At 35.1% G+C, this 263,847-nt stretch overlaps 1 protein-coding gene across 3 annotated transcripts; it reads left to right on the top strand.

The window, feature by feature from the left end:
• Positions 1-20,383: 20,383 nt before the first annotated feature.
• Positions 20,384-155,002, top strand: LCLAT1 (lysocardiolipin acyltransferase 1). 3 transcript variants are annotated; one of them, XM_031951302.1, is made up of 6 exons: positions 20,387-21,183; positions 65,419-65,587; positions 75,050-75,248; positions 93,897-94,043; positions 95,654-95,770; positions 150,623-155,002. In XM_031951302.1, exons 2-6 carry the CDS (start codon positions 65,423-65,425, stop codon positions 151,123-151,125), a joined length of 1,131 nt encoding a protein of 376 aa, XP_031807162.1. In that variant the 5' UTR covers positions 20,387-21,183; positions 65,419-65,422; the 3' UTR covers positions 151,126-155,002. The 3 variants fall into 3 exon arrangements, with proteins under 3 accessions (XP_031807164.1, XP_031807162.1, XP_031807163.1); XM_031951303.1 differs by lacking the exon at positions 20,387-21,183 and adding an exon at positions 60,371-60,429; XM_031951304.1 differs by lacking the exon at positions 65,419-65,587 and having other exon boundaries at positions 20,384-21,183.
• Positions 155,003-263,847: the final 108,845 nt, after the last annotated feature.

Genomic DNA, 263,847 nt, shown 5'->3' with positions numbered 1-263,847 from the left:
GGGGGCAGGTGATAAGAGAGGAAATATTGAGGGAGGGAGTGGTCAAGTAACAAAACACTTTTGAGGAGGAACAAGGTGAAAGGAAAGAGAGAATAAATGGGAGGAAATACAATTAACAAAAGTAAAAATTTTTGAAGCAAGTTTCTCTGATAAGACCTCATTTCTTAAACACGGAGGGAACTGAATCAAAATGATCAAAAATAAGAGCCATATGCCAATTGATTAATGATTAAAAGATACGAATTCATAATAAATTCATATGTATATATATATATATGAATATATACAAATTCATGCATATTCTTTGACCTAACAATACCACTACTAGATATGAATGCCAGAAAAAAAGGAAAATTATCTATATGTACAAAAATATTCATAGCTGTTCTCTTCTCAGGGCAAAAAAAAAAAAAATCCTGAAAATTGAAGGGATTCCCATCAATTGAGGAATGGCTCACTAAACTGTGTTATGTGTTTGTGATGAAATATTATTGTTCTATGGGAAATGATGGGCAGGACTTTCTTAGAAGGAAAAAAAAATTAACCTGGAAAGTCCTCCATGAACTCAAGCAAAGTGAAATGTACTATACTACAAAGTAATAGCAATGTTCTGGGATGATCAGTTTTAAATGACCTATTCTCAATAACACAATCATCCACAACTACTCTGAAGGGCTTATAATGAAAAATCTATCCAAATCCAGAAAAGGAACTGATTGTGTCTGAATACAGATTGAAGTATTCTCTCTTTCTCTCTTTCTTTTTAACTTAATTTTCTTCAGGGTTTTTATTTTCATTAGGGTGGGACATCTATTTTTTCTTTCACAACTTGACTTTTAAGGAAATGTTTTACATAACTTCCCATGTGGTTTCCTAATTGTAGATGGTGATAAGAGGAGAACATAGAACTCAAAAATTTTAAAAACAAATGTAAACAAAATTGTTTTGAATATAACTGGCAAAAAATATTTAAAAATATAAAAAATTAAAAATTAATTAAATATTTTTTAAAAGAGTATCCAATTCAATAAATATTTATTAAGCACCAACTATGGTTGCATAGGTAGGACAGTGGATAGTGGATAGAGTACCAGACTTGGAGTCAGGAAAATCTGAGTTTAAATCTGGCCTCAAATGCTTACTAGCTGTGTGACCATAAGCAAGTTACCTAATTCCTAATTGACTCAGTTCCTCAACCATAAAATGGGAAATACTGGGAAAATACATGTATTTTTGCCAAGTATTGCCTCCAGTATTTTTGCCAAGAAAACCCCATGGACTTTTGTCATAGTTTCAGGTCTACCTGAACAACTAAACAAGAAGGCCATGAACCAGGTACTGGGCTAAGTACTAGAATATCGTTTAATGAACAATTTTATCAGAGAGCCGTAAAATAACTTTTGGAAATAGACATTTAATATGGTAGTACAGTAAAGAATTGGTACAAACATTCCCCCCAAGTACTGGATATACTATTCCACATACAGAGCCCAGAAGAATGTGGACTCCTATTCAAATGGCACACAGAGCAAAGGGGTAATTAACAGCTCTTGGTTACTGAAAAGTTCTTTTCTCCTATTCAAGAGGACCTCAAAAAGTTCCCCTTGATATAGTTCAGTTTCCTTCCTAATATTTGTAGATCCTTTAATTCAAACTGTCCTTGAGTATCTATGCAGGTACTGCCATCAGCTGATCTGGGGATATCATTATGGCAGGATGGGAGGTCTAACATCCTCAGAGACTCTGAAACTTGGAGGGTCCTTCTCTGGTCAGTGTGAGAGGTGAGAAGAAGAAATGGTCAAGACTAAAATTGAGATCTCTCCTTTCCCTGACCAAGTGTTTTCTCCTCAGAGGTATGCTGCAAAGCCATACCTTCTAGAATAAATTCTTTCTCAACTTACCTGATAATTTGTATACAATCACTGATGTATGACCAAAATATCTCTTCCCATCTAAACATGATCCTTGTGCAAAGTAATTCCAGTGTTAAAGCCTTTTAACATTTAATCTAAAGTCTATGAGTGATTGATTTATTGATTAGAAATATATATCTTATATTGTTAAGCTATCAGAACAAAATTGTAGAAGTATGATTTTGACTCCACTTTTCCACACATTTATTATGTTCATAAGTGAATAAAATAATAAAGATGGTTTAAGAGCAACAAGATTGTGTAAGTTTTATGCTTTTCTCCACAAAATGGAGGCTGCTATGGTGTGATTTGAAGATTTTTATTTTCATTAGGGTGGGAGATCTATGTTTTCTTTCACAACTTGACTTTTATGGAAATGTTTTGCACAACTTCGCATATAGTTTCTTAATTGTGGGTGATAATAAGGAAGAGAACATAGAACTAAAAAAATTGAAAAATATATGTCTACATGAAAGCTTCAAGCATTCTAATGTACTCAAATGCTTAAATAATTATGCCTTTGAGTCAAATCTTCAGATTGGGAGTGTAGAAAAGAAATGGAGGAATAAAAACTAAGTAACTTTGTAAGCTCTTATGGCAAACAAACAAACAAAAAAAAAAGGAGGTTAGTTTCATTCCTGTTGTCAGTCTTCAGTGTACAGTTCATAGTCTTTGCTGGTACAAAGATGCATGGGTCACGAAGCTCTTGTTTAGCAAACACAAAGATTTCTGAGCACCTTATCTGGCCTGAGCAGGAGAATTTATAGCAAACAACTGAGAACCAACAGTAAACTGCATGAACCTGAGCACTTGGAAATTATTGCCTGAGTAAAGGGTTATAGTTCATTCACTCTTTCATTTAGCCTTATGGCATTGTGGAGGGGTTTGCAAACTTATTTTGCTCCTGGCACACTTTCTTTGCTTTGAGGAATCATGGCATTGGGAATGTTTACATTGGCAACACCATAAAGAGACTCAGGAGAATTGTTTTCCCTTCAATAAAAGCAGCAGGTTTTGTTCAGTTCTTTGCAAGCTGGAGGTCTCACATGTTTTGAGATTAGTGTGTATGTTTAATAGAAGGGAGAGAACACTTTGAGCTGGGTGAATTATGAAAGGTCATGTATAGTGTCACCAGAGATGAACTTGAAAGAAGTAAAGAATTATAAAAGATAGAGAGATAAAGAGGAATATGTTACAGGAATAAGGGACAGCCTATTTGAATGATGGCAGAATGATGCATGTTGGGATTCTAAGGATTGATCACCTATCCCACACAACAGATGTGGCTGTGAATAAATTTTGATTGCTTCCAAAATTCAACTCCTCCCCCATTTAACCTCCAACTCACAAAGAATGAAAATTCATTACCATAGTAGATATTCCAAAGAAACCAGCATTAGCTCTGAAGAATTGTCCCCTTAAAGGGAAGAATTAATTCCCATGATACGCCGGGTAATAACAACAATATTGACCTAAGTTATATAAGTCCATAGCTGAGCACTATCTGATCTCCTTCCACTCTCAAGATTAGTGTTAGAGTTTAAAACATCCATGAAAAAGGGCTTTCTAATCCCATTGACACCATTCTCTATGCAGACTAATTCTTGGAATTATAGAGTATCTTTCACAAAATTTCAAAGAATCTTAGACCCCTAGAAGTAGAAGAGACCTTAGAAGTCATAATCTAATTCCTTGCTTGATGGATGTCTATAACATATTCAACAAGTGTCATGCATCCTCTGTTTGAAATCTTCTTGTGATAGAGAACTCACTGCTTCACAAGGTAGCCTATTCCATTACTTTAATTGTTAGATACTGGTGCTTTAATCTGAAGTAAAATTTGCCTCTTGTAACTTCTGTCCATTAGTTCTCTTCCCTAGAGCCACAAAAAATAAAATACAGTGAGTTGTCTTCTCTGCTCTTCCTTTTGGAGAAGCAATAACTGGAATGGTGAGTATAAGATTGGTCTTTCATTCAATCTCAAAGCAGATACTTAATAGTTGTATGATGATATATTTTAGAAATTTTTGTGCCTTCTAACCATTATCCTCAATACACTGTGAAACTAGACAGAATAAGCAAGGTGGTAGAGTGAAAAGAGTACTCATCCTGGAGTCAGAGGACATGAAGTTCAATTCCCACTGCTGATACCTACTGCCTAGGAGATCTGTGGCAAGTCATTTAATTTCCCTGAACCTCTAAAATGAGGGATTTAGACTAGATGGTCTTTGAGATCTCCTTGAATTCTACATCTGTGATCCTCAGCCACATGAAAGAAAGTATTACAAATATTTGAATTTAGCTAACATATTCATATTTTTTTTATGTTAAATATCTTCAGTTCTTTTAACTGTTCATCATATGACATGGTTTCATTATCCTTATCTCCATTCTCTGAATGTGATACAGCTCATCAATGTCCATATCTGGCATCAAGAATAGACAACACTGATGAACATTATTGAATGACTGAACAATGTTAAATATTTAAAACATTCCATATCTTCCTAAATTTTTTCTTTCTTTATATTTAGTATTGATTTTGATCTTTGTTGTAGCAAGTTAGTGATTTGAAAGTAATGTTTCCTATCTATTATTTGTGTGATACCAGTTTTTGTGATGTTACTCGATTTTCAAATATGGACAGTTTCATCTCATAAAGCAAAGGAAAAAGGTAATAAAAGGTAAAACCAATTTAAATAAAACTTAGCAAGAAATGCAACTAAGTAAAGAAATCCCAAGATGAAAATGAAAGGTCTACAAACAGAAGAAAAATGGAAAAGATTTACAAAAATCAATCTAACAAATTATTTTCTTCATAAAAGATAAAGGAATCATGACATATAGACCCTAACGTTACAGTTCCAGTTGCTTATAGAAAAATTTTAAATGGCATGAAAGAGAACAAACATGGAAAAACTAAGTGTATATAAAGGAAAATTGCTAGATAATGTAATTATTAGGGTACTAAAGGCTCAGTTTATAAGCAGGGAATATTTCATAGAGGTGAAGACATCAAAGAAATAGAAAAAAATTTAACCTTATTAATATCAAAAATAAGATAACCAAGAAAACACCAGTAACACCTAATTTGTATTATTCTCTCATCCATAAAAGATTCTTGTGAGAATAATTTGTACACAAATAGAGAGGACCCCAAGTGAGTTTATTAATTGGGAGGCAGTATAAATTGAGATTATAGCATTATAGATTCAGGACATTAGAGGATACCTAACCCAATCTTTTATTTTTATTAGGAAACCAAATTTATTAGGAAAGGTTATTAGGTAACATTATTAAGAAACTTATTAGGAAACTAAGTTTAATTGCTTTGTGACAAAGTCTGAAATAATTGAAGAAATAATCCCACAAATAAATAATGTTATTATTTATTATTGTTATGCTTTAAAATAAAATATACCCCCATTAAATATTTAAGTTTTCAAATATCTATTTTCATTATGTTCTTTTAAGAGCTCAATTCATAATCTAACTACATCCAGATTAAAAAAGAAGTTACTTGATAAAATGGTTTCTTATGAGCATATCGATTTATTAAGCAATGCATGACAATTGCACAACAAACCAGAACCAGGCCTCATTAGCTTGGCGTTAGTTGTTAGATGCAGGGAGAGAGATTTTTATACATTAAAAGAAAAAAACAACAGCATATCAACCAGGATATAAGATTAGGTAATCTGATTCCAAATTAGAGGGAAAAGTAGGTACTTTCTGATTTGGAAGAAGGATGAATGAGTTTTGAGAATTAGGAAAAATTAGGAATTAGGGAAAGTGAGCAGTTGGACTCTTTTCAGATGTGAAATAGTATGTCTGTCAGATGCTTTAAACTAAGAAGATAATTTCATTTTTTTCAATTATCTGTGGATTTTTATATATAAAATTCTTAACATAATTTTGAGAATTTATTACTAAAACATAATCAAAGTTTAATTATTTATATATTTAGAAGTCAATCATATACATATGTATATAATTCTTAGGGAAAAGAATCATTCCCTAAAGATTCAAAACTTACTGTTCCATTTAATTAGAATGTATCATTTACATTATATCTTTATCTTATTATTTTGTCTAATTCCCCTCTTAGGAATATATCAATCCTATATAAAATTATAATATATACTCAAATATAAATTAAAATTGCAAGATTTTTTTTTCAACAGTTATTTGCATTCTATCATAGTAACTCAGAGATGTTCTGGTATCTGTGATATCTATGGTATCTATTATCACTGATTATATAAATTTGCTATGAAAAGAAAAGGAGAGGCATAATTATAACAATATCAAGACCATTTCTCCAAGGACATAGATTGATCTGATAGATACCATAGCAGAGGGGAAAACTCCCTTGGTTCTGTTTGATTCTCAGTGTAATTCATATCAGATAGCCAGTCATGTTGTAAAGCTCATTTTTATTCACAAGGTATCAAAAGGATTAAGCAGGTAGAGAAATTTTCTGTTCACAAAGGGGAAAAATACAATGGGAAAATTGAGTCAAGAGGCTATTATTGCTTTATGTCTACCAAAGTCATCCCTTTAACTTTTTCTAGAAACAGACATTCATCTGTGATATCTATGTGTAGTTGTCAGTCTTCAACATATCCCAATTTCTCTTTGACTGGTGCAATGTTGGCTTGATAACACTTCAAGCAGCCATACCTAAATCAAACTCAAAATAATATCATATTATATCTATTTTCTCACTTTAGGCTTCAGCACTTTAGAATTTCACATTTTATGATCCTAGATAAATACAAAGTCTCAGGGATCTCACAGATAAGGATACTTTGAAGAATCTGTGCAACTACCCTCCCACAAATAAATAATAATAATAATAATAATAGATGTTATTATTTATTATTGTTATGCTCTAAAACAAAATATACACCATTAAATATTTTAGTTTTCAAATATCTGTTTTCATTAAGTTCTTTTAAGAATTCAATTCATAATCCAACTGCATCCAGATTGAAAAAGGAGTTACTTGATACAATGGTTTCTCATAGTATTTCTGACACAATACCTGTGTTTAAAGCATGACAAAAAAGTTGCAAGTCATATGGGTTCAATTCAGCTGAATATATTTCCAAATTATCTTACCTAGAAAATAATTTATTATCATTTTTGATATTTTATACTAATCACATCTAAAACTCATTATAAAGTTATCAAAATACATATCAAAAAAACTAACAATAGATAACATTTATATAATATGTTAGACACTCTGTCAAACATTTCACAATTATTTTATCATTTGATCCTTGCAACAAGCCTGGGAGATGGATATTATTTTTTTTTTTATTTAATAGCCTTTTATTTACAGGTTATATGCATGGGTAACGTTACAGCATTAACAATTGCCAAACCTCTTGTTCCAATTTTTCACCTCGTACCCCCCCACCCCCTCCCCCAGATGGCAGGATGACCAGTAGATGTTAAATACATTAAAATATAAATTAGATACACAATAAGTATACATGACCAAAACATTATTTTGCTGTACAAAAAGAATCAGACTCTGAAATATTGTACAATTAGCTTGTGAAGGAAATAAAAAATGCAGGTGGGCATAAATATAGGGATTGGGAATTCAATGTAATGGTTTTAGTCATCTCCCAGAGTTCTTTCTCTGGGCGTAGCTGGTTCAGTTCATTACTGCTCCATTAGAAATGATTTGGTTGATCTCCTTGCTGAGGATGGCCTGGTCCATCAGAACTGGTCATCATCTAGTATTGTTGTTGAAGTATATAATGATCTCCTGGTCCTGCTCATTTCACTCAGCATCAGTTCGTGGATGTATATTATTATTAACTTATCTTTACAGATCAGAAAATTGAGTTAAACAGAGACGACTTGCTTAAAGTCAGACAGCATGCAAATTTCTGAGTCTGGAGTATAAATCAGATTTCCTTGCATTTTAAAGCTTTTTTTTTTTTTTTTTTTTATTTGCTGCCACAAGTAGTAGAACACGTTTCATCACCTCATAATTTAATTGCAGGACAAATTTCAATTAAGTCAATTCTGAATTTATAACCACAAAATTAAAATCTTAATTTTAAAATTTAGAGCCCAGAGTTCACTAGTTTTCAAAAGTTTAAGGTAATGCTTTCACTTTTTCCCATAAACAAATTTTTAGTTATTTTCTTTCAAAAGTCACCTATCATCAATTTAGTTCCTTTCAAGTTCATAACCTATCTCCACCCTCCCTTTTGCTAAGGTTTTTCAATTTTAGGGATGTAGGGTGTGGTGGGATGGGGGGGATACCAATAGAGATTCCAAGTGGTAGTCCCAATTCCCATCCCCTTCCTTTGATGCTCACAAATTTAAGGACTGGAAAATATGCCTCCATTCTGAATCCCTAGCCACCTTACAATCTAACCAATTGTTCCCTGCAAAGCCCCTGCCTTGGATCACTCCCACTCTCCACAGGTTTTGCTCCTATATATGTGCTGTTATATGAAGGGAAAGAAAATCACACTGTTCTGACTGGATCCGCTATAAATTCATGTTAGACAATCTTAATTGGGCCCTCACTATTGTTAGCCAATCCTACTATACTTGCTTTATCAACTCATTATTCCATTCTCCATGGTGACTTTTCAAAATCTTTTTCTCTCTACTCAAGCCTTCCATGACTACTCTTCCATCATCCTCTCAGCTGAGAAACTTGCCTCATATTTTTCTAAAAACATTATAGCCACTCAATGTGAACTACTTCTCCCTTCTTCTATCTTTCACATTACTCATATACCTTCTGACACTATCTCCTCCTTCACCTCATTTTATGTGATAAGGTTGTTTTATTCCTTAGTAAGACTATATACTCTACCTTTTCAAGAAATTCATTCCATCATGTCTTCTTCATTAGAATGCCCTTTCTGTCACTTATCTCTTATTTTCTCTTTACCTTAAATCACTTATCACTCTATCACTTATTTTCAACCTCTGCCTTTTTATTTGTTCCTTCCCTATTGCCTACAAATATTCCATAACTCCTTCATCTTGAAAAAACCTTTATTTATTGTTTCCATTCCCACTATCATTCTATATTTCCTCTACCTTTTGTGGCTAAACGCCTTGAAAAAGCTGTCTATAATCGGTGCCTCACTTTCTGTCCTCTTACTCACTTCTTTATTTCTATTTCTAACTTCATCACTGAACCAAATGTACTCTCTCCAAAATTACCAATTCAACCAACTGTTGAATTCAATGATTCTTTCTTAATCCTTGTTCTCCTAGACTTCTTTGCAGCTCTTAACATTATTGATTATCCTCCTCTCTTTCATATTCTTTTCTCTCTAGGTTTTCAAGATACCATTTTTCTCCTGATTTTCTTCCTATTTATCTGACTACTTTTTATCTCCCTTTTTTAAAATAATATTTTATTTTTTTCAAATACATGTAAATATAGTTTTCAACATTCCTTTTTGTAAGATTTTGTGTTCTGAATTTTTTCCTCAGTTCCTCCCTTAACTCCTTCTTTCCCAAGACAGCAAACAATCTTATACTAGGTTATACATATACAATGTTTTTAAATATGTTTCCATAGTTGTTATGTTATACAAGAAAAATCAGACCAAAAGGAAAAAAAATGAGAAAAAAAAAGCAAACAAGATAAAAATATTATAATTCAATCCACATTTAGTCTCCATAGTTCTCTCTTTGGATATAGATGGCGTTTTCCAGTATAAGTATTTTGAAATTGTATTTGATCACTGCATTGCTGAGAAGAGCTAAGGCTATCATAGTTGATTATTACATAATCTTACTATTACTACACACAGTGTTCTCCTGTTTCTTCTTACTTCACTTAGCATCAGTTCATGTAAGTCTTTCTAGGATTTTCTGAAATCATCCTGCTCATCATTTCTATAGAACAATAATATCCTATTACATTAATATACATAATTTATTCAGCCAATCCCCAATAAATAATCTTTCTCCAGCTCCTTTCCTGAACCCTCTTCCAGATTATGCTTTTCAACCAAAAGTATCCCACAGGGCTCCTTCCTGGGTGTCTTCTCTTCTTTACTTATACTACTTTATTTGGTGACCTTGTCAACTTCTAGTAAGAAAGACGTTACAATTCTGCCATGCTCTACCTACTGAATGATGTAGGTGCTGTTTTTATTTTTTTATTTATTTTTTTTTCTTTTTCTTTTTCTTTTCTTTTTTATTTAATAGCCTGTTATTTACAGGTTATATGTATGGGTAACTTTACAGCATTAACAATTGCCAAACCTCTTGTTCCAATTTTTCACCTCTTACCCCTCCACCCCCTCCCCCAGATGGCAGGATGACCAGTAGATGTTAAATATATTAAAATATAAATTAGATACACAATAAGTATACATGACCAAACCGTTATTTTGCTGTACAAAAAGAATCAGACTCTGAAATATTGTACAATTAGCTTGTGAAGGAAATAAAAAATGCAGGTGGGCATAAATATAGGGATTGGGAATTCAATGTAATGGTTTTTAGTCATCACCCAGAGTTCTTTCTCTGTGTGTAGCTGGTTCAGTTCATTACTGCTCCATTGGAGATGATTTGGTTGATCTCACTGCTGACCTTGTAAGTTGTCTTCAGCTGGAAAATGTTCTATTCCATCTTTTTGTGTGTTCTGATGCTCTAAAATTTGTTTAGAGTCATTATTTAAAAGAAATTAGATATATTTAACATCTACTGGTCATCCTGCCATCTAGGGGAGGGGGTGGGGGGTGGGGTAAGAGGTGAAAAATTGGAACAAAAGGTTTGGCAATTGTTAATGCTGTAAAGTTACCCATGTATATATCCTGTAAATAAAAGGCTATTAAATAAAAAAAAATAATAATAATAAAAAATAAAAAAATAAAAGAAATTAGAGCAGTCTCTGCTTTCAAATAGTTTACAATCTAATGAGGGAAGAGAGCACACAAAAGGAAGTTGGAAAGAAATGGGAGCAGAGAGTACCCCAATTCAGAGCATGATCATAGTGGGGAAGAAACCAAGCTAGGAAACAGTTGAACTTCTGGTTGGAATTTAAAAAGAAGTTTCAGGAAGAATTATTTCATTTTGCCCTCCAGCCCCAACAAAAAGAAAAATTTAAAGCAGTTTCAACAAAATATCTGTTCCATGAAATTCACTTTCAAATTCAGTGTATTGTCTGAATAAATAATTGTCATTCCCTGTAGGCTGCCTTAGATGTATACTTGTTATTTGGGATTTTGTTCCTAGCCATTGACTGGCTACAAAATCTGGCACTTAAGTTTCTAGGTAACAACAACAACAGTTAGTATTTATATAGTACTTATATATTAGATGCCATGATAAGTATTTTACAAATATTATCTTATTCAATTTGCACAAGCACTTTGCAAAGTAGGCCATTATTATTCCTACTTTATAGCTGAGAAAAATAAGACAGCAATTAAGTGAATTGCCCAATCATGTCTGACTCTGTGAGGTTTTGGTTTTTTGGGGCAAAGATCCTGATGTGGTTTGCCAGTTCCTTTTCCCTTTCACTTCACAGCTGAGGAAACTGAGGCAAATAGGGTAAGTGACTTAACCAAGGTCAAACAGCTAGTAAGTATCTGAGGCTATATTTGGACTCAAATCTTCCCAATTTTAGGCTTTGTCTCACCTAGCTGCTTCTATTTGCTGGATCTCTTGACCCTTTTAACTGACATAATTGTAGCTATCTCCAATACTTTTTTACTTAAAAGTAGGAAAGAACAGATATGGGGTAAAGAACAGAGCTTCATATTCAAAGGCTGCTTGATAATCAGCCAATCAACACTTACTAAGCTCCTACTATGTGTTCTGCCCTGTGTTAAGTACTACACTAAGTGTTAAGACATACTAGCTCCATGTGGGAAGAGTCCAATGTCTCTCTCCATTCAGAGGCTTATAGTACATCCTCTCATTCATGCAAGCATCCAGGCAGAAAAGAACAGCAAGAGACTTATTTTAGACAGTTGGGACCTTTGGTATGCACCCCAGTTTCCATTGTACAGCCAATCAGTCAATATGAAAGCCAGAGACAGATCCGGATACAGAATGTCAGCACAGGCTTAGAATTATATCCATCTTCTCCACTATGTACATCCAACCAGTTGCCAAGTCTTTGTGTTTTTCCTTTCACAACTTCTCTCCCTCAGCTCTTTCCCTTTCACTTTTATAGCTACAATTTTTGGTTCAGGAATTATTAACTCTCACATAGAATGCTGCCAAATTATTCTAATCAAGTCACACTGATGACAAAGAACTTGGGGTAAATCTGACACGTGACTCCACTACTCAACCACCTCCACTTTTCCACTTCCTTGAAGGATAAACTCCTTTATTGAACTTTTGAAGCTTCATCGGGCGTATTCCTCTTCCTGCACTCTGTAAGCCAGCCGAACTGGCCTTCCCTTGCACATGCCATATACAACCATCAAGTGTATCAGGTGACCATCTACATGGAACTTGCAGAGAGGGTGGGAATGTTGCTATGGGACAAAGCTGATGTGTTATAAAAATCCTTCAGTATTTCCTGTGACAGAATGTAGACTGACAAGACAGGGACTGCTAAAACGCCTCCTTCTTTATGGGTTAGGTACAGCGGTAAAAGCCTCAGCACAGTTTTCACACTTCATGTTATGCAGTTTCATATATTTATAATTTGTCATCTCCAAGAAAGCCCTGCTCTTTTGGTTCCTCATCATAACATGTCAATGAGTATTCTTCAAGGCTGTGTCAATGAAGGACAAATACTGGCAGGTATTATGAAACCAGAAAAGCTTCTAAAATAGGCCTTTTGGCAGACTGTACATTGTCCATGGACGAGAAGGGGAGAGTCCTTAAATTAAATCTCAGGCCAATTTGACAGGGGTGAACCCTGAAACTGTCCCTCTTGATTTTTTGGGGGAAGCAATGGGGATGAACTCTGAAACTGTGTCCCCTTTGATCTGTAAAAGAAAAGAGATTCAGAGTCTCAGACTCCCAAAAGTCTGGGAAAGCATATCTTCCCAGACAAGTTAAGTGGCTTCATTCAATTGGAGATCTTGGTCAAATCACTCTCTACTGATCTTTTGGGGGTAGCCCCATCCTCTTCAGAAAATTCCAGGCTCTGGGAAAAAGCCTTCAAAATGATTTTATTCAGATGGAGATCTGGGCCTGTTGAGTGGCTTGAATCTCCAAGATAAGTATCTAGGCCTGAGGGCATTAACTCTTTTCAACTGGAACCAAGCCTTAGACTTCTTATAAAAAGACAATTTTGCACCTCATATCTTTGCAGAAGTCCAAAGTAGGATTTTATGGTTTGCCAAGGGACCTCTCTTCTTGGCACAGCTGCCTACCAGGACTCTTGCCCACTGTGAAGACATTCTCTTCTCAGTGATAACCTTTATTATTTCTCTGACAGGACCTCTTGCCACTGAGGAATCTGTCTTTCCAACAAAGATAGCTTCTCAGTGCCAATAAAAATCCCTTTTGCCATTCAGACTTTTCAGGTTCGTGAATTCTTTCACATTGGGCCTGCGTTTCCAATCAGAGGGGATTCTCACATCAATTCTCTACCACTAAACCTACATCAAATTAACTTAGGGGTCATAGCAATTCTTGAAGAGACTATGCTAAGTCATAGAGGGGCTTTAGTCCTTAAAAGGGTAATTTCTCTGAAACATAAAATGTCTTTTAATTGCCCTATAAGTTGAGTGCCTTATTCACTGTTATGCTCTGGACTTTTGTCCAATCATTTTAGCTAACTCTTATTCCCCTTCAGGCAACAAGAGCTTTTAGGGGAACCAAGAGCATAGGAAACTTTTAATGATAATATTAATATCTACTGGATAGTATTTCAGTTAAATCATTTTTCAGTCTTGTCTGCCTCTTCATGACCCCATTTGGGGTATTCTTGGCAAGGATACTGGAGTGGTTTGTCATTTCCTTCTTCAGCTCATTTGAATGATGAAGAAGCTGAGGCAAACAGAGTTAACTGATTTACCCAGGTTGCATAGCTAGAGTAAGAAGTAAACAGTAAGTAAGGCCAGATTTTAATTTAGGAAGATGCGTTTTCCTGACTCCAAGCCTGGAACTCTTCACTAATATTGAGGGGTGAGAGATACCCTAACAGTGATGGAGGTCCCCAGGCCAGTGTCGCAGGTTTTGCAAAAGAATTTGCAGTCCTAGTCTACAAGGAGGTCTTTGGCAGAAACGCATTTATTACACTGAGAAGTCCCTCAGTGGCCTAGTTCCTGATTAGCAATAAGCAAAGGTTTGGGTATAGGGATTTGATTTTTATTTAGACGTTTATGGCCTGCGGCTAGAGAGTGATCTCCAGACTAATTGAGGAAATGGGTGGTAATTATGCCCTAGGTCAAGATCTCCAAATGAATTATAGGTGGGGATTATTGTAGGAGTTTCCCCTGGGAATCAAGTAGGAGGGTGGGAATGCTCCCAAAGGTCTGGAGGGGTTGAGATTTAGGGTTTTTCCAACCCAGGTCCAAACCCTCCCTCTCCCAAAGATCAGAGGGTCACAGTTCCTATTACATCACTATGACACCTAACTTCTCACTGGCTCATATAGTTATGTTAATTCATATAATTCATATATTTGTTATGATTGCCTGTCTCTATATTAAGAAGTTACCTGTTGTTTTGGATAGAATGACAATTTAAATGCTATTTGGAAGTCCAGTTAAGGAAACTTTTCTATTGGTATAGATCTGCAACAGTTTTGCAATTTAGTCTTAAAGAGTTGCTGGGGGCTTGGAAAGATCTTAAGTACTTTTCTATTATATATCAGAAATAGTTCTAGAAGTTGACTCAATATTTACTAAGTCACATTGCCTCCTCGAGTGATTATGTAGGGAAGCAAAAGTCATCATAACATAAAAATATTCACTGATAAACTGACACATAAAATTTGTCCCCACTTAGATGTTCTTCCCTGATCTGCAGCTAGCATTTATTACTTGTCTCTTCCTCCCTCCCCACTACTCATCTTGATGACTTCTGCTTCTCTAGGCTGATTTTGTAGGTACTTCAAAAGAGAGTGATTGGAATATCGAAGATTTGTGAGAGGCCCTTGGGGAAAAAGGACAAACCCTTGAATATCTTTACAAAAATTATCCTCTTTATGATCAATACTGTGAAAGTTAAACATTTAATGAAGGATGTCATATAATGCCATCATATGATTTTGTCAGAAACAATTGTGCCAAAAATTCAACTCCAATTGTTATTCATTCTAAGAATGAGTACATGTGGCAGTAAAAACTAAAATGTTATTAAATAATGTGATAAAATTAGTTTTCATAATTTTAAACTTCCCATTAAACTTTTCTCCCATATTTTTATTATGAAATATTATTCCTATTTTAAATGAAATCACTTTTAAAAATCTTTTTCAAGTACCGATTTTCCTTCTATAATTACAACACCAGTACTTTCTATGTGCCAAGCATAACTAGGAAGGAGCATATTCAAAGTCTTCAGTTAATGTTGAGGAGGACAAATGGGATGATGGGGGTAGGAGAGGGATTCGGGTAGGTATCCAAAAAAGGAAATGGGTTTGAATATGAGCAAAGAACATGATGAGATCCTTCATGCTTGTGACCTGTGCCTTCTTTCTCTCTGAACATGTTGGCTGAACCATGATAGCCTAAGCAACTTCAATTATGACTCACCAAGCAAATCCCATATTCTTTATTGTATGTGTAGCACATAAAATTGTTTTCCAGGTTCAAAGTACTCCGTGATCTGCCTCCATTCGAAAACATAAGGAAGACTCCTGCTTAGATATGATTACCTTTTTATCTCTAGTCAGAGGATAAATTTTAATTAAGACAAAAAACATTTAATGATATATTATAGTAAAAAAAACTGCAGTAGAATCTTCACCCTCCTAATTAATCTGGTGTACACTCTTCTACAAATATTTACAGTAAAGAGAGTAGGCATGCATTCGGATCACATATTAAAGGCAGATGTAGGAAACAGGTAGTATATGTGTGGATGATTATCTCGTGATTTCAACGCTGCAGAACTACTATGATTTTCTGGTGATATCACTGTGCTGATCTGATTGGGCCTGTTCTCTGATTGGTGTGACATCTCCTTTGATTACTCTGCTCCTCTTCAGCTGGGCATTATTCTACTGGTTTCCACTGGCGTTACATTGGCATGTAGGTAAGTGATCCTCTCTTTGTTTACCAGTTTCTGGGCTTCATCTCTTCAAGGTAATCTGCTGGTCATCAGCTATTGCTATCATGGCTAGAACTTCTGCTTGAAAAGGATGAACTCATAGTTCATTCATATTGCTAAGAAAAGCCTGGCATAGTATCCCCAGGTCAACATTAGATCTTTTTCTAGATGCAGAATGCATTTTCTGTCCAAAGTCTATTGGGATAGTAAAGCTCAGAGATTAATAATAATAATAGTTTACATGTGCTCACACCAGACACTGTGCTATTGTTTTATAATCATTGAATCCTCATGACAATCTTGGATCAAAAGTGCTATTATATCCCCATTTCACAGATGGGGTGATTGAGTCAAAGATTAAGTGACTTGTCCAAAATCATGCAGCTAGTAATGTAATGTCAAAAGAAATTGAGCAGGACAGAGATTAGAGACAAATTCAATAATTTATTAAATGGAGAGAAATACTGGGACCAATGGATCCCAGGGCTAGATGAGACTATCATCTCAAAGGGTCTAGCCCCGAGTATTGGGACAGCAAACCATAAAAATGGTATACAAGGACAATGACATAATGCAGAGACCTAGATGGGGATGGCCTCATAGATGGAGGTTACTGATATTCTAATGACATTAAGGAATGTCTATAATACCTTTATCTCAACCATTAGGAGGGGACGGTCATAACCTTTTTTTTTTTTTTTTTTATTGTACAATTAGCTTGTGAAGGAAATCAAAAATGCAGGTGGGCATAAATATAGGGATTGGGAATTCAATGTAATGGTTTTTAGTCATCTCCCAGAGTTCTTTTTCTGGGCATAGCTGGTTCAGTTCATTACTGCTCCATTAGAAATGATTTGGTTGATCTCGTTGCTGAGGATGGCCTGATCCATCAGAACTGGTCATCATCTAGTATTGTTGTTGAAGTATATAATGATCTCCTGGTCCTGCTCATTTCACTCAGCATCAGTTCGTGTAAGTCTCTCCAGGCCTTTCTGAAATCCTGTTGGTCATTTCTTACAGAACAGTAATATTCCATAATATTCATATACCACAATTTATTCAGCCATTCTCCAACTGATGGGCATCCATTCAGTTTCCAGTTTTTAGCCACTACAAAAAGGGCTGCCACAAACATTCGTGCACATACAGGTCCCTTTCCCTTCTTTATAATCTCTTTGGGATATAATCCCAGTAGTAACACTGCTGGATCAAAGGGTATGGACAGTTTGATAACTTTTTGAGCATAGTTCCAAACTACTCTCCAAAATGGTTGGATTCGTTCACAACTCCACCAACAATGCATCAATGTCCCAGTTTTCCGCATCCCTCCAACAATCATCATTATTTTTCCTGTCATTTTAGCCAATCTGACAGGTGTGTAGTGGTATCTTAGAGTTGTCTTAATTTGCATTTCTCTGCTTAATAATGACTTGGAGCATCTTTTCATATGACTAGAAATAGTTTCAATTTCTTCATCTGAGAATTGTCTGTTCATATCCTTTGACCATTTTTCAATTGGAGAATGGCTTGATTTTTTTATAAATTAGAGTTAATTCTCTATATATTTTGGAAATGAGGCCTTTATCAGAACCTTTGACTGTAAAAATATTTTCCAGTTTATTGCTTACCTTCTAATCTTGTCTGCATTAGTTTTGTTTGTACAAAAACTTTTCTGTTTGGTATAATTGAAATTTTCTATTTTGTGATCAGTAATGATCTCTAGTTCTGCTTTGGTCATAAAGACCTTCCCCTTCCACAGGTCTGAGAGGTAAACTATCCTATGGTCCTCTAATTTATTAATAATTTCGTTCTTTATGCCTAGGTCATGGACCCATTTTGACCTTATCTTGGTGTATGGTGTTAAGTATGGATCAATGCCTAGTTTCTGCCATATTAGTTTCCAATTTTCCCAGCAATTTTTATCAAACAGTAAGTTCTTATCCCAAAAGCTGGGATCTTTGGGTTTGTCAAAGACTAGGTTGCTATATTTGTTGACTGTTTTATCCCTTGAACCTAATCTATTCCACTGATCAACTAAGGTCATAACCTTAAGGCAGAATACGAAATAGGACAAATGGAGGAACTGGTCACCCCATTAAAAGTGACCTTTGGCATTACATTAAGCCTCTGAGGTTAGATTTCAAGTCAGGATTTCCTGACCTCCAGCATTCTAGACACTGCCCTTCCCTCCAGAGAGGGTGGTGACTGCCTTGGAAACAGTGCTATGCTGGGAAACCTGTTTTCAAAACCTGCCTCTGGCAGGTAACTTGAGGCTCTGTGAGCCTGGATTCCTTTTCTGTAAAACTGCAATAATATATGTATTATCTACATCATAGGATGGCTGTAGATAAACTGTCTTTTAATCTGTACAGGGCTCCTGAAATGCTATTGCTTTTTACAATCTTACCCATAGTTGACACTTAATACATGTCTTTTGAATTGAATTTAGTCAAACCCTATCATTTTACAGTAATCTGAAGCTCCTTCAGATAAAGGGATTTGACCAATATAATTTAGTTAGCGGCAGAGCTAAGGCTGAAATTCTGGGCTTTTGATTCCCAATCTGATATAAGGGAACGAATCCTGGATTGAACCCTTTTCTAAGCCTGATTCTGCTTCTTTCTACCTGCTGACCTATTTGACTCTTCCAATCCTCTTTCTTAATCTGTAAAATGAGTCAGACTAAATGACCTCTGCCTTTCTTAGGGCAACTTGATTGGCACAGTGGACCAAATCCTGGGCCTGGAATAAGGAAGAACTGAGTTTAAATTCCACCTTAGTTGTGTAATTCTGAGCAAGTCACTTAATCCTTTCTGCCTCAGTTTCTCCATCTGTAAAATGAGCCGGAGAAGGAAATGACAAACCACTCCACTATTTTTGCCAAGAAAGCCCTAAATGGGGTCACAAAGAGTGGTACAACAACTGAAATGACTAAGTAACACTTCTAGCTTTAAATATAGGATCATTGGCTTTTTCCTTGCTGTCACAAATGCAGCTAGTCTAGTCTAGCCTCTGAATTCAAACTTTGACTCTTCTGCATAAAGAGAGAGAGAGGGAGAGAGGGAGAAGAGAGAAGAGAAGAGAAGAGAAAGAAGAGAAGAGAAGAAAGAGAAGAGAAAAGAGAAAGAAGAGAAGAGAAGAGAAGAGAAAGAAAAGAAGAGAAAGAAGAGAAGAGAAGAGAAAGAAGAGAAAAAAAGAAAGAAGAGAAGAGAAGAGAAAGAAAAGAAGAGAAGAGAAAGAAAAGAGAAAGAAGAGAAGAGAAAGAAAAGAAGAGAAGAGAAGAGAAGAGAAAGAAAAGAGAAAGAAGAGAAGAGAAGAGAAGAGAAAGAAAAGAAGAGAAAGAGAAGAGAAGAGAAGAGAAGAGAAAAGAAGAGAAAGAGAAGAGAAAGAAAAGAAGAGAAGAGAAGAGAAAGAAAAGAAAAGAAGAGAAAGAAGAGAAAGAAAGAAGAGAAGAGAAGAGAAAGAAAAGAAGAGAAGAGAAGAGAAGAGAAAGAAAAGAGAAAGAAGAGAAGAGAAGAGAAGAGAAAGAAAAGAAGAGAAAGAAAGAAGAGAAGAGAAGAGAAAGAAAAGAAAAGAAAGAAAAGAGAAAGAAGAGAAGAGAAGAGAAGAGAAAGAAAAGAAGAGAAAGAAAGAAGAGAAGAGAAGAGAAAAGAAGAGAAAGAGAAGAGAAAGAAAAGAAGAGAAGAGAAGAGAAAGAAAAGAAGAGAAAGAAGAGAAAGAAAGAAGAGAAGAGAAGAGAAAGAAAAGAAGAGAAGAGAAGAGAAGAGAAAGAAAAGAGAAAGAAGAGAAGAGAAGAGAAAGAAAAGAAGAGAAAGAAAGAAGAGAAGAGAAGAGAAGAGAAAGAAAAGAAAAGAAGAGAAAGAAGAGAAAGAAAGAAGAGAAGAGAAAGAAAAGAGGAGAAAAGAAGAGAAGAGAAAGAAAAGAAAAGAAGAGAAAGAAAGAAGAGAAGAGAAAGAAGAGAAGAGAAGAGAAAGAAAAGAAGAGAAGAGAAAGAAAGAAAAGAGAAGAGAAAGAAAAGAAGAGAAGAGAAGAGAAAGAAAAGAAGAGAAAGAAGAGAAGAGAAGAGAAAGAAGAGAAGAGAAGAGAAGAGAGAGAGGAGGAAGTAGGAGAAAGAGGTTGTGTGTGTGTGGGGGTGCCTGTTTGCTGGGCTTGGAGTCAAGACCCCCCAAATTCAAATCCAGCCTCAGACACTTACTAGCTATCATTAGCGCTTGCTTTTCTCAATACGGGGAGAAAAACGCGGCAAAGCGCCCCAGTTATCTTGGCTGAGAAAGCCCCATGAGCACTGCGACCCGCGGGGTGGTGAAGAGTGAGACATGACCGGATAACCGCGCGTGGCTTATTCCGAGGCCCATGGCACCTCCACCACGGAGACACCCGTGTACGCGGACAATTTCAGCGCTCAGCTTTCGGGATGACGCCTAGAAGTGAGTGGGGGGGGGCAGCCTCGTTCGATATTTATGAGGCTTCCCTCCAGGGAAAGCGCCTTCGGTCTTCGGGCTTTTCCCAGAAAGGCTTCGTTCTGTCTTTATAGGAAAGGAAACAGCCTCGGCTCCTTTAAGAGCGCCCGCCTACTAGAACGAAGCGAGACTCGGGAAAGACCGGGGCGTTGGGGGACCGGGACCATCCCGTATTAAAAGGATTGTCTTGCGTCACGCTCCCCCCCAGCCAATCAGAATGGAATCTCGAGGCACGCATTACTAAGGCGACGGGAGAGACGCCTCTCGGTGAAGAGTGAACGAACTGCAGCTTCGCCCTAGAGGTTGTGACCCCTCGCGGCTTCCTTATCTCGCCCCCTCCTCCCGGTAGCCCGGGTAACAGGCCTCTAGCCCGGCCAGAATCCGCTAGCTGGAAGGGAGGTCGCAGCTGTCAAGTGCTCACGGGGACGACGAAGATGGCGGCGGGAAAGGCGGCGGTCGGGGGGGCCCCCTTCTCGGCAGCCGGGACACTATAACATGACTCCCCCTCCGCCCGCCGCGCCCCAGTCCCAGGAACTCTGACCCCGCACGCCCGTGGGCCCCGAATAACGGGCAAAGTTGGTGTCGTGGTGCTGGTGGTGACATCATCCGCTCAGGTGAGGGGATGCGCGGGGCGGGGGGAACGGGCGGATTATCCGCGGAAGCAGGTTTCTGAACACTGAGCGGAGCAGCCACAGCGTTCGTAGAAATGGGCCTTGGACACCCCTGTCGGGCTGAACCCCCCTCTCGGGCTGAACCCCCTTGTCGGGCCGAACCCCCCTGTCGGGCCGAACCCCCCTGTCGGGCCGAACCCCCCTGCCGGACTGAACCCCCCTCTCGGGCCGAACCCCCCTTGTCGGGCCGAACCCCCCTGTCGGGCCGAACCCCCCTGTCGGGCCGAACCCCCCCTGTCGGACCGAACCCCCCTGTCGGGCCGAACCCCTTGTCGGGCCGAACCCCCCTGTCGGACCGAACCCCCCTGTCGGGCCGAACCCCTTGTCGGGCCGAACCCCCTCGGGCATGTGGGGCCGTGGGTTAGGCGGGCCTCCGGTATAGGTACCCTCCTGGCGAGGGCCGTCCGGACGCGGAAGAGCAGCCACCCGGAAAGAGATAAGTGAATGCATCCGGCTCCTTAACTTGTCCAGACTCGCAGGATGGATGGAGCACGCGGGGCCTGGCTCGCTGCAGCTGGGCGTCGCTGCCTTCGAGCTGCGCCGCTCTTAAGTGCACTTTGTCCTTCTTCCCGCCCCTCTCCCTCCTGAAATGCCTCCCAGGCGCAAGTTGTTGTGCCGCAGAGCTTCTGGAAGCCTTTGCCTGCTCCCTTAGCTGCGAGGGCTCTTTCCCTCTCCGAACTAGCATTTTCCTGCAACCAGCATTTGTTCTTAAGCTTGAATTGTGCCCGGCGCTGTACTAGACCCTGAGGCCACAAGGATCAGAGACAAATGAAAAGTCTGCCCAGTGGGAGCTTACAGTCTTTGGGAAATGGGAAGTCTTTTCGCGCCTCCCATCCCTGTTCAAATTGTAAATTACGTGAGGGCAGGGATTGCCGATTTTGTCCTAGTGCTCTTAGGGGCTAGAGCAGATTTCCTTGCACAGCCCGCTCGCAAGTGTTTGTTAAATTTGGTGGCGTGGATTTAATTGGAAGCTTCTATCCATTTTCGAACGAGATGAATAGGATTCTGTAGATTATATTCATTTTAAACTGCCCGACCTGAAGTGCTACTAAAATTATACCTATTCATTCTGTAACGCCCAAGTTCCCTTTTAATGGGATGACCAGTTCCTCCAATTGTCCTTTATCTCAATCATTAAGAGGACACGGTCATAACCTAAGGCAGAATTATGAAATAGTACAATTGGAGGAACTGGTCACCCCATTAAAAGGGAACTTGGGCGTTACAATTCTTCCTAACACAATATACAAGTTCACATACACAAGGTGGAAGTGATGGGCACAGAATACAGTTGCTCAGAAAAAAAAATCTGAGGGGATTAGTGGATTGCAAATGAGTCAACATCGTGATTTTAATCTAATTTTGCATTAACGTTTAGGACTGCCACAAGAGAGACCTGGTGTTTAGGAATAGGAAAGTGATGGGTACTTGGAGAGTTTGGTTGTGGGCGGGTGTTTTGGGAAGCAGGGCAACCAGCATCATATAAGGCTTCCAATTCTTTATGGGAATTAATTGGAGAACTGGACTTTGCCTTAGAAGAAAAGACCCTTTAAGTAGAATGTAATACTTAAACATAACTATTTGAAAGACGTAGAGAAGAAATTAGACTTGGCGTCCTAGACTCGGTAAGGATCTAAATCTGAGCATTGAATTTGTAAATGGGCAAGTTTAAAATTTAGAGTTAATGTTAGAATTTCCAAGCAATTGGCACTCTTAGTAGACTGGGTTACCATAGGAGGGTGTAGATTCTCTCTTGCTGGAGGTGTTCATGCAAAATATTAGATGATTGCCCAATAAATAAGCATTTTATTGAACACTTGGCATGTGTAACTCACTGCAATAGGAATACAAAAACAAAATTGGAAAAGATCACTGAAGTTTATTATATGGTAGATTGTTATTTAGGGGTGGCTTGGACTAAATGAATTTTGAAATCTCTTTAAAGCCTTGTATTTATTCAGTGATTTAACCTGTTGAAATGCATCATTTATTTAAGAGGTGTGTCACTTAGTGTGACATCAGATGAACTTTTTTGGGTGGGACTTAAAAGGCAGACACTGTTTCTCTGTTGTTGGAGTTGTGAATTGGTTCTCCCATCTTGGAAAGCACTGGGAATTATGCTAAAAGATAACTAAAATGTCCATGCCATTTGACTTAAGAGATCCTGCTGGTAGTAATATACTCCAAGGAGGTCAAAGATATAAAGAAAATTCTTCCATCAGAGTGAAGAAAAAACATTTATATGAGCACTTTTAGTGGTAACAAGGAATTAAGGGGAAAAAAGGTAGCCACTAATTAGAATAATTAACCAAAACATTGTAGATTAATATAATGGTATGTTCCTGGGCTACAAAAATGGATATATGTAAAGAGATTAATCGGTGGAATTAGTATTAGACAGACAACATACAGAACCAAATGGACTGTTAGGTGTTCAAAAACGCTAAGACCCCTGTTACTGTGATCAGAACTATTTGATAAAAACTATTGGGAAAATTGGTCAGGAGTTTGGCAAGTTTAAACCAATGTCTCACATTGTGTACCAAGATTAGTTCTATATAGACATATGACCTATACGTAAAAAGTCATATCATGAGCAAATTCCAGAGCCATAAAATATGTAGTTTTTTGCCTCCCAAGATCTGGTGTTTTTGAGATATTGTTCCTTTTCTGGGAGCTGAGTCTAGAGTCTAAAAAATCATGTCAGTGAATTTGACATAGTTCTAGAATCTAAAGGGATGGTTGGGGAACGGTGAGAAAAGGAAATTGTAATCAATATAAACCTGTGATCCTATAACAGCCACAAATCTGTATTGACAAGTTACACAGCCTAACCTCGATTCTCTTTTGACAGGATTACTAAATTAATACTGTTGATTAGGGAATTCCATAGACACAACATATCTAAATCTTAGTAAAGAATTTCATAGTTTCTCATGCCAACCTCATATTCAAGTTGAAAAGATCTGAGCTAAGTTGATATTATCAATAGGAACATTCAAAAGCACTTGTATGATTAAGATTTTAGAAAGTTATTAATGGCTGCAGATCAGCTTACAAGCTTTCTGGGGGAGTGACCTAGAGGTCAATACTTGTTTCTCTGCTTTTTATAATTTTTAACAATGACTTAGTTGAAGATTTACCTAAAATGATTGTCAAATTTATAAATGATACATGCAATGTTAGAAGGAATATGTTGCATGACATAGGATCTGAAAAAATCTTGATATATTAGAGTGATAGGCTGAATATAATATGACATTTAATATCAAATTTTTCACTTATATGTTTTTTTAAAAATCATTTTTACAAGTATAGTAAGGGCACTGTAACTAGATAACATCTTGTTTGAAAAAAAGATTTGGATTTTTTAGCGGAAACAAGTTTAGAATTGAGTTAACATTTCTGACTTTGAAAACACTGACAAAAAAGTCAATGTCATCATTGCAGGATATAATGTTTAGAATGAGAGAGATATACTCTGTTCTGGTCAGAGAAATGTCAAATTTGGCATTTTAGAAAAGATATTGAAAAACTGGAGTGTGTCCAAAGAAAGATAGTAACTCAGACCATCTGGTCAGAAAAGCATTGGTTGAGGGAATTGGGGATGATTAATGCAGATAAAAGATTTATTGGGTGACACAGAATTATATAAGACTTTAGAGCTGAAAAGAGGTCTTAAGAGGTCACCTAGTACAATCAGTTCTCTTATAGTAATTGAAAAGTTGTCTAGTGGAAGAAGGATTAGAATTATTCTGATTGTCCCCTGAGGACAGAGCTAGGAAAAGTCTTCAGAAGTTGGAGAGGCAGATTTTGGTCTGATGCGTGCAAGGTATAATTTCCTAAAAGTTAGTATTATCCACAAATGGAATTGTCTGTTTTAGGAGGTAATAGGGATGAGGGAAAGTTTTTTTCCAATTGGGTTTCCTTTGTGCTCTTGGTCTATAAAGGGAGACTTGTTGGTGGTATCAGAAATGAGGATTCTACTTTAGACCTAAATTTAATTAGATTCTCTCAGAAGTCCTTTCCAATTCTAAGGATTTGTGATTCTGTATATTAGTGATAGTTGAAGTCATTATAATAGATGAGGTCTAAAAGTGTAGAGTTTGAAAGCACATGGTTGAGAACAAAACATTAATTCATATCCATTTATTTTTTTTTCTAGCCATTCAACTCTTTGTCACCCCATTTGAGGCTTTTTTGACATTGGCCAATGAGATTTGCCATTTCTTTCTCCACTCTCACTTTACAGATGTGAAAACTGAGTCGAACAAGGTTGAACTCAGAAGTGTCTGATACTGGATTTGAACTCAGAAAGATGAAGCCTTTCACTCCAAACCTGTCATTCTATCTTCTGTGTCAGCTAGCTACCCATCCACATTTAGAATTGGGAATTAGTTCAGTTGAAAAGAGAAAGCAGTATAGCCTATGAAAAAAACAGGAGTATGTATCAAGAAATCCAGTGGAAGAGATTTTCAAAGAGTTAGCTCTTTGTTGAATACCACAGGACTCTGAGGTCCTTTCTTCTTAGGGAGTTCTGATGATGCATGGTGTGATGGTGTTGAATATTGCAAAGAAGTCAGGAAAAGGAGAATTAAGGACTTTTGAATTTATTAAATAACATTTATCCTGTCATCACTCTATCATTGGGCATATAACTTGCTGTTACAAACAAAACACCCATAAATAACCCTGTAACACATTTCCTTTTTTATTTTTGTGATTATAATACTGGCAGAAGGATTGTTGGGTTACAGGATTTGAGTACTCAGATCTGAAGCTTCAGGATCTTGATAACCTTTCTTTCTGAAGAGTCTTTATGATGCAGGAACAGTATCCATGATGGATGAATCTCTCCTCTATTCAACTACCCTGACTTTTTGCAAAACACGATGTTTCTGAAGGATCACTAGCTCAGCTAGGTTTGCTTTTTTCTAAGGTTTGATGCTTTGGCTAGATGATCCAGTTTGTTTCTGAGCTGGGGTGGAGCACCTCACTTAGTATCTGTTCTGGATGTTCACCAGGACTCTGTTGCTGTTGGAATGGGAAGGGCAATTACTGTGTAGTGATTGACTCATGGGCTGGAAGGCTACAGCCAGGATCTGCTGGACAGGTAGTTTGGATGCTGGGTTATTCTCAGAGTGCAGTGTTTTCTCTGATCACTTGAGCTGACTCTTATTGGTAGCCTCTGTCTTTTAATGCCTTTAGTCGATATCTTTGATGGAGGATATTGAGCTCTTTTTAAACTGGAGTACTACAGAAATCTTTCTGCTAAGGCAACAACCCTGAACTTAGGATCAGTTAGAAGCTTCTTTGTTTGAATTTTGTTTGTCACCTATAGGTAGGATATGAAAGAAGTCTTTCTATTTCCATTTGATCTAGTTGCTTCATTTTGAAGTCACATTCTTTTATAGTTCCACTTCATATCCTTTTTTTTCCTTCCTTAGGCTCAGTAAAGTAGTATGAACTACTTTATAAATTTAAGATCTTTATTATTGATCAGTTTCTTTTGATCTACAGACCATTTGATTTTGCAGGAAATTTATGGATTGTAAATTGACCTTGAAATAGTTAGATGTTAAAATATTACAAAGGGCAAAAATAAATGTTAGTTTATTTTGTTTTATAAAGTCATTTTAAGAATTCATTATGGTTTTTAGCTTTTTGTTCTTTAGCATTTGTAAGCTTTTGCCTTGTTTAATGCCTGTTATTAATTATTAAATAAATGAACTTGGTTTGTACAGTTTTATAAAAGAAATATGAAATTCTATAAATTTCAAGAATGAATATGGGACAAAGAATTCAGCTCCATTAGCTTTTGGAAATGGCACTTTGCTCAATAGACTTGTATCATGTTTAAAGACAACCACCAAGAAACACCTGGGAATGCTTTCTTATTTCAGAGATGTGCTGTGGTTTCTTCCGAAATTAATTTTAGAACCCAGAAAAAATAAATTCTCTATATTTTGACTGTTTCTAGGATTCTGCTTTACTTAGTCAAAATTTTGAATGTCAAATAAACTACTTATTATTCTAAATAGAAGCTTTAGAAAAGCTTTAAGTTTGTGGCACTTTATAAATGAATTTTCCCCCCTCTTTAAAGTATTTTATATGAATTTATGCTATCAATTTGTTATAGTATTGTAAGAATTTTATTTTATTTTTTTTGAGTCATGGCTGATATAGAGCATTCATAAAAATTTGATAGGTTAGCTAGATATAAATGGAAGAAAATTAATCTGTGACTTATAGTGAGACTACAGTATTCTTTCAGATTTTCATGATACATTTATAACTTGCTGTCATTAGTAACAATCATGATGGAAGTAATTGGTGATTCCAAGGAACTAAGCAGTTATGTAATGTGTTTTTTACATGAATCAGAAAAACTACTAGTTGAATTCAAAATAATTGGATTCTGAACTACTGTGTAAAATGTGTAAAATAAAGGGTGTATGACATCAGAGAATAGGACTTGGATTCTGAACTACTGTGTAAAATAAAGGGATTGACAGGTTCCTGGTCAGAGATGGAGTTTCTCTTACAAGGGATGATAAGGATGTATTTGTCTGGAATCTTGAAAACTGAAGGGACTAGCCTGAAAGGGAAAGGAGCGGGGAGCAAACTGACAAAAATAACACAAATCTTCTAGAGTTAAGGAGTTGATAGTTCCATATTTGGGATAAGAAAGTATCTAGAAGAAGGCTTTGGGGATGATGAAAAACCTTGAGCCCATGTCATATGAGGATCATTTGAAGAAACTGGGAATGTTTAACTCTGATGAGACTAAAGAGAGACTTTTAGATGTCTTAAATGTATATGATGCTTTTTTAAAAAAATTTTATTTTGAAAAAAAATTTCTTTACATTATCCCTTGCATCACTTCTGTTCCGACTTTATCCCTCCCTCCCTCTACCCCCTCCCCCAGATAGCAAGCAGTCCTATACATGTTAAATATGTCACAGTTATATGATGCTTTAAGGTTTGCAAAATTCTATACATATGTTATTTCATTTAATCTTCACAACAACTCTAGGGGATTAGTGCTATTATTCCTATTTAACAAGTGAGGAAATTGAAGTTGAGAAGGGATTAATGACTTGATCTCTGTTCTGAAGGCCAATCTTGCATCATCAACTCCTATTGGATATTTCAGACTGGAATGTACAGATAGTAGATATTTCATATGTAACATGTCTGTAAAAGAATTTATCTTCTACCTTCAGCCCTATAGAAATAGGGCTTTCCTTGGAGGGGGTACCATCATCTTTTCGGTCACTTAGGTTTGCAACTTCAGAGTCATCATTGAGTTCTCAGTCTTCCTCACCCCATGTATTCATTGTCATATCTTGTTTCCACCTGATGGGGGAACCCTGAAACTCTGTCTCTCTCTGACTTTGGGGGAAACACTTGAGAAACTCCTTGAACCATAGGAGAAGCTCTCTCCTGAGAAAGACCCATCCCCCAGGGAATCAAGATTAAGTTGTTTCATTCTGTTATCCTGGAAGAGACTAGCACACCCTCCCATTGATAACACTCACTTGTAATGGGCTGAAGCTTGAGTTGATGCACTGAAGTCCCAAGCACCTGAGGCTAAATAGTAATTGGACCATACTCTATTATATATGCTTGGAGAAAGAATGGGCCCCGCCTATTCTTTGTGCAAATCCTGATGTGTTGTATAGGAAATGACCATTTTGGTGGGTGGAAGAGAGGCAGGGAGAGAATGCTGGCTAGCTTCTTGACCCTGCAGCTGCTCACATTGCTATCTTGATCCCCTTTCACCTCCAATCCCCCTTCATCTCCACAAAGAATAAAGATTGAAGATTTTTCCTTAACCTGAATTCCTGCCTCCAGCTGATTTTAAAATATGCTGTCATCACACTCACTGATTACAGCCTTTATTGAGTTGGAGATTAGTCCAGGGACACTCATTCAATTGGAAAATTTCTATTCAATTCACAAAAATCTTGGTCTAATTTCAACTCAAACTGCCTCCAGTCCCTAACCAAAGTTTCAGATTATAAAAGGGGGCAACTTGGGGCACTTCTCTGCAGAGGCCCAAAGCAGGAATCTTGCCAGGCCAAGGGACCTCCCTTGGCATAGCTGCCTGCGAGGACCCTCTGCCCACTGAGAAGACATTCTCTTTTCAGTGTTAATCCCTTTTTATCTTTCTCACCTATTTCTCTAACAGGATTATACCCCTCTTTACCTCTCTATGGAGATTTCTCTGCTAGAAGATTTCTCTGCTAGGAACTTTACCTTACCTCTAGGAAGTCAGTCTTCCTAGCAGTGGCTGACTTCTCAGTTCCAACAATAAACTTCTTTTTGCCAGCCTAACTTTAAGGGTTTGTAAATTATTTTATAAAGGAGCTGCGCCGACCAGGTTTTCCCACAACTCTCTGCTCTGCGCCGAATGTCATCACACCCATAACGTCTCTTGTATCCATCTCTTTCTCTCAAGTCACATGTTATTGCCTTAGTTTAGGCTCTCATTATAACTTTCACTTAAGTATTGCAGTAGCTTTCTAATTGATCTCCTTTCTAGGTCTCTCCCCTTGCTAGCCCATACTCCATACAACTATCATCAGATTTTCTTAAAGCACAGATCCAAGCTGCAGTGACTTTACATCTAGAATCAAATCTGTGTTCTCAAGCATTGAAAGTCCTTTACAAATCATCTCCAACCTACTTTTTTTTTTTTTTTTTTTTTTTTTTTTTTAATTTAATAGCCTTTTATTTACAGGATATATACATGGGTAACTTTACAGCATTAACAATTGCCAAACCTCTTGTTCCAATTTTTCACCTCTTACCCCCCCACCCCCTCCCCTAAATGGCAGGATGACCAGTAGATGTTAAATATATTAAAATATAACTTAGATACATAATAAGTATACATGACCAAAACATTATTTTGCTGTACAAAAAGAATCAGACTCTGAATTATTGTACAATTAGCTTGTGAAGGAAATCAAAAATGCAGGTGTGCATAAATATAGGGATTGGGAATTCAATGTAATGGTTTTTAGTCATCCCCCAGAGTTCTTTTTCTGGGTATAGCTGGTTCAGTTCATTACTGCTCCATTAGAAATGATTTGTCCAACCTACTTTTCTAGCATTATTTTCATTACTCCTCTTCACAACCAAGCAAATTGACCTTTTTTTTTTGTCCCTCACACCTCACATTTGATCCTTTTGTCTTTGTTTTAAATGAATTTTTTCCATATATACATATCTACTTTGATAGGAATGTAAGTTCCTTGAGGAGATGGACTGTTTTATTTTTGTTTTTTATCTTTGTATTTCTCCTGTACCTATCACATTGCTTGGTACATAGTAAGCACTTAATAGATGCTTGTTGATTGATTGTTGCCTGAAGTCATGCTCAGGTTTTTCCCATTCTTAAAACCAAACTAAATCATTTGTTTGCCTCTGACATGTCCTCAAGCATTGTGGTGAAGTGCTCCTAACTTTTTCTTTGAAAATCATATTGATTTTTTTTTTTTGACTACCCTCCCATCCACTCATTTCTCAACTCTGCATTTTGACATTTCTAACCCATTTCTTTATTGAAACTGTTCTCTCAGAAGTTAGCAGTGACCTCTAAACTACTGCATTTGATGTCCTTTTAATATCCTTTCAGCATACATTTGTTTTGCAATTTCCATTCTTGTTGGAAATGCAGTAGTTAAAAGATTATTGCCTAATTCTTTTCCTCCTTTGATGAGGGCCAGCTAGTGGTGCAATAAATAAAGTGCCAGGCCAGAAGCCTGGAGACTTAACCTTCCTGAGATAAAATCTGTCTTCATGCTAATTAGCTGTATGACATTGGGTAAGTCACTTTATCCTGTTGGCCTCAGTTTCTTATCTGTAAAATGAGCTAGAGAAGAAAAATGGCAATCGACTTCAGTATCTTTACCAAGCAAACCCCAAATGGAATCACAAAGAACCAGACCCAGTCGAAACATGTGAAAACAAGCCTGTCTGATATCATCGTCCTTTGCCTCATACTTTCATGGATACTCTGGCCTCTTCTCTTCCTGTACTCTCTGTGATTTAGCCAGTTTTCATGGGTTCAGTTATCATTATTTTGCAGATCATTTCTTATTTCTAAACGCTCTTATGATGGAACTCCAGTGCCATATCTTCAACTGTGTATTGAAGGTACAACTATACTCTTTGTTGCTTATGTTTCAAAACCCTTTGTAATCATTGTTATTTCTTTTTCTTTCCTTCCTTCAGGTCTTGTTGGTGCCTCCTCTTCTTCCTCTAACATCTATTTTTTTTCTCTCCATTTATATCATTTTTACTGTAATTCAAGCTATCAGTAATCAGTAAACATTTTCCTGTGTCTTTTATGTACCTGGCTCTGTGCTAATTGCTTGGAGATACAAATAAGAGGAAAGAAAGACCATCCCTGCCTTCAGGGAGTTAAAAACTTATGGGGAAAGACAAAATAATAAAGGATTTGGGGTAGAGAAGGGAGTGAAGGTACCTAATCCTGAGACAGGTAATCAATTCTGAGAAGTCCCTCAATAGTGCAGCAAAGTGTGAAATGGGGAGATGTCTGAGCTGAACTCTCTTCTTAAATGGACCTTTGGCTTTCATGGCTTCTCTAAACTGAGACTCAGGAATGAGGTGGAGTCCTAAAGCTAATATGATTTTACTGATCTGTTGGATTAATGACTTAATTGGTCTGCCTGCTTTCAGTTTCCCCCATCTGTACTCCACAATTGCCCACAATTTTTTCCTGTGACACTGCTCTGTTCACATACACTGCTGTTATCTGCCATCAGTGGCGCCTGGCTGTCTTCAGTATGAAGTAGAAATTCTTCAGCTTAGCTTTTTAAGATCTTTAAAGATCTTCCACAATTGGGCTCTAATTCACTTTTGTGCCTTTATTATTTCTTTTTTCCTTTCATAACCTTCTGTTTCAAATTAAATGAGTCTTTGTGATTCAGGTAAACTCTGTAAAAGACTGTCCCCTTTTGATCTGTAAAAGAAGGGAGATTCCTGGTCTTCTCCCAGGTTCCATAGAGTCTATGAGAGAACATATTTCTCAGGCTGGACCTTTTGTAAGGCAAATCACCCCCCTCTCTTCTTCCTCCTCTTCCCTTCCCTCTCCCCCCCAGCCAATAGCCAAATCCCCATTCAAATTCAGGCTGAAAAAGCCTTCAAAGTAATTAATTTCATTCAATTTGGGAGATCCTGGTCTGATCAGCTCAAACTTCCCCCAGTTCCCCGCCAAGATCTGCTCATAAAATAGGTTTCTGTTCACTCATTCTTTGCAGAAGGCCCAAAGTAATATGCTTTGCCTCTTTGGCATAACTGCCAGGACTCCTACCTGCTTTTCTCAGTGCCAGCCTCCATTTCCCTAATAGGACTTTGCCACTTAGAAGTCAGTCTCTTAGCAAAGCCGACTTCTCATCCTACAATAAACGTCCCTTTTTGCTACTTAAATCTTTTGGGTTCATGAATTCTTTCACGAAGGACCTGTGCCGACCAGAAGGGGATTCCCACAACTCTCTAAACTGACACCAAGCTCATCATTTGTTCTGGGCTAGGGGTTGTGGGTGGGAGGTGAAAAGTAAGAAGGAAATGGGTAAAACAGGTCAGAATTACTAACCTTAGAGCCAAAAGTAGATATATAGAAGAATTGGGAAGGACTCTGGAAAAAGAACATTAAATGTAGGAGAACATTTAAAAATAATCAATTTCTATATCCATTTGTATTCCATTGATTTCAGGGATAATTTTTATTGTGACTTTGCCAACTATAAGAACTCTTAAATAAGATGCCTTGTTTGATTTTTCCAATTCTTGTTATTTTTTTCTGTTTGCTCCTTGTTAAGTGAATGGTGGCAGTTAAAGGAAAAGCAGAAAGGCCCAGATCTAGGATCCTTCTTAAATGGTACCTCTTCTTGAGGCCATTGGATCTTTAAATTGCTGTTTTGATGGAGGGACACACTATCAGATTCTTTATTGGGATAGTGGAGGATATTTGGAAAATGTCAACTTTTTTTCCATAGACATTGGTCAGTTTTATTGATGTGCTATATATAAAGCGCTATTTCTTAATGTTAGACATAATAATTAGATTCCATTGTACTATAATTAAATTATATTGAAGGCATAATTATAACTTAAATAAGCATTATAGACTGACCTAGAAACCTAATTGCCAATTTATAATATTTTTTATGGAAAAATTCTTAAAACAAAAGGATTTCACTTGGAACTTTTGTAACATAACCAGTTCATAAGTTTGTAAGCAAATAATTTTTTTTTTAAATCTACTTTTAACTGCTTCTAGTTCTGTCATATCATGGATAGTAGATCTCAATGCTTTTATATTTTTATCAGGAATGAGACTTTTAAATAAATTCTAAGTTGAGAAACATTTAAGATGTAATGTGTGTATTATACCCACATATTGTATGTTTATATATTTATAATGAGCTTTAAAAAAAATTAATAAACCTTGAAATATCCCTACTTTAAATATCATGATCTGGTTTCATCACTAAAAGAGACTAAAACTTGTTATGGTATGAAAGAACTGGAACCTGATTGTATTAGGATTTCAGATGGATATACTGATTATTTGGGTTAATTTTAATTTCGGTTTTTATGACATAAAAGGAGCAGTATATTAAAAGAGCTGGGAAACCCACAATGGATCATTTGTAGGACCTTAAACAAATTGATTTATGTCTTTGGTTCTCAGTTTTCTCATTCTAACCAGGCTAGAGCTAGAGCTAGGTTAGAGCTAAACCTAGAGCTGAGCTCTATAGTTTATAGGCTAGGGGCTAGGGCTAGAGCTAGACTAGAACTAGAAGTGGGCTACAGCTAGAGTTAGAGCTAGGAAGACTGTGGGTAAGTCACTTAACCTCTATTTGTCTCAATTTCCTCAGCTGTAAAATGGGGGAAAAAAAATAGCACCTGCCTTGCTGAGTTGTGAGGATCAAATGAGATAATATTTATAAAGTGCCTGACATATAATAGGTGCTATGTAAATGTTAATTCTTTTCTACTTTTGTTCCCTTCCTTCTCTCTCTCTCTCTCTCTCTCTCTCTCTCTCTCTCTCTCTCTCTCTCTCTCTCTCTCTCTCTCTCTTTTTTTCCTTCAGGAGTTCCAGGATCTGGGATAAATTTACTTGGGGGTTGGAGGAAGGTTAGGTCTAGGAGATAAGGCACTTTCAGGAGGAAGGATCATCTTGGGATACAAAGCTCCTTGGAGGACAGAGGTAGAACTGGGGCTATTATTTTGTGATCAGGACTCATGGACCTCCCCTGTGAAAGACATAATATGGACCTCCTGGAAAGTTTGCCCCAGATAAGTGTAGTTGGGGTGGCAGGGAAAGGCCCTTCCCCTGAAGACTCTGGGTTTCATTACCACAGCTTGGCTCAACACTGACTGACCTCAGATCCATCAACCTTTCAGTATAGCAGAAGACATGCCCTGGGAAAAGTATGCTACTGAGACTCTGGGATTGGTTCCTGAGAAGGAATTAGTGGGAGTGATGGGTTTGTTTAGGAAGAATGAGGCCAACTGGAGACTGCCAAGAGAAGAAATCATGCCCTTGTACTTATTAATACTGGGGCCTGGGACACCTAGTTAGAGCTTCAAGTGCTAACATTTTAAGAAGGATTCTGACGTTGTCAAAGTAGTTGCTATGAAAACCACTCTGAAAATGAAAGTTCAGAGAGCTAAGTAGCAATTTCTCCAAATGTAGAATTCCATCTGTCCCTTCATAGCTCTTTGGCATTCTTCCTCTTGGATCTGGTAAGTCTCTATCTTGATAGGTGTTATTGTTTTACCAGACTAAGAGAGTCTCTAAATTAGATTCTTTGCATTCTGGAGGGTGCCAAAAATTATCTAATATATAGAAACAGTCCTTTTTTCCTCCTTTTTGTTAACCTTCAGTGTGTTTGGCCTTCTCTAGGGTACTTTTGGAGTACCATTTGCTATTGTACTTTGGAGAATGGTGACTGAATAGTTTTTTTTTTTTTTTCATGAAATCTGAAATTAATGTACCCAAACTGGTGTGCCCAAGGAAGCTTAGTGGTTACCATCAGAATGTTAATATCACTTTCTACTCCAACCATTCCTGGTTATTTAAAAGTAGATATTTTTGCCTCTAACCCCAACATAACCTGCTGTGAGGCAGCAATGGAGTTTCTTTGCATTGTACTGTTTGCACTGAGCCAAACTTGTTTTCATGAGCACTCTTGACCTCCTTTCCCCCCACCCCCACTTGTACTGTATATCTAGAGTGTCTTAGTGGGAACCAAAGTAAAGCTGATTATTAGAAACTGAAGCAGTTTCAGTAAAAATGTGTGTTCTTTGAGGGCAAGAACTGTTTTTGTCTTTGTACCTAGTCTAGTACCTTTGCATATAGTGTTTAATAAGTGCTTGTTGGAAATTCCTTCTCATTCACTTTTCTGCAAGTCAGACTGTATTCTGTTTTGGTTCTGTCCCTAATTTGCCCTCAAAATTGAATTGCTTCTTTCGTTCTTTTGCTTGTCTAGCTACTCTTCCTGTTTTTGTTTTCTTTGTTTCATTTCTTCTTCATATAGTACATCAGAGACTGTGGTGTTAGATTTTAAATGTAATGGCTTCAGTGTTATTGATGTAGAAAAAAAACTAGTAGAAATTTGGACTGTCCTTTTGCCATATTTTATTTGTTATCCTTCTCTTAGTTTAATCTTTGGATATTCTGGGGATTGTCTGGTTTAAAGGGGTTCCTGCCAAGCTTTCTATAAATGATTCTGCCCTTCACTGCTTCATAGTGTTTTCTGAATTGCTTTTAATTTTCCTCATTCTCTGTAAACTTTTATAAATGAGTTTATATTCTAAACAGTGTTGACTTTGGCAAAAATACCAAATGTTTGATGGTTCATGAAGCTTCTAGCTTCTTTTGGTCTTTTTGTTGAATGAATGAAATGAAAGATATTTAAGTGCTTATTGTGAATCAACTATTGTAAGTGATGGGAATATTAATATAAAAGTGAGGTAATCTCATCTCAAGGAATTTAAATTCTTATGAAAGAGATAACATATATGGAGTGGCAGGCCAGAAAGAAGAGTTCTGTGACTTAACCAGACTAAAACTCCTCTTCTAGGCTACCACTAGTACCATATGTGTTATACTAGTAGTTTTATTTTTTCCCCACTATCTATAATTTTAAACAGAATTCTTTAAGCCTTACTAATTAAATTCTCTAAATATTAGCAGACTGCTATGTGGTAAAAGTGGTTTTTGATAATAATTCCACTTAAGTCAGTCTAGTCTTTCAAAAATGAATACTTGAATATTTTCCACAAGAGTATTGTGATAAGATATCTCCCATCAGTGGAAAAATTAACTTCAGAAATTATCAGCAGATGTTTTCCATTTAGTGCTTGCTTCATTTGGTTTAATCCCCCCTTAGTTGAATAAATTCAAACTAACTAGAAAGATTTCAAAGTTACTATTTATAAGAGTATTTGGAGCAATATACTAGTGAGTGAGCCATTTTTTCCCCCAATGAAGAGAATCTACACTATTTTTCTTCTCAACTTTATGTAGTTCTAAAAAAAAAGGAATCTTTCTTTATTTGTGTATTTCCAATTCTTGAAGGGAAAATGGGGGTGGGGGGGAGAGAGTATAGGAAAAGTAAATTAGAAGTAGAGTATTTTAAATATTTTAAATGGTGCCTTCAGAATTCTAGAAATGTGACATCTAGATTATTTTTACATTTGTCATAGTAATCTTTTGCTGATTGTTCATTATTCAATTGTTCAGTTGTTGTGTCAGACTCTTTAGATCCCATTTGAATTTTTCTTGGCAAAGATACTGGAGTGGTTTGCCATTTTCTCCAGCTCATTTTTAAAGATGAGGAACTTGAGGCAAACAGCAGCTAGTTAGTGTATGAGGCAGAATTTGAGCTAGGTCCTTCCTGAGCCAGTTTTGATGCTCTATCTACTGTGCTTATTGCATATTGTAAGGCAAATATACATTTTTTTAGGTGATGAGTATAACTAAAACGCAAATTTCTCAAAAATTATTACTTGATGGATTTAAAAAAATCTTTTCCCCCCAGTGGTACTATAAAGAGGAAAAATAATAATAATACGTGTTGGCCATTGCATGATGAAAAGGAAGAAATTTTTTTGTCTTTTTTATTTTATTTTTTTACATTTCCATAGTTTCCCCTAGTTAATCCTTCCCTATCTTTTTTTCAGAGAGCCACCCCCCCCAATACTACTTTTAAAAAAATAAGCCAAAAAAAAGTTAAAGAAAAAGAAGAGGGGAAAACAAATCAGTGTAACTGATCAATATCAAAAGGAAATATTTTAGAGCAGGTTGATGCTTTAAAGAATAAACATTTTTATTCCATTATAGTGTTGTTTCAAATCCTCTTAACAGTAAGGTACTAGGTTTTAAAATTTTGATTGTCCAGCTTGACATTTGAAATATGAAAAGCTCTGTACCATTCACAACTCCATTAATAGATCACAATTTGACTGTGATAAATCACAGTAGGTAATAAGTCCTATGTGTCTGAACCACATTAAGGTACATGGCTTGCTCAGGGGTCCAGTTGTAAGTGTAGAGTAGTAGAATTTGAACTCATAGGTCAGGATTCTGCTTATTTGGTCATACTGCCTCAACATTCTATGCATATTATAATTTTAAAAATAAGGTAATCAAGGAAAAAATGAAATTCTATTTGGTCATATATTTAGTTCTTGATGGCTTTGAGCCCCCCCCCAAAAAAACCTTAAATGATTTGTTCAAGATTATACGGGTTGAAACTGACAGGCAGAAATTGAACTTGATCCTTTAACTTCAAAGCCATTACCTTTTCCCCTGTACCAAGCTGACTGTAGTACTTTATTCTTCCCATGAAGTTGTTTCATATCAAGTACTCAAATGCTCATGTATGAAAGGAAATAAACTAGGATTTTACTTCTCAGGTATTTCAGAGTTCTTTTGTGAGCACTCTGGAGAAAGAAGGATGAAAATGTTTGAGTCCTTTCTCTCACTCACTTTTCTACCTAACTTTTCTCACACCAAGTATGAGAACTTTTACTCCTAGCATTTTCTCTCCTACTTTTCTTGAGTGTCATTCTAAGGCCCCTGCCAGTAGTTAATCCCTTCTCACCCTTTCAGCTAGGGAACTCTGTGGGCAGTGGGAGTGTTCATCATTATTGGGTGAGCTATCAGCATCCTTAAGACAGCCTACAGAGGGGACCTGATGCTTTTTTTTTTTTTTTTTTTTTTTTTTTGCAAAGGTCCCATTTCCAAACATCACCATCTCCACCTGGATGACACTCCACTTTTAATCTTTTCCTGAGATTTGTTTCCTCTAGGCTTCAACTGCTCCTTCCTACAAGGAAATGATGTATGACAATTTTTTTAAAAAGATATTTTATTTTTATATTATCAATTGCTAATTGTTATTAATAGACCTTTTACATGTTATTTTGATGTAAACTGAGATCTTTTTGGGGGGAAATGTAAACTATGTCTCCTTTAATCTGTGGGGGAAGGGTGATTGGGAGTCTCAAACTCTCCCCTAGGAGGGGCACACCTTTCCCAGACAACACCATTCCCAACATAAGTAATCTCATTCAATTGGAAATCTCAGCCTGGGACATAGTCAATATCCTCTGTTGAGTGGCTCAAACTCCCAGTTAAGTAATCTCATTCAATTTTGAATTGAATTGAATTGAAAAATCATCTCTCAGATTCATCCAAAGATCAAAAAAGCTTGAAACCTTAGAAGGCTAATAAAAGGCAACTCTGAACCATGAATCTTTGCCAAATTTGTAATCAGGAATTTACCTGCTAAGAAATCTCTCTTCTTAGGGTACTGTTTTCTTAACCTACCTTTGCTAATTCCTTATCAGGAGCTATTTGCCTTTCTGGACTTAGCCCACTGATGGAAGATATTTTTTTCTCATTGTCAACCTATCTTTGCAAAATCCTGCCAGGATTCTTTACCCACTAAGAAAGCTTTCTTCTTAGTGCAAATAAATCCCCTTTTGCCACAAACTTTGGGTTTGTGAATTCTTTCAAAAGGAGTCTGTGACATCAACCAGAGGGGATCTCTTACCCTCAGTTCTTATACCTCATTAATTTCATTTGAACCTCAGGAAAACCCTGTAAGGAGAAATAACAAATGGTAATTATCTCTTATCTTTTATTTTAGAGGCGAGAAAATCTGAGGCTAAGATTAACTGACTTTGTCTGATGGGGATAAAACTGTGTCCCCTTTAATCTGTAAAAGGGAATCCAGGCCACCTCCAAAAGATCAGTGAAGGGTGATTTGACCAAGATCTCCAATTGAATAAAATCACTTAACTTCTCTGGGAAGGTATGCTTTCCCAGGGAAAAGCTTGAGACCCCCGAATCTCCCTTCTTTTACAGATTAAAGGGGACAATTTCATTTCCCCCTTCAAGCAGTCACCCCAAATTCATTTGGGGTAATAGGACGAAGATCTCCTTCACTAGCTGCTTCAAGCTGACAAAGATTGTAGAGATGTTCCTAAGTTCACTGGGGAGCGCTATCTAGAAAGAGAAGTGTGAGATCTGAAAACAGCGGCAGCAGCATCTAAAGGATGTTGTGTGTCTCATTCAGTCATCCCATGATCTCCAGAGAGTGGAGTATTAAAGGTGCCACGGTCAGGGACAAATAAACAGCAGCCTTAGTAGTTGAATCTGCAAGCCTATTTCCCTTGGCCTGAAAAGAATCTCTCTGAATTAGTGGACAGCTTGGAATACCTGTGAAATTACTTCTGCATGTTTAATGGGATAATTTTTTGTTGTCAAAATACCTCTCTCTCTCTCTCCATATCACCCCATGAGCATGCAGAATATGAAAAACATATTTGGAGTCAGTATAGATGTTCATTCTCATTCCCTTCCCCAGTTCTAAAGCTCTGGTTAGGGCTACGAGTTCAGCCTTATGGGCAGAGGTCCCAAGAAGCAATAGCTTACCTTCTAGGGTGCCATTGGGAGTCACCACAGAATAACCCAGATCCATTTCCCTTAAGAAATAGATGACCTGTCTGTGATTGCCCAGGGCATGTCCCTGCCTGTTAGGACTGCAGACCTAGATAAGTGTCATTAAGCAGCTCCACATCTCTTCTGTGTTTAAGAAATCTTTCAATCCTGACTGAGGCTGGATTGGAGAAATCTATTTTCTCCCAGATTTCAGAGGAAATATAGGAGAGCTTTGAGAGCAGTACAAAAAGGTCATTTGGAGGTCTTGAGAAAATTGGGTCCCCAATTTCACCATTAAGTCACACCCCAAACAGGGAGCCGGATAAGAGGGAATAATAAATAAGCATTTAAATGACAGGTCACTAAGCTGGCAAGGCAGAGGAGAGGTCTCAAGACAGTTCTTGAATTCCCCTGCAATCTCCACTCTATGGGGGGAGGGGTAAAAGAGACCAAAGTGCCAGAGTGAGAGTGAAGGAGAAAACACCTCCATTAGCAAGAGAAATTCAATGGTCTTGCCAGCCACCAGGTGTTGAGCTGTCCTGGTGGGGTGAGAGGGAGCTTGACCAAGCCCCAAACTCCTAGGGCATTGGGGAGACAGCTTGTCTTCTATAGGTAGTCTCCCCTCCATTGCCCCTCCTGCTCAAACCAGGACAAGGACTGGGGAGTTTAAAGTATGAACCTTTATGGTTGGTGGAAATAGCAACCAAGAATAGGGACTTTTCCCCAAATCACAATTTAATTCCATGGCCTCTCTCCTGGATTGCAGCCTGATCCCTATCATTAAAGACTCCAACAGCTGTTTCTACGGGAGAAATTTGAGGGACCAAATCTGGCTTCTGCAGCTTCCTCCTTGTATCTGGGGCAGATTGTTTAACATTAAACTCTCCCCAGGACAGATCAAGAAGGGCATTTGGTCTTGGACCCCTCAAAAAGCTGGGTGGGGTCCTCAGAGTAATGGCCAGGTTTTTCCTCAGTCTAGGAGAGATTTGACATTGCAAGAGGCAGTTTTGCTCTGTCTCTCCCTGAAAGAGTGCTGCTTCTCCTAGGGAGCAGAAGTTAAAAATCAGTATCCTGAGGAGGAGAAAAGGCTAGAGACTCTGGATTTGGTTCAGGTGAGAGAGAGAGAGTTAAAGAGATAAAGTTCTGTTCTGGAAGGGATTCAGAAGCCTCCTGATAGGGACTGCATAGAGATGCAGAGAAGGACTCCCTTGTCCAAGGGATTGGGAGGGGCTGGAAGAAGGGAGTTTGATTTCCTCCCAGCAAATTTAATTTAAGCAGCATCCTGCAATGCTGTTTTAATTTAAGCTTTTTAGTTTTGAGATCTTTCAACCTGAATTTGTTTCTGCCTAAAGAAGGATTCTTAGAAACAGAGGTGTTCTGTCCCATTTTGCCAAAAGCCTTAGTTTTCCCGATTCTATAGCTCTATAGTCTCTAGAGATGGAGAGATGACAAAATGCTCCCTGACTAAGGGGACTTTTTGTCGGAGAATGTAGGAATTCCTATTTTAAGCATCCCTGAGAGAATTCTGCTAGAGCCTGGGGCTCCAACAACTCAAATCTTTCCAGGTATTTGTCCAGCTATAGAATAAAAGAAGAAAAGGCTTTACCTTGTCCAGATTCTCCAGGATTCCTGGTCAAGAAACCAGAAATGATTCGATTAGTGGCAGTGCAGAGAGTTGTGAGAATTGGGGTTGGGGAATCCCCTCTAGTCAGCATACAGGTCCAACGTGAAAGAATTAAAGAACCTGAAAAGTCTGAATGGCAGAAAAGCAAAGTTTATTGTTCACTAAGAAGGATCTCTCTTAGCAGGAAAAATCCCTCATTAGAAGTTTGTCAAGAGATGGATTGACAAGTCATAATTATATGGGATACATCTTGGGGAACTATCTGGACTAATCAATAAAGGACCATCAGACAGATCTCCAGTTGAATAAAATCATATTGAAGGCTTTTTCCCAGAGTCTGGGAATTTCCTGAAGGGGATCCGGGCCCCCCCGAAAAGATCAATGAAGGGTGATTTGACCAAGATCTCCAATTGAATGAAATCATTTACTTGTCTGGGAAGATATGCTTTCCTAGGGGAAATCCTGAGACCCCAAATTTCCCTGCTACAGATTAAAGGGGACACAGTTTCACCCCTGTTAATGTCCATGTAGCTAATTAGTGGTAAAACTAACAACAAAATTCAGGTTTCCCGATTCCCCATGCAATGCTTCTTCATTGTTTTAGTTAACTTAAAAAAATTTAAATCTTTAATCTCTTTAGCATGGGTACTTATTTAATAGGTACAATCAATCATTACATTTTTAACGTCTTCACTGGTTTCAAGGCAGCATGTAGTGTCTGTTATTGTTTCTTATTCTTGCTAAATGAACAATTCATATTTATTTTTTTCCTATTAATATTTGTCTCAGTGTACTTGCTAACAAACTGCAAAATGACATGCCCAATTTCATTTCAACAAAAGTGTTATGTGTAAGGCATTGTGATGGGTGTTGGGAATACAAAGACAAAAACACTTTTTCTTGTCTGAAAAATTGAGGTAATTGGAATACCTTCTGATCTCTGTATCTATTATAACTGAAGTTTTCTTCTTACTTTCTATTTGGGGGAAAGAACTTTTATGAAGAGTTTGAAACTTATTAATTAGCAGAGAAAGAGAGCACTAACATGAGTAATAGGGGAAGACTCCAAGACAGTATTTCTGTTGGAATCTTGGAAGAAAATAGTGATTCTAAGGGCAGCTAGGTGGTACTGTAATGCCGAAGAAACTGAGCAAGACTGAGATTAGAGACCAATTCAGTAATTTATTAAATGGAGAGAAATACTGGGACCAATGGATCCATGTTGATCCCAGGGCTAGATGAGACTATCATCTCAAAGTCTAGCCCCCAGTATCAGGGCAGCGAGCTTTTTATGGAATAACAAGAACAATGACATAATGGAGGCACTAGGTGGGGATAACCTAATAGAGGGTGGTCACTGATACTCTAATGACATCTAAAATGGATAAATCTTTATCTTGTCAAACATTAAGGAATGTCTATAAAACCTTTATCTCAAACATTATGAGGCAACGGTTATAACCTAAGGCAGAATAATGAAACAGAACAATTGGAGAAACTGGGGTCACCCCATTAAAAGGGAACTTTTGCATAACAGTACAGTGGATAGAGCACCAACCCTGAAGTCAGGAGAACATGAGTTCAAATACAGCCTCAGATACTTAACACTTCCTAGCTATGTGACCCCCAATTGCCTCAGCCCCCCCCCAAAAAAAAAAAAAAAAAAGAATGATTCTAAGAGCAGAGGTGAGGAGGAAGCTTGTTTCAGATGCAGGGGAATCTCTGAAAAAGCTCACTTGAGAGGTCAGTTTGGTCTGGAATATGGAATGCATGAAAGGGAATAAAAAATGTGAAATAAGTCTGGAAAGGTAATTGTGAAACCCAGATTAGGGAATTTAAAAGTCAGTTTATGGAGGCAATAAGTAGCCACTGAGTACTTTTGACTAAGAAATGTGCTGTAAGAAGCTTCTTTTGATTGTTATGTGAAGGATAGGGTTGAGAAGAAGAGGCTAAAGCAGGGGGGTGGAGTGGAGAAAGGGTGGGGAAGGTCCATTTAGAAAACTATTTCAGTTCATCACTGGGGATGGTGAGAGCCAGAATTAGAATGGTGACATTGCAAATGAAAAGAAGGGAGTTAAATTGAAGAGATTTTGTGCAACCTCCCCTCCCAAACAACAACAACAAACAGCAAATAGATGATTTACTAATGGAATGAGGAAGAAGGACAAGTTTCAACCTCTTCTGTGAAATTTGTGGGCATAGGGATTTAGCCAAGAAATTAGTTCTAGAAGACATGTCGTATTTGTAGTATAAATGGGACATCCAGCAGGCAGTTGAAAAGGGAGATTGAAATTTCATTGCCCCAATAACAATAATTCTTCATTTCTATAATACTTCCTTATTTTCTGAACGCTTTCCTCACAACAATTTTGTGATTAACTGGTGGTGTTACTTTTTTCTTTCTTTTTTAAACTACTAAGTAAATAGAAACTCTGAGAAATTAAGTGATTTGCCCATTATGGTGCAGCTGGTATCTGAGATCTTGGCATCTTGAACTCTTTTATATCATGCTGCCCTAAAAAAAGATATTAAATGACTTTTATCTCATTTTCTGCCAGCCAAAGATTCATGTGTCCTATGTGTCAGAATTAGCTGTGTTTGTGGTTCTCACCAATGTAAATAGTGTATTTCTTTTCCTCAGTCTTTTCTTGGGACGCTTAATTCACCAACTTCTTATATAACTTGAAAAAAATTTTTAAAAATTCTTTATAGGGTAAATTTAGGAACAATATTCTTAGGAAATCCAATAAGTGTGATGTATTGCAATAAAGTTTTATTATTATTATTATAGCCATGAATCCTATATATAAATTAAAGAAGCTTTATTTGTAGTCAGGGAAAAATCACCAGTATTAGTGAGATAGTTCCATTGCCCCAGTATTTCCTTCATGTTTTTCTCTTGCTATTTAAATCATGAGAAATTTAGATCATGAGTTACATAATGGATAAGAATACCTGCTGAATTTTCAAATCTTGCCAGTAACTTATATATTGGTTCTATGACCATAGACACTTAACTTCTGTGTTCCAAGGAACATTGTGATAAAGAAGTTGCTGACCCATATCAGTGGAAGGAGATTTCAAAGCTGATTTATGACATGAGTGCTTGCATCTGTAATTTACATTGTGTTTCAGGTGTCAAGCTGCTTGGTTCAAACAGCATTCTGCGGTCAAATTTATCAATATTTATATTGTTTCAGTTTCTTGATTATCTTGTTATATGGTTTTGCTTTTTCCATAGTTTTAAAAATACATTTTCATTAATTTGTAAGTCTTCATGTGGAAAATGATGCAGGTTTTTGGACTAAATGGCCACTGAGGTCCCTACCAATTCTGAATCTGAGTGAATAATCATTGTAGCAGTTATTGTGCATTTTAGAATGGTTCTCTAGAATATTGCCCTTATACTGTCCAGAATTGATGGTCAAAGTACATAAGCTAAGATTCAAATTCAAACCTGTTTCATATATTTAATGACTGACTTTAATTTGATATGACAAGTTTATGAAAATATATTACTGATTTGTCCATTTGTCCATATTGGTCCAAATGCCATGAAAAAATTTGGTAGCAGACACAACCATACCGCTACTACATTTGTGATGAAAAGATTATCACTAGGTTCCTACATAGGATTTAGGATACCTAATACCTTATTATAAATAGCAATATTTGAAATGATCCCACAAGATTATAAACTTAGAATTGGAAAGGCCTTTTAAGTACATCTAGTTTAGCGCTTTCATTTTATATTTAGAGTGGTTATGTCTTCTCCAAGATTACAAAGATAGTTAAGTAACTAGAATCAAAAGATATTTGAATCCAGTTCTTCTAAAGTCAAATAAATGTATCTCTGTTAATCTAGATCATTGTATTACTCAGGTTTCCTAGAAACCTCCCTAGGGACCTAGAGAAGAAAGAACTAATCTAGTCCTCAGATTCTAATCTGAGACTACCTAATCCAATCTCCCCTCTTCCCAACTCTGCTATTAACTGTCAAGGGTCAAAAATAATGGTTGCTCTATCATTCCAGTCATCAAGATTCAGAACCTCAGTGGCAGGTCTTAACTCCTCATTTGCCATGTACTCAGACGTTGTACAGCCTTGTCATTTTCACCTTTACATCTCTCATATTTATCTTCTTTTCAGTCACACGATCACTCTCTCATAATATTTTTTTTCAATTACATGTAAAAATAATTTTCAACATTCACTTTTATATTTTGAGTTTCAAATTTTTCTCCTTTCTCCAAGACAAAAAGCATTGTCATAAAGCTTATGTGTGTACAATCATATCAATCATTTTCATATTAGTCATATTGTGAAAAAAAGAATCCAAAGGAAAAAAATGATAAAAACCCCAAACTAAAAAAAAAAAAAAAAAGTATGCTTTGATTTACATTGACACCCCATAATTCTTCTTCTAGATATGAATAGCATTTTTCATCATGAGTCTTTTGGAATTGTTTTGAATCATATTTTTGCTGAAAAATTTGCTGAAAAGAGCTAAGTCTGTTATGGTTTATTATCAATGTTGCTATTATTGTGTACTATATTCTTCTAATTCTGCTTACTTCATTAAGCATTAGTTGATATGTTTTCAAGTTTTTCTGAAATACATCTGCTCATCATTTCTTATAGCACAATAATATTCCATTATATTCATATAACACAACTTGTTCTTGTGCATCCAGGTCCATTTCCCTTTATAGTCTTAGTAGTATTATTGTATTAGAGTAGGCATAGTTTTATGATACTTTGGGAATAGTTTGAAATTGCTCTACAAAATGATTGGTTCATAACTCTACTAACAATGCATTTGTATCCTAATTTTCCCTCATCTTCTCCAGCATTTATCATTTTCCTTTTCTATCATAATAGCCTTTCACAGCCACTCATTTATATAGATTCTCATTACTTCTTTCCAATCCTCTTAATTGCCCTCACTAATTCATCTCTCCAAATTACAATATGCCCTTCATTCAATTGCCAAAGTGATTTTCCTAGAGTGTGGATATGACCATATCATACTCGTACTCAGTAAATTCTCCAAGATTACCCCCAGGACCAAATATAAAGTTTTCTCTTTAGCATGTTAAAGGCTATCACAACCTTAACCCTTTCATATGTGTCAACAGTGATTCACAACTTTGTGAAATCTACACGAACATTAGGTTTATTACAAGAGAAATGAACATGCATGTGGAACTAAAAGAGTTCACAATTCATAGAAAATTTGTATAATTGTGAAAAGTGGAAGAGGAGAAAGCATAAATCTCTACCCAAAGAGGTTGATATGGGAGGGGGAAAAGTGCAATAAGAGTGGGAAGAGGACAGAATCCCTCTTGAAGGGGAGGAGCAAAGTGACAGCAAAAGCTACATTCTTTTCCCCTGGAAAGTAGAGACTATGAAAATGGAATGGTTTTTTTTTTTTTTTTTTTTTTTTTTTTTTTTTTTTTTTGCAAGGGTTCCAGCTGCTCGGGACAGTTTCTAAGACTATTCAGACTGACTAGCACTCCTGTCTTGATTCCCAAGGACACTCCCAAAAAATCCAGTTTGGGATGCTATCAAATTATGTCAGTTGTGAGTAGAGGGGTGCTTCTTTCCTAACATTTTCAAGGCTAGTGTTTCTGGAAGATATGGCGACTCAAAAAGACAAGTTCAGGAGACCCCTTGATATTCCTCATCATTTGTTACCAGTCTTCATATTTTCCTCCTACTCTATCCATCAACTTTGGTCTGCTCTGTGTTCTTCACATGACATTCCACCTCCCATTTTTGTGCATTTGCACTGGACATTTCTCATGTTCTTCCTCACTCTGATTTTTAACTTTCATGTCTTCCTTATTTTGAATCCCACTGTCTGTAAGACAGTAAGACAGTATTTCTTCCTCACTGCACCTTTCCCAGCCCATTCCTTCTAAAGACTTCCCTCTTATAAGAGTGTAATATGTTTGATACATATATAATTACTTAAATATTCTCTTCCCAGATTATAAAGTGAGCTCCTTAAGGTCAGGGCCTGTCTTTTTGCTGTCTTTTGTTCCCAATGCTTAACACAGTTCCTGGTACAAAATCCAAGGATTTTGAATTCTTTTTTAGGCCTTTTTTGCTCAACACTTTTCTTGGACCTGAAAATGAAGAATTGACACTAGATAAACTCTAAAAACTCTACCAGTTCTAAGGCCTAAGATATAAATTATGGTATAGTTTTACAAGTTTGGATAAGTATTTTTTTTATTGAAAAACATAAGGCAGTCAGGAAGGTTTATTTTTTGCTCAGTTTTTGTAAATCTCTACATATAGCATTTTATCGAAAGTTCTTATTCACTCTGGAAGGTAATTATAATATTAATCAAGTTCCACACCACTTAGATGATATCTGGAAAGAGCAATGATAAAGTAACTTCAATTCATCTTTCTGAAAGTTTATTTAGTAATGTTCCACTACTAAATTGTTGTGAGTAGCCTTTATTATACTAACATAGGGAAACCTTTGTACAATAACAAGAAAGTAGTAGTTTTATTTTTCTTGGAGTTATTGAAAGTATTAACTTTGTGTCATGTTCAACCTTTAGTTTGTTTCTTTCTTTAGATTTGTTGGAGAACAGGACTGGGAATAACAAGTTGTTATAAATGGAATTACAGCCTGTGAGCACATTTAGTAAGAATAATATGTCAAAACAATGCAACCAAAATTATGAGGAAAGTAGAAAACTGGGGGGGAAAATTTTGTAACAAATCTCTCTGATAAAGGGACCAAACTTATAAAATATATAGATAGAATCAATTTTATAAAAAATGCAAGTCATTTTCTAGTTGACAAATGGTCAAAGGATATGAACAAGCAGTTTTCAGACAAAGAAATCAAAGCTGTCTATAGCCATATGAAAAAATATTCAAAATCACTATTGACCAGAGAAATGCAAATTAAAACAACTCTTGATTCCATACCCCACACCTATCAGAATGACTGATATGACATAAAAAATAAACTATTGGATGTTAGAGGGAATGTAGGAAAACTGGGACACTTAATGTGCTGTTGGTGGAATTGTGAACTTATTCAACCATTCTAGAGCCCCAAAGGACTTCAAAACTGTTAATACTCTTTGATCCAGCAACTCTACTGCTAGGTCCATTTCTCAAAGATATCCAAAAAAAAGGGGAAAAAGACCTATTTGTATAAAAATATTTATAGCAGCTTTTTTTGTGGTGGCTAAAAATTGAAAATCAAAGGGATGCCCATCAATTGGGCAATGGCTAAACAAGCTGTGGTATATAATGATTGTGATGGAATATCATTGTGATATGAGAAATAATAGATAGAATGATTTCAGAAAAGAGATTTTATAAACATAGTGAAGTAAACAGAACCAGAACATTGTACACAGCAAAAGCAATATTATTAGATGAAGAACTTGAATGATTTAGTTAATTCTTAGTAATACAATGATTAAGACAGTCCTAAAGGACTAATGATGAAGCATACTAACCACCTCCAGAGAAAGAACTGATCAAATGCCTCGGCCCGGGAGGCAGAGTGTGTGGACCCTGGAAGAAAAGAGATAAGGGCAAGAGAGAGGGGACAAGCAAAATGGAAGCAAGTCAAATCCATCTGATCAAGCCTCATTTTAATGGGTGCAATAGTACAGATATATATAGCAGTAGGAAAGAAGGCAGGGTTGTACAAACACAGTACAGGGTGGGGGTCCTAGACAAAGGGTTGGTATCCCGCCCAAGGATGAGCTGCTCAGATGTTTCTGGTGGCTGGAAGCTCTATGATGTGATTAGGGGATGCCTAGATATCTGCCTATTCAAAGTTAGGATGTGATTAGGAGATTCCTATTCAGGAAGTCTTTGGTATAATGTGATTAAGAGATTCAGCCTATTCAAGGTTGGCCTTATGTGGCTGTAGATTAGTGCCGGCTCCCCACAATCAAATAGACTTAAGCATGCTATTTTTAATTATTCATTTTTCTTTTATTTAAATAATCTTGAGTAAAATGACTAATATAAAAAAGTTTTACATAATTGCACATATATAGCTTAAAAAAGAATAAGATGTCTTCAATGTTTTATAACTTAATAAGGAATCAGTTTTATTTCCACTTATTGTGGATGTCTATTAATTTATCTTTTAATTTTGGTATCACTTTTTTTTTTCTTAGCAGAAGATGAAAGGGGTTTCATTTCTAAACCTCATTCATTTGATTTTGGTCAATAGAAATTATTACTTCACTATTGTCTCTCTCAGATTTTTCAGATGAACTATAATACTTCCTTTCTTTTTCATCTTGCAACTACTTTCTTCCCGACTGTTCTCCACTACACACACAAACACACACACACAATTGTTTTTCTCCACTACACACACACACACACACACACACACACACACACACACAATTGCTGTGAAATATTTCAAGAGCATAATACAGCTTTTTGCCAAATACTACCCAGATCTCCTTAACAATTTCTTGTACCCTCTAGTGATATAAATTTCCAGGTTTTTAATCCTTGCATTATTTAATGCTTTTTTCTTTTAAAATTTTAAAATGCCTTTTAAAAGTGACCTTCATTTCTACTTCAAGAATATCGAGATGCCAGAATTTTATTAGGAGAAATTGTGAAATATTTGAAATGTGTTCTTCATGGCATCTTTCTTTTTCCAGGCTTTCCTCCCTCTTTTGACTCCTTCCTTTAACTATGCATCCTATTCTCATATTATAAAGTTCAGATAATCCTTTTATAATCTATATTATGTCCATCTGTTTTTCCTGATGTAGATTTTGCTAATGGTCCAGTCTTCTGTTTCCATGTTGAATGCAGATGATGTGGCTCCTTCTTTCTTCTCCTTTTCCTTTTTTTTTTTTTTTTTTTAATGGTCTGATTTTTAACACCACAGAAAAGTGAGCATTTCTATATACATTATAGAACAGAATGAGGGAACTCTAAGTGTTTATCTAAGTGCTTTATAAAATCATCTCATTTGATTTTCCCAACAACTTTGGAGGGTAGCCTTTTTTTGGATGAGAAAACTGAGACAAAGAAAGATTAAGTGACTGCCCAGGGTTACAAGAATATTATTAGCAATAATTATCTTTTGCCGTTCTTTAAACTCAGCTTAATTTACCTCATATTTATTAAACTAATGTATAGTTTAATATGGACTGTGATAGGTGCTAATATATGTGTGTATATGGACATTTGCATTTATGTATGTTAACTTTTTTGGTCACCTTTATTTGCTGACATCTCCCCCTCTCTCCTATAGTCCAGGGATTTTCCCTTGTAAAAAAGAAGTTAACAATAAAGAAAGGCAAAAAACCCCTAGCTCCATAGAACTAAACCAACTAAAAAAATCTGACATTGTTTATAGCAGTTTGATATCTTAATAGAAAAAAATCACTGCAACTGCAGTGATTTAAAAATTCCCACAAATTAAATTTTTTTGTGTTGTATTTTTTTTTAAATTGTGAAACATTTCCAGACTACATTTTAATCTAGTTTGGGTTGTCTTATGCTTGCCTATATTTGAAACTTTTTGAGTCTGCAGTGTTCCATGTACTTCTAGTTTACCCCAACCTCCAGGGAAAAAGGAAAGGGCCTTCTCATCTCTACTCTTTGAGGCTGATTGGTCATTATAAGTTTCATGACTTTCTATTTCATTTGTTTCATTGTTATTTTCATTTACATTACATTGTTGTAGTCACCATATATTTTTTTTTCTTTTTATTTATTTTTTACATCTATCATATGTGTTCTTATTTTAAGTAGTTACTAAAGGAAAAAAGTTAGAATATTTTGTAGAATTCATAATCATTTCTTTTTGAATTGTCTACTGTTGTTATGAGAGTCTTTAACTATATTATAAAATATAGTTCATATCTGCATGTGTGGATGGAGCAATGTAATTTCTTTTTATGGAAGATTAAATTGGGTTGAGGTGTTTTTCAAGGCCAACTTATTCCCTATGTCAATCTGTTTTACAAATTAATTATTCTGCCAAATTACTGATTGTGATTGATCCTTGTGTCAGATGTTTCTATAGTAGAATGGAGATTATTTGTTATTTACCTAATTTCTCATGAGTGGTATAAGATAGAGATCTTCCTTGTACTTATGATTTGATCAGTTGGTTGAAACTCACATTTAGCTTCTGAATTAGTGCACAGTTGCAGGTAGGTGAGCTTAATGTCTTAATCTATATATATTCAGAGAGAAATTTTATATGCTTTGTATAATTTATAAAAAGATATTTTTTTTAGCTTTGTTAACTGTGACTCTTCCTAGCTAACAATAATTAGCTATATGTATGTGTTCACATCCTTATAAGAATCTGAAGGTTTTTTTTCTTACTTTACTAATTTAAACATAACAAGTATTATTAAAACGAAAGCGTAAATGGTCCAAAATGGTATGCATGATGTCCTAAAAGTCTTGGTGCAGTTTTAAGTTATTGAAACAATGTTTTGAAATGTCAAAGTTTTAACAGTGGTGAGATTAAGATTTTAGCAATTGGCAAGATGTAAGTTAGGGAAAAAGTTTGCATTTATGATGGATCAGTTCTCAGAGAAGTTTTATTTAATTTTTTTTCTACATTTATTTGGAGAAGGAAGTATAAAATAAAATCTTAAATTTCTAGATATCATTAAGCTTTTCTGAGAATGGTAAATTTTTAAGTGCACTGAGATTAATGTTAGCCCAGCCTTATAAAAGCCAAGTGTGGTGGTAGCAAATTGATAAATGTGCTCCAGTGTAAGTAAATTCTATGTAATCCATTTAGAGAAAGTAATCTAAACTGTGATTAAAAGAGAATAGGCTCTGAGTTATTAGGGATCCCAGTTAGTGATAACTACTCCTATGAGAGTAACATGATCTGTGACAAAATTATTGGGTTTTGGAAAGAGAGAACCTGGAATCAATTCCCACCTTTCATGCTTATCACCTATGTGAACCTGGAAAATTGACTAACTTTACGAGGACTTTGCTTCTTATTTATCAATGGAGGGGATTCAACTAGATGGCCTCTGAAGTCCTTCTGACTCTAAATATATGATGCTATGATCCACTGACTGGCCAAATGTCCCACTTTGCCAAAATGGCCAAGAAAATGTTGGTTGTTATCAGGAAAGGCATTAGTTGACACACAAAACATTATTTCACCTTTGCTCAGAAGTTCATTAGATATACACCTGAAATAATTCATGCAGTTTGTATTTTCTTAGGAAAATACTCAAAGATGATTGAGGAACAGCTAAAAAGAATATTGAATGACCTTTTGCATAAGAAAAACATTTTAAATCAACAATTTTAAGTTTGCTTGAATTTTGAAGTGAGATGATAGAAATCTCTACACAATTATGAAGTATACGGCTAGAGTAAACTCTAGAAGTAGGACAGGATACTGGAATACTGGAAGTAGTGAAAATTTGAGATAGGTTTAGGACAGGTGGAAGAATTAATGTATATAATATGTGAAGGGAGATGTATGGAATTCATTGCTTAAGACTTGTTAAAGTTTCAAAATATAAATTCTAACAAACATTAAATAAATTCAATTAAATTCAAGCATTTGTTCATTAAGCTCACTTCTGAGGATACAAGGGAAAAAAACTCAAGTGTCTACACATAGGAACCTTATATTACCTTCAAGGAAAACCAGATACACATTAAGTACAAATAAGTGAAGAAGTTTTAGGGGTGGGAGAAAAGGGCTCAATAAGTGAGGAAATCAATAAAGACTTCTTGAAGGAGATAGAATTTGATCTGAGCCTTGAAGGCTATTTAAAACAAGCCTTTGAAGTGGATGAACATGAAGTTGGTGACTAATATTTCAGGATTCCAACCACATCTGCCTTGACAATCAAGTAGGACCAGAGACTGGACATCTGCCCTATCATCCAGTATATTCTTCTTCCTCTTTCTCTGGAATTTGTAATCAAATATACATTGCATTTACTATGGCAACTAGGACAATCTATTGCCTGGGTCAAAGCTTTTTTTCCCTGTTCTCTTAGACCTGTCTAGATCAGCTTCCTCTTCAAGGTGTCCTTATTCATTTCCTCTGAACAACTTTTTTGATGTTTGCAAATTACCTTTCGTATTTTTAGCCATGTCTTCCCTGAGGAAATTTTTTTGTGTTTTGTAATAATTTCTACATGTACTTATTTTCCTTCAATGGAATCTTATATTTTTTAACAGTCGGGATTTTGCCATTTTGTTTTTGCATCCTCAGTTCCTGCTATATTCTACTGTAGGCACTTAACACTTGTTGAATTAGCAGTGGCCCTGCGAAATTTGTATTTTATCTTGGTTGGTAACATGTCATATCAGGAAACAGAAATGGTGTTTAATGATGAATTTGAAGAGTGACTAGACCTTATCAAGTACAAAATCAATCAGTGCTGTGAGTGATACACTTTTAAAGAGGAAACTAATGATTAATTTTTAAAATAACTGAAAGGAATGAAGACTTTTAAGGAATGGAAATCCTTGATGGTATTATTACTACAAAGCATAATGTGAGAGTTTATGTTAAAATGGACCCATGTGTCTACTTTCTAATTTTTATAAAATATTTTAAGATAAGAATTGTGTATGAGTGCAAATATGTGTGTGAATGTTATGTTGTGTATATATACATATATATGTGCATATATATCTCTCAATTCAATTCAAGGAGTATTACATTTTTGCTACTAATAAATTATAGATCTAAGCAGTCTCAAAAGAGGGGTGAGTTTAGTAGGCAGATAAATTCTGTTTTGGACCTGTTGAGTTTGAAAATATATAAAAGAAGTTTGAAGTAAAAGGCTAGATATAGATTTGAAAATCATTTACATGAAATGCTATTGAACTTTTGGGAAATGATGACTGGGAGATAACATAGGAAGAGAAGTAAAAAGGAGAGCTAGAACATAAAAAGGAAGAATAAGAGGACAGGAAGTGGTTAATGATCTAACAAATGAAATTAAGAATAAGACAGGAGTGTTATAAAAGCTCATGAATTCAGCTGTCATATCTATGTAGGTGATTCCATTGTCTTCATAATGTAGCCCTTCCTTTTTTCATGTTTGAATTCCTGCTCGACGTCAATTATGCAATCAATCAATAAACATACTAATCTTTTATGTTCAGTGAACCTCTGTGAACTTGGGAGGAAAAAAGTCCCTGCCCTCAAGGAGCTTGCAGTCTACCAAGGAGCAACAATACATACATATGTAGATATATGCAAAATATATACAAAGGAAGGAACCACCAGTTACAGGGTTTCAGGGAAGACCTCAAAAAGATACTACATGTAGCTTGCGCTGAGCCTTAAAAGAAAGTAGGAATTCTGAGAGTCAAGGAGAGAGTACAATCCAAAAAGGGGGAATAGTCATACAAAGGAATGGAGATGGGAAATGGAGCCATATTTATGAGAAATGATAATAATAATAATAATGGTGCGTGTACATGGAAGAGTGTACCAAATGTGTGCCAAAGTGGAAGAAGTAGATTGGGACCAGGTTGTGAAAGACTTTAAAAGTCTAAACATGAGTTTTTAAATAATTCCGCATGTCATAGAGAAAGCTAGAGTTTGAAATTGGAGGAAAAAGAAACATAAGATAGGGAGATTAAATTAATTAGATGAATGTTAGAACAAACCAGGTAAAGAGATAATAAGGGTTGTTGAATTAGGATGGTCACACAGAGTGATAATAAAGGGATAAATGGCAGAAATGTAGATGTAAAAACGACAAAATTTTAGTAATATTGGTTATATGAGATGAGGGTATGGAGGTCAAATAGGAGACAGATATTGAACATAGATTCTGCAAGGATGATCATGGTCTTGATGGAATAAATACAGAAGAGGTGTGAGTTTGCTGGTGGGGTAAAGAAAATGGCTTCAGTTTTGGACATGTTGAATTTGAGGTGTCAACAGTTTAAAAGATCTAGTAGGCAATTGGTGATATGGGACTACTCTCCATGAGAGAGTATAGGACCAGAAAACAGATGTGGGAAGCATCAGCATAGATATGATAATTACACCCAGCACGTAACTCACATTCAGTCTGTTCAAAGCAAAATTCAGCATATTTCTTCCTAAATCTATCCATTCCTTTTCTAATTTTCTTAAGTCAAAGGCACCACCCATTCTTCTAGTCACACAAGTTCACAGCCTACAAATCGTACTTCTCATTCAAAGATGTTGTCAAGTCTTAAAGATTCTTTTCCCATAACACATCTAAGTTTGTTTACATCTTGCTACTCACCACAACCTGTCTAATTTGGGCTGTCATCATCATCAACCTAATTTGGTTCTCATCTTCCAATTCAAACTCCATACAGCTGTATTGAATAAGCTTCAATGCCTGCCTATGGCTTTTATGACAAAATTAAAACTTCTTTATTAGGTATTTAACTCCTTTCATAACAGGCCTGGAAAGATTTACATGAACTGATGCTGAGTGAAACAAACAGAACCAGGAATAACATTGTACACAATAAGAGCAAGAATGTGCGATGATCAACTATGAAAGATTTGGTTCTTCTCAGTGGTTCAGTGATCCAAAGCAATCCCAATAGACTTTGGTCAGAAAATGCCACCTGCATCCAGAAAAACATCTAAGGAGACTGAATGTAAATCAACATATGCAATGTTCACTTTTTTTTTTTTTTTATCTTTTTCATGGTTTTTCTTCTTTGCTCTGATTTTTCTCTCATGATTCAAAAAAGCAATGTGTATTTAAAATAAACTTACTACAATTTAAAAAAAAAATCCTTTCATAACAATGGCAGCTGCAGCAACAACAAAAACATTCAAAAGTGAGCTCTGTAATTATAATGACCAAAATGTCTCTGGAGAAAAGTTGAGAAAAATCACCTTCTGCCCTTTTCTTTGCAATAGTGGAGAGCTATGGATGTTTGGATCCTGTCCAATATGGCAGTTGTGTTTATTTTTGTTGAAATACTTTTCTTTCTTTAAATATATATGTATATATAAAACAAAGAATAGTTGCTAGATAGTGGAGGAAGAGGAATATATTTAGAATGGAAAGTAATAAAAAACAAAATATAACAATAATAATTAAAAATCTTTTTATAATTTGACCCTAAACTATTTTCCCCAGGCTGATTACATACTACCTTCCCTTCCCTCTGTTTATTTTCTAGTGAAAATAAGCCTAATTTTTCTTCCTGACTTTCTATCTCATGCTAATGTAAAGGCTGTTTTTCAGATCTAGAATGCTCCCCTTTCTCATCACTTCTTGGAATGCCTACCTCCCCTCCAAACTCAGACATAATTCCATCTTCAAGTGGTCTTATTCCATCAGTTCTTAGTATTTTCTTCCGCTCTCCCCTATAAGTTATTTTATATATATCTTTTATCCTACTAATCTCTGTGAATGTTGTTTTCCATGTAGATAAGAACTATTTCATTTTTGTCTTTATATCCTAATGCTTAATATAATGCCTGATAACGTCAATTTGTCTATATTTCAGTAGGAAAGCTGGCATTTCACTTATAAAAATACTAAAGAGCAAAATATTAAGTTCATCATGGCTTTTCCTAAAAATCCTAAAAATCAATCTGGCTTTTCCTAAGGGGGAAAAAAAAAAGGTGCATCATAACTTCAATCTCTGTATGCCTTCTTACAGGTTGTTCCTTATTCTTGGAATGGAACTTCTTTCTTATCTGAGGGCTGTTTTATCCTTCTTCCCTAATTACTTTGTATTCATTTACTCATTTATAATAGTACCTTACTTATCAAACCTCTCCCGAAAGTGTTTTTATATCCCTAGTATATCACATAGTGAGATGCAATTAACAGATGTTGAATAAATGCTGAGTGTAATTGAATTGATTACTTTCATTGGAAATAGAAGGATATAAACCAGGGATATGAACTGTGGAAAGGAGTTGTGCACTTCAGATTCAGCATAGATAAATGTAAAGACTTTAGATACATGGGTAAAGACTTATAATTTGACGAAATCTGTTGAGGAAACTTGATAGCAGTCTCAGAAAATATAGGGTAAGATCACCACTCCACGCATATAACATATCTAAATGGATGACTTATAATTCACATCATAAAGGAACAAGAAAGAAATTTTCTTATTGAACCTACGGTAGGGGAAGAACTGTTTATCAAACAAAGGATAGAAAGGATCACAGAAAATAAAGTGGACAATTTTGATAACATACTGTCTCAAGAAGTTTTGCATAAACAAAACTAATGTGGCTAACATTGAAAGGAAAAAATTGTGTGTGAATAGAAGCTTTTGCTCTTGACTTTCTCTGATAAAAGTCTGATTTCTAAGATAAATAATTGATTACAAATTATGAGAATAGCTATTCTTATGATAAATGGTTAAAGGATACAAACAAGAAATTTTCAAAGTATCAAATTCAAGCTATCCACATTTGTATGAAAAAACTCTCCAAACCATTAATTGTTAATGAAATGCAAATTAAAGCAACTCAGAGGTTCTACTGAAGGTTCATCAATTTAACAAAGATGACAAAAAAAAGATAAATATTGAAGGTACTGTGGGAAAAGTCACATCATTGCATTATTGATAAGAGTTCTGATTTGGTGTAATCATTTCGGAAAGCAGTTTGAAACTATACCCCAAAGTATTAAACTGTTTATACCTTTTAATTCAATGATAAAATGATACTCTGATAGGCCTATACCCCAAAGAGATTTAAAAAAAAAAAAAAAAAGACAAAGATCCATATATACAAAAATATTTATGGTAATTTTTTTTTTTGTACCGGTTAGAATTAAAGTGTTGCCCATCACTTGGGAAATGGTTGAACTAATTGTTATATAAATGTAATGGAATACTTTTGTGCTTTAAGAAATGATTAAGAGACAGGGAAACCTAGGATAACTTGTATGAATTAATGCACAGAACTAAGTGGGAGGAACCAAGACAACATTGTGAAAACAACTTGAAAAGACTCAAGAACTGATCCTATGTAGGCATGATGAGCTAATGAATTAATGTCCAGGTGATCAATAATGAAGAATATTGCTCAATTCCTGACAATGGACTCAAGATAAGCAATAAAACATAGGTTTTGGGACATGACCAGTGTAGGAAGTATTTGGCTATGTTTGCTACAAGGATTTTGTTTTTCTTTATTTTTTTTTTTTTTAAATTGGTTGGTTGTGGAAGGAAGAAGAAATAAATGACTGTTAATTGAAATAAAATTGCACATAGAGTAAGAGGTAAAAAAATTAAAATTGTGTAGCAAACAACTTGATTTGACATGGACTCTAAAGGTGAAGAGACTACCTTTTAATTAAGAACACACACTAAATTAAAGTTAGCTTTGCTTTTATAATAAATTAGAGGTTACCACCAGTGTCTCTCAATTTCTATGATTTTTTTTTTGCTGTCCCCACAGTTTCCTGAACAAATTTCTCCCCATTTCTACTAACTTGTGTCCTCAGATTTTCTTTTTACACTTTAGAAAACTGAGACATCCTCACCCTTATGCTGAACAATAATCCACTTTGTTTTCTTTAGTTTTCTGATTACCTATATCTGCTTTAACCTTGTATTCCAAAGTCCAAGTCAAATATTTTTTCAAATCACTGAGCTTTCAGTATGTGAATTCAGTCCAAGACACCAGTATGAATTGTAACAGCCTTTGTTGTTTTTCTTCAAATTACACTTTGGTGAAAATAAAAATACCTGTCCAGAGAATAATCCTAAAATTTAAATATTTATATCAAAATATACTTATTTTTTACATCCACTGGCAAATAGTTTTTTTATTCTCTTAGATGTTAATTCTTTTAGCTTTTCCATTTCAGTCAGTAGTGATCCAAGGATCAGATGCTATACTTAGCAATAAAAATAAAAATCCCTAAAAACTGTTGTAATATATTTTAGATTCATAGATTTTAGGGCTGGAAGGGACCTCAGAAGCTGGTCCAGTTCAGTCCTGACATTTTATTGTGAGGAAACTAGGACCTAGAGAGGTTAAATTATTTGACTTATATATCACATAGGAAAAAACAAATATTAGGGTTGAGGTTTAAACCCAGATGTTCTGACTTAAAAAACCAGTCTTTTTCTTTTCTATTGTATCATACTTTTTTATTCTCTAGAAGCTTTTAAGTTTTACACTCAACCTTGAACTTTTTTCAAATTAAAACAAAACATAATGTATCTTGTATTCTGTCACAAAATTTCCATTTTTATGAAATTTGAATATATCCAAAAGTTGTGATATCCTATGAAATTTGTTAAAAATGGAATTCTTTTTATGTGCCTCAGTGACAAATGATTTTAGTCTTTTTTTGTTTGTTCTCTTAAGAGCTAAACTTCTACTTTTGTTTTAACAGTAGAACATTCCTTATAAAGTATGAGATTCTAAGAGTTTTCCCTTCCACATTGCAACTTTCCCCATGGTAATTTTGATATATTGAGTATCTCTATAAGAAATTAAATTGGAATTTTTTTTTATTTTTTTATTTTTTTTTTAGTTTTATGGAAGCTGCAGATAACGCATCAAGGCCAGAAGATAATACAGAAAAAGTTTAGAAACTCTGAAGTGCGTAAAAATAAAGTATTGTATAAGATCAAAACAAATTTTGCAATAAGGTATTAAAACATCCATAAAAGAAAAATTAAAAAAAAATTCATATCTTTTTTCTAATACAAAGGAAAGGCAGAAATTTTACTCATTTTCCAGATGATAGGAACATTGTGCTGTTAACCCCCATGGCATGAAAGAGATAACTGTAGTCTTTAAACTATAAAACACTTCAGGGCATTGAGAATTCAAGTAGAATTCAAGTCCTTGCTTTTCGGTATCTTATGTTCTACTTGGAAATGTATTTATATATACACTTTTATATATGTATGTATATATGTGTGTATATGATTTATGTATGTACATGCCTTTTGTGGAGGTGGCATCCGAGCTGAGCCTTGCAGGAATCTAAGGAATAAGAATTCCAAGGGCACAGTAAAAAGTCTATCTAAAATCCCCTAATTTTGGATCATAAGAAAATGTTGTATGAAGTCACAGACTTAATGCTAGACTTGGCTCTTCCCCCTCCCCAATCTCTGAGTTGTGAAATTAGGTGAAAAATGTTTAAGAATGTGCAAATATAAATGTAACATCTTCAACTGATTTTTGTGAACTAAATACAGGATTGTGTTCATATTCTGCTTCACATTCTTGAGAAGTCTTGCTTTTGCTAGTTTGAGGTGCCATGAATTAAAACAAAACAAAGCAAAACAAAAACTAGTTTTAATATTGAACTAATAGACAAAATAAAAAAAAAGATCATAGGATCACATATTCTTCTCCCTCTTCACCTAAAGTGAGTTATTAAGGTATTTCTAATGGTCTAAGAATAAATTCTAGTTAACTAGTAGTTTGGCAAAAATGCAACTGTTTTGGAAAGTAACTTGACCTTACTGAGCCAGGGAAGTTTAAAATTAACTTTAAAATGTAAAACAAAAATGATATTTTAGGAATTATTGTTTCCTGTTACCTCAGACCTAAAACTCCATGTTTTTTCTTCTGCTGTGGCAACAAGAATATGGAAACTCAAGACTATCAATAACTTGGAGTTCTGCAATCACATAAAGAATCACATTTATAGTAATGTGAGGTTTATGTGTGGCATTATCTGCCCTCAGTGTTTAAAACCTGAATTGTAGCATACTGTTTTTTTTTTTCTTTCCTCATCTTGTTACCCTTGTCTTTTTTTTTTTTTTTTAAAGATACATTGTATTGGTCCTTTTTGCCTTAACATTACAGTCATCCCCTTCTCAAGATTAGTAATTCTTTCTTTGTTACAAAAAAATAAAAAAAACCAAACATTTAATTGTCTCTTGCTTTTCTTCAGTGAGTGAAGGAGTTTATTTGTTCTCTGGAACCTCCAGAATTTGACTTCCTTTTGGTGATCATTTTAGTTATCTTACGGTTGTCATCGTTATATATATTATTTTCTCAGTTCTACTTATTTTTCTCACATCAAATCATTTAAATCTCTCTTTCTCTGAATTACTTATCGTCATGGTTACCCTTTAAAAAAATCATTTATTTTTGACATTAAAGTAATTTTTTTTGCGTTCCAAATTCTCTCCCTTCTTTTCTCCCCTACCCTACCCACTAATAAGACAAACATGATATCAATTATGTATGTAAACTCATATAAAACACTTCTATAATATAATAAACACATGTTTAGCTTATTGGATTGCTTGCTGTCTTGGGGAGGGGGACAGGAGAAAAATTTGTAGCACAAGGTTTTGCAAAGGTGAATGCTGAAGACTATTGGAAAAATAAAATTCTAATAAAAAAGAAAAAATATTTCTATGAGCCATATTGCAAAGGAAAACACAAATTAAAACAAAAATAAAAACAGTAAACAAAGTATGCTTAAATTCAGAATTCATCAGTTCTTTTCTCAGGAAGTGGGTAGCATTTTTCATCAGGAGTCTTTTGGGACTATATTGGCTCATTATCTTGATTAGAACAGCTAAGTTTTTCACAGTTGATCATTCCTACAATGTTGCTGTATACAGTGTTCTCACTTCTTGTTCTACTCATTTCACTTTGCAATAATAGTTCATATAAGTCTTTTTTTTTAAACCATATGCTTATCATTTGTTATAGCATAAGAGTATTCTATCATAATCATATTACCAAAACTTGCTCAGCCATTCTCCAATTGACACATAGTCCCTTGATTTTCAGTTCTTGGCTGCTGTAGCAGCAAATATTAGTAACTGCTATAAATATTTTTATACAAATAGGTTCATTTCCATTTTCTCTGATCTCTTTGGGATATAAGAGCTAATGGTGGTATTACTGGGTCAAAGGGAATATACATGGTTTTATAGCCCTTTCCCCACAGTTCCAAGTTGTTCTCCAGAGTGGTTGGACTAGTTCATAACTCCACCAAGAGTACATTAATTTTCTTGATTTTTCTTTATCCTCTCATTCTCCTTTTCTATTCATGTTAGCCAATTTGATAGGTGTGATGTGGCATATCTGAGTTGTTTTAATTTGTATTTCTTTAATCAATAGTAATTTAGAGCATTTTTTCATAGGACTATACACAGGTAGCTTTGATTTTTTCTGAAAATAGCTTGTTTATATTTTTTGGCCATTTATCAATTAAGGAGTAGCTCTTAATTTTATAATTTTGGTTCAGTTTCTTATAAATCTGAAAAATGAGGTCTTTATCAGAAAAAGTAAAGTGTTTTTCCTCCAGTTTCCCGTTTCCCTTTTAATTTTGGCTGTTTGTGCAAAAAACATTTAAATATCATATAACCAAAACGATCTATTTTACTTCTCAGAGTCCTTTCTGTCTCTTGTTTGATCATAAACGCTTCCCTTATCTATAGATCTAACAAGTACATTTTTTCATGCTTCTATAATTTGCTTATGATATATATCCTTTACATCATTTATTCATTTTGACTTTTTTGTAGAATTTTAATAAATACCTTGTCATTGATTAATAATCTGATGTGAATTGCCCTGAGATACACAGTTTGTATAGTATTGATATACATATATATATGTATATACATACATACATACATATTTGCATATAAATACACAAAAGAACACAGTACAAACTAGTTTGGGAGGGAGGATACTTGTAATTGGAGAGGGAAAAGGAAAGGCTTCATGAAAAAGATTTTATTTAGTATATTGTAAGCTGGGTTTTATCCCTTAGAGCTATGAAAAGAAAAATCATTCCTAGGAAGTTTTTAACCCCTACCAATTCCACAGTTGAACATTTATTGAATTTGGTAATGCCATTGAGTTCTATATAGGAGATTATAACAGTAGCATAGTGCAGTGGGGTCAAACTTTAATAAAAAAGGGAACCATGAAACTATATTTAAGGATCCCTGAATCACACACTGGCCTAGAAAAACACATATTGATATTATCTATGCCAGTGGTCCTCAAAGTGTAGTCCAAAGAATTGTTGGGGTCTCTGAAACCCTTTCAGAGAGTTTACAAATTCAAAATTATTTTTTATTTCTAATATAGTAAATAGCTTTAAATATAACCCATGTGAACAAAAACTCTGAACAGATCCTCGATAGTTTTTTTAACAACATGACGATACTGAGAACAAAGATTTGAGAACCACTAATCTATGCTCTACTGAATTTTCATTTATTTTGTTAAATATTTCCCTATTAATATTTTAATCTGGCTGGGGCGGGGCAGCACTGAGAATTGTAGGCTTCTGCAGTTTGGTCTGCTTCATATTTGATACCTCTGATATAGTAAATAGAGGCCTTGGCACCAGGCAACGTAGATTCGCATCTCATTAATTACTCTTAGGGGTCTTTATACTGTCTGCTTCATTGGGTGGTTGTGAATAAAAAACTTTATGACTCTTAAAACTTTTGTAATGACAAGATAAGACATGTACTACATATAAATATATTCATATATACTACATATACATGTATTATAGAATATATTCCTTCATATGTGTGTATATGTGTGTGTGTGTGTGTGTGTGTGTATATATTATATATATACACACAATCATACACATACATATATAGAAATAGAATATGCTCACTGCTTGTGAGAAGTACAAAGTGCTTTTAGAGTTCTAACTGGGGAAATTGTTGATGTGTAGAAACAGGATGTGAATTGTGAAATCATTAAAGGTTGCTCACTGGCATCAAAGCCCGTTAGAATTATGTGAAAAATAAGTCCTGTTGCTTATTTTTTTGCTTTTATAAGCTTTTTTTTCTAGCTCCTTTGGACTATACAAGATTCAAAATATGTTATGATTTTGCTTGATTAAAGAAGAGTTGCTCATTCTTGCAAGTAAGGAATGACAAAAAGAAAAGGGAGAAAGGAAGCAGGATCTTTGCTCAATCACAGACCCTGGGAAAAGAAATCTTTAAAAATTGGAATTAATTAGTAACTAATAATCTTATCTTCTTCTGAATACTTAACACCTGCTGTGAAAAGCTTAAAATAAAAAGTGCTTCTGATCTTTATTTTTTTCTTATAAAGAAGTCAGTGATTTTATTGCATTAATAAAGTATTTTATCTCCTCTATTATAAAATGTTGTGCCTTACTTTAATGCTCTTTGAAGAAATGAAGATACTGTTGATAACATATGCAGTATTCAGCAGCTCTTCTATCCAAGTAATAAAAATGTTTAATGAAAATATCTGTCTTACGTGGTTTGATACAAATGCATGTCATGATAGACATTACTGATGCTAAGTGGTTATAGACTTTCTTTTGAACAGGGAATTACTGTGGAGGTAATCTAGTCAGATTTAAATAAATTAAGTGATTGGAGCAAGGCTTTTTGGTAACCTACCCAGACTAGAATTTGGGTTTTCTGGCTCACATAGTGTTCTTTCTGTTTCACCACATCACCTGTAATTATTCTTAAATGATCTGAGTAACATCACTCATACTTAGGCAGTGATCAAAGAGTAGGGCATACAAATTAGTTTGAAGCTGAGATTAGAGAGATTAAAAATATGTTAACAAAATATATTGATTTTAATGTCTTTCAGAGCCATGTTGTCATTGAAGGGGATATACTTTATGATTGCACTCTTTTTGGGAAGCTTTTTCGGAAGTATTTTCATGTTGGCTCCTTGTTTACCTTTGATGTTTATAAAGCCATCCTTTTATCGCCGGATCAACAATCGCCTTGTGGCAACCTGGCTCACACTTCCAGTGGTAAGTTAATCATCAGAGAAAGAGATTAAAATGATTAACATTTTCAATAGTAAGTTTAAGAGTTCTGGTTTTTAGTTATATAAATTTTTAAGATAACAAGTGTTATGAGAAGCAGCATAGTATAGTATAAATAATCTGCCATAAAGTTAGGAAGATTTGGGTTCAGATTTTCTTTTTGACACATATGGGCTGTTTGACCTTGGCAGATCAGTTTAATTTCCCAGTGCTTTAGACTGGTGGTTTCAAACTCAAATAGAAATGGAAGCCACCAAGCTGTACTTGAGGATTGCTGGGGGCACATATTGATTTAGAAAACCAAATATTAACATTTATCACAGCTCTGTTATATTTTTATTTTGTTAAATATTTCCCACCCACATTTTAACCTGGTTCTAAGGTTGTCCTGGGGAATATTACTGCCATACTTACTTGTCTTTGTTTTTGACACTTTCGTTCTAGGCAGGCCTCTGTAAGACTATAAGTTGCAGAAAAGGTCCTAACCTTAATCAGTGGGGAAAGTTTTACCAATGAAAGTTCCATACACAAGTGGAAACATGCCCAACTCCTATTCCTTTGAGAAGCAAATTGAAATTTTTATTTGAAGAGTAGTTCATATGTATGTTTTATTCAGGCCTGGAATATACTCTTATAGTTTGAGAAATGTGATTAGAAATATACTCTTATAGTTTGAGAAATGTCCTCCTTTATTTTACAGCTTGAAAAGTGGAGAAACTAAAAAAGGGAAGCTAGCACAGAAATAAGAGATAGCATCAAGAGATAGCATCAGTTTGCTTGTTCTGGAGTGAATGAAAATAATGAGCTGCATAGTCATATAACTTACTTGCATTTATTTTGAGTCATGTTTCAAGTATTGAAGAGACTTTAGAAATCTCATGATATAAGTTAATTATCTGGGAATCACTTTAGGAACTAAAAATGAAAACCAAAGAGGAAAAAAATGTTATCTTTTTAAAAAATAATAAAATATCGAGTTGTATTGAAGTTAAAAACTGCTACAGTGATCCTTTTCATTACTCTTTCTTAAGTTTTATGTTACTCCTTTAAGGTCAAGAGGTAGAAAAATGGATGGCTTGTATCTGATTGTTCATTTTCTTCAACTTTTCATTTGATTTACTTAATTCATTCTGATAATGATAAGATTTAGGAACTTCTGAAAATTTTTACCTACCTGCTATTAGTTTTTAAAGTCTGTATTGAGTGTGTAAAATCAGTTTAACCCCAACTAATTTTCTTATAATCCTGAACTGCCTATTTCCGGGTTTTTCAGTTTATATAACTATTTTCTGTACTATATTACCACTCTTGTCTCTGACCCTGCTAATAAACACAGTCCTTTTGAAACTATCACAGTAAAGTGAGTCCTCTCCCAGTGCTTTACCAGAGTGATTGCTTTTTCAAAAACAACCAGAATTCTCTTTTGGAATAACTAAAGACAGTTGAAGGATTCAGTGAAACCATCTTGGTATGAAAAGTCTGGAGTCTATTCTTTAGTAACGTCTTTATATAGTAGTAATTGTGTTTTTTGCTGGTCAGCTAGGTGGCACTCAACCTTCCTTATCTTCAGAGGAGTAAAAGGTTGAATCATGTTGCCATAGTACATCCCAAATATAAAGATGACAGAGTGTAATGGAAAGAATAATAGACTTTAGATCAGAGTACCTGGATTTTATATCTAATAAGATGTTGGGCAAAAATCATGGAACCTCTGGACCTTAACTTCTTTATATGCAAAATGAAGATCTTTTAATTTCATTCTAGTTCTAAATCATATGATAAACTGTGAGAATGGTTAGTATATCTTCCAGATATAATAAATTGTTCAGAGCTATATCTGACTCTACAGGTTATCTGTTGGATTATCTGTCAGTCTCATCCTGTGTCATACATTTCTCTGGTGTTTTCCTTTATTCTACTTTTCCCATATAATTCTTGGTTAAATATATATTCATAGCCACCATATTTCCATCCACTGACCCTTTGGGTCTCTCTTAACTTCAGATCTTTAGAGACTTTTATTCCAGGATTCATGACGAATATTACTGTTTATTACTGGGAGAATATTGATGTTTAAAAGGTGGACCTTTGACTTTAGGAGAAATTTAGAGTTTTTTTAAAAAGCACTGTATACTTTCTCAAAAGCAACTCATCTTGTTTTTCTAATGTTGAATTTGAGATTTAGTTCATTGCCTATTTATTATGACTATTAAAGATCCACATAGACTATGTTGATAGACTAGTTTTATCCCTTAATAATAATAATAGCTAGCATTTATATGGCATCTGCTATGTGCCAAACATTGTGCTTAAATAGTTTAAAAATATTAATCTCATTTGATCCTCACAACAACCCCAAAGAGATAGGTGCTATTTTTATCTTCATTTTACAATTTAGGCAACTGAAGCAAACAAAGGTTAAATGACTTGACCAGTCACACAGTAATAAATATCTAAGGCTAGATTTGAACTCCTCTCTTTCTAATTCTAGGCTTAGTGCTTTTTCTACTATGCCATCCAGTTCCATATCTGTATAGGATAAATAATTATATTAGATAGGTAATTGTCTGCAAAGGGCAGCAACTTGGGAGAAATATACTTCAGGCTCAGTATGATTGATTTAGTCTTACAACAAGTTGTTAACTCAGAATTGGTAAGACAATGGTTATCTAGTTTGGCATGTAATTTCTCTAGTTCAGTATGATTGATTTAATCTTACAACAAATAATGGTTCCTTAGTGATATAATGATTGGTTTATACTGTATACTGTAATGATGTCATTGTAATAGAGCATATAAACTGGGGACAAACTCAGCCAAAGAGAGACTTCAAGATAGAGACTGTCTTGGTGGCTCCTCCTACATTCCTCCACTGAAACTAAGACCCATTTTGGAGGGCCTCCAGAAAACTAGCTGAGCCACAGGCAAGGAGACAGACTGTGAAGGAGACAATAAAGATTTCTGGACTTTATCCCTGGCTATTCTCATGGTGATTACTCTGCTGAAATGAAGGCTGGTCCCAAGACTTCCAGAAAGCTAACCAGAACATTACAATTATCCACTCAACTTTGTATCAAAGTCCAAATAATAGATGCTTATTATGCTATATGCAGAACTCTTTTGAATGACTACAAATTTCATTTAGAAGGCTTTGCAGTATTTCAGGGCTTGATGCAATCAATACAGTATCTTCAGACGACTTCTGAACCTTTTCCTCCATGGAGAAATCCCTATCGTTTTGAACTTTGCACACAGTACATGGCCAGTGTTCTCACAAGAGCTTTCTTCTTGGAGCCATCTCTTTATGCTCAAAGACAACAACTTCTTGTTGCACAAGAGGTTTGCACAAGCTTTTACATCCTTTTCATTTTTTATTCTTATGATGCTATGTTTTTCAGCATTATTTTTTTTTTCTTCTTTCCCAAATCCTGTCTTTATACTAAAGTCACTAAATATCAGTATTTCAGGAGGCATATGTTAAGTGTCTGTTACATGACAAGTACTTTGCTAGGCTCTAGGGGTTAGTTAAAATAAAAATCAAACATAACTTTCAAGAAGTTTATATTTTATAGGAAGTATCAACATGTTAGTATGTATATGTAAAATAAATGCAAGTTAATTTTTAGGAGTGGCATTAGTAGCTATGGCAATCAGGAAAGGCCTCATGGAGGAATAGGTTTTTGAGCTGAGCTCTGAAGATAACTTGGGATTCCTAGAAGCAGAGTGTAAAAATAGTTTGATTGAATTTGGAAATGTTGTCGAGTTCTTTTCAGAATGTCTCAGCTTCCCTATCTTCTATAACATGTTTGTATATAAGCATTATCTTTATGACAGTCTTCATTTCTCATGTTTTTTTTCTTCCTTATCATCATCATCATCATCATCATTTATGTTCATCATCAGCATTGCAATTTGATAAGATTAAGGATCCTATGAAATAGTATTTCACATTGCCTTTGGACATGTGAGAAAACCATCTGTGTTTTGGCATAAAGCAAATAGGCCTTTATTTTTTCATGAAGACTTTTGAACCATTCTTTTACTGAGGTACTTTTTTTTTTGTTTTTTAATTTTAATCTGTTTGGTTTCATTTGTGGCCAACGGTACATTTATTAAATATTTATTATGTGCCAGGCACTGTGCTAGGTACTGGGAATCATGCATAATTTTATTGGATATAATGTTTTTGGTCACAATCCTAGTTCTTTTGTTGTCTAATATATAGTATATCAAGCCCTGCAGTCTTTTATTGTAGTCACTAATAGATCTTGAGTAATTCTAATTGTAGCTCCAGCATAGTTGAATTGCTTGGTGTTGTTGCTGCTGTTATTGCCTCTAAAAAAAATTTCTTTTTTTTTTTTTTTTTTTTTTGAAAGTTAGCAGTGATGTTCCTATAAGTTTTTCATGTAGGATCTCTTTTAGGTGGTGATTGGTGATTTTTTTTTTCTTATTTCTACTTTTCCCTCTTGTTCTAACCCTTCAGGACAATTTTCTTTAATTATTTCTTGTATTATTGCATTAAGATTCCTTTTTTTTTTTTTTTTTTTTTTTTTTTTGGTCGTAGCTTTCAGATAGTCCAATTATTCTTATGTTTTCCCTATCTGATCTCTTCTCCAGATCTATTGTTTTTCTTGATATCTCACATTTTTTCATTTTTTTATTCTTTATATTTTGTTTTATTATTTTTTCATCTTTTGTAACTTTGACAGCTTCCCTTTGCCCAATTCTAATTTTAAAAGGGAAATGATAGTTCCTAGGACTGAGATGAAGGCTTACTTCCCAACCTGGCTAACCCTATTAGTTTCAGAGGAACTAGTCTGGAGATGTTTATATTTCACCTAGGCCAAAGGGCCAAAACATATCTATTCTGGTATTTTTATGTTTTTTTCCTAATTGTCCCATTTGTTTTTAACCTACTCTGTGTTTGCCCTGAGCTCAGTTTTGTCTTGTTTGTGTGGAAAATCTGTAGAGCTTGGATTATCTGGCCTATTATACCATCTCCCCTGAATTTTTTCCCTGGGCATTTTGTCTGGCTCTTTCCCAAGCTTGGAATGCTCTGTCTTCTACCCTGTGATTATTGACTTCCTAGGCTTCCTTTAAATTCCAATTAAAATAACATATTCTACAGGAAGCCTTTTTCCACCTTTTTTATTAATTCTGGTGCCTTTCCTTGTTATTTCTTATTTATCCTATATTTATCTTGCTCTGTGTTTTTTGTTTCCATGTTGTCTCCTCCTTCTCATGGTAAGCTTCTTGAGGAGAGACTATTACCTCTTTTTGTATCTCCAGCACTTAGCATAGGTGTTTAATAAATGTTTATTGATTGATTGTCCATAACTATTTTGGGCCCTAGCTTTTTCATAATCTCTCCCTTCATAGAACCAGTTGAGTTCCAATTCCACATGATATATTCCTGTATACCAGGTCTTAAAACATGTGAAAATCCTGGTTGGAGTTATGATATATCTTACAACTCTGTTGGTACCATTGTCTGCTCTCTTTGAACATAGAAAACACATAATGGGTAGGTAAAAATGGCAAGAAATGAAATATATGCCTTTTAACTTCATCATCATAAAATAAAAATCTGGGAAAGAGGGCTCTAAATAGTATTTACCAGACTTAATGTCTCCTGGCTTAGCACGAGACATTCCACTCCATAACAAGAAGGTAGTTTAAAAGATTAAAGATTTTTGTCTGATTCAGCTTCTGTCTTATTCTAAAAGAAGAAATTTTGTGTAAAGGTTCTGTGAGTGTTCTTTCTGAACCAAAGAATTCTTCTATCCTGATAGTACTTCTGTGATCAACAAATCACTTAAACCTTTATGCCTTAGTTTCTTCATTTTATAAAGAAGTTATAGATTCTTTATAAAATGAAGAGGTTAGAATCAGGGACCTCTTAAGTTCCCTTCTAATTCTAAATCTATGATCTTATGATATGTCAAATGAAGAAAACAGGTTTTTCTAGTTATTTAAGAACTGTACTCTCCTGCCTCCAACCTGCTGAGGTGTGAGAAGTGAGGGTTGAGAGATCCCCTGACAGCAATGGGGTCCCTTGACTGGTAGAAGGCTTTGCAAAAGAATTCGCAAACCTAAATGAATATAGGCGTGAGGTTTGTGACAAAAAATGGCTTTATTACATTAAGAAAACAACTTTCTTAGCAGACAGAATCCTTTTAGGATTATTTGCAAAGGTCTGGGCACACAGCTTTTGGTTATATTGGATTTTTTGGCCCAGAACCAGGGAGCATTTTTTTTAGTCCAATATTTAGAGGGTAGTGATTATGCCCCAGGCCAAGATCTCCAATTGAATGGGATTCCTATCTGAGAGTTTTCCCTATGAACTGGAGGGTGGGGCCTCTCCCAGAGATTGGAAGGGTTTTGAGATCTTTAGGCTTTCTCTAAACCAGGACCTCCCTTCCCCCTCCCCATAATCTCAGTTTACATCAGATAGACTCTGCTTATCATTGCAATTTTTCCTGTGGAGTAAATACTGAAGTGTACCTCCTATTTCTGGGATGGGATAGAGGTAGGACAGTTCAGATGCAGTGTTAGATTCATATTTTTCAAGCAATCACTTTGTTGGTTAGTTTTAGTTTAATTTTTTTTTTTTTTTTTAGTTTAGTTTGTTTAGTGGTAGAAAGATTAGTTTCATTTAATAGGACAGATTTCTTTTTTTTTTTTTTTTTTTAAGAAATAAATCATTTTTATTCCCCTGTAAATCAGAGATTTCATGTAAAATCTACACCTGAAAACTGGATGTGAAAATTAGAGATTTGTAATCTTTAACTGTGTTTTCTTTAGGACATAGGATATAGAAGTAAAATTGATGAAATTAGTAACTAGTTCAAGAATAAGGGCCTTCTGTCTTTTTAGGTCCTATATGAATTTGAGAAACAATGGAATCTGTCCAAGATTGGATTACAGGAAAAAGGGCTAAAGAACTGCTCTATCTGTGTATTCCAAGAGAATGTAAACTTGAATAAAAATAATTTTATACTTTGTGTATCCCTATTGCCTAGGCAAGGGGCAGGCACTTAATAAATACTTGATGATTGATCTGAGAAACATTTCAAAGAAATTGAGGGTGTTTAGTATGGTTAAGGATGGAGACATACTTTTAACAGTCTATCATATAGAAGAATGTATTAGTACTTTATTTTAATCTCGCATATCTGTCTTGACTTTTATTTATTTTAATTTTCTTGAAAAGTTTTCATTTTACCAAGTACATGGAAAGATAATTTTCAACATTCACCTTTGGCAAAACTTGTAGTGTGCCAAGCTTTTTCTCCCTCCTTCCTCCTCTTGTCGACAACAAGGAATCTGATATAGGCTAAACATGTACATTTTCTAATCATATTTCCACATTCATCATTCTTTGAATATGTGTCATTTTAAAAATAAGATGAAAAGGTGAAAGAAAAAAAAGCAAATCACCACCAACAAAATAAGGTGAAAATATTATGTTTTGATCCATATTCAGTCTTCATAGATCTCTCTGGATGCAGATAGCTCTTCAACACCAGTCTATTGAAATTGCCTTGAATCACTTCATTATTGAAAAAGAGCCAAGTCCATCACACATAGTCTATCTTCATTTTAATGAGGACCATGGTATGGTAATGTGGAGGGATGTGGCAAACTCTCTAGGAGAAAAGAAAGGCCCTCTGATGGGTTGGTTAGGAATTCATGAAGCAAATGAAAGATATTATAGACATAACTGATTTATAGAGCGGGTTGGTGAGTTACAGAGATTACATGTTCTGTGAGGAGAGATTTGTACAGTTTGACTAGAAATAAAAGTTTATGTATTGGAGGAAGAAGGGGGAGATAATATGTTGAAAAGGCAGAGTAGTATCAGACTGTTGTACGCCTTGAGTGCTAAACAAAGGAGCATGAATTTATTTGGTGGGCACCAGGCAGTCATTGATGATTTTTGAACAGAGGAGTGATGCTGCAAGATCTAAATAGTAATACTAGCAAATCTATGTGTAAAAATGACACACGTTCATTCTTGCCTTATTTCATTAATCCATATTTTGATCTGGTACTCTTAAAACTTGAAAATAATGTCAGCTACAGACTATCCTTGCCCTTGCTTCCAGTCTACTATCTTGTTTTTTCTGACATTGGCCTGTTCTCTTGCCTAGTAGAATCCTTTTTAGTTGAATAAAAGATAAACAACTTGCTTTTTTGTGCATGTTAAGAAATTTTACTAAGTTTTGTAGAAGAGCCAAATAGTTGTGGATTTCTAATCCTAGACATAGGACTGAAGTTCTGATCAGACAACTTGAGTTCATATCTTGACTCTGGCTTTGTGTAACCTTGAACAAGTCATCTTATCTTTCTAGACCTCATTTTTCTTAGCTGTAATATGAAAAAGTTGGACTATATGACCTCTGGGGTCCCTTCCAGTTCTGTTATGAGCCTGTAAGCCTACTATTCAGAAGTTCAGAATGCCGTCCTTGTGCTATTGATATAACTAAGTATGCAATTGGTCCAAAACATCCAGTAGATGAAAGTAAGAGTTATTGGTTAGGAAACTGAAGTTAATGTTATGTAACTTGATTAAGATGATGGAGCTGGGATAAATGTATTTTTCTTTTTTCTCTTAAAGGAACCTGTTCATCCTTATTAGACTTTAAGATGTCTATGATATTATGTAAGTTATGAAGATAGATACATATGCTTTTGATTTATCCTAAAGAAGTCATTTTGTTTTTGATAGATATTGAAATTTTTAGTTTTTATATTACCTACATTTCCTTTTTTCTCTTTTTAAAAAAAATTCTGAACTTAAAAAATTCATTATATAATTAATATTTCCATTATATGCCGTAAAAAAGAAAAACAAAATTGTACATGAAACTGAATCTTTATTATGTATAGCTTAATGCCAGAAAAACTGAGGCAAGAAAGAGATAAGGTTTTTAATATTTTAATAATGGAGAATTTGGACTAGTGAAGCCAGATGGCTGACTGGGATTTTTTGTCTCAAAGCATCCAGCACTCAGCAAGTAATTCCAGAGACTTTTATAGGACTCTAGCTATCAGGGAAACAAAGGCAAGGAGGGTAAGGTGGCAGAACACTGGGTGAGTGGAAACTTCAGGGAAGGACCATAATTTTTTAATTCTGACAGGTTGGAGGTCAAGAAGGTGAACAGGAGTTAGATGTCTGAGGCAGGAGATAACCATGCATTTGAAATAAGCCATCTGGAGTTTGATGACTCATTGGAATGTGAGAGTGGCCAGAGTTTCGAGGCCCCTATTCTCTCAGTCCCAATGGGGCAAGGAAGGTGGGGGGTGGCCACCAGGGAAACTGAGGTATTACAGGTTTTCTTTTGAATTATATAAAAAGTTGAACTAGACTTTTCAAAGTTATCCTGTTTATTTGTGATTCTTTCTGGCATGAAGTCATGATTTTAAATTGACTTGTTTTCTTAGGCTTTGCTGGAGACCATATTTCGTGTAAAAGTGATCATAACAGGTGATGCCTTTGTTCCTGGGGAGAGAAGCGTTATTATTATGAATCACCGGACAAGAATGGATTGGATGTTTCTGTGGAATTGCCTAATGCGATATAGCTACCTCAGATTAGAAAAAATCTGCCTCAAATCCAGTCTCAAAAGTGTTCCTGGTTTTGGTAAGTTGGTCACATAATTTGTTAAAATAAAAAAATACATGGATGGCAAATATATAATAATACTTTTACATGATACCTTCACTTGATAATCTAAGTTCTATTTAGACCTTAAGATCTTTTCCATTTTTTCTGACTAATGTAGATGTTGGGAACACAATATATAACTTTTTTTTTTTTTTTTTTTTTTTACCTCTGGTAGACCTTTTCTTTTCTTCTTGTGAGAGGATGATGGTGATTCAAGGAGACTGAGAGGCAATTGTTGTTCTCTGACCTCCCCACTGAGAGACAATTGTGTCATCTAACCTCTCTCCTCTTCCCTCTGCCTCCATTTTATTTCATTCCCCATCCACAAGGAACACCTGTGTCAATAAAGGCTGCCCCCGAAACTCCCTCAAATATCACAATCCACAACTGTGGAGGCTCTCAGAGAATTAACCTGCCCCTTCACCCAGACGTGGTCCTTAACATGTAGAAGTCTTTTTTAGATTCTTTTCCCATAGAAGATTGTTTTTTATTGTTCTTTAAAGAAATCTTTAGTGATAGAATAAAGTTTTTACAATTTGCCAAGTTTTAAGTGGCTCATTGGTTGACCAATATTGTTTAGAATAGCAATCAACCATGTTTTAACTACTTTCTATATTTTCATTTGTATAATAATTTGGTCAGCAACTAGTCTAGACTAGTAAAACTCTTAAAATCCACTCTAGTTATATAAAAATCTTTAGTAAGCATAAACTGAATGTCAGATATAATTTAGAATTGCTTCTGTTTTATTTTACACAATGTTGCTGCTGCTTTAGTCTGTATACTGTATTTTAATAGCCTAAATTATATCATACTAGGAATGTTCAGAGAATCTTTTTTATTTTACTTGAGGAAAATAGGACCATCCCAACACTGAATATCAAGTATAATCCCTCCTTTTTTGGGGGGAAGGAGTGCTTAAAAGCAATCAGTTTGAAAAACAAAAAGTGCCAAATCCAGCAATTGCTATACACTGTGGTCTTTATTATTTTCAAATTATCTTACTCTTTATCTTCTCACTGCTCTATCCTATTCTGAAATGCCACAGAAAGCATTATATATTTGTTGTGTTCATCATTGGAATGTAAGCTCATTGTGAGTAGGAATTGCTATCCTTGTATTTGAATCCTCAGTTCTTTGCCTTGTTGATTCATTGATTCCTTGTCTGTTCCAATAATTTTTTTTCTTTTTTAAACTGTTATCAAATGGTTTTCATGATTGATTATTGGTTTGGGATCTGAAAGTGCTTTCTCTTTGTGCTTCACTAATAGTTAACAAAGGGGTTTGTGGTTTTTTTTTTAATGTTTCATTGATGAAGATGTTAAAACCAGTTGATGAAAATCAAGTTTTTTACTATATGCATTTTTATTTGTCTGTTTGAAGTACAAATTTCATGAAGCAAGGTTAGCATCTTTAGATTTGGCTCTAATTGTAATAAAATCCAAAGTCTCACAACCTTTTTTTTTTTCTCTGAGGCAATTGGGGTTAAGTGATTTGCCTGGAGTCACACAACTAGGAAGTATTAAATGTCTAAGGTCAAATTTGAACTCAGGCCTAGTGCTCTATCCACTGCTCTACTTAGCTGTCCCAAAGTCTCACAAACTTGGAAGAAATGTATTTGTGGCATCTTAGAACTGAAAGGGATAGAAATGGTTGACTAATTTAACTCCCTAGCCTTATGAATCCTCTAAGTCAGGCCATTTGGGTATTTATAACATTCATGGGCTATACAAAATTATCAGCTGATAGAACTCAAGCAGTGGGAGGTTGTTGTACTTAGCTTTCAACTCATCATTGCCTGCGGTTGCTCACCCTTGCTGTAAGTCTTTGCTTTTCCTTTTATTTTTTTCCTTTCCTTGCTACTCTTCTCCTCCTTGCCCCTATCTATTCAAGTCATCAAATACTTTTAATTCTTTTTTTTTTGGTACTGTCTTTCAATATATTCTTTCTAGTTCTGCTTCTGCCACCCACTTCATGCCTTTTATTTCTTTAAAGATTCTAATTATCAGTCCTACTCCTATCTTCTGCCCCTCTTATTACATCATTTAGGTGTCACTGATTTACCATTTTAGGGTTCTGTTGCCTAGTTCACTCATACCTTTAAAACATATTTGGGATTAATCTAAAATGATAAGGAATGTCTTGGTGATTACAACTGATTTATCCTGCAGATGGATACGTTGCTTGGGAGCTTCTAGAAAACTCCACTTTCCTAAATGACACAAATAGATAAGATTTTACCTCCTGTGGTTCTAGCTTTCTAGACATAATAAACATGGAGCCACAGAACTCATAAAAAGGATTACCCAAATAGTGTTCCTAGCATCATCTAGAGGCCATGTCCACAAGACTGAGTTTTAGACTCACTATTACCAAAAAACCGCGAGTATTATTTTGCTACATTTTTAGTAGAATCAGATTAACCATTGACGAATACTAGTGCTTGATAGATTCTCATTGTTCCCTTATTTAATTCTTATACCCAGAAGTGTAAAGCACTTTAGCTGGCACTGCCTTCCTCATCCTGCAGTGATCTTTCAAGCAGAGAATATATAGCTATTTTCCTCTTATCAAAGGCATTGCTGGCTGCCCCAGCTACATGTCACTGCATAATTAATGCAATCTTGCCTTATATTCCTGCCAAAACAGTCTTTCTGCCATTTCACTATTCAGATGATTTCACATTGCCAGCAGGATACAATCCAAATTATTTCTTTGTGGCCTGATTATAACCTATATTCCTACTCTTATCTCTCACTATTTACCCTTCTGCTGTAACAATTAATACTGTCCTTCAAAGTGGCTTTGTGCTTTTGTTTAAATGATTGTTATGTTAAGCACTTAGCTGGTGCAGTGCTTTGGAAGGCTTTCTTTATGTGTTCAAATGTAGCCTCAGACAGTAGCAACCCTGTTTACCTTGGTTTCTTCATTCGTAAGATGTGTTGAAGGAAGTGGCAAACCACTTCAGTATCATTTCTTACAAAATCCCAAATAGTCAGACATGATTGAAAACTACTGTACAACAACAACAAATCTTCCTCTTCCTCTTATCTCTTTGAATATAAATTATGTTTTCTCTTTTAGGCTTAGCATAAATCTCACCTTCTATATATATAGGATTCAAGATGATACCAGTTTGAAAAATATATCACCCTCTTCTAATTTCTGTATAATGTAACAGATCATGACAAAACAGTAATATACTGCCTTGTGATCTTTTCTGTTTGTTACCTTGCCAATATTATTTGAATCTTAGATTAATATTAAAATGTTCATGCCTTTTTTCTTTAATGAGATTGAAGTTCTTTATAGGTAAGAATCTACAAAACCAGTCATATTGTAGGTATTCAGTGAATGTTTACTGATTTGATTCTTCATCAATGATAGGATCATACTTCTGGTTCAGGAGAGACTTTGAAGCTTGACTTTTTTTTTTTCTGTTCATTTTACAGAGGAAGGAACTAAAATTGGGGGAAGTCAAGTGAAACTTGCCTAATATCACCTAGATAGTAATTGTCAAAGATGGGATTTGAACTTGGGTCTTCTTCCAGAGCCAGTGCATTCTTTGCACTAGGTAACATTGAAGAAATGCTAAAGATGGTAGTATTAATGAGAGAAAATCTTAGCCAGAAAATGAAGATTTTTAGAGAGCCTAGAGAAAATAGGGAGTCCAAGAATAATAGGAATAAGAACAGCAAATAAAATATTAGGGCATGCTTTAAAATAATACTTAATGGTGGGAATGAATGTTGAATTTATCAGAAGAAAATGAGGGAATGGAAAAAGATCTGATGCCTAACTGTAAGGTTAGCAAAATTTTAATCTTAAACTAAATACTGCCTCCATCTATCGTAGATTCTGCCAGCTATTACATGGAAACTATTGGGAACCGTTATTGCCATTTATAACTTTTTTAGCCTATAGGCTTTACATTCCAAGTAAATGATTATATACCATGTGTTCAAATTGTAATTATCTGGTTCAATTATTAATGACTGTAAATGCTGAATTCTTGATTTATATGAACAGAACTTGGAGAAGATATTAAATCATAACATTTCAAAGAATAAGCCAAAAAAACTTGAAATTAAAAATATTTTACTCAAAATGTAGGAAATAATAGAATTTGTATATCAAGGTAGAAGAAAAATCATTATGTGTTAAAGCCCCAGTTAGATGATTTTGTTTATCTTTATGAAATGTATTTTAAGGGAGAGGGAGAATTGTTTGGCTCTTTGTGTCTCCTTTGTGTCACTGAATTTAGAAGAGAAAATTTGACTGTCATTGACAGTCAATGTCAATTGAGAGAGAGAGAAAGATAAAGAGATTTAGTTTGAATTGATTTGAACTAATAAGAGGACAGAGCAAAATCTATTTGCTTGCTTATTTAACCTGGGAAATGTTCTTATCATTTGCACCCATCCAAGGAATCAGTGCTTTGTAGTTCCTTTGAAACAGCCATCGATTAGTTGAATTTTACCAGCTCATCACATGTTATTAATGAACATACAAACATAGGAAAATGTTATCATGGACAGTTAAAGCCTCTACAGGATATGTCCTTATAGTAACCCTAATGCAGTTAGGTACCAGGGTCATTAGGTAAGAGGGATCCCTGTTCTGAAAGTACAGTCATGGTGCTCAAGAACTTTCAGATTTTTTTTATTTGAAAAAGCATCCTGTCTACTTAGTACTTAGTAATAGGCTTTAATAATACATTTTGGAAAGTGATATAATTTAATCATAAGAACAATTTAGTGTTCAGTTGGCCTAGATGTAATTCTTTGTGGAGTAAGAGTAGAACATGAGGCATAAATAATTAAAAGGATAGAAGTCTAGTGAGATGTTATTTGATCATTCAGAAATCATTAATAGAGGTTGTCTAACTCTTATAATTTAGATGTATTATGAGGAAGGTAAAGAAAGCATGGGAAGAGGAGTATATTAAGAGTAGGTGTTGAACATTATTTTATAATAAACAAGTACAAAATGTTACAAATTATATATGAACAATCATCATGGTCGCTTCTTTGTGAGGATTTAAATGAACAACTGGGCTGTTAAGGAAGTGAGGTATGGAAAAAGTCGTGGACAACAACTGACTGACACATTGAAATAAAATTTCTGTTAATATAACCTGATGTCATCAAATTATGTTGTCATAATGATTCTTAAATTGTTAAACTGCAACATATGATTTTGAAATCCAGAGAAATTATGAATTCTAAGGAATATCGATAATATGAGACTGCATAGCCTGAAACATTGTCATCCAGTCTCAGTTTCTAAAGGCATGTAAAAGATAAGAGATGTATTTTCAGCAGCTTCTGTGGTAATCATGGTAGTGGGAAAATGGAAACTAGGTAGGAGTTTCTTCATAAAGTTAGCATCACAAAGAATCACCCATTTGCCAAAATTGTGAAGATTTTTGTTAAATTAGATTTTTATAAATTTCTGGACTTGTACTTCTGAAGTTTTTCACTTTTTAGACATTTGGTTTGATGAAATCAGGGATGAAATCAGTCTCCTCCATATTTCAGTACTTACAATTCTCAGCTTCGTGCAGACAATGCCCCCTCCTCTCATGGCCTGAGTAACTCTTCCCCAACTGCACCTATTGCCAGATGGTGTTCAATGCCTGGAGAGAAAGATCCCTGTTTGCATTCTGATCTTACAAAGCAAGAACTATGTATTTTTACATACATTAGTAGTTTTAAACACGATAAGAGAAACAGACCTGGACCCGGGAAGATCTGAGTTCAAATTTGATCTTTGAAAGTTACTAGTTGTGTGATTCTGGGCAAATCATCTTTTTCCTCAATTTTTTCCTTCAGTTTTCTAACTTGTAAAATGAGCTGGAGAAGGAAATGGTAAACACTACAGTATCTTTGCCAAGAAGATCCCAAAGTTGAATCTCACACAAATGAAGAACAACAAAAAGTGCAGATTTTCTCTTTCAAGACTGCCTTACATTTCAGTCATTCTCAGCATTTACTCATTTCTGTGGCTTCTCTCACAGAGCAGAACTGGACAGATTAAACATGCAATCACTTAGGTAAAACCTGAATTATAACATAAAAAGAAATTAATTTAAACACGTCATAGAATTCCATCATAATGCTATATAAATTTTGTGCTGAAATAAGCCAGCCATATAGTTTCTTGTCAGATGGTCAGCTAAATTTGGTCATTAGAGTCATGCTGACATGAACCAATCAACTCTTACCTGTAGAGGGTTATAGTCAGTGGGGGAATTCTGGGTAAGGTATAAGACCCTTCAGTCTAGAAGGAACCTGCTAACAATATCTGGTTGGGCTCCCCATCTTCCCTAAGGGCTCTTGGCCTTCCTGAGAGGAGGCAGTGACAACCTATGTTGAGATTGAAGCACAGTGATACCAGGTGGCAAACTACAGACAATAGCAAGTTGTTTATATGGTCCCACGTGCTCATTGTTGTTTTTGTTACCTTATATAAAGGGGAAAGCCCTTGAAAAATAAATGGACTCCATTTTTCCATCATCCTCAGGGGTCCCGCCTCATCACTTCTCCACTAGGAAGGTACATTTTAATCACTCTGGTGTGGGAGCTTTAGAAAGCAACAGTATGTTTTATCACTCCAACTTGGGGACTCTAGAAAGCAGACTTAACATTTTGATCACCCCAATTTGGGGGCTCTAGAAAGCAGGACACAACACTTGGTTAGCCTCAGAGATTTCCTATTGAATGTGTCTATGTATGGTTGTGCTGTGATGAAATTATCAAATGAAAGAATTCATAGAATAAATACTAGTACATATAAATATTATTTCAAATAAATATGTATTCTCACAAATATGAGAAAATTTTTGGACTCAAAAGTGGAAATCCCACAAGTTACTATTTCCATTCTGTTTGAGGGGATGTAGGTATCTGTGCATTTTTTGTGTTTGTATATGAGAAATGAAGGAATGCTATAACTCAGAAACTTTCTAATTCGTGTACTACCTTCTGCTTCCTGGGTTCTCTGACTTCCAAAGAAATCTTCCCCTTAATTCTTGAGAGACATCATTGTTAATAACTAATGATTTGGGAAGATCCAGAATTCTCTTTTCTCTATCCTTATTTCAAGACCTCAGTCTCTAAAGTTTGAGCTAACCTCTTTTATACAACCCCACCCAACCTTATAAGGAATCAAGACCAGACACTTTTGTAAAAATTGCCCAAGGCTGGAGTGATTTGGGTGTAGAGATAGTCCAGGAGTGACATTGTCACTCTTCGCCCCTCATTATAATATTAATTTTCTCATTAATTGTTAACCAATCAGCATTGTATACCATCCTTTTGAATACTCTTCTTCCTAAGGACACAATAGCTATGAGCCAGTCTGCCCCATTGTCTTTGGTTTAAGAGACACCAAATGACCATTCATTCTTTTATTTAAAATGCTGGCATTATTAATAAAATTATTAAAATACCCAGAAACTATATCTCTGTTACCTTTTATAACATCACATTCTAGCGACTTTCTTCTGACGATTATTTCCTATTTATACTGCTTATTGTTTGTAAGTTCTTAGTTGTTTACAAGTTTTCCGCCCTGGTAGATAGCTCCTTGAGGGGCAAGGACTCTTTTGCCTTTCTTTGTATCCCCATGCTTTTCACAGTCTCTGGCACAGGATAGATGTTTGATAAATGTTAGTTGACTGATTATTGTATTGACTGACTGATTGTATTTCTGCTGAGTATATTCAGGTCATATAGTTGAAAATAAGGTATGACAGAAGGATGAATCTTGAAGCGCCTTTGTGGTCAGTTAGTCCAGTCTCTTCATTTGACATGTGTATGCTGAGTCCCAGAGTGGTCAAGGGATATGACCAAAATTTCACACATAGTAAATAACAGGCAGCATTTAAACCTAAATTTTTCTATCACACCACATTGCTTCTTAATTAAGATATCATCTAAATTTGTAACAGTAAGGCAATTAATTAAAGACCTGAAGGGTATTTTTTTAAATTGGGCAATATGACATTACAGAACATAAATTGGTATTGCTAGCAGCCTTTATCATATCCTGAACATTGATCATGGCTATTATGAGACTCAAATGAAATAGTGAATATAAAGCACTTTGTAAACCTTAATTTGTATATAAATTCCTATTGTCGTTGTTGTTCATTATTGTTTATTATTATCATTCTGTAGTCGTCATTCCTCCAGTCTGGTGATGTCTTAATTCTCTGAGTCTTCTGTTGCTCTCCTGTTGAGCTCAAGCAAGCAGTGTTTATAGTGAAGTACATGAGGATACTGGCAAATATTTAACAAATAGGCTGAGGGTAATGGTAAAAATGTGGGAGAACATATTTTTAAGTTTAATTGCATTATTACCATTTTTCTTAGTTTAGACAAAAAAAAAAAAAAAACCAATAAATGAGCTCCTAACTTTCTGAGATGTAACTGCTTCCTTTAATAATTAAAGTCAGTTTACAAGGCTGTTAGAGCTGATATTGACTTCTATGTTCTCTTCATGTAATGATTGTAAATATTCTTGAGATTCAATTTTGCCACTTATTTAACTTCTTGCAAATGTTGCAGAAATTATTGAATGAAGGGAATCAGATAGATAAGTTAAATGAGCCAGCCTGTAACCATCTTCTCTCCCTTTCCCCAATTTTTTGTTGACAAGAAGTTTTTTTTTTTTTTTTTTTTGCTTTTTTTTTTCTTTTTTCCCTGAGGCAATTGGGATTAAATAACTTGCCCAGGGTCACACAGCTAAGAATTGTTAAGTGTCTGAGGTCAGATCTGAACTCAGGACCTTCTGACTTCAGAGCTGGTGCTCTGTCCTACATCACCTAGCTGCCCCTTTTCCCCATTTTTTTAAAAAGGATATTGGTATTTTAGCCAGAGAGGGAAGGGTATAATGAATTCTGTTAGAAGGACAGTATGATATAATAGAAGGTGCTAGACTTGGACTCACTCAACTAAATCAAACCTGGAAAATTTAAAGGAACCATGGTTTCATCTAGACAAGTATTTCTTGTTTTATATTTGGGTTTTCTTTTGCATGGTTAATAGGGAAATTTTTTAGATGACTTTACATGTGTAATCAATATAAAATTGCTTGATTTCTCAAGGAGTTGATTTATCAACAAACATGATAAAGATATATCAGGTAAAGATGTACTATGAAGGACATTCCAGGCAGAAGGAATAGCATATGTGGAGAAAAATGTGAGGTATGTTCCAGAAACAGCAGTTTGATTAAAGTGAAAAAGGAAGCAGAAGGAGATATAGCTGGAAAATTAAGGTCAGAACTCCAAAATAGACAATCTACAACCAAGTCATGGGAATGGTCTACCCTACTTTCAAGGGCCTCATTTTTTTCCTTTCATTTTTCCATTCATTAAAATTCTCTTCCTGGAAACCATGGAATACTTTCTTAAAAGTTGTTGTTATTTCATTTGTGTCCAAATTAGGGACCATGTTTGGGATTTTCTTGGCAAAGTATCTTTTTCCTTCATTTCCTTCAGCTCATTTTACAGATGAGTGAACTGAGGCTTATGGAACGAAATGACTTGCCCAGGATTCCACAGGTAGGAGGTGTCTGAGGCTAGATTTGATCTCAGAGAGAAGAGTCTTCCTGACTCCAGATCTAGCACTCCTATCTACTACATCACCTTGCTGCTCCCTTTGTTTAATATTAATACTAATTTTCTACATTACCAAAACCTAAAGTATTCAGCCAAGAAATTCTGTAGCTGTAAGAGCTGTGTGGGACAGCAATCCTTATCCAAATTAAAATCAGAGAGACTCTCAAGGTAAAAAACAAAAAGGATTTATTACCATCTCATTAGAAAGGGCAGCTTCTGAGGACAGCAGTATCCATATAGGCAGTGGTTTTCAAACTTTTGTTTTCGGTATCTTTATTCTATTAAAAATTATTGAGGATCTCTCCAAAAAGTTTTTGTTTATCTGGATTATATTCATAGACATTTACCATATTGGAAATAAAAACTATTTTTGAATTTGTAGACCCTCTAAAAGGGTTTCAGAGATACCCAGGATTCTCTAGGCCATACTTTGAGAACCACTGCATATAGGAGTGCAAAGCACAGCTGCAAAACACAGGTTTATATAGTTTATATAGTTCCTACCCCCTTCTGACCTTTTCTCTCATTAGTTGGAGTACAATTTTTAAAAATGAGGTAAGAAAACCTGAAGCTATCAAATGCTCAATGTAGTCCTTGCTCCCAAGAAGCTTTCATTCTGGTAGGGGTAAGAAACCTTGGGGGCAAAGAATAAGAGATTCTTTTCACATCTCAGGCCATCACCCCTGATCATGAAACCCAGTCCTTGCCCCAAGGAACTCACATTCTTACATTCTTTGGGGGAGCTAACATTCTTTCCTCACCCCTTTCCTCCCCCTCTTAGCTCTCTGATGTCCTTGTGGGTTTCAGTTTTTCAGTTTCATTTCATAAATGTGGAAACCAAATAAATTCATTTCTCACAATGGAAAGTATGACATAAACTCTCTCGCTGTATTTTTTATTCAGATTTGTGCTGATGTCCTATCATAAAGAATGAAAAGGTAGATCATGCTCCCCACTGCTCTTACCTTGACTCGTGATGCACACCATTCTCTGCCCTGCTAATTTTCTTGGCACCATACAGAATGTCAGTCTTGTAACTCAGGTGAAAATGGGATCTCCCTCAAGGTATGGCAGCAAAGAGCTAGAAGAACAAAGAACACTTTAAAAAGTTTTTTTTTTTTTTTTTAAATTTAATTTGATGGAGAACATTTACTGAAGAGATACTAGCCCCAGGCACAGAGAGCAACAGTAAATGAGCAAGCAGATAAATATATCAGCCTAAGTAAGACAACAGTTTTGTAAAAATAAAATTTGCAAAATGTCACCAAAAAGGATAATAGAAAATGGAAAGTGATAGATTTGTATTATTAGCTCACTTAAAGTGAGAGGAAAATGAGTCTCTAGAAAGCTTGGTGCATGATCTACCTAAGTTGTATCATCCTAAGAGCATTTGCAAATGAAGCTAGGACAGTAAACAGACATGAAAGGCAACAACTCCTTACATTTTTGTAGTGATCTATCATCATCATTGAATAATTGGAAAAGGCATTTGCTAATTTGTTACTTTGTGCCCATCACTGTGTCAAGGACTAATGGAAAAAGAAGACAATTCCCCTTTCTAAGAGCTTATGTTCTAATTAAGGGAGACAAAATATTTAGCAGGATTCAGCTTTGGACTTAATGTAAATATGCCCAGAGGTCTTAAGTCTACAGAGGCAAAGGAGATAGCAAGGCTCAGTAGTACTGAGGATATTTTGGTAGGGCACCTGAAGGTTCTCTTATCAGTCTGCTGTCATTATTGAGAGAGGAGTAGACCTAAGAGTGGAGTAGGGGATTCTGGGTTCTTTCCAGAACAAGGCTGGGGGGAGAAAAGGGGAAGATCACTCTAGCCAGGAGGAGTGGAGAGGAAAGAGGCATTGTCAGAAATAGGAGCACTGAGACAGAGGGAAGCATACTTGCCACAAGTTTGGCCTGGGTCCCTCCAGTTATTTTATTGCCAGTGAGTAGTTGGTATGGGGGGAAGAAGGTGGCCCACTCATCATTTAACAAAGGCATAGCTTCCAAGAATTGGTCCCCATTGTGTTCAGTTCTGGGTGCTGGGGCATTGATAAGCTGGGCAATCAGGCTTCTTAAAGGTCTTCAGTTTATGTCATACTAGTAACTAGACATGTTTAGCATGGAAAACAGCAAGGTTATGCTAATTATCCTCAAGTATTTGAGTATATGTGAAGGAAGGATTATATGTGTTCTGTTTTGCCTCTTTTTGTATCTCCAGCCCTTTGCACAGGGCCAGCACGTAGTAGGCATTTAATAAACAATTATAAACTGACTGACTAATTTCAGAGGACAGAACAACCAGGAGCAGTGGATAGAAACTATAAAGCTTTCAAACACTTTTTAGTTGTCAGAAAAAAAATTGAGTGAAATTATTTGCTTCAAGAAGTAGGAAGAGGTAGTTGTTTCCCCCTCTTAACAACACTTCAAGTAGAAACTTAATGATATATTGCCAATATATTATATTAATGTTGGCGACTTTATTCATGAACGACTTATACCAGGCCAAGTTCTTTTCCAACTCTTAATTTCTTGGAAACACCAATTTGATTTCTAACACTTCAGTGCTTGTGAGAAAATGACTAATACTTTAGATATGATCAGAAAAAATATCTGCACTTGAATAAATATAATTAGTAGAAAGCTAGTCTAGAAGTACTTAGGGACAGATTGTTTCAATATATCTTAAGAGTAGAATATGAAAAGATATTTGACACAACTTTTACCAAAACAATAGCAAGAAGATTTCTACAGCTATGAAACCATACATGCCTGCTCTGTCATCTATCCAGAATCTTCATTAAAATAGTTATACATCCATTATTATATCATTGATGAAAATATGAGAGGGGAATTTTAGATTATTTTATATAGCGGATGTTATCTTTATGGTCAAATAATTATAGGGAACATAAGATCCTACTTTTATTTTTTTTAAAGTGTATTTTACTCAGAGAAACAAAATGGAACATTAAAGGCTCTAGTTTTAAATAAGATATCTCCTGTGCATACACTAAGATTATATAATACTCTGAAACATGATACACAGACATTAAATAAGATTTACTTTTTGTAAGGTCACAGAAGGTGCCTTAATCAAAGTCCAAGCAAAAGAATGATTTCTAATTCATGACAAGAGTTTCTAAAGTCTTCTCTTTTCAAAAAGCATTGTAAAAATTACATTGAGCCTTGGAAAAATATAACAACTGCTTTCCCACTGAAACCCATACTAGTGCTCAAGAGATTTGTATGTTATTATCTATAATAGAAAAAGAAAGCAAATTATATATATTATACCATTTAGATTATGGTATACAGCTGGATAGGCAGACTATCTAGTTTTCATATATATATATCATATATGTTATGTATGTGTGTATTTTAATGGACACATGATGTCCACCAATTTAATGGTGAATAATGAGTTGTAGTAGAAAGAGATCAAGTTGGATCAGATTGAAAAAAATAGCTTCCTTTATACTGTTGTTCCTAATGCTTGGCATCCATTTCTTTCCTTGCCTTTGAATCTTAGAATCCCTTGTTTTCTTAAAAATTCAGCACAAAAGCCACCTTTTCCATGAAAACTTTCTTAATCTTGCCAGCTACTGGTGCCCACTCTCATTACCCTGTATTTACTGTGTGTGTGTGTGTGTTGGAATCTTTACAAATTGTTAAGCCATTGGAGTTGATAGAGACAATAATTATCTAATTTAACATGGTTCAATATGATTGATTTGATCTTAGAAGGAGATATTTTGAGCCAGAACTTGAAACAAGGTACTAAGTAGAACTGATAGAAATGATGCTTGTGTTCACACCTTTAGAGAGCTCATAAGTATCTAAGTATTCAATGGAGATTTCAGAGATTAGTATGAGATATCCGAATTCACACCTCCCTTAGGGCCAGAGAGCACTCTGGGAGATAACCCAGAATCCCCCTCTCCCTAGAAGGAGAGTTAACCTTTGGGAGATCATATATATACAGGAAGCTCTTAGAGCTTGAAGGAGTTATTTGGGAACATTCCCAGGGGTCAAAGAGGAGGAGCACTCTGGAAGAAAGCCTACAAGCCCTATCTTCGAGGCAAGAGAGATTCATTGTATCTTCTACCTTGGTACTGGCTGGATTCAGAAGGACAAACCTTTGGATTTGGAGACATTTGGGCGGAGCTCTTAGAACCAAGCAGAGAGATAGGTCTCTGAGCTAACTGGGCTATATTGAAGGACACAATAAAAGATCTGAACTTTTATCAGCTGGCTGTGATTTTTGGAGTAATTATTTACTCCCCCAGAGAGAACCTTTATTATTTTAAAGAAAAAGAACACCAACATGTATGTGTGTGTGTGTGTGTGTGTGTGTGTGTGTGTGACACACATACATACATAAATACAAGTATGAATACATATATAATATTTGTTTCTCTTTCCTTCCTTCCTTCCCTTTCTTCTTCCCCTTTCTCTTCCCTCCCACATTTGTTTCTCTTTCCTTCCTTCCTTCCCCTTCCCTCCCTTTCTCTTCCTTCCCTTTCCCCTTCCTTCCCTTTTCCTTTCTTCCTTCCCTTTTCCTTCCTTCCTTCCTTCCTTCCTTCCTTCCTTCCTTCCTTCCTTCCTTCCTTCCTTCCTTCCTTCCTTCCTTCCTTCCATCTTTCTTGCTTTAATTAGTAGTTCTTTTTGCCATGATATATGGAATTTAAGCCCTTCCAGCTCATCTTTCTAGAAGTTCTGAGAGAATAGTTAATAAATAGCAACCTCTCACAAATAGTCTGGCAACCAGCTATATACTTCATGAGGGTTTTAAAACTTGAGAGACGATAGATATTTTAGTTTGTGAGGTAACTTTCCATATGGCTCAGTAAGAGATTCCATTTACAAATACACTGAAGGAAGTGTCTTGAGCCTCTGGCTCCTAGTGGCAAATCACTTGCAAATTACTTTATAGTGCTTTACTTCCTGGGATGGAATTGGGTACTATGTTTATCATTTGTACTAATGGAAAATTGTTAACCTACTAATACAAACGAATGCTTAGCAGGAGACCAGAAATCCTGATTACACTAGGTTTATTTTATACAATTATGACTCTTCTTCAACATTTGCTTGATATTGGTAGCAGGTATATGTTATTCTGTTTGCCAAAAGGTTGGGAAATAGAGGGGAAAAAACAGGTTGGGAAATAGGAAGGCGACTGCTTTGGAGGCCAGTGCTCTGAGATATATTGACAGATTCTCCTATTATGATCTGACTTCTTTTCAGCATCTTTAATGTCAGTTCTCTAAACTTGTCATGGAACAGCTCTAACACCTGCCTGATTTCACATATAAGGCTCCAGATTTGTTATTCACAATTAATGAAAATGAACTAATTCTTATGTAATAATTATACATATTATAAGCTTCAGGGAGAATATTATGTTAAACAACAGCAGTTGGCCATATGAACCTTGAGAACCATTCTAAAGCATAGAGTTTTAGAGGGAATAGAGAGAGGATAGAAAGCAGCCTTTACTTCAGGCAGGATTTTTTTTTGGCAGAAGAAATAAAGCTCTCCAAAACCTTGTCTCTTTTGAATCCAAGTTTCTTTGTATGTTTGGGGCTTCCCATCTTCCCCTTTTACTGTAGCCCCAGATTTTATATACAAATAAAATGTCCCCATTTTTGTGTGCAAAAATAAATGTCTTTATTTTATGTCATTTTATTATTTTACATAATTACATTATTATGTATTGTTATATATATTATGTTATGCTATATATAGTTATTATATTACATATAATAATATTATTACAAAATAATTATATTATTTTACATTATTCTACTAATGATGTTTGTGAAAAGTAATGTGAATTAAAGTCTAGCCAATTCAGTATTTGCTTCTGACTTTCCTTTTTGATACAGTTGTGATAATGATTTTAAGGCATTTTTTTCATTAAGCTTAACATATGTATACACATACACAAACATAACAGCAATCGAGGATTAAACAAATAAAGCAAAAAATAAAAATAGCAATAAAGTGTTTCCTTATTTAGATTTTTTTTTTTTAAACAAGCTTGCAGACTGAATTCTAAACAATTGAAATGGCCATGTATTCTTTAAACCAGCATGCCAGTCAAATCTGGATAGAGACTTTATTATAACTAAAAAAATGACCTAAAGATGGCATCATAAATAATTAAGGAATATTACAAAGATTATATGTAATCCTAAAATGAGTACTTAGCTGAATAGGTCTTACCTATATAATTATAGATGCTTTTCAGATTTTATGATAGGAATACTAATCAGAGTGATTTAAGAAAGACATTATCTTAAAGGGGATCCTATGGAGAATATAGAAATTAGAACTATAGAGTATTTCCTGTTTGATTCTAGAGGTAATAGGTAGAAAACCTTTTGTTAGGATAAAAATTAAGTCACATTATTATGGTGCTTTTTCTAAAAATCTTATGTATTACACTGACTACTTTTTCTCGTGTTAATACCCATGTTTCTCACTTTACCAACAGGGGCAGGGATTTGGCACTGTAGCTGATCAGCCCTTTTTATACAGGCATGCCTGGGATTTTTGAACCTGTACTAAATAAGCAGATAATTTTTTTCTTAAGAGAGGGAGAGAGATATTTGATGAGTACTTGTCATCTAGTGGACTTCTTAGGAAATTTCTAGCTTAGTACATACAAATCTATCAAAAACAGTTTCTATAAATTGAGGATTTAATTGTCAATACTAACTCTAAATACACATACACACACACACACACACACGCAGATATTCTTATAATTAGAAACTTCCCTGGGTTTAGTTCAGCCTGTCTTGATGAGAGTGTGAAGATGCTATTTCCTTATCAGGCAGAGGAAAACCCCAACTGCCAGCCCACCACCCTACTATACATGGAAAAAATGATCCTAAAAAGAACATAGACCTAGTCCTACATGTCTTCCCCCCCCCCTTTTTTTTTTTTTTAATTATAACTTTTTATTGACAGAATCCATGCCTGGGTAATTTTTTTTACAACATTATCCCTTGCATTCACTTCTGTTCCAACTTTTCCTCTTCCTTCCTTCACCCCTTCCCCCAGATGGCAAGCAGTCCTATACAGTCCTATACAAGTTAAATATGTCACAGTATATACAATATATGTTTGCAGAACCAAACATTTCTATTGTTGCACAGGAAGAATTGGATTCAGAAGGTAAAAATAACCTGGGAAGAAAGATAAAAATGCAAGCAGTTTACATTCATTTCCCAGTGTTCTTTCTTTGGGTGTAGTTGCTTCTGTCCATCCTTGATCATTTGAAACTGAGTTAGATCTTCTCTTTGTCGAAGAAATCCACTTCCATCAGAATACATCCTTGTACAGTATCGTTGTTGAGGTATATAATGGTCTCCTGGTTCTGCTCATTTCACTCAGCATCAGTTCATGTAAGTCTCTCCAAGCCTCTCTGTATTCATCCTGCTGGTCATTTCTTACAGAACAGTAATATTCCATAACATTCATATACCACAATTTACTCAACCATTCTCCAATTGATGGGCATCCATTCATTTTCCAGGTTTTAGCCACTACAAACAGGGCTGCCACAAACATTTTGGCACATACAGGTCCCTTTCCCTCCTTTAAGATCTCTCTGGGATATAAGCCCAGTAGAAACACTGCTGGATCAAAGGGTATGCACAGTTTGATAATTTTTTGAGCATAGTTAATTGCTCTCCAGAATGGCTGGCTATGTTCACAATTCCACCAACAATGTATCAGTGTTCCTGTTTTCCCACATCCCCTCCAACATTCCGCATTATCTTTCCCTGTCATTCTAGCCAATCTGACAGGTGTGTAGTGGTATCTCAGAGTTGTCTTAATTTGCATTTCTCTGATTAATAATGACTTGGAGCATCTTTTCATATGGCTAGAAATAGTTTCAATTTCTTCCTCTGAGAATTGTCTGTTCATATCCTTTGACCATTTATCAATTGGAGAATGGCTTGATTTCTTATAAATTAGAGTCAATTCTCTCTATATTTTAGAAATGAAGCCTTTATCAGAACCTTTAACTGTAAAAATGTTTTCCCAGTTTATTGTTTCCCTTCTAATCTTGTCTAAAAACTAATGTTTTGTTTGTACAAAAACTTTTCAATTTGATATAATCAAAATTTTCTGTTTTGTAGTCAATAGTGATCTCTAGTTCTTCTTTGGTCATAAATTCCTTCCTCTTCCACAGGTCTGAGAGGTAGTCCTACATGTCTTAATTCTATCGCATTACTACTTGTTAATAATTACCTTCTTTTTTACAAAGTTTCTAAGCAATTTCCCCAGAAAGTTGGAGGCAATTTAAATTAATTTACATTTCAAAGTTTAAGATTTTCAGTATCCCTGAAGTTACAACCCTTTTTAAGAGACTATTCATGTTTTGAATCAAGAATATATCCTGATCCTTTAACAATCTAATTGTCCTCTCAATCTAGTCAGTTGTAAGTGGGAAAAGAATGAACTAGTTATGTTCCCCTGTCCTCATTCTGAGAGATTAATAAAAAATCCTACTATGACTAAGGATAGCGATTCTGGGAGGTATGTTCCTAACTTCATCTACCTATTTAGACACCTCTTTCAGCTAATCCCTAAATTTCACTCATTCTTCTATCCATCAGTTATTAAAAAAACAAAAAAAACTTTCTCATTTAACTGAGGTTTTTGTGTATTTAGTATTTGTATATGTATTCTGTGTAACATGAATTCTTGAAGCAAAATGTGGGATTGTATCTTCTGAAGAATAGGATAAGTACTGTGTAGAGAACAGAATTTGTGGCAGGTAGGGAGGGTTGGGGGTTCGAGGAAAATAGGAGGAGTTTCCTTTAAAAGGAGTCTGATAGGCCCCAATTCAATGGAAGTTAATTGCATAATAGAGTACTTACTATGATTGAAAGATAAAAGAAAAATTTACCAAAGTATGTTCACATTCATTGAGAAAGACAAGTATTGGCTTACTTTAAAAATTGTCAAATTTATTCTAGGTTGGGCAATGCAGGCTGCTGCTTATATCTTCATTCATAGAAGGTGGAAGGATGATAAAAGTCACTTTGAAAATATGTTAAATTATTTCTGTGATATTCAGGAACCACTTCAACTCCTCATATTCCCAGAAGGGACTGATCTCACAGGTAAGTTGTCTTATGTTGGAATAATTTGATCCAACCAATTTTTTAAAGTGCTTAGTTTGATACTCTTAGGTACAAAGGTGAAATTGAATGGAACGACAATCTAGTAAGCAGAAAAAGACAAATATATATTTTATTTGTTTTGCCACAATTACAAATTTAGGTTAACTGAATAAGAGAAGTCAAATAGACTAAGATAAGAGAGGAAGGAAACTCAGGAAGACTTCATGAAAGATCTTGTGCATGAAATGGGCTTTGAATGAATAGAGATTTCAACAGGTGTCTGTCAGGAAAGGAAGCAGAATAGATGTCTAAGAGAGCCATTCCTTATGTGGAAGAAAAAGAGATTCTGATTTCCTCATGAAGAAGCTGAAGCTTGTAAAAGAAGTGACTTGGCCCAAATTACTATTTGTTAGTGACAAGTGCAGATAGAACCCCCATCTACCAATTCTTCAAGGTTTCTTCTATGATGGCCTACACTCTCAGAAGTATTTGTTTTATCAGGTCATTCATAATACTAAATGTTAGCATAAATGAACCCATGTTCAGGTCCAGTACACTAGCAGGCTGTAATTGGAAGTTTCTCTTTTGGATTTGCTTTTTAATCATAAAATTTTGACTCATTTTTCAATTTTAAAATGGTATAATGCCTTTTATGATGACTTGCTTATAAGAATATTTAATTTTATCCTGCAAAAATCTAATTTACTTTAATTTCTTTGGAAGTGGGTCTTAGTATTATTAAACTTAACAAAGCTATCATGCTTAGAGGATAGCAAAATTTTTGTTTTGTTTTCTTGGTTCTCTGCATGCTGTAGTATAGTATAGGATAGAAAAACTGAAAACCATAGATTTTGTCAATGTAACTTATGCTTTGTGAATTCTCAGATCAGCATATGAAGCCAACTAATTGTGAGCTTCCTTCTCCTAATTATCCTTTGAATAAAGGATTTCAGTTCTTTTGAGATTAAGAACATATATATACTTAACAGTTAAGCTAGATCTATTTGCCAGTTTGCATATCCTACATTAATACTGTGTGTGTTCAGCCAAAGAAGGATTTGGTTTAAATATTAACATAGTTTTTAACCTGGAAAAAAATTGATTTGTAGATATGTATTCTGCATAATAGACTGTAAATTAATTTTAAAAAGTTGATGTATTTCAAAAATTATTTGTCTCTGCTTACGCTGATTTTAAAGTTTCAGATTAAATTAATCAACAATTTGACATTTATTAGGTAGGTTCTTTATAGCATTGTTTGTACATGATAATTGGTTCTGAATATATTTTATAAATTTTTCATATTCACTATATGCAGTATATTGTATTTTTACAAACTCAACATTTCAAGATGAATTTAAAGTTTCAGGAAAATATGTCTAAAGCTTACTAATTTTTCAGAATAAACAGACTAATTAATAACTGAAAAATATGACTCAATATTTGAAGTGTTTTAGAACTTAAAAAGTTAGTAGCATATTTTATAATTAGAGTATGATTTAATGCTAGCATGTTACAAAGTAGTTTTCCAAGCAGATTGTACCTTTTCTTTCCTCTTTTTTTTTTTCCCCAATATTATATGCTTACTAATCATTTATAATTTTATCTAGAAAACAGCAAGGCTAAAAGCAATGAGTTTGCTGAAAAGAATGGACTTGAGAAATATGAATATGTCTTACATCCAAGAACTACAGGCTTTACTTTTGTAGTGGAATGCCTAAGAGAAGGTAAAAATAATCTTTTTCAAAATATATTTGGTATTTTTGAAATATAATATATACCACTAACTCTTAGAATGAAGGTGACTACATTGTATAAGCTAAACTCCTTATACTTTGTAAGTTTTGAAGTCTTTCTCTAAACATGCTTGAAAAATAAAAAGGATGTTCTTAACTAATCGCCCATTTTCGTTAAGTGCTATCAGAATAAGATATAGTATAGTATTTGATCAAGACCTTGAGATATTAATATTTTTTGAAGAGCGTGAGGAAAGAATGAAAGGCATTTCAACCAGCAAAATACAAACACACATATTGTGGTAAGAAAATTCAAAGTGTATTTGAAAGAAGTAATTAGATCAGTTTATCTGGAGTGGAAAATTCTCATAAGAAAATAGTAGTTGTTAAAATGAGAAAGATTAGACTGTGAAGGTCTTTAAATGCCCAAGTAAAAAGGTTCCATAGTATGGCTTATGGACACCCATATCATCTTTCCAGGCCACTGTTTGGGTACAAGGGAATGGAATTCCAAGAGGTGAGAAAACTATACTGAAAAGAAAAGGCCATTTTACTACATACAGGTATTAGCTTTATTTTATTCACCAAGTGCCTAGTAGCTTCATTGCTTCCCTTTAGCTATCAAAACCCACAAACAACATCTGTCCATTTCCAGTACTCCATTGTTCAGAATTAATCAGCTTTTTATATCCCCATTGTATTATGGAATTTTAGAATTAATGTCTCAGAGATGGATCTTAGAAACTAATTATAATATTCTATACCTGAATACTGTGTATTTAACAAGTCCCTATCAAGGTTTTACTTTATGAAATTCAGTGAGTGGGAACAAATTACTTCTCAAAGAATCCCACTCCATTTAGGAATCACTGTGATTATTAGCTTTTCCTGACATCATACTGACATTTGCCTCTTTCTAGCTTCTACCCTTTGTGCCTCATTTTTTTCTCTGGAGCCAAACTAATCAAGTCTAAATCTTGTTCCATATGACATTTCTTTAGATCTTTTAAGGCAATTGGATAATGGATAGAGTGCTGGAATTGGATTTGGGAAAATCTGATTTCCAAATCCTACCTCAGACAGCAGATAAATGACCTTGAGCAAATATTTTAATCTCTCTCAACTTCAGTTTCTTTATTTATAAAAGACATAACAGTAGCATCCACCTCATAAGTATCTTATGAGTTATATCTTGATGAGATACCTTATAAGTATCTTATAAGTAAGTTATATCTCATAAAATATGTTAATCACTTTGCAAAAATCAAAACACTGTAAAATGTTAACTGTTATTATTGAAAATATCTTTGATATCTCCTCCTAAATCTTCTCTTCTTAAGGTTAAATACTCCTACTTTCTTCAGCTGTTCCTCAGAATATGATAGGGAATTGTAACTTGTCATCATGCCGGTTGCCTTATTCTGGATGATTTCCTATATCAGTGTCCTTCCTAAACAGTGATATTAAGTACTGAATAGAATATTCCAAATGTAACCTGACCCCAGGACATTTAAAAGTAGAATTATCAACTTTTGATGTCTACAAGTTATAACTCTCTTACATAGCCCAAAACTGTAATAGTTTTTTTTTTTTTTTTGTCTAAACTCATCATAGTGATCATTAACATTAGTCATTTAATCCACTAAAATGTATGGGTTTTTTTCCCAAATGAAATGCTTTCTAACAACGGCGCTCCTATGTTTTGATTGTGAAGTGGATTTTTTTAACCCAAGTATAATACTTTGTATTTCCTTATTGAATTTCAGTTAATTAGATTTATCCCATTGCTGTAATCTGTGGAGATCTTTTTGGATCTGGATTTTTCTATCGCAAAGTTTTAGCCATCCTTCTCACTCTTTTGTCATCTATAGATTTATTAAGCATGCTCACTCTGCCTTTATCCAAATAATTGATTAAAAATGTTAAATAGCATAAGATCATGCTCATAGATCCCTTGAATACTTCATTGAAGAACCACTTTCAATTTGACAAGGAATTATTATTGTTATTAACAAAAATAACAATAACAGTTAAAAAATGTCACTTCACCGAGCAGTAGTTAAGGTTTTAACAATGGTACATGTTACTATTTATTTATTTGTTCAGTGTAATTCAAAGTAGTTTGTATACAGGTAAAGCCTATGAAATCACCAAGATTGTGAAAAAGCTTTGCTTAGATAATATTAACTTTTAATTCAGTGCTGTTATGTTGACAAGGAAGTGTCAACCAAAAGGTCAAATCATGTGGATAGGAACAGAAATTTCCTTTAATTAATAGGAACAGAAAAGTTTGGTATGGCAACATTAAGGCTAGGTCATTCCCACCCGAATTTATAGCAAGGTTATCCTTAAAGGGTTCAGACTACTGCAGATTGTGCAAAGGGATATAGTAGAGGCTGTGAAGCATGTGACCTCAGGTTCCTACAAGTTTAGCCCCTTACTAAGATATGGTCATATGTTCTGAATTAAACAGCAGCAGTTCACTATCCTTTATATGCTAACATATAACAAATTCTTATAGAGACCCTGACAAATCCTTGAAAATTCATCTAATAAAACTGTATCAGAGCATTATTACAGACCAGAACTATTATAAAGATACAACACTGACGCATAGAAATTGAATAAAAGAATTTTTAATACCTGTCACTATGAGAAATATTGACTCTCCCAAGTACTTGGAATAAAAACCTTTCAAATTATGGGTATTTAACAATAAAGATCAAAATTGTGTGGGAATAAGATGAATTAAATGACATCATTTTGATCTTATCTGCTGCTGGAATTGTAACAAAGATATTTTCGTGAAGCTACAAAAGATGAACTTTTCTCCTCAAACTTTCTATTCATTTAAAAATAAAAGTGATCACTTTGTTCATTTCCACAGTAGTTCACAAAGCTTTCAATAGCTAATATTTTATAGGCTTTAAGGTTTGTATAGTACTTTACATGTTATCTCTTCTGATTTTCACAATAACCCATGAGGGTAGATCATTGTGTACACTTTGCCCACCTAGCAGAATAAATGATCAATAATAGTGTATCTGAACTCTACCATTCAAAATGAAAAGAAAGAAGTAATGATAATATTAATGTGCATTTGGTAATACTATACATATTCTAATTTAATACTTAACATGCAAATTGCATAACTTTTTTTGATGCTTCACTTTAGTCATATGTAAACTAATTTAACCAAGTATAGCTTTCCTATCAAGTGGTTGTAAAAATGATTATTACTTTGCTGAAATAATTTTTATATCAATTTTTTTTCACAAAATATCCAGAATTGTAACAGAGGTTCTATAAATCTGTTTAATGAATGAATTTTCTCATACCAAAATTTCCTTGTAACAAAACTGATTTTTTTAAAAAATGAGGTCTAAAGAAAAGAAGAATGAAAGGGATAATTTGGAAGAAGAAAATGATAATTTTTAGAGGCCAAGTAGCTTTGATGCAGCAGAAACGTGAAGAGAATAAGTACATGATACAGTACAAATGAGTTAATAGATTTGGAGTCACAGAACTTGGGATTCACTCCAGACTCTTTCATTTCCTGTGACCTCTGAGAAATCAATTATCTTTGGCCAAAATATAATAATACTTTCAGTCATGTTGTTGTTGTTATTATTGTTTCCACATTTATTTTTATCATTGTGTGTATTTTCCTGGTTCTTCTTACTTCATTAGTTCATATATATCTTACCATGATTCTCTCAATTCTTCATATTATCCATTTCTTATGATAGTAATATTTCATTTCATTCCTCTACAAAGTACTTCTAGACATTCCAAATTAATGAGCATATACTTGATTTCCAATCTTTTTGCTGCCACAAAAATGATGCTCTAAATAATTTTATCATTAGAAGGCTTAAATAATCTTCCAAGTACTGATTCCAGGACTCAAGCTCTTAATAATGCATGTTTATTGATTCTATGAGTCTTCCATTCAATTACATTCTGTTTTTAAATCCAAAATCATAACTAGAGAGTATTTCTGGTTAATTCGTAGATGGTAATGATTATAGATTTAACTTGATTTAAACTAAATGACTTTTTTGGGGGGTGGGGTAGAGGAGGGAGACCTTTCTTTGAGATATAAAGGCATGAGATAAGAAACCTTCCCAAGAAACCTAGTTCCCAAGAAACCTAGAGTCTAACTAGAAAGATAAAAAAGCATACTTGGAAGAAGTAGAGAAGTAAAAAGAATTTTACTGTTAACATATATATTTAGAGAGGAATAGGAGTGAGGTTGACAGCTTCAGTGTACTCCATTCCAATCTGGATCCAATCCCATCTGGAGAACCATTGTTTGAGTGTGTATATCAAAATTTAGAAATAACATTGATAAACTAGAGAAAGTCCAAAGACTCAACCAGCATGGAGAAGGGACTGCAGAAAATGTGTTTGTATCAGACCCATAGCCTAGGTATTTTATTTTCTAATTTGTGAGAAAGATGGATTGTAAAGGGGAGGAATTAGAAACGTCATTTGGAGGGCTATTACATAATCAGAGAAAGAAATGATGTAGCCCTAAACCACGATGGTATATGTGTAGAAGAAGATCAATGTTATAATATTGTGCAGGAAGGATTGACAGGGCTCAGCAAGTAATTGATTAAGGAATAAGAAAAAGTAAAGATTCAGGGATGACCTCAAAATCCCATACCCAGGTGACTGAGATGACTGTGCTACTCTCAAGAGAAACTGATATAGTGTGGAAAAAAGGAAGCTTCAGAGTGAAGAATGGTGAGTTACTTTTTGGACACATTTGAACATATTAGATGAACATATTAGATATCCATATGATCTAGCAGTCAAAGAATCTAATGCAATAAGATTGGACTGTATAAGAAAGACATCATTTCGAGGAATTCAAGGAATTGATAATTCTATTGTATTTCGTACTTAACAAGTGATTTTTGGAGTGTTACATTCTCTTGTTTGTCACTGTTTGGGAAGAACATTGATTTGAAAAGCATTCAAGAAGAGGCAATTTGGATAAATTAGAACCTTATATTCATGTAAGTTAAAAAAAAACTCTATGTTTAGCTTGGAGAAGAAAAGATTTAAGGATACAAAGGCATCATAGATATTTTTAAGTATGTGAAAGCCTATTGTTTGTTACAAGATATTAGACTTGTTCTTTGACTCAAAGGACAAAATTAAGATATATATATATATGACAGATGCAAATAGGCAAATTTAGGTGTGATACCAGGGAAAAAATATTCTTAAAAGTCTTGTTCAAAATGAGAGAAGGCTACTTCAGGAGGTCAGTGTGTTTCTACTCAGTATTAGAAGTCTTCAAGAATAAGCTGTATGGTTAGGGATTTTGTAGTGGTAATTTCTTTTGTGATATGGACTGGGCCATATGGTCACTGAAGGTTTTTATAATTCCCAAATTCTGAGCTTCTGTGAAGAAAATGATAATTAAACCCTTAGGAAGTGGTGAAATCATCCGAAAGAAAGTGCAGGTAGATAAGAAGTCACAGGATAAAAATTTGGGTTATAGTTGCACTTAATTTATAGTTCCGAGATGTTTCAAGAAAAGAAACTGAAAAAGTGTAATCAGAGAGGTAGCAAAATAAGTCAAAAACATTGTTTCAGAAGCTAAGAGGAGGAATGTTAGAATAAGCAGTCATCCACTTTATTTACTGTTAGAGTAAGCAAGCATTCATTTCATGTGACCCACAACTCCTGAATATGGTCTGAACCAGATTAAAATGTAATTGGGAGATATTTGACCAAGTTAATAAAAATACAGTAGAACACAGATTACATTCCATTTTAAAATTGTATCTATGTGGCCCTCATAAATTTTTGTCTTCTGCTTTAGTTTAACACTACCATCTATAGTATCAAAAGCTAAAGACAGAGCAAAGGAGAAGAATAAGAAGGGATGAATAACTCCACTTGATTAGGATAAGAATCTAGGGGAAAGGCAGTAAAGGTAGCAGAGTGATATGTTAGCAAAGGTAGCAGAGTGATATGTTCATCACTTCTGTGCATGATGACTTAGTACATACAGATATTTAAGGAGTTTGCAATTGTCAGGTAGGGGATATATCTCAATTGATCGTGTCTCTCAGATGGTGAGATTGAAAGACCAGTTCTGGTAAATAGTGGTCGGGAACATTGGCTGCTAAATGAAGTCACTAATGCTGGAATATATCCCTGTTCATCACAATCCTGGAGATAGGCTGGTGCCAAGGTTCATTTTCAAGAGGTGGATATGACTCAGCATATTTTATAGTGATGAAGACCCTTGATTCCTGACACTTTGTGGCTAGTTCACTTCACTGTTCCTCTCACTATGATATAAGTGAGGTATTATGGCTGTCACTAATCCTGAGGTTAGGAGAAACATTTCCTTTCTTCTTTTGATGGCCATCAATAGAATACAGGTGCTATAAGTGTTGAGAATAGAAAAAGTTGTAGCAAGAAAGGCTATGTATAGAAGCTGGAATTTCAGGTAGGCCTTGAGTAGAGTAAGATTTAGCTAGTTAGAAAGAATTGACAAAAGCTATAGGCTGAGGTAACAGCATGAGCAGAAGTTAGCATGAGTTTGGAATGTGTGGTGAACAATGGAGAAAGATGCCTGATTGGTGCAGAAGGTTTGTTTTGGGTAGTTATGAGGAATAAGTTTCTAGAAGCAGGATGAAAGCAGATTGTGAGCAAGACATTTCAAGAAGCTGAAATGTCTTAAATGTATTCATTTCTAGATATATTATTCAATTATATCTATTCATTTATCAGTTAAGGAATATTTAACTATCAATTTAGTAATATTGTAATATTATATTAAATTTAAAATAAAAGAGTTACGAATTTACATCAGGTTTTATCTGCAGTTCTAGGTATCATGGTTCAGCTTCTTAAATTGTGGTTTGTGACCACATTTGAGGTCTTGTCATTGAATGTGGCTATTGTGAAATTATGATTTAGTATTATTAAATGTTTTGTTTATATACTTGTTTTATATATCTATACCTGGAAGTACATAAAAATATCTGGTGAAAGGGGTGATGAGTAGAAAAAATTTGTGAAGCCCTGGTTTTAAAAAGGACATTAATAAGCTAGTGTGTCTAGAGGAAGGCAGCCAGAAAGGTGAAGGATAATTTAATAGTTTCTGTCATATGAGCATCAGTTAAAGGATGCACTAAAGACTCAATAGAAGAATATAATATCTGTCTTCAAGTATTTGAAGAACTGTCATGTGGAGGAGAAATTAAATTAAATTATATAGCTTTATTTGGCTCTAAAAATTAGAGCCAGGAGTGAGTTTTTCAGCAAACATATACTAAGTGCTTGCTATTAGTCAGGTTCTATATATACAAAGCATTGGTTAGAAGCTGCAGAGAAGTAAGTTTAGATAAAGTGTTGTCAGAAAAAAAGACTTTGCAACTTGTAAAGAGTTATCAAAAAAGTGAAATTTATTGCCTATTATGATGGGTATGATAGGTGTGCTCTCTTTGTAGGTTTTCAAGTAGGAGTTTCATTATCACTTATCAGGTATATCATAGGGATTGCTTTTATATATAGATTGGACTAGAAGGCCACAAAAGTCTCTTCTAACTTTCATATTCTGTAATCTATAACTCTGGTTTATAAGTTAAAGTTACTAAGATCCTAACTGGGCTTGGTGGCATTAGTAAGCTGACATCAGAGGAAATTGCATGTGGAGGAGTTCTGTGTTTGGCTTCTTCTTTTTGAACTGTAAGTAAGAAAAGTTGTCTGTTGATTGCCCCTCAGAAAGTTGCTGAAGGTTACTTAACAGAAAAAAAAAAGTAATAAGCCATTCTCAAATATGTATTTTTGCTGACAGCAATGTTGTAAAATGGTGTCTCCTTATTCAAATTATTGCATAGTACACAGTGCCCCCCATTGAATAATCTGATTTGTTTCTTGCTTATAATAACTATCATGCTTAACAGTGACTAAGAATTCTCAGCAAGAACTAATGAATGCTATGACACATAATACATTCATCTTACTCAGTGAATCATACCTAAAATAGCACATTATTTACTCTTCCTAGCAGGTAGCATTTGGGGAAGTTGGGGGGCGGGGGAAGAGTTATGAATCTCATCCAAAATCCAATATTCTTGTGTCGTGAATACTTATTTGATATTTGTGATTAACTATTAATAAAATAGAATCTGTTCTGTTTCTCTGAACATTTTATAATTTATGAATAGAGCATGCATTACTCTTTTTTCTGTCTTTACTTCTTTCTCCTTTCCGCTTCACTGATACTTTATCCCATTCATTTTATTTCCCACATATAAAAAGGGGTAAAATGAAAATAACTTCTTAGGAGTTGGTTTTAAATATAGTCAGAAATAGGATCAAGTCTTTTTTTTTTTCTAACATATATGGCTATTTGGACCCTGAGCAAATCATTTAATCTTCAGTGCTCTAGACAGCGCTCTTAAGATTGTAACTTGCAAAAGAGGTGCTGAGGTGCATTGGAAAGGGAGTTTCCTTAGCTTGAAGTTCTTTATGTGAAGGAAATCACAAGTCTATTCCCTATCCCAATACCATAGGAGAGTGGACCCTAAAGTGGATTTGCCCTCACAATAACATTATTCATTATAATCAAACCTCACTGTAGATTTGCCGAACTTCACTATAATAATATTTGATTGAATACCTATTTTGTAACATAAAAGTTAATTACTTGTATAATCACATGTGAAATTGTTCCTATAGAACTAACTTGCCCTTTAATATCTCTTGACTTAATATGGCTTCATGGTTACAAATTGATGGCATTAAACATTAAAGTATTTCATTATGTAGCAAAACGTTAGAGCTCTACATCACAAATACAGATAAATATAAAAATTGATCTACTGAGGTATAAAAACTCTGTAATTGTGTTTAAGGCAAATAATTATTATAACACTATATTAGTAAGTGGAAATTTTTTAAAAAACCTTACTTTACAATGTGTGAAATTTTCCCCCATTTGTTATTTCTTTGAAATATTACATTACTTATTTCATTTAAAATATTCTGAAAATGAATTCTGGGTAATACTATTTTGATCTGTTAACTTTGTTTCTGACAACAGTTTAAAGGTAAAATATGTGAAATATATGGAGTTTAAAAATAAAAATATATAAAAGAAAGCCTTTTGAAAACAGTTAATTACCATCATTTGTCTGTTCTCATCAGGCAATCGTGTTCTCTGTGCAAATGGATTTTCCAGATTAACTTAGTTTTCCCCTTTTTATTTTAGCTATTTTAAGTGAAAATCTTTGTGAAATGTGATGCATATTTGGCTTAAGACAGACTGGAAATGGGGAATATCAAAATTTCTTATAAGGGAAGATGATAGTCTCTCTTTGCCACTTGAGGTACATGAATTGGGACAGAGGTCCACAGTATAGCTGTAATATCAGACAGAAAGAAGGGGACCTACCCACAAGGCACACAATTTTCCTGATTCAACTCATATTCAGTGTGCCATAAATCAAAAAGTTGATTATAAGATACTACTACTGATATCTTTTGTCACTCTTGGACTCACATATCTAAGAAGAGAACTGGTTATGGCTTCGGGGCAAGCCACTCTGTCAAGGAGTAGTATTTAATATGGTGGAAGTGAGCCAGGGAGGAGGGATACACACAAGGCTTTGTACAGGGAGACTGGAAGAAGGGCAGAAAACACATGGGTTTTTGTTGGGTTTCTTCTTGAGTCAAACAAGAACAGACATTGGGGGCAGAGGCACCAGCATGTTGGACCAAAAAGATAAGGGCAAATAAAATGTGAGGGAGGATATGTTAAGAAAATGTATGTTTTCATGTTTAGAGTATGTACTATTAGTGTTGCTGTTTCTTAAAGGAGGACGGAGCTAGGTGATTTAATGAATAGAATGTTGGTCTTGCCTTCAGGAAGATCTGAAGGCAAATGTGGCCTCAGACACTTATTAGCTGTATGATGCTTAACCACTATTTGCCTCAATCAAGGAAATGGTAAACCACTCCATTACCCTGGTCAAGAAAACCCCATGAACAGTATAGTCCAGAAGGTCACTAAGAGTCACTGGAAGATTAAGGCCATATATAACTGAAAAACAGCAACAACAAAAGGGGATAAATCTGTGGTGTCATTAGAATGGGGCATTCTCAGTAAAATCCTCTTATTATTGTACATCAATCAACAGCTACAATTTATGATCTCATTAAATTGCTTAAGACATTGAAGTTAGGTGATTTCTTTGTCACACAACTGCTAAGTGTTTAGCTATATGTTTACCCTGACACTTTTTATTCAGCTTGCCAATTTAACAATATCAAGTGCCTATTATGTGTTGCAAGGTATGATACTAGATTCCACCACAAATCCAAAGACAAAAAAAATGGAACAAAACAAAACACTCCTGTTATGAAGGATTGTCTTTCCTGTTTTGCTTTATTTTCAGAAATACTCAAGGTATAGTTCAAACTGATAGATAAATGAAAAGAGGTGAGAGAGGTTGTTTACTGTTCATTATTTAGAATTGTTATATGTGAACAAGGCCCATTATATAGTTATTTCAGTCAGTAAAAATAGTTATTAGCTACTAAAGTAACTAATAGCAGTTATTAATTTTATTATAAACTATAAAACTATAAATTATAAATAGATGGGTCAGTTGTTTGCCACTATTGATTTCTTTGATAAATATATTTATTTGTACAAATGTGATTAATATTTACCTACTTTACTTTTTTTTGTCCAGAAAACAAACATTGCAAATACTACAAAATCATATGGAAACCACTTTTGAATTCAGAGTAGTAGTGTTTATTAGAATTTTACATATAGGAAGACTGATTCACTGAGGGCATTAACAATCAGAAATACTTCTGAGGATGCCTTTCTCTTCTCCCCCTTTCTCCATTATCATGCAACTTTCTCTTTGAAAATACATTTTGAAGCTGCCATTGACTTAGAAGGCAATTGTAGCTAAATAAGAATTATAGAATTATGTTCTCTTCTAATCTAATTGAATTAAAATCTTGCTATTTTGAAATTCATGATTTTATGGAGTATTTCTTATGAAAAAGATTAAATTTATTATCAATACAATTCTATTTTTACTTGTGCCTAAGATTCTTAAATCTCATGAGGTGTCAAGTACAAGTTTGATTCTTATGTGGATCACTTACCTTCAGAAAGAGAAAAACTTCTCTGCTATATATTGGATCCCAGATAACAGCTTAGTCAGTGCTTTCCTACCATTATAGAAGGGTCTAAATTGCATAGAACATAAAGACCAATGAGGGCCAGGCAGGAAACAACTGAAAATGTATTTCTTTATAACATCATTTTGTATACAAAAGACGTCTCCCTTTCTCCCTCCCCTTCTCTCTCCCTTTTCCCCTCTCTTTTCTCCCTTCTCCTCCCCTTTTCTTTCCCATCTCTCTCTCCTCTTCCCTCTCTTTCCATATATTCAATGTTTTATTAATCTATAATTGTTGAGCTATATAATTATAATTAATATTTTATATTTCTCTTAATACTGGTGGAACTTTTGATATAACTGACATTTATAAAATGTACATTTATTTTAGAAAATTCAAATTTATGGAAGAAGTTATGTTTGTAAGTAAAAATTGTGGATTTGTAGTTGAGTGGTGCATACCTTTTATCTTATATGATAAAAAATACTGTTATATACATAAATTTTTTTTTCTTAAAAGATAACAGGAAGATTATGAACGTTATTAGTTGACAGATTAGATTGCCCAGAATTCCTACATTTAACTTTCAGGGTGACCAAAAATCATTTTATAAAGTTTACAGAGCTTATCATTTCTCATGTGTATTTGAAATGTATGTAACATTATACTTTGGCTTCCTGTTCATAATGAAAATCAGAATGTCAACATAATATATTTACCTGAACTTAAACCCTTTCTTTTTCACTTGTTGAGTACTTAAATTTAGAAATTCATCTTAACAGGAACTTTGCCTTTTGAATATATGCATTGTATAATTTAAATAAAATTTGATCAAAAGGATTTTTTCCCCTACCAATAGTTCATTTGTCTTCTCATCTTATATAGATTATTTCTTTTATGCTTTTAAAAAATTTTACTATTGAAATTTTACCTACTCACAAGTTGGTCAACTATAACTTATCTTGTAAGCAAAGTCCTTGTTTTCTCTCTTAAAAAACACAAACAACAGATTCATATTCTAAGTATTATAAATAATGTGATGAGTAATACTGACCACTATAAAAAGCATCTTACATTATTATGTTTATTATTCCTTTTTTTTTTCTTACTCAAATACTAATTGAAAATAAAGGTTCAAGAGACAGTATAACTTTACATAAAGAAAATATTGAAGTAATAATATTGAAAACTTTCTGGATGATACCTTTAAAAGGAAAACTTTTTCCATTTTCTCTATACTTGAAAAACCAATGGAGACCATATCCACTCTTTCACTTAATTTAGGAATTGGTATTCACAAATTGTTGTAGCAAAAGCTAATTACCCAGCAGTCAGTAAGGTAATTAATTTCTTGAAATTTAACCAGTCTTATCTTTGGGCAACAGATAATCCATCTATTACTTGGGCAGTACTTAAAGATTTTCAAAATTGGTAGAAGGATAGAATTTTCCAGAGTTTGTGTTCTGCTTACAAACCCTCTACCCAGTATCATTTCTATCCCACTGAATTTTCTTTTGGCTTAGTTACTAATAAAGGTATAGTCCATCTCAGTCATCATTGCAAGAAGCCCCCAAACTAATTTTTTTCAAGGACTCTCTGTTGGAATATAAACTTTGTCATACTAGTACAATTATATGTTTGTGCATATCATAATATAGATATAGCATTTAGAATGTGAATATACAAAATGTGTACATATCCCTCTTATATTTGAGAATAGGGACTGGAGGGAGAATTTAGAATAAAATATTTTCTAATAAGCACTAATAATAAATAATAAATTATTAAAGGTAATATTCCATTAAACATTGTTTTAGAGAAAAAAGTGAATCTTAATCTTCTAGGTTCAGCTCTATTTTCTAGAGAAAATGATTGACAGGGAAATAACCATTCAACAACAGAATAATCTGAGGTCTAATAATATCTTGTGCCATTTATCTTGAAATTATGATTATTTGCTGGCGGAACTTAAATTTTTTTTAACAAAAGCCTTTTTATACTGTTCCTTTCTGATATTTTATCTGTTTAAACATTGATAATCATTTGGTATAATTGTATTGCGATGACTAAAATATTTTTTGCTCTAGAAGGTACCTATGTCCTGTTTGTATTTGTTTCTGGGTTCTTCGTGTTTTCTGAGGTACTTCCCTTATATTCTTAAGAAGAAAGAAGAACTACATTAAATGGATTCTTGATCCTGGGAACTTAAATGTTTTGTTGTCATTTTCAAAGAGTAGCAGAATTCAGAGGAGAACATGGGAGTCATTGAGCTAGAAAAGTCATGGAGTCTTCCATATCGAAGGCAAAAATTCACCTATGCTAGAAGAATATGTAGAATTGGATAAATAGGGAGTACATTTTTGAAGAGAATTCAGAAAGTTGGGAGGGGAAAAGTAAATAAAGGGGGTATTAAAGTAAATCATTCTGATTGAGGCAGAGATTTCTTATGTTGAGCAGTGAAAGATAAAGCTAGAAAAATAAAATTTTAATTTGATAATAAGTTTATATAAATATCCTAGTGAGTAGAAAATAGATTATTTCTTAGTTGGTATTCTTAAAGAATTAATTTTTTAATCTTTTTAAAGAGTTCTGATATTATTTTCATTATCCATGAAATGGTCTGGCAATAGTGCTTTTGTGAATTTGAAGGAAACCTTTCCAGAAGGAAAGTTTGTATTTTATTGCTTGTTAATTTTCAAGAGCAAAGTGTATAAATTACTCCATTTTATAGTGTTAGATGTATGTCAGAGAATAATTGTAAAAATCTTAATCTAGAATTTTTTTATTCATTTTTTTGGTTTTGTTGACAAAATGGTCACAATTTTATATTTACAAATGTTGGTTGGAGTTGAATCAGTATTATGATGGCAGTAATTAACTGTCAAAACAGATTTGCATTTGAGAGTCACCTTGACTCTACTTGTATCTCTTAATCTCTCTGAGCCTGTTTCCTTATCTATAAGATGGGGATAATAATACCTCAAAGAGTTGTTGTAATTCTAATGAGATGATGTATATAAAGCATTTTGAAAATCTAAAAGTGCAACATGTCAGTTATTTGTAATGTCAGAGAGAATCATAGGTGTTAAGTGAACATAGATTGTCCAGATTCCTACCAGCTGTTTCTAAACTGGGGACAAATAGAATATTCTGCCTAACCACTTATAGCAATCTTACCTTAAAACAACCCAGTTTTAACCTTGCTTAAAAGTCTTCAGAATGTAGTCCAGGTTTCTTAGTTTGGCATCTGAAGGCCTTCACCACACTGTCCAATTCATCTTTACAGCCTTATCTCCTATTCTTCTCCCAAAATATACTCTCTTTTCTAACCAAAGTAGACTCTACTTATCCTTGCCTTCTCTTGCTTTTTGACCATTATTTTTACCATGCTATATACTTGCATCGTCTACCACCTTCTCCATTCCCCCACATATAAATATACCCTTCACAGATCAAATCCCAACCATCTTTTTTATTATTATTATTATTATAACTTTTTATTGACAGAACCCATGCCTGGGTAATTTTTTACAACATTATTCCTTGTACTCACTTCTGTTCTGACTTTTCCCTTCCCTTCCTCCATCCCTCCCTTAGATGGCAGGCAGTTTTATACATGTTAAATATGTCATAGTATATCCTAGATACAATATATGTGTACAGAACCAAACAGTTCTCTTGTTGCACAAGAAGAATTGGATTCAGAAGATAAAAATATCCTGGGAAGAAAAACAAAAATGCAAACAGTTCACACTCATTTCCCCGTGTTCCTTCTCTGGGTGTAGCTTATTCTGTCCATCATTGATCAGTTGGAACTGAATTAGATCTTCTCTTTGTCGAAGATATCCACTTCCATCAGAATACATCCTCATACAGTATTCCAACCATCTTTTAAAGCTTAGTTCGAATATAGTTGTTAATCACTTTAATTAGAAGAATCTCTCTTAATAGCTTTTTATACTATTTGGATGATGAATGAATATCTTGTCTATAACTTATTAAACTGCAAACTCCTGGAAGATAAGAAACATGCTTCGAGTATCTTCTGATCTCCAAATAGTGAATTGGATTCTCTATAAATGTTTATTGAATGAAGCAACAAGAGAATAAGATTTCTTATATTTAACATCTACTGGTCATCCTGCCATCTAGGGGAGGGGGTGGGGGTGGGGTAAGAGGTGAAAAATTGGAACAAGAGGTTTGGTAATTGTTAATGCTGTAAAGTTACCCATGTATATATCCTGTAAATTAAAGGCTATTAAATAAAAAAAAAAAAAAAAAAAAAAAAAAAAAAAAAAAAAAAAGAGAATAAGATTTCTTATGGCCAAAATGTGTGGTAGAAAGCATGCATATGAAATGGAAGGCAGGGACAACTTATTATTAGTAAGTATTTGATTTGTATACCTATTTTATATAATTCTTGTATATCCTGGTCACACAATTTTCTCAGGGAAAAGTGGTTGCAGTATAAAAAGTTTAAGAAAATTTTCACTAGAAAATGCTTATTTATTTGTAGATAATGTTTCTTTTGTCATTTTTATTTCTATTTCTAATCCCAGTATTCTTGCATACAATGGGTATTATTTAAATATTTGTTGACTGATCAGTGAATTTAAAATTTAAAACTGATAGATTTTTAGATTAATAACTATTAATATTGTTTAAAATAATATCTAACATTCAGAAAGGCTCAGACATAAATTCTGTATTGTGTTTTGTTTTACTAAAACTTTTTCCATGCCCTTTCTAGCGATTAAAATGCTAACATAATAATGTACTCTAAAATTATAGATTAAAAAAAACCCCAAAACCAAACTATAAATCAAATTTTGCCCCCTTTTCACTCCCCTTTTTGGTTTGGCTTTTATACTCTGTTAAAGAAACTTTGTGTGCTGAATACAATCATTTCATGCCATTGCCTTTAGAGGATTTGGCTTAGGAGAGGAGACCTTGAGTAAAAGAACATCAAAAAACTTGGGCTCTAAGCAATTACAGAAAACGGAATGCTAAAAGTAGTAAAACATGATAGAGTATATCTGAGACCTCTAAAAACTGTCCAGCTGAGAACCCTCTTGGTGAGCTGCCCAATCCATAAATCACTTGGGTTAAGTCAAACAGATAGCTGTTCTCTTTTCGTTTTTTCAAGAACCTGATCTATAGCTACAGACTTGGGCATTAATGCCCCTATCAGGATTGTCAGCTAGCTGCCCTTTCAGAAATCTAGAGGGCATAGAGATCTAGGGGAGAGCGGCACTCTCTAGAGCAAGAGTTTAGTCAGCAGTATCTATTCAAAGGATACAGAGCTGACAAGTACTTTGGAAATCATGTAGTCCAATAATCTTACTACCAAGAAAATTGAGACCCAGAAGATTAAGTGATTTGCCAAAGATCAGGCATCTAATAAGTGCCAGACCAGCTTCTCTTAAGTATAAGTAAGTCAAGTTTTTCAATGTTGATTATGTGTCAATATACTAGAAATATAGATAGGAGCAGAAAGACAATCTGCTATCAGAGAAATTTTAATGGAGGATAACACTTAAAAGGAAAAGGTAGAGAGTGGCACTCAGGGGAATGGTAGAGAAAATCTAGAGAGTCAGGAGCATCATCTAATGTGGAATGATGGCATGGCTGGTCTGGCTATCCTTAAAATGGAAGGCTTGGGAGGAACTAGTAAATCAGAGGGAGAGTCTGTAAGGGTAGAGGATACCAACAATTTGGGAAGAATAGGGGGTTAAGTTAGCTTCCAGGGTAAAGAGGTTTTTGTGGCATGGTAGAAAAAGTCTGGGGAATTCAGTTGTGCATCTGAGAAGAATGAAGACCTGACTGCCTTGGCATTTTTCTTAAAATGGGAATTCCATGGTACCATTCCATATTTTTCTCCTTTATCCAAACAAATTTATCTAGATTTTATCACTAAATCTAGTCATTGGTAGGAAAAAATCCAAAATATAATTTTAAAATGAATTCCAACTTTTCTACTTAAAGCTGAAAGATGAATCTGTTTGTTTCCAAAGTGGAGAGAAGAATGAATAGAGACATCATTTAAAAGGAATAAAGTATGTGTAATGCCCTCAAAACTTACAAAAAGTCTATTTAGTTTTAAGCTTTGTAGAAGGTGGTCTTGATATGCTTGTTCTGGGATTAGTGAGGCATGGCTTTCAAAGAAGAGGGACTAAGTGCTTAAAACCTTGTCATTAAATAAAATCATCTTACATCTCACTGTTTGAAAACTCAGAGTTCTAGGAACTAATTATTTGTCATTAGGTAATGATATAGAAATACGTTAAATATATATAGAAAGCTAATCATGAATACTTAATGCGTGCCTGAGTCCAGGTCATTTTATTTTTTATGCAAATAAAAGTTTGAGGTATGACAATAATACCCAATGAAAGCACAGTACTAAATTTCAGATTGTTATTAAACAAGGAAATGTATAGCCAAAATTATTCTATTCTTATTTTGCATTTACTAATGAAATACATAACCTATAAATGTTAAGATTTCTTATTTGTGGATTTTTATGACTTGTAGTTTAATAAATTAATTGTGAAGACCGCGTATTTTAAAATCAGCCGGAGTCAGGAATTCAGGTTAGGGGAAAATCGTCAGTCTTTATTTTCAGTGAAGAAAGATTGGAGGTGGAAGGGAATTGGCGATAGGAATATGTGCAGCTGAGTCAAGAAGCTAGCTAGACCAGCAGCCACATGACCAGCAGCTACAAGCATGGAACCCAGGCCAATCTCTCCCAGCTTCTCCTCCTGTCTCTCTGCCTCCACCCACCAAAATCGTCATATCCTATACAACATATCAGGACTTGCACAGAGAGTGGGCAGGGGCCATTCTTTATCCAATCATTTATATTAATAGGGTATAGTCCAATTACTATTTAGCCTCACGTGGTTGGGACCTCAGTGCATCAACTCAAGCCTCAACCCATTACAATTAATCTCTATATTTTTCCTGTCTCCATAGCCTCACTTTTAAAGCATGTATAGACTAGATACATAATTTGTTGTTCAGGATTACAGAGAAATGTTGAGGGCCTAATATATATATTCAATACCATTTTGAACATTGTGGTGGGTATATAAGAGATATAACCCATGACTCCTTGTATCTCAGGGTTTATAAATTTCATTTGAGAGAAGAAATCAATATGTGAAATACTTATACAGAATGAAGTGCAAGTTGCACAACAATAACTGAATTCAACTCGGTGATTCCAGAAATACAAAGTCATACCATAATAATTGTTTCCCTTATATTGTACTTTACACTTTGAAAATGCTTTTCTTATAAAAACATGTAACATAGGTAGTAATAATAGCAAATATTTGTGTGATGCTTTCAGTTTTTAATTTGCTTTCCACACAAAAATTCTGTTTAGTATAGTGGAAATTTATTGACTTCATTTTTACACATGAGGAAACTAAAGCTAGGAAAGGTTAATTGACTTGCTCATAGATAAAACAGGCTAATAACTGAGTCAGAACTGTAACTGTGATCTACTGATTTCAAGGCCAGTGCATTTTCTGATTTTTTTTCCTTTAATTTATGCGTATATCTTGTTTAAACAATCCATCTGCTTCTGTGGTTAACATTCTGTTTTTGATGTATTTAAAATTCCGTTTATTATCTATAGAGACCTTTTCAAGGTGCTTTTGAGTTCCTGTTTGGATGTATCTAATTTCCTGTCTACCCAACATGGTGCCATTTCATTTAACTTAACTTCTTTGAACAAAGTTTCTTCCCCCCCCCCCCCAAGCCATATTACACCATGATGCTGATTAAAAAATGAAACAAAGTATCTCTTCTCACACAAATATGTTCCTGAAAAAAAGTTTGCTGAGTGAAGATCACCTGGTCATTGTATTATGTATGATTGTTTTGTTTTCCTCTTTTATATCACTTTTAATCCTAACCTTTTTGTTATCTAAAGGTCAGTTTACCTTCCCTGAAATTTTTATGTTATTACTGAATCTGGCATCTTCCCATTTCCTTTCTCTGATCCATACCATCTTTTCACTAACTTTATATGAAAAACATATTATATTGTACCTTTGGACTAGCATGTAGAGATGTGGTTTCATTGCAATACTGTGACTGCTTAGTTACATATATTTATTAGTTGTTAGCATTTCTTTTGATTTGTTTCCTTAACACTCTTCCTTTTTGTCCTTTATTTTCTCTATCTTCTCAATTTGGCTGGTTTTCTTCTCTTAAATTTTCAATACATTTCTCACAGATTCTGTTTCAACTATGCTACTATTCTTTACTATTTCCCCTTTATCACTAATTATTTAATAAGCTCTTCTCAGTTTTTTTTTTTACTATACAAAATATTTAGCTTATTACATCAATCTAACTTTCATAAAAAAGGAACACATTTTCCTACATAACACTCTTACTTAGGAAATTTTTTATTTCATTAAATATTTCCCAATCACATATAAACAATTAATAATTATTTTTTGAGTTCCTGTAATCAAAGGGCTATAAAACTGTGCATATGCTTTGATCCAGCAGTGCCTCTACTGGGTGAGCATCCCAAAGAGATCATAAAAGAAGGAAAAAGACCCACCTGTGCAAAAATGTTTGTGGCAGCCCTTTTTATAGTGCAAGAAACTGGAAACTGAGTGGATGCCCATCAGTTGGGAAATAGCTGAGTAAGTTATGATATATGAATATTACAGAATATTATATTCTGCTTTCAAAAAGGCCTAGAAAGACTTGCATGAACGGATGCTGATGGTAGTGAGCAGAATCAAGAGATCATTATATACAGTAGCAACAAGATTATGTGATGACCAACTATGATGGGCTTGCTTCTCTTCAACAATGAGGTGTGAATCAAGGCAATTCCAATAGACTCATGATGGAAAATGCCATCTGCATCCAGAAAGAGGGAGGCTGAATATGGATCAAAGCATAATATTTTCAACTTTTCGTTATTGTTGTTTGTTTTCTTGTTTTTTTTTTTTCCTTTCTTGTGTTTTTTCCCTTTTGATTTGACTTATTTCCTTTTTTCTTTTCTTTTCTTTTCTTTTCTTTTTTTTTTTTTTTGTGCAAGCATGACAAATATGGAATATGTTTAACCTATATCAGATTGCTTTCTGTCTTAGGAAGGGAGCTGAGGGAGAAGAAGGAGAAAAATTTGGAACACAGGTTTGTAAAAATGAATGTTGAAAATTATCTTTGCATGTATTTGGAAAAATAAAATACTATTTAAAATTTTTTAAGTTAAGAAAATAAAAAATTTTGAGTTCCAAATTTCCTTCCTTCCTTCCGTTTCTCCCCTCCTCCCATGAGAAGGCAAGCAATTTGATATTGATTGTACACCTTATTAGCTATGTTGCAAAAGAATACACTTTGTCCCTTCCCATCTCAAAAAAAGAGAAGGAAGGAAAGAATCTGCTTCAGTCCATATTCAGAATAGTTCTCTTTCTGGAAATGGGTAACATTTTTCATCATGAGTCCTTTGGAATTATTTTTGAACCATTGTCTTGATCAGAATAGCTTTGTCTTTCAGAGTTGATCTTTCTTGCTGTTCATTCATTTCAGTCAGGTCCAGTTCTTTATGATTCTATTTGGGGGGTCAAAGAAAACTTTGCCATTTCTTGGGAAAAGATATTGTGAAATGAGGCCTTTTTCAGAGAAATTTGTTATAATTTTTTTCTGGGTTCCTGATTTCCTTCTAATTTTGGATGTATTTTGTTGTTTTAAACGATTTCACATTTCATATAAGCAAAAATACCTATTTCGTTCCCTATTTCAGACATTTTCTGTCTTTTGTATGGTCATAAAGTCTTCCCTTATCCATAGATCTAACAGTTACATTTTCCTACATTCTTCTAAATTATTTATAATATCATTTATGTCTAAATTATCCATTTTGACTTTTTATTGATATATGGTCATTTTCTCTGCCAAACTACTTTCCAGTTTTCCCAGCAATTTTGTCAGATGTTGAATGCTTTGATCTTTTAAGTTTGGATCTTTTAAATTATCTTGTTTTTAATTTTTTTTATTTTCTCTTAATGAACTTAAACTTGAACATTCAGAATACAAAGAATAAAAAGGAAGATCATAAATAAAACTGTTGTGCAAAACTTTTTTTTTTAAGCAAATAATATTAAATTAACACAATGGTAATAAAATTGCCTTCCTTCAGTTCTCCTCCCTGTATTTCAAAATAACCATACATCATAAGCTTTCCTGTTTCTAGCATTTTTATTTAGGTACCAGAAGAGTGAGATCATGGCATCTTGAAGGAATGGTCAAAACATATTTTCTTAGAATCTTAAGAATGGTCTTTAAACTTAAGAAACTTAAAGGTCTTTAAACTGAAAAGGGAGGAAAAAGAAGAGAACTGCCCAGTAAGAAGAGATCTTACAAACCTAATTACATGGAAAATAACAGGTACAACAAAGATTTTTTTTAATTTATTTATTTTTATTTATTATAATAACTTTTTGTTGACAGAACCCATGCCAGGGTAATTTTTTTTTACAACATTATCCCTTGCACTCACTTCTGTTTCGATTTTTCCCTCTCTCCCTCCACCCCCTCCCCTAGATGGCAAGCAGTCCTATATATATTGAATATGTCACAGTATACAACACAGATTTTAATGGACCACAAATTTAATATGGGTAAATTAATTCACTTCAACAAACATTTATTTTTCAAAGTGACTACTATGTGCCAGGCTAAGCTCTGGAGATACACAAATTGGGACAAGACATTCTCTGTCCCCAAGGAGCTTACAATATAATATATTTGTTCTCTTCAAAATAGAATCTGTCCATATAATGGGATTGTTTTTACAAGGAATTCTTGTTTAGGGATGAGGGATTCTGAAATCTTCCAATTCTTAGATTCTGTGCATTGTTATGTAATTTTAATCTTAGAAGAATATTCTGTATCAAGTCTTTAGAAGATAAGATTTTAGTTGGCAAAATCTCAACGAAAAGGGTCAGGGAAGCCTCTCATCATTTCATGAGAGCTAAAGACTTCAGTGGGGGTTTTGACAGTGGAATTGGACAGCTGGGAAAGTACAAATGTTAGAAATATGGGGAAAGAATGAAGCAGATTTTTATAAACTGAGTCAATTGAAACAGGATGGTATTCAAAATCTTGGTATAGCTACATGGAAAACAGGACATTAGATTGAAATTTCCTTTGGATTTAGTCCCTGAATAAGGGGACCATACCAATCTGCTATCATTGCATAGTGATCAGAATAAAGCCATCACTGATAATAATCACTTTAAGTGAGAATTTCTGATAAGTTGATTTTTGTGTGGTAGTATGTTTGTGTGATATAGTAACTTTGTAACTTTGTATTGTTCTCAACAGTATCTTTACCTCATCCCCATGCAAGTTAAGCTGTTTTTTCCTTCAAAGGTATTGAAATAACCCTCAAGATTTAATTGTCTCAGGCCACTAAAGTATCAGAGACATTGACATTGCTTCTGAATTGCTTGAGTGCAAAAATGCCTTAAAGAATCCCAGGGGTAATCTGATGCTTGACTTGTGGAATAAGTTGGGCAGCTCATATAAGGAAGTTTTACTCAACTGGATCAGCTAGTATTCTCAGTTCATATTCTTGTAGAATATCCATCTTCTGCTATGGCTAAATAAATCTTTTGTTGTTTACTATTGAATAATTTATGAATGTCATTCCATTCCAAAATCACATATATCCTACTGACTGGATGTTAGACTGACTGGGGTTAAGTCCAGCTCATGACATGCATGTCCATTGCATTACTATGATTAGGATTAATCAACAGTATCAGTTTCATTAGTAATGTTAATTTTTTTAAATGTGATTTTCCACTTAAAACTTTGAAAATGTTTATATACCCCTTCATTCAGTCTTCAGTTTTATGTATCTGTCTACTTGACAAGAATTTTACTTAAAATCTACAATGGCTTCTCATTGCCTATTGACCAAATTATAAACTAGAGGTTGATTCACTGAGTGACCTTGGAGGAACAGTCGCTTATTCTTTCTGGAAATAGTGTTTATAAAATTAAGTGATTCAATTAGCTGATCTTTAAAAGTCTTTTCAGCTCTAAATTATTGATCCTATAATGAAATTCTCATTTACAAAGAAGTAATACTAATTTTATGAGTTTTAAATAATAGGTTTGTATAATATTTTTCCTCCAACACATCTTATTATAATATGCCATACTATAATTTTTCAAATATGTTTACCACATGCTAAGGACTTGTGTAATACAGTGGTACCTTGATACTCGTCTACTTTGAAACTCATCAAAGTTGGTGTTTGCTGCATATGATGGGAGGGGGGGGCGGGAAGGAAGCTTGGACCATGTGGAGTAGGGGGAGAATATAAAGGTCTAGATTCCTCAGAAAGCATATTGGATCAAGAAGGAAGGAGTTGGGCTCAGCTGGGCTACACTGCCTTGTTTTTCCATAGCTGGAAGCTCCATTTACTCCCTTGAGGAATTGGGTAGAGGGATGGGTAGGCTGGGGACTGGAGATATGTTCCTTATGGGAAAAATTCATTTAATACTTGTCGTTTTCACCATTCATCATGCCTTCTGGAATCAATTAATGATGTGTACCAAGATATCACTATTTCTGGGCAATATGTCAATATTAAAATGCCTTATAATTTCAGTGTAGTTATTGACATGGCAAAACAAAGTAGGATTTTAGTTTTTTCTTGACATTTGTACTTTTGGCTGGAAGATTAAAAAAAAAAAAACAAGCAAGATTTTCATTCCTGCTTCTTTGCAGATCCTATATTTCCAGGGGAGGGAAATGTTCTTCCAGTATTCCAAGTTCTCAATTTAGAGGTCATTCTGCATTTTTCACCCCCTCTTATCTGGGCTCCATATCCACGCAGTTGCCAAGTCTTGTCAATTCCATATCTTGATTATTTCTTATATCTATCATCTTTATACTCACACCTACTCTTAGTTCACCCTTGAACTATTATAACATTCTCCTAATTAGTCTTTCTGCATTCTCTTTTCCAATTAATCTTCAACACTGCTGCTAAATTAATTTGCTACAAGAGCAGGTGACTTTGATAATTTCCTTGATTAAGAAGCTTTTGTAACTCCTCCTTACTGTTAGGGAAGAATACGAATATTTCTCTTTGCTTTTTAAAGCCCTTAATAATGACATTCCAAGCTAATCTTCTCAGATTGACTACACATTACTCCCACTTACACCCTCTCCATGCTAGGCAAACTGACCTATTTCCTGTTTTATTGTTGTATTAGGCCAAGTGTACATGAGAGATGACCATCTTCCATGCTCTTTCACAAACTGTCTTTTGGCTCCCAAAACTTTCTTTTAGCTTTTTGGAATCTTCTCTCTTCTCAACCCCATCAATTGGCTTCCCTAGCTTTTAAGTTCCAACTGAAATCTTATCTTCCACAGGAAATCCCATTTCCTCTAAATTATAATGCTCTCTTCATTTTAATCTTTCTCAAGGTCATTTGTTATCACAGTAAAAAATGACTTCTGCCATATAATCTCATTCTTGAAAGGGAAAGAGAAAGACACAAGGATAATAGTTAAGCATGGTAGTAGGGTCTAGGGAGAGTTTTACTTAGTATTTTAAGGAGGTGAAGGGTAAACTTGATTATGTTTGTAGGCAGTAAAGAAAGAGCTAGTAGTAAGAAATGTTTGAAAATTACAGGAGAGGAGGTATAATGCCAGGGTGTTCTTTTGAAAAAGATAGGTGAGGATGGGTTAAGGGTTTGTGGGAAATTGTTAGCTTTAGCAAGAAGAGCCATTTCTTCACTAGAGACTGAAGTTAGAGATAAGTGGGAATAATTTCATCATAATTTGTGAGGTGAAGGGAGAAAAGGCAACAATTAGCGAGTAGTTTCAATTTTGTTTTTTGGGTTTTGTTTTGTTTTTTAAGTGGGAGGCAAGATCTTTAGCAAAGAGCAAAGGAAGAATATTGTGTATGAAAGGCTTGATAAGAAAAGACAGGTTTGGAACAACTGCTCTTGAGTTTAATAGGAAATCAAGAAGCAGGAGGAGGATTGCTTTGCCTTAATGAGGCAAATTTGAGATTAGGTTGCATAAGGTTGAGATTAGTTAGCATAAATTTTTATTGAATCCAGTCAATACTATATGAATAAGAGCAAGAAAAAAAAAAGTAGTTAGTAGCAGTAATCCAGATATAGGAATTGGCAAAGCATGATTGGTGATCATAATTAGGACACTCGAAAGATTTGAGTAGAATATAAAGCTAAACTACTTCACCAAGAAGCCAGGCTTGACAAAGGAGAACATTATTGGCAGAACAGAGATAATGGTCTGAAATAGAACTGAGGGAGGATGTAATAGCATGTCATGATGAAAACAAAAAGTAGATTTTGAAGGAGTGAAGTTTGGGGAAAATGGAAATATAAAAAGTTACAATCAGAAAAAGTAAATTCAGAGGTCTTTAACTTGGAAGCAGATCATTTATAGATGACATAGGTAAAATTATGACAGTCCTTATGTGTAGTTGTATTTCCTTCATTTTTGAAGAATCTCAGTGACATCACAAGGGTGATGTTTGATATATTGGAGTTAAGTGTACCTTAGGTGGAATGGAAGAGCTGATTTGATAAAAATTAAGAAATGAGAAGTTAGAGTGTTTGAGAAAACATCAATTTACTTACTTAGCCTTCTAGACTAAATTATTATGGAGTAAAAATAGTTGAGGTTGAAAGGAAGATTGAGCTAAGTACTAGAGCCCTTGAGTTAAGAAATATTGTCTTCTGCTCATAGTAGATCACAGCTAGCAGCAGCTGGATGGAGTAATAAATCTGGATTGCATAAACTTAAAAGGAGAAGAGCTTGTTAAGGATAGTAGTGGTAGAGGGAGTCTAGAAGTGGCAGTGGAAAGTAAGAGGTATTCTAGTTGGAATACTACCACTAGTAAATCAGGGTCTAAATGTAAGTGCAGTCAGTACTATATTGAGTACTATAGCCACTATTCAATATAGTATTGTGTATGTTTTGATAGATTAATTTAAACATATTTTATACTTAATTTGTATATTTCTTTCCTTACTAATAGTGCCTTCTGGATTTTATTATATAGAAATGTTATTAATGTTCATGCATTTATTTTGTAGCCTGCAAGTTTACTGAAGCCATTGTTTAGCTCAATTACTTTCTTTGCTGATTTCCTAGAATTTTCGAAACCATCATGTCATCAACAAAGAGAGTAGCTTTATATTCTCTTTGCTTATCTTTATGACTTTAATTTCTTTTATCTTATTATTATTGGTAGTACTTTTATAACTATATAAAATAATATTAGAGGAAAGGGAGCATTCTTGCTTTCTTATGGTTTGGGAAAACTTCTCATGTTTCCCCATTGTATATAATGTTTGTTGTTGGTTTTATTTTTTATTTTGTTTTTTTGAGAGTCATTGGTGTTAAGTGACTTGCCCATTATCACACAGCTTAGTATCTAAGGCCAGATTTAAGTTCAGGTCCTTTTAACTCCAGAGCCAGTGCTCTATCCAGTACACCACCTAGCTGCTCCTGCTATTGGATTTAGATAGATACCTATGTACATAGGTGTGCAGAGGAGTTTTGCTGGGTGTTGTGTGTATGTGTGTGTGTGGGGGGTAGTTGGGTGTGTGCATTCCCATTATAATTGTAGTGTTTTTAGCATAAATGAGTTGTCTTTTGTCAAAAGCTTTTTTCTGTATCTTTTGAGATAATTGGATTGGATGTTTTTATTTTTAATATTATTAAAATAATGTTTAACATTCTTATATCCCTGCCATAAATCCAACTTAATCATAATGAATGTTTTGTTGTTTTTTAAATTGTTGAAGTCTTCTCCTTTCCCCTGCTCTGGATTGAGTTTTTTTTTTTTTTCATAATTATATTGTTCTTTAGTTCTCTTTCTTGCTTAATCCCTTATTATTTTAGGTATTAGGACTATATTTGTCACAAAAAGATTATAGATCAGTTCCAATAGAGCAGTAATGAATTGAACCAGCTACACCCAGCAAAAGAACTCTGGGATATGACTATGAACCATGACATAGAATTCCCAATCCCTATATTTTTGTCTGCCTGCAATTGGATTTCCTTCACAGGCTAATAGTACACTATTTCAAAGTCCGATTCTTTTTGTGCAGCAAAATAACTGTTAGGACATGTATAATTATATTGTACTTAATTTATACTTTAACACATTTAACATGTATTGGTCAACCTGCCATCGGGGGGGAGGGGAAGGGGGAAAGGAGGGAAAAAATTAGAACAAAAGGTTTGGCAATTGTCAATGCTGTAAAATTACCCATGCATATAACTTGTAAATAAAAAGCTATAATAAAAAAATATTATAGAGGAGTATTTTCTTAATTTTTGAGAACAGTTTATATAATATAGGTATTAATTGATCTTTAAAAGTTTGGTAGAATTTCCTTGAAAATCCATATGAACCAGAAATTTCTCCTCCTTTGCCCTCTTTCTCACTCCTCAACTTTTGGTAGTTTTTCTTATAGCTAATTCTTTTTCCCTTTTGGAAACTGGATTAACATTTCAATTTGGTATTCTCAGTTTATTGTTTTATATTTTTGGAGGTATTCTCTTATTTTCTCAGTTTTATTGGCACATGACTGTGCATGGTGGGTTCTGATCATTAAAAAAAAATTTCTTATGGTTTTAATTCCATCTTGTTGTTTTTCATTGTTAATTTTATTTTCTTTCCCTTTGACCTCTATACTATCTTTACTCATTTATGTGCTCTCCTTTTATGTAATTTTGTTCCATAAAAGAAACTGATTTATTTGTAGGATGTTTGAAGTATTTAGTCGAAGGATTTTAGTTCTTGGTAATTTGAGGTGTGGTCTGGCACAGAGAGCAAAGGCTCAGCTGGCAGGCCCCACACTGAGAGAGATCCTGCTTCTACCCCCACTACGGCTGTGACTTTGGGATCTTTTTTTTTAACTTCCTTGGTTTCTTCATTTCCAGTGAAGAGCATAGCCTGCCTGGACTGATTTAAGAAAACAGTTTAGAAGCAGGTTTAAATCAATAAATGTTTTGATTATATTAAGTCTAAAAATTTAGTGGTTTCAGGTTAGCAATAAATACAAGAAATATAGATTTCCTGGAAGTGTTTTCCTTATTCCTTCCTTACTGTTTCCTCAGCTCTGTCTGCTTGCTTTTTCTCCTCATATACACACAGAGGAATATTACCTCCTCCAAAATATAGAATAGATTTTGAACCTTCTAATCACTTGCTTTTATTGACGATAATTGATAATTGACCTTAACTCATTTCTACTGGTTAACCTTACTTCTACTCACTCTACCCTTTCAGTAATTTTGAACTTTTAATTGCTGACCCCTTCTTCATCCCTAGCTGTATCTTCCCTCATTCCTTTTCATGTCAACCCTGCCCTTTCAATGGCCCACTCCAGACTTATTTGCATCTTCCTCTATGCCTTCTAAAATTCCTTATTTAGAACAAATAAACTTTCTTTCATTTTAGACCGGTCTTCTCTTACTCTTTCCATCTTCTGGTCCTCACTGAAACATGGCTCTCTCTAGTTGATAATGTATCCCTAGCCATCCTTTCCAGTACTGCTTATATCTACTTTGATATCCTCCATCTCACCAGTCCCAGTGGGAGAGTCAGAATACTCCTGATTTCCCATTGTAATTCCCAGATTCTTCCTCCACTATCAGTACTTAGCAATCTGTTCATCTCTGAAGTTCTTACTATTGAAATTTATCATCTGGTCTAGATTCCAGTGACCATTATCTACCAGTTCCCAAGACATTTTCCCTTTTTTTCTTAATGACTGGCTTACAGTTTATTCTACCCTAACTCTTATACTCATTTCAAAAAACATATTTATGCTCCCTCAAATAACCTAACTTTTCTAGTTCTCCAGTCTATTCAACTTCCATGATGTTGGGAGAGAAGAACCTTTTTACCTCAGTCTGCACAGGGATGTTTATAGCCTCGATCTTGCAATTACTAATATACATTACACTTCTATTTTCATGACTTCCTAAATTCCCTTATTCAATCATAATATTTCATTATTCTAGCTATCCCTCACCTTACTCCTCTAACATTATTTGTATTCTTTACTGTGACCTCAGGTATCCTTCAGTGCTTTCTCACACCATGACCCTTGTTCCGAATCAGTTCTGCCATAATTCTTGTTTGAAAACACAAATATATTTAATATATTTAACATCTACTGGTCATCCTGCCATCTAGGGGAGGGGGTGGGGGGGAGGTAAGAGGTGAAAAATTGGAACAAGAGGTTTGGCAATTGTTAATGCTGTAAAGTTACCCATGTATAAATCCTGCAAATAAAAGGCTATTAAATTAAAAAAAAAAAAACACAAATATATCACAGTGTGAGTGATGTATTAGAGAAAAATCTGAGTATAATGTGAATTTCAGATTAGCTTATGTTGGAAACACAGGGTAAATGCAGAAAACTGCCTCCAGATAAATCAAAGTTTGCATACTACATAGATGCAGACATGTACACATTTCAAACATATTAGCAATTTCAGTTCAATTTGTAATATCCTACAAGGTTATATTTTGCTTTTCTTTTGTATTTATATGCTTTTCTTTTAAAAAAAAACAAACACTTATTTATTTCAATCCCAATTCTTTCTTCTTCCCTTTAAGTTCTGTGGTTTTAATTTGTGGAATTTTGTATGGTATGGTGATTTTTAGGAACCATATGTTACATTATAGCAGAACTGATGTACCTTCCTCCGTTCCTTGTTTTTACCCCTGAATGAACCAGTCCAGTTAGTTTTATGCTATATTCTGCTTACCAACTCCTTGTTTTGTCTGATAGTATTGCCATCGTCCATCTCTATTACTTCTATTTATGTGAATAGAGCTGTAGGAAATCACAAAAGTCACTACAATAGCTATTCCAGACTATTTCTTCTGTCCACAAGTCTCCCACAAGTCATGACTTCTCTCTCATCAATCCTACTCCACACCTACAATCTCTCAATTGAGAACTTCACCTCATGCTTCAAAAAAGTTGAGGATATCTCCCTCAAGATCACTGAAATAATCTGAAATGATATCACTCTGAAAACATCCCCTACTATCTCCTCCTTCATTCTAGTCTTGAAGAAAATGTGGCCTTTTTCCTTGCCTCTCTGCTTACACCCTTGATCTCATTTTCTATCTTCTCCAACACATTGCTCCTACTATTACTCCTTTTGTCTTTTTCTCCTCTCTTTGTCTCTCTTTCTCTCCTTTTCAAACTGCTGTACTGTCTGCAGTCACTCTGCAATCTTTCCTCATCCTTAAAACAGCAGCAACCGTTTCCAGATTCTATCATGCCCACTTTTTATTATTTGGTAATCAAACTTGAAAAAGTCATATCTACATTCAGTGTCTTCACTTACTCTTATCTCATTCTTCTGAACCCTCACAGATCTGGCTTTTAACCTATTCATGGAACTGAAATTATTCCATTTAAAATTACTACTGAACTCTTCTTTGGCATTTATATTTTGTGATGGTAAATTGGGCCATTTTTTGTCTCAATTCTTTCCTAGCCCTTAGTCATTGGATTGGCATTGCCTCAAACAAACTGAATCCTGGGAAAGAGCTTAATTTAGAAAAGTCAGTCACTCACTTAATCTTGGGCCATTTTCAGTCATCTTGACATTTGTCTTGCCATTGAACACCACCACCACCAACAACAACAACCAACTACTATTACTTTTGTCATTCTGGAGAAGAGGTGGAGTCTGACATCTTTACTCAGCTCTGCCTCACTAAAATCCAATTGGTATGCAAGTCAAGACATCATTTAATGATATCATTGGTCCTCTTCAAGAAGGAGGGACAAACAACAATCTAATGGCCTGGCCTCTTTCTCCTCATCCTTCCTGAATTCGCTGCAGAATTTTATATTTATAGGCCACCTTTTTCTGGCTACTCTCATCTGGATTTTTATGACATTGCTTTCTTTTTTTGTTGTTTGTTTCTTTGTTTGTTTTTTGTTGAGGCAGTTGGGATTAAGTGACTTGCCCAGATTTACACAGCTAGGAAGTATTAAGAACTCAGGTCCCCCTGACTTCAGGGCTGGTACTCTGTCCACTGCACCACCTAGCTGCCCCATGACATTGCTTTCGAGAGGTTTACCTTTTATTTGTTTGATTGTTCTTTCTCAATCTGTTTGGATGGGTCATCCATGTTATACCCACCAATGACTATTGGTATCCTGAATCCTCTTCTCTTTTTTCTCTATTCATTCTTTAATCAGTCCCCTTAAGTTCAAATATATTCTCTATGCAAGTGATTCATAGATCTATCATCTATCATCTTTCTAGTCATAGTTTTTCTTCTGAGTTCTAAGAGGATCCATTCTGTGAATGTCCCATATGTCCCACAGATCCCACATGTCTACATGTTATTATCTTTTTCCTTTAAACTCATCTCCCTTCCAGATTTTCCTATTACTGTCAGGAACATCACTATCCTTTTAGTCATCTTTGTACTCAACCTTGACGTTCTCCTTGAATTGTCAATGTCACTCATCCCATATATCTAAGCTGGTATCAAATTTAGTGGTTTTTAGCTCCACAACACCCCTTGTATACCTTTTTCTTTCCATTCACATAATCAACACCTTGGTTCAGAGCCTCATCATTTCCCATGAACTTTTGCAGTAACTTTCTTATTGATCTCCCTTCCTCAAGTCTCTTCCATCCAATCTGTGCTCCACAAAGCTACCAAAGTGATTTTCCTAAAACTGGTCTTACCTAAATAAATTCCATTGGCTCCCCATTCCTTCTAGAATCAAAAATTAACTTCTTTATTTGGCATTGACAGCTCTTCACAACTTAATCCTTACCTGTCTTTCTTGTTCTCAGCCATACTGGTCTCCTTTCCTCTCTCATACACACTCCTTTTCCTATCTCTTTGTCTTTACACATTTGGAATACATTTCCCCATCACCTCTGTCTTCTGGCTTCATTCATTCAACTCCAATCCTACTATGTATTCAGGAGAACTTTCCCAGGTGCTAGTGTTTTCCCCTTTTAAGGTTACTATGTATCTATTCTGTAGTTATATATACATCTGTTTATATAAATGTGTTTTTTGAAGTTTAACCTATTTTCACTTTTTGTATCTTGTATCTTCTGTCTAGTGTCTAGCACAGAGTAAATACTTAATAAATATTTTTTGTTTACTTTAGTCACAAGATCTGAACAACTGTTGTACAATAGAATGTGTTCAGGAAAGTCTGTGGAATGCTATTAAACATTAATGCATCATAAATATAGGATTATAAACAGTTGTTTGCTTATTTGAGACTAACAGGTTCACCTATTTGTTGAGTAAATAGAGAACCTTTTTAATACTTAGGAATAATTGGCTAATCTCTGACTTTCTCATGTTAAATTTTTTTTAAAGAGGAAGCTTGTATCTCCTCATATTTTTTGTTATTGACATACAGAATTGCTACAGTTGGACATGAGTATTGCACTTTCCAGTATGTATAAGATTACAAACAGTAGCTAATTTATAACCTATAAATAATAATAACCTCAGTTATCTAAAATATGAATCGGATATGTGGCTTAGTCTAGATTGAGAAAAATTAATCTGATGATTCATTATTGATAGGAATGGTTATTTCCTCTTTAAGATTGATTTCTATGAATTTCCTTTAGCATGAGTATGTAAAAGAGATGAGACAGAGGATATTGAGATATATAAAAGTTGTAATTCTTAATTTTGATTTCTTCAGCCTCAGCCCACATTGGTTTTGGATTTATGAACTGTCAGCCTCAGCATAATGAACTTTTAACAGGGATAAATGTAAATGTTATATTTCGGTCCCAAACTCACTTATGCAAATACAGAATTGAGGGCACCAGTTTATTTGAAAAGGACTTAGAGATTATGGTTGCCAGGTTCAACATAAGCTAATTAAATAAGATAGTCTTCCAATTCTGCCAAGGTACTATTATGACTTTTGTCAACAAACTAGAAGGTAATTAAAATGGTAAGGGATCTGGAAACTAGTTAACATGAAAAATGTAGAACTAATTAACTATGAGAGAGACGTCTAACAGTTAACTGGTTGTCAGATGTGGATTTGAAAACAGGATCTGTGTTGAAATCTTGGCATTATCGCTTATCTCCATTATCTAGGACAAGTTACTTAACCTCTGTAGGATCAATTTCCTTCTTGTGAAATTAGAGTATTGGACTAAATGACCTCTAAGGTTCCTTCTAGCTCTAAATTTTGATTCTATGAAGCATGGTTGAGTTTTCTTTGGAAATATTCAAGAAAAAGCTGGATAATTACCTTGCAAAGATACTACAGAGATGTTTTACCTGCACTGGGTAAGAGATTAAGCTCAATAGCCTATGTATTTCTGAGGTTTTTTTAAATGAATTAGTAAATCTGACAAATAAGGGAACTACTTCAGCGTTTTCTACAGTGATTTCATTTAGATGTTGGGAAAATACTTTAGAAGAATTAAAGCAAAAGTGAATGTATATTTTCTTTTAAATATTTTAAATGAGCATTTATAGTGCCAAAACCTGAACAGTCTACTTACTAGCCTAAATATGTTTGCACACAGTTGTATCTTATTTAAATTCAATCGTAGTCATCAACCAGCCCTGACTTAGACTAGCGGAAGGTATAAACTTCATTTTCATCTCATTAGGCCACCTGGAAGCAGCAATCAATGAGTAGTCCTGACGTCAGTAGTCTCTCTACTTCATTAAAATGTTAATTTCATGGTTTTAATTCCCTTTGTAAAATGTGCCACTGCAGGACACCATGTGCGGATTTATTTCAAACCACATCAACCTGCATAATATGTTCTGGTATTTTTCCCTTTAGTTTTCTTTATGTATTTTCTATATTAAGATATGTTATTTTAAAATATATATCTGTATATATATTTAAATCCTTTGTATTTTCCTTGTTAAGAATCCTAAAAATATATAGTCATTTTTTAAAAAGATGAACCCTTTTAAGTGAACTTTTTTCAAATTGCTTGCATCTCTGAATACTTTGCTTATTTTATCTATGGCTGAATTCCCCTTCCCCATAACATTCTAACATATGCTTCTGTGTATCTGATTAGAAAAGAAGAAATACATCATGCTACAATTTTATCAATAACTTAAAAAATGGTTCTTTCAGCATGGTTATATTATCAAGGTTTCTGGGTATGTAGTTAGAGGACCTGGATTTAAGTCCTGTCCCTATTAGCCAACCCATTTGTAAAACCTTGCACAGGTTGCTTAAAATATCTTAGTTTCCTCATCTGTAGAATGAGGGGGTGGACAAAATCCCCTCCTGTCTCTGAATCTATTATTTTGTGATCCCAGTAAAAATCTTTAGTGAAAAATGATTAGTAGCTATTATGAATTCCATAAACCACAGTGTTTCTTGGGCAGGTAGAGCTTAACGATGTTGCCTACAATAAAATATCACCTACAAATTGTAGATTCTTTGACACATATAACCACAAAATTTTTTCTAATTATCAGTATCTAGGAAGGACAGTATTGTGTATAAGAATCAATAAGAAGGCTGATTTCATGGGATTGCAAAACATGGAAGAGGGAAGGAAAAAGATGGGGGAAGATTGGAAAGATAAATAGATAATTTAATATTTGGCCCAAGGGGTAATAGTTACAGGAGATCATTGAATAGGAAGATGATATGATCAATTCTGCATTTAAAAAAAAATTAGTTTGACATTTGACAGGAGTGGGAACAGCGCTGAATCAGGGAGACCAACCAGAAGATTATTGCAATAATTCATGCATTAGGTTATAATAAGGACCTGTATCTTGCTGGTAGCAGTGTCAGAAAAGAGAAAGGAGGATATACAAGAGATGTTAGGAAGGTAAAAATGACACGACTTGATAACAGATTATATATGAGTAGGGGAAATTGAGAGAATTAAGGAAGACCATTATGTTTTAAAAAGCTTGGGTAACTGGCAGGTTAGTGATATCTTAGACAGTGATGGGGGAAGTAGGAAGAGAGAAGGGTTTGGGGGGATAATGAATTTAGTTTTGGATGTGTTGAGTTTAAGATCAGGACATCAAATTTTAAATGTTTCATAGACAGAGAAGTAGGCTTAACAAATGGATCTGAAAATCATTAGCATAGAGTCTGAAGCAGATTGAGATCACCAAACAAAATAGTATAGAGAGAAAAGGGATGAAGGCCTAGGACAACACAACTTTGGGGAAACCCATAATTAGCAGGTATGACTTGGATAAACATCCGACCAAGGAGAGTGAGAAGTAGTGTCCAAAAAAGTAGCAGGAGAACCAGAAGAGAATGGTGTCCTGAAAATCTGTAGAGAAGAGAATATCAAAGATGAGAAGGGGGTGACAGAGACTCAAGAAGGTTGAGTATTGAGAAAAGGTCATTAGATTTGTTCAAAAAGAAAACCTGTTATAGCAAAGCTGACATTTAGCCTTTGCTTGAAGACCTACAATGAGAGAATCCATCATCTCTCCTACCATTCTGGTCTATTTTTTAACAATAGCTTTATATTTTTAGGGATTTTTTTCTGACAGCAAGTCTATAAATTTACCTCTTTTTGCACCTTTCACCCATTGTATCATAGAATAATAGATTGAGAGTTCTACTGTAATGTAGTCCCTATTATTCAAGGTAAGCCACTTAATCTCTTAGCATTTATATACTTTAGAATGTGAACATTTATCCCATAATTTATAATTTGATAAAGTTCATTTTTCTTTAACCTGAACAATGTTTGTTATTGTTATTCAGTCATTTCAGTTGTGTCTCTCCATGATCCCATTTGGGTTATCTTGGCAGAAATAACTGGAATAGTTTACTAATGTTTCTCCAATTTTAATCTGTACTTTTAGGGGGGAAATAATCCTCCCCATGAAATCACAGATCCATTGAAACATCAAAATAAATGATTTGCACATCATAGCAATGGTTCCAGTAGAAGGCTGCTAACAGAAGACAAGAACTACTTACATACCCTGTCCCTTCTAGGATTTTTCTTGCCTCTTCCCAATTTTTTCTCTGTCTCTTTTATTTGATGTTTGCAATCCCTTTTGAGATCTTCCATGACTTGAATCTAATTCTTATTTTTCTTAGAGGCTTTGGCTGTAGGAGCTTTGACTTTGTTATCTTCTTCTCTGTATGTATTTTGATTTCCTTGTAACCATAATAACTTTCTATGGTCAGAATCTTTTCTGTTCTCTGCTTGTTTTCCTTGCTTATTATTCATCTTTTAACTCTTTGTTAAAGTAGGGCTCTGTTTCCAGGGTGGAAGATGCACTGTCCTAGGCTTTAATAGTTTTGCGCAGCTGTTTTCAGATCTCCTTCTAGGGGTCTGACTACAAACATTCTTTTCTGTCCTGGAGTTGTAACGAATGCCCTTATATGTACCTTATATATAAGAGTACTCCTTTGGCTGGAAATTCTACTGTGCTAGAGTAGAGTGCTAAAGCACTAGAGTAGCACTTCAGTGCTAGTAAAGAAACTTCATGTGAGATGAGGTCTTCAGAAGCTGCCACTGCTATCACCTCCTATTCCCACTCCTCGTTTGCTGGTTTCTCAAGGCCCTCTCACCCTACTAACAAACCTTCCAAGTTATCTTTGCTGTCTGTGGGCTGGGAGGTCTAGAAACCATAAGTACTGCTGCTAATTCAGAGGCTAGGACTAGAACCTGCACTGGAACTGTATGTTAGACTCCCATTGTGGTGCCATAGACTTCTTTCTACTGACCTTCTAAGTTGTCTTAGGCTGGAAAATGTTCCACTCCATTTGTATTATGATGTTCTTAATTTGTTTTAGAATCATGACTTAAATTTGGAGTGCTTTGGTGGAGAGCTCTGGAAGTTTCTGCCTTTTACACTGCCATTTTGACTCTGCTTTTCCCCCTTGCCTTTTTATGTGAGATAATTTGCCCCATTCTACTTCTCCCTTTCTCACCTCCCAGTTGTTTTTCTTAATTTTTTTTTTTTTAGATATTATCCCATCCCATCATATTCAACTTGTACCTTCTATCTGCATAAATTTTCTCTGTACCTCATTTTCCCATATAGGAATATAAATATAATTTCCTTTTCCTATTTATCCTGTTATGCTTCTCTTGAATCTTATATTTGAAAGTCACATTTTCTATTCAGCTCTGATTTTTTGTAAGGAATACTTAGAAGTTTTCTATTTCATTGAATATGCATTTTTTTCACCTGAAGGATTATACTCAGTTTTACTGGGTAGGTGATTCTTAGTTGTAATCCTAGCTTCTTTCCCTCCAGAATATCATATTCCAAACCCTCTGATTCTTTAATGTAGAAGTTGCTAAATTTGTCTTATCCTGACCATGGCTCTGCCATTTTTGAAGTTTTTTTTTTTCTTTTTCTGTCAGCTTGCAATATTTTCTGCTTGACCTGGGAACAAGTTCACTGATTTTTAGAATGTAAGCACTGATTGGTGTTCATAAGGAAACTAATGAAGTGGTTTCCCCACTTAGAAAGCAATATAAAGCTGTAGACAAAAGTTTGTTTTGTTCACCATGCATGGTCTCATTACTAAGCTGAATTCCGTTCAGTTAAAGGAGTCTTTTAATAGTAATTCCTCTTTTTGAAGAATTAAACTGCACTTTATTTTACTTCATTTCTATATTTAATATAAGACTATGAAGTTTTTATGAACTTAGGACATTGATGTGTACTGAGAAACATATTCATGGACATGTTCTCATTGTAGAATAGTGTATTCATTTGGCTAGGAATTAATTTTGATTAACTGGTATATAATGTTTGAAAGTGACAATAATCTCAATGTTATAAATTGGTGAAGTAGAAATTTATGTTTTTTTTTCATATCAACCTTGTCACTTTATAAGATTTATTTTAAAATAATATTGTTATAAGCAGTTATTTCCTTTTAGTTTTTAACTTTGCTTTTATTTGCTAAGACTCACTGAAATGTTCTTTTATCCTCTTTGATTAGCTAAATCGTACCCATTTTTCAAGGTGTGTAGGTCATGCTCGTCTTCAGGAAAATTTTGTTGAAGACAAAATATAGCAATATAATTAAAACCCTTTGCAAACTTCAAAAGCACTGTATAATTATGTACATTATGATTTTGCGTAGAAGGATGAAGGAATAGAGGAGAGAATTGTGATTTCTTTGGAATGTGGGATATCTCCTAGAGTGGAAACTTCCTCTGTCAATTCAGATAGGCATCTTATGTACAACTTAAGAGTCTTAGAAGATTGTCCAGAGCAGAGGTAGTGGTATGTGGCCCACAAAATTCTCCAGTGAAATTAAATTAAAGTGTAATCGGGAAATCTTGAATAAAATAAATAAAAAATACAGTACAACAAAAATAATGTTTTCAGTGGAATCAAAAGTACCTTCACTACAGAAACTAAAGATCATTATGTAAAGGAATTTCCCTTGCAAATTTTGTTCCATAGTTTCAATGATTGTGCTGACTTCCAATTAAGCATATTTATAAGTTTATACTTTTTGTTGTACTGTAATCTCGTTGCTATTATCAGAGGTAAACCACTTAATCTCTTAGTATATCACATATTTGTGTACTTTATATTGTGAACACTAATCCCATAATTTATAATTTGGTAAGGTTCATTTTTCTTTAACTTGAGTGTAATTTAGGCATATATAATATATATATATATATATATGTGTGTGTGTGTATATATATATATATGTTATATAATATAAAATACAATATAAAAAAATCTTGGGCTGCCAGCATCCTATTTTCTGGGCAGTTTTTCTAACACTATAATAAATAACAAAAGGATTCATAGGACATAGGCTCTAAAAATCTCATGGCAAATATAATCCCCTAATAACTTAATAATAAAGATGAAAAAGTAAGTTGGCAAAAGATTGCAAATAAGGTAAAACCCTTCTCTAGCCATACCTATTTTCCTTCACTCTATCCTGTTCCTAAGATACTCTTCTTATGCCCAAAGCCATTAGGTTCCCAACGACCCTGGAAAAGCCATGTGCTCCAGAAAGATTTCTCTCCTTCTACTACTCATTGCAGTCAAAACTCACTTAGCTAAGAGTTGGTCTAATTAAAACAGTACACACAAAGGACGTTTATTCCAAAAGAAGATTATGTGAATCTAAAATAATTTTTAATTGATATAAACTAACAGCAACCTCATCTACTGTCTCCATCTCATACTCCAGCCCAACAGACTTTTTAAAAAAGTTAATTTTATGGAATCACTAATATTTAGTAGTACATAGTTGTCTCTTACTCCTTTCTCTTTGCAAGTTGTTCTGTTCAGTAGTAGCAGAATCACCATGGGAAAAAGAATATAGACTATCAGAAAATATTTAAAACTCAACATGATAAATTCTTGAAATTTGGAAGTCTCCTGTGCTTTAAGCTTTCTATTAATAAAAACTTTCAGATTTTACTGAGCTGAGAAAGAACAGTGAGAATCTATTCTATGCTATACATGATGGGGTTTTTGTTTCTGTTTTTGTCTTAAAGTACATTAAAGTCTTTGGATACTTTTGAAAGATGAAAGATGATTGTGAAATATCTACATCTATTTCAGTAATTTTGGGCTATAAATCAATATATATGTTTTACAACAAGTGAGAGATTATGGTAGATAATCTTCCAATAACTTTGGAATAAACCCAAGGTGCTTTATATTTTTCTACAAAATGAAAAGAGAATAGTGCAATGTAATATAGTAAAAGGGGCTCTGGGGTTAAAGCCAAGTAGTGTGAGCTTCAGTATCAGCTCTGTTGCTTTCCAGCACTTCTATGAGCTTTATATCTCTGTAAAATGATGGGGCTGGTGCAGATCATAGGATTATGGATTTAGGTGATCATGAAAGTCCAACCTAGGTTCAAATCCTATGGTCTGCTACATTTGTGAATTAATGGATTTTTGGATTTTGAATATTCACCATTTGTTTTGTGATTTTATACCTCCCTCCTCTTCCTCCCCTCCCCACTACTTCTATCCCCGCATTTACTTCATCGCATTCAATGAGCATACATTAATTCCCTTCTAATTGCAAGGTGCTATGTTATATGCTGGGGGTAAAAAGCAAAGCAAAAGCAGTCTTTGCACTGAATAAGTTTACATAGAGATTGGGGGCTAAAAAAGACAGGAATTAAGTACATACAACATGTAAAAACATGAATAAATATATATGAATGAATGAAAAAGCAGTTATTAAGCAATGATCATATGCCGATCATATGCCAATCACAGGGCAATTCAAATAGAAAAAAGTTAGGCAATTCTTGTTGTCAAGGAGCTCCCGCTCAAATTCGAGGAGACAACAAAAACAAAAAGAAAGTATGGGGGAAGTAGCCTGAAAGTCTTCCTTAAGGATTCATCAAAGGTATAAATGGCAAGGCCTAAAAATTCTCAGGTTACATATATACATATTGGCATTTGTTTCCTCATTGCATCTATGCTTCCTCTGAAATTGTCAGAGTGAGCATTGTCACATATATAAGGCAGGGATTTCTTACGTGAGAGGCCAGGGCCCATTCTGATGTCCCTGTTTTCCTGCCCAGGCCAGGGATTGTAAACACCTGTTTGGCATAGCTTATATCTTGGGAAGATTTGACAAAGTCCATCCCAACATTAAGATAAGAATCATCCCGATTGACTAGGAGAGGTGCCCCATTGGGCCAGACAAGGCTTCTTTGCAATGTTTCTGCCACGCTCCTTAGTTTTTGTCCCTCTGGCTTCTGCATCTTTTCCTGCAGCTCAGTGATGATGGCTGTTAGGAATCTGCTCTGGCTGGACATGAATTTTAGTCTTTTAGTAGATGACATATGAGCTAAGCTTTTAAAAAAGCTATGAAATTCTAAGAAGCCTAGATGAAAAAGGCAGAAGGGGACAATCTGGGCGCTGATCTGAAAAAGCGTTCCAGTTCAGTGAAACAATAGGCTGGCAAAATCAAGGACATGTGACTAAAGGAATATTTTATGACTATTTTAGAAAATAAACCAATGAGAGCTAAAAGCTTCATTTAAAACAGAACATACCAAGATAAATCTTATTTCCTTTTTTTTTTTTTTTTTTTTGACAGCAATAATATGTTGATAGATGCTGGGAAATGTCATAAATAGTTTAACTATATTTGAGCAAAGTTTTTGACAAATGGTCTTAGGGTATATTTATGGAAAAGATGGTAGTATGATCAAGTATTCTCAAAACTAAATGAATCATTGGACCCAAGAGTAATCATTAATTATTAGATGTTTACTTCTAAGGTCTGTTAGAGAATTCCTTAGGGATCTATTCTTGGCCAAAGAGGAGCTTTTTAACTTTTCCTCTACTTTCTATCCTACTACTTACTCTCAGTATAAAATCTCTTTTCTTCATACTTTACCAAAAGGAAAAAGAGATCATCACAAGCTGTTCTCCAAAATTCTGTAGTACAAATCCTTTTAAGATTATCTTCTTTTCTTTCTCCTGTCTTAGAGGAAGAGATAGTGCTTCTTGCTAAACCTGACCCCTTTACTTACCATTGGTCCTATCCACTTTGTCCTCTGAGTTTACCCTTTCTAGCATCCCTTCTCTCCCTAATTTTTAGCCACTTCTTAATAGCTTATGTCTATAAACATGTCCAACTCTCCCTTTCGCCTTCCCTTTATTTCTTCCCTGCACTTTCATAACTGTTATCTTGTGGTTCTCTTCCTGTTTGTTAGATCCTTCCTAGTTCTGAATATTTCTGTCAAGGATGCCACCAATCTGCTCATCCCTGAGATTCATAACCTTAGAGTTACAACCTTGATTCATCACTCTTTCTTAGGCCTTCAAGGAAGGAAGAAGTCCTTTAAATACAACCACATATAAAATTCACTGTATATACCTTTCACACAAATGGGCCAGGAGAGAGAAGAAAAAGAGGATGAAAGTATTTATTAAGTAATATGGGAAGACAGGTGAAGGCTTAGATTCTGTTAGTGATATTATGCAGGGAATAAGAAAAGTTTTGCATTTATATCCCTGTACATCTCACATTCTGAATATTATTCTAAAGATGCAGGATCATCATCTTCTGGGTACCATCCCTTATATGTGGATATAATAATATCTAATATTTATATAGCACTTAGTGCTAGGTACTGGGCTAAGCACTTTACAAATATTATCTCATTTGATTTTTAACACAATCTTGGGAGAGGTAGGTGCTATTATTATTATCCCCCTTTTCAGATGTGAAAACTGAGGCAAACAGAGGTTAAGAACATTGCCTAGGATCATACTGTAAATACCTAGGAAGTGTCTGAGGCCAAATTTGAGCTCAAGTCTTACTGACTGCAGCACAGCACTTTTATCTGCTGGACCAATCTGTCCTGGGTGTCCTCTCTTTTCTTCTTTTCTATACCTTATCTTATCAGCTCCTATGGGTTCTATCATTGCTTTGCAGGTGATTCCCGAACTTACTTATTTTACCCTTATTTCTATTTAGATGTAAGAATCTCAAAACATGCCCAAAACGAAATTTTTTGTTTTTCCTCTAAAATCACTCAAATATTTATTAAGCACCTACTGTGTATCAAATAGTGGGGTTACAAAAAAAAGTCAGGACAGTCCCTCCTCTCAAGAAGCTTACAATCTAGTAGATTTCTTTATTTCTGTCAAGGATGCCACCAATCTGCTCATCCCTAAGATTCATAACCTTAGAGTTACAACCTTGATTCATCACTCTTTCTTAAGCCTTCAAATCTAGTTGCCAAATCTTAATTCTATCTCCACAACTTCTTCCTTTATTCTTGCCTTCCTGCCTGTTCTTTTGAGACAACCTCCTAATTGGTATCCCTGACTCTAGTCTCTCTCTTCTACAATCCATTTTCCACATAATTGCCAAATTGATATTCTCAAAATATAAATCTAACCAAGTCACTCAGCTGCTCAAGAATCTTCATTGATTCCCTCTAGTTTCATCAACTCAATATAAACTCTTCTCTTTGATATTTAAAGCCCTTCACAGCCCTAATCTTTCTTAGAGCAAACATTCAAGAATGTATTTTAAAGGCTTTAATATAGGAATGGGAATGTGTCCTTGCCTGGTCCTTGATAGAACAAGGAATAAAGGATGGAACTGCAATGGTGAAACCTTAGACTTACTGGGCAATGGAAAACATGGTAACCTAATGTAAGGTTACCCCTCTCACTATAGATCTTCCTGGATGATTGTTTGTTATAAATATTATATGGGAGCTAGATGGCCTCTGAGGTCCTTTCCAACTTAAATCTGTGAGTACTGTACCAGATTAGAGTGTGCTTTGGTCACATTCACAGTTTTTGTCTTCCACCTACCTGTACACTAATGCAAACAATTTCATGCACAGATGGATAAAAAGAAGACAAAATAAAAGACAGAAAAATATAGGACAAAAAATCTGAAACAACTGGTCAAAAGACAAAGAAGGAAAGAATAGAAAAGGATGCTAACATCAAAAAGAATGCATGGTTAGACAAAAATAAAATTTTAAAATGGTGAGAAAAAAATAAGGCCAAGAAAGGAAGGAAGAAGTCCTTTAAATACAACCACATATAAAATTCACTGTATATACCTTTCACACAAATGGGCCAGGAGAGAGAAGAAAAAGAGGATGAAAGTATTTATTAAGTAATATGGGAAGACAGGTGAAGGCATAGATTCTGTTAGTGATATTATGCAGGGAATAAGAAAAGTTTTGCATTTATATCCCTGTAGATCTCACATTCTGAATATTATTCTAAATTATTTGGTTGCTTCAAACAATAATACATTTTTAGTCAATCACTTGCATTATTTTCATAATTGAACTAGTGAAAATTAAAATATACTTTAAAACTTAATGTTACAGATGCTATATCTGATTGTTAATAGATAATGTAAGTCAGAATATGTTGTGATGATAACCTGTTAGCATTCATAAGATATTCAATAAAATGACAAGAAAAATTGGTTTAATGTAATATTCCAAATAATAAATACTTAAGTCTGTGAATAATATATAGAAATTTATTTGTAATCCTTTTGGTGCCAAAACCTTTTTCTACCAGACCTTGATATACAAGGATAAATCATAATAAATTCAATCAACCTAGTACTTGACAAAGATATCTTAATCAGGAAGGAATTTAATGAAAAGCCTTAGCATAGATGAAGACTCTTAATTATTACAGCCTAATATTTATCCACCAAGAAGAATTTGTTTCAGGATTAGTCAGGGACCTGGAGGAATGTAGAGGCATCAATTTCATAATGTCAATCTCTAAGCAAATGATAATAGAATTTTAATTATAATGTATTTCTTTATACACATGTTTTTATAGTTTCTTTTCATTGCACCTGTTAAGGACACCTAAATAAAATGCAACTATGGAAAGACTTTAAAAAAAGATTCACAATCTAAAACTTTATATGAAAATAGCAATATGCTTTCTGAAGACTTTCCTGAAATTAATGTGCAAGTCTACACACCTAGTTAAGTAGATAGTGAAGACCGAATGGTCTCTCTTGAGTTATTTCTAAGTCAGGAAATAAGGTGGGGTAGTCATGTCATGAAGTGAGGAATAAACATATGGGTAGCCTAAGTACAATTGTAGTATCTAGAAAATATTAAAACACTTAGAGGAAATCTTGAATTCATTGGATAAGATTTTTCTGTGGAGGGTATCCAAGGGCATGTGGACTAGATTTGCAAAAGAAAAAGTGTTAATCAGTTTTTAATCTGAACTTTTACCATCTAAGATCCCACAATTACTTGAAGATTGTATCATATTAAAAGGATAGGCCTGTATCTCAGATCCCTTTATTATAATAACAGCAATGTGGTATATTAAAAAAGAGCATTGAATCTGAATTCAGAAGACCTGGATTCAAATTCCATCTCTGCTGTATACTTTCTGTTTGATCTTGAGCAAGTCATTTGTGCCTCACTTTTCTTATCTTAAAAATGAGGAAGATTGAACTAAGAGTGGCCCCTAAAGTCTCTTCCAAGCCTAGATCAATAAATTACCATTAATCTATGCAGACTTGAAATAAAATAATCACTTGATGAACGGAGATAGTTCACACACATAACCAAATTTACGGGGAGGGAGGGTGTTATCCCTGAACATGTTAATATTGTGGTTTTTATAGATCCATCTCCCCACTTTTTTAACTCTGTGAATGTTCAGATAAAGCTTATAATCTTTATTCAGAACTGCTAAGGTCATTAGGGTTACTTGAAGTAAATTTTCTCAGTGACAACAAATTCTGATGTTCTCAAATGCCACAGCAAAGTTCTCACTAGCATTTTCTAAATGATTTATTCTGCTTATTCTTATTCCCATAAGTTTAAAATGCCCTTATATTTATGCTAGTAAATATCTTTCAGTTGTACATAGGCTCATAAACTAATTGAACTACAAGAGTCCTTAAAGATACTTTAGTTTCAACTTTTTACAAGTGAAGAATCCGAGGCCCAAAGAAATAAAATCATTTCTATTTAAAGTCAAACAGAAAGTAAGTGGAAAAGTTGAGATTTGTAAAGTACTGAGAGGAAGAGGAAAAGTATATGACCCAGTCTTTGCTGGAGAGGAATTTAAAATATAGTTGGAAAGAGAAGACATGAAATTATTTTTTAAAAAATACTGAATACAAAATAAATCTAAAAATCTGTTACTTCAAGTACATAATTGAATTCAAGCAAATGAATACTCAAACTTTTTGATATAGATATTACAGATATTTTTGGCTTCATTTTATAGACAAAGAAATTTATGCTCCTCACAAAGTCTGAGAGAAGGGAAGAAGAGTGACTATAAAGAGTTCAGTCTTAAGAGAACTTAAAGAGGTGGGAATAATGTCCCATTACTCTTAACTCATCATTTTAAGTTTCTGTTCATCACTTATGAAGTGATTTAGTTCCTGCTAGGAATTATTCTTCAAATCAGGTAAATGCCAATAAATTGTTCTTGGTTTGTTGTTTTGCCAACTAAGATGTTGCTTTCACATTATGGATAACTGCATAAAGATGATTATAGCATCTAATCAATCTTACTTTACCATTAAAAAAATACTTTGAATTTTCAGCAATCTTGGTTCTTTATGTTGTGATTTTCCATGATCTCTTGATCATGGCATTACAAGAAGTAATTTAGTGTTAAAATAACTTTCCCTATAGAATTTTAGTCCATGACATTCTACCTATTCTTTCTCTGAAATGTGCTCTCTCAAAATCCAAAATTATATTTTGGTTTTCCTTCTTTTTCACAGACAGTGGTCACTTCCCCATCAGGTTGCCATCTTTCTTAAGCAGAATTACAGAATTACAAAAAACCTCTGTTTTTTAGAAATCCAAGGGGCCATCTAATCCAGTCCATACCTGAGGAAGAATATATATATATATATATATATATATATATAATTTGAATATTAAAAATATATATATATATATATATATATATATATTTGCCAAATGGTCATCCAGTCATTTCTTGAAGAGTTCTTGAAAAACCCTAGGATCTTCCAAATTGTTTCTTTACCTCAAACATAAATCTACCTCTTTTCAACTTCTACCCATGCCTCTTAGTTCTGCTCCTGGTAAAATAAGCAGAAATGCCAAGTAGACTCTATCCATAGCATTCCCCTGATCTTTTGACCAGTAACCCTGGTAAGAAAGAAAATAAAATTAGTTTGATTTAACCTATTTTTGAGGGAAACTGTATCAGCTCTTTGTGATCCCCACTTCTTAATGTTCATTAGCCATCCCTTTAATGATATATTTTTGGGATTTTTCCTAGGAATTAAAGCTTTCTAACTTGTGTTCGGTAGACTAAATTCTTTGTCTTTTATTTTTTGAAATCTTTTTCCTCATTAAAGAAAGTATAGGGAACGTGATTTAAGCAGTGTGTTTGTGCTACTTTCTCCCCTTTCATCCCTTCTCCCTCCCACACTACTCCTTTTCATTATTATTCCTTATTTATTATCCCATCAATTTTAAACTGTAGTTCTCTCCTGACTTTAAACCTCTTCTTTTCCCCATATAGCTAAACACAAATTCCTTTTGTTATCTGAACTTGTCCATCTCATCTTTGTCAACTTTAGCATTCCTGTCACTCTGCCTACAGGAATAGGCCATACCTCAGTATTCAACTTCTATTATCTACTTTTTTTGTTTATATTTTTAAAATTCTTTGTATGTTGTTGACTTCTCTTTACATATATAAGTCTCTTTAGATTCTTTGTCCCTATTCCTCTTCTGATTGTTTTTGTTTATAGATTCAGAATTTCATTCTTGAGAGCTTTTCATCATTCTTAGATAGCCTTACTCTATAGAATTATTCTCAGATCCTATCCTTTCTCCGAACCCTTTGAAATTTGTCTTCAAAACTAGATGAACATAAGACCATAACCATATTTTTCTCTATTAAAAATTCTTAAGATACAGTGATGTCCCCTTACCTGCTATACTCATTAAATTTCCATATCAAAGTTGCCAGTTAGGGCATCTCAGAACCAAAATAAAATTTGTTTCTTTGTTTTCTTCACCTTTGAAAGATGAAATTATTATTAAGACTGTCTAAATTTTAGTAGTTTTTTTTCTTTTATCAAAGAGGGCTCCTATAGAAGTTTCAAGTCACTACTGTATCATTTCTCTGTACCAATCTTGTCATCCAGACTTTGGAATATTCATCCATTTCCTTACTGATCAGATAATCAGATGGTACTATGGCTTCTGTTTCTTCTTCTGTTTATCTTCACCTAAAATATAGTCTACCAGTCTTTTGTCCTTCTTTGATTTCTTCTTTTTCAGTTTAAAATCTTTTAATTATTTTTGCTGAGGCAGTTGGAGTTAAGTCACTTGCCCAGGGTCACACAGCTAGAAAATGTTAAGTGTCTAAGACCAGATTTGAGCTCAGGTCCTCCTGACTTCAGGGCTGGTGCTCTATTCACTGTATCACCTAGCTGTCCCCAGATTCATTTTTAACAGCCTTTGTTGGGCTGTTGACCAGGATGGAGTATGCTTATTCCTTAATTGCGGGCTATGGTCCAGAAATCCAAATCCCAATTTTAGATACCATTATTGTAAACAACTATTTCCCAAGTTTGCCATTCTCTTCCAAAATCCCTTAGACAGCACAACTCAGTGTTGCCATGTGACTGAAAAAGAATTTACCTTTTGATATGCTGCAACCTATTTAACATGTATAGGACTGCTTGCCATCTGGGGGAGGCGGGGGAAGGAGGGAAAAGAAAAATCGGAACAGAAGTGAGTGCAAGGGATAATGTTGTAAAAAATTACCTTGGCATGTGTTCTGTCAATAAAAAGTTATTTTAAAAAAAAAAAAGAGTTTACCTTTTGCCAGATTTATAACTTGGAAAAAGGAGTGTGCAAGAGTTGCCTTTCTTATCAAAAGATAAGTTATGAAGCAAAATGTTGTGAGACAAATTAACAAGCATTTATGAAATGCTTACTATATATTTTAGGCTGATCAGATCAGAGAATAACTATATAAATAAAAAACTAAGTTAAGGAATTGGGGATTAGGAAAGGCTTCCCAGGAGATGTGACATCTAAATTGGAGCTTCAGGGAAGCTAAGGATTTTTTTTTTAAATTGAAGAGGAGGTCTGTGTATTCCAGGCATGTAGAACAGCCTAGGCAGAGAGGAGGAAGGGGATCGCAGGGAATGAAGGCCAATTTCTGGAAATGGTATGTAGACCAGTTTGATTAGGACATAATAGTGTGTGGAGAAAAGCGATGTGAAATTAAGCTGAGAAGAATAATAGGAGCCAGCCTATGGAGGACTTTAAACAACAACCTGAGTAGTTTGTACTTTATACTAGAGATAATAAGGAATGAAGAGCAGCCAGGGGAATGACAGGGCCAAAACTTGGTAGAAGATGATTTTGACAGGAGTGTAAGATAGACTGTAAAAGATTGAAGCTGGGGATAAGAACATCCATTAGGAAGTTCTTACAGAAGTCCTTTATAGAAGTGAGGATAGTTGAATTAATATGTTGTCATCTGTGAGAATAGAAGGAAGAGGGCAAATGTGGAAAATGCTTAAGAGTCAGAGGTGGCAAAACTTGGAAAATGATTGCACATTTATTAAGACTCTATTATGAGCAAGAAACTGTCAGAATTCTGGGAATAATAAGACAAAAAGCAAAAGACCAAAAAACAAAGAGTTTCTTAGGAGCTTTTCTTATACTTGGAGGAAACAACTTGTAAACATATAAATGAAAAAGAGGGAGAGTTTTAACCTAGATGGGGTGTGGGGATTGGTCAGGGCAGGGAATGGCAGAGATGAGAAAAGGTCTCATGCAAAAAGTGGCACCTGATCTATGTCTGGAAAAAAGCTAGGAATTCCAAGTAAAAGTGAGGAAGGGAACATGTGCAAAAGTCCTGAGGTAGGAAGTGAATGACTATGGATAAGAAATAGATTAAAGACCAGTTTGACCAAAATAGAGAATGTAAAAAAGTGAATGATATATGAAATAAAAATGGAAAGGTAGGTATGAGCCAGAAATTATTCAGAATGCACTTGTGCTTTAATGGTACCAAATTCAATAGCACGAAACATTAACCATTAAGGTGGATTAGAGGAAATTCTCCCCTAAAAATCCATGTAAGTAAAGGAAACCTTATTTCTTCTATATTTAGTCAGCTTGAGAGTAAGGTACATCATTTTTACACTTCCCATAAGAGCACTAAGATTTGGCCAATCTGTTCAGCCCTGCATGCATGCCTTTCATTTGGCCTTGAATAACAGTCCAATTCACATTGTCTTGCTACCAGGAAGGACAGGTCAAATCACACTGTCCTGTGATGTTAGTTGGAATTCCCGTGATGCCGAGTAGTAAAGGCAGAAATTTCTCTTTGTTTGTTACCACTCCTCATTTTTTAGCTCATCCATGTCAGTAGGTTTCTGTAGAAAGCATCTTCTCTTTTCGGGTTCCTTCCATTCCATTTCATGTATTATAACCCCTAATTGTCATTGTGTCTCTGGTTACCTCCTCTAGTACTGTAAAAGTATCTTCTTTCATGATTCTCTAGCATGAACTAATGTTGGAAGTGGGATGGGGGGGGGGGGAGCACAGGGGATAGGTATGATAATTTATAATTCCTCACTTTGATTTCCAAGACCTTCTCCTAAAATCTTTACTCATTAGACTCCTTTGAGATTAATATACTCAGACACATCTCCGTATACAAATCCTGATGACTAATATCTATCCGCTCCCAAGTTATTCTCCTTCCTTTCCCGAGGAGTAGGTTCTCAAAGAACCATCACTATTTTGATTTTATTTTCCTTTCATCAAAATTTCTTACTCTAAGCATTGAGGAGATAAAACTATCAGTCTTTTTAGATGATATACTTGAGAGAATCATCCAAAAGTCTACTTGAAATAACAGTTTTAGCAAATTTGTAGGACATAAAATAAACCCACCTAAATCATCAGCATTTCTATATGTTACTAAAAGAGCCCAGAAGCAAGAGACAAAATATTTGGGTGTTTACCTGCTAAGACAAACCCAGGGACTATATGAACACAATTACAAAACACTTTTCACATAAATAAAGTCAAATCTAAACAATTGGAAAAATATCAATTGCTCATGAGTAAGGCTGAGCTGTTCTACCTATATTAGTCTACTTGTTCATTGCCATACAATCAAATTACCAAAAACTATATCATAGAGCTAGAAAAAATAATAAAATTCATCTAGAAGAACGAAAGGTCAAGAATGACAAGGGAATTAATAAAAAAATAATCCAAAGGATGGTGCCCTAGTAGTACTAGAATTAAAACTCTAAAACAGCAGTCATCAAAACCATATAGTACTGGCTAAGAAATAGAGTGGTGGATCAGTGGAATAGGTTAGATACACATAATACAAAAAACCAATGACTGTAATAATGTAGTATTTGATAACCCTTAAAACTCCAACTTCTGGGATAAGAACTATGACAATAAATATGACAAAAATTGCTGGAAATACTGGAAAATGATTTTGCCAGAAACTGTACATAGATCTACATCTCACACCTTATACCAAAACAAGGTCAAAATGGGTACATGATTTAGGCTTTTAAAGTATGATAATACTATAAGAAAATTAGGAGAGTCAGAGATAGTATATCTACCTGATCTTTGGAGAAGGAAGGAACTTATGACCAAATAAAAACTGGAGAAACAATATGAAATACAAAATGGACAACTTTGATTACATTAAATTAAAAAACTTTTGCACAAAGAAAACCAACACAGCCAAGATTAGAAAAGAACATATTTAACGTATATCTATGCATAGTTTTGAAAATAAAAAGCTTTAATTAAAAAAAGAAGAGAAACAGAGAGTTAGAAAAAACATTTTACATCCAGGGTTTCTGAAAAACATCTCTAAAATATATAAAGAACTAAGTCAGATTTATTAGAGCACAAGTCATTCCCCAATTGACAAATGGTCAAAGACTATGAAGTTTTCAGATGGAGAAATTAAAGATATCTGTCGTCATCTATAGTCATGTATTTTTTTAAATGCTCTAAATCACTATTGATTAGAGACATCTGCAAATTAAGTACTACCTCATACCTCTTAGATTGGCTAAAATGACAAAAAAAGATAATGATAAATGTTGGGAAGAGGACTAGGAAAACTGGGACACTAATGTGTTTTTGGTGGAGTTGTGAACTAATCCAAACATTCTGGAGAGCAATTTGGAACTATATCCAAAGTGCTATCAAATTGTGCATACCCCTTGATCCAGCAGTGTCATTACTAGGTCTGTATCTCAAGGAAATCATGCAGAAGGAAAAAGGACTCACATGTGTAAACATTTTTGTAGTAGCTCTTTTTGTGGAGGCAAAAAACTGGAAAATGAGTAAAATGGGAATGGCTGAATAAGTCATGGCAGAAACTAGGCATTGACCCACACCTAACATCATATACCAAGTTAAAGTTGAAATGGGTTCGTGATTATAATACCATTCTTTATGTCTAACTCATGAATAAGTTATCATATATGAAAGGAATGGAATAATATTATTCTGTAAAAAATGACGAACAAGCTGAATTTAGAAAGGCTTGGGAAGATTTACATGACCTGATGCTGAGGAAACAAGCAGAGCCAGGAATAAAAGTACACAATAACAGCAAGATTATATGATAATAAACTGTAACAGGCTTGGTTCTTCTCAATGGTTCTGTGATCCAAGATAATCCCAATAAACTTTGGATGGAAAATGCCACTGCATCCAGAGAGAGAACTGTGGAGACTAAATGTAAATTGACACATGCTATGTTCACTTCTTTTTTTTGTTTTGTTTTTTTTTCTCCTATGGTTTTTCTCTTTTGTTCTGACCTTTTCTCTTCCAACCTAATTCAAAAGGAAATATGTTTAAAAAAAAAATGAATGTACGTGTTTAATGAAAAAAAATATTATTTTTACATGTACTGGGAAAAATAAATAAATAAAAATTTTGAACAGGGAAAAATATATTGTGGGATAGTTTAAAATAAATATATATATATATATATATATATGCCTATATCTTTTTAGTTAATGAGTTCAGTTTGACACTATGCTCCATTCTTAAATTCCTTATTCCTTATGTCCTACTGTGACTCATGTCTTGCCAAACCTAGATTACTTTCTTCATCTATTTTTTCTACTCCAATTCATGCATTCTGAGTACAAGTGGAAGAAATTAAGTGATCATAATGATTGGGTCTCCATGTGAACACTTGTCTTGTGTGAGTTCTCTGTATGTTTGTCATCTGAGTAGTGTGGCCAGCCCATCAGAGTTGTATTCTCTGCCATAGAGTTTGAGTGCTTGGCAGTTCAACTAAGTCTTTAGTACCTTACCTTGCCAGGTGATCATAAGAATCTTCCCAAGACATTCCCAGTGAAGCAATTCAGTTTCTTGGGATATGTATGTATACAGTCTAGGATATATTCTGTAGTATGCAAACATGCTAAAAACGCACTAATGTGTATACAGTCTAGGTTTCACAGGCATACAGCAATAAAGTCAGCAAAATGACTTTTGCTTAATACTAACAAATGGCAGTAGAGAATTGTGCTAACTTACTGATCTAGTCCCCTGCCAGTTTGTATTTTCTAATTTTGACTGGTCCCTTACCCTCTACTCAGGCAGTCACTATTTTTCCCTAATCTCTGTCACGTTTCCTTCAGCAGCTGTTTCAAACCTTATCTTCTCTGCTGAAGTTTATTATTCCCTCTCTATATATCTTCTCTCTAGGATACTTATATCCTTTTTCTAGGATACTTTCTCCTTTCTTGGTTACTATGACATTGCTGTTTCCTGACTCTTCTCCTTATCTATTTGTCCCCTTTTTAGTCTCCTTTTCTGGATCATCGTCTATATAACACCTTATAAACTTGTATTTCAAATCTTATTTTTTTGCTGCCTCAGGTTATTTATAAACATTGCCATCCAAACTCATCTTTCTGGTAAGGGAGAGTGGCCTTTATTGAGTTGAAGTACATGATTGTTTTCTTCATGGTACATTCAGAAGTCTGACCAAAAAAAGCTTGTATGAGTTTGTGGTTCACTACAAATGAATCCTGTTCTTGGAATCCTGGCTTCAATTTGTGGCTCTCTCTCTCTCTCTCTCTCTCTCTCTCTCTCTCTCTCTCTCTCTCTCCTTCTCTCCTTCTCTCCCCTTCCCTCCCTCCCTCTTTCTCTTTCCCTCTCCTTCCCTCTCTCTCTCTCTCCCTCACTCCTCTCACTCTCTCCTCTCTCTCTCTCTCTCTCTCTCTCTCTATATATATATATATATATATATACACACACACACATATAAATGCTATGCTATCTCTGGGTATTTGTTTTCTTATCTATAAAGTAGAGTTGGACTGAATATCTTCATGTTCCCTTTGGACTCTAAATCTATGATGTTTTTACATATAATTTTAGTATTCTGGAAAAAAGACTTTTTTTTTTTTACATTGGATTTTACTAATTTTTCTTCATCATTTCTTTGCTAAAAGTTTTATTCCTAGCCTAGAAGTGAGTTTTGAAAGGCTTTTACTAGCAGAGTACAAGTTCTGGCAAGGTTTTACCATGTTTTCTTTGCTTTAGTCTTTTATCAGGTATGGGAATACCCAATGAATCCTAGAACCTTTAAAGAATTTGCCGGCAGTAGCATTTATATCCTTGGAATCATGTTCCACTTCTGCAAAATATAATTCTCTCAGGAAGAATGACTATGGCTATATTTGCTTAGTATCTTAAAGAAATATTAACCAATGCATTGATGTAATTTGTTATGAAATTGTATTATATTTATAATAAAAAATTTTGAGCCTAATTATATTTTTTTCTTTCTGGTAGTTGGCATAATATTTAGTTAAAGGCAGATGAGAAAGGATTTTGAGAAATTGTGTACCACAGAAGTAAAGCAGTCATCTTTTGGGAGAAGGAATGGTTATGTGTTTTTGTGTTTTTTGTTGACTAATTTCAATTTTATTATCTTTGTACCATATTGTCTTTTTTTCTTCCTCTGTTAGTTTTTCATGGTTTTTACTGTTTTTAGGTCTGCCATGCAATTTAATCAACATTACTAAAAAAAATTGACTATTTCTTTATCTTTACTTATTTTCTCCAACCTAGGTAAGAACCTTGATGCCATCCATGATGTTACTGTGGCATACCCTCATAACATTCCTCAGACAGAGAAGCACCTCATAAATGGAAACTTCCCCAAGGAGATCCACTTTCACATCAGTAGATATCCATTAGAAACCCTACCAGAGTCCAAGGAGGAACTCCAAGTCTGGTGCCACAAACGATGGCAAGAGAAAGAAGAACGACTCCGTATGTTCTATGAAGGTCCGAAGAATTTTGGATTCACAGGGAAGAGTGTGATTCCACCTTGCAAATCAGAATTCAGGGTACAAATGATCAAACTGTTTTCTATCCTATACTGGACCTTCTTCCCACCTACTATGTGTTTTCTTACATATTGCTACAGCATTGTTCGGTGGTATTTTTTTATCACAATTGTCTTTCTTGTGCTACAAGAGAAAATATTTGGTGGACTAGAAGTCATTGAACTTGCATGTTACCGGTTATTATGGAAAAGACAACGAGTAGATGGCAAGAAAAAAGATTGAAAACAATAGGATTCACAGACCAGAAACTTGAGGGATTTTTTTTAAAAAGTTCTACATACAGCCTTTGTAAACTGAGAAGATTTTTTTGCATGAAAATTTCAGATCTTTCTTACGACCACCATTCTTTATTAAAGACATTTTGCACTTGGTTTTGTGAAAAGGAAAAAAAAAAAAAACAGATGTTGCTCTATATGAAAATAGTTTTTAATCTCAAAATGTAATTTTATTATTGTTTCAGCAAGGAGATTCAGTGGTGAAATAATTCTTGCTGCATTATTAAACAATCATTAGGTTGTTAATAGGCAAAGTACACAATGAATTTATACAAAAACTCCAATGCTATCATCCAGCCAAACTATGTAGCCAAAGGAGATAGATCTGTGACTTGTAACCCCTAGCACAAATCAAGTCTCTACACTGAAGAGTGGAGGTAGGTCACCTCACTTATTCAGATGAGTTGTCTTTTTTACTTTTTCCTCTGCATTGCCCTAACCACCATTTCCCAAAAGCCGTCCTCATTCCAGCTTTCTCTAGGCCCCTGACTGAAATTTCTTGCCCTCCTTAGATTAGTCACAAGATTTGACAACCAATCAACACAAAGAATGTGGTTATTCATAAGAGGCTAATACTTGGTTTTTGGTAACCTACAGACTGAAAAACCATGTGTGCCCTCTTGCCCTTAAAGGGAATTAGGTCTATAAGTGAACAGAGACTTTACCAATTTCTAAACCTCAATTTGAATTTTGCAATGAGAAATTTTGCTAGTTTTTCACGTCTTCATTTTATTGTTGTTATATGATCAGTGCTCATTTTCCTTCAGTATATTGGTAGTTTTTAATCTTTGCTCCTAAGAGAGATCTATATGAAAAAATATATACTAACTTTTTTGCCCTCCCCCCCCAAATGCAGAGTACAATCTGAAATTAACAAACTGTGTATTCTTAAGTGTTTCTGAAAGCCTACAGATAAGGGAAGACTACCTCTCTGTCTATAAAAATCTTAGTGTAGCCCTTAAAAAAACAAAACAAAACAGCCTTAAAGACAGTTATTGGTAATAGCCAAAATTACATGACAATAGAATTTCCCATCATATAGCTAACAATTCAAATGACACTTTTAACCTACTGACATAGAGCTCATTAGCAACACTGTTCTACAGCTTGACTTCTTTCTGTCTCAGCTTACCTTTTGCTCTTGACCAGTTTGTTTAGCTAAATAAAAATGTTGCCACCAGTGGAAACTCCACTGCCACTCAGTGGAAACTGGAACCAGTAACATAAACTTTCAATTCCTTTATGAGGCAAGAAAAACTTTATAATTTCTTCCTCCTTAGCATTTGGCTCCAAAATATGGAAATGGTGGACACAGGAATGAAAAGAGGAAGGGATTTAAAGTCATTGACTATTAGCAAATCTGTTGGCTTTGTTGCATCCTTTAAACAGCCTCCAAAGTTATTCACTGTATTGTGTACTTGGCTCACCAGAGTTTGTCCTTGTCCTACAGAAAAGGGAAGACTGTTTCTGTTCTGTTCGTAAAAATCTGAGTCTAACCCTTTAAAAAAAAAACTTCAATAAAAGGCACATATGGGTAATAGCCAAATTTTTTTACAAAAGAATTTCCTATCATATCTGACAATTCAAACTACATTTAATTAAAACATTTTGTGCTAGACAGTAGTTCCTACTACAAATTTTAACTTTGTGCTGCCATTAAAGCTGTAAACACATAGTAAGTATGGCTTACTAATTAAATTCTTGTAGGAAATACCTGTTAGTCTAGAAAGAACTTGGTGGAAAATAATTTTTGTTAGAAGGCACCACAAAAAAGTGTATTGACTGTGCCTCTTTTACAAAACTAGCCTATATTAAACTATCTTCCCTCCTCCCATTACAGCTGCTTTTAATAATCTGCACATAGCTACTAATTGGTTATTACACACATGTGCTGAAAGCCATCTGTTTAACTTCATAGGTTTTTTTTTTGTTTTTATTTGCCGATTGAAGGGAAGTTAACCTTTTTTCCATTATAAAATTGGTTTCTAATTTAGGTTTGTCTCAAACTTCCTTTGGCTATATTTAGAAACTCAAAAAGATTTTGACAGTTGGGATTTCTCAGTTGGAGGTGGGCAAGGAAAGGCTATGCTTTCAATCCTGTGAATGTGTTTATTTATAGTATATATTCTTTGTAAGTTGAAATCATAGCTACTGTCCATAGCTATGCAGCTCCCTGTCTGAGGAACATTTTCCATCTAATCTAATGCACTTTCAGTTCTGAATCTTGCAAAGAAAAACACTTTTTTCCCCCCACAGAAGACAGTTTTAAGATTAAACTTAAACAATAAACAAATAAACAAAAAAAACAATAAGCCTTAAAAAACAAAAACAAAAACAAACAACAAAAAAAAAAAACAAGATTTCAGAATCAGAAGTTACAGACATTCATACCAGGGAGAAACAGTTTTTGCAAGGCTCTGGGGAGGGGGTAGTGGAGAGAAAATAAAATAAGCAGTTTTTGCCTGGAGAAAGTTCCCCCTTTGAAATGGAGGAAAAAAAATTTTTTTTCTGCATTTTTCATCTTTTGAAAAAAAATTTATTTTAAATAAAATTTTCAAAACCTTTAAAGCAATTACTGCTTATTTGTAATATCCCATTACTTTTGAAATGACTCAGAAAAATTAATATGATAATGGCAAAGTTGCATCCATGTGTTTTCAGTCCTTACATCTTTCACTGTCCTCCACTTTGGTGCTCTAGAAACAGAGCTTCTTGTCTCCTGGCTCCATTACAATTCAGAGGTAATATCTTTTAACCTGTAGAAGCCTTGGAAATTGTAATAATTTACTTGTCCAAATGTTCAATTTTAAAATTGCCATTCTGTGAAATTTTAAATAAAATCAGAATGTTTTATACAGGGCATGGACTGTGATTTCCTCAAAGACTTACAAGTAAGTTTACTAAATAAATAAGGATCCTTTTTCCTGACCCGAGTGGATTATCAGCAAAGATATGAGACAGAATACCTCATTATTTTGAATATACATTAATATTACATGATAATAGGATGAGCATTTGTGAACTGTAAGGGAAAGAAAGATGTATAAGAAAGACCTTTTATTTAAAGGCAATATATCAAATTTTATGTTGCTTTGTTAGCAAAATGTGGAATGCAAAAATAATACTCTACTTAGAATACCTTACAGTTAGATTGATTGGTAATTTGGAGTCATTCTAACATTAATGTATTAGAAGCCTTAGTGTTCCATGAGCTGATAGTTCATCAAAATATACTGAAGATGTGACTCCTGTTTTCTTTGCACAGTGTCTAAGCTCTGGTCTCAACAGCCATGCCCTTGTGCACTTTACAGCAACAGTTCCACTAGAGGAACTTGTTGGTGGATTGTTTACATTTCTTTGTATGAATGACATGCTTTTAGTGCCTTGGTTAAGGGTCTGGTTTAGTTTCAGATATTTCTGTACTATGCCCCTCAGACAAAGGTTTTTTTTAATTCATTTAAAAAGAACTGTTTAGGCTTGTGGTCTCTAAATGCTTGTTACTATCGTTGGTAAACATCACTTTATGACAATGTTTAGGTAACAGCTGAAATCCAAGAAATTTTTTTGATTTGTATCAGTTTTAGAAGATGCACAAATTTGCCAATAACTGTGTTGCCTTTATTTTAAATTTTGTTTTCAGAAGGGATTCTTGTTTTTGACAGCTTGCTATCTTATAAGAGGATTGTATAAAAAAAATACCAAGATAAGAAAACTCACAGAATGGCCTTAGTTTTCATTATCCATGAAATATGTTAAGATGTTTGTGAGCCATATATCAGTCATGTATCATACATCCCAAAATAAAATGGAATACTTAAACAGTGTTTGTATTTGTGTGACTGTGCATCTTGTGTGTTGTATGTGTGTTATGTTTGCGTCTGTGTATGTGTTTCTAGCTTGTTAAAAGTGAATTATAGTCTGAAAGATGGTTTTTGATCATTCTGCATTGTTTTCCAACATCTAGCCTGACTAATCCTCTAAAGTTTCTCAGGACATTTCCTGAGCAGACTGTATTTTTAAAAATTTCTCATGATGACACCCTTATTCTTTTTAGAAGCATAACTATATAAAATTCATACTTTCAAGTGTTTATCTTGTTTACTCTTTGTCAAAGATAGTTTTCATTCTTAATCAACTTACAAACATTTTATGATAGTTTTTGATGAATTTACTTCCAAAAGGATAACTAATATTTAAACAAGCATTTTAAAGTTTGCAAGGCCCAACTCTGTACTTTTTGAAATATGCCAGTTTTTAAAGGTGCATGTATTACCTAAGGATTTAATGGGTTCAAATCCTGTCACTCTCACCCATTTACTGTTCTATGTATATTTTTGTCACTTATTTTCCTGACATATTATTTTGTCACTTATTTTCCTGACTTTCTCCATCTGGAAAATTAGAATATTGTTTACTCGTGTCCAAATTTTTGTGATCTCCATTTGGAGATTTGATTTCTTGGCAGTTCTGGAGAGGCATAATACTCTACTTAGAATGCCTTACAGTTAGATCGATTGGAAATTTGGAGTCATTCCAACATTAATGCTATTTCCTTCTCCAGCTCATTTTACAGATGGGGAAATCAAGTTCTTGTTCAGGGTCACACAGCTAGCAAGAGTCTGAAGCCAGATTTCAATTCAGAAGGCCTAACACTCCACTTCCCCACCTACCTGCCTCCATGAGAATATTAATTCCTGCTTTTACTCACCCAATAGCACTAGTCTGGAAGATACTGCCATGGAGAGAAAAATTGCTAAGGAAGCCTTTAATGCAGTGAAGGAGTTGGAAAGTAGTAAATAGTACATAAATGGTGTAAGGCTAGGGGAGAGCTGGATAACAGTAGGAGAAGCAACTGTAATAGCTACTAAAAAGGAAAACAGGAATTTTCATTTAAACTGGGGAAAAAATAGTAATAAAGGAATGTTTGGTTTTGTTTTTTTTAAAGGGGCAATATTTAAAAGCTGGGAGTGAATATGGAAAAACAATCCAGATAATTATCAGGCCTCCATCTCTCTCCATGAAAGGGTATAAGGAGAGTTAAGAGGCTAAGCTGATGAAAAATAAATCTATACTATGGAAGTGGACATAGTTGTGATATAATCATGGTAAAGTAAATCATTAGTATTCTACCCAAGGGATATGCACAGACTGTGCAGAAATCTGTAGTTTTAAGAATGAGGAAACTTCATTCAATGAATGTTAGTTAGCACATCAATAGTATTCCATTCTCAGATCAGGAATCACAGCTGTGTCTTGTATATTACATTCTGTTATCAAATTTTTGGCCTTTATTTGATTTTTTTTTTTTTTTTTGAAATCAGAAAAGCTAATTGCTTACTCCCAGTAAAGTGTCAGACTTACATAGGGATCCAGAAAAATTTACAGACTTAAAAATCAGAATACTTTTAAAGAGACCAGTTAGCTTGAATTCCAGATCTGCAATTAGGAAGCCATATTTTTATGAGTTCAAATCCGAGTCAGATACTAGCTGTGGGATTCTGGACAAATCATTTAACCACATACCTCAGTTTCCTCATGCGTAAAATGAGCTGGAGAAAGAAGTACCAAATCATTTCAGGATCTTTGTCAAGAAAATCTCAAATAGGGTCACAAAGAGTCATAACTGAACCATAACTTTTAAAGACCTTATTGAACTCTAAAAGCTAGATAATCCTCCAGAATTCTCTTCAAAATCAGTACAGGTCAGACCTATGCCCTCATTGTTACTCTGGACTTCGGTGATGGAGTGGCTCAAAGTAATGAAATTTCCTCAAGTCATTCTTTAATCACAGCAAAACCTGTAAAGACACATTACAAATCAACACCCCTTTGGGAATTCTAGTTAATGTTATTTGGGTGGGGAGAGGGAGCTAGTAATCAAAATAGTTCATTACCATTCTCCACAATATGCCAGATGCTTGGGGAGCTTAAGGAAATTGTAGAAAAGTCCATATAAATGGGTCTGTCTCCATCCTTCTGTATTCCATTCTAGTGAGAGAGGTTCCATGGTGCCAGACTGACTTTGTAAGAATTAACCTACATTATAGCTGCAAAGTCATCTCCCACTGCTTACGCCCAAATTGAAGCCTCTTGCCTGAATCACTGCAATACCTTCCATCCTCTTGAGTTCCCCAGTCTCCTCAAACCTCCAATACATTATATATATTCTTTTTCTTAAAGCACTGTTCTTGTTATTAGATGAGAGATTATTAGAGCTGGAAGAAACCTTTTTAAAAAATTTTTTTTTATTATAATAACTTTTTATTGACAGAACCCATGCCAGTATAATTTTTTACATTATCCCTTGCACTCACTTCTGTTCCGATTTTTCCCCTCTCTCCCTCCACCCCCTCTCCTAGATGGCAAGCAGTCCTATATATGTTGAATATGTCGCAGTATATCCTAGATACAATATATGTGTGCAGAACCAAACAGTTAATCTTATTGCACAGGAAGAATTGGGTTCAGAAGGTAAAAATAACCCGGGAAGAAAAACAAGAATGCAAACAGTTTACATTCGTTTCCCAGTGTTCTTTCTTTGGGTGTAGCTGCTTCTGTCCATCATTGATCAGTTAAAACTGAATTAGATCTCTTTGTCAAAGAAATCCACTTCCATCAGATTACATCTTCATACAGTATCATTGTTGAGGTATATAATCATCTCTTGGTTCTGCTCATTTCACATAGCATCAGCTCATGTAAGTCTCTTCAAGCCTCTCTGTATTCATCCTGCTGGTCATTTCTTACAGAACAATAGTAATCCATAACATTCATATTCCACTATTTACCCAACCATTCTCCAATTGATGGGCATCCATTCATTTTCCAGTTTCTAGCTACTACAAACATTTTGGCACATACAGGTCCCTTTCCCTTCTTTAGTATCTCCTTGGGGTATAAGCCCAGTAGTAGCACTGCTGGGTCAAAGGGTATGCACAGTTTGATAACTTTTTGGGAATTGTTCTAAACTACTCTCCAGAATGGTTGGATTTGTTCACAGCTCCACCAACAATGTATCAGTGTCCCAGTTTTCCCGCATCCCCTCCAACATTCGTCGTTATTTTTTCCTGTCATCTTAGCCAATCTGACAGGTGTCATTTACAGATGGGGAAACGAATTCAGAGAGGAAGCATGATTTGCCCAAGATCACAGAGATAGTATCAGCTGCAATCTGAACCCAGGCTTGCTGACTAATCTATATGTTGATGCTGGGGGAAAGGGGAAGGGATGTTTTATCTGAAAAGAGTACTAATTGTCAGATATCGCATTAGCTGTTTGTCCTGACTTTAGATCACATTGAATATGATTATGATGCTTTTGTTATTTGTAAAATGTCCATGAAACAAGTGTCTGATCCCTTCATTATTTTCCCAAATAGAAATTAACACCTAATAAAACAGGACCACAGAGCAGATTAGTTGCAAAATAGAAATCGTATTAGACTCACATGTCTTCCTCTTACCATTACAGGACAGTGCTCAGCACCTGTTTGCTGTTGTTTGTTTGTTTGCTTTTTTGTTTGTTTTTGGCACCATTTTATTTCTTCTCCAGGATGGAGGGCTGGGCTTCCAGTCAGGAAGATCTGAGTTTAAATCCTGCCTCAGACACTTAGAATCTGTATGATCCAGTTAAGTGTAAATCATTTGACATCAAAGCATGGAAAGACCTACATGAACTGATGCTGAGTGAAGTGAGCAGAACCAAGAGAACATTGTACACAGCAACAGCAAGACTGTGTGATGCTCAGTATGATAGGCCTGGCTCTTTTCAACAATGAGGTGATTCAAGGCAATTCCAATAAACTTACGATGGAAAATGCTATCTGCATCCAATATAGATCACAATTTAGTATTTTCACCTTTTTTGTTGTTTGCTTGTTTTTTTTTTTTATGATATTTTCCCCCTTTAATCTGATTTTTTTTTTTTACACAACATGACAAATATGGAAATATGTTTAGAGAAAGTACACATATTTGGCCTGTGTTGGATTGCTTGCTGCTTGGGAAAGGAGTATATGGGAGAAGGAGGGAAAAAATTTGTAATGCAGAGTTTTGCAGAAATGAATGTGAAGACTATCTTTGTGTGTATTTGGAAAAGTAAATTTCTATTGAAAGAAAAAAAAAGCACAACTGAATTTAACTAAAAAAAATCATTTAACATCTATCAAACTCAGTTTTCTCATCTTTAAAATAATTAATTTGGGTTCAATATCCTCTCACTAATCCAGACTGGAAAGAACTCGATGAACCAATGTACATAAAGTACCTTACAAATTTCAAAGAGCTATGTAAGTAACTTATTATTGCAATTAATAGCAACAACAACAACAACAATAATGGCACTAATGATAATAATACAATAATAACAGGGGCTAAAGCTTGAGTTCAGAGTCTCAAAATATACCTTATGGACTCCTGCCATAGACTGAAAAATCAAAGATCGCCAGCCCATCTCTAGTTATATTCTTGCCTTGCCTTTTTTGATCCTGCTTCAGAAGTATCGGCCTAACTTCAAGGATAGGGGATAGTAATGCCAGCAAACTCAGTTTGAAAGTAGCTCCATTTTGAGAACAATTGCTTCCCTAGCATTTTTGTCAGCTACATTGCTATGTTTTTGTAGGAAAGGTCCAGTTCAAATACATAACCTTCCCTTAAATATGTCAAATAAATGGATGCATTACTTCAATACTACCGGTTCATCTAGTTCTTTGGCAAAGTTCTTCCAAATCCCAATAATGGGCCACAATAGTTACTTGACGCCAAATACCATTTTCCAAAGATAGAAAATTTATGTATTTTTCCACTACAAAAATATCTTTCTAGAACAAGGATTATTAATCTGGATTCCAAGGTCAGGAGTCTATGGATTGACTTCAGGGGATCTATAAATTTGAATAGAAAAAAAATCTCCAGTTGAAATTTAGCATTTTCTTTAATGATCTAAAAACACTTCAGACAACAGATCAATTTCATTTAAATATCAAGAGTTCATCTTATACAAAAAAAGTAAAGAACACCCCTAATTAGTAAGTAAAAATCCCCACAAATCTCTTCACTATTCCTAGTTCCTAATCAATGTATTGCATCTTTTTTTGATTGATAGTATGTCTTTTCTAGAAGGACAGGGTCAGTTCTCAAGTGGGGACTAGAAATGTGGAAGCCCACAGATGTGCTAATTATGTGTTAATTATAAAATGTCAGCCTGGGTGGGCTTATAGAATCCATGGAGTCTGATTCTAATTCTTTTTGTAGCTAAACTCAGCCTTCCATCTTAAGCCTTCATGACTTTGTACAAATTATTATCCATAGTTACATGCCCTCCACCATTCTCTTAGAACGTCTGACTTTTTTCAAAGCTCAGCTTTTGTGTTTTTCCTGAAGAGGCAGCTGAGGTGGTTCTTAGAACACAGGAGCCAGAGTGAAAGGGACCCGAGTTCAAATTTAGTCTAGTCCCTGAGGCAAGACACTTAGTCCCTGTCTCCTTCAGTTTTCTCATTTGTAAAATAACAGCATATACCTCTCAGGGTTGTTGTGTGCATCAAACAAGATCATATTTGTAAAGCCCTTAGCTCAGTACCTGGCACAGAATAGGTACCATGTTCCTTTGCACTTTCTCATTTATCAGTCACGTATATATTAATCTATGTAAATATTGTATCTCCCTCCAATAACATGCAAAATCCTGCCTGGAGACCAGGGATTTTACTTCGTCTTTATGTGGTCAGCACCTAGCTCCATGCCATGTTACTTATTGCCCTACTTCAAAAGCTCCATTGGCTCCCTATTACAGGAGACAAAGTCCTGTTATTTAAATCTCCCTCCAGTCCATGTCTCCAGACTTTAATATACATTATGATCTTTCACACACTTAACAGTCCAGCCAAACCTGCTTATCACTCAGTGTTCTTCACATACTACATCCGTCTCTAGTTTCTGTGCCCCCTCATGTCCCAGCTGAATTTCCTTTTATGTATTTACTTTGTAAACATATCTATGTGCTCACACCATTTCTTCCAATAGAATGTAAGCTATTTGAAGGCAAAAACTTTTTAAATTTTTGTCTTTTATTCCAATTTCTCACACAGAATTGGCCTTTCATTAATGTTTACTATTGTATATAGGAGTGTATTAGAGCCCCTTTGATCAGACTTTTGAAAACCAATTGTTGAATTTTTCAGAGTATTTAGGCTTTAGCAATCTGCAAAAAGCAAATTCTAAAAATCAGTGCTTGATTGTTTTGTTCAATGTCCAGACTTAAGAAATGGATGGAGAATGGATAAGGAAATAATTGCTGTTGTGATATGGGAGCCTAATTTAGTTCTAATAGTTTAGTTTTAGCATTTAGGTATCTGAAGTATTTGTCATATTGACTTCAGACCAGTTGGGATTTTCAGCATGTTTATTGATATTCACTAACCATGAGATAGATTAAGTTTAACAGGTATTATTTCTGCCCATTCAAATACAGCAATACAGTTGTGGTTTTATAACTACGTTTTGCAAGGTGTTTTCTTTTAAAGACTTCCAAGCCCTTTTCATGTGGCATTGAACTTGCTAGTATTTCATCTGTTCATCTGTGCTGCTCATTTGGACATTCTGTTTAGTACTGAGATGTTTTGGTATTTAACCTTTGGATAAAAATGTGTTTTTTCTCTTGAATCCAAGAAGATTATGAGTCTTTCAAGTACAAGAACTAAACATTTCTCCTGGATTTTTTTCAAAACCTAGCACATAGAAGCACTTTTAATAAAAGCAGTTTAGGATAATACAAAGAGCACAGGTTTGTTACTTAGAGAATGTAGATTCAAGTTCTAACTCCGATACTTATAGGCAAAGTGAATGTGGACAATTTCTCATACTTCTCTAAACTAGGGGTTTCTTTTTAAAATAGAGGCAATGATATTTGTACTATCTCTCACAAACTGTTATTATAAGCCAGTCACTGTGCTACATACTTGGAACGTGAAGAGAAAAGTGAAATAGCCCTTGCCTTTAAAAAGTTATTGGGGAAGACAATGAGTAAATATAAATATATATTCAATATTTACAATATAATGAATGTGATGGAATATTATGTGCTTTAAGAAATGATCAAGGAGATGCTTTTTAGGAAGGCTTTCTGAACTGATGCAAAGTAAAATAAGTTGAATGAATTATACTGTAACAACATGGCAAATACAAACAGCTTTAAAAGGTTGGGAACTCTGATCAATATGATGATCAATCATAATTCCAGAAAATTCATTATGAATCATGCTCCCTATCTCCAGTTAGAGAAGTAATAGACTCAGAGTACAGACTATAGGCTGCTGTGGCACACTGGAGAAAATCTAGAGAGTTTGGTAATGGAACTTATAGAACCTCCAACTGAATTTGCCCTGGGTGCTAACATTCCTATTTATCTATTTAAACCAGAGAGAGAGGACTTTGCAGTCATTCAGATACCATATAGAGGGCTCAAATAAGGATGGAGTGGTGGAATTTACCCTCTTTACAGAAGAGGAAGAGAAGAATCCTGTAATACTTTGACTCTAGCTTCCTCTCTCCATTTCCCAGGGTACTTTACTGAGAATTTTGTCCTCCAGCCATTGACTGCACGGCCCTCCTTAAGTAGAAAGGAATACACTTTTTCTTCCTGTTGACATTTAGGCAACTTTGCATAAACTGCTCCCTCAGTCAGGTGTAGGTCCATCTTGTAGGAGTCATCAGTTCCTGAGCCCCCTTCCTCTGCTGACTCATCATGTTCTTTCTGGCTTCCTCACTCCACAGGTCCTCTGGCCATGCTGTACTTACATCTTCCTGAAATAGCCTGGTTGTCTAAGCAGTTGCTTGGGAACACCAGCACACTGTGAATGACAGAAAAAATGTCTTCTTACTTTCTAGGTAGAGGTTTGGGAGAGAGGCAGAGGTGGAGCTCTGGAAATCCTCACAAAGGGGAAAGAAGTTGCTCTCTCCATTCCTTCTTCTCATTTACCCTGTATCCTGTTGCTCTTGTTCCTATTTCCTAATCTGATCTCTTGCTCATTCTCTCTTTAGGACGAGGGAAAGAAGTGGGGGAGAGAGACAGTGATGATGCATGCCAGTCTTGGGGTTAAGCATCGCGGGCTCTTATACTGGTAACAAGAGCACACCTGGTTTTCTTATTAGTAGCATTACTACTTCAAGGATGGACTTGAATACATCATTTACCAAGTCCAGGCCTTGGTTTTCTTGTCTGTAAAATGGGGAGCTGGATTTGATGGCCTCTAAATCTAAAGAGCCGTTTCATCTCTAACATCTATAATCCTGTGGTTACTATTGAGTTAAAGTCACTGGCACTCACTTTAGATATTTTTTTGATTTTGACTCAGTTTTGAGTGGACCCATTAGAGAATGGCTGAATAAGTTATGCCATGTGAATGTTATGGAATAATTAATGTTCTGTAAGAAATGACCAGCAGGATGATTTCAGAGAGGCCTGGAAAGACTTACATGAATTGATACCAAGTAGAGTGAAAATTGGAGATCATTGTACATGGCAACAAGAAGATTATGTGATGATCAGTTCTGATGGATGTGGCTCTTCTCAACAGTGAGGTGATTCAGGCAAGTTTCAATAGACTTGTGATGAAGAGAGCCATCTGCATCCAGAGAGAGAACACAGGGACCGAGTATGGATCACAACATAGTATTTTCACCTTTTTTGTTGTTGTTTGCTTACTTCTCATTTTTTTCCTTTTTTGATCTGATTTTTCTTATGCTGCATGATAGTTGTGGAAATTTGTATAGAAGAATTACAAGTTTAACATATATTGGATTACTTGTTGTCGGGGCGAGAAGAACAGGGGGAAGGAAAAAACACAAGGTTTTGCAAGGGTGAATGTTGAAAACTATCAGCATGTATTTTGAAAATAAAAAGCTATTATTAAAATAAATAAAAATAAATTTCAGTTTCTCATTCTGTAAAATGATCATGATAATACCTGTTATGCCTATTATCACAAGAACACTATAAGGATAAAATGAGATTTTTGAGGGTAGGGACTGGTTTTGCTTTTCTTTTATATCCTTAGCTCTTAGTATTGCTCCCAGTAGATAGTAAACACAATAAATGTTTATAAATCTTATTTGAAAATGGTAAACCTATTACTATACATTTTTACTAAAATAATATAAAACATGATGGATTATTTTGTGAGATGTATGTGTAGGGGAGGAATCAAAAGGAGCCCATTTCATTTTAAAAAATGAATACATTTAAAAATTATTACATCATTTACATGTCACAATGTATCTATTCCCTTCCCTTGCTGCAAAAGAACTATCCTTTATAACAAAGAAGAAAATTTCTAACTGGAAAAATAGCTAGGTATCTCAATGGAATTACAAAGACTCATCTTCATGAGTTTAACTCCAGCCTCAGATACTTCTCAGCTGTGGGACCCTGGGCAAGTTATTTTAACCCTGTTTGCCTCAGTTTCTTCATATGTAAAATGATCTGCAGAAGGAAATGACGAACCATTCCAATATCTTTATCAAGAAAACTTCAAATGGGGCCATAAAGAGCCAGATATCTGAAAAATGACTGAACAACAACTAATAAATCAAAAAAGTTTGTCATAGGTAGTTTTCAGCACCCATTGTCAGTCCCCCATAGATGAAAAGAGTAGGGAGGCCCCTTCTCATATTTCTTCTTTGGGGGCCAAGCTTGGATATTGTAATTGCATCACAGTCAATTTGGATTGTTTGCTATTGTTGCTCTTTTATTCATATTGTTATAGTAACTGTTTATATAGTTTTCTGTGCTCTCCCTATTTAACTCTGTATTAGTACATATAAGTCTTCTTAGGCTTAGGTATATTCATCACATTCATTATTTTTATAATATTCCAGGACATTCACATACCATAGCTTATTTGGCCATTTTCCAATTGATGGGCATCTATTTTGTTTCTAGTTTTTGTTGCTATAAAAGTTTCTGCTATAATTTTTTTTTAATATATGGAGTTTTTTGTTTTTTTTTTTTTGTCATTGACCTCCCTGGAGTATATGCCTAGCAGTGGAATCTTTGAGTCAAAGGATTTGGCTATTTTGGTCATTTTTATTGCATCATAGCTCCCCAATAACATATTACTGTGCCAACCTCTCCTCAACCCATGTGAAATTGATTATTCTCATATTTTTCTTCCTTCCTTTCTTTTTTTGCCAATTTTCTGGGCTTGAGCTGAAACCTCAGAGTTATTCTGATTTGCATTTCTCCTCTAATTAGTGATCTGGAGTATTCTTTTAGACTACTGTTGATTTGTAGTCCTTTTGAAAACTGTTCATATCCTTTGATCATTTGTTTATTGTGGAATGACTTTAGGTCTTAAGAGAAGGACCCATTTAAAATGCAGCTGTGTAATCTGAGTGTCAAAGAGGGTTCCTAACATTCTTTGATCTTAGAAGTCAACTGGATTATTTTTTAAGGTATATTCTAATAATAACAGAACTCAGCTCAAAATGTCATCTCATTTTTCACCTGGTGGCTCTATTTTGGGCTTCTTTGATTTTCCTCACCCCCTTCTATGTACTTTTCTCATTCTTTCTTCCTCCCACTCCTCTTTTTTTTTTTTAGCCTCCTCTTTTGCTTTTTTGTGTTATCTTCTCCCTTTAGAGTATAAACTCCTTGAGGACAGGAGCTGTTGTGTTTTTTCCCCCTAATTTGTATGCCCAGTGCTCAGCAAAGTGTCTAGCACATAGCAGGTGCTTAATAATAGTTTATTGATTTTGATTGGCTTGTGTAACTACTTTGAATTTCACTTAAAATATTCAAATAACTCTGTGATCCCATTTTTGTGTATATTCTCATGAATGATGGAGAATATGTGATATTCTTTAGTTTAAAAATGTCAACTTCCTTGCACTCAAGATGGTCTGTATTCATCCTTAAGATAGCCTAACCCCATAGACAGGGAACTTGCATTTTCTTATATACTCTGGTTTTTTGTGATTTATACTCTAAGGAAATTTCTAAAAGCTTAGGTATAATTCCTGTCTAGAATCTCCCCAAAAGAGATGAACAGAAACCCCTCTAGGAAACCAACTTAATGTACCAAATATCAAGAAGAGGTCAGCTATTTATTCTCTCTACAATGAAAGAAATAGATAAAATGTAATACTTCAAAGTCTTTAACAGATGCTAAACCTAAAACAATCTTTCCTGTCTAATATACTATTTGGGGAGATAAGGCAACTTTATGGAACTTCTGAATAAATAATTCATATTCACCATGTGCTTATACCATGTATATAACTGATAGCACCCAGAGCTTCTGGTCATCCAGGCATGGGCCTTCATTCCCTTCAGGTAGGTCCTTCAACCATTCCTGCAGGATGATCCCATATGAGTAGTCACCCCCTCCTCTGAGAAGCAGTGAAGATCCAGCAAACATGTCTTGTTAGACATCTTGCACTAACTCTGGAACCCAGAAATTCTTGGATTCAAAAGATAATTGACAAGGTTCGAAAAGTCCATCTCTCAGGATTGTTGTCCAGTTTACCTTTGTTCTGGTAAAGAAACAAAAAATCAAAAGAGTAACCAGGGAACTGTTTGGACACTTACATATTCTAAGTATTATGTGCTTTTAGCTGCTTTCAACCCAGAAGTCTTATGTGCTTAGAAATGAGAGAAATGTATAATTTCTGTAGCTTTTATAGTCTTGTGAATAGAAAGGCTCAGGTAACATTACTTTGATGACCATCCCAGTCTTGGGAACCAAGGATTCAATCTGAATTTTCTGGGTCATGTGTGTCCTTCAACAAGGAATTAGAAATCTTGAATATAAGTGATAAGATCTCTTCCCGATTTTGTTATGATATGTTCCTGCCCCATAATGAAAGCGTTCTTATCTTTAGTACATTTCATTTGCACTCATGCTTTCTCTACCTCAGTAGTCATGTATACTGAAGCATTTCTATTAGTTAAGTATTGGTTTTTCAGATTTTCCCCAATATATCTTACTTTCACCTAGTACCAACACAAAGGGGTGCCCCCTCGGTCTACTGTTCTCAGTGGTAAGCTGGTGCTGATTGTAACAATGGTTTTGAGTATGGCCAGTTTACAACTCCTAATGTCTCATCCATTCTTTGCCCCTGGGGAACAGTTATTTCACATAAGATGTAAATTCAATCGTTATTTTCTCCAGAGTCCAATTTACTGATGTTTCAGATTCATTATTATTGCCACAGAAAATGACTGTATACAGATGTAACTAGAAATAATTTAAGAATCAGCTTACTGTGTACATTAAGATATTCAGATGGTTAGAGCAAAGGTGAAAGAAATAGAGATGAGAAGAGACCATGCATTATTATAGCCACTCTAACCCAACCTGTTTAAAAAAGTTGTTGACTTTGAAAAATGGGACACACAACTATCTTCATTGTTTTGTATAACAGAAGACTGGACATTAAACCCAGTGTTCTATGATTTATTCAGAGTGCATGAGCAAACTTGCTTGATGGAATTCACCATATGGAAGAGGTTGGGAGATTGTTTCTGGGAAAGTCATGATGTGTAGAATGGAGTGCCCTGAAAACACAATGAAGTATTTATAGATATTCCATAATTGGTTCTGGTTCACATGATGGCTGGCAATCTTTTTGATTAGCTGCAAAGTTGTGACTAAAATTAGATGTGCCTTCAAAACGCCTTAGTTAACTTCAGCCTCTTCCTTTCTTTATTGGATTTCTACTCTTGACATAAGACCTTGGAACAAGATACAACTAAGATCAGATCATTCCCAAGGATATTTGTAGGTAAAACTGGAAAGAGGACAATGAACAGATGAAAATGGAAGATGTTTGCCAGCATTTTTATGCTGATATTATTTCATTAGTGATGAAAGCAACAATAGTGTATTTCTACTTTACCATTTCAGCACTCAGTGTATTATAAGAATATAAGCTGCCTTTATCTAAGGACAAAAAGGTTAAAGGAACAAATGATAAGACTACAGAGAGACATTGAGTGGGAGATTGATACTTGTAAGATAGCAAAATAATTACAAGAAGGTCTACAAAAGATTTAATATATTCTCTATGGAAGATTGATGGAAAGACAGTGACACACAAAGTTCAGAGAAGACATGGGAGGAGTTGTACCATATACAAAGAGAATGTAACAGGTTTCAAATCCATCATAAGGCTAAAAGTGTAATTTTAGAAATCATGCATGAGTTTAACATGCATGGAAACATATAAAAAATATATGATCCAGATCATTCTTGATCTAAGTTATGAATCTCTCCTATCTAGCTGTAATATCTGCCATCGTGATACTCTAGGACCCTAACAATACCTTGGTGTTCTGATCCCACATGTCCTATATTTAAATGCCTCCTTTTTTCTATGCTAAATTTTACTTTTAACATTTATTAAGAGAGTTATTTTCTTTATCCTATATCTGCTGGAAGCTATACAAATAGCCTTGAAGGGTCACAAACAATCCTTTCCAGGCTTTTACAACTTTTTTTTTTATCTTTACTTTGAGGCAACATTCAGAATTGGGAATGGGAATGTTTTTGTTTGTTTGTTTTGTCTCTTTCTTTGGAGTTGAAATTGCATCTGTGTTCTCGTGATAGTGCTGGACCTGGCACTGATGGGTATGATGTCAGCTATTATAACTTGAGTTTGTGAAGTCAAACTCTCCCTGCATTGAGAGGTAAATAAATAAGAAGCTAGCCATAGAAGTGTATCATTAAGCTAATGCTTATTAAAGTTTAAATTTTGAGACTGTGGTTTTAATTTAATTTTACATTAGTTTATTGTCACTGTTGACCATTTTTAAGATCCTGTGTGTGTAATCATGTGTCTCTCACAATCAGAGTGTTGGAGCTGCAAGAGGCATTGAGTTTTGTCTAGACAAAACCCTTCATTTTATATATGAGAAAACTAGAATACTAGAGAGATGTAGTGTCCAGAAATGAGGATGATGGTTGTCTCCCTGTTCTATGCCATAATCAAACCACATATAAACTATTGTGCTCAATCCTGACCACTATAATTTCAGAATTCTATTGATAAAATAGAAGGGATCTAGAAGAGAAGGGATATTAAAAGACTCCAACACAAGCCTTAGGAAGGTTATTTAAAGAAACCCAATCTAGATTCTATTTTGTTATGTTTGATCTGGAGAAAAGAAGATTTAGGAGGGATATGTATCCTGAATTGAATTGGAAGAACTAATGAATATACATTTTGATATCCTCTATTAGAAGTTTAAAAATAAGTAGTAGCTATATGGAAAGATTATTTTTAAAACAAAAAAGCATCTAACTTAAAGGCTCCATGTTCATCAAAATATTTATAGGAAAATCTTTATAACAAACATAGAAACAGAATAGATATTCTTTGAGGGAAGAATGGTTAAATAAGTTGTGGCATGTGATATTACTATTCTGTAGGAAATGATTCATATAAAGAATAAACAAACATATAAAGATATATGACAATACAAAATGAAGTTTATATATTTAATGTAAATGAAAGGAATTATATAATTGAAAAATTGAAATGATGTGAAATTATACTGTCTAATAAATGTGGCCCCCAAGAAAATATATGAAAAATGTTATTTAACCTCCTGCTTTTCATTGGTAGGGGACCATAAATGTAGAGCATCATATGACGGGTTTTTTGGGGTTTTTTTTGATATGTTGGCTAGTTTTTTGCCCTTTCTTTTATTCTTTGTTATAAAGGATTGTTTGATGAGAGGCAGAAAGAAACATACTAGGTAATATAGATAACTGACGCAAAATAGAGATTAGAGAGTATTTAATAATTTATTAAATGGGAGAGATTTACTGGGACCGAATGGATCCATGGTTTGGTCCCAGAACTGAATGAGACTATTGTCTCCAAGAATCCAGCAAACATGTGAGTTCTCAATGACCTATATAAACATGGCTCACACTCAGGGGGTATCCTGAGTCAGGGACTGAGTCAGGGTACTGAGAGTGGGAATGGGACTCTGACAGGGTGGGGTGAACCTCCCTGGAGATGGGGAGAGGCATTTTGATAAGATGGTATCTGACATTCCATTAGCTTGGGATGAGGAGAGGCATTCTGATATTCTAAAACATAAGCTCTTTTATCCTTATCAAATATTCTGATAAAGAGGGAGAGAGGTTTTGCAGGACTGAGCTGCAGCTTTGAGCTAATTATTATAAAGTGAAACAGAGAAACTGAGTCAGGACAATAAAAGAGAACTGTGGCAAACTTCATGGCTCTCTTTATCATAAGATCATTGGAACTATCATCAGTCATCTCATTGTTGGAAAGAGTCATATTCATTAGAATTGATCATCATATAATATTGATGTTTGCCATTTAGAATGATCACCTCATCTTGAAGGAAACAAAAGAGTCTAGGAGTCAGGGAGAGTACTCCAGAAATGGGGGGCAGCTAGTACAAATGCAGATTAGTAACAGATAAGAAAACTTCTGCAATGAGCTGAAGATAGCAGCTCCTTACAAGCAGGAACAATGCACTCTGCTTGAGTCATTCTTCCATGTGATTTTCAGAGCATTCACTATTGAGTATTCAATCCATTGAACTTTTCACTGTTAAATTCAAGGACTCTTTTCTGTCCACTTGCAATTGGGATAAAAGGCTTTTTTGTTCTTGTTATCTATTGAGATCCAATTGTGTTTATTCAAAATGGCATTAACCAATGCTGTAAAGTTACCCATGCATATAACCTGTAAATAGAAGGCTATTAAATTTAAAAAAAAAAAAAAAATGGCATTAACCAGCCAAAGTGGATTTGGGATTAGAGTTAGATAACTTTGGAGAAATCCTTATTATCCATGCTCTTAAAAACAAGTAATCAAGACTGAATAACAAAGCATTGATTAAACATTTACTATATACAAAGCACTGGAATAACTGCTGAGGATACAAATCAAGAGAAAAAGTTCCTGATTTCAATGAATTCACATTTTAATAAAGGGGTGCTAATATATATAGAAAGTGTCCTCTCCAAGTCTATGTAGTCTATATATATAGACATATGTCTTTCTAAAAGTCATTACCATTGAGAAAACCACATCCCTTAATTTTTATTACATCAAATTAAAAAGGTTTTGCACACACAAAATCAAATCAATCAAAATCAATCCAGCCAAGATTAAAAGGGAAGCAGAAAGTTGGGGGAAAAAAACTTTACATCCACAGTTTCTAATAAAGACCTCATTTCTAAAATATATAGAGAACTAACTCAAATTTATAGGAATACAAGTCATTTCCCAGTTGATAAATGATCAAAGAATATGAACAGGCAATATTCAGATGAAGAAATGAAAGTCATTTATAGTCATATGACAAAACACTCTAAATCACCATTGATTAGAGAAATGCAAATTAAAATAATTCTGAGGTACCACCTCACATTTATCAGACTGACTAAGTGGACAGGAAAAGATAATAAATATTTGGAGGAGATGTGGAAAAACTAGGTCACTAATGTATTCTTGGTATAGTTGTGAACTGATCCAATCATTCTAGAGAGCAATTTAGAACTATGCCCAAAGGGTTATCAAACTGGATATTTTGATCCAGCAATGCCATTACTGAGTCTGTATCTAAAAGAGATAGAAAAGGGAAAATAAGTCACATGTGCAAAAATGTTTGTAGCAGCACTATTAAAAAATGAGTAGATACCTATCAATTGTGGAATGGCTGAATAAGTTATGGTATATGAAAGGAATGGAATATTATTGTTCTATAAGAAATGATGAACAGGCTGATTTCAGAAAATCCTGGAAAAACTTATATGAACTGATGCTGAGTGAAATGAGCAGAACCAAGAAAAAATTATACACAGCAATAGTATCAATTACGATAGACTTAGCTCTTCCCAAAAAATGCAGTAATCTAAAGCAATTCCAATAAAGTTTGGATGGAAAATGCCATTTGCATCCAGAGAGAGAACTATAATGACTGAATGTGGATTGAAACAAACCATTTTCACCTTTGTTTTTCTTCTGGGTTTTTTTTTTTTTCTTTCTTGTTTTGTTCTGATTTTTCTTTCCCAAAATGACTCATATGGAAATATGTAAAAAATGAATGTACATGTATAATGTTAATATTAATTTAAAATAAATTAAAAATAAAACCATATCTATTTCTGGCGTTAACTCATTTGACAATGACAGAGACTTGAAGGGTAACTTTTTTTTTTTTAAATCGGGTCTTCAGTAACTGTGGCTGTTGAGGAAGCAGGGGCTGTGGAATGTATATAGGTAACTGCATATTTCCACAAAGGTTATTTGCTTGGATGATATTTGTAGCAATAGGGCTAAAGTCAGGCCAAGAGATTCAGAGAGCTACACTTTTTCCAGGGGAGGAGGAAGGGAAAGTGGTAGCAGGTCTCTTCTTCACAAAGGTTATTCCCCTTGAAAAAAAAAAAAAAATAGACTGTTCTACATGCTAGATTATGAATTCAGGATCTAAAAATATCTTCCCTGGTTAGAACACTAGATAGGATCTAAGATGGGATTTAACTGGGATCAATATAAAGTCTTTGACCTCAACTCAAATATTCAACTTCACTAACATAAAATGTGAAAGATGTGGCTCAGTACATTTTTTGCAAAAAAGATTCTTGAAGGATGGAGTGGGGTTTAGTGAATTATAAACTCAACAAGAGTCAACAGTGTGATAGGACAATCAAAATAGTTTTTGTCCTTATACTGGATTACTTGCTGTCTAGGGGAAGGGAGGAGGGGAGGGAGAGAGAAAAATTTGCAACAGAAGGTTTTGCAAAAGTGAATGTGAAAAACTATCTTTGTATGTATTTTGAAAATAAAAACGCTATTATTGAAATTAATAAAAAATAGTCTTGTGATCTTTACTAAGAGAGCCATAGAGATCAGAACTAGGATGGTCACAGTTCACATGTATTCTCCTCTGGTCAGACTCTAGAGGACTATGTTCATCATGTCTTGGGGTGAGCACTGACAAGTTAGGGAATATCCAGACAAGAGGTAATCACGATGGTCAAAGGACTTGTCTTAGGGGTATGGAAACTGAGAATATTTAACATGGAGTAGAGAAGACCCTTGGCCAGAGGGATGATAGCAGTCTTTCAGGCATTTGAAGGATTGCCTCAGAATAAAGAGATTTGACTTCTATTTGATCCTAGAGGACAGAACCAGAAGTGATAAATGGAATATGAAAGAGACTCATTCTCTTACTATCTTAACTATTAGAGCTATTTAAAAATGGTATGATTGGCTCCATAAGGAAGGGGTTATTACCTGAGGTCTCTAAGCAAAGCCTAGATGACTGGTTGTCATATAAGTTGCAGAGAAGACCCTTCATCCATCAAGTAGCCCATACAAACTTCACCTGCTCAGATCCGATTGTGAACTTCCCTTCCCAATAGTACAACCTTTGGGTCTTTTTACTCAACTTGATACTGAATTAGGTGTACTCTATATGTGCTATCGTCGCCCTACAAGAAGGTGCGCTCTTTGGGATTAAGGGCCATTACTTTTTATTAATAATTCGAGGATTTTCCATAGTGCCTGGCACTTAGAATACACTTAATAAATGCTTTTCCATGACATTCAGGTATGATTTAAATTCGATTATTCCAAATCTGAGTTTCTGTAATCTACTTGAGGGATTTGTTATTACATGCATTTTTGAATTCCAGATATTTCCAGCTAAACAACTAACATACCAGTAGTTTATGGGGACAGAAGAGGGAGGGAGAATTGCTGAAGCTCTCTAGAGAGGTATAAAATTGCTTTACTAACTTCTCAGATCTTGATCTTATGCTGGTTCCTGGGATACAGGGAGGCTGGAAGACATTTGTCACAGAGGGTGCTAAAAATGTTGCTTCCCCAGACCCCAAGATGCTATGTTCTAAGGAACATGCTGCTTTCTTCCAGGTTAATTAGATTTTCAGATTCATGAACCCTGGGTGATGTAGGAAGCAAAAAGAATACAGTCTGTTTCTCCTCAGAACCTGGAGTGCTTCCAGGAACAAGCACTTATGGAGTAATCAATTAGTCAGTGATGATGAGAAAGCATCATAAGTGTACTGTTTTAGAAACAAGACCTAATTTTTTTTTCTCTCCTGCCCCCCACCTCTTTCCCTTCATCCCAGGTCTTATCATTCATTCTGTTCCTCTTTTGGTACACTGCAGAGATTTACAGATAGTTCATTCAGACTCATTTTCTCTCTCTCCCCCTTCCTCCTTTCCTCCCTCCTTCCATTCCTTCTTCCCTCCCTCCTTTCCTCTCTCTCTCTCTCTCTGTGTCTCTTTCTCTCTGTCTCTGTCTCTGTATGTCTCTGTCTGTCTCTCTCCTCTCTTTCTGTCTCTCTCTCTCTCTCTCTCTCTCTCTTTCTCACTTTTTTTCTCTCCAGTCTAGAATCTCACTCATTCAGAATGACCTCCCTATTTTCTTTTTCTCTCCAGCTTAGAATCTCATTCATCAAGAATGATTTCCCCATCTCTTCCTTCCATTTCTGATAAAATCTTATCCATCCTTCAAAACTTGATCCAAACTCTACCTTTCCAATGAAGTCTTTCCCTGAAACAATCTCTTCTTCCTCTGAGGAAGCTACTTTATAGTTATTTATAGAAATTTAACATGTACTGCTTTGTATTGTAATTGTGTTGCACATCCTCCAGTTTGATTCAGTAAGCACTCTCTGTTGAGCACTGTCCTAGGCACAAAGGATACAAAGCCAAGAAAATCAAAGGATCTTTACTTTCAAAGGGTTGTTTTCTATTGGAGGGGAATGGGGAACAATGCATATACAGATAAATAAATAATTATCAGTATATATGTAACTATATATAACTATGTAACTATATAAAACTGTAAATATATATATAACTATAAATATAATTATAATTTTATATAACTATATATGTGTGACTCTATATAAAACTATATAACTATAACTACATAAAATATATGACCGCATAGTTATAGTCATATAACTGTACACATATTTATATATAATTACATATAACTATGCCATTATATATATAAAACTATAACTATACCTATACACATATATATAAAACTAAAACTATATTTAAAACTATACCTATACCTATATATAACTGCATATATAACTATATATCTATGCATAATTATAACTATATATGTAACTATATAAAATTATGTCTAACTATATAACGATATATAAAACTGTAAATATATAGCTACATAGTATACATGTATTATATATTGCATGTCTATTTGGTATGGAAAAGGACTTCCTGGAGATTAGAGTGAGAGAAGAATCAGAAGGACCTTGTATAGGATATAATATCTGAAATAAGCTTTGAAAGCAGGTCAGAGTTCAGGAATATTCAGGGCATGAGCCTGTGTTTTATTAACCTTTGCATCTTCCTCAGTTACTAGTCAGTGAAAAACAGAGAATAATTGTTTTATAAGTATCTTTTAAATGAATAAATGCATATTTATCTGGCATTGAAATGCATCTCTTCCTCTGCCTATCTTATTCAGGAAGTTTTTCTAAATTAGTAAGGGTGATAATGAAAATTCTGGCATTCCAGATTTTCATATCTGTTTATTTTGGCATGCAGGCTTGTCATTATTTTTACTCTTTTCATTCCTTGCTCCTTCATTGATATCATGGGAAAAAGTTATATAACTGCTGTCCCAAAGTCCATTACCTTGGGACTCTCTTCTTATTGGTGGAGATGAAAGCCTTACACTCTCTTTGTCCAGGAACAGTGGGAGAGAATGACAGAGCTTCAGTTCTCATGCAGTGTAATGTTCTCTTCTCTAAATTATATTGTTCTCTGGGAGCAGATTTCTTGGGGGGTTTCTGGAGGCAGCCTTAGTTTTAGTTCAGAGTAATAATCACCTCAATGCAGCCAGCTGTTAAAGTTCAATCCTTTACTGTCTCTTCCATAATAGCCCGGTTCACTTTCCTTGGTTCCAAGAGCTCTTGTTGCTAATCCTTTGCCTCTTCCAGCTTCAACCTCCAGCTCCCTCTGAATCCAAAGCTTCCAGCCAGCACAATGGTGGAATATCGAATGGATCAGACTCCTCCTCTGCAAAAGTGGGCTTGTAGGAGCTGTGACTTGTGAATCTCCCAAAGTGAATTCTGACTTGTGAATTTCCTGAAGTCTCTAGTTGGCTTGTGGGAGCTCCTTATATATGATCTCTTAAAGGTGTGAACTCTAAAGGTGTGAGAGGTGTGAATTCTATGTGTGAGCTAATGTGTGAACTCTCCCAAAGGCATGAACTTCAAAGGTGTGAACCAAGTACATAAGCATTGTTTCTATCAATTCCAGTGACCTAGTACCCAGTTTCAAGTTCTGACCCATAACAATGCGGTATTCTTAGGGACTCTTTAAGCTGCAAGTCACTTCAGAGGATTCTTGCTTCCACGTTTAAGAAGGAAGGTCAAAGGGTCTGATCCCACTTTAAGTTGCTGAAGTTAAAGACTCTGATTAGAAGATCCGTCATATCCCTATTCCCACATTGCCAGTCTACAGATTGAAAGGAATTTCCCCTTGGATGAGACCTGGCACTCTCTCTGGTTAGCTGAATTATCTTACTCCCAATGGGAGAGCTACTTCAATCTTTATTGTCTGGTATATAGTCTCGTATGTACACCTCTGATTTCTGTTTTGTTCTGCTTTGGATAAATAGGTTTCTTTGATGTTTACTAAGTTTCTTCATTATGGAACTAGTAATTAATATGAAGGAAGTCAAGCTTTAGACATAGAATTTCTCCCAATAATAAGAGACAGTGATCCGAAATAAATTGAACTTGATTGTATTCCCTAGCCTAATAATATTTAAGGTAGCAGACAAATATTATTCTTAGCCTAGTCACTCATCTCTCTGAGGAGGGCAAAGATTAAAGAGGACTGGGAAAGGTCTGTTATAAAAGGTAGTACTTTAGCTGAGTTGAGAAGGGAGCAGGGGAAACTAAGAAATGGAGAGAGATGACTCCAGGCATGAGGGATAGCTAAGATTTGGATGCTGCAATATCGTGTGGGAAAAAAATCAAGGAGCCAATGTCCCTGGATCTCAGAGGATAATAATGTTTAAGAAGTCTGAAAAACAGGAAGAGTTTAGCTTAAAAAGTGTTTTAAAAGCCAGATGATTTTATATTTGATATTAGAGGTAATAGGGAGCCAATGGAGTTTATTGAATGGGAGGAATATTGATATGATTAGATTTGTATTTCAAGAAGATCAGTTTTATAGTTGAATGGAGGATATATTAGAGTGGGGAGAAATCTGAGGTGGAGAGACCAATGAGCAGGACATATTGAATTAAAGATGTTGATGGGACATGCAGTGTGAGATATCTAGTTAGCTATAAGAGATTCGAGACTAGAAATTGGGAGAGAGTTTAGGGCTAATCAAGTCATCATTGCATAAACACAATAATTGTGATCCTGGGAGCTAATGAGATTACGAAATTAAAGAGTATAGAGAAAGAAGAGAACAGAGCTCTGGGGGAATGCTAGGGTTAGTGGATATGAATTGGATGAAGATCCAGGGAGAGGGGAACTAAGAGAGGGAAATGCCACAAAATCTAGAAGGAAGACACTATCAAAGAAAGGAGGATAATAGTGTCAAAGACTGTGGAGAAGTCCAGGAGGATGAGGATTGAGAAAAAGCCATTCTATTTGGCAATTAAAATATCATTAGTAATTTTGGAGGGAAAAGTTTCAGTCGAATAATGATGTTGGAAACCAGACTGCCAAAAGGAAGTGGTAGCACTCTTTTTTTTTTTCCCCTGACGCAACTGGGGTAAGTAACTTGCCCAGGTGTCACACAGCCAGAACATGTTAAATATCTGAGATCACACTTGAAGTCAGGTTCTCCTGACTTCAGAGATGGTGCTCTAACCACTATACCAAGTAGAGGCCCCTGGAGGTACCCTTTGTAAAGCCTTCTCAAGGAATTTGGTCACAAAAGGGAAGAGATAACAAGATATCTATGAGAGGTAGGGATGTGTGTGTGTGTGTGTGTGTGTGTGTGTGTGTGTGTGTATGAATGTATTGTATTTTTAAAGAATTCATTTATTTAATATTTCCCCCAGTTAGATTTAAAACAATTTTTTATATTTGTTTTTAAAACTTTTGAGTTTAAGATTCCCTCCCTTATTCCCATCCTCAGCCTCCATTAAGAAACCACATGCACATGTGAAGTTATGCAAAACATTTCCATAAAAGTCATGTTGTGAAAGAAAACATAGATCTCCCACCCTAATTTTTAAAAATCCTCAAGAAAAATAAAGTTAAAACAAGAGAGAAAAAGTATGTTTCAATCTGTATTCAGACAGTTTCTTTTCTGGGTATGGATAGGATTTTTTTTATTTTAAGTCTTTCAGAGTAGTCATAGATCATTGTACTGCTAAGAATAGCAGGTCATTTATAGCTGGTCATCTTAGAACATTACTATTACTTTATATACAATACATTTCACTTGGCTGGAGTTCATGGAGGACTTTGCAGGCTTTTTTCTGAGAGCATCCTGTTCATCATTTTCCATAGAATGACAATATTTTATGACAATCACATACCACAATTTATTCAGTCATTTCCCAATTGATCAGCATCCCCTCAATGTCTGATTATTTTGCCCTGAGAAGAGAGCTGCTACAAATATTTTTGTATATAGAGGTCATTTTCCTTATTTAAAAAAAATCTCTTTTAGTATTCTTACCTAGTAGTGTTATTGTTAGGTCAAATGATATGCAGGAATAGATCTTTGGGCATAGATCATATTTTTTGATCATTTATCAGTTGGGTCAGTTAGTTCTAGATAAATCTTTTTTCCCCTTCTCTGATCCCAGCATTATTGACTTTCCATGAGATGCTAAAAACGTATTTTTGCTTTCTTAGGCCTCAGTTTCCCCTTCCCAATCTTATATATGTATCTCCAAGTATGGTGTAAGCCTCTCATTTTTGTTTTGATCCCCAATGCCTAGCATAGTAATTTCCTTACATATTGTGATGAGGTAGAGAGGGCAGGGAAAGAAAAGGCTCTAACTGGATCTCTGACTTCACAAGTAAATGAATCTACCAAGGCAGATCTATGACTGTCAAATTGCCAATTACAATATTCTGCTAGTATTTCCCATCCTCAGGAATGGGATTGAGGGGTGATCAGAAGACATTCATAGCAATTGGCAAGAGTTTTGTAAAAAAATATACTCTTAAGAACCAATATGACATCTCGGTTCACATGGAAGAAAGTCACAGAAGGGAGGGGAGATATGAGAAACTGTGATCGGTATTAAAGAGGAAGTGAGCACATTTCTGGAACTGAATCAGGAAAAGCCTGCCTCAATCACTCTAAGGCTCAGCTTCCAACCTGAGAGGGCCACTTGCGCTCACATCTGGAGCCAATCTAAGGTCCATATTCATAAAACCCAGCAAACACCTCATGGAAAACCAATGACCACTTTATTGGCTTCCACATCCTCCCCTCTGCCATACTCATCCCCTGCTCCCCATTCCCGCCTGTGCAAATGAGAAACAGGCTCTGTGACTCATCTATGAGCTGCTAGGAGCTGGAGCTCCATTCCCACCTGTTCGCTCCCTCAACTCATGAATCCAAGACCGTTTCCACAGCAAATACTCATAAACAGGGCCTGCAGGGAACTATGATTTCAGGTGTGGAAAGGAATAGTGAGATGGGAGAGTAGAGGCAGGCAGTGAATTCTTTGGAAACTGAGAAACTCATTTCCACCCAAAGGTTTTGAGCCATAAATGGGGATGGGGTGGGAACTGAAAAGCCTAGAGAACTGCAAAGTGCATTAGGCTGAGACTTAATAAAGTGATGTCATAGTAGTGACAACAGGAGCAGGACAAATTCAGTGGCTGATACTACCTCTATCTCTTCAGTATCTTTAGCTTCCTTCAAGAAGCCTTCCCTCATCTCTCTCTCTCTCTGTCTAATTGTCTGTCTCTGTCTGTCTGTCTGTCTGTGTCTCTCATATACTGGAAGGGAATATCTTTTGGACTAACCCTCTCAATTCGTTGGTGAGAAAACTAAAGCACAAGGTGAAGTGATTTATCAGGTCATAAAAACTTGGATTTAGAGATGGAAAAGGGACTTTGTGGTTCTTTAGTCTAATTTCATTTTTCAGATGAGAAAACTGAGGGCCAGAGAAGGGACATGGAATGATTCATAGGACCATAAAATCTTGGATTTTGAACTAGAAAACTTTAGAGGTTTTCTAGCCTAACGTCATTTTACAAATAAGGAAATGGAGTCCCAGATAAAGTGACTTGCTTTAAAGGTCACAAAAATGGCATATATCAAAACCAAGATATAGACCTAGACCTTTGGATTCTACATCTAGGAGGAGTCTTTTCACAGAAATATGTAACCTTCCCTATCTTTACACAAACAGAATGTAAGCCCTTTGAAGACAGAATTTTTTTTTTATTCTTAATGTCTATTATAATTCCTTGTGATTAGTTGTAGTTGTTTTAGATTGATGATTTCCTATGTTAGTGTCTGAGGCTGGATTTGAACTCAGATCTTCTTGAATCATGGCCTTTTTTAATGCTCTATCCACTGTCACTTAACTGCCCATATAGGTTATGGAAGAAATTCTAGGGGACATCTAATCAATGGCATGCCAGTCAGTTATACTGGTTCTTTTTAAATCAGAAAGCACTAAAAAGCAAAGAACGGTTTATTGTTTCATTAATTGTCTAGACTTAAGAAAATGCTAATATCAATTAAACTTAAAAGTGTGTCCTATAGATACAGTTTTTTGAATAGACAATTGTTAAACAAATATTTACCAGTGTATTTCTGCATTTAATCCAACCCCAACATTTTGTAATTAAGGACAATGAAACCCAGAAAGGAGTCTCAGATTCATAGATCTCAGCCCTGGAAGGAAGTTCAGAGGGCATCCAATGTAGTCACTTTTCTGTCTCCTCTTTTTTTTCCTCATGGAAAAAATAGAAACTGAATTAATATTTTCAATTTCAATAACTTTATTTTGGAATGGAACTGCAGGTGCCTGCATAAGCAATTCTCTAGAATTGCAGACAGATGACAAATATATGTGTCATTCTCGGGTTAGAGCAATAATTTTTAAAAAATAATCATAGCAAACAGTGTCCATCTTTTTGAGTCATAGGGATTTAATGCAGCACCCATTCTAAAACAATCTTGTTCCTTCCCCTCATTTACCTCCTCTGCTTCCCCAGGCAGGGTGATAGTGACTCATATATTTCCTTTTCAAGAGGCAGGATGGGTGGGGGAGTGGATAGTGGATTATAGCATCAGTGCCCAGTCCAAAGGATATTGATGTCCTGAAAATAATTTCCTTTTGGCCAGATCAGTGGTACAGAGTGTTTTACTGAATGTTCCGTGACAAAGGACAAATATTTAAAAAAAAAAAAAAAAATCCTGTCACATTAATGCAGTACTTTAGTTTACACTGTTTTCCACACGACAATCCTGTGGGATAAGAAATGCAAACAGTAAGAGCTCCATTTTTGCAGGTGAAGAAATTAAGGCTCAGAAAAGTTAAATGATTTTCCCAGAGTCAGAATCCCAAGAAGTATCAGAGGTGGGGGTTTGACCCGAGATCATGTGATTATCAGTCCAACACTTAACAATAATAATATAACATTAATATAACACTTTAGGGTTGGAAAACATCTTATACATATTATTTCATTTGATATTAACAACAAATACTATGGGTAGGTGCTATATTTTACAGATTAGAAAAAGGGGCTTATGTAGGTTAAGTGACTTTTTTCTGATTACATGCATCAAAGATGGGATTGGAATCCAGGTGACTCTACAAATACAACACTTTCTTAATATACTACCCTGTGTCTTCTTTAAGCATGTTAAAGAGGGAAGGAGTAATAGGAGGAAAACTATACTGTTTGTGTTCCAGTGTTGATTCAGTCATAAAGATGCCCTAAAATGAAGAGAACAGCATGGCAAATAGTGCTTGGGAGACATCACAGTTTACTGGAATGTTATTGGGGGTGCTCAGTTCAGGACTGTGCATGCACCCAGAGGGGATAGATCTGCCATATGACAGATCACTAGACTTAAAGCAGAAGACCTATGTGACTTTGTGGAAGTCATGTAGATCCACAAGTCCACTTTCCTCGTCTGAACGATGGGATTACCTTTTTCATAAGGTATGAAGGATGAAACATGAGGATAAAAGGGTGATAATGATGACAACAGGGATGATGATGATAGTTGGACTTTATATAGCATTTTAGATTTAGATTTACAAATATTATCTCATTTGATCCTCACAACCATCCTGGGAGGTAGAGGCTATTATTGTCTTCATTTTTCAGATGAGAAAACTGAGGCAGACAGAGTTTAAGGATTTCATAGCCAGTTAAGTATCTGAGGGTAAATTGGAATTCAAGTCTGAGGCAGCTAGAGTATTGGACCTGGAGTCAGGAACAGGGACAATTCTTGTATATTTCCCCTCCACTTAATAGCTACCTGATTCTGAAATGAACCTGGGTCTATGGTTTCTATAAGGCTAAAGCTGGCTTCCTAGAGCAGAGCCACAAAAATTCCTGAAGGAATTCCTTTATGAAGGAAGGGATTTTTGAACAAACATAAAGAATGCTAGTGCCGGTATGAGGAATAGACTCAGCGTGGCACTGAGATGGTCACTAGAAGTGTCCACATTCATCATCTTCACTGAATTGTCTGGAGCATACTCAGCGGAAACTAAATAGCTTCCAGGTGGTTCAAACTGAAATGTGATTGATGCCTGTTAAACCAGGATCCCAAGAGCAGGGGCATTCATTTTTTGACTGATCCTCTCCAGTTCTGGACTTCTGCCCCTAAGGACTCTAGTTTGAAGTCCACCTCACAAGAAAGGCATCCTGGGCACTGCTGCCCATATTGATCTCATTATCTACATTCATGAAGGGGTCCTCAAACTACGGCCCACGGGCCAGATGCAGCAGCTGAGGACGATTATCCCCCTCACTCAGGGCTATGAAGTTTCTTTACTTAAGGGCCCACAAAACAAAGTTTTTGTTTTTACTGTAGTCCGGCTCTCCAACAGTCTGAGGGACAGTGGACTGGCCCCCTATTTAAAAAGTTTGAGGACCCCCTACCAGGAACAGGTTTCAAATAAATCAACAAGCTTTTACTAATCACTTTTCAAGTGCCAGGTGATCTGCTAATCATTAGAGGTACAAAGACAAAAGTAAAACAATCCCTGCCCTCAAGGAGCTTATATTCTAAGAAAGGAGAGATGCATGCCTAAATAGATACATGTTAAGATATGTACAAAGTAGATATTATACAAGGTAACAAAGGGGAAGGCATTAGCAGCTGAGGTTGGGACCCCAAGAGTATAGAGCCAGGAAAGACCTCCCTTGGAAGGTGACTGCTTGAATTGGATTTTGAAGGAACATAGGGATTTCAAGAAGCAAAAATGAGGAAGAAGAAAATGCCAGCCAGAGCGAATGGCCAATATCAATGGCTAGCATGGAGATGTGAAAAATAATAAATAGACTTGTCTTCAGAATGCCAGGAGATGAATCTCTTGTACAAAAATGAAAATAATAGAAAAGGGAGCTATTACAAAAAGCTTTACAAAAAGAGAACTTCTTGTTTCATCCTGTTGTGTTTTTATTTATTTTTGTTAAATATTTCCTAATTACATCTTAACTTGGGTCCAACAACACTCAGGAACTGGGGCTTTTGAAGTTTACCATGTTGTTTCTCATACTGCAAGTATTGGTAATCCAGTTTCATAGGTGAAGAAAGTTTGTGACTTGCCCGTGATTACACAGTCTATAAATATGAGACTTGGGATCCATGTTGCCTTTCCTTAAGCTGAAGCATTGAAATGATAGGTAAAGGTACTAATGAATATTCTATTCTTCATAATGTTCATCTTTGATTCAATGCGCCTTGCCCTGTGTATGTTATTAGGACAAAAGGAAGGATAAAGTCAAAGAGTGAGCAGAAGGGGAAGTTGAAGGAAACACATTTCTAGTCATAAAATTCAGGATACTTGGAAAAAGACATAAAATATAGCATACCCTAAGTATAATTAAATGAAAAAACTAGCTTTCAAGTCAGGGGACATAGATTTGACTTCTGCCTCTGCTGCTTACTACCTGCCCTTAGTTGGACTATTCATAGTCTGATTAAGCCTCAGTCTCCTCATCTGTAAAAAAAGGGGATTAGATTCTCTTACTCTTTAATGATTATGGGACTCTGAGAACTCTTTCAGCTTGAAGCCTGTGAGCCTTGGAAGTTTTTTTTTTCTCTCTTTATGATTGGGCCATAAGCTATCATTTGTAGATGCTATCAATGTGCCTATCTCTAGTAGTGCTCCCTTCTTCCCTAAATTATTACTGTGACCTAATCAAATCTATTAGAATTATATGTAAGATAAGAGTAAAAGAGCTCTAAATGAGAACCTAAGGTGCTTGTGTTTTCATGTATGGACTTTGTGGCAGCTATTGGGCAGCTAAAAAAAGTCCCAACAAGCAAACAAAGAAAAAAAATCCTTGTTTTGCTTTCTTCCAGGTTCTAAGAGCCATACAAGAGTTGAAATTGCAGCATATCTCCCCATTAGATGAAGTTTTGTCTTACAAAGTCTCTTCAGTATTTCCATAATGTCGCACAGATGTCCCAAGCAGTCATTTCAGAAAAGGTTCTGGTGGTGGTAATGATGGGGGGTCTTCCTGAAACAACTGTTGCCACATGGAGTTTTGCATAATCAGATCTATTTTTTGTACTACTACTAGAAGCAGTTTCTGCTTTTTCTGAACTGTGAAGCTTTGCCTGGCTTGAGACAAACACTGTAATCCTTTCACTTGTAAGTTTATTTCCTGATCTGGCAACACCATTTTCATAGACCAATTTCTTTTGCATGCTGCAACAGATGGAGGAATCTAAATCTGGCTGTAAGAGTCTCAGCTATTACTGTGTCTTGGAGAGTTTCCTTGTGTGTGCATTTTTAAAAGCAAACTCTCTAGGGACATTACCACTCGATCCTCATCAAGTTTCTGGGTTGCTATCCTATATTCTTTGCATTCTTTCCTTCTTACTTCTGGAAGACATCAGCTATATTATGAGCAGATTTCATATTCATTCTCACTTTTCTGGCTGTCCTATGGCTCTCATGGACAATTTCCAAATTCATGATGTCATAAAGGAAGTATAGGTCAGAGTGTGCTCATCTGATGATATCTTCATCATGCCCTCCCAAGCTACTTTCCTTCCACTAGGCTTGTCAATTATTAAAACAAAATTCTCTCATATCTTCAGTGGTATCTTTCTATGTTTGATAACTCAAGCTCTGCTGCAAGTCTGTTCTCTCCTATTTCAGTGTTTCTATAAAAAAATAAAAAAATGAAAACTGCTGGTGATAGCAAATGTCATCATCCCAAACTCTAGGATTCATTCTCCTAGCATTCATTCTTACCTCTCTGCTCCAAGTAATAAAAGAGGCTGGGATCCACTGTTTCTTCCCTATCTAGATCCTGTTATTCAGGAGGAAGAAAAAGAGACAGATGATGGGAGTGGGGGAGGGATGGGAAGACAGACAGAGACTTACACACACAGAGACAGAGAGAGAGACATAAAGACAGAAATACACATTCACAGATAATGACAGAGACAGAGACAGGGACAGAAAGACACACAAAGAAATAGAGAAATCCTCTAAAACGTTTCTTGGTTAAGTGATTACAGTTTTAATTATTTTATGTCTTCTTACTCACTTGTATTTTCTGAGATCAGTACAACCCTCCAGGAGAATATGTTCAGTCTTCAATCCTTGGTCAGTTTTTTCCCCTTGATCTTCAAGTGTCTTTTCCCCTTAGAGATGAAGTCAATATCTGGTTATTTAGAATATTATTTCCTTAGTTCTTCCTGATACTGCTGAGATCAGAGATGGGATGGCATGCATAGGAGGAGGAAAATAAGAACAACTTTTGGACCAAAGACACTTGAAGAACTATTTTCTTTATATGTTTCTTCTCTGTTACATTTGTAAAGGATTTTTTTTAATGTCTTTTATTTGCTTTTTACATACCAACTTATGGTCATCATAGCAACATTTTGAATTATCCATATGTGTTCTTTCTTTCTCAGGATTTGTAAATCACAGTTTTTTACATTAGCCAAGATAACTTCAAATTTTTTTTTTTTGTCCTTTGAGTTAGTTGGTTTATTTATTTATTTGGGGGGGGGGGAGGAGGCAATCAGGGTTAAATGACTAGCCCAAGGTCACACAGCTAGTAAATGTCAAGTGTCAAGTATGTGAAATTGGATTTAGACTCAGGTCCTCCTGACTTCAGGGCCAGGGTTCTATCCACTGTACCACCTATCTGTCCCAGTTTATTTAGTTTTGTTTAGTGGTAAACTCCCTCTCTCCCTATGTAGGAAGTTAGAGGATAATATATATAGTGCACAGAACTTATAATCAAAGACTTGAGTACAAATCCAGCCACAGACACTTACTCATTATGTCAGTCTAGACAATCATTTCATTTGTTGCCTCAATGTCCTCATTTGTAAAATAGGTCTAAAAATAGCACCTGACTCCCAGAGTTGTGGTAAGAGAAAGTGAAATAATATTTGTAAAATGCTTTGCAAATCTTAAAGTGTCATTTAAATATTAGTCATTATTACTTAAAAACAAAAACAATCCTCCTAATGAAGACTATCAAATTATCTAGAACTAAAAGTTTCAGAGTCACCTGCAGCAGTGAGAGGTTAAGTAATTTGACCACAGCCATGTAGCCAGGAGGTATCAGAGAGAAGATCATGTTTTTCCAGATTCCAAGGAGGGGCCTTTGTCCACTCTGCTGGGTTCCTTCTCTAGAGTAATTTGTGGGTAGAAGCACTTCCAAATGTTAGGTGTAAATTCCATTGTTTTGGCAGAATGATGTAAGGATGGCTCTGAGGTAAACAAACACCAGTCATACAGAGTATGTGCCAGATTTATAAAGCTGTAAACAATTTACTATCCCTCCAGGGCTCAGTTCAGCTTACCTCACTGCTGAGTAAAAGGAAATGATTGTCAACTCAAGGCATCAGATGAGAAAGCATTCAGTTGTGATTTATATAGGATATGAAAATATGCTGATGCCAGTAAAACATCCATGTAGTAGGTGGCCCAGTGAATAGAACACTGGGTATGGCCTCAGACACTTACTAGTTGTGTGACCTGGGACCAAGTTATTTAACCCAATTTGCCTCAGTTTCCTGATCTATAAAATGAGAGGGAGAAGGAGCTGGTAAAATACTCCAGGATCTTTGCTAAGAACATCCCAAAAGGAATCATGAAGAGTCAGATATGATTGGAAATGATTAAGTAACAAAAAAATAAAATATAGTTCAATATATTGACAAATTCTGATAAAGAAATATATTTTTTTCCAATTTCTTTGGGTTTTCAAAATTTAAACCCAGGATTTTGCCCATAATCTTTATAGGAATCAGGAGATGTTACTGCCATGGTCCACTATATTTCTTGTTCCCGAGGTCCAGGCAAGAAGAAAGAAACTACATCAAGTTTTTTTTTTTTTTTTTTAAACATATTTTCATTCTGTTTGTTTTGCTGAGGCAATTGGGGTTAAGTGACTTGCCCAGGGTCACACAGCTAGGAAATGTTAAGTGTCTGAGACCAGATTTGAACTCAGATCCTCCTGACTTCAGGGCTGGTGCTCTAAACACTGCATCACCTAGCTGCCCATGCATCAAAGTTAATAAGAATAAACCAACAAGTAAAAATAGCACTGAATCCTTAGATTTCTTATGAAAATGCAATTATTCTTGCAGGTTGAAGTTTATTTTCCTGCTTATTACACAGGAGATCTGTCCCTCAATGCTTTGGCTCAATACACAAGCAATATAGTTCATCCAAAGAGTAGCAGAAGGAAAAGCCTGATACATTAGAGGTAGAAGATATAGGTTTGAATCCTGTCTCTTCTACCTCCTTCCTGTGTAAATGTGAACAGGTTATTTTACTCTCTGGTTCTCAATCTTCTCATCAATAAAATGGGAGTGTCTTACTTAACAAATATAACATAGTTGAATTTAGGGTCTTTTTTGGGCTCTAAATATATGATGCTAGGGTTTTTTCCTATCAAAATTTTTTTTTTTACTGTATAATCTTTATAAATCCTTTTTGGAAAGTAAAAGCCAAGCATTAACATAAATCTCATTATCCTAAAGAAAAATTCTGAGGAAAAAATAGTAATTTAATTCTTTTAAGTTAAAAAAAAGTTCTCAAAGAAATTGGGAAAAATGTGATATTTTTTCTCTACCTTTTTTTCTAGGTTTTTCCATCTCTCTAGTTTGTAACCACCATCTCTAGTCCTGCATATTATTCTTTCAGTATTCTGATCTCTATTTTTTACATTCACAATTAGCTAATTTTTTTTAACATGTTGATTGTTAGTTGGTGCTAATGTTATTGTTTCAAGAATCACATTCTAGAGACATTGCCTTGAACAAAAAAGAATGACTTTTGGAATATGCTAGTGGCTGAGTAAAATCTTAGAGTACAATGAAACTTCTTGTTCTCTTCACACCATATCATGTTAGGTCAGGCCCAGGAGACTCATTTCCTCCTATTGGCCTTTGAGTTGTCCAAAATAAATTACCCACTTTTCTAGATTCTGGCCTAGCACCACTTTAAGACCAAGGATTGTTTTTTTTCTTCCTCCTTTGTAACTTCTCTTACATTTTCTCAGTGTCTGGTTTTCATGGAAACAAGTACTCTAAGACCCCCTCCCTTTCTACCTTCCCAAAAATTATGGGAATATGGGCAGGGTCACTATGAGTAAATATAAAATTATGAGGCAATGTGACAATGGGTTATAGGGTAGTCCAGGCGCTCTGGGGATTCTCAGGGTCAAAATTTCCCAAAGTGGAGCCTAATCTACATAGTCAAAACCACCCCTGACCTACATGTGACCCTCCTGCAGGATTTCTAAGGGAGCCAGCCATAGTTAGTGTCTAGTCAAACCATCCCTTCAGAAATTCATTTTTCAGCTTATAGCATTACAAAGACATAAAATGGTGGGAGTGGAAGGACGATTGAGGATCTTCAGCTTCTTAAACGGTGGTTTAAGACCCCATATGGGGAACCATATCTGAATGTGAAGTCATGAAATTATGATATATATCAATCAGAAAATGTTTGTACACCTTTTTGAAATATGTCTAAATGCTCAGGGTGGTATAAAAATTCCTTGGGTAAGAAGGGATTAGAAATTTGAAACTATGCCCCAAAGGACATCATACTCTTTAATCCAGCAGTATCTCTGCCAGATCTTTATTCCAAAGAGATCATAAAAAAGGGAAAAAACCCACATGTGCAAAAAATGTTTGTAGCAGCCCTTTGTAGTGGCAAGGAACTAGAAATTGAGTGGATACTCATAAATTGGGGAATGGCTGAATAAGTTATGGTACATTTATGTTATGGAATATTATTGTTCTATAAGAAATCATCAGCAGGATGATTTCAGAAAATCCTAGAAAGATTTGCATGAACTGATGCTGAGTAAAGTGAGCAGAACCAGGAGGAGTTCGTATATAGTAACAGTAAGATTATGTGATGATCAATTGTGATGAACTCTTTTCAACAATGAGGTGATTCAGGACAGTTCCAAAAGACTTGTGATAGAGAGAGCCATCTGCATCCAGAGAAAGGACTATGGAAACTGAATATGGATCACAACATAATATTTTCACCTTCTTGTTTTTGTTATTAGCTTGCTTTTTTTCCCTCATTTTTTTCCTTTTGATCTGATTTAGTTGATGCAACATGATAAATGTGGAAATACATCTAAAATAAAATAAAAATAAACTTGACTTAAAATTTATTAAAAAAAAAAAATTGATGGGGCAGGTAGGTGGTGCAGTGGATAGAGCACCAACCCTAAAGTCAGGAGGACCTGAGTTCAAGTGTGACCTCAAATACTTAACACTTCCTAGCTGTGTGACCCTGGGCAAGTCACTGATAATTGCCTCAGCAAAATAAATAAATAAATTTGATAAATTTTTTTTTTTTTTAATAAAAGAAGGGGTTGCAAGTAAGAAAAGTTTAAGAAGCTCTGAATCTAACCTTTTCATTTTTGGACAGGAAAATTGAGGCCCAGGATAGAAAAATCACTTAAAGGAGTCAGTGGCAATCTAAGAGTAAATCTAAGACCTTCTGACTCCTAGCCTAGAGTTGTACCAGATACTTGAGTACAATTTAACGTGCCCCCCTCCCCTCACTTGGACTCCAATATGAGTTTGGGTTGTTTGGACTTGTCTTCTGAAGACATAACACAGGACATATCTTCCTTGTACCAATTCCAAATGGCTAACCAAAGGATGATACCAGATGATGAAGGAGAAAAATTCCCTGCTTCATATGATCTTTTATAAATGTCCAGGCACTGAAATAGTACAGGGTCCACTGATTCATCATGACCTCTCTTTAAAAGGACACCCAAACTGATCAGTGTCAGAGCCATCTTTGATGCTGGTTCTAGTCTCAAGTTGGTTCCAAAAAGGGGAAGCAAATGATGAGAATGCTCTTCCAGGTGCATCATCTTGGAATTATGTTTTCTTCTCCGTATAACTATACCTTCCTTCTCATTGAGTTCTCCCACACTGTGTATGTAGATTTCACTTACTACATGTGGGTTTATTTACTTCCTACCCAGCCTGTGCATCCAAAAGCCTCAGGGAGTTTTCTTTTGTTGTCAACAGCAACAAGTTCTCAGTGTTGACAGAGAGCAATGATAGCTGAAGCTGAAAGAAGGATCCCAAGTGACATGATAATAGAGCCCATCTGGTCAAGGAAGTCTCTTAAAAATGTTGACACCAAGAGGCCAGATGGCTAAATGTAGTTGTTGGAAGACTTGAGGATTATCACACGGTGAGAGCTCCCAGCTGAAGAGGCTGAGTGAGCCCAAGCTAATAGGCAATTTTCTTTCCAATGTCCTGAATAGAAAAATTTTTTATGGTTATGCAGGGACCTCTTGGTTCATTTAGGGAAATTGTTTGTTCTAGACATGAGCTGGCACCAAGGGACTCAGGGTTATGCTGCAAGCCAGTTCAAACTGACTTGTAAGAATTGATTGCTAAATTTTTAGCATGAGCATCATTAATGTCTCAGAAATTGTTAACTAGTATGAATCAAATTTGAATGATTGTTTTATTGATTGTTTAGACTTAAGAAAGTGATGAGAAAAATATTAGCAATGCATATTAAATTAAAAGTATATTTTATGTTTTTAGATGGCCAATTGCTAAACACTTACCACTGCATCCTCTGGACCTAGCTCATTTCACTGAAAGTGACTTGATGGATGCTAATATGACAATCATAGAATATTCTATGCTATATTCTGTGTGAGTTGACTCAGGATAGGTCTTTTCAGTTCAAAAATAGGACAAAATGAGACATTTATAAACAACCTAAAGAATTAGCAAAAAAAGGTTGATTCATCAAAGCCGGAAATGGCTATGCAGAAAAAACACAACATTGATTCATCTGGGCGCACAGCTTTTGCTCTTCTGTGTTGGTCATATTGGTCTGTCTGACAAGACCCTGAGGGATGAGCTACTGAGTCCTTTTCAATGACTTTTTCTGCTTAGGTGGCTTAGGAAGTTACCTATTACAAGTATCTCTTCAGTTTCATGAATGATGAAATGATGATGGAATGAATGGATAAAAAAGCATTAAAAGTGTTTAGGTGCTACAGGGTGGGAACTGTATCCATGGGTCAGAGATCACGGAATTGCCAAGTTCTGGTCCCCTGAGACAATCAAATTTGAAGGCTGGCTTTGGTACTTTTTAAGGAAAAAATGATCTAGCTTATATGGCAGATATGACTCCCATATAGGGAGCTTGGGGGTGATCCTCAAAAAAAAATAAAACAGTAGATAACATACCCCAGAAAATATAACTTTAGAAAGGACAAAGTCTGACCTCATCATTTTTCCATTTGAAGTCCAATGGTGCCCAGTCATTTCTAGGATCAACTATAAACTCCTCTGTTACTCAAAGTTCTTTTACCACTTGACCTCATTTACACTTTTAGTCTAATTACACATTATTTTTCTTTATATAATCTTTGCTCCAGCCAGTGACCTTCTTAATATTTCCCCCCCATATATGATATTCAATCATTTGTATCTCTGCTTTTGCACAGAGGCTGTTCTGAATGCCTAGAAAGGTCTCCCTCTTAGCCCTAGTTCTGAGAATTTCTGATCTTTGAGATTCAGTTCCAGAACTATTTACTACATGAGATCTTTCCTGATTACCTCAACAGTTAATGTTCTTTCTCTTCCCCCTGCTATGATCTGGCTACATAAAAAATTAAAACTAGTTATTTTGTAATTTGTTTGAACTGTCATTTTTATTGTTACATTTTCAGTCTAGTGTACTTTGTAAAAATAGGTATGGAATGCTTACTAATTGATTCAACAAAATTATTTTCACTAAATTGATGAGTATAGACCAATTCATTAGGAATTCAGTGATCAAGGGAATGAAATTCAAAGTTATGAAGGAAGAAACTTGTAAATGCTTATCATTTGTGATGGTCTAACTCTTATGCTTAATGCTGATCCATGTTAATGGTTATTCATGCCTAACATAGTCTTATTCATGCTTAGAAGGATGGTACTGAAAGACATCTGAGAAATCATCTGACATATCCCTTTATTTTTTAGGTCTAGAAATTGAGGCCCAGAGGGACCATTTATTCAAAGTCAGACAACTAGTTAGCGGCAATTTATTTGGGCTAATTAAATGGCTCACTTCTTCTCAGTGCTGCATGAATTATTAAAAAATACTTTACCAGTTACCTTACTTTTGCAAGCCTGTACTTATATATGTGTATATATATATGTGTGTGTGTGTGTATGTGTGTGTGTATTAAATAGAAACCATTATATTTTTTATTATTGAAAGATGAAAATGCCAGTGACTTCATCCTAAATAGCAGTTGTAGGTTATGTTCTTTATAAAAACATTGGCAACTTGTATTTACTCCAAAAAGAAAAATCTAAAAACATGATATAACTATATATTGGTCAAAAATTGTGTCCTTTAAAAGGCCAATTTTTATAAAGAACAACTCATTATCAATTTGGTGGTTTTTAAACAATTTCTTGAATGTACCATGATATTTATACTACCTCTGTTGATAATCTCTAATCCTTTGACTCAGTTCCACACTCATACCTCAGTATAACCAATGATTATATAAAACCGATCCAAACATAATGAGGAGGCTATAGTATTTTGATGTTTACTTGGAAACCTGTTTTATTTTATTTTATTTAAAACATGTCCTCAAACAACAAAGCAAAACATGACACAATACAATAATTTCAAGAACACGAAATAATGCATGATGTTTTCCTGGGAGACAACTTAGACACACTATGATTTTATTTGGCTATAAATCCATTTTCATTACTCCTGAATAGAACTGAGTGTGATTTTCAAGCCAAAGAAAAAGCTCTGCGAAAGTGCTGTATCAAACACTATATACATTTATGACATTAAGTTATATGACTCTACTAAAAAAGTATATTAAATAACTATTTTACAAAAATTTTTCTAATGTTATCAAAATGTCATTTGGACTTGGTAAGTATAAAATTCTTAATATGCACCGAAGATGAACTGGAGACTGGAGATTTTGAGCATGAATCCAGAAATTAAATTGAACCAAAGGATGAAGAGAATTCCTATGAATACCATGATCTTATTTTGGTAAATCAAACATCAGATTATCAAAGAGATAGCTGATGGAGGCTCACAGACTTCCAAAAATCAAAACTTCATGGGAAAAATCACTATTAGAGCAATTAACCCCACTGCAATGCCATTACTTCTTACACAGAAAAATGTATAAAATGGGTGCCCAAACAAAGACCCATTCAATGTTAATAAAACATGGGCTTGTTATCCCAAGGCAGCTATAGAAAGATGAATTCTTTCTCTTCATAAAAGAGGAAGAGAACTAATTAATATTCTCCAAGCACATGATAAACAGATTAATATATACAGAAATCCTTTTAAAACAGACCTCTTCACAGAGTAAACAAAAAACGTAATATGGTTTTAAAGTTTTCAAAGGTAACTAAAAGTAATTCATCAAATAAGATTTTAAAGTGGAATACAAACTCAACCAACAGCATTTCAATAAAGAAGCATCACACAAAGAGATAAAACATTTATTTGTTTAGATAAATGAAGGGGTTTATGATAATAATACAGGATTAGATCATAAACCTGGAGTTAGATGGGACTTCAGAAAAATGAAGAAACTCAGAAGAGGAAGGGACTTGCTAAATATCACATGGATAATCAGCTTTCAGACTACTGTAGGAAGTACAACTCTGATTGGGCTGGTCACATTTTCTAAAGAAAATATATCCATTTGTCTACAAGACTGTTTTATGGAGAACTGACACAAGGCACTGACATAAGACTGCCCAACATAGCATGACCACAGGAAAAGAAGGCACTGTGCTCTATGAGCAAAGGAGAACCACAGGAACACAAAAGAAACATGAAAAGTGCCAATCTAGAGACATCTTTGTCCCAAATATTTAACTGGACTTTGTGTGTGTTACCTGTAGTAAAGCCTGCCAAGCTTGTATTGGACTGATCATCCGAAGTTGAAAACATTGTACTTTGACCTCAGCATCATGATGTCATTGCTCCTCTTTGAATATGAAGTATGAACAAGAACAAGCATCGAGGTATGGTTTGAGCCTACTCTTTCTACTCTAGAATCAATACCTCTTTCTTCTATACTAAAATGCACCAGAATTACATGAAGATTATTCTTGAGGAACTACTCTAATTGACTAATGTAAATTATGCAATGAATGGTAGGAACTATGCAAAATATCACAAGTTATGAAATGTAGCATATCCTGGATATCTAGAAAGACATAATCTGGTAATTAGATACCATTAGCAATCTATTCTTCATAAACCATCAGATGATGAATTTCTATACTACAAATGCTAACCTCAAAATATTATTGAGAATTCAACATATAAACTATATGGAAACCTAAACTTCAATACAGATACAACTGTTGTCCATAACCATGCAGCTCCAGAATTGATCTAAAAAATTAAGAGATGTTATTATATAAAGTTTTCATAATTTCCCAAATAAAAAGCTCTCAAAATACAGAGATTTGGTGAAAGAAATTAAAACTGGATAAGAACAGAAAAAAATTACATTTTTTATCACTATTATACTGTTTGCTATTAGAATTGTCCCAAGGTATTTTTGATGAATTAATAGAAGATTAGCATACATTGCAATAATTTTATTCAATTACCAAAAACAGATCTACTTGTTAAATAATCTGCAGATCAAATATGAAAAAAAAAATCAGAAGTACAATTTGTCCTTGAACCATTTCTATTGGAATCTCTCATTCCCCCATTTCTAAGATGAGTAATTATAGCAATAACCACAATCCTTTATTATATTTAAGTGAATTGTGTCCTATAACATTTGAGTTGGTTCCAGGTAATTCTGACTGTCATAGAAATCCCTTCAGGATTAAATTTGGTCTACTGTAGAGAAAACACCACAATAAATCCAGTACCTCATGAATTTCGGTAATCTTTGTGGAACCCCTCTTCTTAGAAATACTGATGAATCATTGAAAAGTCTGAGATAATAGTATGAGTTGCAGACTTTTCAATGACTCATCAATATCGGTAAAAAGAGGGGTCAGCGCGAGTAGTCCATCACCTTTTTCCTTCTTTCTGCCTGAATCCCATCCAATAGACTGCAAATGTTTTTTGACCATCTGAAGTAAGTCCTTTTCTTTGTACAGTGGTTGCTTAGAGCCACAGAGCTTTGTGATGAGGGACCACAAACCTGCTTATTCATTCCTTCTGGATGTATTTATCTGATCTGGGAATGATGATAAAGTGATATCCCCATAGCAACAAATGGTGATTCTTTGGTTACCTAGCAACATGAGGCAAGATGGTTTGCTCTGTTTTCCTGCAGGTGTTTGATCACAGGAAACTCCTGGGGATTATTTCTTCCCTAACCTCCAAGCTGTAGTATTTTAAAATTCTAACTTTTCCTTTCCTTTTTTAAGGTATTTACTTTTCCTGAGATTCCTGGGCTGTTATATTCATTAGTTTGCCCTCTGTTTTGTTTAGAGGAACATTTCCCCTCCTATTTCCCCCACCTCTTAATTAGCATTTAAGTCTTTGATGGGTAAAGAATTTGTTATTTACTAGTATTCTTTTGTTTCTGGGATAGATTTCCCTTTAGAATATAAATCTGGTCTCACCCAGACAGAGGGGAAAAGGTCAAGTGGAGGTGGGGGCTTCTGTTACGGTGAATATACTCTTGTGTTTTGCAGTTTGTGCTTTGGGCTCCCCTACTGACACCTTGTCTGTTGGGAGTTGCCCTTTCTTGCCAGATCCTAATAAATCCTTTTTGTTTGTTTTTTTTACCTTGAGAGTCCCTGATTTAAATTTGGGTTGGGGTCATAGCTGTTCCACACAAACTGGTGCGACAAGGAGCCAGGAGCCAGAAACCAGAAATTCTATCCCTGCCCTTAACTTTGCATTCTCAGTGCCATCCCTCTACCATCTTGAAACAATAGAATCATATGATACCTTATTAGAAATCACAGATCCCAACTCTCTTTAATACAAGTAAGGAAATTGGAGCCTAGGTAAAAAATGGTCTAGGGGGAAGAGGAACCAGGTTCAGAAACCTGGGTTTGAATCTTGACTCTGATGTTTATTCCCTATGTGACCTTACTTCTCTGGCCTTCTATTTCCATATCCATAAGTCTACAATGCTTGAAGTCACTTTATATAAGTTCCAATAGCCTCTTAACTTTCATATGTCTCCTTTCACAATTATGTCATTTCCCAGACCAAAACTCCTTTCCCAAGGGTCCACTCTTTTATATGAATTGTCTATCCCTAACTGATTCATCAGAAGGAGAGAGATTATACACTTCTGTATTTGTATCCCCAGCACCTGGCACACAGCACTTATTTAATAATTGATTATTCATTCATTAACTCTAAATTTTATAATCCCTCGACTTGCTTAAGATCATCCATAGGTCACAGCAGATAGAACTGAGAGTGAAACAAGTTTTCTTCCATTAGACTGCCTTTCTTGGCCTCAATTGTCTTTACCCATAAAATAGGGGGGTTGGACTGACAGATTTCTGGGGATCTTTTATGCTTTCAGAATTCTGTGATTTGGTGACAATCTAATTCTTCTCTAATAACTATCCAGACCCAGTGCACCTGCCCTCTTCCTGAATTAGGTGGAATTAGTTCTCTGCTATTAAAGTCTCAAGGAGCTGTAAGCCAACAAAAGCCCACAACAATTTCCTCTCCAGCAGAAAACAAAGACTCATTGAAAACTTGTCTCCTCCGGCCAAACCCTTGCCAGCCCCAAGCCCCTCCCAGGAAACAGCTGCTGCTTCCTCAGAGCCTTAAGCATCTTCTTTGTACTCTAAAATTCCTTCTAAGGAAGGTCAAGTACAAAGCTGCTCAGATTTCTTCCTGTCCCCCTCCCAGTCCTCCACCAGCATCTTATTACAGCTGCTTCAACTGCTTATAAGGAGGCTCTTCTACAAACTATAAGCTTTGCAGCCAATAGGCTCCATTCAAAGCTAGCAGAACTCATCTACTGACAGCGGGATATAGGATATTGATTCTCAGGGCCAGGTGTCCATCCCCAGTGGGAATGCTACTTGCTCCTTAGGGATGGTTGGCCTTGAAAAGACTCGTGCACTTCTGCTGTGTCTGTCTACTTCTCCTGGTGATGCTTGTTATGTATCACTTTGGCCCTGCCAACAATATCCCAAAGCAAAAAAAGGTCCTACCTGAGACCTCATGGTTGTCTGAGCCTTCTCATGGATGCCTAATCAGGCAGAGAATATGTTTAGCAAGTACCCAGTAGCCTTGCCATAGTGTTACCATTCCTGAGTGACATGAATGGTGGTCGTTGTTATGCTTCATTCTTGAAGAGGACCAAAATGACCTCATTATATTAGTTATATTACATTGTGTCTGACTATGGATGATCAGGCTAATGTGAGTATGGAAGGCTCTACCGCAAGCTGGGTTCAAATAGTCCATGTGAACATTTGGTGCGGATCCTCTAAATGTGCACATCTTGCATGTCTTTTCTATTCTGCACAGAACCTTTTTTGGTGAGGGTATACCATGCTGGACAGTCCTGTGCCAGTGTCTCATGTCCCACAATAGATTTCAGAGTTCTTCAGAGCGACATTGTATTGCTTCTTCTGACTACTATGCGAGTGCTTGCCTTGTGTGAGCTCTTCATTAAATAGCCTGTTAGACAAGTGTACATTTGACAGTAGAATGTGGCTAGTGTGGCCAGTCCATTCAAGTTCAACTTTCTGAGTAGAGCTTGAATGCTTGGCAGTTAAGTTCAAGAAAGGACCTGTCCAGAATTTTTATAGAACAATTAAATGAAAACAATTCAATTTCACAACTTATAATAAATCTGCCCTCAATCAGTAGGCGACCTCATTCCAATGGTGGTAGAAATCCTAACCGAAAGGACTCATTTCTTCCTCTCTGCTAGACCATCTATCCATGACTTAGGCCAAAACCATTTCTTGGTAAAAATTTTCCAGGTTCAGGGTTTTTCTCTCTCTTATCACCTTTACTTAGAGTCCTCAGTTTATCTCACATTTCTGGACTGCTCTATTTATAGCCCTGCAGGTAATGATTCACTTTCTATAATATAGTTTCCATTTTAAAGGGAATAACAATTATATGAATTAAATCCTGGAACAATATCTCCATTGCTGTACTTACTATTGATGTGGGAAAGATTCCTATCTTTGATTTCCAAACCCCTCTAGTGAATGTAATTACCCTTTGACTCAGAAATCCTGGTCCTTTTGAATTCCAATAGAAGATCCGGACCTGTCCCAGCCCCACCCGGATCTGAGCCAACTTTGGGGCTACACCCAAAAGCCCCTCGAGCTAAATCTCCCATTATAAAAGGGAGATGCTGGGATCCCCTCTTTGCAGAGATTCCAAACATGCTAGCCATGTGAGGATCCTCTGTCCACTGGACCCTCTGTCTGGTGCCCTCCTTAGCTCTACCTTCACCTATCTCCTTACTTTCAAACCCAATAATAAACCTCTTTTATCAATCTAGCTCTTGGGCCAATAAATGCTTTTATTGGGGACTCGTGCTGCTACTAGACCTCATTTACCACCATATCCTTGTGCCAAATCCAAGGGGATTGCAGGGGAGCTCTGTTTGACTCCCTGTACCCCAAACCTGCCATTAGACCTCAACTAAACCCTAATCTCATTTAGGTACCCCAAATCTAGACCTCAACACTATGATAGGGATAGCTGACCTCCCCCCACCAACCACCCACCCAACTTGCTGTTGCAGAATTCTCATTCATCCTCAATCTTATCATACATATCCTCCCTAAAGGGTACAATAGAAAGAAGACTGAATTCTTATTCAGAGAATTGTGGTTTCAATACCAATTCTGCTATTTATTATCTGTGGGACCTTGGACAAGTTATTTAATATTTTGGGGGTCCCACTTTCCTCATCTGTAAAAAAGATTGGATTGGATCAAGCATTGTAAACTTTTTTTTTAAATCATGGGCCCATTTCGTGGTGTGATGAAACCCCTTATCGAAATAATATTTTTTAAATTAAAAAATAGAATACATAAGATTACAATAGGAATTATACAGAAAAAGTTTCTGTACATGAATAAAATATTTTTTTTAAAGCCATAAGAAGTTTATGGACCCAAAGTTAAGAATTCCTAGTAGTCTGTTCTAGCTCTAATTTTATCTTAGCATAAAAGCTATCATTTTCATTAGTGTTGCTTTTTTCTCTTTTTCTCCTATATCTCCACTATGTCTCCACAGTCTGTGACTACCCACAAGAGCTGGAGGTTGTTCTGACTGACTTGCAGTATAATCTGCACATAGATAAAACCATGCAAACAACAGGACTAACTGTTACTGTGTCTTTGGAAGCCCTTGAAACTGCCCAGATCAGGCTATCCTGCCATGAACTTTGACTAGGAAATCTTTCCCCTAAATTGGAAAACTCCCTCTAGCCACACTGACACAACAAGCTCTCTCCTGGCGCTTCTTTCCTTTATTCCATGACAATCAATCCTTCAGTAACAACATAGTAAGATAGTTTTTACAAATGCCTGGTATGATCTTTGCTTCCCCCCAATTGTGTTTGTTCCTTCTCTAGCAAGAAGAGGACTAAGTCAATGAAGCTATTGACTATAGATGCTGATGAAGAATGATCATTGTTAGGTGTGGTTAGTAGAGGAATTGATCTTTGGGACAACCAGGCAGAAGACTGATAAAGATCAGCTTAGTTCCAAAGTCCCACCCTTTGGGGTCTGAAATCCGAGTCACGTCAAACTCCTGAGATCCACCCTCTGTTGAGGTCTCTAGTAGTCTCACCTTGTCATGTCCTGTCAGGAATTCCAGTCATGTCTCTGAGATTAAAATTTCCCTATAAAATATACCTATGAGCCATTCCATGGCTGCTACCTTCCTTTGGGTCAGTTCCCCATAGCACTCTGCCTCATGGCATCTTTTTCCTTACCTCTCCTCCCCACTTCCCAACCCCACTTCTCTTTCAACTAATTAACTCTTTTAGGGTGTTAAGTTCCTTTCAGAATTTAGCTTGCCAGCTAAGGGCATGCCCCAACCTCATGGGGTTCTCCCTTTCTACTGGGTAATTATGTTGCACTGAGGAACTTGTCTTTAATTTTTCACATGACTGAACCCCAAATTTGGTGCCTGCCATTTAAAAACCCCACACCATAGTTCACATCACTGACATACCACCCTTGAAACTCACTTGCCCTAGCTTTCTTTCTTTTTTTTTTTATTATAGCTTTTTATTTACAAGATATATGCATGGGTAATTTTACAGCATTGACAATTACCAAACCTTTTGTTCCAATTTTTCCCCTCCTTCCCCTCATCCCCTCCCCTAGATGACAGGATGACCAATACATGTTAAATATATTAAAGTATAAATTAAATACAAAATAAGTATACATGATCAAACCGATATTTTGCTATACAAAAAGAATCGGACTCTGAAATAATACAATTAGCCTGTGAAGGAAATAAAAAATAAAAATGCAGGCAGGCAAAAATATAGGGATTGGGAATTCAATGTAATGGTTCTTAGTCATCTCCCAGAGTTCTTTCGCTGGGCGTAGCTGGTTCCATTCATTACTGCTCTATTGGAACTGATTTGGTTCATCTCATTGCTGAGGATGGCCAGGTCCATCAGAACTGGTCATTATATAGTATTGTTGTTGAAGTATTTAATGATCTCCTGGTCCTGCTCATTTCACTCAGTATGAGTTCGTGTAAGTCTCTCCAGGCCTTTCTGAAATCATCCTGTTGGTCATTTCTTACCGAATAATAATATTCCATAACATTCATATACCACAATTTATTCAACCATTCTCCAATTGATGGGCATCCACTCAGTTTCCAATTTCTGGCCACTACAAACATGCCCTAGCTTTCTTACTGTGCTAAAATACAAACATCAAAATAGACTGAGCTTAGATTTTCCTCATGCTTCAGCCAACTTTATGAGGGGTGTTGTGAATTAACATGAAAATGTCCACATTCAGGGCAATGATAGTGTACAATGGAGGAAGGAGAGGGGACCTAGGACACAAAAGTTATTCTTTTTTTCTTTTTGAACCAGCATATGCTGGCAAGCATGTTAGAAAATCATTGATGAACAACAGTAGGTTTAGCAAGAGACATCCATCTGCCAGAATTTGTATATTTTCACATTGAGCTCAAAACCTGTTGAAACAAGGAAAAAAAACATATTAATAAGTTCAGACATATGTTCTCCTTCTTTTGCTCTTATTACAAAATATATTTCCCCAACTTTCCCTTACCATTAATTATGCTGGCCCAGAAATGTTCAGATTGTTTTAAGCTCCTCCCATAGGCACTATTGATATTATTGTATACATAACAAGCAATAGAATCTGGAGGAGAATGGCAGTTTAATTGTTAGAAAAAGAGAATGTGAATTTGGAAAAATGCTGTGGGCCACAGAGAGAAAGGATTACATAATTTTTCCCTCCCTAAAAAACAGAGAATTGACATCTTGGGGGAAAAAAAAAACAACATTTTTTTAAAAAAGATTTCATTTTTTATTGTGTCTAATAATCTTGGCATCACTGAAAACTGAATATATAACAACATATATCATATCACATACATATACATATGTGCATAAAATGAGTTGCATAATGGAAGTGTGGCCAAATCTCACCTTTGACACATATTAGCTGAATGATCACAGGCAAATCACTTAATTTCTTTTTGTTGTTCTTTTATTTTCTTTTTATTTATTAATTTTTTTTTTTTTGCTGAGGTAATGGGGTTAAGTGACTTGCCCAGGGTCACACAGCTAGGAAGTGTTAAGTGTTTGAGGCCAGATTTGATCTCAGGTCCTTCTGACTTCAGGGTTGGTGCTCTATCCACTGCACCACCTAGATGCCCCCCTTTTTAGTTTTCTAAATATATATAAAGATAGTTTTCAGCATCTATCTTTGCAAAAACCCTGTGTTCTAATTTTTTCCTCCCTCCCTCTTTGCTCTCTCTTTTCTCTTAGACAACAAGCAATCCAACATAGGTTAAACATGTACAATTCTTCTACTAAACATATTTCCATATGTGTCATGCTACACAAGAAAAATCAGATCACAAGGAGGAAAAAAGAAGCAAAAAACCAATAACAACAACAAAAGATGAAAATATTATACTTTGAACCATATTCAGTCTCCATATTTCTCTCTCTGGATACAGATGGCTCTTTCCATCACAAGAATTGCCTTGAATCACTTCATTGTTGATAAGAGCCAAGTCCACCACAGTTAATCATCACACAATCATGTTGTTGTGTACAATGTTTTCTTGGCTCTACTCACTTTATTTAGCATCAGTTCATGTTAAGTCTTTCCAGGTTTTTCTAAAATCAGCTTGGTCATCATTTATTATGGAATAATAATATTCCATTACATTCATATACCATAATTTACTCAGCCATTTCCCTGCATTTCATAATGTTCTTTAGATCTTCTTTAGCCATAAATTCCTCCCTTCTTCACAGAACTGAGAGTTAAACCATCCCTTATTCTCCTAATTTGCTTATAGTATCACTCTTTATGTCTAAATCATGAACCTATTTCAACTTCATCTTGGTATAGGGTATAAGATGTTAGACAATGCCCAGTTTCTGCAATACTATTTTCTAGTTTTCCCAGCAGTTTTTGTCAAATAGTGAGTTCTTATCCCAGAAACTGGATTTGGTTTATCAAATACTAGATTACTGTAGTCACTGATTCTATCTTGTGCATTGAACCTATTGCACTGATCAATGGATCACTATTTCTTTCTATCATTTCTTTCTATCAATGCATTACTCTATTTCTTAGTACCAAATGATTTTGATGACTGCCATTTTATAATATACTTTTTGGTCTGGTACAGCTAGACCACCTTTGTTTGCATTTCCACCTATTAATTCCCTTGAAATTTTTGACTTTTGTTCTCTTTCCGATGAACTTTGTTATTATTTTTCCCAATTCTATAAAGTAATTTTTTTAGCAGTTTGAATAAGTAGATCAATTTAGGTAGAATTGTCATTTTTTTATTAACTCAGCCTAGCCATGACACTACTCTTTCAATTGTTTAGATCTGACTTTATTTATGTGAAAAATGTTTTATAATAATATTTATATTATTCCTGGTTTTCTTTTGACAGGTAGATTCCTAAATATTTTATATAGTCTACAGTTATTTTAATCTTTCTATCTCTTGCTGCTGGACTTTGTTAGTAGAGAGAAATGCCAATGATTTTTGTGGGTTTATTTTATATTATGTAACTTTGCTAAAGTTATTAACTTGTTTCTAGTAGTTTTTGAAGAAATACTTCTTGGGAAAACTCAGGTTTTTTTTTTCTTTTAGTGGTGTCACTTTTATTTTGTTGTTCATCATTTTCTGTCATGTCTGACTCTTTGTGACTCCATTTGGAGTTTTCTTTGCCAAGAAAAGATACTGAAATGGTTTGGCATTTCCTATTCCAGTTAATTTTATAGAAGAAAAACTGAGGCAAACAGCATTAAGTGACTTGCCCAGAGTTGCACAGCTAATAAGCATCTGAGGCCAGATTTGAATTGAGGAAGAAGAGTCTTCCTATGTATGCATATATTGGATTTAACATATATTTCTACCATGTTTAACATATATTGGACTACTTGCTATCTAGGGGAGGGTGTGGGGGAAGGGAGGGAAAAATTGGAACACAAGGTTTTGCAAGGGCTAACGTTTAAAAATTGTTCATGCATATGTCTTGAAAAATAAAATGCTTTCATTAAAAAGAAAAAAAAGAAGAGTCTTCCTGAACCAGGTCTGGTACTCTATTTATTGTATCACCTAATCCCTAGGTAACCATAATAGTAATGTTTATTTAAGCCTATAAAAATAGAGGATATAGGGAAAAGGGAGGAAAGAAAGATTATGGAAAAGGGAGCTCTCTTTAGTATAAACTTGGTCAACTGATTACTGAGATAGATTATACATCTTATTAATGCATAATGTATTATGTTACTTTTATAAGTGAATTTCAGAACATATCCCTTGATTATCTTAGCATCTAAGAGAATAAAGAAGGAAATGAATCAGTGACAATTAAAAAGAGAAATAACTGCCTACTTGGGCTATATGGGTTTTGTGTGGGAATGGGAAGAACATTCTTAATCCTGTTAAATACTTTTGTGATTTGGTACAGTTTACAATTTACAAAGAATTATAAGTGCTTTTACTGTTAAGATTTCAGGCAGTAGATAGTATTGCCTGATTCATAAACTTCCTCTAATATACATATGACAAAAGGGAGCCCAAAAAGAGACACATAAGGAAAGCCATCCAGGAATACTTTCAGAACACACTGGTCTGCCATGAGGAGGTCTTAACTAGTTCTTTTGTTTTTATTTTTTAAGATAATTAGTTCATAGAAACACAATATGAGTGTTAATTTAACAACCCCAGATCTGAGTTTCAAGGTCCCAATCAAGCCTGGGACCTCAGAACAGGGAAGACCCAGTGCTTTTGTAGTTGCAAGATATTGCAGCAGCTAATGCTTTCCTGCCTGAACATTTCTACTCTGCTGCCACAAGTAGAAATTTTAAAAAAAAGAATGTATATTTTATGAATAAGCAGATAGAATGATTCCTAAGATGATCAACTCTGTATCTACTTTTATTTACCTGAAATTGCCTTCTTGTATATAGCTTTAAAAATCTTTATTCCTAAAGTAGGGGAATGACAGTTTTGCTGAATTAAAGTTAAATCACAACTGGTGGTCAGTCTTTTTGCCCTCATATTACCCAGGGTAGTCAACCTTGTTATGATGATTATTGATGTATTTAATGAGTTTTGTCCTTGGATGTCAGAAATATAAGCCACTACTGAGCCAATACATGAAGGTTCTGTAACTTGGTAAGATCTGCAAGACCACATATTTTACAATCCTAGCCTTCAAAAACTCAGTTATCTAAATGATGAGATGAAAGTGGTAACAGAATAAGATTTTGATAGAAGAGATTGATAAGTAAGAGGAAAAATGTCTATTTTTCTCCTCTGATATGAATCTGTTCTTATCTGGTCCATTCAAACAATCATCTCTTTTAACATTCATCCTGCTTCCAGTGCCTAGCATAGTGCTTTGTGATTGATTTTTCAGTTTAGACTTGAATTTCATCAGTGTGGAATATGTCCCAGGAGGAAACTTTACTACCAATGTCGACAAGCAACTGTTGTGTAGCTTAATGTCTCAGGGAATTGCATGGATCACTGAATGTTAAATGCCTTGGCTTTGTTCACACAAGGCAATGCCTCTTCCCTGGTTATATCCTATGTTGAGGATGCTTTCTCTTCCCATCTCTGTCTCTTGCCTTTTCTGGCAAGAGTTCAGAAGCACTAGATATAATAAGCGCCAAATAACATCACAAAAATAGATCATATTCAACGATGAAAATTGATTATATTTAGACTGGTTGTTGATATAATAGTCATTTCTGTGTCTATTGTCTATATATGATCACACAATTTATTTAGAGCAAATATCAAAATCAGTGCCAAAAAATGAGGTATCTCCAACCTGACCTATTTAAATAAGCTAATGATATTGAAAATAAGAAGTGGATAAAATAATAGATATTGGCATAGCTAATCCCCATTTCTGGAGGAAGTTTAATTGACATAAATCAATCATCACAAGATTAAAAATTCTCAGAAAAAGCTTTAATCTGCAAACATTTGTTTTCCTTACCAAATATGGAAATGATAGCCAAAATCAAGACCAGATTACAAAATCACAGGATCTTATAATTGGGATATAAGAGTATAAATATATGTAGATATACAATATACATACACACATGTATATGCACACTCATGTAGTGGATATATAGCATGGAATACAGAATCCCCAAAAGCCTTAGCTCAGCTTCACATACACATATACATATGTTTCTATATATAATGCACATACACATAAATGATCTGTACTTATATAAATATGTGTATATGTGTTTGTTTTATATATGTATATATACATGCATATGTTTATAAATATATGCATTAAGCTTCTAAGTATTCCACAGACCTTTGACAGTCTCTCTTTCTGTTTCTCTGTGTGTCTCTCCCTTTTCCTCTCTCAAATCGTGTTTTTCAATATTTTTCACCATCTTTGTCTATGCTCATTTTTTACATTGAATGTGTGTGTGTGATACAAAGTAATTGAACACAAGATAGTTGAAGCAGGTACTAGAAGCCGGGGGGATCTGGAAATTTTCATTGTAAAAAGCAGTACTTGAACTGCTATTTGAAGGGAGAAAGAAATTAATTCTAAGAGGAGATAGGCAAAAGGTGTATTTCAAGCCTAAAGATGATTGTTCTGCCTGTGTGCTCAGTTAGTATCTTCTATGCCCTTTACCCTTAGGTTCTCCACCCATAGCCCCCCACCTTCAGGTCCTGGAATAAGTTCTACCATGCCAGAAGCACCTATTAAGCCATACAGCACCTCTGCTAGGGATTAATGGTATGGCATGTGCCCTGTACCAATCACTCCATGCAGGCCTTCTTAAATAGCAGATCACATTTTAAGAGTAATAGCATTGATTGAAAACTCAAGAAAATACTGCATTCCACTATGCTTACTGATTGTTGTCTATAAAAAAGCATTTGATTCAGTAGAGTGAAATACCCTAAAAGTTCTTCTCCAATAAGGTGTGTCTCATGCTTATGTCAGCTAATAGTTAAAAAACTTTTGTAAAGCACCTATTATGTGCTAGGCACACTATTTCTCATAAGAGTAAAAGAGATAGATTTGCTTGATGAACCAGTGATTGAACCAAATGAATAATAAATGAGGGAGATATGGGTACCATAAATGTTTTTCAGTCTTATGGACAGTGTCTAAAATAAAGTCCAAATAGAAGAGATATTTTCCACTGATAATATAGTCCATCAGATGTTATTATGTATTAAGTTGTGTACTGATTGAATCAAATCTGAGAACATTTTACAGTACCCTAACTGAAATTCATAATTAATCAAAAGAGTATGGCTTAACCATCATTCAGAGACAAAAAGTCTATTCTATAGACTATGATATGTAGTTGAATAGATAACCATGGAATCAATTTGTCTAATGCATTTTATATTGGAGAATCACTTTGGTTGGACCACAAATTGAATTGAATACCATGAGGGTGATTGACTTTTGGGAAACTATAGTACTTTAATAGCTAGCTTCACTTCCTTGTTCCCTAAAACAGAGGTCATAGTAGCCTATGTTATCTGGATGTAAGAAATAGATTGCCACAGTCTATAGGGAATTAAAATTGTGGATTTCCCAAAGTGAGGAGCATATGGTGGGAATGAGTGAGCCTCAGGATGTAGCAATAAAGAACAGAACAAGAGAATTGCGTGAAAGAGATGACAAATGATCGTACAGAAAGCGGATTGCCATGAGGTTCCATGAAGGACAGCCTGTATATTCTCTGGTCAATGTTGAGCCACTTAACGGAAAGAAGGAAATCAGGGAAAAGGAAGGGAACAAATGTTTATATATTATCTATTTTGTATCAGGCAGTGTGATAAGCACTTCACAAATATTATCTCATTTTATCTTCATGAAAACCCTGTGAAGTTTATGCTGTTCTACCCCCATTTTACAGATGAGGAAACTAAGGCAAACAGAAATTAAGTGGCTTGTTTAGAGTTACATGCTTAGAAGCTCATCTCGGACCTTTCCTTATATTTTTCAGTTTGGGAAATACAAAGTGAGGACACTGGAGACCATTTAGTGGAACCTTCTTGTTTTACAAATAAGGAAATTGAGATCTGAGGAGTTAGGGTCACATAGGCAAAAGCTAGCATAACTCTTTAACCCCCTTGTAACTCTGAAATGCTCAAATTTTCCAAGGAAAACCTTCATTTCCTGACATTATTTCCCTTATTCACTAGGATGTGGATGGGCTCTGGCCTTCAGCCCATCTGCTTGATCAGGCATGTGCCCAGTGATGTTTTCTGTAGCTAGGGCAGATCATGAATATAAGCTCTGGGAGAGACATAGTCTGGTATCAGATATTTCTGCTTTTGTGTATCTGACATTTATATAATCCCAAATCACTTTTCAACAGATGAATTCCAAAAACAATCAGATGGCTCTGTCCAAATAATAAAATGTCTCTATTGTAAACACATATCACTATGTCTCCTGGCAGTACCACATAGAACTATTTTGAGCTGAACACTTTATTTTATCTCCTTTCTAATGGCTCATCTTCTTTCTAATCCATTCACAAAATGCCAAGGGAATTATTCCAATCTCCAACACAGACAGGGACAAAGGGAGTAAGGAACAAACTCTGTGAATGCATTGTTCCCCAAACACATTATTCCTGAAATCTGTCCTCCTCTTCATTATCACCATCACCTTCATCTAGAGGATGAAATTGTCAATTGTCTGTGGTTCTTGATAACTCAGAACAGTTATCCATCTCCTGAGTCTAGGATTTGGTTGGGATACTGTACTAGGATAATGATAACTGACATTTTTGCATGACCCTTTAAAGTCTGCTAAGTGTTTTAAAGACATTATCTCCAGAGAGCCTAATCATTTTTATATCACTGACTCCTCCAAAATAAAATGAGATAAAATGAATCCTTTCTCAGAATAAAGTTTCTAACAAAACTTTATAATTGCAGAAAATGTTAAATTTCATGTAATTTGTGAAAATAAGATGTGGTTTCCCCCTTCTAAGGGATACCTGAAATCTATTCACAGTTCTCTAAGGGAAATATGAGACTTGATTTAAGTGTATTTGATTATTTCATTTTATCCTCCTATCAATTTCTCACAATAAGCGTGATAGCTATTATCCTCATTTTACAGATGAGAAAATTTACCATCAGGGAAATTAAACAACTTGCTTAGTATTCTACAACTAGAAAGTATCTGAGGTAGCATTCAAACCCAGGCCTTCCTGATTCAGGTTTTTTTTATTTTTTATTATAACATTTTATTGACAGAATCCATGCCTGGGTAATGTTTTTACAACATTATCCCTTGCCCTTACTTCTGTTCCAACTTTTCCCCTCCCTCCCTTCACCCCTCCCCCAGATGGCAAGCAGTCCTATACAAGTTAAATATGTCACAGTGTATCCTAGATACAATATATGTGTGCAGAACCAAACAGTTCTCTTGTTGCACAGGAAGAATTGGATTCAGAAGGTAAAAATAACCCGGGAAGAAAAACAAAAATGCAAACAATTTACATTCATTTCCCAGTGTTCTTTCTTTGGGTGTAGCTGCTTCTATCCATCCTTGATCAATTGAAACTGAGTTAGATCTTCTCTTTGTTAAAGAAATCCACTTCCATCAGAATACATCCTCATACAGCATCATTGTTGAGGTATATAATGATCTCCTGGTTCTGCTCATTTCACTTAGCATCAGTTCATGTAAGTCTCGCCAATCCTCTCTGTATTCATCCTGCTGGTCATTTCTTACAGAACAATAATATTCCATAACATTCATATACCACAATTTACCCAACCATTCTCCAATTGATGGGCATCCATTCATTTTCCAGCTTCTGGCCACTACAAACAGGGCTGCCACAAACATTTTGGCATATACTGGTCCCTTTCCCTTCTTTAGTATCTCTTTGGGTATAAGCCCAGTAGAAACACTGCTGGATCAAAGGGTATGCACAGTTTGATAACTTTTTGAGCATAGTTCCAAATTGTTCTCCAGAATGGCTGGATGTATCCTGATTCAGTTTTGAGCGAGGCACACTGCCTGGATACCTGAGTAGTAGTTTGGATGCTGGATTTGAAATCACAGGATCTGGGCTGGAATCCTAGCTCTGTTATTCAACTATTTTAGTGAATTAAGATCACTAAAAAAAGTGGTTGGGAAAAACATGGCCCAGAATCATTTTTTTTCCCAACAAGAAAGAGAGATATGCATATGTTGATATCACAGAAGATGCTTTGATAGATACTTTAATGTTGGAGTAACTGAGGCAAGATAGAGATATAAGTTTTTAATATTTTATTTGGATTTCTGAGAGGGAGAGATTTTCTGGGATCAAAGGATCCATTTTGGTCCCAGGGGATGATGTCTCAAAGTATTCAGCATCAAATGTGAGATTCCAATGAATTATATAGGTTTCCATAGATCAGGGAGAAAGGGGTGGGTCCGAACACTGGTAAATGGCGGGAATTTCCAGGGACTGACAGGGTTGGGATAGGATTGTAAATTCTTGATGACTTAGGAGGAAGTAGGAGCCCGTAAGTCTGAATTTAGAGATATAGAATGCCAATTATGTATCTGAGATAGGAGAGCTGGAGTTTTATCTTTTGGAATGTCAGAGTGGCCAGCTACAGCCCTAATTATCTCAGTTCTAATGGTCAGGAAGGGGGGTTGCAACCAGGGAGATTGAGGCAGAACAATTCAAAGAATGAGGCGGAACAATTCAGGGAAACCAAGGCAGGACAATTAAAGGGAACTATGGCACAACAGTACAACTACAATAATACTTTGATGTAAAGTACTAGAAAGATTTTAAAAAATATGTTAAAGTATATGTTAAATACAATATATGTATACATATTTATACAGTTATTTTGTTGCTCAAGAAAGATCGGATCTAGAAAGAAGGAAAAAACCTGAAGTGCTAGCAAGATTTAAATGTTCTCCTCAATGAATGACATGGAGTCTTCAAAGTGAGAGCTTAGTCATCCACACAAGAAAAATGAAGTGGATTGGTCTATCCAGTTAGTCCTCCTCTTTGTATATATTGGACAGGCTTGTAGATGACAGTGAGTTGGGCCTATAATTGAATATGGTTACTAATTAAATGGAGTGAACTAGATTGTATTTAGGAAAATTTTCAGCCCATTTAATGATCCCAAGCTACCTCTTGTACAAAACCAAATGTTTTTAATATCAGTATTCTTTCCAAGATGCTATATGACTGTGAGTCATGGGAAAATGTGATTTCTAAAGAATCAAAATTGAAAGTAATCCAATGAGCAATAGAGGGACAAATGGCATATATGTGCATGTGGACTGCAGAGTAATCAGTGATGACTTCCATGTGAGAAAAAGAGTAAAATATCCAGGAAATGTATGACCAAAAAGGAAGTAGATAAATCATGAATTAATGATGGGTGGTAGAAAATTGAAAATTTTTCCATCTGGGATAAGCTCAACTGTGCCCAGACCAACACCCTTTGGGGTAAGGCAGAGCTGGGCATAACTCCAGTCAGAGGTTTGCTGGTAAATATTTAACAACCAGTTCTCCAGAGGGGGAAAAAAATTCTTGATGTACTTTTTAGTTTAATTTACTTTATTATCATTTTCTTAAGTCTAAACAAGTAACAGACTAATAAATCAAACCCTTATTGGTAGGTTTGTCCAGTTCTAAGGTATAAAATATTCTTTTGGAGTAGGTAATGAAATAATTATTTAACCCAATCAATCAGTTAGCAATCCCTTAATAAACATAGTGCCAGACACTGTAGTAAATACTAGGAATCTAGACATAAATTGAAAAAATCCTTTATGTGCAGGAGTTTACATTCTGCTGGAGGCATACAGTATTTACAGATAAATACAGGATAAGTATAAACTAAATACCCAGTGGTTTGGTGGGGGACACTAATAATTGAGGAATCAGGAAAGACTTTTTGAAAGAAGTGGCGCTAGTTTTGAACAGAGCCAGAGGTTACAAGAGCTGGAGGGGAGGAGGGAGAACATTCTGTGTATGGGGGGGATAGTTTGGGATGAGGCAGAGGAAGGAGATGGTTTGTCAGTTACAGTGAGTGACAAATAGTCCTGTTGGTCTGAAGCGGAGCGTGTGTTTGGCTGAGGGGAGGGAGGGGAGAGGGGAAGGCACTGAGTAATCAGGCTGGAAAGAAGTTGAGCAAATAATCTGGGAAGTTTATATTTTATCCCAGAAGTTATAGGAAGCGAAGGACACTTCTTGAATGACATGTTAAGATCTGCACCTCAGAAATATTAATTTAGGAGCTTTGTATAGGATGGATGGACATGGATATGTGTGTAGAAGCTAAATGAATAGAGAGACTCTATTTATTATTACACTCGGTTGAGAGACCAGGGAAGGCCTGAATTAGGTAGTAGTTATATAAAAAAAAGGAGAGGCATACATGAGGGATATTGTGAAATTAGAACTGACAACACGAAGATTATTTGTCTCCTAGTTGTTAACTTGAGTGCCTGAAAGGATTGAGGTGTCCTCCACAAAGGTAGAGAGATTAGGAGGATTGTTATTTTTTGGTGAGAGAATGATGGCTACAATTTTTGCTTTTGTTAAATGAGAACATGGAAGAGACTGAGCAGCCTCAGCAAAGTTAGATGCCTCACCTTTGTTTTCAGAGTGAATTGAATGGATCTTTACCCCAGAAAAGAAGAAAAACCAAAAACATTGATACAACAATCTGGGAAAGGAAAAACTGAAGTTCTAATGTCAAGTTTCTTCTTTTCTCCTTAAAGGGCTTGCATATCTGACACACCAAAATGATGCAATACTTCCTGATGTCATCTGGTCAATTATGGGTCCCATAACTTACTAATGAAAGATACCTCAGAGACCTTTAGTCCAACCACACCATTTACCAGATGTAGAAATGAATATGCAACAAAGTATTTGCTTGTATAGCATTTAGGACTTTGGAGTGTTAGGGAAAGAAGAGACTTTAGGAATATCTTTATCTATACATATAAAGATAGGTAGATACCTGGAATCTGACTAGAAAGCTATAAACAAAGTTAGAAAAGGCATTTAAATGCTGTAAATCTAGATTTTTGTTGTTGTTCACTTGTTTCAGTCACGTCCAGCCCTTTTTGACACCATTTGGTGTTTTCTTGAAAAAGATACTGAAAGCGGTTTGCCATTTCCCTCATCAACTCATTTTATAGATGAGGAAACTAAGTCAAACAGTATTAATTTACTTGGTTGGTGTCATGTAGCTATTATGTGTCTGAGACCAGATTTGGACTCAGGAATTTGAGCCTTCCTCACTTCAGGCCCACTATTCTATGCACTGTAGCGAGAAACCTGCTAATGGAAATAGAGAACTAGAAAAATAATAGACATTTTAAAATCTATCTGGAAATTTAGGTATTCATTGAACAAGGTGGAAATGAACCTCAGAGCTACAAAAACTTTAAAACAAGAAATGATTATTACACATGCACAGATCTTCCAGGCTTTCATTATGAAAGCATCAATTCAGCCTGCTTCATGTATCTATGATTTCTGTTGGTTGTGATACTTCTGCCACTGAAAAACAATAATGACTGCCCCATTATTTATCTTTGAGAGTTGGTCATAGTCTTATTTTGAAGGGTATGTTGTCATTTAGTCAACAGATATTTGTCACATATTTGCTATGGGTCAGACAGTATGCTAAGCACTAGGGATGGAAAGACAAAAATATAATAATCTTTGCTCTCAAGGAATTGAAAGTCTGATGGGACAGACAACAAGCAAACTACTAAGGTACAAAAAAGGGGTGTGTGTGTGCGTGCGTGTGTGTGTATGTGTGTGTGTGTGTGTGTGTGTGTATACCTTGAGGGTAGAGTGTCTAACCTCAAGAAGCTTACAATGTGTTGGAGGAAGACAACACATAAAAGGAAACTGAAAGGTGGAAGAATGGGGGAAGCTATTAAGGCAGCAGAAAATGAGCCATGATTCCTTCTCTGATGGGAATAATGCTCCTCCATTCTCTCAGTCTTCATCTGGTTCACTCCTCCCTTTCTTGCCCCCATGCAAATTATACCAACTTTTCCCTTAAAAGGAATCAAGACTGAACTTCAGATTTGATTGATTCTGAGGACTAAGGCTTGGATCACAGGAATTATTTCCTTGTCAGTGGGTATGAAACAGCCCAAACCCACTAGGGTAGTATCCTTATCTTATGCTTTGGATCTGTCTATTTATCTATCTATCTATATCTATCTATCTGCCTGTCTATCTGTCTGTCTGTCTGTCTATCTATCATTTATCTCTCTAGGCTAAAGTGAAGAAAATTAACAGAGAGAAGGGATTATATCATTAAAGGGGACTGATTTCAGTTGGAACTTGAAGGAAGCTAGGAGGTAACGATAAGGAGGAGACATTCTAGGAATGGGGACACAACTTTTGATGTTTTTCCCCAGATATTTTTTGATATTTTAAATATATTTGATATTTCCAATATCATATTTTACGATCACAGATAGTTTCATATCATAGATAGTTAAGAAAATAGCTTAGATTTTTTTGCAGATAGAATCTATATAGCAGGGCTAAAAAAAATTAGAATCTATCTAGAAATAAAAGAATAGAAGAAGCAGAAAAAACATAGCTAAGACATGAGGAAATTTAGCAGTCAAATTAGAAATCTAGCTAGAAATAGATTTTATAAAAACATTAAAAATACAGATTTAAAAAGAACCAGAATCCTAGGTAAGAAATGAGAGACATCAATCAGTCAATATCAGTCAACAAACATTTATTGAGTGTTGGGCACTGTGCTAAGTGCTTAGTTTACATAAATGAAAAAGAAAGACTGTTTATATACTCAAGAAGCTCACAATCTGATAGAGGAAGACAATACATAAAAAGAAATTGAAAGGTGGAGGGATAGGCAAAAGTATTAAGGCAGCAGAAAATGAGGCATGATTCTTTCTCTGATGGGAATAATGTTTCTCCATTCCTTTAGTCTCTACCTAGATCATTCCCACTTCATCCCCTACCCCATGCAATTTACACCAACTTTTCCTTAAAAGAAATCAAAATTGAATTTCAGATTTGATTGTTTCTTATGACTAAGTCGTGAACCACTGAAATCGCTTTCTTGTTAGTGGGTACAAAACAACCAAAATCCATTAGGGTGGGATTCTTATCTTATTCTTCGAGCTATAGACCAGCAGCACCAGCAAACTGAGGAACTATGTTCAACTAAATTAATGTTTATTTTGAAGAATAGCTAAGAACTTTGCCTCCCATTTCACCAGAAAAAATGAGGTCTTTCACTATGAGTTCCTCAGTTTACATCTGTATCCTTTACTCTTGTTTCATGTGAAGAGATAGTCCTTGTTGCCAAGGCAAATACAGGTCCTTTTTGATATACTCTTCTGTCTAGAATTGAGTGACATTGCTTTCTTGATTCTGCCTCTCTCACCACATCTTTGTCTCCTTTTCTGAATCTTCAGGTCATACTTTGTGACATCTAAAATTCTGCATAGGCCTATCTTCTCCCTATATAATATTTTTCCTAATGATCTTATCAGTTCCTATGGATCCAATTATCATCTATACACAAATTACTCAGGTTTATGTGTTTGGTCCATCCTCTCTCCTGCCCTCCAGTCTCACATTAGGACATTAAGAGTTTCCTATTCCTATGAGCCTCATTGGCTCAAAACAAATAATGAGAGAGAGAGAGAGAGAGAATGGGAAGTTGAGACTGTCACCAAGAGTCTTGAAGTGAGCTAACTGAAACTAGCGGGCTCTTTAATTTGGGGTGTGGACAACTAATTAGCCATTGGGAAATATTATATTTTGAATATTACTGTTTCTGATAGTATATCCAAATTTGACTTTGTTGAAATTTGTCCCAAAAATAAATTATAATTTAGAGTGAGATATATTCTCCTTTTAGGAGAATAAAAAATTAATGTAAAATACATTTGATATTTGGCATTAAAGTGATTTGTTTAGAAACTACATGGATCAGGAAAATGAGTTCAAATCTAGTCTTAGATACTTATTAGCTGTATGATCCTAAGCAAGTCACTTCACTTCTATTTGTTTCATTTTTTTCATCTGTAAAAAGGCATAATAATAGCACTTATCTCCCAGGGTTGTTCTGAGAATCAAATAACACAATAATTATAAAGTGCATAGCACAGTGTCTATCACATGGTAAGGCCAAAATAATGTTAGCTGTTATCACTTTGATTAAATGTAATTAATCTGCACTGATTTTTTAAAATGTATTTCATATTGAAGGCCAAATTGATAGATGGTGATATTTATAATAAAGAATTCAGAAATATATTCAGTCAAATTGATGTTATTTGTGCCCTCCAAAAAATGTTTTGTGTTATGTTTTTAAAAGACATATCATTAGTGGTATTGTTGGGTTTTCCCATTTTTTTTTTTGTATTATGAATTTTTGTGAAACTATTCTTCAAAAAAGGCTGTTAGTTTGAAAAATGATACCCTGATGGCAGCACAACTGTATTTTATGGAAATTAACTTCTCTTTCAATCTGGATGCCAATTCAAAGCTGATCAAAAATATTACATACCTTTGAACATAAATAAGTTTTAAATTTTCATATTCATTCATTCATTCAATAAATATATGCTTAATATCAACTTTGTAAGACTTTGTGTATACTAAGTTGTTTTGAAAGCAAATGTTATTTCCCAATAAACAAAAAAGTTAATGAATATAAAGTTTTTCAAGAGAAAAGGAAATAAATGACAATCATTTGAAATTTACTCAAAATCACTAATCATCATCAGAGATGAGGAGATTAAAACTCTGAGGAGTTGCCTCATATTCATCAAAGTAGAAGTGACCATGAAAAATAAGCAAATTTATTGTTGGAGAAACTATAGAAAGAGAGACATTCTAATTCACTAATGGAGTCATGAATTAGTGTAACCATTCTGAAAAAAATACTGGAATGAAGTAAGAAAAAAATCACTAAATTGCTCATACTCTTTGACTCAAACATCCCTCTATTGATTTTATACACCAAAGAATTTAGTGACAGCAAAGAAACACCCAGCTGTACAAAATATTCATGGTAGCATTATTTGTAGCTACAAAAGACGGAAACAAAACATGTGACAATCATTGAGGAATGGTTGGGAATGTAACAGAAAGTGAAGACGAAAAATTCAGAGGAATTAAGGAAGCTCGTATGAATTGATGCAGAATGAAAGCAATAGAGCAAAGAAACAATGTATACAATCACCTCAATAGTGTCAGTAAAGCTAATTCTAAAAGGCAGCAAAAGTTGGATAAAACATAATTGATAAGATTAGAATCATACTATTAAAATGAAGCAAACTTTATCCTTTCTGACAATTACAATAGGTATGTGTAGTCAGGCATAATCACTAGTAAGTGATTTGGCTTTTTCATATACTATAATCAGAATTTGTTTTATATGTTTGTTAAGCAATATGTGCCATGTCAAAACAAAATACCAATTAAAAAGCTCAAGGCAGCAAACAAAGGTTGGAATCCATCTAGAAAAGTTCAGTTCACTTAAAAAAGCCTAGAAATTCAACTGCAAGCTGGGCAGCTTCTTGGAAGCAGTTAAGACAAAACTTTATTTGTCTTCCCAAGCAGCATATGTGTATTTTCAAGATAATATTTTGGAGATATGTTCATGACATTGGTTTCCTTTTTTTTAAACTTAATTTTATTTTTCTGTACATGAAGACATTTATTTAATTCTCCCTCCCTCCCCCCGATTTGTAGAGTGAAAACCTTTGAAATTAAATTATCTCAGTATGCAAGGATAAAATGTAAAACAGTCATTTAAAATGATTGATTTGTTTTAGAAGCAGTTAAAATAGCATCCAGTAAAAAAGAAAGGCATTAATCTGAAATGTATTTGTTCAATATAGGGCATAATTTGAAGCAAATGTTGTTTTTAAGTAGATTCCTCAAATCCTTTCTTTTACCTTTTTTAAAAAAAATAACAAAAGATTATTTTCACTTCCTCTCATCTCTCCCTCCTCTTTCCTTCTCTGGGAAAAATGAAACAACAACAACAACAACAACAATCATGTAACAAATATAAATAGTAAAGCAAAATAAATTTTTGTATTGACTATATCCAAACTTCTGTGTCTCATTATACAGCTCTAGTAATTGTCAGGAGATAGATGATATTCTTCATCTTCTATCCTCTGGAATCATGATTGATCATTGCAATTGTCAGAATTGTTAAGTTCTTCAAAATTATTTGTTGTTATATTGTGTTATTGTATAAATTGCTCTCCTGAATATCTTGTCATGTTTCATTCATTTATACAAATCTTCCCAGGATTCTTTGAAACTATTCCTTTCATAATTTTTAAAGCACAATAATAGTCAATAATATTCACATCACAATTAGTTCATTCATTTCCTATTTAATGAGTATCTCCCACATTTCTAATTCTTTTCCATTACAAGAAAAAGCTGCTTCAAATATTTTTGTGCATGTGGGCACTTTTCCTTTTTCTTTGATCTTTTTGAGGACTTTTTATCACTGGGTCAAAAGGATCCAATATGATAAAATTGTGAACTACCATGCAACACATGGGCATTGTGAGAAAAGTTCTTTGTACTTCTTAAAGTGTTGCAGAAATATCATCTAACAACTAATAGGAATGTATAAGGATAAAAGCCATTCTCTAAAAGACAAATGACTAGGAAAAGATGAACATTTTTAAAAAATTTAAATTACTAACAACTATAGGAAAAATACTCAAAATCACTAATATTAAAATATATACAGATTAAATTAACTCTAAGGCTTTGTCTTTCACCCAACAAATTGGTAAAGATGAGAAAAACAATAATGATAATTCAAGTTGGCAGAATTGTGGAAGGAAGATACTCTATTTGGTGGTAACATTTGGTATAATAATTTTGGAAATGTAGAATCCAGGAATAAGAAGGCACCTAGGAGTTCAGCCAAACTCACTAAAATTCCCTTCTATAATTTCCTCATGTGCACATACTCCAGTTTTCTTATCATCCAAACTATCCTCTTCCAGATACCCCCGAATAATTCTAATTTGTTTTTTGAATATGATGCTGCCCAAAACTGAAAACAGAACTCAAGGTGCCACCTTTTTCAGAACAGTTACCTCCCTCATTCTAATAAATGTGTCTTATTACAGCCTAAAATCACATTAGGTTTATCAGTGCCAGACATATGTTAACACATATTGAGATTGCATAATATTAAAAATGCTTAATCTTTTTCACAGGAACTATCCAGAAATACTTTTCCCATCAATTACTTGTAAATTTGATTTTTTGAGCCCATATGTAGAGTTTTACATTTACTCTATGAAAGTTTACCTTATTTGATTCAGCCCAATATAACCTGTCAAAGATCTTACTTAGGAACCCTAAATAGTATATATACTATGCATTCAGCTTTGTGTCATTTGCAAATTTGAAAAGCATGATTTTAATGTATTATTCCAAGTCATTGATTATAATATTGCATAGTATAGGATCATTGACATATATACATGAAATAATCAATTGAACTAGGGAGTAATCTCCAAAGTGGAAGACATTAATTCATTGATAAATGATTTGGGTCTTTGAGTCCTATTGTTCAACCATTTCCCAATACAATGAATAATCATCTACTTCAACTTGTCCCAAGGATAACATAAGCAATTTTATCAGCCAGTAGACAGAAATTTATTATACATGAGGAAACTATAGAAGGGAATTTTAGTGTGGTTTGGCTGAATTCCTAGATACCTTTGTATTTCTGGATTCTGCAATTCTCTAATTCTGAGAGAAGTAATCTCGCAGGTTCATTTGATTATGATGTTTAGAACTGGGAGGGATTTTAGAGATTATTTAGAAGAACTTTCTCATTTTGTTAATCAGGAATCTAAGACCCAAAGAAATTAAATGTCTGGTTGTGAATTATAAAGATAGGAAGTAGCAGAAGCTCACTCTATACATAGGTTGTCTGACTCCCAATCCAGTTTCCTCCTCATGAACAAGATCATTGACAAGGACAGCATTGGGTTGCAGAGGCTATCAAACTGGATCTCTCTTTCTTTATTTCTCTACTTTCCCAGCAAGCTTAACATTTAGAAGGGAGCAGGTCATCTCCCTCATTCAGAAAGAATAAAATTTGACATTTGCACAAGAGCTGTAGAGACAAGAAGGAGGTGAAATGAAGGGAGAGACAATTGGCACTAATCTTCTCAAGTATTTCTTCCTCTTTCTGTTTTGAAAGCATCCTCTAGTGACACATTTCTCTATATTTATCCATGAGACAGGGAGTATTTGGAACTGATGTAATTTTTTGGCTAGCTTTCCCTTCATATAAGAGTTCTTCCCACTAGAAAATAAACCCCTCATTCATATTCATTTATTGCTATTGCTCCTGTTCCCTACCATATATATATATATATATATATAATGACTCAGAATAAGTTATAAAATTAGTTTTCTTAGAATTAAAATAAAATACCAAAATAAAAGTCATTTATATGATCTCAGAGGGATTATAGCTCACACTGCCAAATCTCTCTGATACTCCTATGACATGGAGATAACTCTAGGGTAGTAGTTATTTTTTATTTTTAAGTTTATTTTTAATTTATGGAATAAAGCATTTCCATAATATAGTATAATAACAAAGATGATTGCACATGAAATTGAAGATTTATTAGGTACCACTTGCTATTCCCTTTAAATATATAATAGTTATCCTATAAATTTCTTTTTAATTTTTTTTCCTTCTTTCCCTCATCCCTTGCAGTACTACTTAATCTGGGGCCCATGAACTTTAAAAAAATTGATAATTATATTCCAATATATAGTCTATATTTTATTTCATGAATTTGAAAACATTCTGAGAAGGAGCTCACAGGGTGCAAAAAAAGGTTGAGAACACCTGCCAGAGGATCTTTAAGGCTATGCTAATGAAATGCAAGCTCTGTCAGGTTCAAACTTAAACTTCACATGGTACCTTCACACAGGGGGTGGCATATAGTATGCATTTAACAAATTCTTTTGGCTAGTTTGAGTAGAAAGACCTCAAGGTGAGGCAATAGATTGTATATGTTTTTCAAGGATCAGTTTAACTAAGTGAGCAGAGATGAAGTGGCTCTTCACCAGCAGCCTAGCTTGTAGGTGACAAATTCATTGACTAAAACATATCATAACACACAAATTTTTTAAAAATGTCCCCCAGTTGTGTTTAAAGTTCACTTTCTTCTTCCCTGTCCACTTCCCTGTACTCCACAGCTTTTCTGCCCTTCTGTTTATATAGTAATGGAAGCACTGTGACAGAAGTCAAATTCATTCAACAAGGGTTTCTTAAACACCTATTAAATGCGGAGGGTACAAAGAAAAATGGAGGGGGAAACTGAGACAGAAACAAAGAGAAAGAAAGAATGAGGGTGGAGGGAGAGGGAGAGTAGAAAAAAATCAATGCTCTTAAGGAGTTCATAGCCTAATGAGAGAGAGAAAATCAGAGATGATTTTAGAGAAAAGGCATTAAAATTAAGGAGGAGCAGGAAAAGTTTCTTATAAAAAAGTGGGGTTTTATCTGGAACTTGAAGAAAGACAGTCAGAAGACAGAAAGAAGATGTAGGTAAATGGAAGACTATCTTCTTTAGATAGAGAAATAAATGAATTTACTGAGTTGGTTTTCCTATGTTCCTGAAGGCAAGCAGAAACATCTTGATGGGATACTTGGTCATCTTGCCTTTCAATACTCAAGAAGACCACAAGACAAAATGTGCTAGAAAGATAATGACAGCTTATTTGCCAATATCTGTTGAGAGTAAGGCTATAGAGAAGACTGACAAAGGATTTAAGAAAATCCTCAAAACCAAGCATGAGTCAGAGTACTGAGGAAATTAAAAAGGTGCTTAATGGATCTTGGAAAAAATAGTGTGCCAATGACCTCCATAGAAAGACCTAATGGGGCCCTGGAATTTATTCTAGATGCTCTTCCTTTGAAAGTAGCAAAATTGGCAGCAATACCAATATTTCTCCAAATTATCTTTCAAAACCCCATCTTTCTTTATCCCAAGGGAGGATCTTCTTGTAGGGGGTTTCCTTTTGTCTCAGTGGCTTCTCTAACTAGTCGAGTGGATTACGTTTTAGGTTTATAAGTTGTCTCTGACCCCTTTTCCCTCACTTTGTTTTTATGATAGGGAATATTTTTTTCTTAGTGGGGGAGAGGGAAAAGTTCCCCCTTTGTTCTTTATCTACCTCCATTAATCATTCCGATGGGGATTTTTGGTGGTCTCTTGATTTTTCATAAAAGGACTAATGAGATATTAAAGAAAAGATCACAGGCAAAAGTTATAAATATGAGCAATGCCTTCTTTTTTATGAAAGGGTTGACAGCCTTGGATGAACAAATCACTGATAGAAGGCACAGTGGATGGAGACGAGTTAAAATCCAGCTTTAGACACGTACTAGTGGATTGACTTTGGGCAAGTCACAATCTCTGTTGTTCTCAGTGTCTTCATACATAAAATGAGAAAAATAATAGAATCTACCTCTCAGGTTTATTGTAAGTATCATACGAGCTAATTTGTATAAAGCACTTAGCACAGTGTCACATAGTTTAATAAATGCTTATTCCCTCCCTCCCTTCCCTTCCTCTTTTTTCCTCTCTTTTTTTCCCCCACTTCTTCTACCTCTCCAAGTTGGATAGAAAGGAGTCTAATGTGGTATAGCAGTCACACCTACTAGCAGATACTTTCAGCTTTCCATAATAAGTTGTTCCTTAACCCCAAACTACTGTTGTCCACAACAGGAACTGAGAGTCCTGAGATCAATAAAGCAGCCTCCTGAAACCCATGATAGAGTTCACTGCCCAGGGCCAGGTGAGATGATTGCAAGGTCCAAAGATGGACTTATTTTCTTCTTTCTCCTATAAGTCTGTCTCACAAGAACAATAATTTCCAATACCCAAACTGGTGAAGTCTCTCATAATCTACTTAATTACTTTCTCACATCTCTGAGGCAATAATCATAGATGTCAACACATACGCTTATAGTGTGTATTATTTTCTTACACTTTCGGCACTGACACACTCTTATTAGAACATCAGATTCCTAAAATACAGATGTTTGTCTCCTTGGAGGTCTGAGGGTAAGCATGAGTGTTTTAGAGGGTGATTTTTCAAGTAATATAGTTCATAAGTCCCTATAAATAGGATTCTCCTTTCCATTATTATTGATTGATTTATGTATTTGCCATTCAGACTTAATTTAACATTTAGAAATGAATATTTATTAGAGTAATGTGGTTGGTACAAGATATCCCCTCAAAAATCAGGGATGCTTCTTTTCTACTAGGAAAGAGTCCAGGGGAAAAAGGGCTCAAACTTAGAGCATTTGTGGCAAAGGGAGATAATGCATAACTCACAAGCTTCTTTTTTGTTGGAATTTTCAAGATGTTCCCATTAGATGCACTGTAGCTTTTTTGTTTGAATCTACATAGACTCCGTTTTTTTGAAAAAACAGTATTTTTCTCCAATTACATGTCAAGACAATTTTTAGCATTCATTTCTCTTTCCCTCCCTCTCCTCCTCTTTTCCTATAATGGTAGGAAATTTCATATAGATTATGTATGTACTATCATATAAAACATATTTCCATATTAGTTATAGTTTGAAAGAAGAAATAGATCTAATGGAAAAAACCACGCAAAAATAATGTGAAAAAAGTTTATTTTGATCTGTATTTAGAGTCCATCAGTTTTGTTTTGTTTTTTTTAATCAGGATGTAAATGGTATCTCTCTTCCATGAGTCTTTTGTACTTGTCCTGGTTGAGTCATTTCTAGTTGATCATCACATAATGTTGCATAATATTTTCCTTGTTCTGTTCATTTTATTTTGTATCAGTTTGTACAAGTCTTTCTGCCTGCTTATCTACCTGTTCATCATTCCTTATTGCATAACAGTATTCTATTACATTCATATATTATATCTTGTTCAGCAATTACCCAATTGATGGACAACCCTTCAATTTCAGATTCTTTGCCACCACAAAAATAGCTGCTATGAATAATCGTATACATGTGGGTCCTTTTATTTCTTTATGATCTTTTTGGGATACAAACTTATTAGTGATATTGCTCGGATCAAAGGGTATGTAATTTAGTTGCCCTTTGGGTGTAATTTTAAATTGTTCTCCAGAATGACTGAATCCACCAACAGTTCATTAGTATCCCACTCACATCCTCTCCAACATTTATCACTTTTCTCTTTTTGCATATTAATCACTCTGATAAGTATGAAGTGGTACCTTAGAATTGCTTTAATTTGCATTTCTCTAATCAAAACTGATTTAGAGCACTTCTTCATATGCCCATAGATAACTGATTTCTTCATCTAAAACCTTTCTGTTTATATCCTTTGATCATTTATTAATTGGAGAATGTCTTGTATTCTTATGAATTTGATTCAGTTCTCTAAATATTCAATAAGTGAAACTTATCAATAACACTTATTCTAAAGATTGTTTCTCAGCTTTTTGCTTTCCTTCTAATCTCAACTGCACTGATTGTGTTTTGCAAAAACTTCTTAAATTTAATATAATCAACATTACATGTTTTACATTTTGTAATGCTATCTTTTGTTTTGTTGTAAACCTGCTACTCCCTTAACACACACATATATATATGTGTGTGTATATATATATATATATATATAGCATTATTATTACCACTATCTATAGTGTCTTTTAGTGAAATGTAGTTTCCTTCCTTATCTGTTTTAATTAGCTCTTTTTTTGCTTGAGATCCATCTATTTCATTGGAAGACCATTTTCCCCACTTTTGCTGCATATGACATTTTTGTCCACAGGCCTAGTTCTTTTGATTGTCAGTAGATATAATTCCAGGACCTGCATTCTTTTATTGTGGCTTCTGATAAGTCCTGTATGATTCTAATTGTAACTCCAGCATATTTGAATTTTTTTCTTGTTTCTTGCAAAATATTCTTTTTTGACCTGGGGGTTTCCAAATTTGGCAATAATATTCCTAAGGGCTTTACACACACACAAAAAAAATCTCATTGAGGTGGTAATGGGTAGATTTTTTTCTATTTCTATTTCCCTCTCATGTTCTATCACTCCAAGACAATTTTCTTGGATTATTTCTTGCATTATTGTGTCAAAATCTTTTTTTTTTTTTAATCACAACTTTTAGGCATTTTTTTTCTTCTTGATTTGTTCTCTAAATCTGTCATTTTTCTTATGTTTCACTTTCTGTTCTATTTTTTCATTCTTTATAATCTGCTGTATTATTTCTTGGTCTCATGTAGCTTCACTGACTTCCCCTTGCCCTATTCTAGTTTTCAAAAATTATTTTCATCTTGAGACTTTGTGTCTCTTTTTCTAGTTGACTAACCTTTTTTCCCCATAATCTTGTTTTTCTTCCATGGTTTTTATTTTCTATTTTTTCCCCTCAAAGTCTCTCAATTGAGTTTTAAATTCTTTTTTGAGCTCTTCTGTAAATTTTCTCTGTGCAGGGAGGCATTTCACATTACTCTTTGGAGTAGAAGCTTTTTTTAAAATTTCAGTATTTTCTTCTGAAGATGAACCCCAATTTTCCCTGTTCCCATATTATGTTTCTATGGTGGGATTCTTTCTTTTTTGCCAGTTCATTTTTTTTTTTAATAAGAGATATTAGTGTAAGCACCTCTAATCTTAGGATGGGGGGATGGCATCTCTGACTTCATTTCAGTTCTCTCCTCTGGCCACGAAACCCAAACCAAGAACTCCACCCTCCAACAAGTACCCACAGTCAGCGGTGTCTCTCTCCTTGCCTCTGCATTCACCTGGTGCTGGTTCCTTCTCATCCAGGGCCTCACCACAGAGCACAGCTGGGTCTGATGTTCCTAATCAGCCTAGGTTCCCTCATTTTTCCCAGACTCAAACCTGGATTCCATAAGCAGTCTGGGAGGTGAAAGCCTTGGATTCCTGAGGCTTCGGCCACACCCAGCTAGTCCCAAGACTCCTCAACTTAGTGTTTCTGCTGAACTAGTCCAGAGGTATTTGCACTTCTTAGGGATTATAGTCTTTATTGAGATTTTCTTGAGTTGTTGTGTCTGGAGAACCCCTGTTCTATCCCAAGTCTTCTTGATTTTTCAGGAGTCTATGTACATCCTGTTGTATTTGTGGGGGAAATCGGGAAGCTTGAAATTTACCAATCAACTCTGCCATCTTCCCAAAATCCTCTCCTCCAAGTGACATTTATTAATTACCACCTATGTGCCAAGCATTGTGCTAAGTGCTAGGGATACAAATAAGGAAAGGGGAAAAAAAGTTTCTATTCTTAGGAAGCTTATGATCTAATGGAAGAAAATACACAAAATAAAGCTAAAAAAAATAGAGTGGCAGATGAAATCATAGTCTAGCCTAAGCAGTGCAGTTGGTAAGAATGAAGATTTGATTTGTCTGTGAGCTCTCTTCAAAGTTCTCCAGCTTTCCAATTAAAGGGACACAGGAAGCTGAAGAAGTATGAGTTATCAAAGCTGAAACAATGTTGGACTTCACTAGCTTCCTAGTGAAGAGGTTCCCCTGATAGTTTGGCCTCTGTGGTTTTATCCAGTTCCTTGTCTACAATCCTACAATTCTATGAGGCATTTTTGGAGAGGCACGTATATTGCTAAGTACCATTATGTGGGATAGTGACTGTTACCCAAATTAAAATAAAAGACTCAAGGTAAAAAGCAAAAAAAGATTTATTACCATCATGTGAGAAAGGACAATTCCCAACAGAGAGGAGTGCCAAGCACAAACTGCAAAACTCAAGATTACATAGATGCTAATGCAGAAGCCCCCATCTCCTTTTCTTCCATTAGCTGGGGAGTCCAGGCTCACACTCTATTTAAATATCTACTCCAGAAACAAAGAATACTAGTCAATAATATACTCTTTACCATATTAGGTACTTAAATGCTAATGAAAAGGTGGTTGGGTGGGGGGTGACAGGAGAGGAATATAAATTTATCTAAGATAATCAAACACCTGTAGCTTTTAACTCAACTTGTTATTGCAGAGTCTCAAATCATAATTAGGCCACAGGCTATGGCCATATTCTTATGAGAGGTCTTCACTCAGTTTATCTCATTCAGTCCCTCTTCTTATTCATTAATCTTTGAATACTTCTCATACCATTCTTGATATATTTCCTCTACCATATTGTCCTCATCTTCCAATCCCTCCAGGCCTATTTATCCTTTTTTTCTATCGGGGTCCATCCTGTCCTTTTAATATTCTAAGTCTAACTGGACCTCCAGGTTATTCAGTCTTTACTATCTTGACCAATGATGTCTGTACTAGCTTGATGATAAGCTCCACTTAAAGCTATAAGGAGGAACCAAAGAACCTGTTCCATCACGTATCTCTAGATCAAGACCACCAAGAGGTTTTAAATGGTGAGGACCAGATCTGGAATGGGACATGGGTCAATTTTCTGATGTCTGGCAATTTTCTTCACTACCTGTCCATTATCATCAGTTTCCATACACAAAAATTTGCTTTAAAAGGAAAAAGCAAGGACATTATTATAATGAAAAACTGGTCTTTTGAGTCTCAGCCAGAGAGCACTGTACATGATAGGATAAAGCATCCTTAGCTCAGATTGACTTTAGGTAATTGTATGCAATAACAATTCCACCTTATAGCCAGACTCAGGAATAATCAGGTAGGTTCTTATTCAAAGGAACACCACTGGGAAACTGAGTCAGACAGATTCTACCCTAAATGGATGCTAAGAGTATTCTCCCAACTCTTGCCCAGATAGTAACTTCTACCTGTAACAATTCAGGTTCACATTTCTCTGAATAGTTTATGGAATAGTCCTTTCAGATGATGGATTACTAGCTTGATGATCCATCAGACAATCATACCCGAATTCAAAACTCTAAATAATATCACCTAGAGTCTCAAAAGATTTTATCTCAAATAGCAAGTCTCAATCAAAGCTTCAGTTGAATCTAGCTCTCAAGGATCACATATTCTAAATAAATAGTGACTATATCTTACATTGATTCATCCTAGAAAATGCATAGCTTATCTTCATATCATAAAATCATAGATGGTTTTAAATCCAACATTACACAAATCATTTTACTTTAAGATGTCCAATAACTAATCTATATCAAAGCAAGTTCAGGTATTAACCATGTTCAAAGGGACACAAGACATAGATCACTGTTCTCAGAATCTCCCTAAACAATGGGAATAGCTTTAAGAGGACTCAATATAACAATTAAAACTCACATAGAATATAGAATATACTGTCCTAATTTCCACATTAAAGAACACTATTAGAATTAACACTAATAATTTCTTCATCCTAAAAAATGTTAATTAAACTTCCTCCAATCAAGGAGTCCCTATAACTTTTCTGGAAATATAAATAACAGGTACAACACCAATATTGTTTAAAATCTTCCTAGTACAATTAATCTCCCCTCCTACCAAAATATTCCTAATTGCCTTAGTACAAAGTCAATTTTAGAGGTTATAAATTGTCCTTAACAATCCATTCTTGAGATTCCTCCACGTGTCCTTTAACCTTGGTATTCTTAGTTTCCAGATTGCAGTGTCAGTCATCTATAACATCTGGTAAGGTCTTCCTACTCTGCTTTTTCCAGGACTTAGTTTCTCCTGAAACTGCAAACTCCAAAAGTGTTATCTGGGCCAGCAATCCTTGCTTCCTGAAAGGCTGAAAGGGATGAGGACACTGCCAGCATATAATTCCTTTAAAACTTATCCTTTGTTTCAAAAGAAAGTCTTTCCCTTTCTCCTCCTAAATAAAATAAACAAAACAGCATCTTATATGAAGAACATTCCAGATCACTTCTGGGAACAGTTCTAATTCTTTAACAAAGCAATTGGCAAACATTTGATACAGGGCAATTTAGTATCTAACATCAATTTAGTAATTGGTTTCCCAAGAATCTGATTCATTTTTTTTCCATTTCCCTGATGAGGTCAGATGCCCATGTGTATGCAATTGCCCCTCAATTTGTAATCCCTCCCCATTATTTCTTATAAAACCTTAGAAGTAAAGTATGTGCCATTATCAGAATTATTAGTTTCTACCAATCCATACCTAGTTACAATTTGTTCCAGTGTATTCCACTAACCCCTTTTTAAGCAGCAGCACTCAGGGGAAGCTTCCACCCATCCTATCAAATGGTCCACTACAACCAGTAAATCTATCAGTTTTCCCACTGGCGTCATTTCAGTAAAATCTAACTTGAATATTTTGGAGCCAAGCTGTCTCCTGAGGGACACCTCCTCAATACCTTATTTATCTTTAGACATATTATATACCTTTCAGATACAATGTGTTTTGCATTTACACATGTCTATATGCAAAATTTTCTTGATTTTATTTCTTTGTTAAAGGATGAAAATAAGACAAACCTTAAGATTCAGAATATAGATAATATTTAAATATTTAAACTTGGGACAAAATTTCACAAAATTTTTATCACATATCCAGCAAGGCTGACAAGATGTTAAAACACAGCTCATATAATTTTTGCAAATTGCCCAATATACAATTTAGAAAACAACATGGTAGCTTAAATCTATTCTATCTAATTAGGAGATAAAATGTGTTACTTCTTTACCAAAGAACTTTGTTTAATACCCTAATTTTTTAAACTTAAAATTAAATCAAATATAGCTTTAAACTTTTGGTAGTAATACTTTAATATTAATGCACACATATTTCTAAAATCTTATACTGGAATAAACAAGTTCACAATTTTAGCACACACTAGTTGATAGTAATTATCTCCTACAATTTCATAATCAGAATTTTAATTTAAACATATATAGCCCAAAATTTAAGGTGGTAGAAAGGTCCCCTTTGAAGTCTTTGTACAAGGAAGGGGAACTTTCAGAGCTCCTATTTCTGGCACAAGGGCGGCAAGATGGTCTTTACGAAGACCATTGGCAAACTTTAGGACCCTGGGGAAGACGGTTGGGGAATTTTGAACCCAGATATCTGTCTGGGATCTGTGGCCCAGTGACTAGCCCATCCTTCATGCCAGAAATGCTGAGGGGCCATGTTGTAGATATTAGGCCACCAGCACAAACCCCAGAAAAATCCAGACAATCCAGGGATACCAGTCTAGCCAGAACAGATTCTATAAGCCTCTCCAAGGGAGAGAAACATGGAAAATCCCAGAGAAGGCTCTTTCCCCCCACACCTCACTTTTAAACCTTAGGTTCAGGCCCTCAGAAAGCTTTTAATCATATAAATTAGGCCTACTTAAAAATACAATAGACTTATTTAAGTTATATCAGAGAGATAGTACCAAGCAACGTAATAATTAGAATCAAAAACCAGAATCTGCTAAAATGTTTTAGTTAGTTCTATAACTATTTCTGCAGACTCAAATTGGCCAGGTACACAGTATTTTTCATTTTGATGTGATAGTTAAAAACTTTGCCTATCTCAGAATTAGTCCTTCTTCTCTCTAGCTAAAAGCTATTTGCATAAGTCCAATTATGTACAAAACAAGTACTTTTAAATCCCAAGTGGCCAAATTTTTTCCTTTGTAATTCAGCTGACTGAGAGAAACATAGAGGACAAAACACAGGCTTACACACACACACACAAATACAAACTGCTTTTCTAAATCTATCAAGCTCTGGTTCCTGGCCTCTCCTTGAAGTGAAGGCAGAGAGGGGAGTTCTGGAGCCACAGTCATAGAAGTGGCTACAGGCAGAGAGGGGAGGGGCATACAAGCTGAGCTGCAATCAGCAAACACAAGGCTGCATAGTCACTCTTATTCAATATTAAATCTTCCTTTGAATCTACACTCAGCCCTCAGAGGATCCGCAGTTCCTCAGAATAGGGTGCCTGCGCAAACAAAACAACAGCATTAAATCCCTATAAATTTTGGTATTTTTATCTCAATTCTTCCTAAAGGGCTATCTTCTGAAGATTAGATAGGTTTTTAGAGACAGTTACCTTAGATTGTTCCTTTCCCATAGTTCACAGTGCCTTGTCCTCTTTGATAGAGAACTCACTCAAATTTACTAAAGGGAAATAGGACATTCTTATGAACTGGTACCACTTAAAGACTCCCAGTCCTAATCCCAATCCCAGTCACCCAGGCGGCTCACCAGTTCTTATGAAAGGGAAAGTACTCTTGCTGACTCTAACTTCTTAGAGTCTCTCTCCCCATCCTCACCAGTTTCTTACCTACTTGGGTTGTGTACAATTTACCTGACTGATTTCAAACTTTTCTCAGCTGGTTTATCTCCCAAGTCAAATTAATCCTCTATCTTCACTAGCCCACTTCTGTTTTTGCTCTTTCCAAGTGTTTCTCTTTGGGAATTTACCTGATCAGAGTGGGAGTTCCCACCAGAGAACTCTCTGGAGGGTGCCTGCCCAAGGATTTGGTACAGGAGAAACACCTCATGAACAGGAAATATCCCGGATGAGCCCTCCTAAACTGACAGTGATCCTTACAAATTAAAATCAGAGACTCTCAAGGTAAAAAGCAAAAAAAAAAGAATTTATTACGATCACATGAGAAAGGGCAACTCCCAGCAGAGAGGAGTACCAAGAACAAACACAAAAGATTATATTGATCCTAACACAGAAGATCCTACCCCCCTTCTGACATTTTCTCCCATTAGATTAAGAGTCCAGGCTTACCCTCTAATTTAAATATCTACCCCAGAAACAAAGAATGCTACTCAATAACACACTCTTTATCATAATAGGTATTTAAATGCTAATAAAATGTATGTGTATGTGTAGGAGAACAGGAGTAGAATGTAAGTCTATCTAAGATAATCAAACACCTGCAGTTTTTAGGTATAGTTCAATTTGTTATGGCAAAGTCTCAAGTTACAATTAGGGCATAGGTTGAGGCCATATTCTTATGAAAGATCTTCACTCAGTCTATCCCTTTCACCCTGAAGATGGTGATACATAAACTAAGGAAGTGGAAGTGAAGTTCCTTCTGCTTCAGACCCTATTTCCAAGGCCACTTTCTGAAAGTTCCTGAACTTTTAAGGGCTTCAGGCTAGAGAAAATATTTAATGAGCATGAATAACCTTTTTGGTTTTTTGGAGCTGTCTCATTTCCTGAGAATAAAGACTGTCAATGTGTTGTCAGCCAGTAGCTCCCTGCTGAAAATTGCTGAAGCTAAAGGGAGAAAATTTTAGAAAATAAAATGATTTAATTTCAGAGAAATTTGAATCCATAACCTTCTAGAAATAAAAGAATGTTTCATTCCCTAAGGCAACTACATATTCTTTTCTTCTCTGGGGTCTTTTCTGTTATTAATGTACAAAGAAGTATTTGTATGATTTATTTGTTATAGTAAAGATTCCTTTTCTGTATGGATTTGATCAGATGGTCCTTTCCAACTTTGATGTTCTGTGATTCTTCATGATTCTGCATGATCTTAGCCTTCCTAGAAATATTGCAATTGCTGACTTGAGAGCTTGTTCTCAGACCTTTGGGCAGGGCTACAAGTCATTCCAAACATTCTGTGGTCAGACATTTAAGTAAGGGTTGAGAGTGGGAAGTAGGAGAAGAGTTGAGATCAATGCAAAAATCTGACTATTAGTTGGCTTTTGATTTTCACTGAATTTCAATCAGATTGACCTAATGAAATTTAAGACCTCTCTAGCACTTTTTTTTTTTTTTAACTGAGTATGTTCTCTGGAATCAGGAGATTTAATTCAATTACTTATTCTCTGTGGCTCTGAGCAAATCATAGGATTATAGAATTAGAACCCAAAGGAACCTTGGGAATCTAATTCTACCCCTTCATTTTCAGATGATAAAACCGTGGCCTGGGGGATGAAATAATTTGTGTAAGGTCACATGAGTTAGAATTTAAATTCAGATTACAAAGACAACTCTTTTTTCACTGGGATATGCTTCCAGTTCACTTTTCAGAGTCATTTTTCTCATCTGCAAAGTAGAGATAGAAATACCACTGTTTGCCCCACTAGGCTAGTCAGATTATCTAACAAAGCAGCATCTCTGAACAAGTCCTATAACTGTGATGTACTTTGTTGCATCAGTAGTTCTTGGTCTATGTTAGCTATATTTGAATTTCTCTGCACAAGTTAAATCCTTTATCAGCAGAATATAGATTCCTTGAGGACAAGAATTGTTTCATTTTTTTTTGGGGGGGGTCAGGGATGATTTGTACTTTCTTTGGTATAGGTAACTTCCAATGAAGAAGATCCTCCCTACCAATACATAATAATAGTTACTCTACAAATTATAATCTTAGAAAATTGCCTATGATACTGAGAGTTGACTGACATGTCCAGAGAAGATAGCCAGTATGTCTTAAGGATGGAACTTAAACTTAAGTCTTATTGACTCCAAGACCAGCTATCTATTCAATATACTATTCTTCCTTCTTGTCACCATTGCAGTACTTTTCCCTCTTTCTCTTTTCCTCAGTTCTGGCCTATATTGGAACCCATCTAGAATGTTTGACTGGTCATGGAGCTTGGAAATGTTGGAATTTACCAATTCTATCCTGCTGGTGATATAGAAGAAAACCAGGTCTCACCATCTGCCTTATCCCTATTTCCTAAGTCTTCTAGGTCTTACTATCTGTTTTTCTTCTAGAATCTTAGATGTCTTGTACTGTCATCTGATCAACTATCCTAGCCTAAAGACTCTTTAGACTTACCATTCTTCTAAAGAAACTCATTTATAATGATACAGATAGTGGCACAGTAAATAGAGTTCTGGACCTGGAATTAGGAAGAACTAAGTTAAAACATCATTTCAGATCCATATCAGCCATATGATCCTGGACAAGTCATTTCACTTCTATCAGTCTGTAAAATGAGGATAGCATAACACCTTCCTCACAGAGTTCTTAAAAGGACAAAATAACATATTATTTGTAATGTTTGCAAATCTTTATATGTTCTATAAATATTAGTTCTTATGTTGCTACTAATTTACAGTATCTATAGATTACAATCTGAGCTCTTTAAGAAGAGACTGTTTTTCTCCCATAGATATTTTCAATTTAGCACTATCTTTGGCATATAACATATGCTTAAATGTTTTTTTTTTCCTTCCTTCCCTCTTTCCTTCCTTCCTTCCCTTCCTCTTTCCTTCCTTCCCTCCTTTCCTCTTTTCTTCCTTCCTTCCTTCCTTCCTTCCTTCCTTCCTTCCTTCCTTCCTTCCTTCCTTCCTTCCTTCCTTCCTTCCTTCCTTCCTTCCTTTTTTCCTTCCTTTCTTCCTTCCTTTCTTCCTTCCATACATGTGGTAAGCACTTAACAAGTACTTACTGCATTGAGTTGGATTGGAGAGCTAATGTGGTACAATGGGAAGAGAAATAGAATTGGAATCATAAAAGTCCAAATTTTGGCTCTACTGTTACTTCTGTGACTTTAAGCAAGTCACTTCCCTTCTCTGGGCCTCAGTTTCCTCATATTTAAAATGAGGGGTGTTGGGATTTGGTGATTTTTAAGGTCGCTCTATGATTTAGAGTTAAATTAGAATCCTGATACTAGCCTGTGTGTCTTTTACATTTAAATCATGGGGTCATCGCATACTCCTTTTGATAAGGTCTAGGTTTAGGATTGTCAGGGAACCAAATGATGAGATTAGATTTAGGTAACCAAAATAATAAGATTAGGGTTTCTGATGGTCAGGGAGTTAAATGATAAGGTCTAGTGGCAGGTTTGGGGTTCAGGGAGCCAAATGGAGAGGTTTGACTCCCCTATGCCCCCCTGAGATTCAGCTTTGGGTACGGAGTTGTGGGAACTCTCTTCTGGCGGCACAGAGGTCCTTCATAAAGGAATTTATGAACCTGAAAACCTAGATTGGTAAAAGAGGTTTATTGTAGGCATTGGGAAGTCAGTCTTTGCTATGCATATATAGAAAAGCTGAATTCTTTAGTAGCAAGTAATGGAGCAGACCTGGCAGAGAAATAAAGTTTCTAGTAAAAAAATCCCAACAGAGAGGCATAAAGTCTCTTTAGGGAAATAGGTGAGGGAGATAAAGAGAGGGTGACACTGGAAGAGAATATCATCCCAGCGGGCAGAGTTTTGCTGCTACGCCAAGGATGGCCTGTTAGTTCTTCTGCAAAGAGAGGGTTTAAGATTGGCTCTTTTTATGAGTCTTGGCTACAAGCTGGGGGATTGCTCTTGATGGGGCTGGGTACAGCTTGAGTTGAATTTGAACAAAACTGAAAGAGTCTCTTTAATTCAATAGGAAGCTTAATCAGTAGTGAGTGTTATCAATGGAGGTGGTGCCTGCTTCTCAGGATCTTTTACAGAGGCCAGGATTCAAGAAGAATCTGTCCTTCAAGGAGTTTTAGAGAGTTTCAGGGCTCCCCTGGTCATTTTCAGACACTTGCACAAGGATGTGATTACAGGGGTTCAGATCTACATCCTCTCTGTGATCATACTCATATGTTTGGCGTAGGAGGGAAACATCCTTGCAATTCGCATAGTATGATGGAAATTTCCCTGATGACAATGGGAATTGTACATAACATACTAGATTCCATCAAAATTACCTTCTACAACATCTTGCAGGGGATGGAATATAGGACTTCAGTTCACTACCTAATTCTTGGTAAATTATTAGGATTATTTGAGGATTACAGGAGTATGCTGGAGTTAGTTTTAACTCTTGAGAGAGCCAATTGTTAAATTTTTAGTGTGAAATACCTCAGACTGCTACAAATTAGGACTTAATTTATTGTTTTGTTGATTTCTAGACTGAAGAAATAATTGTTTCTCAGACTGAACTTAAAAATGTGAATACCTATTTTGCTTGTTTGTTAATGTTAAACATTAATCACACAAGTATTCTTAGCATCTGTTGTATGGTTGAAAAAACTGAGGCTTGGATAAACTCAATTATTTATTCTGTTTACATAGTTAATACATGTCTGAGACTGAGACTGGATCTAAACCAGGATCTCTTTTGATTCTTAGTCCAGTTTTCTTTTCACTCTGATAGCAAACTCTAGAGAGCAGAGATGCCTTGAGGACATTCACTCTCCAGGTGGTCTGGGAAATAAAAGACAAATGGAAGAGATGAGGTATATTTATAGGTGGAAATGCACATATCTAGAGATCTGCTCCTGGCACTCATAAATTAGATAACTGTAAGTCCAGAAGTGGATTTGAGCACAGTTCCTTCTTCCTTTCTCAGTCATTTTAAAGTGAAATTCTGGTGGGGATAAAAATTATGAAAAGAAATCCCAGTAACCATTTGCTTCTCTCAGTGCTCCTTCATGTACACAAGCCTCTTGAAGATTCAGACAGAAATGAGCCTAGCATTCCTATACATATCATTTGCATCCTCAGGGACACATGGTACCAATGAATGTCATTCCCTTAGGGCTTTCTGGGGCATCAGGATTAGAGCACTAGCCAGGTGTGACTGCAATTGCCTTAAGGAATTCAACCAGTAAATCTCCAACCATACAAAGGATTTGATTAAATTTAAGATAAGTAAAATTCATCTCCTGACAGCTGAAATTACAGGGGCCCTGGATGAGGCCCAGTTGGGAAATAAAAATAAAAAAATCAGTCTCCCTTATAGTTCATTTTCTTTAATGTTTTCAAAACCTTTCCTAGAGCCCCAGGGTTTTGGAATGAAGATAAGTTTTGGATCCAGACTAGGGCTCCTTTTTCCTTCCCTTCTTTTTCTCTCCACTCCATTTTTCCCTTCCTGGGTCTTCTTGAGAACTATAAGTAAATTGAATTTGTAGAAATGAAATCATATCTAAGTGCATGGAGAGATCCAATAATTTTCAGCGGCTCTGCAATGCTTATGTCAAGGAAAGTTCCTTTTAGAAAGTTCTGGTTTACAAGAGAACTTTGTACACAGTAACATTGCCCAAAGATCAACTGTGATTGACTTAGTTCTTTTCAGTGATACAGTGATCCAGATAGAAGAAAATTCCAAAAGACTTATGGAAAATATAGTCCACCTCCAGAGAAAGAACTGGCTGACTCTAACTGTAGGTTGATGCCTACTATTTTCATTTTTTTTTGTTTTTTCCCCCCTTTGTTCTGTTTCTTCTTTCACAGAACAACTAATGTGAAAATGTTTGATATGATTGCTCATGTATAACCTGAATCAGATTGATTGCTATGTTGTGCCACAGTTCCCTTTTATTGTCCTGCCTCAGTTTCCCTGAATTGTTCTGCTCAATCCTGCAATACCATCCCTCCCTCCTAATCATGATGATCCAGATAAGGAGAAAGTCTTGGGCCTCTCCTCATCCCAATTTATCAGAATGTATTGGTGCCTCCCCTCATCCTGTCAGAACTGGATTGATAGTCCCTTCCCACTCTGCCCCTGCCTCAGCTTACCCCTGTAGTTGAGCCATATGTGTGTATTTATACTTCCTGTGAAGCACACATTAGGGACTGGATGCTTTGGACATCAACCCTGGGGACATCATGCCCTCAGCACAATCTCTCCCTTTCAAATAAAATATTAAAAACTCTCTAATTTCTATCTTGCCTCAGTTTCTCCAGCATTACAGCCATCTTGGGGATGGGGGAGGAAAAGGAGGGAGGGGGAAAAATTGAAATTCAAAATCTTTTAAAAAAATGAATATTTAAAATTGTCCTCATGTGTAATTTGAAAAATAATTAATACAGAAGCTGATAAGGCATACAAAAAAGTAATAGCTGGTTTTATGAGTTCTTTTCTCTTTCTCTACTTTGGGGAAAAAAGAGAAATATCTAGATAGCTAGGAAATCAAGTAGGCTTATAGGTATAGAATGTATTACACAATCAGTAGGTTTCTTGATTGGCTGAGAGTATGTTGAGGGAATCTAGAAAGGCCTGATAAACTTCATCCAGAATATTCATTTGAATGGATCCCAAATTGTTGTTATGACTAGATCTGGGGAAATTTAAAATTTATATTGATATAGCACCCTCTAGAGGATTTGGGATGAAACCTTTTATGTACATTTAAAATTGAACTCCTATCCTTGTTTCTCACATTATTAAATACCCTTTCTGATATCTCTGGTGTTCCTTTTTTCTCTAGTGCATGAATCCTAGAAAATTATCATTTTTATTTTCTGAGGGGAGTAGTGCAGGAGTAAGGGAACAAAGAGAGTGAGTGCCAACTAATCAATCAACAAGCATTATTTATCCTCTACCATGTACTAAACATGATGCTAGGTGCTGGGGATAGAGACAAAACTGAAACAGAAGCAGGAAACAAGATGCCATAGAACTGGTAGAGAAAGGCAAAAGGTAATCCGGAAATTTAAAAAAAAAAAAGTTATTGTCAGATAACTGAAATCAGAAAGCCAGGAACGTACAGAAATTTAGCAAGTTAGCCCTTAGATAACACTTTAAGATTTGGAAAAAGGATTTACAAATAGTACTTCATTTTGTGTTCACAACAATACTGTGAAGAATTGTCACAATTTTTCAGATAATGAAACTGAGGCAGGCAATGGTTAAGTAAGTTTGCCAGGGTCCCACATCTTATAAGTAACTGATGTTTGAATTCAAATCTTTCAAACTCCAGGTCATTCAACTTATCCACTGTGCCACCTAAGTGTCCCACATTTAAAAGATGTCAGAACTCTTGTGGAAATTCCCTCTACCACAGGAAATAATGACCCTTATGTCATATAGCATTGACCTGTTGCCTGAAGATTAAAGATTACCTTTGTCTTTGGTCACTTAAGTAGTAAGTGTAAGAGGTAGAATGTGAAGCCAGGTGTCCTTAACTCAAAGCTTTGTACCCTCTCCATTGTCCCAGATTTCCTCTCTCAGGTATCGGTTTATTATAGCAAATATCTTAGCCCTTACTAGGTTCTCAATTCCACAAGGACAGGGACTGTGACTTAGCTAAAGTTGGAATGGACCCATCGATTAGTAGAAGGCACTCTACACAGCAAACACTTAAAAAAAAGTTTGTTCAATTAGATTAGTGGCAGCATGGTCTGGTAGAAAGATCATTGGCAGTAGAGTTGGAGATTGTGACTTCAAGTTTTGCCTCTGACATGTATTATCTATATGACTTTGGCCAAGTCATTTAATCTTCCTGGGCCTCAGTTTCCTCATCTGTAAAATGGGAGGGTTCAGTTCAAGAAACTATTCCTGCTTACAGGCTGGAACTTTAGACAAACAGCGATAACTAAATATGAACCCATCTGTCTACTTTTAGAATTATGTTAACTGTTGCTTGGAGACAAAGGGAATATAAAATATAAAAATGAATATGAATATTAAAATATGGTTCCTAGAGGCAGCAAGATGGTAGAGTGGATAGAGAACTAGCCCCGGAGTCATGAGAATTTAAAATCTAATTTCAGTCACTTAACAACTGAGCGACTTTGGAAAAGTTACTAAATCTCAATTGGAGATATATGGATACAGATACACAATTGCACATGTGCATATTATATGTATGCAAATGTCTATATATGTATACATAATTTTATTTTATTATAATATATTACATACAATTATATAGTAAATTCATATATAATTATATATAATAGATTTTCCTATCTATTGCTGAGACACAGATGCCATCTAGAGGCCACTGGTATACTGACTGCTTCCAAAAGATACTTGCATTGAAACTTCTCTAATTTCTTGAGATCAAAGTACTCCTGCCTCAGATTTTCCAAGACTACCTTTGTCTAGGCTATCATCATCTTCATTTACACTTACCTGCCTCCCTAAATGGATAAATAAATACAATTTAAAAATAAAAAATAAATAAATTCAAAATTTATAAATTAAATTTTAAATTTAAAAAATTAAAACATTAACAATTTAAAATTGTGCCAATTAAGTTCCTTTTTAAAAAATAAAAAAGATAACTTTCTGTCTCATTAGTCTTTTTGATTCTATTTCTACAATCTCACATCCCTCTCCTTCTCTTTATTGCTATCCACCATTCACTCATTTTTTTTCCTTCTCTGTATTCGAATTCAGATCTTCCTATCTCTAAGCCTGGTGCTCTGTCCACTCTGTATATACCTGCTCTTCTGGCTTTCTTTGTTTATGGAAGAGAATTGAACCCTTTCTCTGCTGCTTGCTTTCTAGGCAATTTTAGAGAGTTCTCATAGATCAACCTACTAACGACCAAGGATGTACCATGTTCCATCTATCTTGAAGACACTCTGATTGAAGATGAAGCTATCTCGAGTATACCATATTTCTATGATAAAAAAGAATATTGTTCATGAGTATTTTTAAGATATTCACAGTGAGGTACAACCAGAGAATACTGCAGTCAGCTGGTACATGTTCTTGGGAGTCAGTTGTTAAATTTAAAGTGCGAGTATTTATACCTTGGCAGTTGGCAAATTCTCCACGTCAGGACCGGCAGTGAGGGGTGCTGTGGGGGGGGGGGGGGGCCCTCATCTGCAGTCAGATATTCTCATCTTTGTGACTTGAAATCCAGTCTCAGACACTTTTCCTAGATGTGTGACACTGGGCAAATCACATAGCCCTCACTTTCTTTATCTGTAAAATAAGCTGGCAAAGGAAACGGCCAACTACTCCAGTATCTATGTCACGAAAATACCAAATGGGATCACAAAGAGTTAGGACCGAAAAATGAGACCATAATCAGGACTTGATTTATTCTGATGATGCTTGTCTAGACATAAGAAAATGATGGAGAAAAAGTTAATAATGCAGTTGAAACTTGAGTGTGTTGTGCATACTTATTTTCCCTGGAGCAACAATTGTTCCATTAACAATTGTTAACAATTGTTAAACTGAAGTATGTCTCAGATACACCTACTACCAGCAGACCCCACCCTTTGATTAATTGACATTCTTTGTGAAATCCTAGATCCCAAAGATTGTTGGCCAGATGGATCCTTGGGCCTCTCAGAATTAATTGGGGTCCTTCCTGGATGATAGCTGAAAAGACTTTCACCAAAGCCCAGTCAGAGCTAATGTTCCATGCTCTGGGAGAACCCAAGGCTGCCTTCATACTACTATGAGATATTGGAGATCTCCAGTGCAGGAACACTAAGAACATTAACTCCCTCTCCCCCAGCATAATCTTTTTCTTTTCAATATGTCTCCAACATAGAGAGTTCCCCTTAAAGTAACATAACTTTGTCATTCCCATTTTAGAAATGAGAGAATAGAGGCTCAGTATGGTTGAGAATTATTCAAATGTTTAAAATTTAAAATTTTATAATTTTTATTTCAATAAATTTACATTATGGAAATGAAAATATAAAAATTAACTGTTCATTTTCTCCTCATATCTGATGACTAGTTTTGTTGATTCAGTGTCCAAAATATTACTCATAACTCTTTTCAAATCAGATAACAGACAACATTCCTTCAAATCATCATTCACTCATATTTTTTCCTTCTTAAGATTTGAATTCAGATCTTCCAGATTATCTTTCAGATCTTCCAAATATCATTATGTAAAATTTAAAATTTAAATAAAAAATGTGTATATGAAAAGCTGGAAATAAAACATTTAAAAGTTGAAATAAAAATTTCAAAATATCAGAAATTTCCTCCAAAATTTTATAAAATTTAATATGGAATTTTAAATTAAAAAATTTGTTTTTGATGTTTAAAAATTAACAAATTGTAATTTTTCAAAATAAAAATTTTGAATTCAAAATTTGTAATTTAAAATTTAAAAATTTCCAATTAAAATCTTTAATTTGAATTTTTAAAAATTTGCATTTTTCTTTCTTTTTTTCTTTTGCTGAGGCAATTGGGGTTAAGCGATTTGCTCAGGGTCACATGGCTAGGGAATGTTAAGTATCTGAAGCCACATTTGAACTCAGTTGATCCTGACTTCAGGGCTGGTACTTTGTCCATTGCATCAACTAGCTGCTCTAATTTTTTTTAAATTGAATTTGAAATTTTTTTTTTGCATTTTTAATTTTTGAATTAAAATTTTTAAATTTTCCATTTCAAATTTATTTTTTAATTTTAAACATGAAAATATAGGACAAAACTCTTCAAATATCAAATTTTAAATTAAAATTTTTTGAATTTCAAATTTTTAAATTTTAAGTTATTGATTTTCAAATTTTAAAAATTTTGAATTTGCATGATAAATTTATAAATTTAAAATCTGGGGTTTCAAAATTAAAGAGGAGACATCAATTTTAACTTCAATTTTTACCATTAAAAATTTCATGTTTTTAAAATCTGAATTTTATAAAATATCTATTTTAAAATTTACATTTAAAAATACAAACTTCTTGTTTGGGAATGAGGATAGGAATGGGGCTATGGCTGAAAAATCATTCTTCAGTTGAGGGTCAGATTTTCAGTGTGAACAAACAGTACAAGAATTAGATGATAATGGAGCTAAAAGAATAGAACATAGAGGGACTTGAAGAAGTTTACTCGTCAAAATCAAAACAAAATTCAAGAGAAAATAAACAATTGAGGCAAAAGATTGTGTGAGGTTTGGGGCTTTAGTAGTTCAGTACCTGTGGCTCAAGCATACACTATGGCCACATTTTAATAAAACTGTTTTGGTATATGGGCTAATCATTAGGTCCATAGGTGATTTAAAGGATATTTATTCCAAATATATGAAGATTTCCCCCAGGGACATGGGCAAATGAAAACAACTTATTCTAATGACCATGAAGCAGGTGCTTTGGGGCACTTAAAGCTCGGACATTCAGTACATCTCAGGCCATCACCAGTTGTCCTGACTTGGTCTTCAATGATTCTGGAAGGAAGAGTGAGTCTGATGACTGTGCAATTCTGCTTCATTTTATTCCATCCTACAAGGGAATCAAAAAATCACCCCATGATGTCATTGGTTCACTTTGAAAACAAAGGACAAACAATTGGTACCAGATAATTAATTGGGAGTTGAATTATACAAAGAATTATCCCAATTCACCACATTTGGTTGTATTATATGAGTATTTATGTTTTTGTGATCATTTTAAGGTTTTGGTTTGTTTATTGCTTTTTTTTTTTTTTTTTGAAGTTCCTTCAGTTGGAGAGTTCCTACTGCTCCTATCCTCCATCTTCTCTTTTTCAAAGTTCAAGTTCATAATGGTACTTGATATCTGTCATCTTGCATTAGAATGTGAGCTACTTGAAAGCAGGGACCTTGTTTTTACCTTTGATTTCTCATTACTTAGTACAGGCCATGATACTTAGTAAGTACTTAATAAATTGCTTATTGATTGACCCTTTGCACATTGACCCATAGCACATAATGCTATAAATTTAGAGTAGATAGAGTAAAAAATGACACATTTTTACCAGACTAACATTTTCTTTTTGATCATTATGATCCTGCTCATGAATTTTCAGCAGGTTCCCTATGTCAGAGAGTATAATCTTAAAAATATGATCTAAATCGGTTAGCCTGAAACCCAAAGTTCTAGAAAGAGCACCAAGTGGATATGTGAAAACTCAGATTTGAATCTTGATTTTGCCACTTTACTAGATATATACACTTTGGCAATTCATGTAATCTCTCTAAGCCTCAGTCTCCTCATCTATAAAATTGGGGAAATAATATTTGTACTGACTATCAAGTAAGGCTGTTATAACAAAAATATTTTTAAACTTCCAAACACCATATAAATCTAAGTTTTAGTTATTTATTGCTACCCTACCTCAATTTACATATCTGATCTTATTTTCTACTCATACCAAACCCAAACTCTCTGCTCTCTATAGATCACTCTCCTCAAAAATATTGTGCTAACTTATGTCTCAATGGTTTTATTTACATTGTTCTTTTTTTCCCAGGGAGAATTGAACGCAGGTCCTACAGACTCCAGCACTAGGGCTCTGCCTTCATTTCCTATTCTGATATTCCAGACACTTTAATTCTCCTTTCTTCATTACATCACTGATACTTGCTACCTGTGATCAAGATATAGCACTTAATTTCTTGACTTGTAAAATAACAGAATTTGACTAGATGGTCTTGGAGACCCTTTACAGATCTATGAGGGATAGCATGGAGGTGTGTGAGGAGAGACTATGGTTAGAGTCAGGAAGAACTGAGTTCAAAGTCACCTCAAGCACTTAGTAATTGTCTAACTCTGGCCAAATCATCCCTTTATCCTTTCTGTGTCTCAGTTTCCTCATCTGTAAAATGAGAGAGTGAGACTAAATGGAGCCAAAGTTGAAGTAACTTGTATAAGAAAGGCTAGAAGGAGGAATAAAACCCCAGTATGCCTCCTAACTCCAGATTCACTGCCTTTTCTCACACAACACACCTGTATCCTTCTGCAGACAAGCCTCTTCCAATTTATCAAGAATAATATTAGTTAATTCCCTTGTATTCTGCCCATGTCAAAGTGGCTCATTTTGTGAAATACTTTCTTCTCATTGGAAGGCTACAAACTATGGTTAGATGACCCCATATAGGATATGAGGTGATTTTTATTCAGGTACAAATTGGATTACATGTTCCCTTTCAATTCTGAAATTCTGTAATTCTATGAATCTCTCATCTTTTATTTTCCTCCTCCACTTCTCCCATATTTTTCCCTTTTCTCCTCCCTCCCTCCCTCCCTCCTTCCCTCCCTCCCTCCCTTCCTTCCTTCCTTCCTTCCTTTTCCCTCCTTTCCCCTCTTTTCTATGAAGGGTTTTGCTTTCCTGCTGGCATTCGAAGAGAGCTTGCCATGCTGCACTGATGTTTCTGACTGATTACCTCTGGCCCATTAAAAAAATTGCTTTCATTACCACATTTGACAGTGAAACATAAGCTAGTGCGCTTAGCTAGATGCCAGAAGGGTTAGGGAGGGAACAGATTCTATTAGTTTTCCAGTTTGACAAGCAAGGAATCAAATTTGCTCTTTATGGAGCAATTGAAATATCTTTATCTATTAACAAAAATCCATACCTTTGTATTTGATTTCCATTTTTGGCTTCACTTATAAGTAATCACCCCATCATGAGTCATTTAGCAAAGATGAATTAACCTAAAATCTATTGCCTCTCCTTTCACATACCCCTTCTCACTTCCTAAGGAGCAAGAGATATCCAATAAAGTTGATCATCCATCTAGAAGGGACCTTGTTACTTCTAGATAGGGCCTTAAAGGCTATCTACTCTACCTTCCTCATTTTACAGATGAGGAAACTGAGTCTCAGAAACATAAGCATTTTCTCCAAGATCGTGTAATGAAAAGCCTGGGAGTTGAAATCTTGAGTCTCTGACTCCAAAACTACTCCTTTCCCACTGCATTATGCTGGATGATATTCCATTAAAAGATACATTTACTTTTCCTACAGGGAAAGCTCCCACTGGGATTGGGGCTCTCTTTGGTTTCTTTACTCAGGAGGCAAAGAAAAATGCTTAGTTTCCATGCTCTCGTGCCAGGAAAAACAAACCAGCACCTTTATTCCACCAGATGCTATAACTGTCATGGTCTCGGGCTCCTCAAACTGAGTAGTCTGTTTCTTTTTAACATCTAGGAGGAAAATAATTGGAGCATTTCTTCCAAAATTTCTTGGAGCAGGGAAATTGCCTTGCTCCAGCATCCACTAGATGTCAATATTTCTCTATCCATCATGCAGGATGCAGCTTCTATCAACTTCTTTAACAAAGTATTCTGTCCTAGTTATTGTTCAAAAGGGGGCTAATGTTCAGTAGAAACTGATGGGGCAAAGTTCATCTGTTGAAGTGAACTAAAACATAAGAAAATAACTTCTCTTCCCAACTTTATTGAAATGTAAACTAATTCAATGAGGGAAAAATCCCTGTCTTTAAATATCTTATACTAGATCAGATTAGAAAATTTTAGTCAGAGATATGTTCCTATCACAAGTGAGGACTTTTATGGCATGGAGAAAAAGAGTTAGATTATTTTCCTTGTGTTTGAGCTATCATTAACCATGTAACACAGGTAGGGGTGGGATAGAGATAGTTTATAACAACATTGTTAAAATTTCAGTGTGAGCATTTTACACTTTAGAAATTGACAAACCTAACAAATCAGTGCTTGATTTATTATTTTGTTGATTGCCTAGACTTAAGAAAATGATGGAGAAAATGTTAATAATACAGATTAAATTTAAAAGTATTCTATGGGTAAATTGTTTGTTTTTTTTTCCTCCAGAGAGTTGATTGTTAAACATTTATCAGCACATCCTTGAGCAAAGGCCAATCTCTTCAACAATTGCTGGACATCTTGACCTTCTCAAACATAGACCATAGGATTTCAATGCTGGAAATAATCCTGAATTTTGAGGACCTAATTCAGTCTGCTCCAATATGCTTCTTCTTGTTACTTGGTCATTTGAGTTGTGTCTGATTGTCCACAACCCCATTTGAGGTTTTCTTGGCAAAGATACTAGAATGGTTTGACATTTTTCTTCTCTCTAGCACTCTTGAAATCAACAGTTTCTGTTGACTCACTCTTCTATGTCCCATAGAAATGGTTCTTTTCTCTCTTTAAGCCCCTAATTGTATCCTACTCTCATCCTTATAAATGATCCCATCTCCCATATCATTGAAAATACAGAGGCTCTCTCTGTGGGCAGCTTCAAGCCCCTCTCATCTACTTCTTAGCACCATTGCCCATGCAGGTACATCTTACAAAGTAATACCCAATCATAGGATAATACTTGTTCCTAGGGAGGAGGAGGCTAAAAAGTCTGTGAGTTTTGTAGGTAAGAGTTATTCAGGCCCTTATTATTAGGACCTTGCAGCATCCTTCTAATTAATCTCCTGTTTTCACTCAGCTACTTCTCCTTTCAATATTTCTTACAGACCACTTTTGGACAAATGTTTCTAAAGAATTTAGCTGATCATGTCATTTCACTGCCCAGAAACTACCAGTAGCTCTTAATGGCTCATATAATGGGACCCAAAGATCTAAGGTTGAATTCAGAGTGCTCACAGTCTGGCTGCAACATTCAGTTCAGTTCCACAATCATTTCAGTACCTACCTTCCCAATCTTAGCTCTCATCATTTCCTTTCTTATGCATTATACTCTAGCCAAATTTCCTTCTTTCTTGTTGGATTATGATCTTAGACAGAGAGCTGAAGGCCAGCCAGGTCAAACCCCTTCATGCCTTTGCTTCTTTACTTCACTTTGCTTGGAATGCCTTCTCTTTACTCCTCCCATCTCCAATGGTCAAACTTTTATTGATCCTCAAGCTTCAGCACATGTGACACATTACTCATTTCATTATTTTATTAATTTTTCAAGTTGTACATAGAATGCTTACAACAGTGCTAGTTTGTGTGTGGGAAATATAGAATTTAATAATAATGAGTGGCCATTTATATAACAATTTGAGGTTTACAAAGTGCTTTACAAACATTGTCTTATTTTATCCTTCAACAACTTGAAAGGTAGGGTATTGTTAATATCCTCATTTATAGGGGAGGAAAGTGAGGTAGTCACTGGTTAAGTCACTTTCTGATGGTCATACAAACTTATTAATTTCTGAGTCTGAATTTGAACTCAGATCTTCCTGATTACAGATCCTACACTTTATCCACTACATCACCAAATGTCACTAAGATAAGGCAGATTTTACTTATTCCTTACATGTTCATCTAAAGGGGAAGAAGAGTTATGCTTTTTCCAGTAACATTTTGTTAAAGTTTCCTTTACCCTTAGGGACTCACATGTGCAAAAATGTTTGTGGCAGTCCTTTTCATAGTGGCAAGAAATTGGAAACTGAGTGGATGCCCATTAGAGAATGGCTAAAGAAGTTATGGTATATGAATGTTATGGAATGTTATTATTCTATAAGAAATGATCGGGAGAATGATTTCAGAGAGGCCTGGAGAGACTTACATGAACTGATGCTGAGTGTAATGAGCAGGATCAGGAGATCATTGTACACAGCAACAATAAGATGATATAATGATCAATTCTGATGGACATGAATCTTTTCAACAATGAGACAATTCAGACCAGTTCCAATGATCTTATGATAAAGACAGCCATCTGCACTCATTGAGAGGACTGTGGGGACTGAGTGTGGATCCCAACAGAGCATTTTCATTTCTTTTGTTGTTGTTTGCTTGCATTTTATTTTCTTTCTCATTTTTTTCCTTTTTAATCTGATTTTTCTTGTGCAGCAAGATAATTGTATAAATACATATGCTTATATTGGATTTACATATATTTTTACCATGTTTAATATATATTAGATTACTTGTCATCTAGGAGAGGGGGTGGGAAGAAGGGAGAGGAATTGGAACACAAGGTTTTGCAAGAGTCAGTGGTAAAAAAAAATTGTCCTTGCCTATGTTTTGAAAATAAAAAGCTTCAATAAAAAAATAAGTTTCCTTTACCCTTATTCTCAGAATGGAGAATTGGATAATCATATAGCACAGGCATTTGTAAAAGGAACACTGGGAATTTGATGTGAAGGTGTGTAAAAACTGGAACAGCTGAGTGGTGAAGTAGATAGAGTGCTGGGCCTGACATCTTGAGTTTAAATCTAGTCTCAGACACTTAGTAATTGTATGACCCTGACCATTTAACCTTGTTGGTCTCCATTTCCTCATCTGTAAAATGAGCTGGAGAAGGAAACGGCTAACAATTCCAACATCTTTGCCAAGAAAACCTCAAATGGGGTCTCAAAGGGTTGGACATGTGTGAAAAATCACTCCACAACTGCATTAGGGAAGACCTTGGCTGTGTTGGACACAATACTGTGTCTAAGCAGTAACCCAAACAAGGAAGCCCAAAATCTGCAAAGCCCCAAAGCATCAAGAGCTGCCAGGTCGGAGTAGACATGACGTGAGGGGTACGAGGGAATATCGATGGTCAACATGATGAGACCTGGAGAGACAAAGCCAGACACTCTACTTGTACTCCTTTGATGAGTTAACAAAGACAGGCCTGTGGTCATGGCTACCTTCTATTTCTTAGCCAGGGATAGTTTCACTTGCCAGTGACAGATTGCAAAGACTGAAGAGCAGAATTCCCTATCCTGTCACTATCCATCTTCAACAGAGTGATCACTGCTGTCTGGCCCAATTCTGCTGCTGTTCTTGTTATTGACCTATTAGTTCAGGATATTAAGCATTTTTAACTTTGCTGGGGAATGGTTAATCAACAACTTGTCACTAAGATGGATTCTTGTCAGGTTATTGCTTAATGAGCTTGTTTAGAAATAAATCAATCAGGACATCAGTTATATGAGTCTGTAGAAGATATGAAAGGGAAAATTAATATGGCCAGAGAGTTGAGGTCAGTAAATTCTGGCTTTGAGGATCAGATTATATACTTCATTTAGCGAGATTTATTATTCTGACTTTCTGTCTCTATCTTTTCCTTCCTCATTCCTATTCCCATATCTGTCTCTTTTCTTTTACTCCTATCTTTTACCTATAATATCTAATTCATTTGTTGTTCAGTTGTTTTTTAATTGTGTCTGACTCCGTAACCCCACTTGGTGTTTTCTTGGCAAAGATACTAGAGGGGGTTGCCATTTGCTTCTCCAATTAAACTTAGAGATTAAAAAAAACTGAGGCAAAAAGGATTAAGTAGCTTGCTTGGAGTCACACATCTAATAAGTTTCTGAAGCCAGATTTGAATTCAGGAAGATGAGTCTATAAAACTCACATATGAGAATGTGCCAAATACTTTTCAAATTTTAAAGAACTATAGAAACAAACAATATCATCTTTCTCTTCATCCTCATCTCATTCTTCTCTTATTTTTCATGAAACTCAGATAGAAATAGAACTGGAATAAGTTGTTCTGCTAATGTTCTATAGGTGATTGCATGGGTGAATAAAATAATTATTTATTTGATTACTAATCTCATTCTCATTTGATAGCTCACTTTTTTCTTTTCATGTTTATTGTCTAGTAAATTTTCACATGATATGTTCACTTTTGGCAAACAGGGAATAAGATTACATCATAAACTTATCTGTGGACTCCCTGATAGTAAAGAATCCTAGCATAGACTCAATCTACAAGGGACCTCAGAGGCCATTTAGTCCAACCTCCTTAAAGGTCTCAAGGAAACTGAGACCCAGGCAAGATTAGGGACTATTTCAGTAGTAAATCAATTAGTGAGGGTGATTTCTACTATTATCATATGGGTTTGATTTCTTATACAAAGTTTCTGTATTTTAAGAACTTGTCAATGTAGGGCAGTGTGGTGCAATGCCACAGTGAATAGAACACAGGTTTTGAAGTCAGGAGGAACTGCAATTCAAATCTGTGTGACCATAGGGAAATCATTTAATCATGATTGACTTCAAAAAAAGAAAGGAGAAAAGAGTTTCTGCTTTCACGAACTCATAATCTATTATTGTACTGCCTCTTGAGTTATTACTATTATCACAAAAAGTACTAGACATGATGATTAGACTGTACTTCTTCTGGGGGGAGGGTCTCTCTTCTTTTCATTATTTACCAGAATTTAGAATGATATCTAATGATACATTCCTGAAGACTATACTACTCACATTTTGAGTTGCCGTGAAAGAAACTTGCATTGTCAGATCCTAGAGATTGGTGGTCTCTAAAATCTTCATTCAGGGTCAGACCTAGCAGTAATTGTATTGGCCTGAATGGTCAAGCAAATTGATGCTTGAATTCAAATTAAGAAATAGTTAGTAAGGACCTGGGAGAATTATAGGTATAGAATGTAGCAAGGTTTACTAGAAAAATCAGTTTATTAATCAACAAGCATTTGCTTATTTATTTTGGAGGCAATTGGGGTTACAAAGCTAGTAAGTATCTGAAGTGGAATTCGAACTCAGGTCCTCTTGATCCCCATTTCAATAAACATTTATTAAATGATCATGAGATACAATGTACTAAATGTTAGGAATATTAATCCAAGAGTTAAACAGTTCCTATTCATTAGGAGTTTATATTCTATTGAGGAAAACAATAAACTAAAACAATAAATAAAACAATAATAGTAATAGCATTTATATAATACTTTAAAGCTGACACTTAGCACATAATATCTCATTTTATCTTTCTAGCAGCCTTGGAGGTAGGAGCTATTATTTATTCCTGTTTTATAGTTGAGGAAACTGAAGCAGGCAGAGGTTATATGACGTGCCTAGAGTCACACAGCTAGTATCTAAAGTCAAATTTGAACTCAGTTCTTCTTGACTCCAGATCCAGCGCTCTACCTAGCTAGCCAATATGTACCCATATAAGAATTTTTAGAATAAATAAAAAATAAATATAGAGTAGAGAGGGAAAGGGCCAGGACTCAGAGATACACAGGACCAGATGTCATTTGACAGCTTCTTATGCTAGTTGATGCTGTAGGCCTTAAAAATCACAATCTAATCAGACCTGTGTCAACTTGGATCTCAGAATTCCAATTACTGGAGACATGATAAGCATTATCAGCATAATAATTAGGAAATGGACATATGGCCATCAGCACTGATACTCCAGGTGAAGTTTTATATTCTAAAGGATAGTTGGCTATGGATAATACACTACAACCAAGTAGGATTTATGCCAGGATGCAAGACTGGTTCAATATTAGGGAAAACAATGAGCATAATGAACTATATTAATAACCAAACTAAAAGAAATCATGATTATCTCAATAGATGCAGAAAAAGCATTTACAAAATCCAACACCCATTCCTATTAAAAACACAGAGAGCTTAAAATGATCAATAACATCTATCTAAAATCATCAGTAACAATCATATGTAATGGGAATAAACTAGAAACATTCCCAATAAGATCAAGGGTTAACAAGATTGCCATTATCACCATTACCATTCAATATTGTATTAGAAATGTTAGTTTTAGCAACAAAAGAATAAAAAGAAATTAAATGAATTAAAATACATAATGAGGAGACAAAATTATTACTCTTTGCAGATGATATGATGGTATATTTAAAAAAATCCTAGAGAATCAATTTTTAAAACTACTAGAAATAATTAACAATTTTAGTAAAGTTGCAGGATACAAAATAAACCCACATATATCATTGACATTTCTATATATTACCAACAAAATCCAGCAGCAAGAGATACAAAGAGAAATTCCATTTAAAATAATTGTAGATAATATAAAATATTTGGGAGTCTACATGCCTAGACAAAGCAAGGAACTACATGATCACAATTATAAAACACTTTCTACCCAAATAAAGTTAGATCCAAACAACTGGAAGACTATCAAGTGCTTATGGGTAGTTCTAGCTAATATAATAAACATTACAATCCTACCTAAATCAGTCTACTTATTTAGTGCCATAAGAACCAAATTACAAAGAAATTACAGAGCTAGAAAAAAAAATAACAAAATTTATCTGGAAGAACAAACACTCAAGAATTTCAAGGTAATTAATGAAAAAATGCATTTGAAGGTGGCCTAATTGTGCTAGACCTAAAACTCTAAAGCAGCAGTCATCAAACCTATTTGGTACTGGATAAAAAATAGAGTAGCTGATCAGTGGAATAGATTAGGCTCCCAAGTTATAATAGTCAATGATTATAGTAATCTAATGTTTGATAAACTCAACGACTAGCTTTTTGGGATAAGAACTCACTATTAGACAAAAATTACTGGGAAAATTGGAAAATAGTATGGCAGTAATTAGGCATTGACAACATCTCTAACGCCTTATACCAAGATATGAATCAAATGGGTTCATGATTTATACCTAAAAGGTGATATTATAAACAAATTAGGAGAACAAGAGATAGTCTACCTTTCATATCTGTGGAGAAGGAAGGAATTTGTGGCCAAAAAAGAACTAGAGCTCATTATTGATCACAAAATAGATAATTTTGATTATATTAAGTTTAAAAGTTTTTGTACAAACAAAACTAATGCAGACAAGATTAGAAGGGAAACAATAAACTGGGAAAACATTTTTACATTCAAAGGTTCTGATAAAGGCCTCCTTTCTAAAATATATGGAAAATTGACTCAAATTTATGAGAATTAAAGAACTTTATGAAATGCAAAATAAATAATTTTGATTACATTTAATTAAAAAGTCTTTGTACAAACAAAATCAATGCAGCTAAGATTAGAAGGGAAGCTGAAAATTGAGAAGAATTTTTTTTATATACAAGGGTTTAGATAAAGACCTCATTTATAAAATATATAGAAAATTGACACAAAGTTCTAAGAATATAAGCCATTCTCCAGTTGATAAATGATCCAAGAATATGAACAGATAATTTTAGAAATTGAAACTATTTCTAGTCATATGAAAAAATGCTCCCACTCACTATTGATTAGATAAATGAAAATTAAGACAGCTCTAAAATACCACTACACAGATCTCAGATTGGTTAAAATGACAGGAAAAGATAATGACAAATGTTGGAGGGGATGTGGGAAACCTGGGACACTAATACATTGTTCATGGAATTGTGAACTGATCCAAATCTTTTGGAGAACAATATGGAACTATGGCCAAAGGGCTATCAAAGTGTGTATACCCTTTGATCCAACAGTACCTCTACTGGGTCTGTATCCCAAAGATATCATAAAAAGAGAAAAAACCCACATGTGTAAAAATATTTATAACAGCCCTTTTTGTAGTGGCAAGGAACTAGAAATTGAGCAGATATTCATGGGAAATGACTAAATAAGTTATGGTGTATGAATGTTATGGAATATTATTATGCTATAAGAAATGATCAACAGAATGATTTCAGAAAGGTCTGGAGAGACTTATATAAACTAATGCTAAATGAAGTGAGTAGAATCAAAAGAACTTTGTATTCAGTGACAACAAAATTATGTGATGATCAACTCTAATGAACTTGGCTCTTTTCATCAATGAGATGATTCAGGCCAATTCCAGTGAACTTATGATGGAAAGAGCCATCTCTATCTAGAAAGAAGACTAGAGGGACTGAATATGGGTGACTTTTTTTTCTTTCACAATTTTTTTCCTTTTTGATTTGATTTTTCTTGTGGGACATAATAAATGTGGAAATATGTACAGCAAAATTGCACATGTTTAACCTATATTTGCTTGCTGTTTAAGGGAGGGTAGTGGGGCAAAGGGAGGAAGAAAAACTTAGAACATGGTTTTGCAAGGGTGAAAATTAAAAGATATTATTAAAAATAATAAATAAAAATAATAAAAAGGGAAAAATCCTGGCTGTGCCTACCTTATACAAGGTCATTCAAGGAGAAGCAAGGGTTCAGGAGAAATTTATAACAGCCAGAATAGGTTTTATCTTATCTCTAGCAGAGGGCTTCAGAAACCAAAGAAATCAATTTCCAATGAACAGTAAATTAAGTGGGAAATATTGTGAATTTGAACTTAAGTACTAAATAAATATTTTATTCATTCATTCATCAAAACAGAAATAGCAGATGTAGCTATCACATAGATAGTCTGTGAAATTAGCCCAAAGGAGATGTAACTAGTTGTTTTTGGATCTATGTCAAATAACAAAAAATTTCCTTTGGCTAAATAACACAAAAGGAATCCTTTGTTGGGAATATGGAATAAGGAAGCCAACTGTTTAGAATGTTATCCATCCCAACTACCAAGTCCCCTCCCTCAACCAGAGGAAGAGGATACATTGGGCCACTTCCACTTAAATTATTTGTGTTTGTGAATAATTAATTGTTTATTCACATTTGTCATCCAAGAAGCCTGTTAAGGAGGTTGGGGTGAGGAGGATGGGGAGAATGGTAATATTTTCAACAAACAGAGCTTTGAGAAAACATCTTGAAAGAAGATTTAAGCTACTCTCTTCTTTCAGAGTATCATACTTGGTTAGATTAGAAGAAATTGAAAACTCATTCTTATACAGATTTTTTTTTTTTAGAAATAAAGCTGCATTTAGAGTTAGGATTGGGGAGCACAATAAAAACCATCCTGACAAAGCATTGTGATGGGATATATTTATGAAGGGTAGGCTTTGGACTTTGGTGTCTGTAAATTAATAATTTTTCCATTTCACCATGAGCCAGTAGGAGCCCGCATGGAAGATGGTTCCAAATTATAGAGGTAGGTGGACCTTACAATCCTTTCAACTAGAATGGAAGATGAGGCATGGAGGGACGTTATAGTGTTTGTCATTGGGTTATTTTCATTGGATTCTCTCCATCTGAAAATTGAAAGCTGGACATTTCTATAAGCTGTGTCTAAAATGAGTCAACTGGTTTTTAGTGTCTGTTTTTTGACAGTAAAAACTAAGTTTCACATACATAATTTTTTTTTGATCCTCCACCAAATGGATCAGCAACCAATTTTTGCTGCACTTCTACTTTTAGAAATTATTTTTTGCAATCAGAAGGAAAAAATATTTTGACTGTGGTCACAGAGGCAGTAAACATCAGAGGCAGAGTTTAAGTTCTCCTCTAATACTTTATACACCATGTTATATTATCTCTCAGACATGGAGCTGAAATAACCACAAAGGATATTTAGATAGTGCTTTATCACTACAAAGTACTTTGACAGACATTTACTTATTTGATTCTCACAATCTTTTATGTAGGTTGTGAAAGAATTATTTGACCAACGGGAACATTTCGCTCAGGTTAAGTGCATGAACCAAAGACACAGCTATCTTCTTTTTTTTTTATTAAAACTTTTTAATTTTCAAAAGATCTGCATGAATAAATTTTCAGTATTAATCCTTGCAAAACCTTGTGTTCCAATTCTCCCCTTCCCATCCCTCCTCTAGATCGCAAGTAATCCAATATATGTTAAACATGGTAAAATATATTTTAAATCCAATATGTGCATATATATTTATACATTTATCTTGCTGCACAATAAAAATCATAAGTCTTTCATGTTTTTCATAAACCTGCCTCTTCAGCACCTCTTATAGAAAAAATAATATTCTCTGCCTTCAGGAAACTGACATTCTAATGGAGGAGACAGTATGTAAATTACTGAAGAAGGGAAAAAATGCACTAACAGTTAAGGTCATAAGAAAAATCCTTCTGAAGAAGTTAGGATTTGAATTGAGACCCGAAGGAAGTGGGGAAATTCAGGATTAAAGGTATGGGAAGGGGGGAGATTAGAACACTTCAGGCATGGGGGACCATTACTGCAAAGGTATGAAGACAATAGAGGGTCTAGAAATTGTAAATATGAAAGTGTAGATGGATTGCAAAATGTGCATCAGGAAGTGAGACAAAAGAAGAGTAGAATGGTTATAGGGGTTAGATTATGAGGTCTTAAATGCTAAAAAAAAAAAAATAGAGTTGATATTTGATAATTGAGGCAATGGGGAGGGACACTGAAACTCACTGTAGAAGAATGATATGGTCAGACCAATACTTTAAAAAAATCTCATTGGCAGCTGAGTTCAGAATGGATTGGGGTAAGTAAAGACTCACGGCAGAGAGATCATTTAGAAGGCTACTGTAAGGACGCAGCTAGGATAAAGTGGATAGATCACCAGCCCTGAAGTCAGGAGGGCCTGAGTTCAAATCTGATCTCAGATACTTAACGCTTCCTGGATGTGTGACCCTGGGCAAGTCACTTAATCCCCCAATTGCCTCAAAAAAAGGCTACTGTAATAGCATGGAGTGATAAGTATCATTATTGGGATTGTGGTTTTTTCAGATGTGATAGAAAAAAATACTTGACAGTGTATTAGATATGTGGAGTGGGTAAGAGTGAGGTGATTAGGAAATATTAAGGTTTTGATCTCAGATTATTAGGAAGATAGTAGTGATCTATATAATTCTAGGGGAGTTAGAGAAAAGAGAATTTGAGAAAAATAGAATAAATTCTATTTTGGACTTCATGGAGTTGAGATCCATTTAGGATAGCCAGTATTACATATACAAAAAGCATGAAGATGTTGGTTTGGAGCTCAGAAAAGAGACTGGAGTGAGATAAATAGATCTGGAAAATCTCTGCATAAAGATAACAGTTGTACCAGAGTAGCTGACAAGATTTTACAAGGTAAAAAGAAAAATGGGCTCAGGACAGAACCTTAAGAAGTACCTTCTTTGTTGTAGTTTGTGGTAGTGATGATGTGAGTATGAGAGTGAGAAAGAGTAATTGGAAAAAAGGAAGAGAAGGACAGAAGAATGCTGAGAAAATCTGGAGAGGAGAAAGTATTCAGAAGGAGAAAATGGTCAAGAGTGTCAAAGGCTCCTGAAAAATCTCAAGGAGAATTGACACTTAGAAAAGTCCACTGGATTTAGATCACTGGTGACTTTGGAGAGGGTAATCTCATTTGAATGATGAAACTGGAAATCAATTTTCAGAGGGTTCAAAACAGAATGACAAAATTAAAGATATTGTTTTTTCAAGGAATTTAGCTAACAGAGGAATAGAAGTTATAGGATAGCTAGTAGAGAGGACTGGATTTTATGATAGCTTTTTAAAGATAAGAAGATATTGGAATATTTAGGAGAAACAGGTAAGGAGCTAGTAGTAGAAAAGGACTGCATATAAGAGAGAAGGATGACAGTGGGAATAATTTGCTGGAGGTGAGAGGGAATGGGGTAGTGTTTGTATATTGGTGTTGACTTTGGCAAAAAGGGCCATCTCTTCATCTTAGACTAGAATGAAGATTGAGATAGTAGAGAGAGGTGTGTGAATGATGAGAGATAAGGATAAAGGGGAGGAGAGATTTTAACAAATGGTCTCAATATTTTGTGAAATATGAAGTGAGGTCTTCAGATAAGAAGGTGGAAGGCTGGAAGATCCATTACTTTGGGAGGCATAAGGAGAGATGACAATGTTTGGAACAGCCATTGTGGAGGGTGGGATAGTGAATTAATTTGGGAGGAATCGTGTTCAAATTACAGCAGTGAAGGTTCAGTTGAGAGTAGTTAATATAAATTTGCACTGGACCCAGTCAACATGTTTCTTGATTTCTTCTAATTCTTCAGTAGCATTCAAGTAGTAATGAAAGCATTGCATATTGGGATTAGTCTAGTGTTGGGCTTTGGCAGCTTGTTGGCAGACAAGGGAGCAGTAAAATCCCACATTCAAAACCTACATGGGTTGGGGTAACAATCTATTCCCACTAAAATGTTTTCAGTCATTTTTCAGTTCTGTTTGACTCTTCATGATTGCATTGGAGTTTTATCCTTCATTCTAGTCTAAGATGAAGAGGTGGCCCTTTTCCCCAGTGAACTCCAATACACGAGTTCTTGACCTCATTCCCTATCATCTCCAGCAAATTGTTCCCACTATCATTTCCATCTCATATGCAATTCTTATCTACTAGTTCCTTTCTTGTTTCTTACTAGTAAAACAATATCTCCCCATTTAAAAAAAAAAACAAACTATCATATAATCCAATCATCCCTACTAGCTATCCTATAACTTCTATTCCTTGTTGGCTAATTTCCTTGAAAAAACAGTATCTTTAATTTTTAAGGATCTCCCACCTTTCCCACCACAGGAGAAATCCTTAGCTAATCCACTCAAGTCTCTGATCCCAGTCCTCAATCACTGGAAACTTCCTGACTCACTATATTCTCAGGGATCATTTACATCAAACAATGTCTCCCCTTTAGACAGTGTCAAGATTAGCAAAATGTACTCCAAAAATGGATGTGCAAGGAACAGATATAGAGTGTGGCTACACTGCAATTGACTGAAATCAGTTGACTTTAATAGCAACCAGTCCATCTGCACCATGCCTACTACAATCTGATGGCCACAGGCTGCTGGTTTGCAGCTCCAGCACTGCTGGACCTATGCCCAAAAGTTATAAAGAGAGAGGAAAATACCATATACAAAATATACAAAAGTATTTATAGCAGTTCTTTCTGTGGGAGCAAAAACAATTCACAAAAAACCTAGAAACTAGGAGAATGCCCATAATTGTGGAATAGCTAAAAAGGTGATATAAGAATGTGATGGAATACTATTGTGTTATAAGAAATAAAGAAAAAATGATTTCAAAGAAGTATAGAAAAACTTAGGAGTTGATGAAAAACTAAATGAGCAGGATCAGAACATTTTCTACTATGAAGAGCCACACTCTCCTAGTATCTTGTTATATAACTCCAGGATGTTTAAGCTTCAAATCACAACCAGTTTTAGTCAAAACTGGCTGGTGAAACTCTCCACCAAACTTGCTGCTGTGATTTAATTATGGTTTCAGTTTACTCGTCTTGAGCAGGTTTTCCTGCTAAGATTTTAGAACTCTTCTCCTATTGTTATTGTATCATTTCCCTGACCCTATTTCCTTCTGGATAAGGTGACAACTACCAAGGGAGACCCTGTCTGGAAATTTTGTGCAAACCCAGATCCCATGTGGTTTTCTTTGCCTGGAGAATACATTCAGCCACTGGTTCCAGTTATTACCCAGCCAGCATGTTGTCCAAAGCTACAATAGAGCCCCAGAAGCCACATAGGATTTTTCTATCCTTTTCTGAATTGGTGTATCCTTCTCTGCTGCTCTTGACCAAACATATCAGTTACTAGCCATTCCATCCATTCTAGGTACACATGCCTTTCATACAAATCCTATCTTAAATTTATGTAACATACTATTTATTACACCAATATTATAAAAAGTACATCTTTGAAGATTTTTATCAATTGTTGAAAAGTTAAATTAGCTGAACAATTTATACAATAATGATAATGGAAAAATAACTGAAATCCATAAGAACTCTTTTGACGATTTGCAATTCCAGAGCACTAATGATGAATCATACTATCAGGTGTTGGATTCAGGATACAGAATGAGAGATATGTCTTTGAGTGCAGTCAATGAGAAAATTTGTTTTGTTTGACACATTTGTTAAAAAGGAAATTATTTTTTTTCTTTTGGTGGTGTGGTCATTAGAAACAGATAAGAGTCTATTGGTTTGGTGGTAGGTTTAGAATAAGGAAGATATGATTTCAAATCTGTTCTCAGACATTGGATAAATTTGTCACCCTGGGAAAACCACTTAACTGCTGTCTGCCTCAGTGAACAATGGGTATAATAATAACAACTTACTCCCAGGGATAGTGTGAAAATCAAATGAGATAATATTTATTAAAAAATTTTTATCACAGTACTTGCCACATAATAGCTGCTATATGAATAATTATTCTTTTCCTTCCTCTTTTTCCTCCCTTCCCTTCTTTTCAATGGAGTGAGTTGGGAGGAGAGAAAATTCATGTTTGTTAATTTAAAAATAATATTTAAATAAATGCTAGTAAAAGCTTACCAGAAGAAGTTCTTTTAAGGGGTTTTCCCCTCCATCTACCTGTGCCCTGATTTAATGAGTCATACAATCACAGAATATCAGAGATGAAAAAGAATTTCAAGGTCATCCAGTCCAAATTCCTTCAATTTATAGAGAAGACCAAAACCCTGAGAGGTATGTGAACTGTTCAGGGTCATATTGGTAGATACTATTATTCCTTACATGGATATTAGAGCAACTGCTATTAACATAAGGATAGAAATTGCCAATAATCTCACAAAGAAATTAACAACTGTGAATGTCTCTCCAGACCTCCCTCCATCTATTTTTAACAGTTCTATTTAGGTAAGATTATTTTGCCCAAAGTCAACAGTGAGAAATCTCTTTTTATTCTCTTAAATCTTTTTTTATCAACTTTTATCCTCTCATTTTCCCCTCTAACTTCTTGTCTTCCTAGTTCTAAAAAAGCTCAGGAACTCCATTTTACCCTTCATCATCATTTCTAAACAGATCTTTCTGATGGGTACTCCATTGCCTATCAAGAGAATCCAATGGACTTTCCATTGACTATCTTTCCAGGAGTAAGGATAGATTTGTACTCTCACCTCATGATCATCTAAAATCAAAAAATAAAACCAATTCATATTTTCATAATTCTTTGAGGTTTATTTCTGCTTCATAATCCTGTGAGATAAAAGTATAGGATATCCTAAAAATCTTAATGCATTTTAAGCTATTAAAGTATAAGCATTATATATCTTTATCAACATAAAATCATTCTTTAAAAGCTAAAAAATCTCCCTTTGAAAACTCATTACTTTTTCTCAGCTAACGTGTGTGTGTGTGAAAGAGAGAGAGAGAGAGAGAGAGAGAGAGAGAGAGAGAGAGAGAGAATATCAATGCAAACTATTATGTGGCTTTTCATTCAAAATAATTGGTCAAAACGAATGAAGAAATGAAAGAATAAATGAATGTTAATGCAATGCTATAGCATTATACTATATGCTAGGTACTAGGGCTGCAAATCCACAAGTAAAAGTTCCTTTTCTCAAGGAATATTAGAATATTCTCAAGGAATATTAGAATATTACATTCTAATATTTAATCAACACACATAGAGCTATGGTGACTAAGGAGGAAATTTACTGAGATGACCGGTGTGGGCATAGTGAAGTAGATTTTTGTATCTCTGGTAATAAAGGCAGATGTGATTTAATCATAGTTCTAGACTATAAGTGATAGGTTGGAAAGGGTATCAGGGCTACAAGATTGTTGGTAATACTGTTGAAAATATGATTGGAGAGGAGGAAGTGAAGTGAAGCATGTTTGAGGACTTTCTTAAAATTCTGGGCTAGGAGAGACAGTCCCCAATCAGATTATTAGGGCCACTGGGGTAGAATTTCCCGAGATGAAGATGGTTGGTAGGTGAGCAAAATTTCTGAGATTGTCTAGAAGGTGGCAGGGGAGTGGAAAATGAGCAAAAGAAAAGACTTCCATTACTATGATTCACATATAACACATAAACTTCTAAAATCTCAACTCCAATTACCCAAAACTGTTGACCAATTATTTTGAAATAATTTGACATATTCTGTGGATATATTATTATTTTTCTACAACTGCAACTTTGGTCTCCTCATTGTGGCGATCTAGCCAACCACATGGTTACTATGTAGACTTGGTCAGCTAGTTTGCTGTCGCTCTTTGAGAAGCAATCTTATAGTTATTGATGGGGAAGTGGATAAAATGGTGCATATTCTTGCAAAGAAGTTCTTATTTTCTCTGTAAGACTTGATTAACATCTCAGCAATACATAGTGAGCTTGATCCACTAGGTTGAAAAGAAAAAAACCTATTATTTTCAGGACACTCTTCCTCCTGCATCTCTCCCTTATCTTTGCAGGCTCAAGAACAAGCTGAAAGAGCAATGTAGCTTTTCATGTAAATGCAAATTCAACTCCCTCCACATTTTTTTGTTGTTGTCTTCCATCAGAACACCAAGGCAATAGATACTTTATCACCCCTGGATTCTTCCAGTTCCTCTGTATCCTTTCACCCTAATCCCAAGTCTAGGAAAGTGACTAGAGAGAGACCACAATAAGGCTAAATTTGGTCCTTCCAAAGCTTCCCTGTATGCTCATATATTTTTGTTGTCATCTCAGTAGAAGCAGGAAAGTTCGACATGCCAAAGAAATGTGACTATTGGTTAGGCTAGAGACTATTTCTTTATCCACCCAATATGGCAAACTTAAATGCTGCTGCAAGCTCAGAGTTCTTCCTATTCCTCCTTTATTTATTACTCCAACAAAATCTTTTGATTTATTAAGCCTTTGAGAAAAAAATAAAATCCATCTCTCAAGATCTTAAAGCAGTGCTAACAGAAAGCAGTATATAAGGGCTGTAGTTGGGAAGAGGGGAGCTGCTAGGCTCTAAGCAGGGCACCAGGCTTGCTCATATGACAACAGAGGTAAATATCCTTGAATTAAATCCAAGAAAAACTACTACCTCGCTAAAGGAATATTTGGGGCCTCGGCTTTAGCGTTTCCAGGCATTGAGAAAGAAAGAAGGGAAAAGTCTTACTTTGGTTTCAGTCAAATAGACTGCTTTCCCATCCTTTGAGAGGTTATGAAAATCATCTAGATAATGATTGTGATGAGAGGAAGAGAGAGACATACACACACACAGAGAAACACACAAACAGAGTGAGAGAGAGAGAGAGATGGAGACAGAAAGAAGAAGAAGAAGAAGAAGAAGAAGAAGAAGAAGAAGAAGAAGAAGAAGAAGAAGAAAGATGTTGAAGAGGAAGAGAAGGAAGAAGAAGAAAAAAGAAAAGAGTGTCAATAAATTTTTAAAAAATGTACAGGAGTAGGAAAATCAGAAGATGTCCACCCTTCTATATAAGCCAGGCAGTTTTATAACCACCATATTGAATTTAACTACATTTTTAAAAAGCTATGTAATAAAAGTTCATAATTTCATATGCAAACTCTCAATTAACAAATATTTATTAAGCATTCTCTAAATACCAGACACTGTGCCAGAGGATACAAAGGAAAAACCCAAAATTATTCCTGCCCACAAGGAACTTAAATTCTAATGGGAAAAACTAGTATAGGAATATACAAAATGCATACATAGTAGACACAACATTCCCTTTCTATTCTTCTTTGGATAT

Source organism: Sarcophilus harrisii, chromosome 2, assembly GCF_902635505.1.
Source record: "Sarcophilus harrisii chromosome 2, mSarHar1.11, whole genome shotgun sequence".
NCBI classification, from domain to species: domain Eukaryota; kingdom Metazoa; phylum Chordata; class Mammalia; order Dasyuromorphia; family Dasyuridae; genus Sarcophilus; species Sarcophilus harrisii.
Note: the sequence above shows the minus strand (reverse complement) of the source record. Positions and strands in the feature narration are given on the sequence as shown.

What these genes read in the sequence shown, in the direction of transcription:
- LCLAT1 (XM_031951302.1), top strand. Translation starts at nt 65,423, where the DNA reads ATGTTGTCATTGAAGGGGATATACTTTATGATTGCACTCTTTTTGGGA. An exon ending in CAAAAGTGTTCCTGGTTTTG is followed by an intron (nt 75,249 to 93,896) that starts GTAAGTTGGTCA and finishes AATTTATTCTAG; the next exon opens with GTTGGGCAATGCAGGCTGCT. An exon ending in AGAAGGGACTGATCTCACAG is followed by an intron (nt 94,044 to 95,653) that starts GTAAGTTGTCTT and finishes AATTTTATCTAG; the next exon opens with AAAACAGCAAGGCTAAAAGC.